Source organism: Gambusia affinis, linkage group LG02 (assembly GCF_019740435.1).
Source record: "Gambusia affinis linkage group LG02, SWU_Gaff_1.0, whole genome shotgun sequence".
Classification (NCBI taxonomy): Eukaryota; Metazoa; Chordata; class Actinopteri; order Cyprinodontiformes; family Poeciliidae; genus Gambusia; species Gambusia affinis.
In genome coordinates, this window is record NC_057869.1 from 12,447,775 (window position 1) to 12,691,567 (window position 243,793).

The 243,793-nt window shown below is 37.8% G+C and overlaps 12 protein-coding genes and 3 long non-coding RNA genes across 18 annotated transcripts; 5 read left to right on the forward strand and 10 right to left on the reverse strand.

The window, feature by feature from the left end:
• The first annotated feature begins 1,019 nt into the window (after positions 1-1,019).
• On the forward strand, positions 1,020-4,119 carry LOC122842518. Its single transcript, XR_006372574.1, has 3 exons — positions 1,020-1,208; positions 1,557-1,610; positions 3,980-4,119. It is a non-coding gene; the product is annotated as an uncharacterized LOC122842518 (long non-coding RNA).
• Positions 4,120-12,229: 8,110 nt separating this feature from the next.
• tspan15 (tetraspanin 15) lies at positions 12,230-46,525 on the reverse strand. The gene is given in 8 exon segments (XM_044136487.1): positions 12,230-12,275; positions 12,277-12,398; positions 12,773-12,823; positions 13,371-13,484; positions 25,018-25,113; positions 27,051-27,125; positions 34,733-34,918; positions 46,306-46,525. Coding segments are annotated over 8 exon segments (756 nt in total). The 5' UTR covers positions 46,387-46,525; the 3' UTR covers positions 12,230-12,244.
• A 4,083-nt stretch (positions 46,526-50,608) lies between these two features.
• tacr2 (tachykinin receptor 2) lies at positions 50,609-73,835 on the forward strand. Of its 3 annotated transcripts, XM_044136498.1 has the most exons (8): positions 50,609-50,773; positions 51,233-51,386; positions 52,224-52,519; positions 71,656-71,850; positions 72,528-72,678; positions 72,766-72,885; positions 72,965-73,041; positions 73,120-73,835. In XM_044136498.1, the coding sequence occupies exons 2-8, from the start codon at positions 51,252-51,254 to the stop codon at positions 73,409-73,411; spliced, it is 1,266 nt and encodes a 421-aa protein (XP_043992433.1). In that variant the 5' UTR covers positions 50,609-50,773; positions 51,233-51,251; the 3' UTR covers positions 73,412-73,835. The 3 variants fall into 3 exon arrangements, with proteins under 3 accessions (XP_043992433.1, XP_043992441.1, XP_043992451.1); XM_044136506.1 differs by lacking the exon at positions 50,609-50,773 and having other exon boundaries at positions 51,250-51,762; XM_044136516.1 differs by lacking the exon at positions 50,609-50,773 and having other exon boundaries at positions 51,298-51,386; positions 51,703-52,519.
• On the reverse strand, positions 58,650-69,944 carry LOC122842545. Its single transcript, XR_006372576.1, has 3 exons — positions 69,787-69,944; positions 69,597-69,711; positions 58,650-58,760 (listed from the first exon to the last, which is right to left on the reverse strand). It is a non-coding gene; the product is annotated as an uncharacterized LOC122842545 (long non-coding RNA).
• A 3,574-nt stretch (positions 73,836-77,409) lies between the features above and the next one.
• Positions 77,410-99,852, reverse strand: LOC122842563 (hexokinase-1-like). Its single transcript, XM_044136556.1, has 21 exons — positions 99,499-99,852; positions 93,997-94,159; positions 91,980-92,128; positions 91,787-91,906; positions 91,598-91,693; positions 91,418-91,517; positions 91,151-91,334; positions 89,872-90,027; positions 89,696-89,783; positions 87,994-88,139; positions 87,716-87,908; positions 87,527-87,638; positions 86,428-86,573; positions 83,007-83,126; positions 82,840-82,935; positions 82,656-82,755; positions 81,786-81,969; positions 81,540-81,695; positions 80,291-80,378; positions 79,906-80,051; positions 77,410-78,944 (listed from the first exon to the last, which is right to left on the reverse strand). Exons 1-21 carry the CDS (start codon positions 99,559-99,561, stop codon positions 78,794-78,796), a joined length of 2,757 nt encoding a protein of 918 aa, XP_043992491.1. The 5' UTR covers positions 99,562-99,852; the 3' UTR covers positions 77,410-78,793.
• Positions 99,853-103,440: 3,588 nt separating this feature from the next.
• On the reverse strand, positions 103,441-116,975 carry LOC122842551 (hexokinase HKDC1-like). 2 transcript variants are annotated; one of them, XM_044136536.1, is made up of 21 exons: positions 116,812-116,975; positions 115,524-115,686; positions 115,266-115,423; positions 115,046-115,168; positions 114,868-114,963; positions 114,619-114,718; positions 112,782-112,965; positions 112,522-112,677; positions 112,209-112,442; positions 110,930-111,071; positions 109,853-110,006; positions 109,579-109,718; positions 109,327-109,446; positions 109,135-109,230; positions 107,978-108,077; positions 107,640-107,752; positions 106,338-106,474; positions 106,070-106,225; positions 105,875-105,962; positions 104,329-104,474; positions 103,441-104,241 (listed from the first exon to the last, which is right to left on the reverse strand). In XM_044136536.1, exons 1-21 carry the CDS (start codon positions 116,872-116,874, stop codon positions 104,106-104,108), a joined length of 2,805 nt encoding a protein of 934 aa, XP_043992471.1. In that variant the 5' UTR covers positions 116,875-116,975; the 3' UTR covers positions 103,441-104,105. The 2 variants fall into 2 exon arrangements, with proteins under 2 accessions (XP_043992471.1, XP_043992477.1); XM_044136542.1 differs by lacking the exons at positions 103,441-104,241; positions 104,329-104,474 and having other exon boundaries at positions 105,873-105,962; positions 106,041-106,225.
• Positions 110,185-116,874, forward strand: LOC122842570. The gene is made up of 3 exons (XR_006372583.1): positions 110,185-110,386; positions 112,259-112,399; positions 116,641-116,874. It is a non-coding gene; the product is annotated as an uncharacterized LOC122842570 (long non-coding RNA).
• A 308-nt stretch (positions 116,976-117,283) lies between the features above and the next one.
• Positions 117,284-127,030, reverse strand: supv3l1 (SUV3-like helicase). The gene is made up of 16 exons (XM_044136574.1): positions 126,561-127,030; positions 126,367-126,444; positions 125,690-125,797; positions 125,500-125,614; positions 124,465-124,633; positions 123,671-123,782; positions 123,278-123,355; positions 123,056-123,147; positions 122,081-122,261; positions 121,273-121,366; positions 120,906-121,025; positions 120,702-120,801; positions 120,538-120,618; positions 119,302-119,478; positions 118,843-118,991; positions 117,284-118,755 (listed from the first exon to the last, which is right to left on the reverse strand). The coding sequence occupies exons 1-16, from the start codon at positions 126,841-126,843 to the stop codon at positions 118,371-118,373; spliced, it is 2,322 nt and encodes a 773-aa protein (XP_043992509.1). The 5' UTR covers positions 126,844-127,030; the 3' UTR covers positions 117,284-118,370.
• A 1,780-nt stretch (positions 127,031-128,810) lies between these two features.
• Positions 128,811-137,761, reverse strand: vps26a (VPS26, retromer complex component A). Its single transcript, XM_044136586.1, has 9 exons — positions 137,656-137,761; positions 136,642-136,791; positions 135,450-135,525; positions 134,453-134,609; positions 133,424-133,588; positions 133,226-133,332; positions 133,019-133,120; positions 132,798-132,907; positions 128,811-131,111 (listed from the first exon to the last, which is right to left on the reverse strand). Exons 1-9 carry the CDS (start codon positions 137,656-137,658, stop codon positions 130,995-130,997), a joined length of 987 nt encoding a protein of 328 aa, XP_043992521.1. The 5' UTR covers positions 137,659-137,761; the 3' UTR covers positions 128,811-130,994.
• A 16,041-nt stretch (positions 137,762-153,802) lies between these two features.
• LOC122842594 (kinesin family binding protein) lies at positions 153,803-161,834 on the reverse strand. Its single transcript, XM_044136621.1, has 13 exons — positions 161,295-161,834; positions 160,024-160,122; positions 158,669-158,748; positions 157,852-157,910; positions 157,599-157,723; positions 157,406-157,499; positions 156,711-156,823; positions 156,470-156,619; positions 155,757-155,831; positions 154,788-154,950; positions 154,532-154,706; positions 154,272-154,457; positions 153,803-154,194 (listed from the first exon to the last, which is right to left on the reverse strand). Exons 1-13 carry the CDS (start codon positions 161,817-161,819, stop codon positions 154,056-154,058), a joined length of 1,983 nt encoding a protein of 660 aa, XP_043992556.1. The 5' UTR covers positions 161,820-161,834; the 3' UTR covers positions 153,803-154,055.
• Positions 161,835-162,364: 530 nt separating this feature from the next.
• Positions 162,365-165,653, reverse strand: mpc1 (mitochondrial pyruvate carrier 1). The gene is made up of 5 exons (XM_044136653.1): positions 165,467-165,653; positions 164,629-164,632; positions 164,414-164,510; positions 163,971-164,103; positions 162,365-163,190 (listed from the first exon to the last, which is right to left on the reverse strand). Exons 1-5 carry the CDS (start codon positions 165,535-165,537, stop codon positions 163,169-163,171), a joined length of 327 nt encoding a protein of 108 aa, XP_043992588.1. The 5' UTR covers positions 165,538-165,653; the 3' UTR covers positions 162,365-163,168.
• A 512-nt stretch (positions 165,654-166,165) lies between these two features.
• On the forward strand, positions 166,166-167,275 carry rrp15 (ribosomal RNA processing 15 homolog). The gene has a single exon (XM_044136645.1). It carries the CDS (start codon positions 166,236-166,238, stop codon positions 166,956-166,958), a length of 723 nt encoding a protein of 240 aa, XP_043992580.1. The 5' UTR covers positions 166,166-166,235; the 3' UTR covers positions 166,959-167,275.
• A 1,289-nt stretch (positions 167,276-168,564) lies between these two features.
• Positions 168,565-189,293, reverse strand: LOC122842601 (globoside alpha-1,3-N-acetylgalactosaminyltransferase 1-like). Its single transcript, XM_044136633.1, has 11 exons — positions 188,547-189,293; positions 185,004-185,051; positions 184,681-184,821; positions 180,145-180,177; positions 179,906-180,040; positions 179,677-179,785; positions 175,578-175,691; positions 173,817-173,933; positions 173,531-173,664; positions 170,950-171,027; positions 168,565-170,865 (listed from the first exon to the last, which is right to left on the reverse strand). The coding sequence occupies exons 1-11, from the start codon at positions 188,795-188,797 to the stop codon at positions 170,718-170,720; spliced, it is 1,308 nt and encodes a 435-aa protein (XP_043992568.1). The 5' UTR covers positions 188,798-189,293; the 3' UTR covers positions 168,565-170,717.
• A 4,427-nt stretch (positions 189,294-193,720) lies between these two features.
• Positions 193,721-202,556, forward strand: ddx21 (DEAD (Asp-Glu-Ala-Asp) box helicase 21). Its single transcript, XM_044136666.1, has 16 exons — positions 193,721-194,182; positions 195,344-195,577; positions 195,760-195,891; positions 196,069-196,144; positions 196,500-196,678; positions 196,760-196,877; positions 197,250-197,435; positions 197,953-198,098; positions 198,200-198,349; positions 198,469-198,630; positions 199,743-199,862; positions 199,951-200,024; positions 200,177-200,336; positions 201,191-201,325; positions 201,459-201,503; positions 201,667-202,556. The coding sequence occupies exons 1-16, from the start codon at positions 194,099-194,101 to the stop codon at positions 201,901-201,903; spliced, it is 2,238 nt and encodes a 745-aa protein (XP_043992601.1). The 5' UTR covers positions 193,721-194,098; the 3' UTR covers positions 201,904-202,556.
• A 2,272-nt stretch (positions 202,557-204,828) lies between these two features.
• Positions 204,829-226,818, reverse strand: chs1 (chitin synthase 1). Its single transcript, XM_044136681.1, has 35 exons — positions 226,609-226,818; positions 226,398-226,474; positions 220,926-221,061; positions 220,139-220,324; positions 219,685-219,886; positions 219,112-219,272; positions 218,953-219,028; positions 218,200-218,318; positions 217,499-217,676; positions 216,879-216,975; positions 216,624-216,720; positions 216,275-216,396; positions 215,604-215,699; positions 215,337-215,501; positions 215,106-215,253; positions 214,818-214,883; positions 214,565-214,737; positions 214,222-214,280; positions 213,772-213,972; positions 213,533-213,701; positions 212,941-213,056; positions 210,426-210,605; positions 210,231-210,335; positions 209,943-210,057; positions 209,369-209,450; positions 209,060-209,292; positions 208,810-208,925; positions 208,611-208,692; positions 208,163-208,316; positions 207,889-207,993; positions 206,729-206,839; positions 206,487-206,621; positions 206,322-206,401; positions 205,993-206,059; positions 204,829-205,048 (listed from the first exon to the last, which is right to left on the reverse strand). Exons 2-35 carry the CDS (start codon positions 226,445-226,447, stop codon positions 204,971-204,973), a joined length of 4,260 nt encoding a protein of 1,419 aa, XP_043992616.1. The 5' UTR covers positions 226,448-226,474; positions 226,609-226,818; the 3' UTR covers positions 204,829-204,970.
• Positions 226,819-243,793: the final 16,975 nt, after the last annotated feature.

The following is a 243,793-nucleotide window of genomic DNA, read 5'->3' on the forward strand; positions in this document are numbered from 1 at the left end:
ATAAATGAAGGGCAACTACCCACACAGTACCGGGCAGTGACTAATATGTCAATACCTGTCTGTGTGAGCTTTAGGAAACAGGAACAGTGGAGGTTTTTGTGTGTGTGGAGAAAACTCATTTAACAGATTCGCACCTAATCAGAGTTCTCCATCATTTTGAGTTTCTATCCAGAAAAAATATACATAGTTTGTAACTGCACTGGTCTTCATACTCAGTAATTTTATTATGAATTATCACTACTCTTACTTGAGTAAAATTTCTGTATTTTCTACCCACTGAGTGAAGAACTAACATGTTTTAACCAAACATTCACCAGACACACCTGCAGTTTTTGTTAAAATTTCATCCTTATTGAAAGGATTGTTTGGAAAATTTTTTTTTTTATTTTTTGTCACTTAATTATTGTAATTTTTGTCCTGAAAATTCAAAAATGTCCACTTAACTTTATAATTTTGTCCGTCTGATTATGAAATTGTTAAATATTAAGTAGACCTACTTGATAATTTGATCAGTTACTCAGTGCTTGAGTAGACATTTTACCAAATACGTTTTTAGTAATTTCTTGGATGGCTGCTTCTTACTTCTATTTGAGTAAAAATATGTTTAAGTATTGCTAATTTTACTTCAGCACTATTGAAACAGGGTGAAAACAATATGAAAAACACAACAGATCTTTAAGCATAAAGTTTGGTAAACAAACACCGAGTTATTTTTTTGTTCTCTCACAGTATTATTGTATACAAAGTCTAACTTTATTTTTATTAAAATTGTCGTGTTCGCGCGCTTTTCTCTGTTAGCTTATTGTACTTTCAGTCCCGCAGACCTGCGAGAAGACGCAGGAGGAACCGTATCTGATGGGGAAACGCGGATCAACGTAACACCTGTACATGTTTCAAATAAATCATTTAAACTCAACAAACCCATGTAAAATCTAAGTAACATGTCGCAAATACTTTACTTGCCTTAATATTAAAATATAGCTAAAGAAGTAAATATATTTACACCACGGGAAAACAGCGACTTGCTAACGTCTGGGTTACCATGACAACATGAAACAAACGGCAGGCTAGCGCCCGTTACGTCGTCAAAAGCAACTTCTTCTCCTGGCAACTGAACCTTTATCAATGTAAAGAAATGTTACACCATCAGCCAGCATGTTTATTTTTTTTTTAGTTCCAGAGAGCTATCTGATTCATTCAGACATGAGGTAATGGCTCAGAGCCTGATAATTTACACTATCCCATTATGAAGCTTGACAGTTAGCTACGTGTTGTTTCACAGCTTCTTTCAATCGCTCTTTTTAGCTGCAGCTTCAATTTATCTGTTAATTGTAATGCTCGTCACTCCCAGCCCTTTAGCTCTGATCTGGATTGTATTTATGGGAACTGTCATGCAGAGAATGTTTTGGATTTAGCAATTTAAGACTCGTGCTCGGACCATTTACTTCACGCGGCAGCGAGTTTATGAAAACAAATTGAGTGGGCGGGTGGAGATGAACTCCATGTGTATCTGTGAACGAGTTTGGTGACGTAAGTGTCCTGCTTTATGTCTGCAGAGTGTGACAGTGAATATGTGTAAATAACCCAGAAGCTGCGGCCCTGTGTCCCTGGTATGACCAGCACACACCCTCTCACTGTCACTTTGTGTTTAAACTGTGGACGTTTCTCAGCTTTCTTTGGTTTGACTCAGCTTTCAGAGTCAAATAGGTTCTGTCTTCATCTGAGATTTTGTGTTTTTTCTATGTGAACTGACTTGTCAGGTGTTTAATATATTTCTCAGACTTACTCGTATGTAATCAGGAATGTATTATTTATCTATTTTGTAACAATCTAATTAAATAAAGAGATAATAAGCAAGACAAGGCAAACACACAAACTCTACTTTCACACCCTTCTTCCACAAGAGAACAGGGAACGTTTTTTGCATAAGAAATTAACCTGTAAGCTGATTAAAGGTTTAACTTTATTTAAAGTTCATTTTATCCCTCACAGTTCAAAGAAATGGCTTGCGGCCTATTTTAGAGTTATAATAAACGATGTTGATTTAAAGGGGGAGAGTTTGGCAGAAGAAAAAAAAAAGGTCATTTTGGGAACTTCTGCACATCCAGCAAATTTAACTGGAACAAAAATATAACAGAGTGCAGAAAAAGATGGTGTCTGGGCAGGCCATACTGTGGCTTCTGAGATGTGCAGAAAGGTGTTCGCTTTAGACTTAGAATCAATCAATTCTTGAAGAAAGTGATGCTGAGCTCAATGGAGGTGTAGAAAAGATATTTTTAAAATGGGAATTTTTACAGATTTCTTTTGTGTTGGATTTTGTCAAACCCAAAATCATGAAACCAACGTCAATGTCAGCAAAATACAGAAATGTTTTCAAATTATTATTACTAAAGGAATGAAAGATTTCCAAACCTATGGATGCATGTCATTGTTTTCCACGTTAAAACATGAATTGAATGTGATAACCCATATTTATTCAATAAGTTTTAAAAGTCAGACCCAAGTTTGACAATAACCTGGCCAGTAAACTCATAAAACACCTAAATAAAACCAGTTTAACATCAGGAATTAAACTGAGCAAATTACAGAAGCAAGAGATTATGCTTGAATAAAATTCAACAGATTTTATGAAAATAATTAAAATCTATCAGCTCGAAAAATGACAAAGCCAAGGCTCTTCTCCGATTTGCCAAATAAAACAAACTAATGAACTGTGGTCACACTGCAGCCTGAAGTGACCCAATTCCCTATTTTTTTCTTAATGCGATGATCTTTTTAGGACAGTCTGAACACATGTTAGACTTTTTGACCCAGACAACTTGGATATCCGATACATATCTGATCTTTTCAAATCTGAATCTGAACGTCCAGGTCACATTCTGCGACCTGAACGTCATTGATACTCAACAAGCGTCACTATTTCCCGTCCCGATACACGCAACTGGAAAGAAAAACAACAAATATTGCGGACGATAATGAGGATTAAGTTGTGAAAGTGCTGGCAATGTGCGAACAACAACTTCAAATCCGTTAAACATGCTACACCATTAGCATCCATGTTTACTTCAGCCAACACTGAGCACGCTCTCTAAGTGTGACGTTATTGCGCCCTCTACTGCGCAGGAGGGATACTTTCAGCACGTTTGCAGTTCATACTGGAGAACACGTACAGATTGCATTTATTTGGAAGTGTGTATGGCCACTCCAGAAAAAAATATAAAAATCTGATTTGAAAAAAAGTTGCAATTGGGTCACGTTAGGCTGCAATATGAACGTAGCCTTACCAGCTGGCTAGTTAGCTAACCAGCTGACTTTCCTTCCTTCTTTTTGTCTGTTTGCATTGAGGACCATTTCTAGTACAAAATATCAAAATAATAATACAAATAATAATAGAAACAATAATCTTGATTGTTTCACACTTTTGGGAAAATATTCTATTAACCGTGAAAATGTTTTTATAAAAGTGTGGATCAGATCATCACATCATTGGCCGGATTTTTCGATACCTGGAGAATTTGTCATAATTAATAGGAATATTAATTCTGCTACTTAATTCTGAAGTATGGAATGACCTCAAAAACATTCTCCATTCTCAAAACCCTAAAGTGTGTTTATTGACTCAAGTTGCAAAGACAAAACCTAACTATTTGTCTTTTGCTGAAGGGCATTCTATTGTAAATGGCTGAAATATAAAATTCATTGAAAAGTATTTCAGAGAAGTTAGTATTTTAGGCAATAGACGGTGTGGCCCACACAGAGCCACATAAAAATTGTTGATTCACAAGAAGCTGGAGAAGAGATCTACAGTCTAAATCCAGACGAGAACCGTACACAAACTATCAAACTAAACGATCTGCGAAAAGTCTGATTTAAAGCGCACCATGTCTGTTTTCGTAAAAACTTAATATATAGTTGTATAAGGCTGGCTGAGCGCCTCAGAAGCACAAACATTTCAGCTCCCTTCTTCTGTGTTTTATAGTGAAGAAAAGGAAGTGAAAGTGGAAGAAAAGACTGAATGCCAGACTGAGATGACCGACAGTGACGCAGATCAGCTCAGGGAAAGAAACAGAGCCAATCAATGTCAGCACAGAGCTACGATTTTTGAAGAAACACTTATTAAAAAATAAAGACCTAATTTTTCCTTAAAACTTAAACATTTATAGTTTTTACAAACTGGAAATCTGCTTCTTAAATTGGATAATCTATGATGGCTTGTTGAAGGATCAATGATTATCTTCAGCAACATGTTAGTTTTGGTCACATGATTGTCTTAACATGTCAAGGGTCAAAGCATTTTCCACAAAAACAAGCAATGATAATGGATATAATTATCTTTGATTTCACCTTTTTACAGGATAAGTCTGTATAATTACACCAAGTTGTTCCTTCACAGAGCCTATTTGTTGGAATGGAGTAAAAAACAGCAACATCTCAAACACTTGCAAACACCATTAAATGGTCAAGCCAAAAATGATTAAGCCAAAAAACTCCGAAATTGAGATTAATTTTAGAAATTTTCTAGAAAAAAAACCTCGAATTCCAAAAGATTTAAAGTTAATTTTAAAATCTTTTCTTGAGTCTTTTCCTAGTATATATTTTTTTACTTTTAAAGTTAAGGAATTTCCATGTTTTTTCTAGAAAATTTCTGAGATTTTTTTGGGGAAATTTACTTTTCTTGTTTTTGCTATCTACTATGGCTCCAATCGTGACCTAGCAGACTTTTACAGAAAAGCCTAGTTTGCTGCCCCAAATAAACTTTTAATTTATTCTACTCTGCAGAATATAGCAAGTGTTTTGAAAGAAAGCGACCCAAATCCTGTTTTTAAAACTGAAAATAAATTAGTTCAACCAAGCCGTGAATTTGAAAACTTTTGGATGATGAAGAAAACCCAGTTTGGGTTACTTTATTTGGTTTTTTAGACTTATTAAAAGTCTTATTGGCCCATGAATTATATTATCGGATGATTTTGGTTCACATGACAAAAGGTTTGGACACCCTGTGCTACAACTTTGTTTCTTTACTTATTATCGTCTTTTTCTTTCGCCACTCTTTGTTGTTGCATGAGCCAGGTTTGTGCTGTCATGGTTTTAACGGCTGAACTGGGACTCCACCAGTAACAAATACCAGAGTGTATCCAGTGCGTTACAAATGGATAACAAGGTAACAGAACCAGGCATCTCGGGATGAGCTGCAAGTGAGAAACCCGTTTTACGTCAAACCAGCTTGTCATCATTTAAACCAAACAGTATTTAAAGTGATGACGATCTGATGTCACATTCTGCACTCTGGCACACAAACTGTGCTGCTGTAGTTCAACAGAGAAAAGTGACCTCTCCTTTCACAAAGCTCACAGGAGCTCGCCTCTTTCTCGCTGGCCATGGAGGAAAGATAATCATCTTCTCGTTGGCGGGGCCGCAGTAAAATATTTATGGATTTCATTCAGCAGGAAGTCCAGAGAGCAGCAGGCGTGAGAGGAAGGAATAAACACCAAACCGCTCTGGACACTCCCCACTTATCACTCATGCTGCTCTTGCGTGGAAAGCAGATGAAGAAGTCTTGTTTATCCAGAGCCACTTGTGAGAGGAAGAGCAGACGACGCTTTGTGCTTGTAATGTGAACTCTAATGTGGAAACTTGAACGTTACGCCTAAAGTTTTTATCTTTCTCCTATTCAGGAAACAAAACAACATACAAGTGGTGGGTCTAACATGTGTACATTTATTAGATCATTTAATTCTTAGTAATCTGTTCTTTAGTTCATACATAAGTTCATGTATAAGGTTTGCTTACTTTGACATGAAAAATGTAGAAACTAAGTACAAAGGCTGCCCCAGAAAATGCACAGTATAACAGCAACCATCATTTATTTAACAAAATGCAACCTTTGAAAATCCCTTTTGAGAAAATGGATTTTTAATCCCATCACATTCAAAACTGAAGGCAAAAAATAACACCAAGCATTGGGTTTTATTTACACCGTAAATGGTCAAACTAGTTAAAGTTGGCACAGTGACTGAGCATTACAGATGAATGACCTTTGACCCAGATTGAAGTTGTCACAGTACAGAAAGCCTAGAGTGTCCCATTCTTGTACATTTTAAATTTACAGAGAATTGTATTGTTTTATTTAATATACACGCATAAATGGTTGCACTGGGTTCTATTTAAGGGTAAAACGGGAAAAACATCTTAAAACTGTTTGCATTATAAAGTCTAATCAGACCATATGTAACAGTCTAACAATAAAACACACTGAAAATTGAAGTTTTAGCTCAAAATTCAAACAATTTTCAGACGTAATGAATATTCTTTAAGGCACTTTGTACAGAATTTTTACTGATATGAGACATGAGCAGAAACTACAAAACTGACGGGTCTTAAAAGAGAAACACTGCAGCTTTAAGTCGTTTACATTTACAGCATTTTCTTCGTTAACATGTTCATATTGATACTTTCATCGTTTTTTATGAAATCCAAGCTGTTCGTCACTATTACTGTTGTGAAGGGAGTTCACTGGAAAGCAGAAATGGTTACGTCTTCATAAAATACACATTCTCAAACAGAAATGAATGCAGTGTTACTTTATGTGGAAAATAAATGTAGCTTTATTTTTTTTAGTAGAAAAAAGGCAATACACATTTAAAACAAACACATTTTTCAGCTTTAAAGTTCATAGGTGTATAAAAATAACCCCTCATGTCTTGTTTGTTGCACCATGAGAAAAAAAAGATTTGACCCAGATTTACTTAACACTAGGACTGTGTTAATTAAACCACCTAATACAGATATACATGTGAATATTAATGCAGTGCAAAATCAGACAAAAAGCTTAAAAATAAATTTTTAATCAAATTAAAACCCGTTTGGATTCCCTTCGTCTATAAATTACCACCAAACCAAAGCCCTTTTAAAAAGCACACCTTAAAAACATAAATCTTAATCAAGCATCGCAAAAAGAACTTCAATTCAAACTCGATCGATTTCAAGGTGAAGATTATCACTTTCGCTTATTTCAGAAAACTCAAGAGCAGACTTTCAAATGTTACAAGCACAAATAAATTGCAGGTGTGCAATAATTTATTGGCACCTCAGGGAAAAAACTATAGAATAACCCGTCACACAACCATTTTGGAAAAAAATCAAACTTTTAATTTGAACCCATTTATTGCAGGGTGTATCTATTAAGATAAATCACTTCTGACACAATCCTTATAAAATAAATGTACTTTTCTAATTCACGCTTTAATTGTTGACTTGAGATCATCTGAGCTCCCAATCAGAAAACCAACACTTCTTGTTTCCCTGGGGAATAAATACAGTGCAACACAGACGTTGATTTCATCAAGCCACTTCTCCTCATGCATAAATAACAAGCAAGTGGGTCAAAGAAGTGAAAAGACACTAAATAAAGCAACCAACTCCCTCTGAAACTCGTCTTTAGAAAAATGCAGCAAGTAGCACCATTTTGGGGTCATCCAGTTTTTAAAACAATTTTCAGAGTCAAACTAATTTGGAGATTAAATGATACCAAAAGACTCCTTTTCTGTCCGCTATGAAAAAAACAAACATGTTGAGTTTGTTGAGTTTGCTAAACTGAAATCATTTGCTTTTAGTCAGATGGCAGTAAGATTATGGTTCTTTGGCACCTTTGAAATAAAAACCTGTTGGACCTGAAAACACGTCGTCACAGGATCTTTAAGCAGAAAAATTATGCAAAATCAACTTTTGTTTAGCTCCATCTCAGTTCCCTCAGACTTAAATCTTCAGAGCGGAGAACATGAGAAAACCCAGGACTCTGGAGAGACTTTATAAAGACTAAAACAAAGACTAAGCTTTGTTTTATAGCCAAGAAAGGAGCTCAAAATATTAACATCAGGAGCATCAACAACTGTAAACCTGCTATTTTTCTCAAAATAATTATATCCTAATTTAATTTATCTATGATTGAACACATGTATTTAAATTAAAGGTTGTATTTTTCTAATTGACAGGAGTGATATTACTCTACTGCAACAAAGAATTAATTTATTTTAAGGCTTAATGAACATTTTTGGCAAAAATTGTAAACATATGCTGGAAGGAAACCTCATCTAAACTGCCAAGAAATATAATTTGTTATGCTAATGTTGCTTTGATGGAAACATTTTGTTGGCCTGCATCTTCAACTCAGCCAACTTTATAATTATTTTTTTGCACTGCATAACATAGAGATTGTAAATACTTAAAGCACAAGAAGTTGAAGAATCTCATTTTGCATTAGGAGCCAAAATCTGTCTGCTACTGTTGTCAGATGAAAACCTGTTGTTGACCCAGAGATTACCATTTGATTTAGCAGTAACCATGCCTCTACCAGTAAAACATGCATTTATGTTTATAATGATTAAAATGGCTAAACTTGATGAACTCCAAACCAACATCAATACTGCATTTTACAAATGTCACAAACTAACCTTGAGCTAAATTGAAATTTAGGATATTAAAGTTCAGTGACAATGTCTTAAATTTCAACAGGCTTTACACAAACTGAGCGGCAAACAATTACTAAAGGATTTAACCCTGAATGAGGAGAAAACACACAAACATTTGAAGCCGTCATCAACAAAACTCCTGACAGATGTATATAAAATCTTTGGTTTCCGTTTATATGAGACAAAATGGAGGTACAAACAACAGTTCAAGAAAGGGGAAGAAAAAAGAAAGAGGTGAATTGTATCTATTTGGTTTACTGAACACGCAGTCAGTCAGCAGGAGTCACTGTTTGCGTTTACTTATCTGGCATACACTTATACCATTTGGAAATCCGGCCCCGCTTGACATCTGAACTGCAAGTCAGCTGCTCCTTCACATCGTTAGGCTGCTGCTCCCACTCACGCTGGATTTCTGAGACCTGATTCCTGTACAGCCAGGTAATGAGCACCCCAAAAAACTAAACGTAGACAGAGAGAGGAAGTTGGAAGTGAGCGTAATTAATGCATTCAGGTCTGGAATTAATTTGCCACTTTCTGTTTTTTAGTCTTGTGAAGAAATCAGAAGTCCTTTGTTTTCGATTAGTAGTCAGAAAGTTCAAGCGTTTTGTACGCTTTTAATCCCGCTCCGGTGGTAAGGGGAAACATGTGGTGTGAATTCATACAAAGTCAATAATTTGATCAACACGTTAAAGGAGGCAGGAAGTACGGGTCGGTTTCTAAGCTAACTATTTCAAACTTCTGTTAAGTCCCGCCACGTTACGTTCAAAGACAAATTATCTCGACACAAACAAGTAGAAGCCGTGAATAAACTGACAAAAACAACTTGGGAAAACAAATTCAGCCGCTCTATTCAACACTCCTGTTCAACACTCCTGTTCTTCACTTCTGACATCTGTCTGGAATGATTAAGTGAGGTCGTTGCAAAGGGTCAAGAGGTACTTCCACAGAGTGAGAGAAGCATATTGTGAAAGGTTTCAGCATGCTGCTGAACATCAGCAAACAAAGAGCGAATAAATAATAGACTAGATGCGTTTCATTTATTTATAATACACTTTGCATCTGTGCTCATACTGTTTTTATTTCATTGCATAATAATTGTGCTGTGGTGCTCTGTCCCGTTGCCTGCAGTCTACACTATTATATAGCGTAGCTCGCTGTCATATTGTAAGTGTTTCATATCAATTAATATCAATAATTATTGCTAATTTTTTTTGCTTTAAATTTCTGAAATACTCCCAAACTTTCCTGATTTATCTACAATTTCCTTTGGAGCTGTTGTACTCATTTTCTCATTTTGCTCCAAGCTGGGGTTTTTTTTTCTAACTTTTAAGCAGTTATGAGAAACGGTGTCAAAATCTTAAACTGCTGCTGTGCCAGTTACTCAAAAGGTTGTTGCTAGGTAACCATAGAACGAGTGAGTTGCTAGGTAACCAAAGAGTGAGTTAGCTGATTACACCAACCTTTCTTAGCCGGGCATGAGCGGTTGAGCGGCTAAAGCTTTTCCTCTGCCAACAACCCCCAGAATGCTTTGCATTTGTGGATCAGAGTTTAGCGAAATTATTGAACATTCTATCAGACATTATCTATTGATTACATGTCTATTCTGATATATATATTGTTACTGAGCTATTTTGAATATTTAATATGTCTTCAAGCTTTCTGAAATTTGAGAGGGTGTATTCACATTGTTATTCATCGTCATTATTTGAAAATAGCCTCAAGATGACAATATTATTGTTTAGCATAATAATTTCTGGGGCAATTTATCATCTAGTAAAATCTGTTATTTTGACAGGCCAGCACAGAAACTCTATTTTGCTCCCGGAAAGAACAAACCAGCAACAGCGAATCATAATCAGGGCTAAAAATGAACTGCTTTATGATTTAGTTGCTTTTGTAGGAACGTGTCAAATGCTCAATAAGTCATGTTGCATCTGCTGCAAATTTCCTCTGAACAATACACTTGATTGAATTGGGTCTTGTCACTTGGAATGAAAATGAAGAGAGGAAAATGAAAGTCTTCTGAATGACGGAACAGATTAATCTGTTTTGCGCCACCTGAACATAAATAACGGTAATGAGAAGAACCCATTATGTGATATCAATGACTGCCAGGTGCAGAAACAGCTTGGTGACAACCAACAAGCTTCTTACAGTCGCAGCTGATCAACATTCATGTATTCATAGCTGTCAAAGGGGCTCATATCTAAATGCATTGTGTAACTTTCAAGAAGACGTACAAGGGCAGAAATGTCAGGAACAAAAAAGGTCCCAAGCATTTTACATCCAAACCGTAGAAGACAGACATTTAATGCAGCGTGGGTGAGTAAACGTCTGTCGCTCCAGAATGGTGTTCTGACAACATAATAATGTATGTATGGATGGAAATGCACAGAAAATGTAAATGAAATGAAGCAGCGTTTTGTTGCAAATGCCCTTCTGTTTCTCTCACCGCTGATGAAGTGAAGCCGCCGCATGTTCAGGGGAAACGAGGGAATGTATTTTCTGACATTTAATCATCAGATTTGCATCTCAGGCTGGAAAATGAGGACAAATGTTTGATCCTAGATGTGTTTCTGAGTCACAGATGTGTTGAATTTTACTTTCTTAAAATGCCTCCTCCTGTGAAGAGGCTGGGACAGCATGAGGCGTGGGAGAGGGTTTCACGCTACACATTTTTACACCACCTGGGTCAGCAAGAGAGGAAGTCAGAGAGCTCAAACTATCGGTGGGTGTAAAGGTATACAAAATGATACAAAACTAAATTCTATAAACTTTATGTGGATCTTTTATGTTAAAGTATTGTTTTACAAATTAAAATATGAAAAATGTAGAATGCATGTGGTCTTGCACGCCATCATTTTCACCTTTATGGAAGGCTGGAAAGAGCGAAATTATTGAATAATGAGAACAAAGCTGAACATTTCCTGTCTAAATACAACATGCTGTCTGTAAAGAAAAATACAGTGAAACATGGTGGTGGCAGCATTATGGTGTGGGGAGAGTTTTTATTTTAGTCGTTTCATTTTGTTTCAATGCATCATCATCATTGAATCTTATGCTGAATACATCCTAAAATAACTGGTTTAATGTTTTTTATTGCAATTACTACAATATTTTCTTTACTCATTCATCTTAAAATTTTTAATTTATACAGTGATATAAATGTAAAGGTATTCATATGTTGATGTTGATAATTGTCTTGCAGTTTATGAAAATTTGAAATTCACATACTCAAAAAATGAATGGGATTGTTTCACACCAACCCAGTCTCACTCCCAACTCGTCATATATTGACGCGTGGGACGTCCTTCCGCGTCACATATTGACGCGCGGGGTTTTACCTTATGCCTTACCGTAATTTTTTCCCTAAACCTAACCAATTTGCGGGGTTTTGAAGTTTCGGCAGTGTTTGCGAGGACCCTTCGCATGAATAATCCATGTAAAACATGCGACCTTCCGAAATCGTCAAATTCGTCAACATTTTACGGTGAAGGAACCTGCCCAAGTCGTTACATATTGACGCGAAGGGGCTACCCTTCGCGTCAATATGTGACGCATGGTCAGACGGCATCCCAACTCGTCAATATATGACGAGTCGGGTGTGAGAATGTGTTGTTCAGACAGACTGATGTTATCCTACCCCACTTTTTCCTTCCACTCAACTTTCCAGTATGATTCTTGCAAAGAGCCCCCTGAACAAACAACTTCTTAAAAAAATGATTTTATATCTTTATATATAAATCAGCTTTATGTGAGCTATGAAAATATTAAAATCAGCTGTGGGTGAAACGTGCGCTGTGCAAAATTTACCTGAGGCAGGAGGATAACCAACAACAGAATAGCCATCTTTGTATAGTTGTCCTCCACCCAGTGAATGAACGCATATGTGCAGCCTCTCACATAGATATCCTTCGATGCATCTGGCCGCTACAACAAAGAAAAAAAAAATTCTATAAGCTCCTGTATTCATAAAGACAATAAATGTCAAAACAAACACCTTCGTTTCCTGTCTTACAGAACATAGAACTTCCTGGATTTTGCCTTAATTTATTACTTATAGCCGTTATACCAAATTATACTAAGCCTTGGGGGGATTTATGAGTTGCTGAAAGCACAGCAGAGGTTACGGGGTTATAACCAGCTACCATGGAGACAGGACTTTTAAACTATTTGCCTTTAATTGGCACTTTAATGAGTCTGCTCGGTATGTCCAACAAGAGAACAGAAAACAAGATAATGAGCTGGAGGAACTTTAGTTTAAAGAATTTTACATTTATGTTGATATTTCTATGATCTCTTACCGTTTCACTCAAGACGTCGTGCCCACACATAGTGTTGACCACTGCATTAGGCTGGTGAGATGAGAAGAAGACAAATAAATAAATTTATATATATATATATATATATATATATATATATATATATATATATATATATATATATATATATATATATATATATATATATATATATATATATATATATATATATATATTCCCCTTCATGAAATCTAAAATGATAGGACGAGCCATGAAAACTTTCTGCAGAAGTTTCTTTTCACATTTATAAAACATTAAGAGTTCAATTGCTGATGACTTGAATACTTTTCCTGCCTCTCTCAAATTCAGCTGACAGATTTGGAAGATAAATTACTCACAGGTTTTTCATAAAGTGTGCATTAAGTGTTGCAATTATTTAACTCAGGTGTGTTGAGGCAGATAAAGGTTGGAGGACACCGGCCCTTAAAGACTGTATTTGAAGTTTTTAAGTACCATCCTAAAAGCTTCAATGAGCCACTTGTAGCTCCAAATGAATATATAAAAACTGTAACATGGAAATGCTGATGTAGCAGTATTTGCTTGCGTACCGTCGGTTGTGGTTATAATGTTTCATGCTCACCTGGGTTACACAGCAGGTATATGGGACTCCACAGGCCAGCGGTCCACGTCCAGGACATTGGTGGTATATGTTGACTTGCCAGTCTTGAAAATCTTTACCGCCGCAACACTGAAACTGGCAGAGACAAGAAAAATGGCAGAAGTTAGAGGAGGAAAGGTGAGAGGAACAGCCAGAGGGAGAGAGCAGGGTTTCCAAAATAAAAAGGAAAGAAAAAAGATGTTCAAAACAGTTTGGAAAACAGCATTAATTTCTGCTGAGCTGACAAAATGCCTGCAACATTTCAGGATGAAATGAGCAACAATTAACAAAGATTTACATATATATGAGTTAATGTGCTTCTGTTTGAATAGCTGGGCGATACGTTATTTATTATAGATAATTGTAGCTCAATTTAGCAAGTCAATCACACACTGTTCTCACATCCAGCGAGAAATTTAATTAGAACAATTCTACATAGAGCAAATAGCAGTTCACTGCATAAACCTCCCATCACGTATTATATCCTGAATGAATATGAAAACAAAATAAATGAAGCTTTTAGTTTGTCTTCTCACCAAAGATACAAAATCCACATTCTCTGATCTTTGCTCCACATTCAGCTAACATACGACAGGAACAAAACGAACGGATTCCTCCAGAACCAGTATGTTCTGGAGGAATCCAGCTGCAATTTGGTTCACAGAAATAAACAACACCTCAGGATTCCCATTATTACTGCTTCTTTTAAGGTGTTGCTTGTAAAAACCCCTGGGAAAAACAAAACATTACTTCACAAGGAAAATAAAGGAGTTCCAATAAGAAACGTAAGGGAAGTAATTGCCTGGACCAAAGAGTTAGCCATTTGTTTGCTGAACTGTTATCAGGTTTGATAGAAAGTCTTGTTTTTTAGCTTGAAAGTCAATATATGTCAATAAGTCTCATGGAGAAACGAGGCGCTAAAGGAAATGCAAATTATTCAGATTTGTTTAGCTTTTCCAAGGTTTGGGATTTAACTACAAACTTGAAAGTATTTTACCGAGATTCTCTTTGATATATGAAAACAGAGTAGCACATGAATATTAAAGAATGAAAAAGAATATTTATTTTTCTCTAAATAAAATGCTAAAATATAAGAGTGGAATGCATATGCATTTCACCCCCCTTTTACTTGATACCCCTAAAATAAAATCCAGTCCTAACCAGATCAAATCCTTCATTTGATGCTGTATTATGGTCACTCTGAGAAAAAAAAGAAATAAAATTACAACTATAAAGTCATAAAATTATGAGAACAAAGTCAAAGTATTGCAAGAATTAAGTTGTATGAGAATAAAGTCCAAATAATATGAGAATAAAATTGTAGAATCTGACTTTATTTTCATATTATTTTGGCTTTATTCTTATAATACTATGACTTTATTCTCTGAATATTATTATTTTTCTTAGTATGGCTTTAACACTCTGTTGTACCTTCACAAGTCATCTGAAGAGTAAATCTAAAATAAAAAATTTGCATAGCAAGTTTTGAAAAATTACACAGGCACAAGTGACAATCTACAGACAGACATGTATATGTTTATCACTTTTAGCTGCATTTATTTCTATAAAAGGAAGTGCATAAATAAAGCCTTCTTGAACACTTTTCATTATTCACCTTCAAAGCCTCACATTAACCAAGTATGCTTAAAAAGAAAAATATCGGGACAAATAAACGATTAAAGCCAATCTGAGATGCAACCAATAAAGCATTTTTCCCTTTTCACAGAACCTTTCACAGTTCTTTTCTAAGAAGAAACGAACTTCTTAGAAAGAAGCTCCTTTCTTCTTAGAAAATAACTTTCTTCCTTTCTAGAAAGCTCCTTTCTAAGAAGCTTTATGAATTAAGTTAATTCAGCTTATTTTAACATTCAGATAAGCTGAGATAAGATGAATGTTAAGGATTCAGTTTATCTCTGAATCCTTAACATTCAGAGATAAGCTGACATTATGTGGATGCTAAACCTGTTGAAAAGGAACAATCTTCTCAGTACTTCTACAATGTAAAATGCTGGCACTCCACTCACTACCGCCGTCTCTCTTTATGAATTCCTTTCCAAACGTCAGTCTCAGAGTGTAAACATGGACGGAAATGCCTGAGTGCCACAGTATTAGCTCAGCTTGCCATTCAATTACAGAACCAAATATTTCACTGAAGAACAGAACTGAAGACATTTAATGAGACGAGATGTAAAGATTTATGATGAATACATATGAGGAGACACTCTGCCAGTCATTGTGACTGATATACAGATATGAAGCCTGCATACTCTGATGTTTCTTCCAATACTCACAAAGTTATTTATTTCTGATTGGCTTGAGACTAAAAAAACAACAAGAAAAGGGGAGCATAAAACAATCACAAATCAGTTTTTAACGGCAATAAGTAGGGTTGGGCAGTAATAAAATATATTGCGATAGACACACAATATCTGATCAATACACATCTGACAAAATGTTCAATAAATTACCTGAACTTTGATCTAGAACCACACGGCACTCTGGGGGATATAGACAGAGGAAAGACTTTAGCCGCTCAACCTCTAACAACCAGCTAAGAATGTTTGGTAGAATCAACTAACTCACTCACCCTCTGGTTACCAAGCAACTCACTCACTCACTCTTTGGTTGCTGAGTGACTGTGAAAGATTAGAGGTTGAAGACTGGACTAAAATTATATTCCCTGCTTTGCTGGAGGATGATATCCCCAGTGAAGAGTTTTTTGTTTTTTTTTCCCCACTAGGGGGTCTTTTTGTGGGCTCTAGTGTCCCTTATATGACAGTAGGCTGACAGGGAAAGGGGAAAGGAGAGGGGAAGACATGCGGCAAATGTCGGCCGGGTCCGGGAATGAACCCACGACGGCCACGTTGAGGACTGAAGGCCTCCAAATGTGGGTTGTGCTATCCCCTACGCCACCACAACATGCCCAGTGAAAAGATATTTTTGACAATCTTTTACATGTTTATTCTAATATTTCTAAAGACATCAAATAATTCAATTACACACAACGAGTTTAACTTCCAGTTAATTGCTCACCAATTAACTGCTGTAGTTGTTTAACAGGAACTTTAAAGGAACTTTAAAAGAGCAGCGGCAACAAATATTGGATGTTTCATTCTGTGAGTGGGGCCAACTCCTCAGTGGGGCTGGTAGACTGGACAGAACCATCAGGAAAGCTGGCTCTGTACTGGGACTAAGGCTGGAGTCCCTGGAAACTGTGGTGGAGAGGAGGACACTGAGGAAGGTTCTGTCTATCATGGACAATAAACAGCACCCTCTCCACCACATAGTGGACAGACAGCGGAGCACCTTCTCACATGGACTGCTCCAGCTCCGCTGTCGCAGGGACAGATACAGGAAATCCTTCCTGCCACATGCCATCTCACTGTACAATAAAAGCTAAATCATTGTTCTGCACTAATCAGTCCAATTTTGCACAACTGCACTGTGGCACACTTGCTGTACATATATTTACATATACATATCTGCATTTTTTGAATCTCTGCAAGGACTGCTCTTAAGTTGCATTTTATAGCACTTTATAATTTAACAATTTATAGCATTTTATATTTTATTTTATTTTATCTACAACTAGTTGTTACTGTGTCTTGTCTTTATGCTGCAACTGTGAAGTAATGTCCCTGCTGGGATGAATAAAGTACTTCTATTCTAAACAAAGATGCTACTAAAACTAAAATAACAGAGAAAACTACAAAAAAACAGTCTTTCCAGTTGTTACTGTTCATATTGATGCTCTGGAGTTAACGCTGTAGCACAGCCAGCTGCCGCAGGGCTTCAGGAAGTTGAAAAAGCAGCAGTTTAAAACTCATAAGATGAGCCACTGCTTCATAAAATACGGTTAAACATTAGCCAGAAAACTATTGTGTGACCACTGGTTTTTAATATTTTTGTTGTGGTTGATGTTGCTTTAGTAGTGGTGAATTACAGCCACCAAACCAAAAATGCTCATTTGGCATTGATGGGCAGATCTAAGGTAAAACATGCACAGACTGAGGATGCAGAAACACTGTCCCGGCTATCCTGTTCTAGTTGAACCAAAACACCCAAATCACGCAGTTTAAAAGAGTCATTCTGAATTCAAGGAAAGTTTTCTGACATTTAGAAAATAGAAATAATTTGGGTAATTTAAACTGCACTAAAACAGAAGAGGTTTGGTTTGATTTAACTCCAGACAGTGAGGAAAAATGTGGATGTGCATATTTTACACTTAGTGTTTGTAAATATTTGGTTTCTCTGCATGTATGCAGGTACATCCTAAAAATACAGAATAATAATGTAAATATCTTTTTCATTAATTTCAGAAAGTGAAACTTCTATATCATGTAGATTCATTGCACATAGCAAAATATTTATTATTTCTTGTTATGTTAATGATTATGCTCCATAGATAATAAAAAACACAAATTGTTGCCATTTAAAGTTCATTTTTCTGGATTGAAGCTGTGCAGACACTAACTGCAAATTAAGCACAAACATCTCGCTGTGATCTCTGAGGAGTATAGATCTATAATTCAATGAAAAAACACAGCTCTTGTCAAAACAAAGGATCTTCAGCAGAGGATCTATAGCAACAAACCGCGACTAAACCATCACATCGAATGACTCATGCATGGCTGCAGGCGGTAATAAACCCACTTCCTGCCGGAAAGATGGGCAAAATAAAGTCTTATGATATTAGACACAAACGTTCAATAAGACTTATGAGGCAACCGATTTGTTGCTGTGCGGTTGTGAAATCTTCTTGAAATACTTTTTAACCCCACGATTCATCTCCGTATAGATGACTCATAAATTTGCAGACGCTGATTATTACATCAAAAATGGACCAAAGAAGAGAGAAAGTATTGGATGACCGTGTTTTGAGATCCTCCAAAGATTTCCACAAAAACATAAAAGAAAACAACACACAAAAAAAGAGCAATAAAAAAATAAAAAACAGGCTCCAGTTTGTTCAGGGTTAAAAGGATTCGACTCCAAAGCCTTAAAAATACCTTTATGAGATCAGATAAGGGCGGATTTAGCCTGTTACAAATGATGGGAGAATCTAATAGGGTTTAAGTTCAACAACCTTATGTGGCGAAACATATTGAGTTCTTCTGTAAAACCTAAATACATTAAATGACCAGCATTTCTCATCAACAGAGGTTTTTCTTTCCAAGTGGGTTGTAAGAAGTCAAGAGGATTTATTAGGCTCTCTGTGTGAAGGATTAGTTTGGGACCAAATAAAGGAATAAGGTAAAGTTTGACCATCATAGAGCTCAAAAGTTCGCTCTGTTATCTACAGACTTAGAGACTGAGATTCATTGAAATAAAAACAAGCAAAAAAATTTTTAATCCAGAAATAGAGAAATGTCTGTATTTTTAGGGTTAAAATTTGTTTAAAACCAACCAAACGTTTTAAGAAAATCTGATAAAATGAAAAGAAATAGTAATAATCACAAATTTCAAACTAATCAGACTTATTTCTTTAAATCTATAACATCTATTCTTTGACTAATTAATAATAAAAAAAAGACAACACCAATTACAGTCTACTACAGATTGCAGCAGGTTTTTATGAGAAGTATTAGAGGTGAAAATACCATTTAAAATGATAAGAACCAACATTAATAAAAAGTTATTAAATTCTCTTTCTATAAACAGAGTTTTTGTGGTTTAAGCGTAAGTCAGGAGTGTCCAAAGTGTGGCTCGGGGGCCATTTGTGGTACTTGAAATTATTTTGTTCAGCCTGGACCACATGTCAAGAATACTAAAAAAATAAAAGAATGCCTACAAAATAAAAAATAATTGGGAAATTGTCTGTTTTTGTTTTAATAATATACAGATTTTATTTAAAAATGTGTTCAGTGTTGAGTAGGTTAAAACAAACAAACAAAAATATTTTATTTTCAATTTTAATTTAATTAATTTTTTTATGGCCAGACAGCTTGAGTTTCCCAGTTTTGGCCCGCAGTGCAACAATTTTGGACATCCCTCCTTTTACGTTCCAGCACCTATAGTGTTCAACTGAATAATTAAAGGAAAAAAGGAGGAGAAATAAAAGTGAAGGAAGCACCTAGACCTGTCTGCTTTCAGCACCAAACCCATCTCAGAACTAAGACAGAGTCTTAAGGAGGTCCAGAATCAGGCGGTTTCCTTCCTGTCACTGAACCATAACTGGTCATTATGCAAATTAGATTCAGCTGGACACAATGGGAAAGGACCTAAAAGGAAGTCATTAATTAAGAGCCCAGAGTTTATGGAGGAAAAAACAAGACTTCGTGATTGTTCTAGTTAGTTTGTTTTTTCTGACTAACCAGTCATTAGAGAAGCTGAGTAATACAAGAGCTAATGTCACAATAAAAACCCAATTAAAAATAAATTATTCCTATTTATTATAAAACACACTCTTTGGATTGGAAACTAAAAATTTTAGCATTGATACTTATAATAATAACAAGTAGCCATAATGTTGATTTAGTTGTTTTCACTGTAGAAACAGGAAGGAATAATCCCCATCAATAAAACAAATTATGGATCATTCTTAAGCTTCATGATGTTATAACTTAGTTAAATGAAGATTATGAACTTCAATAAAATTCTCCTTTCAGTCCCATATGTGAGGAAGTATGGAGATCTTGGAACGTCACTTGCAGGAGTAAGTCTATTTCACCCAGAAACTGGACATGTAGAAACAGTCCTAGTAAGTAAAGGTCAAATCTCAGGTGTTCATGTGAACTGCAATAGTTATTTGCCAATTCAAACGTTTCTTTGCACACACAGAAAGTGCATGTGTTATGTTGTGGAGAATAGCCTCATGCTGTCAAAACAACTCCCAATCAAAGGTGACATGAAGATGTTACACTTTGTTTTCCGCCTCATCTCCAGACCATTCCCACTGATTGGGATGTTAGCAAATTTGAAGGTCAACAAATCTGAATTGCTGTCGAGAAGTATTTTGTAGTGACAGGTGTTTGAAGTCTCTGCTCTTTCTTCAAAGACAATTGAACTTGAGTCCCTTCTGCCCACTTTGGATACTTTTCTCTGCGATCCTTTACAGAGAAAACAACATACTCTTAACCACAGTCAGACAAGCCAATCTGAGAAGCTCAGCTTAAAATTGCCGTAAGAGAAAAAAAACGTGTAACGTATGTTTACAGCGGCCATTGTGCTGTGAAGGAAAGCAATTGCCTCCGAGTACAGCGGTGCACCTTTGTGAAGTGAGCAATTGTGTACTTTAAAGCCCTATGCGAAAGCACCCAAGATGAGTCAAACTCAAGGTCAATGGGCCAAATCTGGTCCGCCACAGCTGTTTGAGTAAATATTATGTTTATTATGTTGAGCACTTTTTTGAGCCAATACATAATTGGGAGTTTATTGAAGATTTTTCTCAAAAATTGTCAAAAACTTTACTTGTACTAAACAGCTGTCTCAGCCTTAATTGATGTCAGATTATAGGCATTATAGGCTATACATGCTGTATAGCTCATGGACTGTGTCATAGTCCATGAGCTATACAGAAAGTAATAAAGTGCAAATATTTCCACATTAGTACCACAAACACTTTCATTTTATTGCAAAAAAAAAAATAAATCACAAAATGAATCACAAAGTCCTGGAGGGACTGAAAAGATATCCAATATTATTATTTAATTTTAAGAATTCATTGATATTTTAACAGTTTGTGAACAAGTTTTATCAATATATTCCGGGACAACCGGCCCTTTAAGAGCATTTATGATCTGGATTTGGCCCAAAACAGAAGATGAATTTGACATGCCCGACCTAAGACCATAAAATAAGTCAGACCTCGATTGATCATCCTTAGATAAATGCACACAGCTGCTTGTGTATTGAAAAAACAAAACCACAAGAAGAGTAAACCACTGAGATTCTGCTGCCCTGTCAAAACATTGAACCAAAGAGCCGCCCTTAGTTCTTGCAATTTGAGTACGCTATAATATGTTGGAAGTCAACAGTAAGAAAACAACATATGCTATGGCATTGTTCAGGTTAGAAAATCATATATATGTCCAGGTCTGACGGTCAAATCCATACGAGAAACAAGCATCAGAACTGTTTATCGATGGGCTATTTCTCTGGAAAAGTGGTGCAGAGTACAACTGAACCGACGGATGGGATTTTAGTTTATGTAATTTGATCATTTTAGACAGAGCCGTACTTTCCTGAGAGAGAGTTGCCCGTCCGCTTAATTAAATCAAAAGTCTGGACAGAAAAATTAGTTACGACTACGTTACTTAACTGATTCCTTTTAATACATGCAGACAAGGCTGGTTGTTGCATTTTAATGAGACACATTGCTTACTGATATAAAATGCCCTGCACATGGCTAATTGTTGTACCTGAAGGTCACCTCTGTCCTAACCTTAAAATTGACTTAAAAAATAAATATGCATGGACCCTCTGCATTCAACAAGACACAAAACAGAGTGAAGGTTTTCTCCAAATGTCTAAATGGGTTGTTGTGACATTTGCTGAGGCTGCAGAGTAAAAAGTGCAACTAAAAAATTTTTTCTAAGCCTAAACTGCAAAGGGATGCAGTCAATTCTATGTCTAGTGTTTGTTTAATTATATTCTAAAATAGTGAACCACTGTGTTTTTATTTTTATTGGTTAAAAACAGGAAGAGCTGGAGGAAACCAAAGGTCACATCTTCATCAGAAAACAGGATTTCAATGAGGAGCAAGATTCACCACAAGAAAAACTCACAAGACATTGCAATACATAGATAGATAGCCTATGCAATTTAGGACCACATTTTACAGTAGGACACAACCCAAAAACAGTTTTATCAGTGGAAAAATTAGCAAAAATTTGCAGTTTAACCATTTAAAAAAATATATATAGCAAGGCTTTTAAAAACAGTTTACTTCCATAACTACAGAAAAGTGCTTGAAGTTGTTTTGGAAAAATGTTTGTAAGTAAAAATGTTTTCAAGAACAACCTGAAAGTGCTAGCTTAAATTTAAATATAAAAACCAGGGAAAGCTGAATTGATAGAATAACAATTTGCACCAATCTGATGGTTAAGATACTGATTAAAAACAATAAATATCTTATTTAATTTATTACATATTTATTAAGTTAATTTATAATTTATTTAATAACTTATCAGCAAGGAGTTTTTTTGATTGACTGATAAGAGTCAATCATGAAAAATTTGGTTGGTTCTGACCTTTGGTCAACTGAGTGGTGTATTAAATAAAATAGAAACACAAAAAACATGAATTGTTCTCCAGTGTAGTCATTTTAAAGGTGACCTACTAGACTTTCTTGAACAGGTTAGGAAATGTCTATGGGCTAAATAAAACATGTTAATTACACTTTTTGCACAAAATTATTCTTAGATAATGAGATTTTAGCCTGCTCAGTTCTGCCTATTTCTTTTGTCACTTAAAATCCAAATAAACTGTTAGAAGTGAGCCCAACTCAACTTTGGCATTCACACATGAAAATGGCTAAAAACAGATGCGCAATTATACAACTGTGCATCTTAGAAAAGCAGAAGTAGAGCCTTCTGCACATCCAACAAGCACGCAGCGTGTGGTTTCTGTATGGTAAGTCAATAACGAAACACTTGTCTTTTCCAGCAGCCATTGTACAGCACACACAGCGGTAAAACCAGCTGAGCAAACAAGCTGGAGGCTACGGGCTGGGCTCAGCCGGGGTTGCTAGGTGACGGGCTCATTTGTGACTTTACATTCCAGAGGTTTTTAAAACAGCCCAGTTTTCACACACCAAAGAAATTACTTATTGCCAAAAACCAGGAGGGTGTTTTTTTAAAGCACTTGTTTTTTTATTCAGAAGCAGTAGAAATCCACATGAAAGTTAGCTTTGCATGATACGACCCCTTTAAACTATGTACAGCATCATTCCATTTGCAGACAAACCTCTCTGTCCACCGAGTCTTTAATCACATAGTCAAGGGTTTACAGCAATGCAGTCGATACCAACAGGTTTCCTTGGAGTTGTCGTTTTATCTGGAGCAGCTATCTGCAGTTTTTCTCCCCTAAACGCAGGGACACTGCTAATCAAACTTAAAAATAAACCTTGTTATTAATGGTGACAAAGAAGCAGAGGTATTCGCTGAGCACAGTCCTCCTTCCGACGGCATTAAAGGTCAGCGTGATGACTCAGCTGTAAGTAGCTGTGAGCATGGAGGAAAAGTCAAACGTCACCCCCTTTGTCGTATCAAACACCATTCAGAGAAATGCCGTGCTGGTTCATGAATATTTAGTTCCCTTAAATCAAAGGCATTTGTTTGGTTTTTAATTGCACAGGTTTTTAGGCTAATGTATCTCAATAAAAATCTGGCTTCGAGGTGTTTGAACGCCAATTTAATCAAGGCCCAGGTGCTGGTCACGACTTAATTCCCTTAGTTATCCAAGTGATGGAGCATTTGTCTTGTCCGTACCAATCAGTGGGGCTTGTTGCTGACCACTGTGTAGCTTCAATGTGCCGTCTCCAGGCGCTGCAGCTTTGTGTGCTTTATAAAAGCTAATAAAAAAAAAAGAAAAGAAAAAAAGAGAGCTACAGCTTAAGGCTGTGAAAGCAGGTGCACAGCAGCAGCACTACACAGTTTGGACCACTTTTCTTCTTTTTTTTTAAACAGAACATGCTGCGGACATTTAAGTACATCGGTGATCCTGCTTTTAGTAATAAATCTGCACTTATCCGGTCATGAGAAATAGGTTTGTACTGTGTGCTGCAGGAGAGTTTAACATGTTAGACAAAAGAGATCACTTGCTTTATTTACTCTGATTTCTAATATACAGGCAATCGACCTGAAAGACAAAAACTCTCATTCTTTTTACTTATTCTTATTTATATTACTAATCAAGAACAAACTTTAGATCTAGAGAAACTCCTATTAGTTTAAATTGTGTAATACTATTATCTTTTTGTTGTTGTTACCCTTACCTTTTTGTTTTTCTTTTGTTTTTGTTGTTTTGTTTGCATTTCCTTCTAATTCATATAAAGCACTTTGAACTGCCTTGTTGCTGAAAATGTGCTACACAAATAAAATTACCTTACCTTACCTTCATGTTTACGACAGTGTTATGTCAGTCTTATGCACACCCTTTAATGCTAACCAATGACACTGGAGATCACTTACAGGTCGCATATATTTGGAAGTGTGAAGGGCAAAAAAATATGATTTGACAGAAAACCGGGTCACTTTAGGCTGCAGTGTTAACGTAGGACGAATATTATAAATGTGAAGTTTGTCAAAATGTGTTTGTTTATTCTTTGAATCTATATTGTTTAGTCAAGTTGTTTCTCCAGACAGTTATTGGTGCTTTAAGTTCAGTTAAGCTGCTCTTGGCAGTTGGTGGTTACCACAGCAACCAGTAACTGACGGCTCCTCCGCCTTTTTTCTGCTGCTGTTTGTAACTGTGGGGCAGAAGCTGCTGGACTGATGTTAACCACCATCTTGAGACATAATGAACCTGAAAGTGTCTGTTGTGAAGTCGACCTACTGGACCAGAGAGGAACATGGGATGTTACAGATGTCGTGTCATGTTTATGACTGCGTTAAGGTCAGTCTTATCCACACTCCTTCAAATAAAATACATTGTGGTTTCTCAATTGTTAGCAAAGCCATCAACCTACCCTCTTCTGGACGAAGTCCAAGATGTTTTTGAAGTCTAGGTCATCGTAGTAGTTTTTTATGCCGTTACTGATGTTTTTGTTCACCAAGTCAAGAGTCTATAAGAAAGAAGAAAGAAAAAGCGGTTAGGATTTGTTAATAAGGTGGACGGCTTCCGGATTTTGACACAGCTGATCTGCAGTCGGAGTAACCAAATGGCGATTAGTGAAGGTGACTGATCTCCCCCGGCTGGAATATTAAAGCACATCACTTTGACCGCTCACATCTGTCAGTCACAATCTGGTGCAGACGATGTACTTGGAGAACATGCAAACCCCATGAAGACAGAAGAACCCAGGCAAACGTTTTATTCCCAAAAAAAAAAAAAAAAAAAAACTGACATAAAATTAAATGATGAACTCTGTCAATGCTGGCTGCTGGCTGAACCATGTGGCGTGGCCGAATGGCGAATTGCAATCCCTCTCCGTATGCATACGGTCGTCTCTAAATCACATATGAATCATCTGATTTGCAACAAACTTTTTATGATGGACTTTTGTCAACCTGTAAAGAGCCCAATAGTATTCAATTTAAATTCGACTCCACTATAGCACAATAGCATTTGTTATTCATCAACAGTCATTGTTTAGCAACAATTTCAGTAACTCGCCAGTAGGGGTCAGTATTATTCTACCAAAGACAAAGAGACCGATGGAGAAACGGCGTTTTCAGAGAAATAACTTGCATCAACCAGAGAAAACTGTCTGAGCTGCGAGGGCCGTTCAAGGCTGCTTGCAGCTTTAATTATATCTCTATTCAGATCTAATCTAAAAACAACAACCTGATTTCCTAACAACACATTTATACGATACATTCCTTATGCAGAGTGAAATATTTTATGGGTTTTTTTTTGTGATTATTGTTTTACAGGTAAAAATCATCATCAATCACTTTATTTTGATAAATTGCCCACATTAAACACAGAAAACAACAAAAGAAAAAAAATAAAACAACAATAAACAAACCCATAATTTATCATAATAAGGATAGGCTGAAGCCAAGCTTATTCTTGCAAGGTACAGGTACATGTACCTTCTTACATCAGTATCGCTTGCTTTAATTTGCAACCTTGTTGACTCTGGTGTCTCAACTTCCTGTTTATAATACTCCACAGTTTAAAATACTCCACAGATTTTCTTTGGGGTTTAAGCCAGGAGAGTTCGATGGCCGATGAAGCACAGAGAAAGCATGCTTTTATTGAACCTGGTATTGGCTCTGGTGACTGTATGGGCAGATGCCAAGGCCAGCTGAAAAAAACAAAAACAAAACACTCCATAAAGCTTCACAGAAGAGGGAAGCATGAATTGCTTTGGCATTTATTGACAGGCAGCTGCGCTGACTGTTGACTTGATGAAACACAACATCGGACATGGTTGAGATAAGTCTTCAAACTGGATCTTGAGCTACTGTGGCGTTCCTTTTTCTGGCACTTTGGTGACCGTCTGATGGAGAAGTGTCCAGTCAGAAGGCTCAGAAAAAGTTGATTGTTACAACTAATCATAGATCCTTTTAAAGGTTCCACTTCCAACATGTTGAAATGTTTTGTGTGGAAGAAAACCAACATGGTTCATATTTCCCTCAACAGACCCTAAACATCTCAGACAATTTAGGCGTTTTCTTGCTCTCATTTTCAGAAAACTTTTTATTCATGCAGCTGTTTTGTGGACAGGCGCTTCTGTTGTTCTGGTTGCAAACAAACAAAATCACTTTGCATTATTTACTTCTAGCTTGATGTATTGCTGTGACGCAATGAGAAAATAAACTGCAGACAGATTATAAAATACAATAAGAGAAACAAAACGACAGGAGGAAATTGGAATGGAGACAACACAGAGCTGCGTCCAGGAGCAAGGAAAAACTGATAACATGCAAATGATAATGACTTTGGTTTGTTTAACATTTGCATGCTGTCTGATTCTCTGCTTCATAACTCTCACAGGTCCATCCAGCTGTAGAAACATTTCAAATTAAAAACCTAAAACCTCAGGTAGCTCACCTGATTGCGAAACGCCAGTCCCAATATTCCTCCCAGCAACTCCAGGATCAGGCAAATTAGCAGGGTGAACATGAACTGGGACAAAACAAAGAAAGGAGATAAATTAGTCAACAAGGAATAAACAAATTCAAAAGTTCAGAAACAAAAACTGCCTCATCTGCTACAGTTCTTATTGTCTTTTGGGGGATTGAATTCATTTCCACTTTCTCAACAGAATCTTTTAAAAGTTTAAACCTTCAAAATTGTTCTGCATGTTAAGATTTTATTTTAAACAGTGCTATAGAGTCATAGTAGAAAGGCAATTATTCCATCTTTGTCATATTCCAATAGAAATCTGATTGCTACAAGAATAAAATAATTTTGATTAAAATAAAAAGAAAGTTACTCTAATGGGGGTTTTGTACGCAACAGCTTGTGGACCCAATTTTGGCATAAGTAACTAAAAGATGATTATTTTCTGAAAAACCTAAATTGAAGTTTCTTTCCTTGTACTTCTTTCCACAAAATCACCTCAGAGAGGAGGCAAAACTTTCAGATCAGGAAACACGTTTATTTGATTCGTAGCGCCTTCTCTTGATTTGTATCAAAGTAGAAATGATAAATTTACCTTTCATGCATTTTATTTTTGTTTCATAAATTACACAATCAGCATCAAATCTTTCTTCTCATTTTCATTCTGTCTGGAAGAGTCCAGGATATACTTTAGATGTTTTATGAAATAAATGAAGTAAATCCCATTTCATCAAATGAGACAAACTTTCTCCATATTAATAATTTTGCATTGTAGAATAAGAGTGATATCTCTGATAGGTATGTGGATAAACAGATGTAAACTTTTATATATACATGTTGCAATAAACATGTTTTTATTGCAACATGTTTACAATAATAATACAAAAAGCCATCAGAATATGGATGTACTTTAATTTTTACACCCTATTTGTGGAAAAATACCATGATAAATTGTATTTAAAGGACTTCCAAGTAGGTTTTATTGACATTTTTTGCCATATTTGATAGAGACAGTGTTTTTTTCTAAAGTGATCAACAATCTGCCAGATGGAGCATAAATGAAGGTAATTCAACAGCGTCACTTCTGATTAGCAAAAATTACTTCAGAAGCAGAAATTGCAAAGAGTTTCCAAATCAATCTGCGTGAAGTTATAAATGCCAAAAAGTCTCAAGAGGTTATTGGAAATGTTTACAAATTCAAAATTACCATTAAAACACTGGTTTGGTAGAGAAAAACATTGTTTTGTAAAATGAATAAACAAGATGTAGTGTTTTAATGTGAAATATTTAAGGACTGCCAACCTGTCCAGGATATCGCTGCTTTAAAGCATCAAAATGTATTTGAGTATCTTTCACTTTGCCTGTGAATTAACTATCGTAATTCCTTATGAAAATTATCAATGAAAATAGTAATTTAGGTTAAAAAAATTACAAAGTTTTAACAGAGAAATAAATATATATGATAAATACAAAAGATTAAGTGTCAGTTATTTATCCTACCTGTTTTATTATTATTTTTAAAGGAATAAGAAAACAGCAGGATGCTACACTATGCGTATGGAATAAGCACAACTTCTCTTAAATATACCAGAGTTCATTAACAAAATTAATTTACATTCACTGATTTAACCATTTATTCAACCAACTCGCTGAGCTAGCAATACACAACTACTAAAACTAATGAGAAAAAGGTCAATTTATCATCCTAAGCTACCATTCCTGCCCAGGTACCGCATCTACTGTGATCATATTTCGACAGATGAGCGAGATCAGCTCTGTGTCAAGAGTTGTTAGCTACTGGCTCGCAACTTGGTTTCCTTGAAGGCTAGCCTAGGGCATGCAGGAATGGTAAACAGCCTGCAGACGTTGCATCCTCAGCTTCGGTCCAGGAACGGCTGAAAGGTTTGATCAGGGTTTGTACAAAGTTAGAAGCTGGCGGTGAAAGCAGATGCCTCTTGAATCTCTTACTCATCTCTATAAAATTAATAGGCTGATCTCCAACCTCCCATTTTCAAAGTGATGTAAAGCACTTTGAGATACCATAGAAATAAAATTTGATTGATTGATTAACAAATCGGAGGATTTGATTGGCTAGAATAGCTCAGTTTGGAAAGTTAGAGCATCTTTTTAGCTCTAGTTTGAGCAGCATCAGTGGTGTTCAGCTGGACTTGGTAAATCTGTATTTCTCAGAACGATCTGCCACCATGTTTCTCCCTCGTTGGGGGCGCCAGCCCGCATCAGAAGTGGGTGAACTGGCATAGCTTTGGGTCGAAAACTCCTCCAAACCCAGAAGCAGCCTTCATCTGCCAGCGAAGATTTGCACTTTCCTCTCCAAATGTCATCTTCACAAGTGGTGAAAGTGTTTTTCCTTTGTTCTCTTAAAGGTCCAATGACATCATAGAGTTTCCTGTTTCTTGGGCCAAAGTTAATGCAGCACTGTTAAATCAGTATTTAACCATAACTGCTTGTATTCATTCCTTCATGACTAAATATCTAAAACGGTTATAGAAAATGGAAGGATGAACTACTAGGTTTAAATGAAAATCTTTCTGTTCTCCAAAAGCAAAAACACATTTATGAACCACTTCTTTTCTGTCTGGATGGTCACATATCTATGTTCGTTTGGATCGTGGACGATCTAGAATCCTAAACATTGAAAGAAAATATGCTATTCTTGATTTACACCAAAATACAAACCGACATTTTATTCTGACTTGGTGTGACAGAAATTTACAAAATGATACTAGCCTTTCAAAATATTCTTAAAGAACAAAACAAAAAATAAAGCTGAGAAGTGTGGAGTATTCAGCTAAATAAAAACAAATTTTATAGATGCATGTCAAAAGTAATAGTTTTGACAGCATTTGTTTCACCAAATAATCCATCCATCCATTTTCTAACACCCTTGTCCCTTGTGGGGTCGGGAGGTGATGGTGTCTATCTCCAGCAACGTTCTGGGCGAGAGGCGGCGTCACCCTGGACAGGTCGCCAGTCTGTCACAGCACCAAATAATCACCAAATATAAAATTTTACAGTTTTAAGTCAGAGTTTACATAAACTACTTTCATATTTTGAAAGTTTAGAGGTTTTCATTTGGTAAAACTCAGATTTATCATAAACTTTTTTCAAGAATCTTTGTTTACTCAATTAAAAATAGACATCTATGTTAGCTACATATAAGGAAATCCTGTACTGTTGCATCCTCAGGTTATTTGGGTTCCTTCAGTGATGCAATACAAACATTTCCTCTGCTTTCCTTATGCTTATTGCTGCTTCTCTCGCTTACGTCCTTTCTTTCCTTTCACCAAACCAATCTAGACAACTGGTGGCCGTTTTTGTTTCGTGGAGTTAGAAGACGCTGGCCAAATGCATGCTTGAATGAAAATGTGATGGGTTTTTTCTGTTTGTAAAGATCCCTGAGGCAGCTTTGGTTGTGAACTGTCATTATCCAAATAAAAGTGTACTGAAATGTGAAAAATACCAGCAAATTTTCACGGAAATGTCAGTTTCATATATGTGAATTGAATCTCAGGAGAAAGTGGGTCATGCAGCAGGACAATAACCTTAAGCACACAAGGCATTGTTGGAAAGAACAGCTAAGGAAAAAAGAAAATAAAGTTAATGATTTGAAAAGGCCAAATCATAGTCTTGACCTTAATCCAATGAAAATGTTAAAGAGGAACCAGAAAGAAGCAACATCCTGGAGCTCAAGTCGCTCTATGTGGAGTAATAGTCAAAAGTTCATACAAGTCAACATCCAAAAATTCATCCACAGATAATGGAAGGATTTTGAGGCTGTTCAGGTTAGACAAGGTACAGGAAGCAAAAGAAAAATGTTCTTACACTTAAACTCTTTCAAACAATACAAATTATGAAAATAAATTTGTAAAATGAGCATGGACACATTTGTTGGTACCCGTAAAGCAGTGTTTTTCAAACTTTTTCAGACTGGTGACCACTTAACCCATTTAACAAATCCTCATGGATCACCAACTTTAAATTGCCCTGCAATAACACATACAATACGTACAACTTTAAATTAAAATATTACTCTCTTAACTCACGTATTGTTGACTTTGGCGCTGTTTTGTAAATGTGACTGGCCATAATAAATCATGAATACATCTATTTGGGGTGCTTTTGGTTATTTACAGATTCTGAAAGTGTGGATTTCAAGCTTTCCAATGATGTCAAACACATGGAAATAAAAAGAGAAGTTGTGAAGTGTCGTGTTCATTCATAACATGTTAGGACTATTTGTAGTATTTGTAGAAGCACAATTAAAAACAATAGACTTGTGTAGCTTTGGCAGAAACAAAAAATTCTTCTGCACTATTAAATACAAAAAATTATCCACCCATTTTTATCAATTATATTTAAATAAATTATTTTAATAATTTTTAATTAAATAAAAATAACAATAGCTGACGTGTGATCAGAGCATCTTAAGCAAGCAAAGTCGTAAAAAATTACCTAAGACTGGAGTCCTACCTTTCACTGCACAGACTCGTTCAAAAGAAACGAATCTCCAGTGAACGACACATCAAAACTCTCATCAAGTATGACTTGACTTCCTCCAGTCATACAAGTAATCCTGGCATCGTTTTCTTTCCACTGGTATTTTCAGTTTTTCTTTTGAGTGACCTGGTTTTAAGCCACTAATCCATTATTATTCATTATTATTCTTAAACACAATCCTTTGCTAAGCTAGCTGTAGCGTCGCATTTTGAGCTGACGTCACGGTAAATAACGGTCGCTTACATGCAGTACCTTTCCGACCACTAGGGGACGCCCATGGACCACAGCGTGAGAAAGGCTGACTTAAAACTAAGCTTTTTAATAAGCAACTCAGTTATTAAAATGAATAAATATGACCCAGGCTAGTTATGCAAATAATATAAAAGTGAGAGCTGTCTAAAGAGTTTAAAAAGAAGATTATAGATGCCCACGTTAGTGGTAAAGGCTACAAGGCCATCTCCGAGCATCTTCACCTTGTGATAGCAAAGAAAATATATAAAAAAAGTTAATTACAGACTTCAACCAAGTCTATAATTAACTTTTTTTACCACAACAGGAAATGCAGCTCTGTGTCAATCAAATAGTGTGAATGGAAGAAAAAAAAAGAAAAGAAGAGATAAGTAAACACTTTAGAAAGCTTCATCCTGAGCTCTAATGTAAAGGGTGCACCACTTTTGATCACAACAGCTGCAGCTTTTTGAACCGTAACATGAAAAAAACAACCAGGATGGCTCCTGACAGAGAAAAATACTTTTAAAAATCCCAAACTGAGATTTGAGAAAATGCAAGTTGACAAGCCACCAAATTTCTAGGAGAATATTCTTTGAGCTGATAGACAAAGTTTTGTTTTATTGTTGTTTTATTGCAACAAACGATAATGTTGTTTTGAGGCCATTTTCAAGTAATGTAATGGCAATGGCATAAGAATGCAAGAACACATTCTTAAAGATCAATAAACTTTAAATTTTAACATTTAACACTGGAACTGGAAGACATTTTAAATACCCCAAATAAATAAGACAGAAACAACAAATGAAATAAATTTTGAAGTCTCAGTAAACAAAACTGCCCTTTAAAAAAAGTCTAGTTGAGACAAAGCACACCAGAATGAAGAATCGTGCCATCCAGTAAATCATAGAAATTATTGAGCTCGCTTTAATTTATCATGGGATTAATAGATTTATTGTGACAGGCCGAGTCGTGGCACAAACTGGCTTCTGATCAAACACTAAATTGGATTTGGCGAAGGATCACAAACTACAGGGTCAACTACGAGTTTTAAACTCTAGAAAAGAACAAACAGCATCCCCACTGCTAATCATTTAAGAACATAGATCACAATCTTTTGGAGAGGAAGAAAACTATTTAGATGTTTATACTAGTCGGTGGCCATGATGGCCATGCTGCTGTTTTCCTTCAGCCTCCTTTTAAATGTCTCTTTTTCTGCGCAGGAATATTGTACAACATTTCTCCTTACTAAATAGAACCTCCAAGATATTTTTATATTTTGCCAAAATCCTGAAGAAAATCTAAACTGTGAGCAAAGCAGCAAAGAGCCACTTGCTGTTTGGCAGTTCGGGATTGTATGGACGTCCCCAACAGAGGGCAAAGCCTCCCAAACTGCTGCTGGCAAACAATTATAGCATAGTTCTGTAATTTTCTACACTGGAAATACACCATCTTCTGTCGATGCCCCCCATGGAGAAAGAGTTTCAAATCGGAGTGAAAATTGACCACATTTATTCGAGACGGAGCATTGAGGCTGCAGCTCAGGTTTTATTTTCGGCAGCTGCAGAGCAACCTGGCAGGTTTTGAAGGCTACACAATACTCCTTAATGGATGACTACCTAAAGAAAAGAGATTCTTCAGAGAAGCATTTGATGAAGGGATGCTAAAAGCATGTTTAGACGATAAAGGATATATTCAACACAAATAACCCTGATGGGACGGTAGTACTTGGAAAACTGGTTAAATGCTGTTTATATCATCTTCAGGAGGCGTAGAGCCGCCTTGTTGGTAAACCTGCAGCTTCAGTTCATTTTCAAATGTAAAATTGTTAAATACTGCAGGAAAAAAATGTTAGATATTTGGTTTTTAATAAGAAAAATAAGGCAGTTTAACAACAGGGGAATAATTTAATTTTAGATGCATCACACTGTGGACAGTTCTGAATCTATTTGCAATTGTTAGAAGTAAATTTTAATCATGTTAATGACTGACCTAATTTAGAGGAACAGTACAGCTCTCAGACAGTTTATGGCATTCATATTAACACAGATAAGATCAAATGCCGCTGTGACACAAAGCCTGCACACAGCATGACAAGCAGAAACGATGCAGCTTCAATGGAGGCAAAGGAAAAATGTCCTACAAGAAACTGAATTAAATGGTTTAGAAACAGGACAAACACAATGTAATAATCTCAATCACCATTCACTTAAAAAAAAAAAAGAAAAGAAAGAGGCTATGTGTGTTTTTCAAAATAAGTAGAAAGTTAATCTAAAGGTGAATTTCAAATGTAATTATGTTTTATTTTTTTACCCAGAATCTTTTTACTTAAACTATTTGGGTAGAGAGGAGGAAAACAAATTCTGTTTTTCGTTTTCTAATAAAAACATTGATTTTAGTAAAACCCTTTATTCCTGTGCCCTTATTGGTCAAAATGTATAAATTTGTCTTATTTAAAAGGACTCGACATCTCTTATTGAGAGCTGATCAGCTTAGCGTTAACAAAATTGTTAGCAAGTAAGTAATATCTGACATTTGTCCCATTTTCTCTCGTCATTTATCGACACGCCTGCATTTAACGCTTATGGGTTATTAAGATGCGTCTCATTCACTAATGTCAATTTAGCAGCATAACTTATTTCATCACGCTGGGATAAACACTTGTAGTATGCTGACAACATGCTAGCTAATGCTGAAACACCAAGATAAATGCAGATAACCATGGTAACCAGAGAGCACTTAAGGGATGGGCCAGCTCTTTCTGCAGTCGAGTTGCGCGCACATCCGGTGTGTTTGTAAACAAATAATCACTTCACAGAGAGGGATTTTATGGGACGAAAAGTAACATCGTGATCACAGGACTTCTTAGTTTGTTTTTTTATTTATTTTGATTTAGAAAATCCACCAACAGCTCAAATACTCACCACATTCAGAAGTTTCAGGTTATCCCTCAGTGAGCCCAAAACTCCAATGAAGGAAACGATGAACATCACAATTCCCAACAGGATGAGGATTATAGACGGGGCCAAAAACAAACCATCCAGGGTCTTAAAACGCAGTCGCTCCACCTCTGCATAGATGCCAATGGCCAGGATAAATGTCCCTATAAGCTGGAAACACAAGAGGTTTTCAGTCAGGGTGGATTATTTAAATTTATGAACAGATAGAATTTTAGTTGGATCGTGGATTAAAGAAATAATACAATCATTCCACCATTTATTATAATAAACTTTAAAATCAAACCTTGTGAAAAGCCACAGTATTGACAGGTCGCTTTTTGACTTTATACCAACAGTATTGTGTTTGTCTGGATTATAATTTGAATAGAACTGCACTGAATGCAACTGGATTTGCATGAGACTGATGGGAGTGAATAATAATGTAACTGCATTTAATTGGATTCCTTCTTCTGTTTTAATGTGGCAAATAAAAAACCGAGTTGCATTTTGTCTGCAAGGCAATTATTTCTATTATTCACACTAATGAGGAAATGGATCAATGTTTCTTAGATTTAAAAGAAAAAGTTATAATTACTCCTTATAGACTTCAATAGCAAATGTTTGCAAACATTCAGATGAATATATAAACTTTTAACAAACTGTGAAAGACAATCCCTTCACTAAACTAACATCTAGTTTAATTGCTGCAATACCTCAATAAAACCAGCTAGAGTTTGAAGGAAGGAAGGATTTATTTATATTGCGCTAATCATACATAAGATAATCCAAAGTGATTTACAGGACATCAAAGGAAAAACAAATACCTTTAAAACTGGGCTTAGAGAGCTTAATGCGTCACACAGTAAAAAATATTACATAAAAGAAATGTGTTAAACTATAGATATAAATATCTGTAACAATAATCACAGACAAATTTAAATCCAACTTTAGATTGAAGCATTATTTTAAATTTATATCCTATTAAAGGATTGTAGCTCCAGAGGTGGATACTAATGTTTCTAATGCTGTTAGAAAAAACAAACAGGCAAAACGTTTCATAGTCTGATTCTTTGAAAACCTGCTGTAAAAAAAAAAAAAAAAAAAAGTTTTCGTTTGTGATTTAAAGCAGCCAACATTTTCTGCACATCTCAGGTTTCTGAGAGCTTTCTCCAAAGTTGAGGAGTATAGAAACTAGGGTTGATCAATAACAATATATGTCGCGATAGACATGTGATCAATAATAGATAATATGTCTGATAGGTGACTTCACTGGACTCTGATCCAGAACTGAACTGGGAGATGTACGAAGACTCAACCTGTCACTGCCAGCTAAATAAGGTTGCATCAACTCCCTCCCTCTTTGGTTACCTAGCAACAACCTGTTGAGTAACACGTGGTTACCTAGCATCAGCCTGTTGAGTAACTGGCGCAGCAGCAGTTTATGTTTTCACCACTGAGCCTCATTACTGCTTGAAAATAAAAATCTGGATGAAACAAGATTGGTTACGTCACCAGTTTGGAATCATTTCATCCATTTTAAAACAAACAAAAACTGATCAATAGTTATCAATAGACTCATATGAAACACTTGTATATAGTTTTTCAGTTATAGGAACCATACGCTGCCTCACCTTGTTTAGAAAGGAGAATGTGTTCAGACAATAGAATGGAAGCAAAGTCTATAAATGAAAATATTTTTCCAATTTTTTTTTTAATCAAAACATAAAAATGTTAAATTCCAAACTGTGGAATTAGAAACCCAGAGTAACAAATGAAGCAACAGAGAATCATATCCAGGCATTTGAACAATTTAAGTTTCTCAGACAGTAAAACCATGAAGTGACTCCAAAGAGAAAACTGTCCTCAGCTGTTCTGTGGGGCTGCAGGTTTTGCCAGAGGGGATTGTGAGGTACATCCTAGACAGGTAATCAGTCAATCCCAGGACCAACACAGGAACATCCTGGACAAACGACCATGCACACACTTCATCATTTTCAAGATCAATTTTAAAGCAAACAGCCACAACATGCAGGAAGACTCCAGCTGAGACTACAGACCTATTACCTCACACCGAGACAAAAGCCCGACAGCAACATCCCACCTGTACTGACTTTAGCTTAACTGATGTTTCTGTATCCAAAACGTCAACCACAGCTCCATCAATCTCAACAAAAAGTGATTTTTATTTAAAAAGCTTTAATTTTTGATCCTCTGGGAGTCATTTCTGACAACTATGATAAATCTGCCCTCACAACCGCATGTGTTTCACCTGAGTTTAGAGAGAAAAATCAGTTAAAGGTTTTGTTAAACGTTCTTTCATCAATAGCCAACATAAAAAAATGTTTCAACTCATTCGTAAGAATCAGAGCACACACGCACAAGAAGAGTGGAGCCAGAGGACTTCTTGTCTTTAAAAGCATTGGCTTCATCAAGTCATCACTCAGATGCGGAAACTGCTTTGAACACAGTAAGTTTCTCCTTTGTGTGATTCCCCCCGCAACTCTTTAAAAAGAAAAAAAAAACGGTGGCAAATGGATTAACCAGACAGAAAACCAGACAGAAAACAGCTAAAATCACTCAGCACAGAGAGTAAAAGACTACTACACGAATGGGAAAAACTGACTTTGGATGATGACAACATCCTGCGTCGAAAGACAGCCAAACGGACACAACTTATTTTGCCTGAAAAGTATAAAGCAACCGTTATGAAGGAACTACATGATGGCATGGGACATCAAGGCGTTGATCGAACCACTTCATTGGTGAGAGAACGATTCTTCTGGCCATACATGCAACATGACATTCAGCACTATGTGGCACAGAGATGCACATGTATAAAACAGAAGAAACCAAGCCGAGAGATTAGGGCACCTCTTACAAATATTGTTACAACCCAGCCTTTTGAGTTGGTTTCTCTCGATTTCTTGCATGTTGACAAGTCGGCTGGTGGATATGAGTACATATTGGTCATAATTGATCATTTCTCAAGATTCGCCCAGGCTTATGCCACAACATCTAAGTCAGCAAAAACTGTGGCTGATAAACTTTTCAATGATTATGCATTAAAATTTGGATTCCCCCTACGTATTCATCACGATCAAGGTGGTGAATTCGAAAACCAGCTCATGTCACAACTAAAAAGAACCTCTGGAGTTTTGGGCTCGCGGACAACACCGTACCATCCTGAGGGCAACGGCCAAGTCGAACGTTTCAACCGTACACTCATACAAATGCTGAGGACCCTTACAGAGAAAGAGAAGTCCAACTGGAAAGAGTCACTGAACAGATTGGTTTTTGCATACAATTGCACAAAATGTGAAGTCACTGGCTTTTCCCCCTTCTTTCTTCTGTTTGGAAGGACTCCAAGACTGCCAATTGATGTATTCTTCCGCTTGACACCAGAAACAGGTACACCTGATCACAGAGAGTACATGCGAAAATGGCGAGAAGGAATGCAACAGGCTTATGATATAACACAGAACAATGCACGAAAATCAGCTGAAAGAGGCAAAAGAAACCATGATTGCAAAGTCAAGAGCTCAGAGCTGGAACCTGGAGACCGTGTCCTGGTTAGGAATTTGACCCCAAGAGGTGGGACTGGTAAACTCCGCAGCCATTGGGAGGACATCATCCACAAGGTTGTGCGGCGAGTAAATAAGGATGCTCCTGTATATGAGGTGGTACCTGAACAAGGAAAGGGGAGAGATAGTAGGATACTACACCGCAACCTCTTACTTCCCTGTGATCACCTACCTCTGGAAGTTCCCCTAAAAGTTGCCAGATCACGAAGAAAAGGTTCAAAACAGACAAGTGACAGTGAACATAATAGTGAACTAAAGGACGTGAGTGATGAGGATTCAGAAGATGAATGGTTTTACTACCCATCCCCTGAGCCACACAAACAAACAGGTCCCACTGCTGAGGAGCACACTGATGTGTCGGCAGACCCTGAGCCCACAGCAGCAAGGGGAGAAACAAGGCCAGAAGAGGACCAAGAGACGGCGTTAAACCTGGAGGAAGATCAAGCGATGCCTGATCTGTTAGTGGAAGATGGAGCGTCTGAACAACTGGAAAATTGTGGAGACAACCCTCTACCACCATCCATGTCACCTCCTTCATGTGAGGACCACAGTGGAGATGAGCAAGTACAAGATAGGCCTAGGAGAGAACGGCGACCACCACAGCGACTTACCTATGATGAATTGGGTTATCCATCTTGTTACAGTTTGGGACTTCCACCAAGGTCTACATATTGGCTTGACCCAGTGCACTACTGTGGACCCTTTCAAGCAAGGTATAGACCTTGGCCGGAGCCAGTTCAGATGTCCACCTACGATCCTGTGTTTGTGTATTGCTGATCCACCTTTTTTTTTGGACTTGATATTAGCACTTAAAGACTTTGATTAGATCAAGTGCCTGTGTATGGACCAAGTAATCTCTTTATGGTTTTATGGATAAGGTTTGTCATCTTACTCCTTTCCTTGTTGAATGTCGAGGACGACATTTCTGTTGAAGGGGAGTGTGTAGTGGTTATAAAACTATTTTAGACAACTAAAAGCGAAAACAAGATCTAGTGATCTGCGATCGATTGTTTTGGTCTTTCAAGTTCGGTGCTACAGACAGATATGCTAAAGGGTAGCCTAAGTTTAATGAAGTCTAAAAACAATGTATTTTCTTTAATGTTACTTTTCCGGCTATGTTTGTTTATAATTCTTGAAAAGTTCAACCTTTTAGATTTTCAGTTATGACAGTTTGTTAATCGTTCGGGTTTCGGTTGGTTTTGTCTGATCGAATGTAGGGGAACGTTAATGTAACGGTTCTGCTCCTCCATTACAACACTGGAGACGAAAGTAGTAACATTGTGTCCGTGTTTTCATTATTCCCCTACAGAGTTTTTACTCCTAAGGGGCGTAACAATAGCCTGTCTAATTAGCCTGCTAATCTTAGTTATACTCTTTTTAAGAGCAAAAATTCTGCTCACATTAAACATACTATTTAGTGAAAAGGTGTCCAAAGTGCGGCCCAGGGGCCATTTGTGGTCCTTTGACTGATTTCTGTGGCTCCCAACTGTATGGGAACCAACTGTGTTACAACTTACTCATGACATGCTATCTATCTATCTATCTATCTATCTATCCTTCCATCACTGTTCACAGAAAATGTATATAAACTTATAATAGATATCATGTCGTGACTAAGTAATAACTTGGTTGGTTCTGTGGATCCATTTTCTTATACTATATATATATATATATATATATATATATATATATATATATATATATATATATATATATATATATATATATATATAAATACATATACATATATATTCATATATATATACATGTATATATAAATACATATATACATACATATATATATATAAATACATATATACATACATATATATATATAAATACATATATACATACATATATATATAAATACATATATATATACACACATATATATATACATATATATATACATATTTACATATATATAGTAGCCACACAGGCACACGCAGTAGAAGGACAAGTACAACACTTTCATTCTATTGGCTGAGAGGTTGCCAGGTAACGGTACTTTTTTTGTTTTGAGAGAGCAGAAAAATGATTCACAAGCGAGCAGAAAGGTTTGGAAGCGTAGATTTGTTCTGAGCAGAGACACAATTTGAGAGCGAAGAGAAAGGTTTGAGAAAGCACAGTGAAAATTTGAAAGAGCAGATGTTTTAAGTACAAGTATTACAAGTTTTGATAAGAAAAACATGAAGTCCTGCTTTCAAAATAAAATGCAAGTACAAACATTAGACATTTTGAGAACCAAAAACATGAAGTCCTGCTTACAAAATGAAAATGTAAGTACAGGTTTTAGAAGTTTTGAGAACCAAAGACCTGGAATCCTGTTTTCACACTGAAAATATGTGCTCTTGGAATATGGCATAAAATTTCCCCCATTACAGTATGGTGATAATCACAAGAAAATGAAGGAATGTCCTGTCCCATTACTGCAAAAATACCCAGATATTACACAACACCACAATAAACACTTTAAAGAAAGGTTTGGCAGCCAGCTGACTATCAGTGCACAACTACAGGTAGGAGGAAAATCATTAGTTTTCCCTCATCAATCTGGAACTTTATCTTAATGAAAAGACTTTCTAAAAGAACATTTTAGCGGTTTTAAACAAGTAACTTTTTAAAATCTTGGTATTCCTACCAATGCTTAAAGCTGCAATATGCAATGTTTATTAAGAAATATATTTTTATATCAATATATTAAAACTGTTGTGACATGAAAGTATGGTATGAGGCATATCTGTAAAACACAACAAAAAATATCTCCTCTGCCTTCTTCCAGTGCTTCATACCATACTGTCAAAACAGTTTCAACAAATATGTAAAAATAAATTACATAGTGAAAAACTAGGTTTCTTCTTAGCAAAGTAAAGAATCTGGCAAATTTGTTTAGATTGTAATTTTTATTTTTATTTTCTAGCATTTATTTTCCCTGTTGAATTCTGTTTTTTAATATTTTTAAAAGAAATTCTGGAGAGAAAAAAAGGAAAACAAATGTAAAAGAAGAAAAAAAACAAGTTTTTCCACTCATGTAGATGTCACAGATTCAAAAGCTGTTATTCTTCACTTGTCCCAACTCGCCATGTGTTATAGGGTCAGACTGATTTAATTCATCTTACAAGGGAGAAGAGAAAACCCTTAAGAACATTTAAAAACCTGCTGTAAACATTAACAAAATAAAATCTGTCTGGAAGGAATTCAAATTCTGAATCAATACAAACACATTTTGGCAAAAAACATTGAAGAGGAAAGCTGCACACCATTCTTCATAATCTTATCAAACTACAAACAAAAAGAGGTGGAAGCATATTCTGCCTCAGCTTTTACCGTGGAGGAGCAAATTACAGTAACACAGGCAGGCCTCTGTTTATCTGTGTGCACTTAAAGCTGCAGATGAGTGATATGAAGGAAGCAGGCCGAGGTTACGCTGCCAGACTGCTAAAATATCTCCACAGTACGTTTGTGAAAGCATCGAGCTTGAAACTGAGAAACAGTTCAGAAAACAGAGGGGGAAATGTATTTAAACAAGAAGTACTGTCCAACTGAGGATTACCAGAGTCCATCACTGATGGGAGCTGGATACGTGTGGGACGGACCCAAAATGAACCGATTCATCAAGTCGGTCTGTTTGATTAAGTAATTTTTAATTCAGCTGACATTGAACACATCAGCTCCATCCTTAAAAGTAATTCAAAAGCTTTCAAATCCAAATTAGTTTCCTGTATATGTACAGTGTTATCCTAAAATCTACAGCAGAACGTGTAAAACAGGAGAGGAAAGGATTATATTACAAAATATTTAAGTTTACATCATCGTCATGATACTCAATGACACACTTCTATCAGCACAAACCTTTGCATAAGCAGCAAACGTAACTTCTTGCAGGAATATTGTAATAAACTATTAATATGTATAGTTTTTCACTTAAAATCAAAAATATTGTAAATTAGATTCAGACACAATGCATAAATTACCAATGCACATTCCAACTTCCCCATCTGTGCTACCGATTCCTGGTTCCCTTTATGTTTGTTTGGCTATAGTCACAAATAAAAATAAATACAGAAGTAGTTCTGAATAAAAGTGTTTCTGTTGCATGGCAGTTTAATTTAACTGGTATTTAAATATACTGACTCAACGTTCCAGCATCTGCCTCCTGCAGACTTTAAACATCTTCTTTTTTTTTTGCCAGAGTTAATTAAAATGTCTAAAACAAAGAGAGATAAGCAGGTTGATATGTGGCTGAGACTTTTGATTTTTTTTCCTTCCAGTGTTTTCTTTTAAGTTTCAGTTATTGATACAAGAAAATCTCAGCCAGTGCTGTTTTAATTGATGGCCTAAAAGTAATGAAATGAATAAATTATCTCTGCACACTCCAACTTTCTTATCTGTGCTATTGCTGCCCAGCTCTGCAATTGTATAGTCAGACACGTATAATTTAAAAAAACTAGAAGGTGTTTTCAGTAAAAGTATTTCTACATTGATTGACAGTTTAATATAATGGAAAACTGAACTTGTAAAAACCAACTGGTGTTAAATCGTGTTTTTCATTATGTTAGTCTGTCAGATGGTGACTGGCTGTGTCAGGATCTCCTTCCTGCAGACTTTTGACTTTTTTTTTTTTTTTCGTTAAAAGCTAATTAAGATGTCTAAAATAAAATAAAGACTCATAAGCAGAGTGATGTGCATTTTAAAAAGTAATCCTGGCCATACCTATTTTTTGTTCCCTGTATTGATGCAATAAAAACTTAGCTGGTGCTTTTATAGTCAATAATCAATATCTATTAAGCTCAATGTGATTTTAAAATTTAGAGCACTGACTCGTGTTATTATTGTCTGCACAGAGTTAATTTTATTTAAATTATGTCCTAAATATGCCTTTGTGATTCATAATAGTCTGTGTGCAATTATAATGTTAAGCATTTTATTCTAAAACCTGCTGAACGTCACCATGATATTGAACCATAAACTGATTTCAGGAATTTGAACAAAGCGTAGCTGGATGAGGTGCAGCTTCTGTGAAACCATCGTCAGACCTTTTACATGTAAAACTTGTTTTCTGACTAGAACTGGCAGGTTGTTACAGTCAAATCAGCAGGACTTTCTGCCTTTTCTTCTTAAACTGAAATAGCTGCTTTACTGGTCGTTTTTAATCTAACAGACTGAATCTGATGTATTAGATACATTCTGCAGTCTCAGCTCAATATTGAAATATTATTTAGAGATTAAATTCATTTTGGAGGAAAAAATTGACACAGTTCAAACACCAAAAATACCTCAATGTGTGTTAAGAGAAGATAACGTCCATAGTTGTCCTAGGTCTGCTCTTGGGAGTTCAGCCAATCAGCAACAAGGAAAACAAATGGCGTTCCTGCATTGGCTGCTTGCAAACACATCTCAAGTAGCTTTGCGGCGAGATATTTAGATTTTCTAAAGAATATTTTCTTTGAAATACTTTTAATATGGTTTTTTAAATAGAACTGCAAAGGAGGTTTGCATATTAAAACGTTGCTAGTAAAGAGACTGAGATTGTTAATCCATAAAGTTCTTCAATTCTTGAGAGAATTTACTGTTTAATCCGACAACTTTTTAGAAATAAGTCTTTTTGTTTTATCCAAATATTGATAATTATTGCAACCATTTGACACAGAAAATATTTTGATAATGCCCACATCGCCTAGGTTGGCCACATCTGCATTGTTGAGTCTGTTTACAAAAAATATTTTGCCTTGTATAATATTTAAATTTTCTGAAAAACTGAATTTTCAAAGCCAAGATCCACCCACTCGTCATTTATATCTGCAGTCCTGCACATACAGCCATGAATGCACACGGCCGTACCTCAGGGTAACTAGCAGTGTTTCCCAACGCTGGTTCTTAAGGTACATTACTGTGCAGGTTCTAGATGTTTCCTGATTCAGATGACCGCAGTCCAGTAATTACCAGCTGGTTAAGTGTTTTCCTGAACTGTGAAGAATCTATACAAAATGTTCCAATAGTTGAACTGCAGCAGCATGAACGACGTGGACATTTTAAAGAGTGAGGGTGAAGAAAGACCCAAAAAAGCCCATCAACAAAGTTTAACATTGGAAACATGCATCAGCCATGAACAGAAACATAGAGCAGATTTTGCTTTAACAGTCCCACTAAACTCTTTAGTTTGAACGGATTTTATACAATCTTTACAAAATATTTGGTGAAATCCTTTCCTACTGATTTACTCAAAATATTTAGTGAAATCCTGTGGTTTTCTCATAAACTTAAAGGTTAGTTTTAGCTCCTATTTAAAAAGCTCCATTGTCTTTTTGTTACTTAAATCATTGACCAGAGCATGCAGGACATTACTCATGTTTCAGACAATTGTTGTGTCACTGTAAGGAACCGTTACTTGGCTTGTTTACATCCTTGGCACTTCCTGTTCAACAACACAGACAATGAGAATGAAAACAGGTCAGACGTATCTGTATCAATTAAAAAATTTAAATCTCTGAAAGTTCAAGCAACTCTGATTTCCCTCCAAACTGCTTTCTCTGTGCTATTTGCTTTTGGTTACTACTTCAGTATTTGCAATAATCAACAAAGCTTGCAGAAAGCCAGTACAGAGAACAACATTCATTAAAAGAAGGAAAAGCTGAGCTAGCATCTAATCAATAAATCACTGAGTGGATTTTGAGTGTCTACGTTTTCTTGAGAAAACAATAAGACCGAAACTGCTTGTATTTTTTCAGGTTAACTACATTCTTCTCAGGCCCTGAATAGAAAATTACTTTATTACAAAAAAGTCGCAACCTGTGGAAGCAAAACAAACGCAGCTGAATTACTTTCCTCTCCTCCCACCGTCAGCGCAGCATTCAGTCCCTATAATAAACCGACTGCTGCTTCCTCTGGGCCATCTCTGTCCTCTGCTTGTCCATGCCAAAACGATTTGGAAACAGATAAGTGGTTTTTAACTGGAGTGTCAGTCTGCCTATACACTGTTATTCCTTCTATTATGCAGCCCAGCTGCAGCGCTACCTCTGTTAGGGAAAAGACAGATTATCATAGGATGAATGCAACCCGTCAGCATGTTGCTCCAGCTGAACTGAGACGTGGGAGGTCCTACATGGTGTAAATAAATTTTTTTTTAAAAATCTAAAGAATATGTCTCTTTAAAGTTAAATGATCCTTCTAATATCCTAAGCTCAAGGTTTCCCCAAGATAACTTGCTAAGCCTGGTGGATGGGTGCTAGGGCAGTCATTCATCCAGCAGCCCGTCGTGTTTTTGAGTTAAAAATCTTTTGACATTTGTAACTTACAGGAACTTGAACTTAACACAGATTGTGTGGATCCCACAGACTCCTGACCACAATGACATGCGCCTTGAGTCTTGTACTGCTTGTGTTCATAGCTCTGACACAGCATTTTCACAAAATAGTCTTCAAATCTTATTCAACACAATTATAGCTTAACATAAGCAGCCCGAAGCATGTAGATTAGCTAATTTGAAGCAGCTAATTTACCCCAAATTAGAGGAAATCTTTACAGAAACTGAGCTTTATTGCTTTGAAGCAAATTATTTGTTTACAAAATGAGCGATTTGATCATGCGCTAATCCGAGTGACACACATACAAACATAGTTTCAAGATCCCCTGATTGTTTTTTGTTTTTATCTGATTGCTTCTGTATTTCTCAAGAAAAGCCGCTTTTTGGGGTAAAGGTGAGCAGAGGAGGGTGTGGCCAAGAGATAAGAAGCGCAAACTCTGATATGAGCGACATCGTTACTCCACAGGTTTTAAACAAACAAACAAAAAATAATAATCTGAGCTGCAGTCATAAATCACTGTATATCGGAAACTAGAACTAAACGAAACAAAATGAAAACAACTTATATTCTCAAACACCGGCAGACATAAACAAGCTCAGTGTCACCGAGTCTCTCCTCCAGCCAGCCTGTCGGACTCTCTCAACAAAAATACGACATTAACAGCAACACTCACCCAAAACACGCAGGCGTAGGAGAACAAGATGAACTTCATGACCGAGTAGCCAAATCTTTGAGGGTTGCAGCTTCCAGGCATTGTTTCTGACAGAGGAGCGCGGAGTGTACGACTCAACGGCTGCCGCGTCCCTCTCTGCTGACAACAACTCACTTCCGGGTTGACATCGCTGCCACACCTGCACGCGCTGCTGCTTCTGAGTGGTTGGACAAACGCCCTGAAGTACAGGTGCAATTCAGTCTGCTACATAAGAGAGCGGATTTATCTCATTAAATCCACTCTTGACGGTAATGTTGATGCTGACTAAAAACAAAGTTCAGACTCTCAAATAAAATCACTGGAAAAACACGAAAGTAGATACAGGAGCTGTTTACTAGTTCAACTGGCAGATTATTTCACTTTTAATATTGGAAAAATGTCTTGTTATATGGGAAATAATCTGACAATGGAACTAATACATTTTCCTCAATATTAAGGAATAATTGACTTAAAACAAACTCATATCGTCATGAAGAGTTACTAGTTGCACCAAAAACTACCTGGATTTTATATTATGAATGCCTACTTTATATTTAAATATTAAAGGAGATTTGTTCTGCAGTTCATTTTCTGTGTTGGTTTCTGAATGGATATGGAATTGTTGTGAACAACTTACTGTTATTTAATGATATTATTGTTATTTATTATTTGTTTCATCCATCCATCCATTTTCTATACACCCTTTGTCCCTAATAGGGTCGGGAGGGGTGCTGGTTCCTCTCCAGCTAATGTTCCGGGCGAGAGGTGGGGTTCACCCTGGACAGGTCGCCAGTCTGTCGCAGGACAACACAGAGACATACAAGACAAACAACCATTCACACACACACTCACACCTAGGGAGAATCTAGAGAGACCAATTAACCTGACAGTCATGTTTTTGGACTGTGGGAGGAAGCCGGAGAACCCGGGGAGAACCCACCATGCACAGGAAGAACATGCAAACTCCATGCAGAAAGACCCCGGGCCGGGAATCGAACCCAGGACCTTCTTGCTGCAAGGCAACAGCTCTGCCAACTGCGCCACTGTGCAGCCCTATTATTTATTTAACTTTAGTTATTTAATTACGTTTTCCTGTTTAATGTTGTTGGTTGATCTACTTTTCTCCTCATCTGCACCATAAAAAAGATTTTTACAGTTTGTTTTTATGAATAGTGACAAAAACAGTTTGAATCCCTCCAAGTTGTATCTCAGTTGCTTCCTGTTTCCCAGTGGGATCTCCGACTTCCGGCGTTGAAGATTTTTCCGACTGGGAAGTTGGAATTTCACATTTCTGAGTAGAACTGGAACGCATCATGAGTTCTGTTCTCTCTGCATCAAAGATTTTCCTCCACCAGATTCACCGGTGCCTCTGGCGTAGAAAATACATTTTTTAAACATCAATAAAGACATCAACAACACATTTTTGCAATTTGCCATCTTTTTTTCTTTTTCTTTTGTCTCTTTTCTGATGATTTGAAGCAGGCTGTAACTGAAAAGACACAATCAAAGCAAATAAACTGTTTTTTTCCCCCAGTAATAATATTCAACAGTAAGTGCATTGTTGAGGCTTTTTTTTTTTAACACCGTGTCATTTTTGCATGAATCCTGCCATCCATTTTCTTTCTATCATTCCCTCTTCTCTGCATTTTCTTTGAAAAAATTTGTTAATTTGTCACATGTAATCAAATTAACGAGGAGGACATGCAAACTCCATGCAGAAAGAAATAATTATAAAATAATTATTTGGTTTAAATTGCAGCATTAAATTCAGTTAAAACTCACAATTCAAGATTAATGAATTTAAAAAATAATGTTTAGACAACTTTAATTTCTGAGTTAAAACCAAAGTAATTTTTGTGTTGATTTAAATTACATTTTTAAGGCAGCAGGTGGATGTTCATTTTCGATTTAAACCATCTTCATATGTTTTACAGTGTTGTTGCTGTTAGAGGAAAACAAGCAGAGTGTTTTGATATTAAAGAAATTAAACTGTAAAATACAGTCTCTAAATTCACTGCACCTCAAACCTTGAAGTAGCTGGGCTGCAGCAGCAGAGGAGTTTTTCTGCTAAAAACAGAAAATAAATGCTACAATATTCACAGGCTCACCAAGATTGGACAGTAACAGATTGAGGAAAATCACCACCACCCTGGCAAAGACTGTTAGAAAAACACACAGAATGAGTTTTGTTGCAAACTGCTAAAGCTTTCATTTCTTCTTCCCTCCATGTTGGCCTTGGCCCTGCTACCCATGTGAAAGCGCCCACATGCTGCCCATACTGTACACACACACACAGACACACACACGTGCACGCACGCACACGCCCACACACACAGAGAGACAGAAAGACAAAAAGTGCAGTCAGCTAAATTTTTCTTCTTTCCTTCTTGTCAGTGTCAACACATGCACCTACTTTCACTTCTGGGGAAAAGAGCAGACCCGAGGAATTACAAAAAAGTGGCAGTTTGGTGACAATCATGGGAATAAAAAACAGAAAAAAAGAGAGAAAAGAGTAAAAGTGGTTAGAAACAGGCACCATCAGACTGTTTGCTCAGCAGGACATGAAACGCATGCACAAGATGACATCACTCCAGCTGCAGCATTACAATCCACAGCCAGTTCCCATTACACCATTATTATGTGAGCGCTCAGTATTCATAGCTTAGATTACAGGCGTCTTCAAACCCAGCTGTCACTTGGATCCCAGTTTCACTCCTGAGAGGTTTCCTCACCTGCACAGTTGTGACACTTTGATGGCAACAATGACTGGTGATAAAAACGCCACAGTGACAAAACACTTTAGTTTTTAAGTTCCTGTGGTGGCGCCGTAATGGTAAGGTAGCAAATGTAACAAACAGACTAGGATTATATAAGCAAAAGCTAAAGAGATAAATATATCAAGATAATATCAATTAATTAAATAGAGCAAAGAAAGCTGAAGCTACAGGTGGATGAATGACACTTTGAGATATAAACCATGTGAAGGTGCAATCAGAGGAGAGTGCAGCAAAGCATCAAAGTCTGGTCTGACAGAATAAAGCCGAAAATGTCCTCCACATTTCTGAAGAAAACATTTTTTTTCTCTTTTGCCACAGGGAAGCTCAGAGCTTTACAGCCGCATCCTAAAAACAGGGTGATAACAGAGATGTTGAGTTTAACAGCACTATTTTTAACTCCATGTCTGCTTCAGGAATCTAACTCTGGTGCAGAGAGACTCCTTATTCCATACAGGCAAACCAAAATGTCCGGAGAACAGACCGATTACGCTTATGCAAAACTGGAAAGAAGCAAAATAAATTTACTGAATGTCTTTCTGCACCACCGCATCCATCATGCATAGTTAAAAACACTCATCTGTCCTGGGTTATCTCTGCACCATAAGCAAGCTCTTTAATTTATAAATCTTCTAGTTAACTGTACTAGCTTTGTAAAGTTTGCTTCCACAGTTTTTCTGGCAGTAAAACAGCAGCTCAAAACCAAGAGAGTAAGTCATAAAAATTAGGTTCTGTGGTTTGTTGATGTGTTTTGCTGCTCAGCATCTGTTCCTGTTAAAAACTATAGAATATCTTGTGGAAGACAGCATCTGAAACCAAAAGTTTACAAACCAATAAACGACACTTACACCAACATGTCTCTTGTTAGAATTACCAAAATTATTTCAAAGATTTATTTACTATTGCCTTCACAATCAGAGTGACTACTATCTCTTAAAAACAACAGGAGAAAAGCTAAATTGTCATGACAGAAAGGAACTTTAAATTATCACTGGAAACATATATATAGAGACACAAACTTACCGATTATCTTAACAGGAGCAAACAAGGGGAAACATGAAAAGAGTGAACAAGAGAAGGAGGTTAAATAGTGAGGGGACGAGTGGAAACGACAAAAAAGAGCTAAACATAGATCAGTGGATGCAGCTGGGGAAGGGAGCAAGTAAAGAAAAACGAGGAAACGATAAATAAGTGTTCACTTCTTCCTTCTCCTTTTCAGACAGAACAGTGGTAAACAAATAATTTTTGTTCTAGGTTAGGTATGTTTTTGTTTTTCTCTGAAAAATGTCCCCAAACCTTTTCTCCTTTGTGCCAATGTAAACATCTGAAATGCTATTTCATTCCCACATTCACACTTTGGGAACCGGCTGATCACACTTCCTCCCCGTGGTTTTTGCGCTGTCCGCGTGGATTAAGGCTCAGCGCACGCGGCTCTGCGTCGCAATGTCCGCGCGCCTTATCTGTGGAGGAGCGCGTCAAAGCTTGTAACACATTCCAGCAGAGGCAAAGCGAGAGATGCAGCGCCAACGTGTTTGTGTGAGAGCGCGAAGAAATGCATGAATGGAGTCTTGGTCAGAGTGGCCATTACGCACCTGGCGTTTCGTTTCTGACCATTATCAGCTATGGAGCGGAACATCTGGGGTTAGTTCTCACGACATAATCGGGGCTACAGAGAGGTAAGACAGATAACACTAGGAATGTTTTATTGTGTGTGTTTGAGTCGTTGCTGCAGACATCCACTTTCTGCACAAATTGGAAGAGTCTGTTTTATTGTATTTTATGTGTTTTAGTTCAAAGAGGAACAGTTTCTATTAATAAATAAGTAACAGGGGAAACCATTTAAAATATAATTGGACTATTAACTTCACAAATAAATGTATTATCCGAATTTATTATTTTTAATTTAAATAAAGACAGGGATGTGATGGATGAACAAACCCATTCCTCTATATTATTTTAGAGTTTGAAAGCTTTTTAACATGCAGAAAGATAAATTGCAACGTGAATTTGTACGGATTCCTGAAGGCGTTCATTTCCTAATGAGAGCTCCTTCATGAGGACGGGCTGTCCGCCACCCATTGTTCCTCATTACGCACAGCGGATTCTCTAGTTATCCATAAAGTTTCTGCCACCAGGTGAAAAAAGGGAGTGAGAATGGATGCCGAGAGTCTGATTAAACACTTCCAGCGAGACCCGGAGGTCACTTTAATGCCGCTGTCAGTCACCTCTGACTGGCTGGACGACGGAAACGAGACCACCGGGAACCAGTTCCAGCAGCCCGACTGGCAGGTGAGAGAGGACGCAATGAATGAGTGAGTGATTAATCAAGAGGTTAAATCACTTCAATATTTCCGTTCAAAAAGTAAAGAAAGAGTGATATGTTGATGACTCAAATTAGTTCCTCAGAAAATGTGAATGATAGCTGAGACTAATAAAAAAATTTTTTTAATAGAAATTGTCTGGAATAGACAGCTAATGATGTAGCAAATGTCCTGCTTCTGTTTCGATGTTATGTTGTCCTTTCTCTCATGTTTCCACTAATGGGCTTGTAACCAGTTGATCAGCTGGCTTGTGACGTCAGTGTCGTGTTGTGCGGTTTTTGTAGCTGGTCCAAATGCAGACGGGAACCTGGAATTGACGTGCAAAGCATTTTTAATGGAGAGAGGTAAACTTAAAGACACCTGGATGGTTGCAAATGGTGACGCAAGAAACTGCAACGGAAGGATTTATTTGTATTGTATTTTAGCTTTTCTTATTAAATCACCATATTCTGTCGCCACCTCTGTCTCTGCATTTGGGTCCAACATCAACCATTTAACACATCATAACAAGATAATATTAAAATTTTGGGAATAACTGAATTTATTTGGCTTTTCCAAAGTTCTGAATAAATTCACAATTAAAAGTAGCAGAAACAATCACTTCGTATCACTTTGTGTGTGTTAAATACACAAGTTGACCATTTTAAGCGGATTTACTGAAATAAATACACTTCCTGGTGATATTCTAATTTATCAGGATTTGTCTGAAAGAGACAGATTGCAACTGATAATGGTTCAACTCTTCGTTTCCCAGTGTTCTCCTCCCCTCTCCTGATTGTCTTCCTCCTCCTCCTCTTCCTCTCAGGTGGCTCTGTGGGCCATCGCCTACTCCCTCATCATCCTGGTGTCCATCACCGGGAACGTCACTGTGATCTGGATCATCCTCGCTCACAGACGCATGAGGACCGTAACCAACTACTTCATCGTCAACCTGGCTTTTTCGGATGCCTCCATGGCAACGTTTAACACCCTCTTCAACTTCGTCTATGCGCTTCACAACGACTGGTACTTCGGCCTGGGTTACTGCAGATTTCAGAACTTCTTCCCCATCACGGCCATGTTTTCATCGATATACTCAATGGCTGCCATCTCAGTGGACAGGTGAGATCATGTAAACAATCAGCTTGTCATAGCAAAGTTGATGTGCCATAATAAAAGCTCTTGGTCTCTTTTTGGTAATGTGGGAGCTGCTTTGTTTAGTAGAAACACAAAATTCAGTGTTTCTAGTGCAAACATGTCAAAACAAAATTCAGTGTCTCAAAAAAAAAAATCACAAAGTCTTAAGTATTTTTTGTCTAGGGTAAATACCTTGGTACACTTGAAATACAACAAAACTAACTTACAAGTAACATTTCAGCAAGAAATAAGATCTTATTTTAAGTTATTAATTCCTTAGTGTTGATGAAAAAGCACTAGATACATTGGCAGATTAATTTACTTATAATAAGGGAATAATGTCTTGTTATAAGTGAAATAATCTGCCAGTGGAACAAATAAGGAATTATTTACTTAAAATAAGCTCCTATATCTTCTTGTCAGTTAGTTTTGTCTTATTTCAAGTGTACTAAGATATTTTCACTAAAAAAAATACTTGGTAAGATTTTGTGTTTTTACAGTGATATCAACCGACTAAAAACTATTTCCATGTACTTTACAGTGTGCTTGGTTCCAGATGTGTTAGGATCCTCAATTAAAGGGGAATAAACCAAGGCCAAAAATAGAAGGATTTCATATCGCGGGGGCCTAGTTTATAAGTAATTAAATCTATAAATGTTGACATAATCTGTCAAGGAACTAGTACTTTTTCATCAAAATTAAGGAACTGTTTACTTAAAACATACATCTTGCTGAAAAGTTACCTGTGAGTTAGTTTTGTCTTACTAGAAACTGGTCAAAAATACATGGTAAGATTTTGCTTTTTTTTTTTTTTTTTTGGTAATAATGGCAAACAATTTTACTCAGAAGTGCAGAATTGAATTGGAAAAAAAAAAAAACAACCGACATAAAACTAGCTATGTTCTTTTGCTCCTTTTCTCATTTGCTTTGCTCATATTGCAGAATTTCACTTCAAATCAAAGCTTTGTTTTTTAAATGTTGGCATTTAAAGCAACTAGAACATATTAGATTTATGAAGAAGCCTTTCATTTTCTAGAGGTCTCAGTTTGCATATTTTCTTCCTAGATCACATAGCACCTCTTTGTGAAAATCATTTAGTTACACTCTATGAGCAGAATCACTTGAAATCATGTTAAGCAGCAGCCACACAAACTAAGCTGCAGCATGGAGGAGATGTGGGTCAACACACAGCTGCAACACAGATGTTATTAATGCTTACTGAAGCATGGATGGTCAGTCTGCTGATGGTGAGTCTGTGCTCTCTGTATCTACTATGCGGTCCAAGTTTCAATTTTAAATTCACTGCAGAGTAAAGGATGATATTTCTATTTAATTCGGTTTGTTTTCCCAGAACTAATTCACACCACATTTTGTCTGAAGGCGCTTCACTAAAGAGCGACCGGGAGAAGAGCTGGATCAATAACAATATATATGGTGATAGACATGCGGTTAATATAGATTAATAATACATCTGCTACAATATTTAATTTTCAATATATGAGATATTTATTAAACTCTGATCCAGAACCGCACAGCATTCTGGGAGATTTAGCCGCTCAAACTCTCACATCCAGCTAAGCTAGGTTGGTGGGATCAACTAACTCTCTCACTCTTCTGTTACCTAGCAACTCACTCACTCTTTGGTTACCTAGCAACAACTTGTTGGGTAACTGGCACAAATAAAAAGCAGTTCAAGGTTTTGCCACAGGTGGCTCATAACTGCTTAAAACACAAAAGTGTAGAGTGAAAACTGTGGATAAAAGAGGAAAGGTCACGTCTTCAGTGTGGCAGTATTTCAGATATTTAAAACAAAAAGCTTATCAATTATTATTGATATTAACAAATATGAAATACGTACATTGTGGTAAGTTTTTCAGCCATATTGTCCAGCCCTATCTGGGAGTTTGAAAAAAAGAAAAAAAAGAATATAAATACAACGAACATAGAGGCCTTGAATCAGAAGTAATTTCTGTTACACTTATGCAGCCAAAAGTGACCTTACATTCTTCTGCCACTGTTTAAATCACAGAGTTAAAGTCAGCATGACTTGTGTTATTTTGGTGAAACCAACCCTGGGTCAAATATGGACGAATCCAGCTCTAGTTTGATTTAACCCAACAAGCATTGTTCTATACGTTTGACTCAATACTGAGTTAGGTTTTCTCTCCAAAAAATGGCTTAAAGTTAAAATGAATGTTCTAGTGCTGCAGGCCTCTGTCTCCAGCAGGCAATTAAATAGGTAGGGTGCACTATGGATGGGCCATCCCAGGGAAAATGATGGTGCACTTTTACCCTGGGGCAATTTATAGTTTACAACTGAATGCAGAAAACAAAATTAATGGTCAACGTACAATCCTCAACCACTGTCTTGGTTCTTTTTAACGTCAGAACTGCCTTTGTTGTTTGTGGCAGACATTTAACAAGGTGCCTCTTACAATCCTCAGAGGTTCTGGTCCATATTGACTTAATGGTATCACAGAGTTGCTACAGATTTGTCAGCTGGACATCCATGACACCGATATCCATTTCCACCACATCCCAAAGGTGTTAGATTGTGTTTACAGGTTGTGGATTTCTTAATTCGGGGAACTTTTTGTTATGATCAGGAAACCCGTTTAAGTGAACTGGTGGAAGCAATCATCAGATGATGGGTACGCTTTGGCCGTAAGGAGATAGAGACGGTTAGCAACAATACTGTGGTGTTGCTCTAAGGGATAATAACAGTGACCATGAAAAATATACCACACAATATCACACCACTTGCTACAGATTGAATTACTGACATACGACAGGATGGATCCATGATTGGTTTTCTGATTTTCTGGCCCGTTCTGATCTGAAATTGAGACCCATCAGACCAAGCAGCGTTTTTCTAATCTGTTTTTTTTCCAGTTTTGATGAACCTGTGTGTCAAGTTTTTTTTTTTTACTCTCTTAGCCACATTCACTTCTGGCCAGATTTGAAAAGGCTTGCTTCCTCCAGAAACACACAGAACCAACTCAACTCAACTCAGCGGCATTTTCTTATTCATCTGTTTTCTTTTAGGATGGGTCTCACCAGCAGGGCATCATTAGTAGGTTGATAACCTACAAAGAGACAAGAGAAACACTAATAAGCTCATTTTACCTTTTAATCTCTTAAGTATTATTTTAATACTTAAGATATACTATATTATATTATTATATTAAGTCATTCTTTTAATAATTTACTTTTGACTTAACAGTGAATGAAACCGGTAAACAAACTGCATATTAATAATATGTGTTCAAACACATGACAAACATTGAATCAAGCAATCAGAAAAAATATTTAGTTTTCTGAATTAAACATGAATCATATACATTTTGAATAATGTCCATTATTGCAAGTTTATTCTTCCTGGTAAATTAGAGTTATTTCTTTCCACTGTCACCATATACTTACTGAAGGAGGAGGGATTGGTGCAAAGTTAGTGACTCAGTGCAATCAGCTGGGCTTCCATTGATAACCATTATAAACAAAGTTTGACTGCAAGTGTATTGCAAGTAGTACCAAGTTGGCTCTGAATAAAACATAATTTCAACATACTGATATGACTGAGATAATCTAATGATACAAATAATGATTTTCAGCTGTTCTGGAGTAATTTCAGGTGAAATGTCTACATTATTTATTTATTTATTTTAGCTAAATAAACTTGCATAATACAATTTAACTGAATTAACTTAACAACCTGGGTCACAATGTTTGATTAAAACTGTCCAACTCCCATCCCTTCAGAAAAAGCAGCATATAGGTTAGAGAAATAACATTTTTATAATGTAAAGGTTTGGACTCCTCTTATTGTAGACACTCTATATTTAGGAGAAGTAGAATATTTTGTCAAGGAGAGAAAAACAGAGTGCTTTTTTAATGGTTCAGAGCATATGTGAGATGGAAAAAAATACTAGATAATTTACTGTAGATCAGTGGAAAGTGTTTCTCACAGAAAAACAAGGAGAAGACTCAGAGTGTTTATAATAGGAACTGTCACATTTCATGGTCATTTTAAGCTGAAACGTTGTAAAGCAAGTGCTAAACCCTGGGTGTTTATTGGTTAGTACTCTGTTGCTTTGGAAAAGACCAAAAGGCCACGAATGAAAAGATATTTTTATAACAATGTTTCAAGACAATGAAGAGAGGTTTTCTCATAATCTCTGTGAAGTATGAACAAAGTTTCAAGATTTTGGATGAACATATCTGGATATTCTGCGACAGGCTGGCGACCTGTCCAGGGTGTACCCCGCCTCTCGCCCGGGACGCAGCTGGAGATAGACACCAGCAACCCTCCCGACCCCATTAGGGAAGAAGGGTATACAGAAAATGGATGGATGGATGGATATCTGGATATTCAACCTGAGGAAAAAACAACAATTTTCTTTTTATATCTAGAAAGCATTGCAAAGTCAAAAGAGCTAAAAAAGTTTCTTCTAAAGAGTTAAGAGCAACTTATTGAAGCTGAAAATGTTACACCAAGAAGCAAATAGTAAACCAAACTACTGTCATTCACTGTTATAGGTCATTCACTCAGGGAAAATGAGTGAAGATGCTCCAGCACAGCACGAAAATGGCTGATTTTCACTCCTTAATCTTCTAGTCATCGTGATCAGAATACACAATTAGATTTTTGGTTATCAAAAGATAAAACAGAAATGACCACTTTTGATCTCGACCAAATCTCATCACAATAATTTCATGCTCTGCCGGTCTCAGTCTCCGTAGATTTAAGCATGAAGCCAGTCCTTCATTGGGATACGTTTAATTTATCTAAAACAATAGTGCAAAGTATTTTAAGATGTGCTTGGAGTGAAATGTCTTTATTAAGACACTTTACGCACACTTTAAAATGTATTATATGTAGTTTTGAATTATTCTTTAATCACAGTGGCAGTCCACTTTCTCCAGGGAGAAAACCCCATTATTCTCAAAATTTTTATATAAAAGGACTCCTCAAATTGAGTTATTATTAAGCTGGGTTAAAGAGTGACATCCAAGCAGAATGTAAAAGAATTATGAAAAGCAAGCAAAACGCAGAAAAACACACAATCATAGCTGCTGAATGCCTTGAAGAAGGATATTAAAAACATGTCGCCTTTATGCAAATCAAATTATGCAATATCTCACTTCATCAGTCATGAAACACTCACCATGAATGGTTCAGATGTGTGATTCACAGGCTTAGCCTAATGATTAGACCATGACGAGGACACCACTCAGTAATCCTGTTTTGCTGAAAATGTCTAGTATTGTTCTTCATTTTCACAATATACATTATTCTGACCTCTTTACACTTATATGCTAAGTAGAATTTGCATCATCAGTGATTTATTTACAATTATATGTTAAGAATAATTGACATTATTATTATTATTATTATTATTATTATTATTATTATTCGCTGAATTTAACATGATTTAGCATGATTTAATTTGGAGAGAGGAAGTCTTTTATTTTGAAGAATGCTTAACAGGATCTAATTTTTGTCTTTCGTCACTATCTTGCCTTCGGTTGCTAGGATACGAACTGTTCTTGCCGTTATCGGCTGTCGCTGTTGTTTGTTCAGTAAAAACTGGACAGAAAATATTTAGCAAAGTACATGTGAACCTCCGTCATGATTGAAGAAACTTTCGCTCCGTAATATACACTGTAAAACAAAACGCCTCTAATTTCTCTAACAGCGGCAGCTGCGCTTATTAGCCACATTATTTTACCGTAGAAGTATGTGTGACCAGCAGAGGGGGTTGATCTTTTTACACAAGACGCACCAGAGCACGGAGTAGTCTACAATGATTTATTAACAAATTCCATTAAAACATTTTTCCTTTAAAACATGGCCTCAGGCCCACTACTCAGCCCCTAGAAGGAAAAGGCATCAAAATAAGGACAATTTAAGTTATTCCCAACAAAATGAATGAACAAACAAAACATGCAATGCAAAAGAAAACAAATTAGTAAAACAAACAAAGGAAAGCAAACAAATTAGTAATTTAAATAATAAACAAACAAACGGCAAAGAAAAGAACACAACCACTGCAACCGATGGGACAAATTGTCATTGTCCGACTTCTAATGTCTTTTCACGGGGGCCTTGCCCGCTCGCCAGCCAATAGCGTCAGCAGGCTCCGTCGAGAGCGGCCCAAACAAAACCGGCAAGACAAGACAAGACAAGACAGCAGGAGCGTCCAAGCGCTGCAACTCTGAAAGAATCCTAAATTAGAAAACTCGTTAACCCCGGATTCAGGTAAAATAAATTAAATTCTAAACCGGTAGCTTACCCAGATGTGGTGACACAGCCGACCAGGAGGAGCGGATCAGCAGGCGAGGGCTGGATGGAAGCCGCCACGCACCAACCTCCAACTGCAGCCGCCAACGCCAACTGCGCAACGCTGCAGAAACGCACGGCAGGTATTGCACCAGAACCCGACAACAATCCCAGCCCAGATGGCAAAAATGGCACTTACTATTTTGGATGAGTGGATCGAGCACACCAGCCACTTGGGCAGCCAACATACAGCAAGGAAACAAGGCACATGCACCTCGCAGCGGACTGCTCAGCTTTAAAGCTATCTGCCCCGCCCACCAATCAGTCGCTACACCTGGTGTGTGTAGTTGGGAGGGTGGAACACCATCCCACCACATTCTACCCCCCGGTGTTGCATCGTCGCCCCGACGATGAATCTACAAACCTCAGCACCAAGGACGAAAAACTGCTAACTGGGAGTTGGAGACTGGCTGACTAGATCCTGCAGTATGACCCACAGGTCGAGGAAGATGATGGACATTCAGTATGCTGACCAGCCCTGAACGAACAGTGCGACGAAAGGGTAGAGGAGCTGTCCCAGAAGTTTGAGCAGGGTGACCATGTCCTGAAGCAACCTGTGGAGCTGCAGAGGTGGATGGTACTGAAGTATCGGGAACCAATAAGCACAAATCATCCTCCATAGAGTCATCCAGCCCCCCTGAAGGAAAGGTAGGTTTTAACTGCAGGGGTACTGGCGTAGGCTCTGGCCCAACCCGAGCTTTCAGCATGTCACGATGCACCTTTCGAGTTCTCTGCAAATCACCTACAGGAGCCACAGTATAAACCGGCCCTCCAGCTGTTGGGGCCCTCACGACCTGATGGATAACCGGGCTAAAGAGGTCCTGGATTTTATGGCGACCTCTAGCACTATGATCGCGCAGGTAAACCAACTGTCCCTCCTGCAATGGAACCTCCCGGATGCCCTGATCATGATGCTCTTTTCTACGCCCTGCAGCTGCCAACAAGTGATCCTGAGCATGACGGAACGCCATAGTTAACCTGGTCTGATGCTCAGCCAGCCAGTCCACCACTTCACCTGGTGCAGGGTCCCGAATGCGACCCAACAAGAAATCCACAGGCAGGTGAGGTTCACGGCCAAACATAAGGAAAAAAGGAGACTCGCCAGTGCTCTGATGAGGGGTAGTGTTATAACAGAAGAGTACTTGTGGAAGACAGGAAGCCCAATCCCGCTTCCTAGATGTTGGTAAAGTGCGCAGCAGGTTATGAAGTGTTCTATTAAAGCGCCACACTGCCCGTTTCCAGCTGGGTGGTAAGGGGTAGTGCGCGACTTTTTAACCCCATACAGGTTACAGAGCTGCTGAATTAATGCACTCTCAAAACTCCTACCCTGATCTGAATGAATGCGACTTGGAATCCCAAATCTAAAGAACCATTCAGTGAGCAAAATCTGGGCAACAGTGGCTGCCTTCTGATCCCGAGTTGGAACAGCAATGGTGTACTTACTAAATACATCAGTAATTACAAGAACATTTTCCAGGCCATTTTGTGAAGGCTCCAACATGGTAAAATCCATGGCAACAATCTCGCTTTGGCGAGAAGCCAACAAATGACTCATGAAAGTGCCAGAGCTAGATGGTACATTTTTAGCAACCTGGCACCGTTGACACTCTTGTACCCACTTTTTGATGTCATTAGACATCCCAGGCCAGTAACAGCGCTGCCGTACCAACTCTGTGGTGCGCTCCACACCCTGGTGTCCATGCTCTTGATGTAACTGAGTCAGAACATCCGGTTTAAGAACTGACGGCAAAACCAGCTGTAAGACCTCCTCACCACCATCTGACCGATGGACCTGACGGTACACCACACCATCTCTCCACGAGACGACCCCACTGTCTCAAAAGAACCAAGGATAATTTGGGAAAGCGCTGCCTCTCCTCAGGAGTAGGATAAACCTGCCTCCTCCAAAAACCCAAAATGTCCTTCAGGAGAGGATCAGCTTCCTGCAAAGCACAAAGATCAGACACAGAATGAGACGGCAAAACAGTCACCATAGATTGGGTTACTGACAATGGAGCAGGAATTGGGGCACACTGAAGAGCCTCTGGGACAGAGGTACATGACAAGAGTTCTGCCAGGCTGGCACCTGATGTTGGCTGGCGGGAGAGCGCATCAGCATTATTATTGCTGCGTCCAGAACGATACTTAATATCGAAATCAAAAGCAGCAAGTTGAGCAACCCAACGGTGCTCCATGGCACCAAGCTTGGCCGACTGAAGATAACTCAACGGGTTGTTATCTGTGTAAACTATACACCGGTGGCCAAAGTGATAATCCCTGAACTACTCAGTCATGGCCCATTTTAATGCCAGAAACTCCAACTTCATAGAGCTATAATTAGCCATGTTACGCTCTGAAGGTTTAAGACCTCGACTGGCATATGCAATGGGCCTCACTCCATCCTCTGTTTCCTGTGACAGTACTGCCCCAAGTCCACTGTGACTGGCATCAGTCTCTAGAATGAAGGGACGTGAAAAATCAGCATATGCCAACACTGGTGCAGATGTTAATTTAACTTTTAAGGCCTCAAAGCTCTCCTCACACTCCGATGTCCAAGCAGATTGAAAAGCCTGGCCAGACCCCTTCCTGGGCTTTGTGCCCACTTGTTGTGCCACCAGCCTATGAAGAGGACCCGCTAGCCTAGCAAAACCCTCCACAAAACGCCTGTAATAACTTGGTAAAGCCCAAAAGAGCGAAGCTCTGAAACATGTGTGGACGTGGCCATTTAGCCACTGCTTCAGTCTTGGCTGGGTCTGTAGCTACACCTTTATCTGAGATAAGGTGCCCCAAGTATTTAACCTGTCGCTTGAAAAATGAACACTTTTCAAGCTTTACCTTCAGACCTTCCTCTGGAGCCGAGCAAGAACCGCTTTCCAGACGCTCAATGTGCTGGGAGACTGAACCTGAAAACACAATGATGTCATCCAAATACAAAAGAAGAGACTGGCACTGCTGGTCCCCAAACATCCTCTGCATAAGACGCTGAAAGGTACTAGGTGCATTACAAAGCCCGAAGGGCATACGGTTCCACTCAAAGAGTCCAAATGGCGTACAAAAAGCAGTTTTTGACTTGTCCTGTTCTGACACAGGCACCTGATTGTACCCACTGGCTAGATCTAGGGTGGAAAACCACTGGGCCCCAGAAAGATGGTCCAGGCTTTCCTCAATGCGAGGCAATGGGAAAGCATCTTTTCTCGTCTTACTGTTAAGCTGACGGTAATCCACACACATACGCAGGCTGCCATCTTTCTTCCTAACAAGAACGATGGGAGAGGCATAAGGACTGCTGCTTTCCCTTATTACCTGGTTCTGTAGGAGCTGGTTGATGTGTGACTTGGCAGCCTCGTACTCTGAGGGAGGGATACGTCGGTACCTCTGCCTGACCGGGACCTCATCCAACAGGGGAATGTCATGGGACACCAGATTAGTGCACCCCAAGTCACCTTCATGAGCTGAAAAGACAGAGCTGTACTTCTGTAGAAGCGACTGGACCTGCCTTTGTTCAGTTTCTGTCAGTGCAGACAAATCAACAGAATCAAGCAAACTCTGTTCTGGACCAAGGGCAACCTGGGAAGAAACTGTAGCACAGGGCCTTATTTCTGTCACATCACGGGGCAGGCTAACCACTTCAGTTCGACTCAACAAACCAAGGTGAGTTCGGGGATAGAGTACAACATCAGTTGTTCCAAAATTCAGGACAGGAACATAAGCAGTACCGTGCACAGCCTGAATGAGACATGGAGAGGCTAATAAGCCAGCTGGTAAGCCAGACTCTGGAGGCTCAAACAATAAAACCTGACCAGCAAGTTGTTCAGGGCAGGTTGCAGCTACAAATTTCATAACCCCACCAGTTATCCTCACTGGTCGAGGGCCCCGGACCCTAACAGCACCAGTCAACTGTGCTGGGGACTTAGCTGCTGCTTGATGACACTGCTGCAGGGCCTCCACAACTGGACCAGGAGACTGTGTTACTGAAGGTAAATCAAAGAAAGAGCCTCCATGTGCCCCAAAAAGTTCTTGGTAGACACGATTAATTATGTTCATTCCCAAAATGCCAGGAACAGAAGAACCAACATTAGTGGGGTCCTTCACAACCAGAATTCCACAATGAGGAAGCACTTTGTCACACAGAGTGACATCCAACTCTAAATAGCCAATGTATGGGATGGAAAGACCATTGGCTGCCCGAAGCTGCAGCCAGTGACATGACTGAAGGCCATCATGCCCCAATGATGCAAAATGTTCCTGAAAACAGCTCTCGGTGATTGTCGACACCATGGAACCTGTATCTACTAAACAAGTAACAGAGACACCACTCATGACGACATCAATGACTGGGCAGGATGCCAACAATTTTGACGCGGCTGCTGTTTGCGAGCCTGCTATTCCCCCACCTGAGTTGTGGCTCAACAGCTCAGTGGGTGCTAGTTTTCCGCCTGGTTAACATTAGCTGGTCTTGCCACAAAGTTACTCCGCTCACCATCACACTCTCTGGCAAAGTGACCCGGCTGTTGGCACCTGTGGCAGACCACAGAACCTGGACGAGGATGTCGCACTTGTGGTAAAGGAGTCTGCAGAGAAGCAATACACTGGGTGAGTTGATTAATCTGTTCTTGTTGCTGTTTTAGAAGTTCCCTTAATTCACTAAACTCAGAGCAGGCAGCAGTAGGTGGAGTTAGCTGAGAGCTGCCATCCACCCCGAACTGCAGCCCATATGTAGAAGGGAGAGAATGACTACGCTCCCTAGCGCCACCTGGAAACCCTTGCCTCTCCCACCGAATTGCCTCCCCACGCACATCCAACAAGGTGGCAGTGGGATGACCCCGAACATACTGCTTAAGTTCCCGGCGGAGAGCACTATCCAACACATGTTCTACAAACTGGTCACGCAGCAGAATATCAGCATTCAACAACCCATCAGGAGCATTCTGCTTAACTGGTTCCATAAGGGCCATCAATGCTAGGGAAAACTGCAACAGTGTTTCCTCCTCCTGCTGTTTCCTAGAAAAGAATGCATGCTGAAGAGTTACATAGGACTCGGTGCAACCATACAACTCCCTCAAAATAGCCAAGATCTTAGCTGGATCATTCCTCTCTGCACTGGTGCGGTACTTTATTTCCTCCCTTGCCTCCCCCTCTAGATGATCAAAAAGGAAGAAAGCCTGGTCTGCCGTTGACAAATGGCGGGCCCGAATACACGATTGGGCCTCCTCGATCCACTCACCAATCCCAATGCCAGTCCTACCACCGAACATGGGACATCGCCGGTCCCCGGGCACAACCACCAACCGCTCAGCAACTACAGCGCCAGCAGGCATGACACCACCAGCCACAGCTGGGGAAGGAGCGGCGCCCAGCGAACCTCCAACAGTCACATTCTGCTGACCAACTCCATCCACCGGGCGGCCTGCCACCTCCTCCATACCTGCAGGGGAAGACTACCAAAAGGAAACGCGAGAAAAAAAAACAAAACAATGAAAATAAATCCTGAACCCACAGTTAAGTCTTACTTGGATAGCTACTGCTGTCTTGTAACACCATGAATAAAAACACAGCTAAGACCCTAAACACACACAAAAAAACAAAGACAAAACAAAGACAAGTGTGATGATTGAATTATGCTCATGTCCACTAGGTGGCAATCATGAGTTCATGTGAATGCATAAATGTAAAGAACAGGACAACAGAAGGAGGCTAGTCTTGGGTGACACACCTGTAAGGAACCTGTGTGAGCAGACGCATGATGAGACTTTAATAAAAGTGTCTGAGCAATACAAGAGGCCTGGTCATTATCAAACACGAATATAACATGGTGTCAGGAGTGAACTGAAAGGCCGACCATGGAGCTGAAACCGCCGGAGAGCTTGAAGCTGACGGGAAACGTGGATGAGCATTGGCGTGCCTTCAAACAACGCTTTCAACTATATGTCGCCGCAATGGGTTTGGAGACAAAGCCGGACTCAAGAAAGGTAGCGATGTTGCTGACCATTGCGGGAGCGCAGGCTTTGGATGTCTACAACACTTTTGTGTTTGATGAACCAGAAGACAAAGAAAAGTTGGATGTTGTGCTAAGTAAATTTGATGCTCACTGTTCACCTAAGAAGAATGAATGCTATGAGAATCGTGTTTCGTTCCCGAATGCAGACTCAGCATGAACCCTTCGATAACTTTCTGACAGATCTGAAAGTAAAAGCTCAGTCATGCAATTTTGGCTTGCTGAAGGACTCGATGATCAGAGATCAGATCGCCTTTTGGTGTGCGTGATGGGAAGCTCAGAGAGAGACTGCTGAGAGAAGTCGAATTGACCCTGGAAACGGCTGTAAAGATGTGTCGGGCGAAGCAGCTTAACTGTCTCTGCAGCAAGTGAGGACATTTTCTGAACTTTCAACGGGAACTACTTCACAGTTCAGTGACGGAGCAGCGGCAGTCGGAGTTGTGTCCAGCCAGAGAAACCGCAATGCACAGAGGAGGAAACTGCCGGAGGAAGCCATTATCAACTGTAAGCGCTGTGGGTCACGGCATAAAGTGAGACAATGTCCTGCTTATGGTAAGCAGTGTTATAATTGCCGTGGAAAGAATCATTTTGCAGAGCAATGCTTTATGAAGACGAAAGAAGAGAAGAGGAATCGTGTAAACTTAGTGGAGGAAACTGACTTAAGTGACACATTCTTTATTGGTGTTGTGAACTTTGAAAATGAGTCAGAAAAAGTGCAATGTGTGGACAGAGATGATAAATGGATAGTTCCTTTGTTAATAAATGGAGCCACAGTTCAGTTCAGATTGGACACAGGTGCTAAGGCGAATCTCATTAGCATGTCTGATATTAAAGAAATGCAAGTAAAACCTCATATAAAAGACGTAAAGTCCGGTCTAAGAGATTATAATGGACAATTAATTGAGTGCATTGGCACTTGTCAGCTGAATGTGACAGTTAAAGGAACAAAACATCTTGTGTTCTTCTCAGTTGTAAAAGAAGATCGTGAGTCACTTTTAGGTGATAAATCATGTGAAGAACTTGGACTAGTGAAAAGAGTATATCAGATAAACACTGAATTGGATGAATCTAATAACCCTGTGGATGTAATGCTTCAGGATTATGAGGACATTTTTCAAGGATTAGGTGCTGTACCTTGCACATACAAGATTCAGCTGAGAGAGGGTGCTCAACCTGTTGTGCATGCTACACGTCGCATTCCAGCACCACTGCGAGAGGGGTTGAAAAATGAGTTGGATAGAATGACCAGCTTGGGAGTCATTCAGAAAGTGGAAGAGCCCACAGATTGGGTTAATTCTATAGTGATTACAAAAAAAAAGAATGGAGAATTAAGAATATGCATGGATCCAAAAGATCTAAATGAGAACATCAGGAGAGAACATTATCAAATACCCACTCGAGAAGAAATAATCAGTGAGATGGCTGGAGCAAGATATTTTACCAAGTTGGATGCAGCACAAGGGTTCTGGCAAGTGAAACTGGATGAAAACAGTACCAAGTATTGCACCTTTAACACACCTTTTGGAAGATACTGTTTTTTAAGACTTCCTTTTGGGATAAAATCGGCACCAGAAATATTCCACAGAGCGATGGAGCGGATCATAGAAGGCTTGGATGGAGTGAGAGTTTATATTGATGACATCATTATTTGGGGATCAACAGTTCAAGAACACAATGACAGATTGAGACGCGTCATGGAGCGCATACAGAAAAATGGGCTGAAGCTTAATAAAAATAAATGTGAGTTTGGCGTCAAAGAAATTAAGTTTCTTGGAGACAAACTATCTGCCCAAGGTGTTCAACCAGATGAAGATAAAATAAAAGCTATCCTGAAGATGCCACCGCCTGTCGACAAAACGGGTGTTCTACGCATCATGGGGGTGATTAATTTTATAGGAAAATTCATTCCCAATCTGAGTGCAAAGTTGACAAACATTCGCAAACTCCTGAACAACGATAGTCAATTTCAGTGGACAGACGTTCATGAACAAGAGTGGAAGGAATTAAAAAAATATCTGACTACTGAACCAGTGCTCACCTTTTACGATCCAACTAAAAGAATAAAACTGTCTACAGATGCTTCAAAAGATGGGCTTGGAGCAGTTCTTCTTCAAGCTGAAAATGAACAATGGAAGCCAGTGGCTTATGCGTCCAGAGCCATGACCAAAGCTGAATGCAGATATGCTCAGATAGAAAAAGAATGCTTAGGGCTGGCTTATGGACTAGAACGGTTTCATAACTATGTGTATGGTCTGCCATCTTTTGTAGTTGAAACAGATCACCGACCCTTGGTTGCCATCATAAAGAAACATCTGAATGAGATGTCACCAAGGATTCAGAGACTTATGATGAAGATGCAGAGGTATGACTTTACATTGATCTACACTCCAGGGAAACATCTGATTCTTGCTGATGCTCTGTCTAGAGCTCCTACAGACATTAGTGTGAGTTCAACTGAAGAGGAGATTCAATGTCATGTGAATTTGGTGTCCACTGTGTTGCCTGTGTCAGATGGAAAGCTACAGCAAATAGTTGAGGCAACAGCTAAAGACACAGAGCTGCAGTTAGTCATACAGAATATGGATGAAGGATGGTCAATAGGCTCATGTTCACAGTTTTTCAATGTTAAATCTGACTTAAGTATTGTGAATGGACTGTTATTGAAAAACAACAGAATTGTGATTCCACAAGTGTTACGACAGGACATTCTACAGCGGATTCATGAGGGTCACCTAGGCATTGAAAAATGTAAAAGAAGAGCTAGGGAATCAGTTTTTTGGCCTGGACTAAATAAGGACATTGAGGTGCTAATAAACAAATGTGAGACGTGTCAGACATTTAGGAACAAACAGAGCAAAGAACCTATGATTATAACTGACATTCCTACATCACCATGGATGAAAGTGGGAATGGATTTGTTTCATTTTAAGGGTAAAGACTATTTAGTGATCATTGATTACTTTTCAAATTATCCTGAGATGGCTCTGTTAGCTCATATGTCATCAAATTGTGTCATAACACATGCTAAATCAGTCTTTGCAAGGCATGGCATTCCACATATTGTGGTAAGTGACAATGGACCATGTTTTAGTAGCAGAGAATGGCAAAAGTTTGCAGAACAGTATGATTTTGAGCATGTCACATCAAGTCCACATTATGCACAGTCAAATGGAAAAGCGGAGAAAGGGGTTCATATTCTTAAGCAACTTTTAAAGAAAGCTGCAGATAGCAACTCTGATCCGTATTTAGCTTTATTAAGCTACAGATCTTCACCATTGCAATGTGGATTTTCACCTGCTGAACTTTTGATGAATCGGAAGATTCGTACAATTTGCCAAGTTATGACAGTAATGAACAAGGTGCAAAGAAATCGTCAAAGTTGGAGTACAGGTTACGAAAGCAGAAAGCAAAACAAAAGTCATATTATGACAGATCAGCTAAGATTCTACCCCCGTTGGCATATAAGGACCCAGTTAGGATTCAGGATGATGCGGGATGGAATACTAAGGCAACTATTCTGCAGGAAGTAGCTCCACGTTCATTTGAAGTGAAAACTGAAGATGGACAAGTTTTGAGACGAAATCGTCGCAGTTTGTTGAAAATTCCATTAGAGTCTGTTGATGAGTCGAGTGAAGTGTCAGAGGATTCTCAGATTATTCCTTCAACTGCACCACATTGTGACATGGACAGTATTAGTAACGATCCACCTGTGTTAAGAAGATCTACCAGAGTGGTAAAAAAACCGGATAGACTGAATTTATAAAAAAAAAAAAAAAAAAAAAAAAAAGAGGGGGAGGAAAAGGTTGAAATGTATAAGTTGAAATGTCTGTAATTTGTAATTCATGTTTTATCTGTCTCATGCAATGTATGTTTGATAGAATTCTGTTGTAATATTCTAACTTTAAAGAAAGGAGGATGTGATGATTGAATTATGCTCATGTCCACTAGGTGGCAATCATGAGTTCATGTGAATGCATAAATGTAAAGAACAGGACAACAGAAGGAGGCTAGTCTTGGGTGACACACCTGTAAGGAACCTGTGTGAGCAGACGCATGATGAGACTTTAATAAAAGTGTCTGAGCAATACAAGAGGCCTGGTCATTATCAAACACGAATATAACAACAAGTCCGTGTTCAATGGTGCATCCTGCTCACAGCGCCAAATGTGACCAGCAGAGGGGGTTGATCTTTTTACACAAGACGCACCAGAGCACGGAGTAGTCTACAATGATTTATTAACAAATTCCATTAAAACATTTTTCCTTTAAAACATGGCCTCAGGCCCACTACTCAGCCCCTAGAAGGAAAAGGCATCAAAATAAGGACAATTTAAGTTATTCCCAACAAAATGAATGAACAAACAAAACATGCAATGCAAAAGAAAACAAATTAGTAAAACAAACAAAGGAAAGCAAACAAATTAGTAATTTAAATAATAAACAAACAAACGGCAAAGAAAAGAACACAACCACTGCAACCGATGGGACAAATTGTCATTGTCCGACTTCTAATGTCTTTTCACGGGGGGCCAGAGGAGTCGTGCCCCGCTCGTTCGGCCAGCCCAAGCGTCAGCAGGCTCCGTCGAGAGCGGCCCAAACAAAACCGGCAAGACAAGACAAGACAGCAGGAGCGTCCAAGCGCTGCAACTCCGAAAGAATCCTAAATTAGAAAACTCGTTAACCCCGGATTCAGGTAAAATAAATTAAATTCTAAACCGGTAGCTTACCCAGATGTGGTGACACAGCCGACCAGGGAGGGAGCGGATCAGCAGGCGAGGGCTGGATGGAAGCCGCTCGCCGCACCAACCTCCAACTGCAGCCGCCAACGCCAACTGCGCAACGCTGCAGAAACGCACGGCAGGTATTGCACCAGAACCCGACAACAATCCCAGCCCAGATGGCAAAAATGGCACTTACTATTTTGGATGAGTGGATCGAACACACCAGCCACTTGGGCAGCCAACATACAGCAAGGAAACAAGGCACATGCACCTCGCAGCGGACTGCTCAGCTTTAAAGCTATCTGCCCCGCCCACCAATCAGTCGCTACACCTGGTGTGTGTAGTTGGGAGGGTGGAACGCCATCCCACCACATATGCATTTTACCGTCTTTTACGTAATAAATATGGATTTTACTGCGCTTGTACGGTGAAATTCTGGCGTTTAAACGGATTTCACCGCATGTATACGCCAGAATAGAGATGTTCTTCTGGCTCTGGACCTTGGACTGTCGGCACATACAGTATACCACCCGCCTAAAAGTTGTCAGGGACTAGCAATCTATACTGCCGTTGAAAATAATTGTGTGTGACCATTTTGTCTGTAGATTGGATTATGTTGTGTTATTGCTCCAATGTCAGCTGGTTAGGACATACCCAGAGGCAGACAATCAGGTTTCATTTGTTGGCTTTCTGCAGTGTGGTAACCGTCTGCAAAACAAACCTGCTTTTCATTTCCTGTCACTAATACAGATGTTAACGCCATCCAGTGTAGCACATTCTTTTTTAAATTTCATTTTGTGGTGTTATAGCCCATTTCTCATTCTGTATAAACTTAGCACAAAAAGCTTGAAAGTTGTTCCTTACTAATGTATTTATGCCCTTTATCCATCTTTATACATTTTCACACATCACAAACACAAAGTTCAATGTATTTTGTTGTGATTATCTGTGTTGGACCAAAACGCAATAGTAAGTAAGATAGAAATTTGTGGAGAACAGGACTAATAATTGTCCTGTCAACAGATTTTTCCACCTAGGGTCACCATGCCACTACATGGCCTTTTAATCTAAACGCCATAATTTGGGAGTTTTGCATCTACTTTCCATTTTCAGAGGATTAAACGTCACAACTTTAACTCTAACCAGTCTGGTTTGTTCATCTGTGTTGTTCTTCCTCATGTCAATTTTAAGAATTCTAGTTTTTTTTCCTCCATTGCCTTGTTTTTTTTTTTAAAGCTTTTTGAAGCAGTTTTTAAGTGGTTGTGTTTATGTATGTATCGCTGTTGTTTTCTCTACCTTTTTACATGCCTCTTGGGGATAAATAATGTTTTATTGTAGCGAACTGAATCATATCAAATCCCAAGTAAAATGTGGTATAAAATTGCAAAATAACTACATTTAAAGATGGGTTTGTATACTTTTGCAAGGCACTGTCCCTTATTTAAAGCTGTAGTATGTAACTTTTATTAAAAAAAACATATGTGTTTTTACATATTTGCTGAATGTATCACTTTATCATGGCTGTATGGTATGAGACAGATTGCAGAAAAAAAAAATCGAGCTCCTCTGCATTCTCCTGGTGCTAGCTAGAAGCAACCAATCAGAGCCAAGAGGCGGGTCTTAGGGCTGTTAATAATCCCTGTTTGTGCGCTGCTCATCCCTCCTACTACAATACAACTTTTCCCTGCCAATAGAACCTGTTGTGAATATTCAGGTTAGTTATACAAGGATGATTGTCAGCGCTAAGACCCGCCTTCTGGCTCTGATTGGTTGTTTTTTGTCAAATTTTCTGAGGGCAAAAGCAGTACAGGGAGGTGGAGGAGATTGATTTTTTCACAGATTATCTGCCTCATACTGTCACAACATGATAAATATGGAAAAGAAGAAACATTTTTAAAATAAAAGTTACATAATGCAGCTTTCAGAGCAACATTTTTCTTAAAGATGTAGTTCTCAATTAACTTGAGGGAATGTTTGTAATTAAATGTCTGTCCAGGCAGAATATAGTCTTTAGGGAATCCTGTTTCTTACTTTAAAATAATTATTTCCTCTGGCTCTTTTCAAGGTACATGGCGATCATCCACCCGCTGAAGCCTCGCCTCTCCTCCACCTCAACAAAGGTGGTAATTGCCCTGATTTGGATTGTCGCCTTCTCGCTGGCTTTCCCTCAGTGCTACTACAGCGTAACGACATTTTACAACCCCAGGACGGTGTGCATGGTCGACTGGCCGGATGATTACGGAGGAACCCACCAGCTAAGGTGAAAGACGGAGACAAAGTGAAATACACACACAGGGAGAATGAGTCAGATTTCTATGTGTGTTTTGTGTATTTATACACAGGATTTACAGGGTGTCGGAGGATTTGGTTTCTTTTTTTGTCATATTTCAATTGCCTCTCTACTTTCTCTATATGCAGAGGTGGGTAGAATACCCAAAAATTGTGCTCAAGTAAGAGTAGCACTATTCAACATGGGTTTACTCAAGTAAAAGTAAAAAGTAGCCATCCACAAAATAAGACTAAAAAGTATTTGGTAAAAAGTCTTCTCAAGTACTGGGTAATTGAACAAATTATCAATAACGTAATATTTAAAAATTACATCATCAAACGGAGCAAAATCTGAAGTTAAGTGAAATTTTTAGTATTTTAAGGACCAAAATGACAATAATTCACATAACTAACAAAAAAAAAACAAAATCGGGTAATTTTTTTCCCCAAAATCAGTTTCTTTCAATAAAAAAAACATAAAACTTTAACAAAAACTCCAGGTGTGTGTCTGGTGAATTTTTGGTTAAAACATGTTTGTTCTTCATTCACTCAAGTAAGAGTAAAACGTACAGTGTTGTAAAAATATTCCTATATTTTGGTTATACTCAGTTACATTTTACAGGTAAATGTAACTGAGTAAATGTAACGCAGCTCCGTCTGTGTGTTCAGTTACCAGTTTGCGGTGATATTGCTGATCTACTTGCTCCCCCTGCTGGTCATGTTGGTGACCTACAGTTTGGTGGGTCGCTCGCTGTGGGGCGGACACATCCCCGGAGAGGCGACCGAGCATTACCACAGCCAGATTACAGCCAAGAGAAAGGTCACCACGCTTCTCCGGCTCATTTTATCTGATTTTAAGCTGATATCTCATTCATTTGTTCTGCATCTGTAACTTTCCGTGCTGCAGGTGGTGAAGATGATGGTGGTTGTGGTGGTGACTTTTGCCCTCTGCTGGCTGCCTTACCACGTCTATTTTATTCTGGGGTCGTTTAACAGAGATATTTATAAGCAACATTACATTCAGCAGGTTAGACGCAGATTTTCTGTTTAATGTGAGTTAATTATTTCATAATTAAACAACTCATCTCTTGCTGTCTCTTTGTCAGGTGTATCTGGCTATTTTCTGGTTGGCGATGAGTTCCACTATGTATAATCCAATTATTTACTGCTGCTTGAACCAAAGGTAGAATTTAAAAATATTTTAGCCATTTTACACTAACAATACAAGCTTTTGAATAACATTTCCGTCTCCTTTCTTCAGGTTTCGGGCCGGTTTCCGTCACGCTTTCGCTTGGTGTCCCCTCATCAAAGTGTCAGAGGAAGACAAGATGGAGCTGCAGTACACGCACACCTTCAGGGTCACAGTGACACGCAGCCGCCGCAGTGACACCTCATCCATGCACGCCTCCATCAAAGCAAGCAACGCAAACTCAGAGAAAGACGCTTGCTTACAGCGGAAAAAGTTCCCATGCAGCAGTCAAAACTCCCATGTGATTACGAAGCAGGACGACTGCAGACCCCCACCGTCTAAGATGGTGACTCACGACCTCTGACCTCTGAGCCGCATCATGTTGAAAACACAGCAGAAAGAGCAGGAGCTGAGGAAGACGTTGGAGAAAGATCTGCTCAGACTTGGAAATCTACTGAGGGCTGTTTGTAAAGTTACAGAATAAAAACTACAAATATGTTTTGTTTATTCAGCCTGACACAGAGAAAACAAATATAGTGTTAATCATTTCAACGTCGTATTTTCACCATGTTGTTCATACATTTATAAATGTCAGAGGTCCAAACAAAATATTTAACCTGCAACCTGGATATTTAGATCACAAGCTAAATATTTAGTAACCTAGATATTTAATTAGCAAGCTATAGATTTAGTTTGAAAAATATAAAATATACATGTTTAGCTTGGAAATTAAAGGTTTAGTTTTGAAAATAAATATTTAGTATGGAACTAAATATTTAATTAGCAAACTAAATAATTAGCATCCTAAGTAAATATTTTATTCACAAGCTAAATATTTTGTTTAAAAACAAAATATTTAGTTTTCAAACTAAAAATTTTGTTTAAATATTTTAAAAATAAATATTTAATTTAAATATTTGGTTTAAATATTAGTTTAAAATATTTATTTTAGAAATGTATTTAGTTTTTGAAGTAAATACTTAACTAAATATTTATTTTTAAAATTAAAGATTTAGTTTGGATCTCTGGCATTTATATAAATATTACCAAAATGGTGGAAATGTGACTGAAAAAATGAACACCCAAATTTTGTCTATGGAAGGCTGAATAAACCAAAAATATTGCTGTTAATTTTTTTTTTACCGTGTAACTTTACAAACAGCACTCCATAGAAATCAACAACATGATGAAGGTATTCTTGTTTTTCCTCATGGTGTCGTGAATCTCATGCTCATGTTTTACAGGGATTTGGAAAAGTATTCACACCCTTTGTTTGTTTCTCGCATTTTGTCTCTTTACAGCCACACATTTTGCAGCATTTAATTGGGATTTTTTTTTTTTTTTTTTTTTTGCGATGAATCGACATTAAATGTTGCATAATGGTGATTCCTAGCGGAGTGTGACTCAGACCTGGTGTTTGGGGTCCCACAGGGCTCTGCTCTAGGACACCTCGTTCAGATGATGACTTTATTAGTACAAGTGAACCATAGAAAACTTCAGAAATAAAGCCAATTTCTAAAGTTAGCTTTATATTTAAAAGGATTTCTAGATTCTATAGTTTATATTGTTAAGTTGCTATCAATATGTCAATCTATAGCCGCGTGTTGAAGAGAACCGCCATGTGTGGTATGTTTATCTCAGATTATTAATTAAATATGTGTTTTTCCATCTTGGTTTGATCTGTGCTACATCGTTAACTCTAGCCTATCTGCTGAGTTCCTCCCTCTTCTTGTTTGTCTCTCTAACAAACCTTCATAGAAGACCTAGATCTACTCTAGGAGTAAATTAAATAGACTGATTATATTAGTGTCTATAGAGATCATTTCTATTCACTAATGAGGTTGCACTGGATTTTATTTAGGGGTTTAACAGTAAAGGAAAGTTGATCCATATATATACCCCACACTTTTCAGATTTTTGTTTGTTTAACATTCTGAAAACTTTTTCGTCACAATTGTGCACGACTTTGTGTTGTGTTGTGTTTCATTGTGTAAGATCCCAATGAAATACAGTGAGTTTTGTGGCTGTAATGTGACAGAATGTGAACATGTTGACCGGATGTGGATAATTCTGTGAGACGCTGGATGTGAAACGGGGAGAGGCATGGTGCAAACTGAAACCGACAACCTTCCTGTGAAATGCTGACCTTTGAACTACAGCGTTTATTTAGTGTTTACATTTGTAAAATACTGTAAATAAGAGACAAAAAGACTAATTGTGGCTTTGTAAAGTTTGTTGATGTGTGAAAATAAGTATCTTTTTGCTTCTGGACAACTTCACCTTTATTCGCTCTCTCCAGCAGTAAACTTTTGCATTTTGAAGTTGCTTTTAAAAATTGTAGTTTGTGATTTCACAGAGAGAGTTGAGTGTTGTTGGTACCAAACTTTTAGGTTTGGAAGCCTAATAATCACTGATGTTGAACATGTTTTTAGTAAAAATAAATCTAACGTTTGCTGCAGGTTTGGCCTCATTAAAGACAATGAAGAAAGTCACATGCAGTGCTGAGAAAAAGTATTTATCAAATACATTTTAATAAACAAATACCCATTGCCTTTCTTAAGATGTTATTTTTAGATGAGTTATCCATTTTAATAGACCGGTCATCTTGGGAAGTTCACCACTATCGCACGTTTTCTCCTTTTATTAACTTAGGCTACATTCACACTGCAGCCTGAAGTGACCCAATTTAGATTTTTTGTCAAATCGGATTTCTTTGCCGTGGCCGTTCACACTTCCAAATGAATGCGACCTGTGTTCTCCAGTGTGAACTGTAAACGGTCTGAAAGTGTCCCGCATGCGCAGTAGAGGGCGCAATAACGTCAGCGTTCTGCCAACCGCCATAAAAAGAAGTGCTGGTGTTTATTAAGTAAACATGGATGCTAACGGTGGAGCATAGCTTACATATGAAGTTGTTGTCCGACTGGAGGCAACACTTTAACAACTTAATCCTCATTATCGTCCGCCAGGGTTGTTGTTTTTCTTCCCGCGTGCACATATCAGGACGCAGAATAGTGACGTTTGTCGAGTATTAATGACGTCAAGGTCGCTGAATGCGACGTTAGGTCACATTTGAATTGGATGCCCAAGTGGCCTGGGTCGCATTCGAAAAGAATCCGACCTGTGTTGTTCAGACAGTCATGAAAAGATCAGATACAGGTTGCATTAAGACAAAAAAATAAAAAATAAATCGGAATTGGGTCACTTCAGGTTGCAGTGAATTTAACTCTTGCCATATTTATGTAATTAATTCTTTCTTCTTAAAATTATTAAATTTCTCAAGATCAAGACATTTTCTGTTGCTCCTTTAGATATTTCTAAGTACTTGGCCGGCAGGTTCTTTTGAAGATAGTTATTGGAAATTGGACTCAGATTTGGTTAAACAAAATTAATTCATGATTTACCAATGTGGCAGTTATATTTATATTTCATATATGATCAGGTTTGTTTGAATCAGTTTTTGTCCATAACAAAGTGCAAAAAATATTATAAAACTGCATTTTATATTTACTCTGACTCACTCTGTGTGATATTAAAAATTAGTTTGAAGATTGGAAAGTGAAATTTCAAAAGTAAGAAGAGAGAAATAGTTTTTTCCATCTCTATTTTCTGCCATCAGCTGCTGCAGCTCAGGGAAACTTTAAATCCCCTTGAAAAAAATCACAACAATCAATAAGGATGTTGTTTCTAAAAAAGTAAAATTCATCAAAATATGTGGAGGAAAAAATCAGTACAAGCCTATCTAATTAGCATACATTAGTGATATTTCTTCAATAAGCACACATTACATATATTTATGGTGCAGTCTTATTTGCAAAAAAATATGTATATATCATTTTTATGGCCAGGTTTTAAGAAAAAGTTACTTGTGGAGGCTATTGATGTTTAAAATAGTAATGTAAATATCAATATTTGACCTGTGATTATGTTTTGATGATGTTTCAGAATGTTGAATAAAATTTGTTGAGCCTTACATCTATATGTTTTTTATTTCATTATTGTGGCCTAGATGCAGAAAATCGACATGAGAGTGGTAGGAATGGACTTCCTGTTTCAGTGCAAGTGTGAATCATACAGTCGAGACATTTAAAATTAAAATATAATAAATCAGCATCTGAGGGAAACAGTCTGGGGAAGAAAGTGAAAATATCTTCTGAGAAAAAGTTAAGGATTTGTTTATTTTTTTAAAGGTGAGTTTTATGAAGAGCAAAAACCTCTTAAAGGAGCATTAAGCAGATTATGTAAATGATGTGGAAACCAGTGAAGTTGTTGCAGGTCAGATGAGCTTCATTTTTAAAAAAATTATTTGCTAATTTCTGAAAGTAAGATGGACTCAATCAGAAATAAAATGGAGCGTAAAACATGCACACCACACTTTTTAGATTTTTATTTGGAAAAATTGAAAACCGTGTGCCATTTTGCGTCCTCTTTACAATCATGCACTCCTTTGTGTCAAAAACATTGAATTTCAAAATCTAATTAAATGAAATGAAACCGATCGAGCAAATACCAACTGAAAACCGCTGCTTCAGATGAATTGAGGTTCAATTTATTGAGAGTCAGACTGACAATGTGCAACATGTCCAGTCTGGGTTTTGCAGACCAAAGTAAGAAAAACACCTGGATGCCTCACCGGAGTTGGCAGACGGACAACAGGACAGGAACACAGACAGAGAACTGGTTTTAAAACAGCAAAACTCAACCAACAGGACAGAAAACAGAAAAAGTTCCACTTACAGAGTCAAAATTTTTTAACAACTGATCAAATACCTGGACAGTTTCTACAGTGGAATATGCACACTTTAAAATATCCAAGCATTTCTTTTTGCTTTTAGTCAGAGATTTCAAAGAATCTTAAGGTTGCAGAACAACCTTAAAACTTTCCTGAGACTTTTATAAGAAAAAAAAAAACTACTTTATAAAGTAGGGGTAGATTCATATATCATAAATGTATGTTGCACAGTTTGGTTATTTTTTCCCCACTGTGTTGGCACTTCGCTCTTGCGGCTTTTCTAGCAGCTGCGATTAGCACCAGCAGCATGAATTGTTTACACCAGGCTGCAGATAAGCTGCAGCCAGAGAGCAGAGCAGAGACATAACATGAAGGTTTTTGTGCACAGGAAAAATTCAGGGAGGGGAAATTAGCCAGTGGCGAGTTGTGTGCGCATCATATTTGCAGCAGTAATATTTTTAAACATAGTAATAAAATAAATAACAACAATGCTGAACACACTGCATCTTATCTGGGTGAGACATTAAAACCTGAAGCACAAATATTCCCTTCCTTCTCCATCAGATCTCTTTAAATAATCCTGTAAAAATAGTAAAGGCTCCAAACAGACCCACTCTGGTTTGAACTGCTTAAAGTCCTGGATGTGTAACAAAATAAAGCTGATAGGAAAACCGCCTGCATGCAGTAACAAGAGGAATCCACCAGGTGGAGACAGAGGCGCAACCAAGCGTGGGTAATATATATATTTTATTAGATTTATTTATGTTTCGACAGATGTTTTATGCTTATAATTAATTATAATTAACCTTTGAAATCACAAAATTACACCCTAAAGAGGCAGGATGCCGATAGATATAGTCTAATTAAAATGGATCACCTCTGCTGCCAAACAGCAGAGAAAGAGGACGACGTTCCCCTTTCTGTCTCAGGAAGACACATGGATGAAGTAGCAGCTGGAGTGTGAGGCGCTGAGGTTGGCTGCAGTGGACTGAAAGCCATACGCTGCCTGATATGTTGTTATTTTTTACTCTTGACCTCTTTCCTCAAGCGGCAGGCCACCGCTGTGATGAGAGCGGCTCCGGTGCCGCTGCCGTCTTCAGACAGCAGGAAGGTGACGCTGCACTTCGGAGCCAGATCTCTGACCGTCTGCTTCATGATCAGGGAGAAACTAGGCAGAAACACCAGACGTGTGACAATCAGTTTTACTAATGGATCATTCTGTTGGTTATTCTGTCACATTGTGTCAATTTGTCACTTAATCCTTTTTATACAATATTAGAAATACATAAAAATGCAAATTGAAGTAAGAAAATTTACATTTGATTGCATACGATGCAATAACATAGCGTCCCTTCAGTGGATGTTTGATCGTTTGTAATAACAAATATTTCTAACATTAGTAAGTTAGAAGGGTGCAACTTGAATTACCATCAATAAAACTGATCTGATTTTTTACTGTTTGGATTAACTGATTAATGACTGGATAGCAAAAGGTTCTAAAAAGAGCTTTGTTTTTCAGAATTTGAACCAAATGAGTCGTTCTGGGTTCTGCTAGACGACAGATTGTCCCAGATGTTTTTGCGATAAACGGTAATATTGTTGTTTTGAGACCATTTTCAAGTAATATAACAGAAATAATGGCACAATAATGCAAGAACACTTAAATTCTAATGAACATTTAAAGACTGGAGCTGGAACATATTTTAAATATACAAAATAAAAAAACAACAGCAGCAACAAATAAAATGAATTATGAAGCGTCTGTAAACAAAATGATTTTTGTTAGCTGAGCTCAAAACACCAGACAGAAGAATTTTATCATTCAAGTTTTAGTAAAAAGAGAAAAATAATAAATCAAGCAAGTGAAAATGAGTTTCTTTTCATTTATCGTGTGATAAATTTATTGTTTTATTGTGACAGGCCTAGTTCTGGGTTGAACATTACATTTCTTAACTACAACATACTGTATACATTTTTGAACCGTTTTGGCTTAATTGCTGCTCTGAGTTTGTCGCTCTTTTGTTTTGGTCCGTATACCTCAGTTAACAATTAATCAAAGCTAAATTAGCTGACGGTTATTTAATTAATCAGAGCTAATCTGATTAAAGGCTTCGTTATGTCACACTTACTGTGGGTGTAACTTGTAGAGTGTGCCGTCCACTCCCACAGTGATCTTCAGGTGGTCCAGTCCCCGGTTCTCCCGTATCTTATCCACGACAGCTGCCACCCCGGCGCCGCACAGCTGAGCGCCGCGCCGCGACACCGCTCCACACACCTACCGGCACAGAGCCTCATCATCACTGCAGCATCCAACACATTGGACCAGCTGCCGCAATTTGCAGCAACAGAATGAGGATATCATTGATTAAACCTAGAAACAACACACGGGTCCGTCTGCAGCTCCGTCAAACACTTTTTCATTCAACGGCATGACAACGAGATTCTCCTGTTCTCGGTTTGAGTTCATGACTGAGTCACTTAGTTTTTTTTAATTAAGCTTCCTGTTCACCTTACCTCCTTGACAATGATGCTGTCGTCACAGGTGCTGTCCAGTCCTAAATGCTGCAGGATGGTTCTCACCTGCAGCAAAGCCAACCTGTCACTGAAGACGCAAAACGTTATGATTAATTTAAATTAACCAAACCTAAAGTGGGTGAAAAGCATGTCATGATGTAACTGTTTTATATCACTATCCAGGGTTTCCTCCAGTGCATTATAAGCCTGGCGGGCTACCAGGCTTTACTTGTCCCCCCACCAGGCTAGGCACTGCTAATTAATTTTAGTTTTTTAAATGTTTGCATTTTTGAAGACATTATAGGTGGTATTCAAGCATTAATCTAAGTAAAGTGGTATTTTCAAATTTCCTGTCAACTTTAAACATTTTAGAACTCAAAAACACGGCAGGCCGCAGAACGAATGGCTGCCCTGGCGCCCCAACCACTGGGCTTATCAGGTTTTCTGGGGAAGCCCTGTTATTGATTAGTTTGACTTTTGTTTAAAACATCTAAAACACTTCCTTAACTCTTGATGACACATTTCCCGTTTTATCCAGAGTTTCCTCTGAAGTTGTTGTTATTTTCCGCTTTCACATCACGCAAATTTTATTTTTATTTTTAAGCCGTTTTGAGGCACAGTGGCAAAACCTGAAACTGCTGCAGTGCAAGTTACTTAGCAGGTTGTTGCTAGGCAACCAAAGAGAGCATTAGCTGTTGCTAGGCAACCAAAGCGAAAGTGGCACCTGTTTTGACTTTAGGAAAGTTGGAGAAATTATTGAAAATTGTTTCAGAAGTAATATCTATTGATATTGATCAGGTGTCTATTTATTAATTTATTGTTTGCCAAACCCTTAAATCAGGGGTGTCAAAGTCAAATGGACGGAGGGCCAAATTAAAAATTTAGCTACAAGCCGAGGGCCGGACTGATCGAATGTTCATTGAGATTTTTTTAAATGACGCATTTCGTCTAGTGCAGCGGACCGGCCCAAGCCTTCGTAAAATTACTGCGGACCGGGGGGGGGTGGGTGCGCGCGTTGTGAGGATCGAACGGGGGGGGGGTGCGCGCGCGTTGTGAGGATCGAACGAAGGGCGCGCGGGCCGGTTCTAATAATAAATCAAGATCATCCCAGGGGCCGTAGAAAATCTTCTCCTTGACTCTGACATATGTGCCTTAAATGTTTCCTGCAGGACAAACTTCCTTTATATTTGTTTCTCGGAGCCGCAGCTCCTGCAGGTAGAAACCTACAGACAGGCTGCTTGTGTCTTACCTCTCGATCTGTGAGAGGAACTTTGTTTCGAAGATGCCTCTGGTCTTCAGGGTTTCAGAGATCTGCCCTCTGAACAGGAAGCCTCTCTTGGTCATGTCTATGAGGATGTTCCTCACGATCTCACCAAGGTACATGCCGCTGATCATCTTCTCATATCTGGAACGTGAAACACAAGCGTGTAAAAACGCCCCAGAACTGAAAACATCAGCGAGTGTTTCTGTGCAGGACGGAAATGTTTCTGATCACCTTTGCTTTCCAACGTTAAGAGAGAGGTCATCCACAGCCAGGTCGTAGTCCGTCCTGAAGTCGTCAAGGCAACCGTTGTCTCCAAAAGCTCCCCACTCCATGTTGATACACATGCGTCCCTGATCACCATCGACCATCTCAATGTTCCTCATCTCCTCCATGTAGCAGGCGTTACTGCCGGTTCCTGCAGCCAGACGCACAATTAAAGCCGACCCAGCGCGGGGAGGTGAATATTGGTCATTTCGGCTGCGTTCACACTGCAGCCTGAAGAGACCCAGTTTTGATTTTTTATTTATTTTTGCATTAATGCAACCAGTATTGGATCTTTTCACGACAGTCTGAACTACACAGGTTGGATTTTCTTTGAATGCGACCCAGGCCACTTGGATATCCGATATTATCCGATTCAAATGTCACCTAACGTCGCGTTCATCCGACCTGAGACTTGACAAACGTCACTATTCTGCATCCTGATACCCTTAGGCAGAAAAACAACAACCATGACGGACAATAATGAGGATTAAGTGGTTAATGTGCTGCTCCGGTCGGACAACTTCAAAATCATAAGCTATGCTCCACCGTTAGCATCCATGTTTACTTCTGCTAACAACGAGCACTTCTTCTTTATGGAGGTTGGCAGAACACTGGGAACGCCCTCTATGTGTGACGTTATTGCGCCCTCTACTGGGCACGTGGGACACTCTCAGGCTGTTTGCAGTTCATACTGGAGATCACATACAAGCCTCGTATATTCAAAAGCGTGAATGACCACGACAAAGAAAATCCAATTTGACAAAACAAATTGGAATTGGATCACTTCAGGCTGCAGTGTGAACGCCGCCTTAGACTCGACATATAACAGGAACTAACCAGCAATGAGTCCAATCTCACAGGTGGGCTCTTCGTAGGCACAGGTCATCATGGTTCCCACTGTGTCGTTAACGATGGCCACCACATCCAGCTCGAACTCCTGAGGAAGCAGTCCGACCCATCATGCTAAGCTACACTTTAAACTACCGCTGTAAACCGAAAGATGCTCATCTTTAAATCTGACCTCGGTTCTCTTAATGGCGTCCCTCAGCAGTCCAACAATGTCTTCAGACTCGCAGCCCGTCGCCTTGAAGCCTTTGGTCCAAGTCAACAAGATGCCCTGCATGCAGAAGCGGAGTGTCATGAACTGCCCAGCGACTCTGGAGCAAACGAAGGAGAAGATTTACTCACAGCATCCAGACCCGTCTGCTGGCAGGGGAAGGAGAAGGTGAAGCCCAGAGGAAGACATGCGGTCTTCATCCCCATGTAGTCCAGGAAGTCACTGATGCAGTGCACTATGTGGTCAAACAGCTGCAGCAGAAGAAATGATTTTAAATATATAGAACTTGATGAAAAAGCTTCATGCTTTCAAAGTTATTTCAGGTTTCCTACTGAGTAAATCACACCTTTTTATAAATAAAACTAAAAATGTGAGGTGGATATACAATGCAGTGAAAAGATTTTCAGATCAGAAAAACATTCGAATATCAGACAAGATTACTTCAGAAAATACAATAAGCACATTTTCAAACAACTTTTATTTTCATTTAGGCAAAACAGAGAAGAACACATTAAAATCAACCTGGATTTAAAAGTAAATTTCCACTAAACCCAATAACTGCTTGTTTCACTCTTGGTTACCACAACTGGCATTAACCATTTGCAATAATTCAGACATTGATCTCAGGAATGTAAAAAAATGTATTGACTTACAATTAAATGCCTATTAATGGTTTATTAGACGATAAACTAGTTCCAATTATGTACATTTAGACCTTTTCTTAGTGTTTGTCATTTGGACACCGTCCAGCAGAGGGCGCCACTGGCTGCCCTTAAGCGGAGCCAGTTGATACAGAAATAAAATGACGGCTATCTCAGAACAGGAAAGAGAAACAGTCCAAAATGCACGTTATGCGATTCTTGATTCACTAAAGTCCCAAAGCTCTGGCTCCTAGTAGCCCTTTCTGGAAAGAGTTGATAGATGTCAAGGACTTCATTTCTCAGCTGAATTTCTTTAGATCTGGTTTGTTGATGCTTTTTGCATCTTTTACGTTACGCAGACAGACAGATTCTATATAAGTGATTTATTGATTCTACAAGTTGATAATCAACTTGTAGCCCTATAGTTATCCCATAAAACCAGTTGGTTTAGATTTATTTTTCCCTTAATTAAATCATCAATGGAAAATTACATTGTGTATTAACTCTGGTTATATATATATGGCTGATATTAAAGTTATTTTGATGATCTGAAACATTTAAGTGTGACAAATAAAGCAAAAAGATCAGAAATCTGTAAATGGAGCAAATATTTTTTTCAGAACACTGTAAATAATATATTATGCAGTGTTGTAAAGTAACGAAGTACACGTACTTCGTTACTTTACTTAAGTACAATCTTCGTGTATCTGTACTTTACTTAAGTATATTCAATAATGGATACTTTCGACTTTTACTCCACTACATTTTACAGTAAGTATCTGTACTTTCTACTTACTACATTTCTACAAAACCGTCCCGTTACTCGTTACATCCAAGTCGCATTGCGCTTTTTTCCCCCGTTAAAATATGAAGTTCAGGGACTTAAGGCGCTGTAAATCCAAGCAATAACTTGACCTACTAATTACTGTCGTCACCCATCCTCCTCCTTTCAGTCGCACGCTGAGCTCCCAGACATGCGCAGTGGTTTCCACTAAGCGGGAGATGATTGTGTCTAATCGTCAGTAATAGAATTTCGCTACATAAATCATAAGATTTGGCGACATGTAAAATCAGCAGCGCTTCACTTTCACAGACGGTGGAAACTTCGTCCAACTTTTAGCGTCACTTGGAAAGGAAGCTTAAAGAAAGGTAAGCTATGTGGACCGGATGTTAACAAAGCTAGCTGTACAGAGACACATATGGTGCATCTGTGATGAAAAAACGTTGTCAGTGATGCGCTTAATTATTGTGTGGAAGTGTTGTTTTAGGTGTCGCATATATGGGACAACGCTGTGACCAAAAATTGCTATATAGTGATAGTGATGAACGATCCGATTCTTCTGGACGGATTTTTACCAAGTCCTGTAGGACTGAAGCCTCACTGAGAGCCGTTCTTTGTTCTTGTGACGCTCTGCATACACTGCAGTAGCTATTATTATTTTATTTAATTGGCCAATAAACAAAACAAGAACGTGTAACGCAGAGCTGCTCATTGCTCTTTGATTGTGTTGGTAACCTGTCATGGTGGCAGACAGGGTGAGAACCGTCATTGTCCTTCTGCCTGGTTACTTCTTGCTTCTTGCACCTTGGACAGTATTCATAGTTGAGTGTTGTTTACCATTGGGGCATTGCCTTAATTTCTATGTTTAATGGAGCAGACAGTTGTGGTTTCTGACATGGGTGATATGGGCAAACATCCAGGGTGGTATCTTTTAGGGATGGTAGGAGACCTCCTCGGATTGTGCCACAGAGATGGAAGCAAAGCAGAATGAAGAAGAGTTTGAATTGATAATGATACTGGTTAAATTTATTTCAGCTCTCAGTATTTAATATCTAGGTGTTTTTATGGGAATGTGGATTTTTCAAATCAATTTGAGAAGCAGTTTTGAAAGGTGCACTTCATTTTATTGTCATGTAGCGCAGGGTGCTGGTCTTTGTCTTAACTACAACACTAAGTGGCTCCTTGGTTGCATGTTCTCCCTCATCCACCTTCTTTCCATCCCCTTTCTGTTGGATTTCTTCCAAAATAAATGCCATTAGTGGCAAAAAAGTGAAGTTCATGCTATGTTAGAACAGGAGACAAGATGTTTCCATCCCTGAAATTATGATGCATAGAATCACAAATCTAAATCTAAACTGTCACAGAGTAAACACACTAAAAACATGCTTTATCTGTGACATTGTTCATTAAAGTGGCACATATTTCATGTATTAAAATTAAATATGATAGGTACGCTTAATGATATTGTATTAGTGATTAGGTAATACATTCAGGAAGTACTTTTACTTTTGATACTTAAGTATTTTTAAAAGCCAGTACTTTTTTACTTTTACTCAAGTAAAAATGTTAATGTGGTACTTTTACTTTTACTAGAGTACATTTTTGTCCATGTATTTGTACTTTTACTTAAGTACATTTTTTTAGTACTTTCTACAACACTTATGGGTCACTGTTGAATAACTCAATCACTAATTTAATCTCACGGTGACTCAGATTAGACACAATAAGTTCATCAACAAAAACTAACAGGAAAAAAAAAACCCCAGGGAAAAGGTCTTTAAAGGTCTAAACACATGGTGGAAACATGTTTGACGCTTTGTAGTTTCCACTGTATCCACACTGAGATTCACAGCCTTCATCCTAAGAGTGAGGGTGAGGAAGATCTAGAGGAAGCAGATTAGCTTCAGCCAGTGCAAATCTGTTAAATTCAAATCTAAGCTTTAAAGATTGTTAAATTGATCCTAATCTGAACCAATCACTTCATCTGGGTTGACAGTTTTCCATCCAGCCTTCGTCTCGTAACCAGCAGGCCTCCTGTTCCCAGTCCCTTAATCCCCCCAGTATGATCTGGTAAACAGGAACTGAGGCTAAAGCTTTTTACCAATCCTCAGATCTCCTCAGGGATCTCACCTCTTCTCCTGTGCCCTGCATCACTTCAAGAGGAATCGCGTAAATCTTGTTGTGCATCTCCACCGATTTCTTCCCGGAGCGAATCTTGACCAGCAGAACTCGAAAGTTGGTTCCCCCCAAATCCAGAGCCAGGAAATCCCCATTCTCTGCACGCCCGTGGAAATGTAAGAATGAATAAACAAGTAGCAAAAGCAGCCACGCTTGTGATAAGCGGCACAAAGATATTTCAGCATTAAAAAGCAGAAATTAAAACTTGATCACAGAGTTGGTACCCTGTAAAGTTTTGGATTTTTAAATTTTAACGTTTAAAGAAGTTTAACAGAAAGTATGAGAGGTATGAGCTCATGCTAAATTGAATTCGATTTTTTATTTGAGTAGTTCTGAGTAGCAGGGCTGAAACGATTAATCAGATTAATTGTGATTAAGTGATTATGAAAATAATCGTCAACTAATTTAGCAATCAATTAACTGCTAACTGAAGCATACAGACACATTTGTTGACAGAACAACACACTCAGAGCAGTAAGAGCAAAACTGTAAAGAATATAAATATAAAACCTTTGTTTGTAAATATGTTCAACCAAAAACTTCTTCACTTGGTTAAAATTACTGTATAAAAAGTCTCCTATTAAGCTCCATTTTCTATCCAGTTGTTAATTGGTTAATCCAGGAAATAGTCAGATTAGCTCCAAATTGATGTTAAGCTGAGCAGAGCTCAGCTTTTTACGTTGTATTTTATAGCTGCAGATTAATTCTTTTTTTACTTTTTTGGTTAAAATTTACTCATGATTTCCTATGCACAGGCTGTAATACACTGTAATACGTTTCTCAGTTTATTGGGTTTAATTATTTTTTTTCTTGATTTGTTTTACCTTATTGCACAGCATGTGGGTCCAACTACTCTTGTTTTAAATGTGATTTATAATAAACTGAAATTTACATTCAAAAGTGTTTATGTACTCATTTAAAAAGGGAATTAAATTATTTGCAATGTATGAAAGAGATTTAAATGAAAAATCAGCAGAACATGCCAATTTTTGCATCCATCAGAATAAACGACAGATTAATTGACCATGTCGAAGCTGTGAGTGAACGTTACCTGTGCCGTCAGGTGTGCTCCGGACATACGTGGGCAGCATTTTGACGACGGCGACGTCCTGCGTGCTTTTCGAAAGGCCTTTCTGCATCTCTGTCCTCATTCTGTTTTTCACCTAAAACAACACAGACATCAGCAAACCAAACGGGGAAAGAGTCGCAGACGACAGCGGCGGCGGGACTCTCTCCTCACCTCCAGCAGCTGCTCCGTCGTCAAGCGGAACTTGGACAGAATCTTGGCGATTTCCTGGGTCTGTTCGGCGAGTCTGTAGGCCACGGCCGTCACCATGGCAGCTCCTTTCCCGCTGCCGCTCTCCGACAGGAGGAACCGGACGTCGCAGTCGGGGACCAATCGTCGGACGGTCTTATGGAGGCGACGAGCGTAGCTTCAAGCGGACAGAGAGCATCAGCCGCTGTCTGAATAATCTGTGTCATATAAACGGAAGGGGGGGTGTGTATCAACACACTCACTGCGGGTGCATCTTGTACAGAGAGCCGTCGATGCCCACGGTGGTTTTGAGTCGCACCACTCCCTTGTTCTCCTTCAGCCGCAGCAGGATGCCGGCCAGGGCAGCAGCTACCAGGTTGGTGGAGCGATGAGAGACGATGGAACAAACCTGCAGGATCGAAACCAAAGAAAGCAGAACGCTCATGTAGCAGCTGAGTGCATGTGTAAAAAAATCCTTAAAATTAACATTGACTACATACAATTGGTGCAAAACCAGAGAAGGATTCTTAAAGAACCAGGTGTCAAACTCATTTTTATTTTTGGGCCACTTCAGCATCGTAAATATCCTTAAAGGGCTGGTTAAACTTATTGATACCAGTTAACAAGCTCGTAAAGAATTACAGCTTTTCTCTAAAAATTTTATATTTAACATATTTTACATTGTAAGTTGACACTATGCAAAAAACTGATTTGATTTTTATGGCGTTCTAAAGCAGCGGTGCCCAAAGTGCGGCGTGGGGGGCCGTTTGTGGCCCCTCCAAAAGCAGTTCGACAATGACAGAAATTTGGCCCGTCCAAAGTGACTTTTAATTTTTAAATCGGGATGTAATTATTACCAACATCATTTTCTCACAAAGGAAAATGTTGGGTACAGCAAAAAGTGTAATAACCAAGATTTTATAGTAAATAGATAAACGTTTATCCAGAGATTTTTACAGACTTTGCTACAACAAATTCAACTTTTATTTCATTTACTGAATTTGGCCAATTAAATAACAAGCATTTTTAAAGAAAGTGACCCTAAATTCTGGTCTTATAACTGAGAATAAATTTGTTATACTGAACCCAAAAGAACTTGAGGTAACACTTTATTTAAAGGGGTGTGCATAAGACGGACATGACACCGTTATAATCATAATACAACATTTGTCTTTATGAATGTCATTTGGTAAATAATGACACTTTTAAAGCAAAGTTGCATTAAAAATCTATTAAAGAGTAAATGTTACATTATCCTGTCAATAATGAGCCTTTTAATGCAAGGTTCTATTAAAATTAGCATTAGAAATCCATTAAAAGTGTCATTACTTACTTACCTAACCCTACTTGATAAAGACTCCTTCATGTTTATGACAGATCTTGTATCGTGTTTATGATGTCAGTCTTGTGCACACACCTTCAAATAAAGTGTTACCAAATTTGAAAACAAGATGCCTTTCTTTGAATATAGTAAACCTGGAATAACATTTTTATGTTTAGGATCTATAATGAGTAAACTCTCTTTTCTAAAAAAAAACAACAAACAAACCAAAAAAAAATTTGATGACTTTACTGGCTTTACTGGTTCTCGTTTTTTTGGGCTGCGAGTTCTTTTGAGACACAATTTTGGTAAACGTGACAAAAGGTTTCGACACCCCTGCTTGGGAGTGTTGAGGGCCACATAAATAGTTGCCATGGGCCGGATTTGGCCCACGCGCCTCCAGTTTGACATGTGTTGTAGAGGGTCCAGAGTCCTGGATTTACAGAGGATGGTTCAGGTCGAGTCTGGAAAACCATTTTTCTGTCGGCATTACATTTCATCTCATTATCCTGTAGTTTTAATGCTTCATGTGTTTTCTGGCAGAACTTATCAGATACTTTGTTTAATTTCTTTTAATAAACTGTATATGCTGATTCACCTACAACGTGATATTATGCAAGATGTGTTTTTGCAAGAATACCCACATGCTGTACAGCGATGCAGTCCTCTGTAGACGGCTCCAAATTAAGTCGACTTAAAATCTCTTTTGCTTTGATTAAACCTTCCTTACTCCTAAACAAAAGCAAAGGTTAGAAGGAGATTTAATATGTTAGTTTATTATAACGACGGGTATTTTTGTAGAGTTACTTTGTGGACTTACTTCTCTATTGCTGAGACGAGTTTGGTCGGAAGTGTGCCTTTAGTCAGAAGCTCTGCAGTGATTCTGCCCTCAAACAGCAGCCCCTCTCTGGCCATCTTCACTAGGATGAGACGCACCAGCTCCCCCATGTACATCCCACTGACCATCTTCTCAAAACTGCAGGACACAGAAACAAGCAGCTGTTTTTTAACATCTAATAGTGTTATAATAATTCAACCTTCTCATCTTTTCTTCAGTGACAACCACAAAATGTCAAAGCTTTTCTTTTTTGTTTTTCCTGAACAACTTCTTCTTCCAGAATTGCAGGGGAAGTATTTGTGTATTTCCAGCCACAAAGCGCCATTTTGTAGCGCAATCAAGTTGTTAAAAAAAGTCCTGTATATTTAAAACATGACTAAAAATATTTGACTTTGTAATTTGACGCCTTAATATTGGCCTCTGTCTGAGCCCTCCAATGTCTCCAATATCGGTTCATGCAAAATAAACTTCTCAAGACTCCATCAATGATATTCTCTTCTTAAAAATCTTCCATAAAGCCCAGATTGTTCCCCTGATCTCTACTTAGATTGTCTCTCCTTACCTGGAACGTCAGATTAGACGGTCAGCCATGTCTTGGTAGGTGTACGATACTGTTTCCACTTTCAGATGATAAAATCTCTGAGATGTTTTTAAGCTTGAAATATTGTCTTCTAAACTGTAAACGGCTTTACACTTTCTCCCTGAGCTGTCTGCTGTGTCCCTCTGTCTAATTGATGCTGTTTATTCTCTAACAAAAGAGCAGCTTAATTCATACTGAGATTGAATTAACTCTATGTAGTCCTGAGAGCATTTCCTCCGACTGGAAACCTTCGAAACCATTGATTCTTTTCAAACTCCACTTTTGGTAAATGGTAAATGGACTGAACTTACATAGCACTTTTCCAGTCATTTTGACCACTCAAAGCGCTTCACACTAGAGTCACATTCACCCATTCGCACTCACAAACACACACCAATACGCAGGTCGGTAGGCAATTTGGGGTTAAGTGGCAGGAGGAAGCTGGAATCGAACCTACAACCTTCCGATTGCAAGACGACTACTCTACCATCGAGCCACAGTCAAAAATCCAAATTTTGGGTGGATTTTTGAATGAAATCTCAATAACTTACAAGGAAGCTGTGGTTCTAATGCGACCGACTGTGAAAAATATCAAAACAAAGGAAAGCAGCAGACCTTCTCATTGAGCTGTTTTGACAGTAACTGCTGTGTGAAGACAGCCGCCCTGTAGCATTAACTCACAGCTGTTTGCCCGGGTTGAGAGAACCTCGGTCTATCTCGAGGTCAAACTGTGTCCTGAGGTCCTCCAGACTGCCGTCGTCCCCGAACGCGCCCCACTCGGTGTTCACGCACATGCGGCCCTCGTCTCCCTCCACCAGGTCGATGTGACGCAGCTCCTCCATGTAGCAGGCGTTGGTGCCGGTTCCTGCAGGCCCAAAAACAGAACCAGCGCTTTAACTCGCTTCGCTAATCGGACCCGTCCCCCCTCCTGTTCCAACAAAGCCGCACCGATGATGATGCCGACTTCGCAGCGCTGGTCATCGAAGCCGCAGGTCATCATCGTTCCCACGGTGTCGTTCACCACTGCCATGATGTCAGCCTCGTAGTCCTGGAATGAACAAACCGTCATACGGATGAGTTTTTCCCGGTTGTCTGGGCCGACCCACTAGGAATGATAACGAGACTCACTCCTCGTTTTTCAATGGCTTTGTTGAGCAGCTGGACGACGTCCGCCCCTTCTACACCGCTGGCTTTGAAGCTCTTTGTCCATTTTATCAAATATCCCTGGGAAAGAAACATTTCAGATTGGATGTCAAAACATAAAATCTTCAACATCTGGTCTCTGCTGCAGCTTCAACTCCTTTAAAAGATGTTTACTTCGTTCAGTTTGGTCTGTCGGCAGGGGAAGGAGAAGGTAAAGCCAACTGGGAGTTTCTTGTCTTTGATGTCGTGTTTCTCCATGAAGTTTCCGAGACACTCCGCCACATGGTCGAACAGCTGGAGGAGAGGAGCGGAGGGACAAGGTGAAGGGAAGCTGCGTTCGTGCTCCTGGACTTTGAAATTAACTCACTCTTGTCCCGCTGCCGTGCAGGATTTCGTCCGGCGTGTCGTAGACCTCACTCTCCATCTGAACGGTCTGCTTATTCCCGTGGCTCACTTTGACACGGAGGATCCGGAACGCACTGCCTCCCAGATCCAAAGCGATGAAATCCCCTTTCTCTGTAGATTCAGAGACGATGGAAAGAGGAGGAGAAGAGATTACATTGCAGGAAAGAAAGTACGGTTTTGCAAAAAAGTCTTTTCAGGTTGAAACTATAAGTATATACATTTTCTTCAAACTTAAAATGATAAAGCAATACAAATTAAGAAAATGATGCTTAGATTTCAAACTTCTATGTGAATTAAACAGTAACCTTTGACTGGCCCATTCAAACTTTGATCTAAACCGGTTTATTCTGGTTCTAGTTGTGAGTTTAGTCCTCCTGGAAAGTCTTAAATCTTTTGGAGTCTTGAACAGGTTTTCTTGCAGAGCCGCCCTGTATTCATCATCATGCGAGCTGCAAACTTGTTACGTTGAATATGGGTCACGATGTGACAAACAGCCTGACTCTAAAACGTAAAGAAAGACATGCCTTATTAAAATGTCTATTCTGCAATCAGAGTGATGCAATGTATGTCAAAAAATAATGTAAAATAATAGAACAGGATCAGTCTGTGCTCTGTTGTTGGATCATTCTCCATTCGAGGCAGAGTTACTGTATGCAGATGGAAAACTTACAGCTTCAGACTATTCAGTCCAGGCGCAGCATCCTGGATGTTCTGAGCTCAATGGTTAACATCACCATGGTGACATTAATCATCTAGTCAACAAGGAGGATTTTCTCCTTTGCTATTTTTAAATCTGTTCATAAGCAAGGCTGGGAAATATAACATATAACACCTCTGGAAAAAAAAATTAAGAGACCCCTGCACTGAAAACTACTGAAAACCTCCTTGTTATTCCACCAAATACTGATTTCTGAACTATTCCTGAGTTAAAACATTTGTATTGTTGTTTTCTTCTATGCATTATTTGAGGTCTGAAAGCACTGCATGTTCGTTATTTTCACCATTTCTCATTTTCTGCTAATAAATACGAAATTTTTGCTTGGCATTTCAGAGACATGTTGTCAGTAGTTCACAGAATAAAAGAACAATGTTCATTTTATTCAGACCTATAAAGAGTAAAATCAAAGAAACTGATCATTTTACGTGGTTTAGGAGCTTGATATTTATGTTGGAGTGCGTAAAATACACTAAAATCTGTGAAGAGATGCTTTTACGTTCATTTATTAATGAGTTCCGTCCAGAACAAGTGTTGTGTTTTGTTTGAGATGTTCATATTTATTCGTGATGGTCTGTTTTTAACAGTTTTTATTAAAGGTGAAGCTTTTTTTTTAAACAACATTTCAACAAGGCATGTGGCGTTTAATCTTTCTGTTTCTGAATGACGCTACAATGTAATGTTTAATAGTTTCAGGTTAGATAAACCACATAGATTTATTACATAGATAAGTCGACTTAAAATTATTCTGGTAATAATTATTTTCTACTTCCTGTTTCTGTCCACTACTGTGTTTTACACAGTGCAGCTCTCATTGCAATGACTCAGTACAAACGTCACTGGCATGACAAGAGGCGCCGATCCAAGGTATTGATCATGAAACAGCTTGAAAATCCATCATGCCTGTGAGCAGGAATCACTTTGAATCAACGTTAATTTAACAATCCAGATGAGAGAGCAGCGCAAGAACCAACAAATGCTTCCAGTCAGGGTTTATCTCTCAGGAATACGAGTCTCTGTGGGTGATTACCAGGCTTTTATTAACTTGATTCAGGTAGCAACATCTAAAACACGAAAAGCAGCATTGAAATCTACTTGGCTATTTTAGACGCCAAAACATTTCGTTTTTAAGCAGGGCATTTAATTCCGAAAAGTAAACAAATGCAAGAAAGATTAGTATGTGTAAAAATAGCAGCAGCATAATCCTGGCACAGACCCCAGGTACTTGGACGGATCATGATTAATCTCAGAGGAACTAACTCACCTGTTCCATCCGGGATGGAGCGAACAAACGTTGGCAGCATCTTCAGTGAGGCCGTGGCGTTGGTGTCACTGCCCAGACCTTTGATCAGCTCCGTTCTGAAGCGCTTGGTGATGTCCAGCAGCGTCTCATCAGAGAAGCGCATGGAATACAGGTACTTATCAATCTGAAAACACACATCAGGAAAACGACGTTACATTATTGGTCGTAATTATGGATGCAACGATTTATTGGCCAGCCGATTTATCGGTGCCAATTTTCCTAATTTTGGGAAATCGGTGTTGGGCCGATTTTTACATGTGAAGCCGATCTTAGGCTTTTATCTACCTCGGCAAAGATATTTAAATCAACCGCTCTCTTGTTCTGCTCTGCTGTGAGACAGGTTTGACTAGCAGACCGGCCCACCAGGTCAGGTCTATATATTTGCAGTTAACAATAGTCATCTCACTGTTGGGAACTCATCAACTTTCTTACTACATTTAGCAACATTTTAGACAAAAAAAAATTGGTATCGGCCAAAATCGGAATCGGCAGGTCAGGATTTTTAATCTGTGATCGGTGATCGGCCAGAAAACTGCAGTCGGTGCACCTCTAGTCGTCATGTGATTATAATTAAGGCTACAACGAACGACTGATTTAGTAATGGAGTATTCTGCAGATTATTAATCGGACAAAAGAAATGGTCACATTCCGCTGATTTTTCAATTAATCACTTAAGCTTATTTTATACAATATTAGAAAAAATTGAATAAAATATGAATGAAAAAAAATGAATAAAAAATTGTTCAGATTATTCAGATTTAAGTAAAAAAAAAAACATTATCTCGTCCAAAAAAATGCATCTGCAGCTAAAAAGTACTCTGCCTTTTCTGATGGACTCACATCAACACAGCGTAGGGATGATTTGTTGACTATTTTGTGGATAACCAATTAATAATTGGATAGAAAAAGGTGCTAATACAATTTTTTTGTTTGTTTTTTATGCAGAATAGGAACCAAGTGATTCTAAAACTGTCACTTGAGGAGTTCTGTGGAGATCATCCCTACAGATTAAGAAGGTTTTCTTGTATTGCTTCAGCCCCATTTGTCTCAGATTTTAATCAATGCACCAAATTTTGTAACATTATATCATTGAGAGGAGAGTCCAGGATGTGTCAAACAATGATGCTAGCATGACCAGGAAGGGGATTCTTTATAGGTTGGACAAAAGTCAACAATCAGTAACAGAGAAAGCAATTCAAAAGCTAAACTGATTAGTAATAGTCCAAACTCATCTGATAAAGAGCCATAAAGTAACTATCATGGTTTCCGGTAGCTACAACGCTGCCCTGCTGGCTCCGCCCACTCCCCTGGTCATCACCGATCCTCGTCAGAGTCATCTGGACTTTTAGGGAACAGGATGTTGAGCAACTCTGGTGAAATTCAGTTTTACTGCACACACTGCAATAAACGACAAACTTTATGTGATATGTGTGGTGAAGGAGAATCAGGATGAATAAGAATGAATCAGCAGTCATCTCAGTTTCAGTCGATGTGTGTGTGTGTGTGTGTACACTGTGGTACCCATTCGGTTTTATGTGGGGACAAACACAGTCGAATGGAAATGTCGAAAGTTCCTGTTTCATAATTTACATACTTGCTATTTCTTGTAACACCACAATCCTCAAGGCAGCCTCAGAGGGCGTGAATAGCTTAACATGAATTTTAATTTTATAGATCAGAAAGCAAACAGCTGGTCATTAAAGGGCCAGGTCAGCTTTTCTGACTCACAGATAAAACAACCGGACAGAGAACAGAATAAAAACACACGGCCAGCTCTGAGTTTATGCCAGCCGCTAGACCTGCCCTCACGTCATCACGGAGTCTCTTCCTGTTGGAGCTTCAATAATCAATAATTAAATCATTATTGCTGGCTACAACTGCTCTGAAACACAATGTGTGGTTAATCGGCGCTCAAACTGGAGGATTTTAATGTTCTTCCCATAAAAAAGCAGCGGTTTTAAACTCTGCTTTCAGCCAACCAACATCACAGGACTTTCTCTCAGCTAATCCTCTTGTTTAGAGGCTGTGCTCCTCCGTCAGGAATAACAATGTGCTCCACGGTTCCCCGTGGAGCAGGGAAATGAGAAAGGCATCCTGAGGTCTATTTGAACAACAAACTGTTCTCAGCTGATCTTTTATTACAGAAATGAGACGTTATCAGCAATAGAACTCCAAATGGTCCCAGGGGGATGTGAAAAAGCGCAAAAGTATCTACTTTTTTTTTTTTTGTTCTCATATTTCCATGTTTCAGATTATCAAAAAAATCAGATTAAACACAAAATACAACTTTCAAAGGATGCACTGTTTGTTTTAGCCTTGCTAAAAACGTCAATTGGCTCTAATAACTGACAAGGTTTACAGTTCTATAAAAGTTTTTCAAGAATGAACCTGTTTAAGGTCATGCAGCATCTGACTCTAATTTAATTCTGGGCTTTGACTGGACCACTCCAAAACCTTAACTTTTGAAGCCAGTCAGGGTTGGACTTGGTGGTGGGCTTCTGAAAACGTTCCTACTGCACAACCAAAGCAGGTCTAATACTTTTCTTCAGGTTTTTCAAGTAGAGAGGAGAATTTATGGTTCCATTAATTACAGCAGGCCAAAAGGTCATGAAGAAGAACGACTCACCATCACCACGTTTTACTGTAGATGCGGAGATGTTCTTCTAAAATGCACTTACTACATGGGATGCACACCTTCAAAAACATTTATACCTAAAGTTTGTGGATCATCAAGATACTTTTTGACAAACTTTCCAGACCTTTAATGTCAATTGCTCTGTTTCTCGTCTGTTTTTGAATTTTTCTTGGTAGCGACATGATGGGTGGCTTTTTGAAATCTTTCAGATGCAGGTACATTTGCACATAATTAAAATGGTAAAACTGCTGTTTCTATTAACTGAAGTTGCTGGAATTATGTGTTTATAAACAATATAAAATGGGTTTGCTAATCGGAAATAATTAAGCTCAAAAAAAGAAAGTAAATTGCTTTGCAGAGGCAGGAGCGATACGTTTCCACCACTCTGTTCCTGACTCAGGATGAACCGCAGCATTTCTGACTCAGCATTTTTTGCTAATGCATAAGCATGTTTTAAAGCACCGCATCATCTGATGCGACAGAGCTCTAACAAATAGAGACTCAGAATAAATCTTTTGCTTGGAGGTTAAACTGCCTAGTTTTTCCTCTTTTAACATTCCCTGAGGTAAGACTGAATCTCCAGACATAGTTTTGGGAAAGGTCACGTGTTTCCCCTCAACTCACCTCTAACACAACTCAGAGTCTGCTTTACAACTCCTCCCCCGAGTCCTTCCGCCCATCCTCCTTTCTGTTTGCATTCTTTTCCTTAACAAAGCCCCGTCCGCCTCCTTCACGCACGGAGGTTCAGGAAAACTCAATGCAGCTACGAAGTGTGTGTGTGGGTGTGCGTGTGTGTGTGTGTGTGTGTGTGTGTGCATGCAAACACACAACAGCCTCAGCCTCACTATGTGGAAAAATACTGACTTCCACACTGCCCCCTTCTGTACGGTCTCTCATCCCAATTTAAGCGCGCACACACACACGCACACACACACACACACACACTCATGCAGACATGGTGAACTGCCGTTTCAGATGGGAACTAACTGCGCATCAGGGAGTCAGACAAGGTCAGCGCAGCAGATTCAGCTGACTGAGTGGACATCAGCACGAAGAGCCTCAATATTCTGAATACTTTTATAAAAATAAAACCATTCAAACTTCCACTTTAACTCAATTTTACAAGAAAGTTTGAGCAAAACATTTCCCAGTTTTAGTTTTTGAGCTGGAAAAGTTTTTATGTATTTGATAATTGAAGCCCTGATAAACTCCACGTTGGCAACACACCTGCCGATCGCTGCGCGCAGGCATAAGCCCTCTGCTGTCACCTGTGGTCACATGGCTCAAAGCTGGCCTATTTTAGGGAGCCAGCGAAAGGAAGAGAGCAGGAGTAAAGAAGGGAGGGAGATGTGTTGTGTTACATCAGGCACCGGCTGCAGATGAGGGCTGTTTCGCCTCTACAGGCCGGGATCTGAGAGAGGCAGCCTCGAGGGTCGCCTTGTGTGATTTGGGGGAAGAGATAGAGGTAAAAACAGACGTAGCATGTGAGAGAGACTATTGGTGACGTCATTCAGAAACCTTAAAGAGAAAATACGTGAGAAGAAAGCGAAAGAGAAAGAGAAAGAGAAAGCAAAGTTCTGATGTAAAATCTGGCTAAAATAAGAATAAATATTAGTTTTACGGCTGGTCTTACGGGAACTGATAGTGAGTATTAGATCTACAATAGCCTACACACACACACACACACACGCACACACACACACACACACACACACACACACGCATACACACATACACCATGCTGTAAAATCAGCTAAAACTGGTCCAGTTAGTTTTTACACAGGACGTCATGCACAAAGGACAGACTTAAAGGCATCGCTAATTATCCTTCATCATTCACAACATTCATGCATTATAGATGTACTGACTTTGAAGGAATGTTATTCGTTGCCTCTCTCTATTATTTTTTTTTCCTTTTAACAAGAAAGCAACACAGATAAAATTTTGAAATAGTGCTGCACCAGCCAAAAACTGAAACATTTCCCTAAATCAGCTCTGAGCAAAGACTAAAATGATTATCTGTTCATTACAAATATCAAAACTAAAAGTTCCTACTTTTTTCAGGCACTGAATGCATCAGCACACTTTATATCTTTGGGTTATGTTAAAACTGATTTGGAGGTTTATTTCAATGTGAATGATCTGGTCACTTACTGTCGGATTCAAGCAAACAGAAAGTAAAATATCTTTACACATCTTACTACCCAAAAAATATTGACTGATATTGTTATATCCTGCTGTGTTACAGTCCTTAGGAGAAAAAAACTGGCTAAAATCAGCATGAGCAGGTTGAATCCAAAAGACAACGGCATATCGGCAGCAGCCGGTAAAAGTTTGATCAGTTCACACACGACCTAGAGAACAGATATAGATCTGACCACCGCTGAGCGGATGACTGTGAAAGTACAACTTTAACAGGAGAACAACAGAAACTCGTTGACCCTGAAACAGTGACCTGCCTCCTCATCCTTGCGGTCTACTCTCCAGATCACTCACTTCCTCTTCCCCTCCGCCACACCTCCCGGGCTTACATCACGGCATCAGTCATATGTGCCATCCCTCTTTACACATCTTACTACCCAAACAGTGCGGTTAGTCACGTCTCATCGGGCCACGTTGAGGAGGCAAATATCTCCAACGGTCAGGAGGCTGTTTTTTTTATTTGCACCAACTTTTTACCAAAATAAAAGTCGGTATTCCCTGCTTGACTCCCACATTTCAAAGCAGTGCTGACATGTAGAGGCAAGATGGACACATGTGGGTATTCTCCTCTCAGCATCCATTGGACAAACACTCAGATTGGATTAATAATTGAGAAACAGACTCACCTTTTTAGCTTTGTCATCCTTCAGCTCTGTGAAGAAGTAGGCTAGTAACTGAGCTGCGATCATCCTGCTGCTTTTTCCTTCTCAAACACTCATACAGACTAACCCAGAGACTTCTGTCTCTACTTCCTACCCAAACCCACAAAAGTAAATTTAAGCAAAAACAATTTTAAGAAACCTAACTAAACTTCGGTTTTGAGCCCTATTTCCCAGCGCGGAAGATTTAAAGATATATCCCGACTCCAATCCGTTGATCCTAAAGCAGCCGGACACTTTTTGAGCTCTTCTGTGTGAGAGAGATGAAGCCAGGAAACACGAGTGAGGCAGAAAGTTGAGGCTGAAGCAGGAAGGGCCACGCAGAGCGCAGAGACGGCCCACTTTCTCTAAGCTCATTGGGTTTGTGCCGCGGATGACTCCGGTGGGGAGGTCGGGAGGAAGGGCGGTGCTGCGGCCTCAGCTCTGCGCTCTGATTGGCTGCTCAGGCGGACTCAAGTGATGGAGGAGGAAGAAGGAGGAGCAGAGGAAGGTCAGGGGGAAACTTTGGCATCGAGGAAGCCCCGGGCTACATTCTAGTTAGCATGTTGTAGTATGACAATGAATCACCACATACTGCCGCGTATTACCAGAAGTAGCGTGCAGTTACTTAGTTATTCATCAGCCGCCTCAACAGGATGTGAGGAAGTGAGGGAGAAACTTTAGCTCCCTGCTCATTTACTCTTAAGTTACAATCAAGGAAGAGAAATAAGTTTCCTTGATAGCTTCACTGCTGTTTGGGAACAAAGATGCTGATTTAGATTAGTTTATGCTTCTCTCGTGCATCTATTTTAGGAGATACAAAGTTCAGGTGAGGCTTTGTGGCATTCAGAAGGTCACTTCAGCAAAAAAGAGAACTAATTATTAAATCTTTCCCTCAAATAATGCAAGGCAATGGGGAAATCAATTTAGGACTGTATTAGTAGGGTTTTAACTACCCATATGCTTATGTACCCACTTAATTTCAATTCAGTCTTATAAAACAATAATGTCAAGTTGATTTTAATTTGTAAAGGGTTTCCTTTCCAAGTATCCGACTTTGCAGCAATTCCTCCTCTTGAATAAGCATGTTGGGTCAGAGGTCAGTTCATGGCATGGAAAGAAAAACATTATTTTAACAGGAGGGAGGAAACCAGCAGAACCAGACTCTGAGCAGTATTACTTTTAATTATTATCACCTTTATTATCATTATTATGCCTGCAAACAATACAAAACCTTTTCACTTGTAAAATAAACAGCATTGTGTGATTGCAGTTTATTTCTATTATTTCCTGCTGGCTTGACTTTTGGTCTGTGCCAATCTGCTGATGGTCTGATTTATAATTTATGATTTGGTTTGCGTGCGTATGACTGCCATTTTGCTTTTCTGTTTACACAACAGCTGTTGGCAAAACATTATTGACTTGTATTTTTCATTGCTCTTCTCTCCAGGATAAATGCAGAATGACCAAAAGAGGAGCACTTACCTGTGCCTACAGGTGTTTTAATGCACCTGCTTTCTAAAAGGGAACACTGTGGGTCACAATGACTCAGCACTTTATATGGCCACTTTCGGGCTACATATTCCTCTGATACAGACGCTACATCACCCTCCAAACAAGGACTCTCTGTTCTCCGGACGCACTCTCTGACAGAGGAAAACCAGTGCTTTCCTCATACTGAGGGTTTGCAGTGACTTCCGTTTAATGCTGATATTCCCAACACAGCAGTTTGGTTCAGGGTTTGCTTGAAGTTTTTATCATAAAATCACTGCAAAGGAGTGACTATGGATCAAAAATGCCAAAAAGTGTTTGTTTTAAGAAAAATTCCAGTTCCTTGAAATAAAATTCTTCCACATTTTCTTGCATTTCCAGTCTAACATCTACCTACTACATGTCAGTGACTTTCCTTTTCTGCAGCACCAATTAAAACTCTCCCTGCCAACCTGTCTGGGCTTGTGATCCTAATGCAGGAAGTGAAAAGCAGTGAGGGTTATGCAGCTTATGCAGTCTTTGTGTTATGAAAAAAAATCGTCTGATTTATGCACTAATGATCTTTTTATGGTTCTTATCATTGATCCAAACACCTTCAACTTGAAAGAAATGTCGCAAAACAAGTATAAAGCAGCCTTTTTGGGAAAATCCTCAAAGATTTTACATTTTGGTTTCTTTATATTTACTTAGAAGGTTGAAAAACTATTTGAGAAGAAAGGGAACAGAACAGAACAGAACCATCTTTTGGAGTGTTGTTGGGGTTGAGACAAATGTTTGATTACCAATATCCTTATAGTATATAAATAGGATTAATATAAACTAGAATTTCACTTCAACAGCTTGATCTTAGATTGAATAAAAAAGTAATGTAACGTCTGAATCATGGCTGTCCTGATTATGTTTTCAGCTTCCCTGTGTTCGCTTTTTCTCTTTCAAATTTTATTTATAACATACTTTTTTATTTTATAACAGAAATCATGAATAAAATTATTGTGAGCTGCAAACCTAAGCAAAACAGAAAATTGAGTAAAACGTTGAAAACCTTGTTTTAGGAAAACCAAACTCTTTACAAGCATCTTTTCAGCACCGCCTAAAGAAATGGAAACTTTTCTGTGATTTTTTTTTTTTTTTAAGCTGCTACTTTAAAGTCAGAAATAATAAACAAGCCAAAAACTAGAAAATGATGCTTCTAACCTAAAAGTGAAAGACAACAAATACAGTAACATTCCACACACTTTTGCTTTACAAAAAGAGTGTTTTTGTAGAACACACTTTTACAAAACCTCTGTTCATTTTCCATACCTTCTTTGAGAAGTTTTCCATGATCCAGCTGTCATCACAGGAACGTCTCACTCTTTCACTGCCCACTCCAAACAGGGATCTAACACGAGACTTCAAGCTCATTTTATGACAGAACAAAAGTGTTCTGATATAGAAATTAAATCACTACATCCATTTTATGACCCAGTGGAACCCGCAGCTCAGTTCTGCCTCTCTGCTGCAAACCATGTCTGTTTGTATGTGCACGTGTGACCGACAGTGAATTTGTGTCAAAGCTTTTATTGTTGGTTTGAATAGGAGGCAAAGACACACGCACGCATTGTTCTGCACACAAAGGGACTCGGACACCTTGCTCCCTGAGGAATGTCCAATCAGATTGAAAGACAGAGATCTTAAAGCTGGAGGTGAAATATTTATGAGATGAGGGGAAAATGTTCAGAGTGTGGGGGTTCTGCAGGAGCTCTGCTTGCAGCAGAACTGCAGCGTCATTGCGTGTGTGATTCAGCAGGGAGATAGTAGGTCAGGACAGTGAGGGATTACCAGGTGTGATGTCGCCCTCATCTGGCTACACTCTAACATTTTAATCCCTAGCAGATTAACCACTGTTGGTTTTCATTCTGACATTTCTTGCTTTGTCTTTCCTCGCTATCTGTATTTTGGTGCAAAGGATTTTTCTTTAATTTTTACTCAAAAACACACTCTTATCTTCAAAAAACTGTTAATCGGTCTCTGGTTTGAGTGGATTAGAATACAAATCATATCTTTATACTTGGATTATAACACAGCATGTAAACGCAATACTAAGACCATCTTGTTCAGTTAATACTTTGATAAAATGGATGAAATTGTGCACATTTTTAGATTATTACAAGCACAAACCAATGGTCACACGGTCTGAGAATCAGCCAAAAAGAGCTGAACGGAGCGTTTGTTGTTGTTATTGTTGAGAAATCTGATCGGCAGGATTCCTTTCCTCCTCCAGGTCTTCATCAGTGCTGACTAAACACCCACACGTTCACAAATGCACTGTGACATAACCATGACTTCATCGGATATTCAGTTACACAAGTTTTATTATTTTTCAGGATTTACTCTTACTATTTTTACATTTATGTTATCATAAGATCAGCCAAATGTAAACTTAAGTTGCAATATTTAATTTTATGGAGACTTTTTGAGGCCAAAAGCACCAATAGTTGCCATAATTAGTCTTTTTTAAACATATAAAGTGAAATATTGACAATTAAGTATCTTAGTGTTGGCTCTCCAATAACAGTTTGCTCATTTTAGCTTCCGAACAGCTTACTTATTAATTGTAATTCACTACCTGTTCCTAACATTAATGCAAAATTGAGTCTCAAACCAAGAACTGAGGTTTTGAAATAATTAACTTTTAATATCCAGACTCTAGGCAATTTGTAAAATAATACACCACCTTTAAGGAAGAAATAAAAGAAATGTAAGAAATAAAAGACTTATGCTATAGACTGGTGTTAATAGAACGGCTGTCAGGAAATCTGTTCATATGTTCTTGTTCTCACAGGAAATAGAACAGAATAAATATTCTTTATTGATCTCCCAGGGAAAATTACTTATTTGTTGACAAGCTACTTCATCTAAGGTGTTAAATAGTAATAAAATAAATGTAACCATAAGGGTCTATATAACCTGTGGCAGGGCATGCTGACTATTTACTGTATATAAGGTCTCGCAATATAATAGAAGTTACCAGACAGTCTTCTCTTAACATTGAAAGTTATTTGCACTTTTTCTCTCTTCTGTGTCGTTTCTGGGGAAGTGTTATTATTTGCTGTCCTGTTCGGTCACATCTCCTGCTTCTGTCGCACCACGGCTGCAATGAGGGCGGCACCTTTCCCGCTGCCCTCCTCTGACGGCAGGAAGGTCACGTCGCAGTGGGGAGCCATGACCCCCACAGTCTCTTTTAGGATGTGCGAGAAACTACAAGCAGCAGCAGCAGAGAGAATAAAGCATTTAGTGATTAATGGGTGATTCACAGCAGCAGCAGCAGCAGCAGAGTTAACTCACTGTGGATGCAGTTTATACAGAGCGCCGTCGACGCCCACAGTGGTGCTCAGACGCTCCAGCCCTCGGTCTTCTCTGATTTTATCCACCACTGCCGCCATTCCTGCTCCACACATCTGAGCCGCACGACGTGACACCGCCCCACACACCTGCACAGCAATCGAAATGCTCATCTTTAGCTAGCTGGGACACATAATGCCCCGACTACTCAAAACACATCACTCAACATCAACAGCATCAAGCTGCACGATTATTTTTGAAGAAGCTAAAAAAAAATGGAGAAGTAAAATCTTCTTACAATAGAAAAAGTTGGCAACATTGCCAATTATTTGTTTTTAAATAATCGAATTCTTTGCAATCACCTCATCTATCCTGTCATTTTTACTGAAAATCTGATTTTAATTGATTTGTTAAACTTTCCTAAACAGCTAGCGTTTTCAAACAAAGAGCAACTTAAAGCCTCATTTTGTTGTTCAGAACTGACTACATTTTGTTCTATTTTTAAGTTTTGGATCTATGATAATTTACACTTTCCATCCCAACAACACATCTGACTACTTCGTTTAATTAAAGCAGAGTATGATTTGTTTATTGTTGAGTAGGTAAAATTATGTTTCGTGGACCTCTGGTTCTTTTGACTTCATGATTTTGGCCCATGTGTCAAAAAGTGTGGACCCCCCTGTCTTAAGGTATTAATAATTTGGCCTTTTGCAGGTTCTAAAATTAATAAAATGTAACTTAAAGTGTACAAAAACAACCTATTTTGATTTGATTGATAAAATAATATTTAGGGAATAATTCTGAAGGCTCTCTTTAAGTCTCTCTAGAGTCAAGAGGGCTGAATAAAAAGCTATAAAGGGCCGGATTTTGACCTGCAACCTTTACAGCCATAAATGTCACATGTCTTTTTGAAAAAAGAAAAGACAAATATCTACTGTAGGAAATTTGTTTGTTCTCATTGTTTATGAACCACCATGTTATTTCTGTTTCCAAGATTTAAAATAAAGAAAAACATAAAAGTGGATGGATATTCTTTTTTTTGTAGTCTGGTTGGAAAATGTAGAAAAAAGCAGATCTAAAACATTTTATTGGCACTTTTCATGCCGTTATTTTTGGAAATCCAGTGAAAAACTGTTTAAATCGTGCATTTGTTGTTATATCTATATTTTAAAACATTAACGGTTGTTTTCTAATTTTAGTCAAAGTTATGACGAGCCATTGTTAAAGGTTGCAGAACCCTGATCTATCTTATATCAGATTAATGTTTTAGTAATCTTCACTTATTAAGAATAATCTTACTCTTCCAGGAGTTAATAAACATGAAACCTATAAAACTTTACTGAGACATTTGAGTGAAGAAGGGAAACTAGGTGTTAAAAAGTGGAAAAACTTGAATCTATTAGATTTTTGTTTTTTTTTTATCTGTTTTATCTGTCACAGTCAAATACAGGCTTTAAATGTTTTACACAAGATTTAAAGTATGATTGATCAAACTACTTACAGAAACCTGCTGCAGTTCCCTTTAGAAAACTAGAAAACTGTTTCGTACCTCCTTGACGATGATGCTGTCATCGCAGGTGCCGTGCAGCCCCAGCTGCTGCAGAATAGACCTGACCTGCAGCAGAGCCAAGCGATCGCTGTGCAGAGGAAACACAAAGCAGCAAACATTTAAAACTGGAGGGAAAAAAACAAAAAAATAACAGCTGGGAATCCACCTGGAATATTCCTAAACCGCTTCTGCTACCTCTCTATTTGTGAGAGATATTTTGTTTCGAATATCCCGGGGGTTTTTAAGGTTTCGGTGACGTGTCCTTTGAACAGGAGGCCTCTTCGGGTCAGATCCAGTAAAACCTGTCTGACGATTTCACCCAGATACATCCCACTGGTCAGCTTTTCAAACCTGAACAAGAAGCAGAAGAAAATAACTTGACTAACGAACACAGTCGCATGGAGAAACAGTCTCTGCATGCCTCTGCTTGAGGAATAGTAATAAATGAGGAATGTTGGCTGACCTTTGTTTTCCAGGGTTCACTGAGTGTATGTCCACCTCGGCATCATAAGGTGTGATGATGTCTTCCAGACAGTGGTCATCGCCCAGACCGCCCCATTCTGTGTTTACACACATCTTCAGGTCCGACTTCACAGCAGCCTGGAAGCAAACAAAAACTAAACCATTAATTAGGGCAGCATCTAATTATTATTTTAGTAATCGATTATTTGGACGATTAATCAGCTAATCGGATCAAAAATTGGCACATCCTGCTGACATTTTATTTGACCACTTAAGCCCTTTTTATGCAATATTAAAACTACCTTAAAAGTAAAAAAAAAAACAAAAAAACAATTAAATTCCTGTTTACTATTTTTTGGATTTACTGATTAACAGCTGAATAGAAAAAAGTGATCAATAAGAGATTTTTGAACTGGCTGAAGCTAAAATTGAGGAGTTTTGGGTAGAATATTTACATAGTCAAAACAAAATTTTTAATCTTAAGCACAAAATATTATATATATATATATATATATATATATATATATATATATATATATATATATATATATATATATATATATATGTATATATATATACATATATATGTATATATGTATATACATATATACATATATATATATATATATATATATATATATACATACATATATATATATATATATATATATATATATATGTATATATATATACACACACAGAATAATTTTAGGTTAAATCTATATGATGTTCATTCGCAAATGGCCTTTTTGAGATTGTTTACTCCAGTTAACAATTAATCAATAATTAAATTAGTTGACTATTATTTTAAAAGTCAATTCATCACGATAAATACAATTAATTGTTTCAACCCTACTATGTATGGAAGAGGATTAGGGCCACTGAACAAAAATATTTCAGACTGTAATCTCTGAATTCAGACTTTAATCTCCAAATTCAGACTTTAATCTCAGATTTCAGACTTTAATCTCAGATTTCAGACTTTAATCTCCGAATTCAGACTTTAATCTCTGAATTCAGACTTTAATCTCCGAATTCAGACTTTAATCTCAGATTTCAGACTTTAATCTCTGAATTCAGACTTTAATCTCCGAATTCAGACTTTAATCTCCGAATTCAGACTTTAATCTCAGATTTCAGACTTTAATCTCTGATTTCAGACTTTAATCTCAAAGTTATGTCTTTAATCTCATATTAAAGACATAGAAGTCTGAATTCTTTCTTTTCAGTGCCCCTAATCGTATTCCATAAGCATGAATATAATCTCTTCATCCCTCTAATTTCCTACAATCTGCCTCTTTACCTCGCCCTCCTCTCCTTCTGACGTCTGTTTATTTGTCTTCAGGATGCCGTTGCTCTGCTCCAGCTTCTCGATGTTCTTCAGTTCTTCCATGTAGCAAAGGTTTGAACCTGTTCCTGAAACACAGAGCACCAGCTGGTTTTAGTTTAGACATTTGCACCAAACGTTTTAACTGTTTCCCAGTAGGAATACATCATATCAGCCATTTACGATGCTCCTCCTTCAATTGGTGAGGTTGAATCCAGAGCTGATGCCTCTCTACAAACCTTCATGCTGTCATAACCACAGTCCCAGTGACGAACAGGATGTTGTTTAATCCGTAGAGACTCTCTGTCACGTACCTGCAATCATTCCAACTTCGCATTTGGGATCCTCATAGGCGCAGCTCATCATGGTCCCAACTGTGTCATTGACTAAAGCAACAATGTCCAAGTCAAACTCCTGAAGGCATGAAAAACACCAAAACACACATCACTGAATTAGTTATGCTTTACAAAAATACTCACACCTCTGGGGTTTATTTTTTTTTAAGATTTTGACACAATAGAGCCAGAAACTTCAAAACATTATTTTGATTTTATGACAGACCGACACAAAGTAGATCTCGATTGTTAAATGGTTTATTTGAAGGGCTGTGCACAAGTCTGATATAACACTGTCATGAACATGAAGGCGTCTTCATGAATGTGTAAATAATGACGCTTTTAATGCAAAGTTGAATTAAAAGTACATTAAAAGAATGACGCTTCATGACAACATTCACAAACACTCATGAAGACTCCAGTTGTTGTGTCACGTTTGTATGAGTCTTAATGCTGCAATTTAAACTAAATAATTATTTCAAAATATGCAAGAAAAAAACTGCCCTCACTTAGTTAAAGAGCCACATTTCTCTCACAATATCAAGTAAAATAACTGGTTATTTTACGTTAGAATAATTTAAATTCTTGTTTCAAATTGCATGAAGAAATATTTCTAATCTGATAACGAATTTTATTAAACGGCACAAAAAATTCAGCTCCGAAACATTTTGTGTGAACAAAACATTATCCTCAAGCTTTGCAAACTTAATAAAACTACAGCAGTCAGATCAATGTAACGCACTTCCACCTCAGGATACAGAAACGTGACGCAGAGCATTCTGGGAAATAGTTCCCAGTCCTGTCTTTTTCTTCTTTCAGTTTTTTTAAATGTTAACCTAAAAACTCTAGTTTATTCAACTCTTAATATAAAAGTTAACACAACTTACTACTATAAGTTTATCTTTAAAATTTAGGATCAAAATCTAAAAATCACTAAATTTATTAGACTTAAAGAGCAGAAGATAGTTGACACAACCAAATGTGGCTGAAATGTTTTACAGTGTAGACTTTTAACTGAGTAAAATATGTTGACGTAGAAGAGCTACTCTAACTTGAGTAATATTTTTGGCAACCCTAACCATGGATTCCAGTCCAATCCTCGCTGCATAATAAGAGTTTGTGTTATTTGGACTCACGTTGCGTCTTTTGATGGCCTCTCTGAGCATGCTCACAACATCTTCTCCTTCACAGTCCGTAGCCTTAAAGCCTTTGGTCCAGCTCACCAATGTGCCCTACAAAGTTACTCAATCATTTAAATAACAAAATAAAGCTGGATGTTGTTTTTTAAGGAAATCTAACAGAGCTCAAAGTGATACAGGTTCACCTACTGTATCAATGCCTGACTGCTGACAGGGGAAAGAGAAGGTGAATCCTGCAGGAAGGCGAACTTTCTTCAGCCCCATGTAGTCCAGGAAGTCACAAACACACTGAGCCAAGTGGTCAAACAACTGAGGGAAAGAGATTTGACAAATGACTGGATTTTATCTTCTACTGAAACTTATTTAGACAAGCTGATATATGATAAGTCTATTTCTCTGCAGAGTTATTTTCTTTACATGATAGCAAAAGACTTGCCTTACCTCCTCTCCAGTTCCCTGCATTATCTCCAAGGGAATGGTGTAAATTTTATGGTAAAGTCGGGATTTTTGTCTTTTAAATCGCACAAGCATAGCTCTGAAGTTCGTTCCTCCCAGATCCAAGGCAAGGTATTTCCCACGCTCTGAAAAAACAAAAACATTTGAGGAGGACTGAAATGTCTTATACTAGAAATAAATTACGATAAGAGGGTGGGCAGAACTGTGTGTCGCTTGGAGAATGTGGGATGTCGGGGTGAAGTCCAGTTTATTGTCACACCTGTGCCGTTTGGTGTGTGGTATACGAAAGAGGGAAGCATTTTAATGGTGCAGCCGTTGCTCTTCAGCCCGGCCTCCAGGCCTTCCCTCATCTTGGACTTCACCAGCTGGAGCTTCTCTTGGTTCAGAGTGAACAGAGACAGAGCTTCATCCACCTGCAGGGACAGCGAAACACCGTGTCAGGTCTCCCTTTGCACGTGACGTCACGCTCCCCAGAACTCCGCCCACTCCGCCATGACGGTCGTCAAAACAACCAATGCGCTCCTTTGAAGCTAGTCTGAAAACATACATTTGTAACCTAAAACTGCTTCTATTTCGTTGATTTCACTTTAAAATGGTAATAGGATGATGCGCGGTCGGCTGCACAAACAGACAAGGATGCAAACCCAACCTGTCATTTTATTCTAACTTTTAATGAGAAAAAATATGGCGGAGACGGATAACAACCGTTAATAGTAATGCCCGTCTGTCGTCGGTGTAATCGTAGATTTGCAATAAACACTTTTTACAAGGCAAGAAGATTACCTTGTAAAACGTAAGTATGATTAGAAAGATATTAAATATTGCAATTCGGAGAAGGTAAGTGTATAACCATTAGTAACCATGGAGACAGTGGCACCATCATGTAGCCTAGCATGTATGGAAAAAAACTGGATAGCGTCTCGTGTTTTGTACGTTTGTAAGGCTTCTCCGGTGTAAGGGGTTTATGAAATGGTGATATAAATCATGTGGTGTGAATTCAGGCAAAATCGGTAATTTGATCAACATGTTAAAAGAGGGAGGAAGTACTTATCGGTTTCTAAGTTAACGAAAACTTTTATAAATACCGCTGTCTATAACTATGAGCCTCAACCAGGTGTGTTACGTTCACAGACAAATTAGCTCGACTCGAACAAGTAGAAACCATGAATAAACTGGCAAAAACAACTCCAGTCGCTCTGTTCTACTCCATTCCTACACTTCCGACGTCCGTCATGGCGCCTCGAGTGATTATGTGACACAGTTCCAAAGGGTCAATACCAAGGAGGATTGTTTTTGGTTCACCTGTGAAGAAAACAGGTGAACACCTAAATCTGACCTTTCGCCTCTGTGATGTCAGACGCTGGGCGACCGCTGCCACGAGGGCAGCACCTTTGCTGCTGCCGCTCTCCGAGAGGACGAACCTGATCTGGCAATCAGGAAGCAACCGCCGCACCACCTTATGGAGGCGCTTAGGATACCTGAAGAAGTGTGAAAGTGTGTGAGTGAAGCAGCAACCTGTCCACGAAACATGGTGACGACAACATGATGCTGCACGGATGTTTTTTTTTTTTGTTTTTTTTTAACAAATAAAAAAACTTTGGACCAGGAATGGAGCCCTGATATGCTAATTTACCCTCCACCAATTAAAATGCAAACAATTCTCAGGACTTTTTTTTCGCAAAAAGCAGATACTTGCTCCACTGCACATGCATAGAATCATTTAATTTATTTTCAAGTTCTTCTGTGTCTTTTCCCTTTCTAATGCCACCCTGGGCATCTGCCCAAATCAAAAACTGCTATTGCTTGGGACGGGAGGAGGTTTGACTTCTTGCAATTCAAGAACCTCAAGAATACAACAAGAACTACAATCGCTACAAATGTGTAGGTTATAGTTTAGATCAAACAATAATCATATGTTCAAAGGGCTTAGTCAAAGTCCAGACCAAAATCTAAATGAGAATCTGTTGCAAGACTTAAGAACTGATGCTCTTTATGCAACCGGAGGAATGAACAACAATTTCAGCTTCGAGTCAATTTCGGCTGAAGAGTGGAGATGATGAGGCACGCTGTTAAAAATGCAGCAAAATGTGATTCTATATTTGCTAAAAAAAAAAAAAAGTGTTACTGTGTGAGATCCAAATTAAATACAATATTGCAGCAAAATGTGAACATATTGAAGCTGTATAAGTACTTCTGCATGGCATTGTATGTTATATAGACTAAACCTTTTCAATATTTACCTCGTAAGTAATAATAATTTTACCTGTCATGGTGAAGGACCCCAAAAAGATTCAAAAGATTAATGTTTTTAGAAACTAAAAATGTGACATTTCAGACAACTGATAAAAATCTATGTAAAATCAAATGGGTCACAAAACAGGCAATAAAGGAACATAAGAAAGCCCTTAAAATAATATCAAAAAGGGGTTAAATGCAGCAAAACACGACAAAAGACCAATAAACAAATAACTTAATTTTCCGTATGAGTTGTGATAAATAATGGCTTGTTTCAGAATTTAATCGGGTCCTAAACTGCATTCAGAATAAGTTTTTTCTGTGCTTTTGTCCTGTATTATTCACTCCATATAGTGTGATTTTTGTCCAGGACAACTTACTGTGGGTGTGTTTTGTACACAGTGCCATCAACGCCGACTGTGATTCTCAGTCCTCTCAGGTTCCGGTTCTGCCTGATCCGGGTTAATATGGCCGCCAGCCCCGCCGCCACCAGATTCGAGGACCTGAAGGACACGATGGTGCTGACGTACTGAACAGCGACGCAGTCGTCAGGTGAAGGGGTCAAATGCAGGTGAGTCAGGATTTCCTTGGTGTTTTTCAGACCGTTTACGTACCTAGAGAAGAAAAAAGCACATTATTAAGATTTCGGGCAGTTTCCAGATATTGTGAAGCAGAAATATGAAGTGGGCTTACTCCTCCATTGCTGCCACATCTGCAGTGGTTATCTTCCCTTTGGTCCTCAGAGCGTCTGACACATGCCCATCAAACAGCAGTCCCAGTTTAGCCATCTTCAGCACAACCAGCCTCACCAGTTCACCCAGGTACATCCCACTGACCATCTTCTCAAATCTACAAAGAAAAAGCATTTGGGAAAAGGTATAAAAAGAGTTTCGGATGAGTCTGCGACGAAGAGTCACGTCGTATAAGAAGAAACAGAGAAGCGTTTGTCTAACGTTTGTTTTCCGGGGTTGAGGGAGGCTGCATCGACGTCCCTGTCAAAGTCAGTAATGAAATCATCCAACGCCCCGTCGTCTCCGAACGCGCCCCACTCGGTGTTCACACACATCCGGCCCTCATCTCCCTGAACCAGGTCGATGTGACGCAGCTCCTCCATGTAGCAGGCGTTGGTGCCGGTTCCTATGCACACAAACACACAGTTACACCAAACGTATTTACACAAAGCCACGCGTGTCTCTGCATCACTGGAGCTTTTTCACATTGCAACCTCATGTCTCACTGCAAGTTGATGTAGTTTTATGTGATGAAATAAAACAAAAAGTGTTCAATTTGGTAAGGGTGCTGAAATATTACATGATCTAAAAATCTGAATCATGTGCCCTCTTTAACTCTGCTGCCCCTAATTTAAATCTAGGTCAATGTGCTCCCAATAGTAAATAAAGTCCATCTGTGTGTAATTTATTCTCATTATAAATGCAGCTGTTCTGTGACTCATAGTGGAGGCAGCATCATGCTGTGGGGAAGCTGCACTGCAAAAAAAGTCTCTAATTTACAGTAAAATAGAGGGTGCCGTTGGTGCCAGAAGTTTACCGAATGTATACGGATTTTACCACATAAATATGATCAATAAATATGATTTTATTTTATATATACCATATTTATATTTAGCATACAAATATGGTAAATATTTATAGGGTAAAATCTGTATTTATATATATATTTAACATACTTGTATGGTAGATATTTTCACCTAGAATTATGGTAAAATTTGTAAAGAATAAAACTGTATTTATATCGATTTTACCAAATATAAATATGGTAAAATATTTATATTTATGTATATAAATATTTAACTATGGTAAACATTTATACGGTAAAATCTGTATTGATACGTATTTTATTGTATATATATATATATACATATATATATATATATATATATATATATATATATATATATATATATGGTAATAAATGTATTTATACAGTAATCTTCTGGCAACCATGGCTGCCGGTATTTTACCGTAAATTAGAGACGTTTTATTTACAGTGTAGTGAGAGTTGATGGGAAGATGAAAACAGCTACAAACATTGGAGTCCTAGAGGAAAACATCTTCACATCAGGAATGAGATTCACCTTCCAGCAAGACAATGACCCCAAATATACACCTGGATTTACTGTGGACATGTTTAGGTCAAAGCATGTACCTCCAATTTGACTGAGTTTGAGTTATGTTGCAAACAACTGGCAAAAACATCCCTCCTGAACGAATGTATATATAATACTTCACAATTATGAACATCATTGTGTTGGTCAATCTCATAAAATCTCAGTAAAATACATTTAAGTTTGTAGCTCTAACAGGACCAAATGTGAACGTAAAAAGGTAAAGACACTTTAGCAAGAAAATTTAAAAACTATTTTTTTTAACTAACAGCATAATATCAATAATGGCCACTAGAGGGAGTCAGTGGATTCCTAAAGATGCCTTGTAGTGTCTTTATTTTGTAACCCGCTAACAACAACCTATAAATTATTTTTACATAATTATTATTTCCCTTTTTATTGCTAATATTAATACATTTATTTATAAATGAAATAAAACAGATAAAAAACAGATTGATACACTTTCCTTTTATATTTTGGACCTGAGGTTAAAATCTTGATGTGTCTTTGGAAATAACAAATATATTTTTCAACCTTTTATGTCTATTACAATCAGTCCACAACAAAACGTGATGATATAACTTGTATTGAAATCATAAGAAGACTGGGTATGTTTTAACACATTTGAAAGGTATCGGCTGAAACGATGTGAATGTTCGTCTTACCGATAATGAGTCCTACTTCACAGCACTGGTCATCAAACCCACAGGTCATCATGGTCGCCACAGTGTCATTAACCACTGCCAAGACATCTACGTCCATATCCTGTGGAGAGGAAAAACATTAAGTCACAAGCTGCATGATGGAGGATAACATCAGGAAAAGCATGAAATAAAGCTCGTAGCTTTCTCCGAGGGTTTTTCTGAACAGTGGCATTAATGATAAAAATGTTGCGGTGGATTCTTGTGCCGTACCCCGGTTCTGTCAACGGCCTGCCTGAGGGACTGGACCACATCTTTCCCCTGAAGGCCGCGAACTTTGTAGTTTTTACACCAGCTTACCAACAATCCCTGCAGAGCAGAAACGGTAAACGAGAGGGACGAACACCGGGGTCGTCACAAAGCAGATTCCTGTGGACGGAGGACATCCTACCTGATCCAAACTAGGGTGCTCACATGGGAAGGAGAAAGTAAAGGCTAGCGGATGCTTTTTCTCTGGACTCATGTTCTTTTCATGCAGGAAGTCCTTCAGAGACTCTGAGACATGGTCAAATAACTACAGATGAGAAACCAGACAAAGGAGAGAGAAAGAAGAAAAGGCCTCAGCTCATGTTCTGTTTGCAACTCGACCACCATTAGTATTTTTATTTTACCTCAACAGCTCTCCCTTCATGCAGCTCCTCTGGTATTGGATAAGTTTTCTCCTCCATCTCCACTCCTCCCTTCTTAATCCCCTCATCCTCTCTGACTTTAACTCTGAGAACCTTAAACTTGGAGCCTCCGAGATCCAGAGCCACAAACTGTCCTTTCTCTGCAGGCGTGAACAGAAACCGAGACAAAGTAAAGTCCACCACCTCACTTCTGCAACCCACGGTTTAGTTAATTAGTTTATCTATGTGGAGACGTTTAACCTGATCCATCGGGAGTGGAGCGGACATGAGTCGGCAGCATTTTCACAGCTGCAGCGGCCAGACTTTCTGCTGAAAGTCCTTTCTTCATCTCAGCCAGAAAACGGTTAGAGATGTCGACGAGCTGCTCATCCTGCAGACGCATCGCGTGCAGGAACCTGTCCACCTGTAGGGAGGAAAGAACGACAGGAGAAATCCAGCTGAGTTAAAGGGACGTTAGCTCCACTGGGTTTCTGTACACAAAACTGGAAGAGTTATTTTGTGAGCCTTTCGAGCCTAGCCTGACTGGGGTTTTTTATATTTTATAAATTTTTAATATTTTTGTAGCATTTCCTAACAAATATAACACATATAATATCGACCAAAGTATTTAACCATTAAAAACAGAAATTGTTTTCCAAGTCTTCAGCAGAGACAACTAGCTTTAATTGGAGAAAATATAATAACTAAAATAAAAAATGTGTTTTTAAAGGTAAGCATGCAGCCAAACTACTGAACTACTGGTTGCTATGGCGATTCATTTATCCACATATATACACTGAGCATGACTACTTCGATGGATATCAAGAACTTGGAGTGGAATAAAAATACAGGAAAAAGCTTTGAGATAAAACAGGATAAAGACGTGTACGTAGATTAAAATAAAGATTTTATTAGATGCTTAGTATTTATGAAAACGTACTTTAGCGCACATTTATTTGGAGACGTCACTTGTTGAAATCTGACTTTTCCCATGACCGTATCTCAACCGTGTCTCGCTATCCAGAGTTATTACTAATGTGCTATCTCTGCTTGATTTAAACACGTGCATCTTGTCTGGGAGTGTCGGTACTTTGTCCCTGTAAGACCAGCAGTTAAATGATTGTGTTGAGCAGCAGTGTGGGTGTGTGTGTGTGTGTGTGTGTGTGTGTGTGTGAGTGTGTGAGAGAGAAACACAGAGAAAGATGTTAATGATTAAGGACCAATGGTGACACAGTAACTAATGATTACAGCACGATATTACCTTGTTACAGTGCCACCTTATATGTCTAGTTTATTAATTTGAGTAAGGTGGCATGTAAAGCAGCTTTAATGCAAATATTTGTAATTTTAGGGATATATTTTTGTCATTTCTTTTCAGAGTCAAATTCTGAAAACCAAGACAGGACTGCAACAGAAAGGAGAACTTTAAATAATTTGAATGAAAGCGCTAAATAAATGTAGTTATTACACAGCTCCTCTACACCATTAAGTTGTAAATAAACGAACAAAATGCATTAACTCTTCGGAGTCTCACTGACGAAACTCCTACCTTCTTGGTAGGATCCTCCTTAAGTTTGGAGAAGAAGAATGAGACAAGGTGGACGGCTAACATCTTTATGGTCCAAACAGGAAGCACAGAAACTGACGGTTCGTCTGCGAGTCTGTGCACCTGTCAGAGCGCAGAGAGAAACTGAAATGACTAAAATACAGAAATCTGTTCAATGTTATCTCTACACATTCTGAGTCCTGATCAACCTCTGCACTAACTCAATGATTAACAAGCCAATCCCCCCCCATCGTCGTCATCATCATCATCATCACACGTGGTCCATCCCTCCTGTAGTTTCACTGTCATAATGGAGTAAAGTTTATTGGTGCATTGTTTTCACCCGTTAGATGCAACTTTATTCAAATTTAAGGAGCGATTTCCCTCAGAATATCATTTAAAATATTTTTAAAAATGAGTGAAATAACATGGATTGATGATAGATTCATATTGTGATATCCTAGAAAAATGCAAATATTTTAAAAATATTTTTATTGGCAAATATCTGCTTATGTGTACAGACATGAAAAATAAAGAATTTCACCTTTACAATGAAACAAAGTCTCTCATTATTTTAGCTCAAACCAATCTGCAGTGATGAATAAACCGAACAGGAGGAAATCCACATTTCAAAGGCAACAACTTTTATGCCACTGATTTCTTGCTTTCCAACAAAATCCTTCCTTAGCTACACAGGAAAGTTTGTTTTCTGGGATTTCAGGTTAGTCAGGTTGCAAAATTAACTCAGCAGCTGGGAGTTAACAGGATTCATTTGAGTTCACCCATTGGTAGCGAATATTAAGCGAATAAATAGTGTGGAAATATTCAACAGCCCATAAATATCCCCGACTCTTGACCCGCTACAAAAACCTGCTGTTGCGTCCGTCCAGGTTCAGTCCTGATTCGGAGTTCCCACATATCGCTAATGTATAAATTCCAGCGTTTTCCAGACTCAACTTCCCAGAGTTCCCAGTTCTACTTGCGCTTCAAAAACAAAATAACCAAGTAATTTTGTCTAGTTTCTAGAGCTAATCTCTGAGCACACTTACAATAAGACAAACTAACTTAAAAGTACGTTTTCAGCAAGATATTGAGGCTTTATAAAAGTAAGTAGGCTACTTATCTGTTAGCAGATAACATACAACAAGGAAAACTTTATTGTCAAATAATCTGCCAATGAAACTAAAACATTTTCATCAATAATAAGGGATTATTTACTTAAAATAAGCCTCCATTTCTTGCTGAAAAGTCACTTAGTTTTGTCTTTTTTCAAGTGTACTGAGATATTTGCACTAGGAACTAGACCAACACATTTTTGCAATGTAAGTCCAAATGACACAAAGACACAAAATGAAAGGAAGACACGGAAGGAAAGACGGAAATGAATGAAAAGTAGGACACAAGGATAGATAGAAGAAAAGTAAGGAAAGAAAGAACAAATGAATCTGGGAATAAAGTCTGGTTTTGTAGGTATTTTTCTAAACTTGGAACTGCCATATTTTCATCTCCATTAGCAGTAATTCATGATTAGCAACCGCTCACTTTTAACAGTTCTGAGTCTTTTATTTCTTGTTCTTTCTTTTCCCTTTGATGCTCTTGTTATTAAGCTCTTCACCGAGTAAACTTTGACCCCCGCCCTCCAGCCTCAGGCTCTTCGACCACTCCCTCTGCAGCTGTTTGAGCAGATCAGGAGTCAACAGTCCGTCTTTCACCAGGCGGCTCGCCAGAGATTTCTCCGTCATCCCTGCCGGGCTTCTCTGACCTCTGCTTCTGCTTCTGCTGCTGGCAGCAGCTGCAGCGTTTTGCTCCGGCGGGTCGCTGAGGTTCGGGTCACTGGCCCGGATCAGACGGGTGATGTTTCGGACGCCCTGCTGGATGGTGTTGTCCAGTTCCTGCTGGATTCCTCGGATGGCGGCCGTGTCTGGAAACATATCCATGAAACGGTAGCTACGGAAAACCAGAGAAAGGATTAGATCTGTGAGCGTTCAGAAGCTAAATCCAGGCAGAGAAACCCGTGAGAAGAAGGCGCATCACCTTAACCAGAGGTACAGATCCAGAACGTCATGCACAGCTTCTAGGTGGACCAGGTCCTTGATGTTTCTGGGTGCAGCCAGAGGCCAGCCGATGTGGCGGCAGACCCAGTCAAACGTCAGAGGCTCGTCTCGACTGAACTGACGCGCAAACTGCAACGTTAACAAGGTTTTTTAATGAGAAAGGCAAAGCAGTGGAGGTCATCAAAGATGCAGTTTGTTCTTTTCAACAGGAAGTTATTAAATTATTCTGCGCTGATTGGTAATGACACAGCAGCAACAGGGCTCCAAATCCCAAAGGTTGAATCAAGACTTTCATTTTGGAGATTTGTCAGGATGATAGGACCATAAAGTTTTAGCACTACGACTATAAAAGCACTGACTTTACAACATGCAGTTTAATATTCCTCAATAACCGTCATGAATCTGATCCATTCCTCTCGTGTGAAGGTTTTCCTCTTACCTTTAAGAAGGAGGTGCAGACAAAAGGCTGCTTTTTATTAATGGGCGCAGTACAGAAGACGTAGCGCGACCTCAGGTTGAGTGGAATATGTTGAATCATGTCAGCCAGAAACTTGAAGTCGTCGATGTTGCAGACGAAATACAGACCGTCCACCTGAGAGAGGCTGACGAATATGTCCTGAAAAGCAAGGACACAAAACAAAACTGTGTTAAAGCATCGAGGAACTATTTCCTTAGCAATGATCAGACCTTATAACAGCTTTTTTAAACCAGGTTGAATAATTTTACATGATCAATCTTGAACAAATGTTTTGCTAAATCCCAATTATTTTGCTTTTAATGACTAAAGATTTGTTATTTGAAAACTTTATTTGATAAAATTGTCTAGTTTTGTTTTTAACCAGAGCAGGTCTAAGCAATTTGGAAACAAAAAATAAAACTTCAAACTTCTTATTTACATTTGAAAGCAGCTGCTGTTGGCAATATACTGACACCTAGTGGGATGAAGTAGAAATTGCAACCACTTGAACTCCAGCTAACACTTGGCAAATTATATTTATTTTAGCTTCTGAACTTTATATTTTATTGCTTAAATTAAAGGTGATTTTATATTCTGAGCAGCACTTTGAGGGACCAAAGGCTACAGGAACGACTCTGACTTTATCTAAAAATGTTGGTTGTTGTGGCACCTGTGTTATTTTACCTGAGCTGTTTTTTGTTTTTGTTTTAGATTTTGAAGGTTAAAACTTCCAGCTACTGTAAAACCTGCATCTGGTTCTGACAGATCCAGTTGATCCTTCCAGTAAGAGGTCTCACTTAAATGTTTTATTGGTTTTTAATAAAGACAAACGGATCACTGACTGTTTTTATTAAGTCTAAGAACTTTAACACTTGGAAACAATGCAGCCAAAAAAACCAAAAAAAAAACAAAACATCCTCTTTTTTGGGAAAAAGTGACATTTATCTGATTTTTATTGAACTAAAAAAAGAAAATTAAAGACCAGATTATTGTCTGCAGAACAAAGATGGATGGAGTTTATAGTTTGATGCATTTTAAAGAAAAAAGAAAATAAATGTGAATTATTTTAGTATTAGACCAGGTAAAATTGTAGGTATTTAGAGAAAACTAAGAGAAACTGCAGCTAATAAGATATTATAATACTTCTGTGATTAGTTTAACTTCTCAAATATCAAAATGTAGAAGTGAGAGCAGGACTGGGTTCATTGCTTTACTCACTATAAGGTTGGAGAGTGTAGCATCAGGGAGCTGATAGGCAAACATTTCTATCTGCTCTGCAGTGGGATGGAGACCTGCAGTCTGAGAAAAACAAGGTTTTAAAACATGGAGTCACGGTGTGATGCACTCTGACCCTACTGTTGGTGATTGTGTGAAATAACCACCTCTATGGGATCAACAGAATGACTGAGGATTTCCTTCAGGACAGGCAGGTCGTCTCGGTGCATGGTCGTGACCTCTCCCTCTTTAAATACGGAGGAAAATCTGCAACAGAGAGAAAACAGACAGTAAGTTCATCCCGACGAAGAGGAGAGCCATTTTCCAGATGTCCAAAAAGATGGAAAAAGTCAAACGGAAGCGAAACGGACCTCCCTGCTCGACCTGCAATCTGCAGCGCCTGCGATGTGCTGATGGTCTCCATCTGCTTCTCTCCTTTCTCATTAATGTTGGGCTTCACCAGGGAGTTAAAGATGATACGTTTTATACTCCTGGACAGCATCGAAGGAGGGTAAACAGACAAAACACAAAAAAGTAAGGTGATTTGTTTTCCTTACTTTGACTCCAGTTGTTGATTTTGTCTAAAAATTTGTTTAAATACAAATCAACTGTATTTAAATAGATCACAAACACCTCAGATGGTGTAATTGAAATTCCTTTTGGTTTCCTGCAAGCAATTTTCTGTTTGCATTAAAAAAAAAAACACTAATGGTTCAAAACTGATTATATGTCACTTACAGGTTGAGGCCCATGCCGATAGCATCTGTAGCAACCAGGATCTTACAGGGGTCGTCAGGGTCATTGAACTTCTTGGCCTGCGACAGTTTAGTGCCTGCAGTTCACAGGAAAGTTCATAAACATGTAGCACGTAATAATTATAATAACATCAAACAAACAAATCAGAAAACAGAAAAATAAAATGCAATTGTAGGAGTAACAATACCACTGATTTCTACACAAATACACGGCATCTTTAAAGATCATTTTGTACATTTCAAACATTTTTAAGCTGTTCTGAAACTTTACATCTCTGAACTGATCAACTATATAAAGTCTGATACACAAAATTACTATTTTATTACTTCATCACATTAAATAAAGTGTTCACAGGGTCTTTAAAGGATTAATTAACTCAATACAATCTGAAATAAACCTTATTATCACATTCAATTCTTCAATAAAGATGCCAGCATTCAACATAAATTGATGCATGTTTATGTATTTTTGATCCATCTTATATGAAGTATTTTATAACTTGAAATCACACAAAGCTTCCTGTAATATTTAAAACAACAGTGGTTTATTTGTCATATTTTTGTTTTCAACATGCTAGAAAGAAAAAAGGAGAAAAATGACCAACAATCAGCATGCCAAAAATGAAGAGGTTATTTGGTAATTTATTTTATATCCACAGACAAATACCTTCGTCCGACAGATGACTTTTTAAACATTTAAAACACTAACATGAACAAATGAAATGTATGTTTTCTTTTAGATAGATAGATAGATATTGACCAGCTCATATGTACCTCAGTAACACACTCACCTGGAGGTAAACTACCATAAATTACAGCACATTCTTGCCCTCTGGCCTCGATCTGCCGGTTTAAAGAGTAGATGTCGTTTTTACTGAAGCACACGATACAGTCTCCTGGTCTCAGGTTGTCTAACGTCTCCACAGCGTGATCCAGGACTGAGAACGGAGTCAGGCGTTTGTAGGTGTGGACCTGCGGAGAGACGGGACGGCGTGAAAGAAGGGTCAGGCGGTGAAACCGACACCGACGGGTCAAAACCAGCGCCAGGAAGTATAAGGCTGGACGATTCGGCTGGAAAACGTATCACAATATAGGTGTTTCATACCAGTTTATTGGCAATGATGATAATTAATGATTCACTTTTCATGTTTTAAATATCTGAAATAGTGCCAAAGTAGTGCTGCGACCTTTCTTCTTTTCACTCCACACTGTTGTTGTTTTTTTATTTGAAGAGGTTATGAGGCGAAGTGGCTGAACTTAAACTGCTTCTGAAACAGTTACTCAAGCTGTTGCTAGGTAACCAAAGTTGAGGGGGGGGGGGGGGGATTTGAAACTTCTTTTTACCCAGCAGGTTGTTGCTAGGTAACCAGAGTGAGTGAGTTAATTCCGTCAACCTTTTTTTTTCTTATAGTTTTTGATTTATTTAAAACAAATAACATAGATAGAGGATCTTAAACACAATGACAAATATCACAATACTATGATAAAAATAAAGAAAAAGCATAGGCATTAACAATGCTGGTGTGAAGGTATTGCAATTTTCAAAGTAAAACAAATAAACCAAAAATGAAATAAATATATAAATAAATTGGCGAAATAAAACAATGTGTTCCTTTTTGTGCATATCATTTCCACAGCCTACATCCCCCAGAATGCTATTCTACATATTGAATATTCTATCAAATGCACTATCTATTGATATCGATTACTATATCACAATATATTGTTACTGATTTATTGTCAGGAAGTTTCCCTTTCAGTCTCACCTCCACCTCCTCTCCGGTGGTAAACATCAACTCCCGGATGAAGTCCACAGCTGCTGCTTCTCCACACACGTGGATCTCCTCGGCACACAAACCTACACAAACAAAAATTCAAAATACTTTACTGATCCCAAAGGGAACTTAAATAACAGAGGGTGATCAGAGACAAATCACAGCTTGAGAGAGAGAGTAGAAATGTTTAGCTTCTGTTTAAATGCTGCAAACCGAGAAGAGCTCTGGTCCACGCCCAGCCTCTGGAGGAATCTCTGATCATCTGAATTTCATCGATCACAGCCACCTCATCTACAGAGCAGAAAATAAGACATTATTTAAAGGTTAATCCATAGTTAGAAACAATGTTTACAGATATAATTACATCAGCCCAAGGGAAACCAGATGCTATAAACTAAATATTAATAATTTAATAAAAGAAAAATATGAATTACTTTCATTTTACAATTTTTTCTTACTTGTTTAAGGTTAAAAGACAGAAATCAGACAAACTTTTTTAACCCCCAGTCATAGAAGAAAATAAAAGGAGAACAAAAATCCTAACAGTTAAGTAATAATCAATAATCAAACAATAAATCATCACATTCTCCTTCAACACCTACTTACAGGGTGTGTTGACGCTGCACATCTCGATGGTGCATGCCACGTGTCCAGCTGCTCGGCCCTCTGGGTCTACGAAGGTCCGCTCCTCCCCGGTAACCAGGTCACACGGTACACCCTGCAGCACAGACACACAACCCAACATGAACAGCCGTTAATGTCAAATGTCACCGTCAGAATATGTAAACGCATACAAAGGAAGCTGAAATATTCCTTGGAGACACTTTAGTTGTTGTGCAAGCTTTAAAGGCAACCTGTGAAACTTCCTTGAACAAGTTAAGATCGAATAAAACAAGTTAGCAGACAAAACCTAGAAACTCCAGTTGGGCTCGGCCGGGGTTACTAGGTAACGAGACAGTGCCTGCTGATTATTTATGTCTTTATGTTGGGAAAGATTTTTAAATGGTTCATTCTCCAGACACCAAAAGACATTAACTTATTGCCAGAAAATAACAGAGTGTTTTTATAAGTGTTTGGACTCTTTCTAGAGGCATAGAGACTCAAATGGGAACATAAAAACATGCAAAAGATTACTGTTTGATCTAGACAGCTAAAATGTTTTGAATCGTTCTACTACTAAACGTTGTTGTAACATCCATTAAATGAACATGCAATGCATGCAAACATCTCCTAATTGGAGATGTTTGCATGTGTTAGGGTTAACATTTAGATTTTAGCTCCAATCCAAATGTTGCCACTAAGATTGTATATGTGAAATGGAGCCAACGCTACAAATGTGACTGACTGAGGCTGATCAACAGTTTTTCAACTGTGATGGAAAAAAAAAAAAATGGACGCACAGCGCTGTTGCTCTTCTCAAAGATTTCGTGGGCGAGAAGTTTCAGGGGACCACAGTAGACCCCAGACTTAGCCGCCAGGTAGCGCTGGATGGCATGGTAGGTTTTCCCGCTGTTAGTGGGTCCAGAGTGAAAGATCACCTTCCTCTGGATGGCTCTGGCCTCAGGGTACCTGGTATAAACACAAAACTTTCAGCTCTTTAACTAGTGTAACTTTTACAGGGATTTGATGTGATGAACCAAGCAGTAGTGCATCATTTTGATGTGGAAAAAAAATAATACATGGTTTCCAAAATGTGCTGCGCTTGTTGCATGTATTTCTATTCAGCCACCTTTTTTTCAGAACAGTCTTTTGCTGCAATTATAGCTGCAAGCCCGTGGAATAAGTTTCCACGGATTTTGCACATCTACAGATGACATTCAGATATGCTGTTCTTTAGAAAATACCTCAAACTAAGTTGGTTTGGATGGAGAGGATCAGTGGACTTCAAATTTTCAGGCCTCGACAAAAATCCTCTCTTGGATTTAGGTCTAGATCAGGGATGTGCAACCTTTGAAGTCCAAAGAGTAATTTTTGATCCTAAGTCCAGCAAAATAAAACCTGATTAAGGGTGCAGTTGTTACATAACCATTTAAAAATCAACATGTTTCAATAAATATATATTGTAAGAAATATGTGGTCATTTAAAAAAAGCAGCCGATTATTTCTGTTTTTCTGTTTTAAGATAATGGGGAAAAAATAGCAACAAATACATTTCCTTCTGTTGGATGTTGATATTTGTGGAAATGTGTGTAAAAAACCAAACAGCCGACTAGAAAAAATATTTCTGCTACTTTATATGCCATTCTTTGGAAAAAAAATTCAATGCGATTATTCCATAAAAAACTAAAAAGCAGCTAAAACTTCCATCATAGTCATTTAGAGACATTGTGTAAAGCAAAAAGAGCCACTTGTCGCTCTATGATTTGTTCATGCCGATGTTTAGCCGATTATTATTAAACCACTGATTTGTGTGGAATGATAACTGAAATGTTTACCAGTTTGCTGGGACTCTGAGGTCGGATATCTTTCTCAGGTCATCCATGCAGTCCAGCATGGGGAAGATTTGTTTGGCATGACGCATAAAGTATGGGTAGATGTCATCGACATGACCTGGCGAGAAGAAGACGAGATGCAATAAATGTAAACGCTATTCTAATGAATCAGTAGAAACCTGAGGTGGTGCACCTGCGTTGCAGCAGATGTCACTGAGGATGATGTGCAGATCAGCAGGGAGGGACGTCATCTCCAGAATGTACTTCCTGAAGCTGATGAAGGCTTGGTGGAACAGACGAGCTGTTTGTTCGCAGAAAAATTACTTGATCACAAAAAGTGAATGAAGTTGCGTGAATATCAACATGAAGTGAAGTGCAAAGATATTCACACATCCAGAAAATGTTCATACTTATTGCTACCTGTTACTGCTTGTGCAGCTGAAACACTGAATTTCTTACATGGGGATTAAGGAATAAATCTAACTTTGGCACAATATAAACACATAATTCATTGTGGAATTTTATGTGAAAGATATATCTAAAGTACGGCGAAACTGTGACCGTAAATAAACTCCAGTTCAACCATTTGTCTTTAGAAGCTACCTAATTGGCAAATAGAGTCCACTTGTGTGTTAATTAACATAAATATATATGCAGCTACTTTGTGAGGACATCATAGCTTTGTTGAGAACATTAGTAAACAAACATCATGAAGACCAAGGAACACAGCAGGCGGGTCAGTGAGAAAGTTGTGGAAAAGCTTAAAGCGGGATTAGGTTATGAAATATTCCAGGTTAAATGGTTGAACATTTTTTCAAAGACCTGCATATAAATCCTTAGAGGATCACATCAGTCAGTTTGTATTCTCACCATCCAGGCCGTGGTCTGCTGCCAACTTTTGCATCTCTTTTCTTTTGTAAAACTTGTTCAAGACTTTCAGCAGCTCATCTGAAAATCCCAGGAATAAAAGCACATATTAACACCAGTTAAATCAAATTATCTCCGTTGTTAATCAACATTCGCTCAGAGTATCCCTCCAAAACAAAGAAGAAACTGTGGATCACTTTTGTCCAGCGGTTGCGTCAGTTCTGCTCCCACTGTCCCATCAGTCGGGTCGTCTGTCTTCAGCGAAACAGGGACAAACAGCGAGGTGTCCGGAGCCTTGGGGGGGACGCTTTTAGAGGAAACATTTCTGCAGCAAACCGCGGAACCAGGCAGCGAGTGCTGGAGCAACAACCTAGAAACAGAAATCACTCTGCAGCCGCCTGCGGTGGTGTGAGCAGTCCGGGTGTTGAAGAGGCGTTGAAGCCGAGAAAACACAAAGTACACGGTGCGGTTCGCTGACATTACTGCGGGTGGATATGTAACGGAGCCCCGGCAGATTCTCTGGACCTTTCTCGAAGTTGTTATTACCGCTCCATACTGTTAAATTGCGCGAAATATTTAGCTCACACAACAAGCCCTAGCAGAGGACGGTCAACACATTTCTGGTATTACCAGCGTGGTACAGGACCGCTCTGCCGACAGATATGCCTGTATAAAACTTTCAACAAAATTTAATTATTTTATGTTTTAGAAAACGACATTTTAGAACGTAGTATTTCAACGTAATATTATAATATTACGTAATTATATTTTATTTAAAAATACGCCAGTTGGTGGGCATTTTACAAATACACAAATGAGGCATATATAAAGACACCCTTAAAGCTGATCTCGAAGATCGCTTATCAAACTAAGAAGCTGGTCTCGATAGATATTTATGAGTTACATTTAATTTCCCTTTGGGATAAATTTTTTAATTGAATTGGAAATGTGTTTTAGTTAAAGTGCGGTTATTTACGCATTTAAATATATACGTAGCTTAAGTCTTAAGATAAAAATTATATAATATATTTAATTACATGAATATCGAAAGTATTTATTGAATTGTGGTACTTTTGGCTCTAAAAGTAATTTGTTTCAGTTTCTTGAATCTGAAAAATGGCGATTGATGACGAACTTCTCTAATTCTACATGAGGTATGTACTTAAATTGTTTACTTTTAGACTTAAAGAAAAAATACATTCAAAAAGTTGGAAAATTGTAATTTAAGTCAGTTTCAAATTATGACTGGCTACTTGACACACATACACACACACATATATATATATATATATATATATATATATATATATATATATATATATATATATATATACATATATATATACATACATATATATACATATATACATATATATATATACATATATATATACACATATATATATATATATATATATGTATATCAGTGACGTGCGGTGAGGTTCATAGCTGGTGAGGCACTGACGTCATCAGAATCAGATTTGCAAATAGATGCATAGATTGACAGCAGTTTACAGGTTATGTTTCACTTCTGCATCCTTACACATACAAACTGTAGCTCACAAAACACACATATTATCTCCTGCTTCGATTGAAAGTCCACTTGAGAAAACTTTTTAGTGTTGTAATGTAGTCATCCATGTCGAAAGTCGGGATAAGCGAGAGGAAAAAAATCACTATCTCTATTATAATCTATCGCTGCACTTGACTTGCTTCCCGAATCGTTTAGCCTAGCTCGCTGTCACTTACTCGGCAGTTGAGGAGTGAACAAGACGAACGTCTGGGATCTCGAGCGCCCCCTGCCATGAGGCAAGAGAACTGCCTGCCTCACCTCGAACCTGTTCTCTGCCGTTTATAATCGCTCATTACACGAAACACGTTACACAAACACAGTTGGTGACAAAAAGCACTGTACATTATATACATAAGCTAAATTATTGGAAATAAGTTCACATATTAAATTTGTTTAAACCATTTTATTGACGCCGTACAGCAACATGCTCTCTCCGCTTAGCAGCCAGCGCAGAGCCAGGGGTTGCGCAATCCAAGGTGAGGCAGAGCTCGCTGCTGCCTCACCGGCATCGCTTCCAAGCATTTGAATGGGAAAATAAGAAAATTCAGCGATTTTGAACAAATAAAAATCGAAATTGGTGAAGCTACATGAAAAATAAATATTTTTTAGTACAAACCACCGGATGAATATAACAATTTAAATTACTTTATGATTATATATTTTCTTTCTTTCCATGATGGCTGGTGAGGCACTGCCTCACCTGCCTCCCCTGACCGCACGTCACTGATGTATATATATATACATATATATATACATATATATATATATATAAAGCATCGGGACATAGATGGAAATAAGTTTTTGTATTAAAATTAGTTGAATCATTTCCAAATTTTTCGACTGCCAAAAAAGACGAAAACAAAGTTTTCCAAACTAAGTTCAGTATAAATCTGCTTTATTCATGATTTTAGCTATATATATTTGAGTTTGGTGTATAGAATATATACACACGCATTATCCCACACACTGTCACACAATGACATGAGTAGACAAACATGCAGAAAACAAAGAGGCAGAGACTGTTGGCTTTGAAGTGTTTTTGTCCATAAAGAAAACCCAACAAATTCTGATCAAAAGGAAAAAAAACAAAGCAATTTTTTAAAAATAAATTACACTGTTTCCACACAAGATAAGAGACAGATTACATGATCAAAACTAGAATATAAGGACAGTGAAAACCTGAACTTTAGATTTGTCTGTTCCAACCAATTGAAAAAGAATGCAACACCAAACATAAGAAGCAAAAATAAATAAACATATAAAGCCGACTTAAAATGTGTAGCGAAAAAGAAAAAAAGACTCAGAAAATCTGAGGTGAAGTTGTTCCTTAAGTAATGATAATGTTCAGGAAACATGCCCCTTCAACACAAAGTACAGCACTGAAGAGCAAAGTGCAAACTGTCCACAGATCAGAACTGGAGGCAGAAATCACATGGGTCTGGTAACAGTGTCATTAAAGCAAGACCTAAACCACAGGTCTGAGCATCACAGTGGAACATTGCTGCATTTACAGTATGTGAAAAGCACATCCCTTCCTGTGGTTACAACAGAAGCCATAAACCGTTTATTACGATATCATTCTGGATATATCGAACCAGTGGGCTCAAAAAGCTTTAACCCCTGAAGACTAACAAGATCAGTAAATATACAGGCTGATCCTTCTGGCTAGCAGCTATGCAGCAACAACAGAGTCGTGTTTTCCAGGTAAAAGTGGAGAGATGCTTCAACTTCTATCTGTGAGCTGTTGAAATGAGAAGGAAAATGTTTCACACTGAGGGACTGGTCAGCTGAATGCAAAGGACAAATATCACATTGTGATCACTGAATGCCTTCATTCTACGTAATAGGAATTTACAGAATTTCAGCAATGAAATTAAAACCTTATCATCCACCAAACACACCCTGAAATGCTTTTTCATTTTAAACAACAAGAGCAAACCAATCCCACCACAGCAAATATACAGTATTTCAGTCATAAACAGAACTGAGAAGGATCGAAGACAACGTTGTGCGAAGACTTTTGACATGTCATGACCTTTAAATTAACTTACACAAGTTCCTGTTACAGCCTGACACACACTTTTTAGAGACATATGAATCGATCTTAGCAAGAGTAAAATGCTTTCTCTTCGATATCTGTAGTGCTTTTTGACAGTCAAACAAAAAAACCTGCAGATTATTTGACCTAAATAAATCACCTTAAGATAATTCATTTTAAAAAGATATGAAGCCCTGAACGGCAACCGCAGTCACATTAAGGTGGAGTTATGCTTTTCCTTAAGTGAGAACTATAGTGTGGGTTTTATGTCGTTGTGGACACTTATTGCACTTGACTCCCCAATTAAAGCAGAACTTCTGTAAACCGCTGTAACATCTTTGTAGAAATAAACCAGCTCCACTATGACATCCTTGACTCTCCAGCTCAGAGAGCAGCAGCTCACAGTCGGGTAGTGTACATAAATACAGAGCGTAATTGTTGCCTCGTCCGGTCTTTGAAGCCTTTCATTCTCAGAGCAGCTCATGCAGACTCTACGAAGCGTTACTTTTAGGTAAAGTGTGCAGAAACGTGTGAGAGAAAGTCCAGAAGCTCTTGATTCGGAAGAAGTGCTGCAGTGGTCTGTAGCCATTTTCTCTTCCTCTTTCTTTTTGCATTCAGCAGACTGAGACTGTATGGCTTCATGTATGTGTGCTTGCTTTGTGTATTTATAGTCCAGAGGAGCCAGAATTAACTCGGCCGTCTGTTCTAATTGGGCTGCTCTTCACGTTAGCTTTAACATTCGACAGCAGACTTGTGTCGTTGCATTTGTGTGCATCGGATTGTGTGTTTCAGCTCTAGTAGAGAGTGCGATGGTGGCAGCTCACATCCCAAGCTGTGAAGTGGTGAGCAGGGTTTGTGGGGGGGAAAAGGGAAGTCTGAGGATTACTAATGTGTATTTGTGTTGACAGACATTTCTCAGTCCATGGAGAGAGCAGGTTCAGCCCTCACACCTCTGGCTGTTCTGCAGGAAGGAGCTGTGATGCGTTTGCGTGAGTTTTCAGTTTTTCTCGGGTGTGACCTTCACATCTCCGGCTGCTCTGCGGAAACCGGCTGGCTTCTGGGCTCGGGCGACTCGTAGCGCTGGTGGAAGTTTCTTTTCCTCATCTTCTCTGGAGCTTTTCTCCACAAAACAATCTCCTACACACAAAAGTAGAGGGCAGAGTTACTGGTGCACAGTTTCACCACACAGAATCAGGTTAAAAAAAATGTATTTAAAACGTGAAAAAAGCAAAAATACTGCAGCTGAAAAGTCAAAAGAAACGCTTTTAATTGTATTCAAGGTGCTGCTGCACCTGTAGTGCCACTCTAAGAAATAACAGATCTCAAGTTTAGCTAGGCTAACAGCTAAGATCAATTGATTCTGAAGAATTTGTATGATTGTTGTAAAAGTTTTATGATTTTTATTTGCATATCAAGAAAAATCTGCAGTAATGATCAGAGACAACACTGTTTAAAAAAAAACTGTTTCAATTTGAAATTTAATAATTTTTGTAAACAGAATCGAACTGATGATAATTTTTTAGATTAAACCCTAAAAGTTTAAAGTTAAAAAAACTAAACTTAAAACTGAGAAGCAGAAGACAAAGACAAGCTGCACAAAAATCTGAGAATCTGTGACTCCATCTGCCACCAAGTAATTTAACTTCCTTTCCATCTGCTTTGTGTGTAGAAAACTATCTGTAGAAAGATTTAAAGTATGTAATTATAACGTTTTGACGTTATAGTAATATTACTGTAATGTTGATAAACCCTAACCTGTAAAGCAAAGATTGATTATGTGGAGAGATGAGACACTAATACAAAGTATCCAGGTGACGCATTAAGTCAGAGAAAAGGGAGAGCTGGTGTTAGAATGCTGGTCAGAACTGGAGTAAACATTACAATGTCTACCAATAAGACACAAGAATTTTAGTGCTACAAGTGACTTTTTTTGGTCACATAAAAAAAGTCAGCCTGGTCTCTCAAAAGAGAATTTTTAAATCCGTCCAGAAGTTTCTGGTTAGTTACGCCTCCCAGCTGTTGCTCTCCTGACTTCCTCTTCATCATTGGATTAAATCACCACATGAATCCTCACTTTATAAACTCAAATTGAAGCAGGAGAATTTTCTAGCACGACTTTTATCTTGAACAGACATTATGTGACGCATTCATGCTGGAGTTCAGGGATCCCAACGTCACTCTTTGGCAACTTTGTTCTCAGCTGCCTTCAGCAAATTTTTTTAAACAGATTTCTCCACTTTGGACATGGAAACTAGTACAACTATAACCAACAAGCCTGAACACAATTCAAAAGAAGTAAAAATGCAAAATATATATATATATAAATGTCCTTTAACAGTTGAAGAAGAAATCTCCTCAAACTTCATCTCCAACAATGTTAATGTTGCAGTTTGTTGACATGAACTCATGAACTCTTGTGTATCCAATTATAATTTGCTTGTTTTACACAGAAATCAGTGTTTTCTGAGTAATTATATGATGTACCAAATCATCACATGATAAGAAATAAAAGTCAAATGATTCTCACAAACTTAAAATACGTTAAGACAAGGATTAACAAAACACCCTGTGCAATATGGCGCAGTTTGAAAAGTAAAACATTAGGACATTTCTCCAAAACTGATGTAAAACTGAGGAGTGTCATTTGTTTTATTTGAAATCTGAACAATTAACCTTTTAAATAAAGTATGAAAACAGCATTTTTTTTTTTTTTGCAGCATTGGTTAGGCTAAAAAACTCAAAATTTATGTCCAAATATTAAAAGTCAGCCTTTGGTCTTTGCTTATTTCTGAGTATGAAAAATTGTGTATCCATGTGAATTACCTGTTGTTTGAAGTATCTCCTGTCCTCCTCATCCACCAGCACCAGGTTGAGAAAGTAGCGAACAGAGAACTTCTTATTAACGTCCCTCATGGTGGCCGTTAAGTCATATCCTGGTAAAAGCAGAGCCAGCGATAAGCCAACACCATAAGTACGGTGATTTATAGTTGCAACACAGCTTTCAATGCAGAACATCACATGCTTTGGAAGAAGCAAGGACTTACCTGCCAGGAAAAGTCTGATTGGGATCGATTCTCCTTTAACTGGAGCGCCGTCCATGATCTCGTACTTTGCAACCGTTTCCGTCTCGGTTGTAGTGCTCGGACCTGAAAGAGACAAAAAACAAGCTAACTAATTAAGTCTTGGTATTAATTGCTGTGCTTCGATTGAATTTATTTTGTTTTTTACGTGCTGCTGTTCTGGATTCATACCTATGCCTGTTACCTCCTTCTTGATGAGCTGCAGCTCCATGTGCTGGATTTTAATCCTGACCAGGAGGAAGTAAATCTTCCCAACTATCACGTCCTTCAGGTGGTATCTAGCCGACAAAGCAAAGCAAAATCCTCAAACTCAATGGAAAAATAAGGATGTTTTATTAGAAAGCTGAAACATTAAGTCATCTTTCTTACTTGGATTTGTTGTATTCAAACTCGATGTGAAGACAGTCCTCGATGCCGACCTCCATCTTGATGGAGTTGTTTACGTCTGGATAAGTGGCCAGCTGGTGAACAATTAACTCGTATTCCTTTATTAAGTCAGACAGACGGCGGACTATTGTCACCCGGAGGAAATATCTGTGAGAAAAACACAACAAAACGTTAAACCTCAACATCCTAAATCTTTACTAAACAAGATTAAAGTAAATTCATGAATGTAGAAGCAGGTATGACATCCCTAACTGTAATATGTACATAGAGTTTATAGTTTCGATTGATTTTATCCTCTGTCCACTGCAATATTTTTTTGTATTTGTAGTAATAACAATCAAAGTGAGGATAAAAAAAAATATTTAGAGATTCCTCACACTGCTTTTTTGGGTAATTCCGACAAGCTGAGCCCCAAGAACATTTTTTTGCAAGTAAAATTTACACATTATGAAACAGGTTACTTCAGCAAAACAGTTTCATTCAACAGCACAATAACTGCATTCAATCATATTTTCAATAATAAAAATGATCCCAAACACTTATCCAGGTTTGGAGGTTGCAGAAATCAGTAAGATTCTTATTTTTAAGATAAATCACAATCCTCATCACAACCATTTCTCCTTAGTGATGAAAAAAACAAAAAACAACTAAAAGAAAGTTGCATTTATAATAATGCAAATCATCTCTGCCTCCCATAAGGAACTATTTTCACAACACTATAATTCAGTCCTAGTAACTATTTCAAATCTGTTGAGCCAGAATGAAAAACACACAGAGCTATCCTTTTATATCCCAGTATAAATCACACCAATATTTACTGGTCCTTTGAGCAGCCACCTCCCCCTGCTGCCTTTCAGCAGGGCAACGCAGCACGTTAACCTTGAACAATGTTCCTACAAACTGTCTGCACCCAGCAGGTTGAGCTGGGTAGTTTTACATTCGCATACCTGCAAAAATAAAAAATGCACAACAGTAAAAATATGAGCTACAGCCCAGGTGTTGCTGGTGCACCTTAGCCTGACGTTTGCTCCGGTGTAGGACTCATAAGGCTTCTCCACCTGCATGAACTCAAAGTCGTAGCTTCTGTTCTGGGTTAGCTCTCCAGGCAAGGCCAGCTCTTTCACCAAGTCCACAAACTCATGGGTGTTGCTCTTATCAGAGAACAGCTCTGAGACAACGGAGAAAGGACAATTAGTGATTGATTATTGCTTACATTTGATGTGTTTATAGTTTAACTTCATTAGTTTTAATTCTCTGCTGTAGGGAAGAATAAAGCTGGTCAGAGAGAATCACCTCTAAGAGTGAACAATTGTGTCAAACATGGCTTTTTTTTAATGAAGTTTTCCAAATGTTTTGTATACATTTACAACTTAAATTAAGTAATCTTATACATTCGTTGGTTGAAATTAGCAAGATTTATCCTATTATCTTGACTGCGGTTAGCTTCTCCACACCTTAATTGTTTGTTCACTGAAAATATTTTACAACCTTACTGTGCTGAGAGCCTCCTGTTGCAAACTTATCTGTTGCACTGCTGTAAATGTGGATCACATGTGTAATGCTTTAGCTGTCTGATAAACACACAAAACAGACGGGAAATGTCTGCAACCTGAGCCAATACAACTAGGAGCAAACCATAATGAAACAATTCCTCCTGCCAACATGGAGAAAATATGGCTTAATTCAAAACAAGGCTGACAAAGGATGCATCGCGTACAACTATGATATACAGGACAATGAAAAAAAATAACTTAAATTAGCATTACATCAATATTTAGTGTTCAGATTCAGTGTAATCTACTCTGAGTGTTAGTGCACAGAGTGAGGAGGATTTAACAGGACGGCACATGACGACCACATGCCTTCATAAACCTTTTGTCCACATGACGACATGTGAACCAACGCAGCAGCACAGGTCAAGAATGAAGTCTAAACCTTACATCTCATCCAGATCACAGTAAACCAGCAGCAGCATGATGTGAATTATAAATCAGTCCCAGCTGCTCACCTATCTGTCCGACAAACTCGATGCGGATCCCCTGATGCTCCAGCCTCTTCCCTCCCTGCTTCACATTTAGATTCACCTGCAGAGGGAAAATTAATTGTGTCAACGTTTATTAATAGCTACACGCTGCCAGTGTTGGCTGCCGTTTTCCTATTCCAGAAGTGTTGGACACACCAAAGGGAAAATTTTTTTATTGTGCACTGATTGTTTAGCATTAAGTTCACAATTTAAAATCACAACAATTCAACAAATTATCTGAAATGATCCATTTGTGTTTTTCTTCTAAAACAACATAAAGAATCACTGATAAAGATTAAATATTAGAGATGACAGAACACAAGCACTGACCATAAAAATGAAATAAATTATATATAAGGAAAAAAAAAAAATCAAGCAACTAAAATATTTTCTTACTCTGGTTATAAACATGAAGTTAAAACTGGCCTAAAAAATAAACTAAGGCATTTGTATCAGAATTTAAAGCTTTAAATGCCTTACACCGATTATGTGTCTGTAAGGACAGTTTACTGCTGATTAAAATCAACCAAACCCTTTATTTTTAAAATCTTCAAATAAACGTCGTAGTTTATGAACAATTCTATAACGCTAGTCCATTTAAGGTTGGTTGTAAAATTACATTAAAGAAAAAAAAAACTTTTTCCAGCCAAAAGGTCCAAATAAAGTAAATCCTAAATAAAACAGTTGAATTTCAGGCTTGGATGTGACACTTGTGGTAAATATGTGGTATGTAAATTAACTGAATTTAAAAGATCGAACCCAAATACCTTTGACCCTGTATAAACATCAGGAGGCATTATGTAGCCACCTTTAACCTTTGACCATGTAGCCACATTTTCATGTTGTTTTTACAGTGAGATTTGATTATATTCTGTCTCTTTTCAATCACAGTTTTTTGCTTTTAGGGCGTTTCACTGCATTTTTCACCTTCATCATTGTACCTCTACAGTTTTATTTATTAATTTAATTTGATTTCATGACTTAAAAGAGACCATAACTACAAAATATTTAGCATTTTTAATTCCTGAAAAAACATAACTCCAGTCGCAACAACAGGTTTTTTTTTTTGTTGTTTTTTTTTTTTACAAAATATTGCAATATTATTTTTTACAAGTATGAAGTGATAATACATAAATACAAAATGGGGATGAATTTTGCTCACAAGAACCATGATTACCTTTCCAGACACCGACTCTCCATCATAGAATAGGTAGTGTTTCTCCACTTTTCCATCTTCTGTCTTTAACTCTGCGGTTTTTCTGTTCTCTGCATCATTCAGCACCACATCTATCTCACATACTGGACCAAACAATCCTCCCAGGAAACTCTGGAAACAAAGAAAACGCAATACATAAGAGATGCGCTGCAGATATTGTTCCAACACCAAAACTGTGAAGAAACAGTATTTGTAATTACAGTTTTCGGCTTCTTAAATGCACAGTGTGCCTTTTTCAGCATTTGTAGGGCTTACACCTATAGCAGGAGGATTTGTTTACACACTATATTACTGTGGGATGTGGGAATAATAAGTTTCTGTGCTTTAAAGTCAAATTCCCCAAACTGCTAACCCAGACTGAAGGACAATAGCAGCCTTTGATGTTGCCACAACATCCCCAATCCTCACCAGCTGCATTGACACATGCTGCAGCATGCAGGAGCTGAAGATGTTGAAGAATGAGCTCAGTCATCAGGATGACAGTCAGGAGGAATCAATGAGGTGAACAGGAAAACTTTACAGTGCAGCCACTGAGAACTCACAACACAAGCAAATTTCTTCATGATCGACAGAGATGATTGATTTATTGTAAGGAATTTAAAGGGCTGCTGCAGTTGTTCAGAGTGCATGTGACATTTCAACTTCACATTCCAGAGCTAACCAGGGCACATTACCAAAACTCACTTGCTGCACCTACATTCAAATTAAGCACGCATTAATAAAGCTACTAAACATTAATGGTTGAACGGACCGTTTTAAAAAGCTGTTGAGTAGTTAGAAAGCTAAAACATGTCAGAAAAACGGCTTAATACTGATGCTAATTAGCCCAATCCTGAAAGATTATCCCTGACAGACTTTTATTTCTGCTGTCCAGTTCACTTCACAGGCCCATGCGGTGTTAATGTGTTTTTAATCTTTATTTAAAAGTAACATAACTTCAATGTATTGTCAGCTATGTCTTGGTTTTATACTCACCATCTCGCCGTCTTGCCAGTTGAAGCTAACAGCTAGCCTCCCTCCGTTTAGCCTGACGGTCTGCAAGGGAAGGAAGGGAGGGGGGCGGTTGGCGTAGTAACAGGTTTCCCGTCACGTGACCTGCGTTGTGTGGATGTGGGCGGAGCCAGTGGAAGCCGAAAACACCAAACATCTCAGATAACGTTGGTATACTAATTTCATTTAAATAAAGTTAAAAAAAAAAAAAAAAAAAAAAAAAAAAAATCTCAGATAACGTTGTACAAGAGTAGCACTACTTCGACATATTTTTACTCAGGTAAAAGTAAAAAGTTCCAAGAAATTACTCAAGTTAGAGTAAAAAGGTATTTGTTAATGTTAATAATATAAATATTGTAATATTTAAAAATTACATGATCAGATGGGCCAAAATCTGAAGTTAAGTGGAAATTTTGGTATTTTAAGGACTAGAATTACAATAATTTGTATAAATAACACAAAATAACTAAATCCGGCAAAATAATTTTTACCCAAATCAGTTTCTTTCAATAAATAACTTTTGAAACAAACTGAAGGTGTGTGTCTGGTGATTTTTTTTGGTAAAAACATGTTTGTTTTTTATTTAGTGAAGTTACTCACATTGGGTAGAAAATCCAAAAATTTTACTCAAGTAAGACCAACAATACTTTATAATAGAACAATTCAAGTAAAAGCTAAAAATACTCATAAAAGTAAATTGTTTTTTTTAAATTACTCAGAGTAAGTGTAACTAGTTACTATCCAGTTCTTCATTCAAGTAATGAGAAACCTTTTGAAGTGATGGAAATTAAATTAACTAAATTAACTGGTGCAGGAACTCCACAAGAAAAAAGTTTAATTTCTATTATGTGGAATTTAATGGAAGAGCTGAAACTGAGAAACTTGCCAAATTCTATATTAATAGGAACCCGGTGTGGATTACAGGAAACACCACCTCATCTATAAATAACTAATGGTATATCAAAACTTTTTATAGTTTAATCCCAAATCCTAAAATGATCTTTCACAGTGTTAACCACAAATACCTTGCACATCAATAAAATCTACAAATTATCCATCTGAACAATAAGGTTTCAAGAATCAGAAAGTTCCCACAAACCTTTCCAATCCACTATTCATTATGTTTTGATTCAGCTGTGTAAAACCTAACTGAAGAGATGCACTGAAGAAATTATAGAAACCACCTTGTTATAAAAAAAGACGTTACGCAGTTTTAAGCAGATTTTATTGAATTGCTTATTGATTGAAATATGTCAAATGCACATTAAGCAATGTGAAATAAATGGAAACAATATACAGATCATTGCTGAGATGTAGGCATATTTATTGTATAAATTTCAAGCTCGTTTACATCGTAAACCCTTTTAATTTTCTCTTAGGGCTTTGTGTCCACAGGATTTGCTCACTCTGAATATTTTGAAATGCCGTCCTGATTGGGGTGAAAAAATGAAATAAATAAGTTTTCACTGTGGACTGTTATTCCAAAGACGGCCTGAAAATGTGCAATGGAGTGAAGAAAGTATCATGTTATTGCACTAGCGTTATCATGATTTAAATGCTGGTATTATTTACATTACAAAGCATTGGTAAATTCTTTCGTTTTTCACAGAAATGCAAAAATACTAACGAAGCACAGCTTAGACTTTATCAAATTCACACTGACTTGTAGACTATATTGGCTTCTTTAAAAAACAAAACAAAAAAAAAACCCAGCAGCCATTTTTTTTTAGCAAAGAAAATAAATTCTCATGATAATAAAAATAATCTTATACTGAAATAATCCATTTGGACTCTGCGAGTTCCGCCTCCCTCCAGCAGGTGGTGATCTTCTGTTACTTTTTCTATCTAGCTGAGGAGTTACAATGGCTGACTTTCCTTTTCCGTCTATATTTCCAGCAGGCTGTCGTCTTCCAGGTCCTGCTCTGTCGGCTTTGCCTCTTCAACAAGAAAACTGCCAGGGAACAACCTCTTCATGCCCCTCAGGTTTTCAACTACAAATACAAGAAGATAAACACATCAGAGGCTGGCAGAGAAACCAAAAAAATTTACTCAAAAAGAAAAGTAGCACTTCAACATAGTTTTACTCAAGTAAAAAAAAATATCCAATCAAGAAATTACTCAAGTAAGAATAAAAATGTATTGGTAGAAAGTACTGAGTAACTGATCAAATTATTATTTAATATTTAAAAATTACATAATCAGACAGATCAAAATCATGATGACAAAAAAAACGACAATAATTTTGGATTGTAACAGAAAATAACAAAATCAGGCAAATTATATATTTTTTCCAGATCAGTTTCTTTCAATAAAAATCTTGTGAAACTCTAAAAACTACAGGTGTGTGTCTGGTGAATTTTTGCATAAAACATCTTTGCTTCACATTCAATGGGTAGATTGTCCAAAACTTTACTCTAGTGAGAGTAAAGATACTTCATAATAAAGTTACTCAAGTAAAAGTAAACAGTAAAAATATTCAGAAAAGTAAATTAAACAGTCCCTGTTTTAAATAATCATTAGAATTATTGGTCTTGTTATTATTACGTGTTATTACATTATTATTGTGCCATCAGATTACTTAAAAATGGTATCAAATTAATATTATTATTATTTGTCGCAATAACTTCTGGAACAAAAAATGTGTCATTGTGACGGGAAGTAATCGAAACCTTTACAGAAATAAAATACATTTGGGTTGAACAGAGTCTGTCTAGGATTCACCGGAGCCCGTCTCACTTTCAGCCGCTCTGGATGCATCAGCGAAAGACGAGTAGTCTGCTGCAGAACCTTCAAAACCAGAGCCTTCTTCCACTGGGATGAACCAAGGGGATTCCCCATCTTCGCTCCTCATCGGTGCCTCCTCGTCCTCCTGCACTTGGTCCTTTGGATCCTGCTCAGGTGGGCTCTCATCCTCCACTGGTTCTGCGTCTCTGCAAAACAGAATGTGGATAAAAATGTTAGGTTTGTTCTCAGGCCTGAAAGAGACAAAACTAAACGACTTTACGTTTCTTTCAGGCAGGTCAAACCATCCTGGCTCCCCTGCTCTCATCAGCAGCACTATTTCCTGTCCTTCCCATTTCGCAGAAGCACCACCCAACTTATTGTGGCCTTCATTGCGCCGCTGTAGGTGAAAGGGGAGCGGACAGGTCGGGAACGTTTAGTGGCTTTTCAGAGCTTCAGTAGCAACAGAGGTGGCTTCTTGGCTACAATAAGTGAAAATACTTGTTTTTTTCAAGTTATTTTAGGATAAAATGTGAATACAGTGCTGTAAAAATTAAGTTTTGTCCTTTATGTTGGAAAAATGGGTTTTATTAGTGCAGGTTTTTCTGATATCACCCCCTTTTTATGCTTTGTTTTCAATCAATTTACTTTTTTAAAATTTGTTTATATTTTTTATATAAGCAAGTTGCTGGACAATTTAGTAAAATGGTTCTTGTAACTATTTTTACTGTCATTATACAATTTTTTCTCTCTTTCCTTGAAGTGTTTTGAACAAACTAACTGCTTGTCTGGCGGTTTTTACTTGCACCACAGTGGCTTAATAAAGCAAATCATAAAATATTTTACGTTCAATTAAAAACCAGTTCCTACAAAAAGTAATCCCAAACAAAAGTGGGGCTCCTCTTAATTTTAGTGACATTCAACTGATGTTGAAAATGAAGAATATTTTCAACATGTTACAAAAATACAAGCGTGTACTATGAGTAGTTTGGGCTTCCTGGATGTACTCATTTTAGATAAAGCCATTATCAACACTTTCCATATCAGCTCTGGCTAAAAATTACTTCTACGTTCTCGCAAGAAACCTCTGAAGATAAACTTAACTGCGGGGCTGTTCTTTATTGGGTTGTTCACTGCCGGGTCTCTACAGCTTTAGCAAAAATATATTTGTGCTTTGTGTTTTACTCTGGATATTCTTGTCTGATAAAAAAAGTAGTTAAATCTGAAATATTTTATTATAAAAACAAATCAAAAGCAGAGGAAATGTTTGCGATGCCGCTTTAGTTTCTTGAAAGACAAAGCCTCATATTCTCATTAGCTTCAACCCTGTGGATTTCAATCCCTAATTTAACAATTTAGCAACATCGTGACTTTCAGCAGCAGCTTATTTTTAATAAATAGTTGAGATATTTGATCAGAAATAAACACGTCCCACAAGACAAAGGTAAGGCAGCACAGATGTTTCTTTGCAATTCAGCTGTTGCTGCTCAAGCTTAAAAAATTCGACAATGTTGGGACGTACGCAGCAATGAAACAATAGACCAGAAGCTGCAGCCCATGTAGCGTCGCAGCCCACTTCCTCCAAACATTTCCTCTGACTTCCTGTTCAAAGTTAGCTGAGAGGCGATGGAGGCTCTGACAGGCTCCAGATATCATGGCGGTCAGAGGATATTCTGACACCCAAGAAGAGCAAGCTTCAGTTTTCTAGGAAACGTCAGTTAAAGAGAAGTTTATGTTTTTTTGCTCACTTCCTGACTTGTAATCTGATTTTACATTTCAGAGGAGCTTCTGTTGGTATTTAACCAGAGTTACAACCCTGACCCAGAAATCATCCAAAACTAAATAATAATACTCCAAGAGTCTAAATGACTTACAGGGAAAGTGCTTGTCTTATTTTTAGAGCTTTGTTTTGTATTTTTTTAACTCCTACATGTCACTTGGTCTCTCATGACTGTAAATAAGCATCATTGAAAAATGTCACAATTTTTCATAGCATGCATATCTAAGAAATAAATCCAGAAGCCTTCTTCTTTAAATTGCAAAACTACTATAAGATAAAAATTGGTGGTTAAGAGGAACTCATAAAGAGGAAACTGTGGGTTCAGATCAAGATTGATGCATCTTTTAACACAAACGTTAGAAAATTGCACGGCATTTCTGAAGCTCAGGCAAACAAACCAATGACACTTTTAAACATCCAAAAGGTGTTTATTTTACAGCTTGGAATGAAATAAAAATTATTCCTTCACATGTCAGATCTCCTAGACTCAAAGGATGTTATGAACTCCTCTGTGTAAAATGCAAATGAGCTCCATCAAAACAAAACGAACACAAAATAAAATGTTAAACGTTTTGAAGTTTGACTTGTCAGTGAAAGGTTTTTATAAACGTTGCTGCTAAGTAAGTCACAAAATGCTACATCTCTTAGCAGTTGAGCATTTTGAAACACCAAAGCAATACTTTAGGGCAGTAGAGCATCCTGAGAGTCTACAGAAATCATTAAGTCTGGCCGTAGATTCTCAATTGGACTTTGACTGGGCCAATCTAGCACATGGATATTCCTTGGTGGTTCTGACTGTATAACAATGGTTGTCTTTTGCACTGTCGTGTACTTAACTCCATCTATGTTCATGATAAATCTCTCCAGCCTCCTTGTTCCTGCTAAAGAAAGTGATCTACTCTGGATGATGCCGCTGCCGCCATGTTTCTCAGGTAAGGTAATGTCTTATTTTTCCACACGGTGAATGCTGGTCTCGTTTTATCAGAGCATCTCTTTTGACATGTTATGCAGCATGACTGCATAACATGTTGCACACAAAAAGCTCCTAATGGATTTCCTTTTGTCTTGTCTTTTAATGGGTTTTTTTTTTTGACAGAATTACCCGTCTCATAAGTGGATCTTTGTGATTTGCAACATACCAAGATGCAAAGAGAAATTAAAGGATTATGGATACGTTTTCATTTTAGTTCTTACCCACTTTCACGATCTGAAAGAACGTGACAATTTTTTAGATAAAGATGTTTCTCTTTTTATGTCATGACTCATCCTACTATTATCAAATGATCGTCCCACCCAGCAACAGATAATAATATTACAACTTAACGATGTGTGCACGTAGTCTAGACTGAAAAAAACATCAGATATGAAACATTAAAGTAAGTCATTAAATGAGAGCATTTGCACCCACAATGCCTTGCAGCAGAGAGATTGCTTCAGCTTCTGAACTGATGCAAAAGTTCAGTTTGCCTTTATTACAACTGCACACTTAAATTAGAAATCAGAATGACCACAAATAGATCTGCAGCCTTTATTTTGCTATTTTGCTTTGTAGCAGTGAAAGAAGGCATATCTTTAATGTTATGAGGATTTGTTTTGATGGCGAGTAAAGATTAGAAAAATACAGCATGAGATTTTCCCGACACATAATAATCTAGGAATTATTTATACTTTTAGTATAAAAGGAAATAAACAAAGCTTCAGCTCAACCCCTTTCATGAATAAACTACAAACTTTTCAAATTGTTGTTGTTTTACTGCAGCTCTCCCCTCTCTGGTTTTCTGCCTGTCTCTTTATTCAGCCATCCACGTTGTCCTCTATTTTTGCCTTTCTTGGCCATGAACCTCACACTTAAATCCACTGTCGAGCAGAGATCACGCGAATACACACACACACACACACACACACACACACACACACACATGCATGCAGACACACAGATCAGACTGAGAGAGGAGTGTGTTAACTAAGGTAAAAGATTCAATGCAACATCAGCATTTCTGCTCATTGTTTTGATGACTCCCCCCCCCCCACTTGGTTAATTTGCTTCTTTGAAGATATTGACTCTCTTTTCTTCCTCTGAGAAACACGTCGTTAACTTGAAGCTGTCCCTCCACGGTGGGAGCCTTCAGAGAGGCAGAGTACTCACAGACGGTCTGTGTCAGACGCCGGCAGCTTGGACGGGAGCTCTGGACTCCACGGCATCCGAGCGCTCTGCTGGGTCACACAGTTGGCCTGGCCGTCCGCAGGATTACATCTCAGAAACTTGTAAGAGGCCGTCCTCGGTGCTCCTATGAAACATCAAGCAGATTCACAGATGTTCAGATGTTTCCTTGAAAACATCTAAACACGCAACCTCAAAACATCTAAACACGCAACCTCACGTTAGGCGGTTGGACCGTTTCATTTCTGGAGCATTTCAGGAGATTGCAACATTATTCTGCAACATGGTGAAAAAAAACGAACTTTATTGAATCTCTTGATTTGGATTTTAGAAGAGGAAGTATCACCATCTCAGCTTTTTCTCAACACGTTGCTGCAAGACGCTCATGTTGCTTCTCTTTTTGTTACATTTGTTCCGTTATAAGTTGCACAGCCTTTAAAAGTTTTGTCGCTACGGTAACGGCCAAAATGTGCATCTCCACACTGAAATCATGCACAAACCATTGATTCATGTCTGTTAGCGATTTATGCAAGCTTTGTGGCTCTTGAGAAATCTTGGGCATGGATGAAGCAAACCTAGTGAAAAAGTAGGATTTCACATGAAAGTGTGTGCAAATGTTTTGCAACACACTGATGCTGCTGCCAAAGGTGTGTGAAGCCCGAGGCAACGTTTAATTTGGTGCCTGGAATCGACCACAGAACCTCTTTAACCTCAGTTTATGCTGTTCATGCTTGATCGTTTCTTCCCACATTGAACTTTTTATGTCCGTTTTTATATTCTTGTTTTTATGCTTGCGTCTTTGTGAAGCACTTTGTGATTTTAATGTGTTTTATAGGCGCTATATTAATAGATTTTACTTACTTTACTTGCAATCATAGAGAGGATATGTTGCTGCATGACTTTAATAGAAGATTCTGGGTTAGTTTAGTTTGATCAGAGGTCATAATCTGAATTTTCTTTCTTTTTCTCCCCGCAAAGAGAGCTTGTTTAAAAAGAAATCAAAACTGAAAACAACAAGAACAGTTGTCATTGACTGTATCATTGAATATAATGTATTCGTTAACTATTTATCTCAATTAAAGGACTAAAATACGATCAAAAATGGTTACAAAATGGGTTGTTTACAGGTACAAAATGGAGGTCAGAAGGAACGAAACTTGAGGGCAGTTTGCGTGCAAAAGGGTGAAATAAACAACATTCCATTAAATACAAACATTTAAAGTCTCCACAATGTATTTTCTCTCCAAAATACATACAGCAGAAACTAATCCACAAATAATACACTAGCTTTGAAATATGACTCTGTTTAACAGCTTTCAAACTATGGTAGTTTAGACAGAAGCAGGAGAAAAGTTTGTTTATATTTTGGGCCGTCCATTTGTTTAATAAGTCAGGTACAACTCATGTTTGGACATTTTAAGTCGCAGATTCTTGTGAAAACTACTTTAAATTGATTATGTGTCAAATATTAGAAAATGAGAAATATATAAATCTATTTTTTTTTATCGATATTACAAGTAAAAACCATTTTCAGCAAATAAAAAAAAAATGTTTTGTGTATTTGCGGTACAAAAACTAAACAGTGACAGTAGGATAAATATTAAGTCTGACTTTACATAAACTCCGGCCTTCCTGTGACGTGAAAAACTCTCCAGCACAAGAAATAACATGTACTGGGGTTTTCCTCACTGAGTTTCCACTGTCCAGACGGGGAGTCCTAACGATGTTCCTCTTTCACATCTCAACAAGCCTCAACCAAACCTGCGTCGGAAATTAAAACGTGTTTTCTCTTTCCGTTTGAACACGATGGAGATCAGCGGCGGAATTGACACATTTTAGCCCAAGTGGTGAAATAAAGCCACTGTAAAGCAACAGAAGTGGGAGTGTTGGATTTCAGGGGGATTTTTACGCGTTTTTGGGAGGGGATCGTGAACCGAGTCACAGTAATTTACAGTAATCCAATTATGTTTGCGCAAATAATGCGTCACGACAGAATTAAAGCAGTTCGACATTTTTGTCACCAATAGACCCCAATATTTCTGTGTGGAGTTAATATTTGGTTTATGATGTTTTTTTTAATGAAAAAATTAATATAATATCAAATTAAAAGTCCGTACACTTAGAGTTTACAGCCCAAATTACCCCAAAAGAAACAACTCTGTCTTCTTTGTGCGCATTTAAGAACCGCGAAGTCGCTAAAAAACCCATTAATGGACTTACCTTTTCCGTCATGCAAGGCGAGGCAGCCGACGACGAGAAGGAGAATCAGTTTCATCCTGAAAGTTCAAAGTTCTTCCCTCCCAAACCAAAAAAACCCTCCAACACGGTGGAAATGCGCTCCTTTCTGAGACGAAGCCTCTGCTTAGTGAGGAGCAGAAGAGTGAACTGTGAAGTACTTCAGGCTGACAAATTCCCCGTAAAAACAGCTCAACCCACCGTGTGCGTCATGGTTTCCTGAAGTCTTCTTCTTGTTCAGAGCTCAGCCAGTGGAAACTTCTACCTTTAGATATCATGAGCTGAGGAAGTCCATAGAGATAAGACGCCAAGATTCAATCTGTGTGTTTTTCTTCTGCATGACAACAGGAAGGGGAGAGGAAGCGACAACTGGACTTAATTAGTTCCCTGACTCCTTTCTTTTTTTTAACATAAATGAGATAAGTTGTGGATTAAGAAGTTCTGACAGTTCAAAATGTTACTTTCTTTATTTACGATCAGAGTTGTAAAATTTTCTTTCCCCTTTTTGCTTTTAGTTTTTGCAGCGTCATAAGAATTTGACAGGAAATAGAGATGAGGCAGATATTTAATGAAATTAGTAAAAGGTTTTCCATCAGCTTTCGTCACTGCTGGGCAGAAAACCAGCTCTGCTCCTTCTTTCCTGTCAGACGAAACCACTTACAAAGAAATGTGAATCAAAAATATTTCTATTTGGAAAATTGTATTTTCACATGCACCGTAATGCTGATGACGTGTCAGCGTCTGGTTGCTCGTTCACACATTTGTAGATATATTTCAAAGAGAATAATCTGTGAGACAGTTCTTTGTCTCACAGATTAATGAGCTTTTGTGTGAAATGTGCAAACGAAACAAAAGCAATATATCGTGGGAAGATGCTACCTGAAGCTGGAAAGTTTCTGTGTCCAGTTTTGTACCTTTACGGACTGAAAGGCCCATCAGGGAGGAAGAAGCAATCTAAAATTCACCCAACTGAGACTTTTGAGTTTTTGATTAAACTAAAAATTAAGCAAGAAGTGTTTGGCCTCAATGACCATCATTACATGTGGAGGAAAAAAAAACTACAAATCTTGCAAGACCAAAAGTACCGTCGTTGCAGCTTTGAAGTAAAAGAGTGGCAGCATCATGCTGAGGAGAGGCTGGTGTGGTTTACGAAACGGATGATGTCATGAGAAAAGAACATGATGTTCTCGATGTGATCGCAAGACATTAGGCAGGAGGTTAAAGCTTGGGGACGACTGAGTCATCTACAGTCGATGATATAAACAGATCATCAGATTAGTAAAGACAACAAAGTGAATATTTTTCAATGGACGTCACTTTAACCTATTGATAAATTGAGGGAGGGATTGAAAGTAAGTAAGAAGGTGATCAACTCAATCTGTTCTGTCAGGAGGAAGGGACCAAAATTACTGAAAGGTTTGTGGAAGAAAACCCAAATCATGACGTTAGAGAAACTTCTGAACATTTTTATTGCTCATTATTAGCTAAATTATATACATTAGTGAACCTTACCGATCAAAAGCAGGAAACATTCAGTGTAGTTTGGCAGCAGACATATATAAAGTCTAAGTAAATATGTGGTTTTGTGCATGTGACCCCCGTAACCATCAGCCTGTGTTTGGTTCGCAGTGTGTTGATGTTGCTGCTGGATTTAATGAGGCACAAATATGCTTCCATATTTGTGCCTCTAATGTGTCTCCATATATCCAGCAGATGTTTGGCACTGGCCAAACATAAGCAAGAACATTAACTTCTTTTTCAAATATATGGACTTAAAGTTTATGTTGTAAATCGCCAACCTTTTTATGTGACCCTACGCAAAAATACAAAACCTAACCAAGTGTTTTTGGTCTAGTTTCTAGTGCAAATATCTTAGTACATTTAAAATAAGAAAAAGGAACTTAGAAGCAACTGAGATAATCTTAATATCGATGAAAGTTTACTATTTCCATTGGCAGATTTTTTCACCCATAAAACATGTTTTCCTGCGTTATAAATACATTAAATTGCCAGTGGAACTAGGACTTTTTCATCAATATTAAGGTATTATTTACTTCAAACAAACACCTCTATCTTTCTTTTGCCCTATTTCAAGTGTGCTAAGATATTTTCTCTAGAAACTAGACCAGAAATACTTGGCAAGTTTTGTGTTTTTGCAGTGTACATTTTTAATGACATTAACAATGGTCATAATACAAAACCTTCAAATGCAGCAATAAAAAAAACAACAACTTTTAAAGCCACACTTAATTGAGAAAAGTAAGTAAATCATGACACTTTTAAGATGTATTATTTTGTATGTTGAAAAGGTGTAAATATTGTGCTATTCAATATAACAGGTAAGCAACACTCCAAATTAAACAGCTGATGATATTAATATTAAATGACCCTGACTCTCGCTGGTTTAATTTGTTAATTTTGCTTACTTATAGCTTTTTTTAAATGTATTTTGGTGTGCAGGTTTATTTAGCCTGTCTTAGTAAATACTTTGTAGAATTACCGCTCGCCAAAGTTGTGATTATTTTAGGTTGTTCTCTGCCAGCGGTGCACACTGAGACACTGAAATGAAAGTCTCTGTTTGTTTAGTGCTGTTGTTCTGCTTTGAGATCAACCTCTGCCCCAATATCAAGTTTACCACAGCCTCCCACCTGAGCTGTAGACCTCTGCAGCTCCCCCATAGTTTCCATGAGCCTCTTGGCTTCTTTTTTTGATAAATTACCTTCTTTGTCCTATGAGAAATTTAATTATGTAGGCATATTTTTATGTTAATTTCTTGAATTCCTGTTGAAAATACCAAAAGTGTTTTTTTCCCTCTCACTCTCTTTGTTTTACTGTTTTTCTTACTCCTGCTCAGCAGGTTTTTCCCTGTGTCCGTTTGTTAAACCTGCTTCTAAAAGCAAAGAGAGAAAGCGATCTTTCAGCTTACACATCGTTACGAGGCTGAAGGAAGTGGTAGCATCAGTTGCTATCATTTTCCTCCAGGAAATGACACACTAGCCTGCCCAGCGTCACGTCTTTGCACAACCGCACTCACACACAAACACAAACACAGTGGAAAGACTCTTATAGGCGTAAATGTTCAACTCAAAAGGTAAATATTGCATGCATCCTTTTGACACTGCTCTTTTTCCAGGTCGATCAATACCTGATCCAATTTAAAACCTGATTTCCAACAGTTTGATGATATTTTTCTAGCTCTTCCTTGGGTTAGTTTGGTGGCTGCTACGTTTCCCTGTAGCAGTCAGTATCGCAAAGGCTAGCAATCTTCTCACCGTGTGGTTTTTTTCCCTCCATCCCATCACAGTATGTGGGTCCAAGTCTATTGTCTGAGGAACCAGAGTTTATAGCACACTGGGTTATTTTCACTCTCTCAGACAGAGCAGCACAGGATCCACCCATTAGCATGCATAATATCACAGTTTTATCCAGCATATTTACCAGCAGTAACTCTAAGTGATCCTTCTCTACACGACTTCATCAGTCTTCATCGCACGTCATTGTACAGGAATTTCGGCCCTCTCTTCTTCTCAACAGTTCTAGTCCACTTCAGTTTATCTGTTGGACAGATGGTCCCACATTTGTCTCTTAATGTCTCTTAAATACTTTGGTTTACTAGTCAAACAAAGACGTTTGTGGCAGATCTAATCGTTGTCTCTGCCCAAGTCCTAAACCAGCAAAATAAACTCGTGTCCTCGGCTGTGCTCAATTTTCGGTTTGGGGTGTTTGTGATGAAATGGCGCGTTTGGTTCTCCTAAAACATCTGAACTTTGGTTTCTTCTGCATAAAGACAAACTGTTCCTACAGGCAATCAGATGAGACTTTGCAGACTTGAGAAGTGCTGGCTCCTAAGGTTTTCATTCCTGGCAGTGTTTGCACACAAACCAAACTAGTTGAGCATGGCTTGTAAAATGGTAAATTAAGGCCTGGGGGGTTTAAGATGTGGTTTTTGCGGCGGATTGCATGATGTTGCCTTGTTGTTAACTTGCGTGGCAGCTGTTTTAATGGCTTTCCACTTGTGAGTATTTTGTATATAATTTTAAATGTATATTTTCAATGCAAACAGCTATAAAAAAGATATGATAGTTGCTTCATGCTTTACTTATATATTATATCAATATATTAGACCCCACCAGGATAATAAGCATGTAAGGTAATGAATGGATGGCTTAATAAAAATGTTATGATTGAATTGAAATTATGGAGCTCAGATTGATAAAATAATCCCCCTGAGATTACCAACACAACTTGTTTCCTCTAATGTCTTTGCTGTTGTGCTAAAGCTTAAAAAACTTAAGAATATTCCTTAGAAGTATCAAGACTATATAATTATAGGGATTTTATTTACAGTTTCAGAAATGTGCAGTTCAGGTTCTCTTGAAGTTGGGAAATGTGCATTTAGTAATAGTTGCAGTTTTTTTGAATATATATGTAAGATTTCTTAATATTGCTGACATGTCCAGATGTTAACGTTTTAAAACTCTACAGTATTTTCCATTTTGTAGAATTAGAAAAAGTTGTTTTGAAACAAACTATTTGTATCATGAGCAGCACTCCCACAAACACTCAATCACAGCAAGAGTGTAGGCTTTGTGAGTTGGGGATGCTCTTAACTTTAAGAAACAAATTACTTCTGGTCTCTGAAACAATTCACCAGGGAGTCATTACTTTAGTTTGTCATCTTCCACCACAGCAGCTACTGGGCGGATTTGTGGCCTCACCAAGATGGATGGTTTAACTTGGGAATGTAAACATCAGTCGACTACACCATAGAATCACCAGATTGCCATGGTGTTAAAGCCACACCGTCTTCCACTAGTAGTGCGTCACCACAAACCTCCAATGCCTGCACAGAGGAAGTAGCAGTAAATGGTTGACTGTGCATGGGCTCATTGCTTGCTGGAAATTGGTCAGGATGTAAGCCCACACTCCTGACCTCTTTCGCAAAGGCTCCTCTTCAGCACGGAACAGAAAGTTATGATTAAGTAATCTTTGAATTTGACGGCGATGCAGTTTTTGCTACGCAGTCTGATGCACGTTGCACTTTGCACTGTAGGTTGCGATTGTTCTAATTTAGAGGAAAAAGACAAAGGTGACAGGCAACACTGCCTTACTGGAAATGGCCCCATCATATAAAGGTCAACATGAATTTATAGACCATAAATAAGTAGCTACATTATGTTTAAGATAAATAATTGAGGTTTAAATTGTTTTTTTTTTTGTTTTGTTTTTTTGTTTTTTTACCCTCTGAGTATTAAACAGATTATTGAAGAATAAATCTAAAACTCATCTGCACTGACAATTTTAAAACTGACATTTATTTTTTATTTAAAATCAGTAAACTTCACTTCAGATTGGGGCTGGGGAATAAATTGCTTACAACAGCGATTTATTTTTAGCTATTGTTAGCTAACAATACCAACAGCTATCGGTACTAATCTATTGACCAATATTCATTGGCGTTCAGTAAATTCCACTAAACAACGATCCACGACCGCACAGCGTTCTGGGAGATGTAGGCAGAGGAAAAGGTTTAGCCGCTGTGTCTTAACCTCTCCCAGCCAGCTAAGCTAGGTGAGCGACATCGGCTAACTCACTCACTTTTTGGTTACCTAGCAACAACTTGTCGAGTAGCTTGAACAGCAGCAGTTTCAAGTTTCGCCACCATCCCTTACAACTGCTTCAAAGTAAACAGCAGCGAGGCGCGATCAGAGAAAATGAGTAGAACAGCTCAAAAGGAAAACTGTGAACCGAAACACAAAAGGTCACGTCACCAGTTTGGCAGTATTTATTATGTCTAAAACAAAACAAAACAAAAAAATCCTAATCAATAAAATCCGATACGCTTTTCATCCAAATCGTTCAGCCCTACTTTACATGATGTTTAGGTACATCTAAAATTATTTAATCCCTATTAGCTATTTTTATTTTAAAAATTCTAAATCATTTGGGTCTTTGAGATACAATATTTGCAGTCTTGTAGTTATTATTAAATCCCCTGAACACAATTTTTCACAAGAGCAAATTTGATGCAAATGAGCTTTGATATAAACCTCTCCTGATGGAACCAGTAAGGATACAACACCTTAAATACCACGGCAGAAGACACTATTTCATTGCTCATTAATATGAAAGAGGATTATATTATCTTGCACAAATAAGGTGCAACTAAGTTTTAGGTTTTACACATTATATTGAACAGCCAAGGGATTCATCCTTGAACTCTAATACACAATTACTGATCCAAAAAGCATAAGAAGTCGGATCCAATTTGCTCACAAGCATGCAAATAAGTCAAAGGAGTTTTTGGATTTTGTTCTATGAAGAATCAAACTGCAAACCTCCTGAAAAGAACACAGTGGTGGCTGAGTGATGCTTTGGGGCTACATCGTTTCCTCTTACAGAGGAAACCATCATCATATGGAGTGTAAGATAAAGTTTATAAAAGTGTCAGCGTGTCTGTAAGGAAAGTGGAAGTTTGGGTGTCAGCGGTGATTCAACCAAACGGGACAAATGCATCTCAAAGTTCTCCGAGGCTTTGTTTCTAAACGAACTCTGGAAGACGAGGGAGTGGCCATTGCACACAGCTGCAAAAATGAAGAATATTATTGAAATGAAGGGAGTAACTCGTGAACTCTGAAGAATGCTAGAAAAGCTTTGAGTCACATTTACAGAAGCAAAGTTTCTCAGTCTTCAAGATGCTTTTAATTTTGAAATACTACTTGTATTGGGATCTTTAAAACGCTCTTCATTTGAGGTTTATTGAAAACATGCAATAAATTTATATTACAGTTTTTTCTGTTCATCTGTTTTGTTGTAAAATGATGTTAAATCAAGATTAAATTAATCTACTCTGGGGAAGTTTAATCTAATGTCATACAATGGAAAAATAAGAAAAACTTTTTGAAATTATTTGCTTTTCAACTAGATAATACAGACATTATAGAGAACAAACTCTACTCTATACTACAGAATGTACTGCATAATTCAAACTAAATAAATGTATGTTAAAAATACAGAACAAAATCTTGAGAAGTAAGTTTAAGGACATATTAACATTTTACTAATAAACCCCAAAAATGTTGAGTTTAACATAGAAGGAATGTTAATTTGAAGAGGCTAACAAGAGTCTGTTTTCTGTTTCTTCAGTGTTGAAAAATAAAATAATTCTCTAGAAATATACACAACCTTTGCTTCCATCTCGTCAGCCATGTTCTGGATATCTGACCGACCGGGAATCAAAGACGAATTAATCACAACATTTATTGCACAATATTGAGAGCACTTTGCAGCAGTTACAGGTCTTGATGCATTCGAAAGCAGCATGCTAAACACAGGAAAACAAACAGAATTTAGCACATGAAGAACAAGAATCCACATTTCGGCTTCTTTGACTGCAGAGAGTTCGTCGACAGTGTTGGGATACATTTTGATTGGGTCATTTAAGGTAATAAGATCACTGAAGCTTTAGTTAAGAGCAAAACTCGGCCCTTAGTTGTTTGCAGCCATCCTGGATTTCAGGCGGTTGATCTTCAGAGGGAGGAGGCCGACCATCTCCGTACTCAGCTCCAGCTCCGTCTCCACGGCAGCGGGCGCTTCAGGGTGCGCCTCGCAGTACTGCACCACGTACCTACACAGCAGTTTTAGCATTTAAAACATACTGCGCCCAACACGGCAGAGCAGCTTTAAAAATGTGTGTGGTCCTACTTGTAGTTTTCCAGAGCTCTGTTGAGGTTTTCCAGCTGGACTGGAGGTGAGGAGCTGATCAGTTTGCTGTGAAGTCGGGCCACTCTGAAACGGGCCACCAGCGCCGGTCTGAGCACCTCCTCCTCCAGATGTTCAGGAGGTTTCCCTTCTGGTGAGCACAGAGAGTCCAGGAACATCTGGAAGTACCTGCAGAGGAAAGGAGGTTAAGTCGTTGAAGAATACGTTGAAATCCCAGAGAAACTCCGTGAGTGGAAACTCACTTGGCAGAGGCAGAGCAGAGATGGTTGAATTTCTTAATAGTGTGGCCGTCTAGGGAATGGTTATCAGCTTGTCTGTTGGCCAGAGTCAGCTTCAAGTCCATCATTTCATTGTAGGTCTCAGCCAACTCAAACATCAGCTGTCTGCGGATCAGCAGGTAGTATCTGGAGTTCAAGTCTGCAGAAGAACAGACCGATGGGACGTCAACCAACAGCCCGAACACTTTAGAGTCAGAATAAAAGGTCAGAGGACCGGTACCGTTGCAGATCGGCTCCAACATGTCAACTCTTCGCTTGTGCATCTTGCAGCGCCGCTCCAAATCCTCCTCGAAGAAGGCCAGGGCCCGGAACAGGGAGCTGTGGTCCTGCAGGATCTCTATGTGGTCCGTCACATAGCCGTCCATCTGGAAGTACTCCTTAGCCTTTTAATCACAGTGAGGACGGACACAGAAAATCTATTAGACAAACATTTCACATGGTTCTGCATCAGCTTGCATGCATGGCTTCACTGCGGTAACGTCATGCAAAATACGTGGCTTTAATAAAAACTGAAACTCTTTTCTTTAGGTTGACCACAATGTACAACTGAGACACATTCGACAGTTTATCAAGAGACGTTTCAGGCAACGGTTGCCCAATTTGGTGAGGTGCAATCATCACTGGAAAATAGGATGCAGATTTTGGGAGGATATTATCATGTACTATGAAGTCAGACTCTCCATGCCAACAATATAAAAATCTCTAGAAATAATGACGAGCCCACTGCACTGAACTGCATTGAAAATCACTAAATATTGATTCCTGAACTCTTCCTGAGTTAAAACTTCAGTATTGTTGTTTCTAAAGCAACATGAACTTGTTTTCTTTGCACTATTTGAGGTCTGAAGGCTCTGCATCTTCTTTTTTCTCATTTTCTGGAAATAAATTCTAGATTTTTGGTTGGAATTTCAGAGACACGTTGTCAATAGTTCATAGAATAAAAGAACAATGTTCATTTTACTCAAACACAAACCTATAAAGAGTAAAAGAGTTAATTCTAGCTGATATCATCCGTTAAAATCCCTTGTTTACCTGTGTATGGATTTAGAATATTGATTAGATGGCAATCTAATCAATTTACTAACATGTTAGAACAGGTTAGGATGTTTTAACATAGATATTTGTAAAGTTTGTCTCTCACAGACATGAGTACAGCGTGGGCACCAACGTTTCTGTTTATGCATCATACCTGTGTTACGTAGTTCTGTCCCACCAAAAACACAGTTCTGGCCTCCGTGAAGTCCAAAGGGAACAAACACATCACCTGTAAACAAGAACATAATAAAGTGACTTTGATGTCACCTACTACAAAGAAAGCAGTTGCTAAGTGCACAATGGTGCCCAATAAAGAGAAGGTAATCATATTTTAATTCACACATAATTATCCCTCCTAGCTGAGAACACTCATGTTATTGATTATGCAGCTTACAAAAGCATTAAAACTTTTAACTCTTGTACATTTTAAAAGGGACCGATTATGCAAAATGCACTTTTTGCCTGTTTTTGTATTTCCATTTGGGTCTTAACTTCTTCTGCTAACAGTTCAAGTCCTAACAAATAAAAACATCCAGCTGTTTTCTGGTAATGAGTTCATCTTTTGTGTTGTCTGGAAAACGAGCCGTTTCAAAAACCTCCTGATTATTAAGTCACAATCAGGGTGTTTGCCTGTTACCTGGCAACCCAAGAGGATCTCCAGCATGTTTGGTTTTACCGCTGCATGTGCTGTACAATGGCTGCTGGAAAAGACAAGTGTTTTGTTCTTGACTTAACACCCAGAAACCACTTGCTGCTTTCCTCTTGGTTGTGCAGGAGGCTCCACTTCTTCTGCTTTTTGGTTAAAGATGCCTACAATTCACTTGTTTGCAGTTCAAACACGACTGAAAGCATCCGACACATTCAGACCTTTTCCTCCACACTCGCGATGGAATCAAAGGTATCTTCAGATCCGAACAGCAGAGCGCTCTTCCTCCCCTTTTCTTCCTCCTCCTCCTCCTGTCTTCTTGCTCTTTTCAGCTCGTCTTGGCGATCAGTATCCAGCTCACCGATGTTATCCTGAACGTACAATCAAAAGAGCTTCTTTTGATACTTTGGAGATTCACACAGTTTGCGTCTGCAGATGTGAAGTCGTACGACTGCGCCGTACCTCCAGCAGCTTCTTGGCATCCTGCAGGAGATTGAGGCAGTATTTGATCCAACATCTGGCGATCTCTGCTCTCTTCTGCTGGAGATGCTCCCTGCGCTCGCTCTCTGTCTCACCTGTGAAGATGTCCCGCGGCAGAGGAAAGTTTAGAAAAAAACTGGTTCAGTTCTTTTAAGCAGCTCAATTTACTTAGAGGAAATATTAAAAAAATAAGTTTTTTTTAATTTGCTTGAAGCAATAAACAGAAAACTCGCTACATATTTTCTTACTTAAATGTGAGTTATAACACAAAGCCTATTATTCACATATCAGTGAAGTGCATACCTGTCACAAGAACAAATTTTGCAGCACCATAAATTATTCCAGAGTTGTTTTGAGATCATTTACAAGGAATGTAATGAAAGAAGCATAATAATGCAAGAACACATTCTTTAAAAAAATCAATAAACTTGAAATTTTAATGAACATTTAAAAATTGACCTGTAAGATATTTTAAATATCCAAAATAAATAAACAAAACAACAAATAAAATGAACTATGACGTCTGTAAACCAAAGCTCTCTGAAGACTTTTGTCGTCAAGTTTTTGGTAGAAAGAGGGAGACAATAAATCATGCAAATGGAAACTATTGAGCTTGTTTTAATTTATTAATTGCGATTGATAAATCTATTACTTATTGTGACAGTGGAGATATTTACTTTCTTGTGCGGCGGCTTCAGAGGGAACCTCTCCAGCCAAACCTGAGATAACAGTAGCTGCAGCAAGGCAGTGTCGGCCCTCCATGTATCGGCCCTGAAAGAACAAAAACATTCAGCTTTACCCTTTAAAATGAAGTTAAAACAGGTTCATGCAGATCGCTTACGTTTCTGATCAAAGTAATCAATGCCTCACCTTTGTGATATAATACTGGGACAGTGTGGCAGCATTCAGAGCCCACTCCATTGGACTGAACTGGTTTAACTGGAGTTGTCTCTGCAGGGTGCTGTGGCAGTAGGTGGCAGCGCGCTCGTTTTCACCTGACACACAAAACAAGACAATATTATTACCACCAAACACGACATGACCGCAATACATTTATCAATATATTTGATTAATACTCATAAAATCAGACACTAATCAATATTTGTATAATCCTCAAACTTACCAAGGTTCTTATAAACTTGAGCAAGGTAGTACATGGTGTGGGTGTAAGCCAACTCAAACCTGATAACAGGGGAGGTGAGATAAGAGACACGGACAAGATAAAACTTATGAAAAAAATAAAAACATTTAATCTAGATCAATTTTCAAAAATATGCATCCTCAGCGTTCAATTTCTTTCTTCTGTTTATTTTATGGCTGCAATAAATAATTATTTCAGTAACCGATTATTCAGTCCATCAATCTGCAGGTTTTTTCATTAAACTACTACAATGTTTGACAATTTATGCGAATAATTAAATTCCTCTAAAATAAGAAAGACACAGCATTGCTTTTGTGAACGCTTGATCATTTGTAGAAAAGGAAACACTTACAGGTAAAAACACACTTAACATCAACATGTTAAAAGACCATCAGACCTTTCTGCTAAACTAATCTAATGCTGGCACTTAAGTAGTTTTGGGTGGAAAATATTTACAAACATTTGTGCTTTTTTTTTAAATCTTCAATGCAAAATGTTTATAGTTCTTGAACATTTTTGGCTTAATTACAGCTCTGAGTGTGTTCTTCTTTTATCAAATTGCCTTTTTTTGAGTTCGAATACTCAAATCAATGATTAATCAATGACTAAATTAGTTAGCAATTACTTCAATAACCCGATAAATAGTTTCAGCCCTAGTTTGTTTATCACTTAAACTCCCAACCAAACATACAGATGTTTGTGGTTATAATGTGGAAACACTTCAGAAACAACTAAAGTTGTAAAAATTCATTTTTAGAGCACTGTAAGGCAGGCGATGCACACGGATAAAAGAAACAACCTCTTAGTTCTTTCCTGATGTGTCAGCAGGTTCTCCTCCGTAGTGAAGTACTCCGTCATGTCGGTCGGAGGCCTCCCATCCTGGATGAGATGAAGAAAACACAAAAACCAAACAGGCCGAAAGGTCAAACGTCGGAAGTCTGGAAAGTCTGTCAGACCAAACATGATGTGTTGAAGCTGCTGAGCAAAAACAGCAGAGGGAGACAGAGTTACAGAGGAGAGCGTGCAGAGAGCGCTGGGAGGAAGACTAAACAAAGGGGGAGAGAATGCAGAAGAAGAGACTTGAGGAGATAAGCATGAAGAAGGAAGCTGAGTAGACAGATCTGAAACAAAGTGATAAAGTCAAGATAGCGTCTGCCTGCAAATCTAAGAAAGGCATGCATTTATATTCCATTACTGTGTCTCAGTGGATATAAAACTAATTCTTTAGCCTGACACAGCAGGTCTAAAGTGAGGTACATCTGAAAAGATCGTTAGCAGCACATGGACATTGGATTTTTTTTTAACTTGTCATCTGTGGAAAAACTGCTGTGACTCAGTATTGTGGACATGTCACTGCTGGAATGATGCTTAACATGGCGGTGGAACAACTGCAAGGTTTCATCCAGAGAACCTGCTAAGCCTGATGGTTGGGTGCTAGGGCAGTCATTCATCCAGCAGCCCACCGTGTTTTTGAGTTAAAAAATGTTTAAAATTGACAAAAAATTTTAAAATACCACTTGATAATTACGTGTTATTGGAAAATTGGAAGATTAATATCTGAACACCAACTACAAAGTCTTAAAAAAATTCAATTAATAAAAAAAAACTTAAAGCAATGCTTAGCCTGGTGGGGGCACAAGTAAAGCCTGGTGGCCCGCCAGGCTTATAATACACTGGGGGGAAAACCTGAATTGCCTCATAAATATGACAAACTGAACATTGTTTCCATCATGAGATGATATAAAGGAGTACAGACAACAGAAAAACATCAGAGGAAACAAAATGGAAAAAGTTTCAATATTTAAGATGGCGGCCTGTAACAAGCAGTAATGATGTGGGCAAAGATTTTATTATAATTATTAGTGATGTTTTTGTAGATTAAAACTGAGAAAGCAGTTAAATTAATAAACCTGAATAAAAATGTTGAGGTTTTCAGACATGAATTAGAATTATCTAGATAATAAATGTTTCAATATATCAAAAAATGACCATTCCTGGTAAGTGATTGGTGTGGCTAAATATTTTTGGTGAAACGGATCACTTACAGGCTTTTTTGTTCAATGTTTGTGTGTACACCGTACATTAAATTAAATAACCAAGACCTGAAACGTATTTAAATGTCCTATTTTTCCACCGTGAAGGCAGCAGCCTCACCTCCTTCATGTAGCGTTGGTAGATGGACTCTGCTGATTCCAGGAAGCCCTGCGCTGTCTCGGTCTCATCACGGCCAGCCCACAGGATTCCCAGCTGGTTCTGAAAGCACACAGGACCAACTCATGATCACCATCAGCTGATGAACTCCACACTGGGGTGATTGTAAAGACTGAAACCACAACATGCGACCCAATGGACCTTACCAAGCTCCGCCCACAACCGACCCACGTGACCGCAAGTCTCACAAGCAAAGCCTCGTAGCGCATTGTTTCTATGTAAACATGACTCCATTAGTGCATTATTTCTACCGGATTTTCACAATATATAGGCTACTAAAATGGACAGAGGAAATACCAAGTTCATGTCATCATCTGGGAGGAGGTTACTGGTTTCTCAGTCACAAGCTGGTTGCAAACCTGAGGCCAGCAGGTGTCAGTCGGTCAGTTATGGTAGATCTGAAATTTGGTTTGATGACCTCAATATGAGAAGCTACAGACTGATAAGAGGAACCAAAGAGCTCCGTTACGGTAAAGAAGCCATTTGTTTGTTAAAATTTTATGAAATCTATTTGTTCCTTTTGATGTTTGTTATGAATGACGTATAATCATAAACAAACAGGGTAATTAGTCCAACGTTTAGAAACTACAGCGGCTGTAATGAGCCACAGCAAATGTAAACAAAGGTAAAATAACCCGAACAGGTGATCAACTCAAAACCATTCGTACCTTTTTAGTCTGTCTCTCTTTGTAGTTTAAGCACACTTGTTACCGTATCAACCGCCTGCGCCCCGCAAGACGAGCAAAGATTACGTTAAAAACATAACATTCACTCCGTTACGATATCAAGTTTCCAGGCTTGATATTTATTTCTGGATTATTAATCAGCGCTTCCCTGAACACAGCGATGGTTGATTGACCAGCTGTACTTTGTGCTAGAGTGGCTAACACGAGTAACAGTTTAGTCCAAAGCGTTTTCTGCTAAAATAAAATCTTTAGTGTGTGTCAGATACAGTACACGTTGCATATTGATCTGTTTAGCTAACGTTAGACTGTGTAGCAGACAGGCTTCAAGGTGTAGAAGTTGTATCAGAACTGCTATTATGCGGTACTTAGCTAACGAAAAGCTCGTGTTTGTGAGACTGCCACCCACGTGACCACGTAGAATGAGCATCAGCCAATGAAAAGCGGCCCCTCTGGTAAGGTCCATACTGCTATATTACGAGCCGTACGGAGCCACGTTTATGTAAAAATAAAAGGGAACATAGTTTTTACCCTGACATGGATGAACAGTGACACATTCTCCGAGGACACCCTACATTTCTCCAGCATTTTCATGCAGTTCATCAGATGCTCCTGCCCGGCTGACAGCTCCTCCGTGTCCACATGGTTGACGCCCAGGTAGTACTCCACAGCCCCGAGCTTAGCTGCCCGCATCCCGGCTGGGGAGTCGCCGCTGAAACCCTTGCTGAACGCATCCTCTGTCTGGCCGTCCACCGGTTGGTCTGGGGGCCGTTGCTCGCAGTTCTCCCCGCCCGCGTCCTCCTCTCTGTCCCCGGCCTCGAAGCTCTTCAGCGAGCAGTAAACTTCTCTCAGGAGCTCCCTGGCTTTGTATTTGGAGCGAAACGGGTCGTTTTCTGGGTCATTTCGGGACTCTGTTTCGGTGAGACGTTGGGCGTTGGTGAATTTGTCGCAGATGGATCTCCACTCTACGCTGTTAATGGAAGCCATGTTTGTTTTCTTCTCCGTCATGCGGCTACAGGATGGCAGTAGAATGCCAACGAAGCATTTTACTGCCATCTAGTGGAATAATGTAGTCATGACTACCAAATAAGTCATTTTTTAAAGTTCAGCTTTCGACGAAATTCAGAAATATTTCTGCTCATTTATATTCTAATGAAACTTAAAGACAAATTAACAATTTTTTAGACACCTAGATTTAAGCTTCACTTGTATTCATAGATTTACCTGCAGAGAAATGATTTTCAAGCTAATTCAAATTGCATAATAAAAACAAAAACAAAAATAAGTTTCCCAAAAATTAGAATATACAAAAAAATATATTTTTTTCACTTAAATTTACATTTAAGTGGTAAATAATGCCAATGTTTTGACTGACACACTTTTGGGAGAAGTTTGCCAGTGTTCTAATTGTCCAGCAGAAAATCATCAACATCCTCCACTAAGAGGTTAATAAGCCACAAAGGTCAAGAAGTGTCACCACACACACATCTGGGTTCAACACAAAATCTACAACTGACCACTTCTAAAACAGAGACATCAGAGTATTAAAAGCTGCATCTGTCTTCACAGTGTGCGGTAAAAGAAGGCAACATCTGAAAACATTGTTTTTCCAGTCCAGTTTATTCAAAACATCTCTAAAGAATCCAAACAATTACTCTGAAAAATCAGGAGACTCTTACAAGAACCTTAAATTAATGTGAATTAGACGTGACTACATGTGTGGTCATCACTTAACAGACTTTTATTTTGAACAATTTTACAGGATAATCAGAACAGCCTTAGCTTTTAAACAAAGCCTTACGTGTTTCATATTTACATCTGTTCATTTCAATATTTTCTAATTTGCACTTTTTGCCGTAGGAGGTAAAATGATACCAAACTTGAACCATAATGACAGATTCATTTTTTTTCTCATTTTGCCTCAGTAAGTTCTAAGCATCTAAAAAAGGTGACAATATGGAGGACAATATCTACGTTTCTCCAGAATCACTGTCTGTGCATTTTTGCTCAATCTGACCTCCCACCAGTTTAAATATCCATGTTTTAAAAGGATGCAGTGTAACAATATTTTTTTTCTCCAACAAAAATTGACTGTGAGGGTCTATTTTATAAGTTGCTGCAGCCATAGATCTGTGTTCAAGGCATCTGTCGCCATTAGTTCATTTAGGTTTCATTCCATGTAAGATCTAAAAATAACTGATCGAAACTACTGGAGCAAAGCTTATTATTATTTTTTAATTTCCTTGTGGATTAAAGTGAAAGCTAAATTGTGGTCAATTATGGTACCATCCAGTCAAAAAGACAAAACTGGCAACAGCTTCGCTGATCTGCTGAAGGAGTTCTGGTGTCCAGATGTAGTTTGTTGAAGCAGCATTTCGCATTATTGCACCGATTTCACTTCACCACTAGGATGACTTCTTCTCCATGCTGAGATTAGAAAGAAAACACAGAATTAAGTTACATCAGAATGGAGCTTTTCTCTTTACTGCCATCATAATATTTACAGAATACATTCCTGTCAGTTTTATGTTGTTGTTATTGCTTTTTGTCACATATTCCACATAAAACTGGGCAATTGTAAACTTAATTTCAAGATGTGGAACTGCTAGACAGTCCTGGAAAAAAATTAGCAGACCACTACAAAAATGATCAGTTTCTCTGATTTTACTCCTTATAGGTTTATGTTTGAATAAAATGAACATTGTTATTTTATTCAATGAACTACTGACAACGTGTCTCTGAAATTCCAAGCAAAAATTTTGTTTTTATTGGCAGAAAAATTAGAAATAGTCATAATAAGGAAAAAGTTGCAGTGGTTTCTGACCTCATATAATGCAAAGAAAACAAGTTCATGTTCATTTAGAAACAACAAAACTAATGTTTTAACTCAGGGAGAGTTCAGAAATCAATATTTGGTGGAATAAGCAGGAAGTTTTCAGTGATCTCTTAATTATTTGGTAGGCTACAATATTTCTTGTCATAATCAAAATAATCAAGTGGCTGGTTTGGTCAAAAGACTTGATGTCTAAAGAACATTCTGAAATAAAAAAGACACACGATTTTTAATTATTGCCATAAAGAACAAGCAGAAAACATAAAAATCACTAAAAACAAGCATTACAACACTGGATTTAAATTAAACTGCTTCCTCATCTTGCATTTCAAATTAGTGACAATAAATAAAATGCTGGCGGAACATCATCTCACTTGTATTTGATGAGGCGACTTCCCTGGACCAGTTGTGCCGACTCGTTGGTCAGATGGCAGGCGAAGAGGAGCCAGTTACGAGGCTGAACCTTGTAGGCGAATCTCATGAAGAGCAGAGAGTAACAGCACAGAGCTGAGAGCAGAAAAACACGCAAATGTGGATTTATTAAAGTACCTTCGTCTTATAAACTTCTCATTTCACAAATTCTCACATGTAAATAACTGTCAACACTGGAGCATCTTAATAAATCAACAGCAAAAGTCAGGCCATAGTAACACCAGATTAAGTAAATCTGGATTCAAATGAAGAACAAAACATTTTCAAAAGCTACACCTCAACTTGACACAAAAAATAGATTTTTTTCTAAGTAAACCAATGACACCCCCAACAGGATCAGATGCAAGGAAACAACAGTGTCTGTCCATATGTCTGTATGTCTTACCAAAGGTCATCCTGCCGCTGATAATTTCAGGGCTCTTTTTCATGTCTGCGATGGCAGCGATGGGAAGACCCCAGTTTGCTATGGGTCCCCAGAAATGCTAGAAAAGTGACGTTTAAATTATATTAAACATGAGAGTAAAACTGTAAGCACTGGCATATTCTGCAGTCTACACAAATATATAAAACAATAACTAGACAGAGAAACTCTGGACTTACCGTGCTGTCATATGTTCACGTTTTCATTTTTAAGTCCGACATGGAAAAGAAAAAAAAGAAAGTTAAAACTTCAGCATTTCAGTGTCGAAGCTGGGAGGTGTAAACCTATTTTCTTATTTAAAGGTTTATTGTAATGCCCATTTAAGGCATCTTGAAAAAGTGACACAAAAATGAACATTTTGTGTTTAAAAAGCAAACAAATGCAGCTTCTTGCATCACAATACTCTCACCTGACCTTTACTCTACATGTCAGGAATGAAGCAGGTTTGTGCAGGGTAAAACTCTGGTAAAACGAAGTGTACACTTGAGTTTCCTTACAATGAGTTATTTCATATAGTAACAAAGGTAGTTCTTATGTAAACTCCGGTCAAAGAGAGGTTGGTGTGAACTTCAAGCACGACCCACATAAGTACTGTTTTTATGACGCAAAGCAGTATTTTCCAATGACTGACTCACACATACTCTCAGGTATTTTGGAAGATATTTCTGAAGCAACTCAGTAAAGATCAATATACTATTTATTTATCGGTATCTAGTTTTGCACAAATGGATATCCTACTACTAAAATAGTGATAAATATTTGAATTATAAACTATCATAAACAGTAAGGAGCTGCAGATAGCAAGCGCCCTTGAGAGTTTAGCTTATGACAACATAGAAAACAGCGGGAAACATTAACAGATGAGAGGTAAAAATATTATTTACTGTTGTTAATGAGTAGATTTAGTTAATTTAAGTACATTTCAACCATCCAGTACTTCTCAAAGGGTTGCAACAGTCAGTCAGATTGGTTAGCATTCATGCTAGCAGTAAATACTGAAGTGTGTTAAATACGAACCTCATCAAATAATCCCTAAACTCCTTACTCTTCAGGTAGTCGACGGCTTTGCGTGCAACTGTCCCCGCCATGGTTTACAGTTAAAAGTATTGTTTGTTTTCACGGATTACTGGACTCTCCCTGACAGGACTGAAGGGCGACTGGAAACTGGAGAGCTGTGCAACCAGAGGACGACCGATAATATCCGGGGGTGTTGCGCCGAATTAGGTCCTTCCGCAAAAAAGAGACAAATCATGTAGACCCATTTTTCCATAATTACAAAATTACAAAAAAAGTCTTTAATGTTTTTTATTTTTTATTTTTGAAGAATTTGTTTCCCATATTATTATTGTTATGCTTAAATTTGACAGGAGTGTTTGTCAGCTTAAATTGTTAAAAATAAAGTTTTCTTTGTTTTTAGCAAATTTCTAATGAGTTTATTTAATTGAATCAAATCTATTAATTTCTTTTTTGTTGCTGTGTTTGTAGTTTTTGCTTGTTTTATCAAAACGGGTCCATCTTGTAAATGAGATATTGGATGAGACAACCTGTACAAATAAAGGTAATATAAAAATTAAAATTAATAATTTTTAGATGAAAGATTTAATCAATTAAGCTTAAAAGTGGAAAAAAACAACCTTGAAACTTGAATGCACTATACGGTTAAAACGCAGCTGAGTATAAGTGGGAAGTACATATAAACGGGAGAACCAAGAAAGATAAAACATCAGAAAGCGCATGCGCAAAAGAGGAAAACCTAAATCCCCTTCCGGTTCACGGCTCTGACTGCATGATGGCTGTGCGTGGTGATAACGTGTCTCAGAATATCCAAGAAGATGCAGTTTGTCAGCTTAAGGACGACAACCAACAGAGCGATTCAGAGGGAGAAAGTATTAACGAAGACTCTGACGGAGGAGAAAACACAGACAGCCATGATGGCGACGAAGCGGAGAGTGAAAAGGACGAAGATAACGACTCGGACGCCGTTGGCGGTTGGGCAGACGCTATGGCAAAAATCCTGGGGAAGAAAACTACAGCGAACAAGAGCAGCATCCTGGCTAATAAGAAAGCGGTGACTGAGAGAAAGGAGCTGCTGGAGAAAAAGAAAGAAGTAGACAAGAAGCGACAGTGGGAAATGATGTTTCGAGAAAAACCTGACATCGTGCGGGACCGTGAGCTTGAGAAAGCCCTGCAGAGGACCGCCACCAGGGGGGTGGTGCAGCTATTCAACGCCGTGAGGAAACACCAGAAAAACACGGGTGAAGCGCTGAAGGAGGTCGGTGGATCTGAGAGAAAGAAGGCTAAGATTATATCTTCTATCTCAAAGAAAGACTTCATCGATGTGCTGAGGCGGACTGAAGAAGGAAACAAGGTTTCTGTGAAGATGGAGAATCCTCCTGTGTCTGAGCAGAAGCCAGCGTGGAGTGTCCTGAGAGAGGACTTCATGATGGAAGCCAGCATGAAAGACTGGGACAAAAACAGTGACACGGAGGAGGCTGGTCCCCATAAATGAGGAAGGAAGAGATTTGAACTGAATCTTCCCATCTAGGTCTGAATACTGAAGCTCCTGATGCCCTGAGAGACCAGCTAACGAAGGGAGATGCTCCCTTAGTCTGGATGATAATTTGCTAAATTTGGTTTGTTCTGTGTTTATAACCTAAAAGAATATAAACAGTCTGAAATCAGCATTTTCAAAATGCTCCGCTGCAAAATACGTGTGCATCATATTTTTGTTTTGATGGATGCAGCTGAAAACATGTCGGATAAAATCAAAGAATTGCAAATTTTGTATTTTCAGAGTCTATTTTCTGTTTTCCTTTTTTTTTTTTTACACAATAAAATACATAAAGTTGATTTTAAAAAGTGTATGGACCAGACTTTTCATTCATGTTTAGTTTGATTTAGGTCAGGGCTTTGGGAAGCCAACCAACATCCCAGGAGTTTAATAGTCTGGTTAAACCACGACTTCGAATGCTGAAGTGAACTTCAGCATTCGAAGTGGAGGTAGTCAACCTCCATTTATTTATTCATTTTATGGGATACATGTTTGGCACTGACTGCAAGAAATAAAATTTTAAAATATTATGTAAAGGCATCGGCTTTACTCCTCCAAACATTCTTCTGTATTTTTTCCAAAAAGCTCCATCTCATGTAAAAACTTTACCATCATTTTCAATGTTGGGGCCTGCAAATTGCAGTCAAGACTAAAGGTATTAATGTTTCAGAAGATCTCATTTGTTAGCAATTTTTAAGATTTTTGATAAGTTGTGCAATAAAAATATATTTTTTTATTGTTGCTGGTGTTTTTTTTTAAATGTACAATATTAAGTGGGTTTTCCTGAAACTAGTGTGAGATTGGAGAGTAAAAGGTAATGATCTCAAACATGACAGATAATCTACAAGAGAATAAAAGTGAAAAGGAGTGAAAAGGACGCCTGTTTTTATCTTGTTCAGGGACACCTGGCCATGATTATCTGAGAGTGATATAGGCTACGGCGCAGTTTGAGGTCACTGCTCCATAATGTGCCGGCCTGTAATCTGATGATTGCCGGATGTAGTGGAAGTGGCGGTCGTCGCTCGCTGGCAAATCTCCGCAAGAGCAGACTGAAGAGAAAAGTGCATTAAAAGCAGCATGGCATTTACTGAGAGCTTTAGAATATTTAAATTGATTTGTATTCTTGGTTTTGTAATAGATTTGTGTTCATCTATCCTTCGCCTGCAACTGGAAACAACGTTGTGGTTAGAAAACTCACTCAAGTTTCCGACAAATACGTTTAAAGAGTTATTTCAACAAGTTGAGAAATTAACTTTTTACATAAGACTAAATGGTTTGGATTGCTGCATCTGAAAACTCTTTCAACTCATCTTTGTCTAACTGTAACATTTGTTTGGTAATCTGAAACAAATAGTTTTCACAAAACAACAAATCCCCAGAAAAGCTTTTGTTGACTAAACAAAACAATTGACCTTCCCAAAGCCTCTTTAAACAATAAGCAGAAAATTTAGGGATTATTTTATTATCATTTATCTTTCAAGTTACAAGATAATTGAAAGAATTTTGGAAAAATAATTCAGCCCAAAATATTCATTTGTAGGATTCATTCTTTAGACACAAGAAATCCTTCATAGATTTAAATTTTATTTTCCTTATTAATAAAAATACTGATAAAACAAAGCAACCATAACAAAGACATCAAAAGTGCAGCTTCCAGAAAAAAACAAACAAATCTCCACACACATAAAGAACAATCAGCACTCGCATCCCGTGAATCTAAAACCCACAAGTAAACACAAAACCTTAAACACAATGTTCCACTTCAAATTCATTTTAGCTCCTACAAAATCTAAAATTTTAAAATTAAAATAGCATCTCTAAAAAGGGCTCTGCGCTTCACTGTAACACACCGAACATCTCTAATATGTTTTCTACTCTTAGTTTGATATGTGATTATGTGTTTTTTAAACTGATTTTTGCCTTTATAAAAATATTCCTGAGATCCATATAGGAAAGAAAAGCAGTTTTACCACAATAAAAAAAAAGTCTCAAATAGAAAACATGATCTTTAAAAATCTTTTTATCAGAAATTAAAAAGAGCTTGTAAAAGAGGCAGTATTATGTATATTCCAGGCACATTGTGTCATTTTACAGCGCAATAAAGTAACTATGTTACCTGGAGTTGTTATAAAAATGACTAAAAAGACACATGACTACAGACAAATTCTTCAAATTTGAATGCCTTAAAATTGGGCATCTGTCTCTTTAAGAAACCCCTGCTCCTTCTGACACTCCTTCAGTATGTCAGCAAAACAAAACAATATTAATGCTTTTACCAACAGTGCACGTATAAGTAGCTAGGGTAATGAGCTCAGCAGATGTGCAGTTCCATCAGGTGTTTGCTAATTGCTGGTGGCTAGTCTGCAGGAGCTGAGTGGAGGAGTTGTTGCATCTAAAATGGCCGCCAGGGGAAACTAAAAGATTTCAAATGTGTGAAAAAAAAAATCAAAGCAGCACTCCAGCTATGGTTTTGGTGAGGGAATAACATTATAATATGTTGGTTTTATATATACTGCCTCTTTAAAATGATTTATCAACAGGCACTAATGTGGTAAAATAATGAGGTTGTCTTCCAGAGCTTTTTGAAAGGGGCAGTAGTGTGCACAATGTAATTTTAAGTACTTTAACATCCTGCATTTTCTACACTTTTTGGCTGCTGTGGTAGAGATGATTACAAGTCGTCATTTATTTATGTTTTATTTCTGTGGGAGAATCTGTAAAACCAATGGGCAAAATAAAATAAACATCTGATTGTTGATTCAAGGAGGTTTCTTCAAAGGAATAATTTCCTTTTCAAAATGGTTTAAAATGTAATTAATTCAAAAGAAAATCCATTTGCCAATAGGAATATCTTGTTATATAACATCAATATTCTGTAAACAATGTTGATCAATTGTCTGGAGTCCTAAAACAGATGTGATCACCTGAAAAATTTATAATAAATGACAATTCCTTTTAAAGATACTATAGCATTTTTTTAAAATCCATTAAATCCACACAAACGCAAAACACATGTATAGTACAGGATGTATTTTCACTGAAAGAAGTTTTTTGAATTACATTTTTAAAAGGGGAGCCAAAAAAAGTGTTTGTGCACTTTAAGTTGTTTTAAAAAAAAAAAAAAATTCAACATTATCTTGGCCTGATTACCACAGCCTGTGGGGTTTTTCCCTGACTGGGAGCGAGAACGCGGTCATTTTTGAAAAGGTCATTTTTATATGTGTGGTTATGTTTATTCAGTTAAAAATATTAACTACAAAAAACATAACTCACCTCCAAATCATAGAGCAACAAATAGCGCAGCTGCTCCCGCCATCTTTTATCAAACGCTTTTTCTTTTTGTTACGTTTTTTGTCACTTAAATTGAGTCCACAAACTGTCACTACTGGTTCTACATCGTCATCCGTGTTTGTTTATTCTAAATTCACGTATGGTATGTTGGGGGCTTTACTGGATTTTCTTCTGGAATCGGGATGTGGTGTGTTGCTCCTGCCGTGTGGCTGGACTCACGAACCGATCGAACCTGTTGGACTTTTATCGGCTCTGTGGTCACAGAAGATTGGAAAATCGGCCGTCAATTCTTAAATCACGTCGTGTGAACCAGACCTAAAACTCGCAACAGCCCGGGGGTTGGGAGCCACTGATCTAAACCCAAACACCAAAACTACAAAGAGGCAAAGTGAGCAGAACCTGAGTCCATCTCCTGAAGTTTGAGCATCAGTGTCCACCATTTGGACGAACCTCTGCATAGTTCTTAATCAACTGGGAGACCCTTACGACTTTAATGTCAGGCGATACTTTATCATAGTCAGACCACAGGTATTCTGGAGACAGCACCTTGGTCGGTTTGTTGGTCAACAGGTACCTGCAATGAAGAAGGACATACAAATACACACTGTAAGTATTTTTCTGTTTAGATATTTTAGTTTAATGTTGTGTCGTATTGTACCTGTTGAGATGACTCTCCTCCTGCCAAACAGCTTCGATCTTGTTTTTGGCATCCTCCTCTGACATTTCGTAACAGTACCTGGTAAAAGAGCAGAAATCAAAACACAAATCCTGCTGCCAAACGTTTAACACTTCCAGCAAACAATAAAACATGACATTTAAGTTTACATCGAAACATTAAAAAAGATTGTTAAAACAGAAATGTAAAATGTCAAAGGTTGCTATGTTCAAAATGTACTTTTAATCTGAATAATAAGACTCGCTCTAGTTATTAATAAAACTGTTAGTTATGTGTCTCTGGCATAAATAATAATTGTTTTCACATAATGAACAACTTTTGAGCTTACTTTTTGTCAAGCCTATAATATAAACATGTTTCCAGAATAAATGTGAGAGAATATCAAGTTTATGAATGAAGATTACAAGAAATGCTTTTGTGTCATTTTTCAGAAGTACTTATACACTGTAAAACATTTAAGCCGCATTTAGTTGTGTCAACTACCTTCTACTGTTGAGGTCAAATAAATGTAGCGAGTTTCAGATTTTGAACCTAAACGTGTGAATTTGTGAAAGATAAATTTGAAGTAGTAAGTTGTGTTAACTTTTTATTAAGAGCTGAATAAACTAGAGATTTTAGGTTGACACTTAAAAAACCAGAAAAAGAGAGGAGTAGGAACTATTTCCCAGAATGCTTTGCGGCATGTTTTGGTAACCTGAGATGGAAATGCGTTACGTTGATCTGACTTGTGATTTATTAAGGCAAATGTTGATTTTAAAGCTTGAGGTTCCTGTTCACACTAAATGTTTTCATCAGAATTCATTGTGATGTTTAATAAAATTCATTATCAAATCAGAAATTTTGTTCAGGCAATTTGAAACAAGAATTTAAATCATTTATACACTAACTTGATAAGGTGAGTGAATAGAGAAATGTGTGCTCTAACTAGGTGAGGGCAGATTTTTTTTCTTGCACATTGTAAAATAATTATTTGGTTTAAATTACAGTATTACGTTAAAACTCACAATTCAAGATTAATAAACTTAAAAAAAACAAAAAAAAAACAATGTTTAGACCACTTGTCTCTTGTTGTTAAATCAACTTAATGAACTTTAATTTCTGAGTCAAAACCAAAACAACTTTCTTCTTGACTTAAATTAAATGATCAAACAGTAGTTAAAGCACCTTCAAATGTTTTACAGTGTATTATGAAGCAGTTAGATTTAGGTAAGTTATTTTTATTTTATTTGTGAAATTTCTTAGTTTATCCAGCGATGTGTAGGCATTTTTATGAAGGTACGGTTTACATGAGCTTGTTGTTATGAGCCATAAGTACTCCATGAACTGGTTAATATTTCAGTCAGCCTTTCACAATAAAGCATAACCATTTTGTGCATGGGCTGTCAGAGCTGCAGTGAGTTTACATATCCTTGCTCAAGTCCTGATCAGTCAAGATGAAGTTTACTTGATCCAAGTCAAGCCTCAAGCCTTAAAAACTGAATGGACCTTACCAAGCTCCGCCCACAACCGACCCACGTGACCGCAAGTCTCACAAGCAAAGCCTCGTAGCGCTTTGTTTCTATGTAAACATGACTCCATTAGTGCATCATTTCTACCGGATTTTCACAATATATCAGCTACAGTACTACAATAGACAGAGGAAATAACAAGTTCATGTCATCATCTGGGAGGAGGTTACTGGTTTTTCAGTCACAAGCTGGTTGCAAACCTGAGGCCAGCAGGTGTCAGTCAGTCAGTTACGGTAGATCTGAAATTTGGTTTGATGACCTCAATATGAGAAGCTACAGACTGATAAGAGGAACCAAAGAGCTCTGTTAAGGTAAAGACGCCATTTGTTTGTTAAAAGTTTATGAAATATATTTTTTCTATTTGATGTTTGTTATGAATGACGATGCGACCGTCACAAACGAACGACGTAATTAGTCCAGCCTTTAGAAACTACAGCGGCTGTAATGCGCCACAGCAAAGGTAAACAAAAGTAAAATAACCCGAACAGGTGATCAACTCAAAACCACTCGTACCTTTTTACTCTCTCTCTTTTTGTGGTTTAAGCACACCTGTTACCGTGGCAACCGCCTGCGCCCCCGCAAGACGAGCAAAGATTACGTTAAAAACAAAACATTCAGTCCGTTACGATATCAAGTTTCCAGGCTTGATATTTATTTCTGGATTATTAAACAGCGCTTCCCTGAACACAGCGATGGTTGATTTACTAGCTGTACTTGGTGCTAGAGAGGCTAACACGAGTAACAGTTTAGTCCAAAGCCTTTTCTGCTAAAATAAAATCTTTAGTGTGTGTCAGATACAGTACACGTTGCATATTGATCTGTTTAGCTAACATAAGACTGTGTAGCAGACAGGCTTCAAGGTGTAGAAGTTGTATCAGAACTGCTATCATGCTGTACTTAGCTAACGAGAAGCGTGTGTTTGTGAGACGGCCACCCACGTGACCACGTAGAATGTGCATCAGCCAATGAAAAGCGGCCCCTCTGGTAAGGTCCATCAACACCTCTGTCTGGATAGAGATGATTTTAAAGGCGAAGGCTTTTTGTAGTTTAATTACTTGACTAGCTTGTACATGTCCTCCAGGTATCCACCCCACACCGCTGCAGTGTAGTAGTAGTCTCCTTCCCCAGCAGGAATAAAGGCTTTGGACTGAGGTCGACGCTCATAAGGAAAACTGTCCCTTGGCGTCGCCTGTGTGGATAAAACAGGTCAGCATGAGAGGCTTTGAATATTATATGTGATGAACTGAAAATGACAGGTAGAAGCAGCATGTATGGCACAAAGAGACTGAATGTCTCTCATCTTAATTTACATCCCTTAGAGCAAACATTATGTGAGGCTACCTTGTAGTATCCCCGGTGAAGTACAGCTGAAAGACGACTGAGGGCCTCGGCTCCAAACCGGGAACGGAACTCGCTGTCTATGTCCATCATGAACAGATAATCCGCCTCTTTAAGGATCTGAAAGTAGACGTAACGTAACGGAAGCATTAACAAAACATTACAATGCTAGATCACATTGTAATGGATGATGTTTGTGAAGCTGCCGTTTATTTCTAGAATGTGAAGTAGCAATTTGAATAGTCAAATTGCCTGAAGCATTAAGCTCAAACATCGCCACGGTCAATTTGAAATAACTGCCGGAGGTTTGGGAGGCACCTGAATTATTTAGTTTGGAGGAGTTAATTTGTTTAGGTGGGGAAATTTCACACCGTCTATAGATTTAGTACTTTCACTCTGTCCTCTCAGAAAGGAGCCAAACCACCAGGACAGTGTTATGTAGTTAGAACAGGTGTTTGGTTGGCACTCTGCCCAGCAGGAGCAGCAGATGAGGCAGTGAAACAAAGGCACCGCAGAGAGGAAAGTAAATTATGCTACTGAGCAAATAATTAAAAACCGTACATTCAAATTATATGTATAAAGATTTTCACTCCCTTTCATCCAACTATTTTTCTGTGTTTAGTTTTTTGTTTTCCGCATTGTGTGAAGTACATTAGAGGCTGGATGGATTTTAAATGCTGCTTAAATGAAAGCGCTTTAAGCAAAGCCAACATGAGTGAAGCTTTTGCTGTTGGTGACTCTTAGGATGTTTTCCCCTTTGAGTGCAAAAAAAAAAAAAAAAAAAGGAGGAAATTCTTTTGAATTCCCTCCTTTTGACATCACAAAACACCAAAAGGCATTTAGTGAAGTCAAACATGAAAGCAAATGTTTGCTTACATCTATTTAGCATTGTGGCGTGTAGTCAGGGAGATATATATATAATTCTATATATAGTTCTAACTATTTTGATCTATAGAGTCATATTCAAAAGATTATAATATTATTCAAACATTCCTGTATTTCAGCAACTCTGTCACCGACTGAAACACTTCATAGATTATTTACAGGGATCTTTAAAAAGCCTGACGATTCTGTTTTGACCGATATTCTTTTACTTTTGTCTGAAAAGTTGATAATTACAGAGAGAAAGTTGTTAAGTTGTTGACTGCAGACGTGTCAGCTCTCTCTCACCGCAGAGCAAAAGTAAACAGTGGCTGATTCTCAGACATTTGAGAACGTTGATAAAAGTGGTGAATAAGATCGGTTTCATGCGATTGCAGATCTTCCAAAATTACGTAAATCACGGCTGGTTTATCTTTTCTCACTCCTAATTATTTACACAGAAACTGATGTTTGAAAGCTTTTATTTCTGCTAATTATGATGCTTTTCCACTTATATGAACAACAACAACAAAACTACTGAAATGTGGGCTTAATGAAAAGTTTCTTTACCTGCTTATCTGGTAAATGAGCCTCATCAGAATGCATATTTTAAGTTATTGAAAGTGAACGTATATGCAAGGAGGACTGATTGCAGGATAGGAATCTGACTGTGTATTGAAAAAAACCCCCAGAATAGTTATCATTAAGTAATTGACAGATGGAAAACTAATATTTATGAGGTGTCCTTGGATATTGGAATACTGTGCATTTGCCAGCCTTTGCCTAATATTTACTCCACTTTTTACTATAAATCTGTCCATCCATTTAGTTTCCACGGCTTCATAAAAAAAAACAAACAACTAGCTGTCTTTCTTGGACAATTCTTTGTGTCTGACTTTTTACCTTCTTTTCAATGGTGATGGTCGCCCATTTCATCCTTCCCAGCACCACATCCTGCCAGCGGTTTGCACTTGGGACGGCCTCGACTGTCACCTTCCTGCCTTCACCCAGAGAAAGCTGAAAAATCAAACAAAAAACTCAATTCATTACAAACAACACCACCAAAAACATTCAAACTGGGCGTCAAACAATGGAACAAACTCAGTATGGAACTAAAACAATGCCCAAACATCAATCAGTTTAAAAGTTAATACAAAAAAACCATTAGCTGTATGCCATGTTGTTATTTGCAAATGTTATTGCTAATATTAGTATTATCTGTATATTTTCATGTCTCATGAGAGTTAGTTTGTAATCATTTTTACTGTGTAATATGATTTATTGTTGGCTCTTTAGAATATAATAAATTTTATGGCTTTAATTACCAATTTTCGATAATTATTGTGTCAGTAGGTAATATATTTAATTAAATTGAGATAAGGGGTAGGATTAAGTAAGTGTTCACTTCAAACAGAAAAGTGTAGTAAACAAATTATTTTGTTTTTGGGAATGTATGCACATGTTTTTCTGTTTTTTAAAATCGGTTTGAAAAGAAATATATATATAAATATAAAGAAAGAAAGAAATATATATATAAATACAAAAGCAGCATTGGTTGAATGATAAACACCTACAAAGCTGATTAAATATCTGATATCAAACATAAGTTTTGATATATATGCTGTTTTGTTAGAGCAGTGTTGTCGTGGCACATGGGCTTCTCCATATTGAAAGGCTGAAATGCTGCAACAGCACTTAAAAAAATGGAAACAAAACAAGCATAAAACATACAAAACAAAAAAACAAACGATGATACTTTTGCTCCACTTTAACTACTTAGACTTGGCAGATAGTTTTTAATATGATTTTTTTTTTTTTATTGAACTCTCAATTCTTGTAGCTCAGTTTGACAAAAAAAGATCTGCGCCTGCTTCCCACGTTCTTCATTTTGTGCCTCCTTCAACCACAAATTTAGAATTTAAATCAACAAACTACGTGTTGTATCAATAAATAGCCTGGTTTATTAGTTGACCTTTTGTTCTGTTTGTATTCAGTATGTTTCATAAATGTAAGTTTTGAGTGAGGGGGTTTCCCCTTGTGGCTTTACTTCCTGTTCAAAAATCAGGAGGTTGCAAGGCCAACCCCCAACTTACTTTCAGTTCTCTTACTATTTCTAGGCACTCACCTGTGTCATCATTATTTATTAATCTGAGTTAACTGTCTATAAATTGTTTATTTTGTAAGCTTCTGGATCTGTCTACACAATGCCTACTTCTTTTGTTGATTTATTTGCTTTCTACACTTATGAAGCATGAATTAATCTGATGATTTCATTATGACTGCTGATTCCCCCCGCCCCATAAAACAGTCTCTCAGAAAATGTCGGCACATGGCAGAAAACCTCTAGAGTAAGCCATAAAATCTCATTACAAAATAATCAACCTGTTCTAAAAGTAATTTCACCAACTTGAAGTGGTGAATAAACCACAAGTCTTAATTTCACAGTTCAGAGTTTCACAGGGCGTGAGCTGCAGCTCGAGTCAGAGCAAAGAGCTGAACAGATGTGCCCACAACATGCGCTGCAACTGTAACATCTGATATTTTGTTTAAATGAAATGCACCTGCAGCGTAGTTTTGCCTGAGAAAACAGTCTGCTAAGTAGCTAGTGGCATTAGCTACTTACTTATTGACTCTATGTTGCATTGCGTTTCTGTGTTTGATTTGATGTAAAGCACTTTGAAATGCCTTGCTGCTGAAATGTGCTATACAAATAAAATTTGATTGATTGATTAGTTTTAATAATTAAAAAAAAAACTATTGCTACTACTGATTTTAAAAATAAAACTAGGACTGACTAGGAGAGAGCTGCAGCACAAATCAACTCTTGCCAAAGGCTAAAGAGGTTAGCCTTTGATATCAGTCAAGCCCTCAACTCCTAGGCTTGTGCTACTAAAATGTTAGCAGAGTTACTTCAAAACGTACTCACAACTACATCACTCTGCATGCAGGGTTGAGGCGAGTCTTTTTTAGATCTGGCTTTCGGCGGAAAGCTGTTCTGTAGAGTTTCACAGGGTGTGTTTCACACATCTGGGTGTCTCCGTTCTTCAACGGACACACTTTATCAACCTCCACAACTCAAAGAACAAATCTAACATTCTGGTGGCATCCGCTGACATATTTAAGCCACTGCCATACAGTTCCATAAAAAAAAAAAAAAAAATCATGGAAGCGGTTCAGGCATTTTATATTGTACTGATTTATCTTACTCTAAGGTGCTTTTTCTACTTAGTATGGCTACCAAACTTAAATAGCTTGCACCGAGACACTTCTAACTTGCTTTATGAATAAAATTAAGAAGGTTTCCATTAGTGTAAACCAGGGGTGGGCACTCCTGGTCCTGGAGGGCCGGTGTCCTGCAACTCTTATATGTCTCCCTGGTCCAACACACCTGAATCCAACAGCTGAATCACCTCCCAAGTGCAGTCAGGTTCCCCAGAGTCCTGCTAATGACCTCGTTATTTGACTCAGGTGTGTTGAAGTAGAGATACATCTAAACGTTGCAGGACACTGGCCCTCGGGGACCAGGATTGCCCACTCCCTGCTGTAAACCATGCCGCCAGATATGTTTTTGTTTCAGTTCTCAGAAAGGAGTAAAAGAAAGAAGTCACAGGTGTGTCGTAACCTGTCCTGTTCCTTTTTGTGAATCCGTTGTATCAAATACCTTCATGAAAATTATCTTCCAATTTTTTAATCAAACGAATCTCAACACATTCTCTTTTATTTAATACATCTGAGATGTTATAGCCAGTCACAGTTCCTGGATGTACAGTAAATGACTCATAATTAATGGGGATTTCCTCATTTTTTTATGGTCTAGAATTTTTCCATGCCAACATAATAAATGGCAAGTTCACTTACATCTTTTTTTCTTTCCTGTTTTTAGATGATAACAATAGTCCTCAAATCCCTACAACAAAGCCCAGCTATGTTATTTTTATGAGTTTTTTTTTTGCTTTTAAAGAAATAGTTGTAAAAATTGAACATGCAAATTGGTAAAATACAGATTGGAACACTCTAACTTACATGAAAAAAGATTGAGAAATTCCAGATTTATGCATTTTATAAGTGTAAGGCAAAAATATAAATAAACTAGAATAATATTTATTTTTAGAAAAACAATATTGAAAGCAAAACAATCATTGCCTTTGTCAGAGTCCAAGGAGGACATCTTTCTATTAGAAGGAAAGTTTCAGATTTCAGAAACGGAAATTTCTTTCCTGGAATTTTCTTAGCATGCAGGTGATTTCTTAGCTTGCAGTTCTTCCTGCTGCCAAACTATCAATTTTCTTGGAACAGGTTTTGCTTGTGAAAATGAGCTCAAGGTATTATTTCAGCATTTAGTGAGAAGTGACAGCATTTTCGTTCTTGGTAATTTAGACATATATCACCAGCAGTTTCATCAGCAAACTACACAGGATGTTGCAAAGGTTTTTATGACTCTTGAACTTTCTAATCCAAAACATGAACCAATACAATCTAGCATAAAACTATAATATTTTATAATATTTACTTTATTTTTCATAGCTGCTGTCTCTTCCTTTTCTGAATCTGTGTCCATCCCCATGGCCTCTTTTATTTTAAGCAATACCATTTTTACAAACAGTAATCAGATGAGAGTCAAGTCTGAACAAAGAGTGTTGACATGAAAACATATTTACCACTTCTCAATTTTAAGATGCTTACTTTGTTGCACTTTTATGTTTCAGATAATCAAAGAATCTCTAAAATTAGACAACGAGAGCATAAATAATTGTAAAAAAAAAAAAGCTGTTTCGGTTCTATCAAAAATTCAACTAACATTGACTCAAAGTAGAATTCAACTTTTAAAAGTGGAGCAGCAATAAATTGATTATATTGTCTGTAGTCAGTAAAAGTTGTTTGCTTAATTGACCTCTTTTAAAAAAAGAAATTTGGCTGATCAAATCTGTTTTCAAAGAGGTATTAAAGTGCTTTTCACAATCACAGTGTTGCAGGGCTAAGGACAAAAATACAAGCAACTCACCTTGGGGACTTCATCCTTTCTGTCTGTGTGAACGTAGTAAGTGACATTGAAGCCAACAAAGAAATGCTTTTCTCCTGACTCAATAAATTTCTGTAGAAAACGAGTGTATCTGGTTGGTGGAAGCAAACAACAAAGGCCTTCAATTAGTGAGAAAAACAAACAAGCAATACAGAAAAGAAATAGCAACCTAGTAAAGTGTCTTTTTCCACAACATATTCTGTTTACATACTTGCCAACAGCAAAAACCACCACAGCTATTCTTGGGTCCATTTTCTTATAGATTGAATCAATAACCACGGGGTCAAAGGTCCTTTCCCAGACGAGAGGAGCATTCCAGTTTGTCACAGCATTTACATCTGTCCGTCTTGGGAACAAAGGGAAATGCATTTATAAACAAAAATGACCACAGGGTAGTTTCACATTGGAGCATATATACACAGTAGAATCAAATAGGTTGTGATGGCTTACCCAGTCAGCGCCTGTGGCTGTTCGTATTTTAGTCTGGAGAAGAAAAAGAGAAATCAGCTTCAGCATTTTATTTTGAAGGACAGAAGTTGTACATGCAGGACATTTTATAAATCATAAAAGATGAACTTAGAGAGTAAATCTTTATTATTTAATCAATTATAAGTAATTTAATGTCAGATAAATGTCAGCTATCTGAAAATGGGACATTTCCTAAAACTGTGCTCAATGAGACACGTGGTGTTTTTAGACTTCAATGGGTTTTCTTTATTCATTACAGTGGAGAAATAAAATGTTGCATTTATTTGTTATCATGTTTGACCAGTAATAATTTTGACAACCTAGTGTCACTACAAACTACTTTAAAGTGACCGGGCAGAAACACTGTTGTTCCTATAATTTTAAAATTAAACATGGCTACAACTCTGTGCTAAAACACTACAGGGGTTACTAAAAGATTGCTAAACTCAAACCTGTCAATTTTAAAAAGAAAGTACTTTGCTCAAATATAACTAGATGAGACAAATGTGGTAAGTGAACTCCACTGACTAAAACTCTTGATAACATGCCAGTAAAACCAGTGAACACAGGAAAACAGATTCAGCAAACATTAATTTAAGGGTTTAAGTCAGTGTTTCCCAATTCCAGTCCTCGGGGCCCCCCTGCCTGCATGTTTTAGGTGTTTCCCTTCTGCCACACACCTGGATGAATCTTTGGGTGATTAACATTCTCCTGCAGTACTTGGTGGCTGCAAAAGATGTCATGCAATCATTTGAATCAGCTGTTCTGGTATAGAGACACATCTAAAACATGCAGGCAGGGGGGCCCCCAAGGACTGGAATTGGGAAACACTGGTTTAAGTCACTAAAACGTGGTGTATAGGCTGTTTATAATTGTCCTGCTGGTTCAAAGGTCTCACATCCTTCCTTTGTAAAGCTTATTTTGACATCTTACATGTTGACTTGGGACAACTCAACCAGAACACCTCAGACTGGGAGCATTTCCTCTTCCTCCAGGATCCCAGGGTTTGCTGGGATCCTGGATCATTAACTTGATAAGATTCCTTGCAACAGAACAAAGGCTGCTCTCACTCCAGGAAGCTCTCTAGCCTTATGCTGTTATTTTAGGAACACTTCTTTCTATTTGAACAACTGGGGCGGACGAAATATAATGTTTGAAGCTGAAAAATTAAAAGAATAACGCAGCTAGAGATAGCAAAATACTGTTCTCAGAAAGAACCTCAGTTGCATTCAATATCTGGTGTGATCTTACCACAATAAAGACTCTTTTCATAAGACCTAGCATTATGTTGCAGATCTGCTAACTGTTGAACAAAGTCAATTAAGCTAAAAAAAAAAAACAACCCAAAAGTGCTGCTGGTGCAGATTTCCACAGGGTGAATATCACTTATTCACCCTGTGTGTTTTTATTCTTCATTTCTGCATCTTAAACTGTGAACCGATTTCTAAAAACTACAATTATGACCCACATTATAAAGTGGGTCATTTAGTTTAGTTTCTTTTTTTCCATCTGGGTCTGAGAACAAAGAAAACATATCCGCCTTATCTTGGCGGATATGTTTTCTAAGAGGAAGGAGGCATTTATATCAAAGGCATTGTTCCTGTCCATGCAGCTCTGCAGCCTCTACTTTTAGAAACCAATTTTGGATCCTACTGTTCTGGCGAATTATAGACCTATCGCCAAGCTGCCTTTTATTTTAAAAATTCTTGACAAGGTAGTCTATAATTAGCTTATCTTAATGTACATAATATATTAGAGGTTTTTCAGTCCGGTTTTAAACCATCTCATAGCACAGAGTCAGCTCCTTTAAAAGTTTTTAATGATATACTTTTAGCAACTGATTCTGGTGACTGTGTTGTTTTGGTGCTGTTGGATTTATCAGCTGCCTTTGATACAGTTGATCAAGGCATTTTAATTTCCCGTTTAGAACAGTGGGTGGGCTTCGGTCACATAGCTCTGGATTGATTTAAGTCTTATGTGGCCAAGTGTACTTTTTGTGTCTGTCTTGATGCCCATAGGTGCCCCTCTGCTTCTCTGTCGTGTGTTGTCCCACAGGGCTCAGTTCTAGGCCCATTTCTTTTCTTGTTGTACCTCCTTCCTCTTGGCTCTGTTTTTAGAAAATATGGGATTGCTTTTCATTGTGATGCAGATGACACATAGATATATTTACCACTAAAGAACGCAGACTCCACTTCTCTTCGGTCTCTTTTTTTGTCTGGAAGATTTGAAGGCCTGGGTGGCCCTAAATTTCTTGAAACATAATGAAGATAAGACAGAGGTAGGGATTTTTGGCAGATCCACTGTAGATTCCCTGACCAATCTTGGCTCTTTGGCCCAGTATGTCAAGCCGGTTATTATAAATTTAGGGGTTAAGAGCATGGGCGTAGATTTGGGTATGGAGTCACGACCAATATTCAAGGGATATAAAATAGTCCCGACCAATTTTTGCCTTATTAATTAAAAAAAAAAATTGTATTTTTTAACAAAAACAAGATAAATAAACAAAAATCTACATTGATTAGTTTAATATTTCAATATACTACGCAGTGGTAGCATTCATTTTAAAATTCGCTGTTATGAACTATGACGACCCATGCCGCTATTGGCTCAAAGAACGTGGATCTACGTTCTTGGCCACACACGGAACGGAAGCTTGGTCCATGGTGCTGAAAGTGAACGCGTCTTCTTCTGAGTTTGACATTTATTATGAGTCTCCGAGACCATGTCGCCACCAAAAAAGAAAAGGACGACAGACATTAGAAGTTATTTCGCTACCTCGGCTGTAAGTACAGTAAGTGGACCCATAAGTTAGATATCTATCACGCAACGCATTTATTGTAAAGTCCGGTGTTTAGTAAGGTCAGCACTGAATGTGACGTAGAATAGGTCTGTTAATTATGTAATATTTTTTCACATAGGATGCTCAGACAACAGAACAAGGGGCAGAGCAGAACGATGGAGAGGTGGCTGGAGCTTCAGGGCTCCAGGTCAGGTGTTAGTTCTCAGATATGTAATATACTGTGAAATTATCTCAGTAAATATGGCATTTGAAGTGTTAGTCTTAAATTAAGTTAAGCTAGTGTGAATACAAACCAGGTTACTACTGGTCAAAAATGGTCGGTGCAGGGGATGGGGTGGGGGGGCTAGGGGTAGGTCAGTAGGTTGTAAGGTCCCACCAAAATTTAGACCAAACCTACGCCCTTGGTTAAGAGGGATGCTGGTCTTAAACCACACAGAGCCGTTGTAAAATCCAGCTTTTTCCACTTAAGGCAGCTAGCCAAACTAAAACCTATTCTTTCCAGACAGCACTTCGAAACAGTGATCCATGCATTTGTGACCACACAGCTGGATTACTGTAATGCACTTTATATACGAGTCAGTGATTTATATATTTCCCAGCTTCAGAGGGTATAAAATGCTGCTGCACGACTTTTAACAGGTACACAAAAATATGACCATATTTCCCCTATTTTAGCTTCCTTATATTGGTCACCAGTACAGTTTAGGATTCATTTTAAAATCCTTTTATTTGTTTTTAAAGCTCTTAATGGCCTTGCCCCTCTCTGTCTGTTACATTCTTACACATCCTCCTGTTCCCCTATAATTGCATTGTATCTTTTGATTGTGTACAGCACTTTGGTCCTGTTGGTATATAACGTGCTTCATAAATAAAGTTGGTATGGTATGGTATGGTATGTCCACACAATAAAACCGAATACCTACAAAAATTCAAATTAAGCTCTCAGGCTTGGTAATATGCACTAAATGAGATTTATTCTTACATTTTGGTATGTTGTGTCTTCTAGATTATATTTTATATCACATTGAGATCATTGTTAGTTGTTTTGTTTTAGTAACTCTGAATAATAACAAAGTCACCATTCATCTTTTGAACCTCACACGATTTGTTTTGTCCATGCTTGCTTTGTTTTTAATTATACACATATCATCAAAAAATGTTACTGAAATCCTTATAAAGACAGATTTAATAACAGCAATATTTGTAAATATCTGACAGTGAAATCAAAATCCCTAAAATAAACTGAGGTCCATTCCAGGAGTTCATATTGAGAGAAAAGTATGATACTCCCCCCCCCCCTGCTCAAATTAAGAATTTAATTTATAAATCTTCAAACTTCTCTGTCACTCAAAAAATAAATAAAAAAGGAAAAACAGGGAATAATATTACATTTGGTCTAGATGCAAACGTGGACAAATGATTATTTAATGTTAGAAAGAGAAAGAGAAAACATCTACCAATGACTCTAGAAAATAACTATTTAGACAGAAGATTCATTTTAGCTTACAATTAACAAAAGTTTTTCTTTTTCTTTTTTTTACATTTTTACATGTTACAACTTATCTAAAATGCTCCTTTACTATGCAAGAATGAGAAGATATATATATAATAGATTGATGGGTGTTTTATATGGTTTTTAAAGCTCTAGCACATTTTTTTTAGCCATAATAAACCATAATAGTGTTGAACAACAATGTACAACAAAAATGGCTTCTTACCCTGATTCCATTACCCATGATTCATCAATCTTCCTGCAGCTTTTCCTGCTCTGCCCATCCTTGTCCTTGTTATTTATCTCATTAAGCTTATCTTCCAATTCAAGTAAATCCTTCTCGGGGAAAACAATTGGCTTGCAAAGGCTTTAAAGGAAAACAAAAGCACATTTTCAAATCACGTGACAAAATGAAATGGATGAAAGAAATACAAAATGGTCCTGAGATTTGTTGAACAGTCAGGCATTGACAGACTCAGTGGAAATCTCTAACAGTGTTTAATTATATTTTTAAAAAGTGTGATGCTAGCTAATGTTTTTAGTACTTACTTGGTAAAGGTTAAGTGCTGGATGAAGTACCGGTAGCTGCAAAATAATCTGTGAAGACATAATGAAACCAATATATTATTTTTTATAGTCAACACGTTGTTTCTTCAGACATTTATTGGTGTTTTAAGTTAGGGAGACCAGATTTGGGTTTCTGAAAAGGAGGACACTTCTTTTTTTGTTGACGGACGAATCCCGGACGATTTTTTGTTGGCGGGGCCAACAAAAAATGTTCCGCTTATCCCGACCCCGGATAAGCGGAAGAAGATGGATGGATGGATGGATGGATGGATGGATGGATGGATGGATGGACTATGCATCTCCAGTAAATAATGTCTACCTGGAGAAGGTAATCTTGAGTTATTTTGGTTTCATTTGCATCATCTCACATATTTTAAGATCTAAACTAGGGTCACTAAAATAAATGGAAATCGTGTTCAGGTAATGACATAATTAAATTACATGAAAGACTGAGCACTTTTTATTATCAGTAGTCTTAGGATGGCAATGCAAAGGTACAAAACAGAGGATATGAACCGGTGAAAGATTGATACATAGTCAGAAGACAATGAAATCGACACAAAAGCCTGGGCGGCTCAACCTCCCCAATTAGATATGGAAGAATTATGTTTCTATTTTTAATTCAATTGCTGTAAATGTTCGTAATGTGCTGACCACCATTGATATGAACAGAATACTATCCATGACAGTCTTATTTAAAATATTTGGAAACAATCTATCTATAACAGCAACACTGACAACAGTGATCTGACAGTTACACCCACAGAACATGACAATGCAAGAGGAACAACTTGCCTCACTTTTAAAAGAAAAAGGTCAAAGGTGCAAACTTGTCTTTTACCGCTCTGTGGAATAAAATAATTATTCACAGTATGCTTACTTTTATTAGAAGTTTATTTAATGTTAATATTACAATGTTTAATCAGTTTATTATATTTTGCTCAGACTTACAGAGTCATTGTTTCTCTTCTAGCCTTCACAACTTTGCTCCAGTGTGATAAGTAAATGATTGTCATACCTCCAGAGTGACAGACCAGACTCAACGGCTGAGTGATTATTATTAGGCACAGAATATTCTGCCTGAAACTGGTTTTTAACTAAAGGTTGCATTTTTCTCACTATGTGTATTAATCTGATAAGCTTTTTTAGAATATCAGCGATGACAGCCTGTCTGTGTGCGAAGGGCATTAAACACTATATATAGAGAAGTGATTCCTTTGTCTGGTCAGATCTCAGATCTCTCTGGGTTCTCCATCTGGCCAGATGTAATAAAGCTGTGTTTTGTTCTCTCTTTTTAACAAGGTTTGGACTTTGTTAACTTCTCGCACTCGACAGCTCCCATATTTTGGTGCCAAAAGTTCACATGAATACTGTAGAAAAAATCCCAAATTTTCAGACTGAGACTGCAAGCCGCACACATACAAATTGTGAAGTAGTCTGTTTGTTGTAATAAAACTCTTTTTCAACTGGTTTTTAAATGATTTTAACACTTAAGCTTATATTGCATTCCAAAATCTCATTTTTTCCCTGTGAACCACACAGGATGATCTGTATAATAATCTTTCTTAGTTAAAGTTGTGAAGTACTGAATATTTGCCAAAGAAAGCAGTAGAAACGTAAAAATGAGTTTGACAATTTAAAAGATTTAACAATGTTTTGCTAGTTTATGACACAATGCCACATTATCAAAAGCCATCTCTATTAACAAAATATGAACACAGTTGAATTTCCTTGAATTAATAGTACAAACCTCTCCATTAAATCTTACAAAACTTTAAATGATCCCTCATTTTAATGATTCAGAGGCTTTGCTAATTGCCTGCACTTACCTTTCACAGAAATGTTTACCTGGAAAGAAGAAACAACTTAACATCTCTAAACCTTTCCCCAGATAAGTGGAGAACAAGACTCCTAACAGAGTGGTTTTAGATTAGGATAATGGAAAAAAAAAAAAAAAAAAAAAAAAAACTCACTACCACAAGTAGCATTACATAAAAGTAGATATTCAAATGGAATTCAACTGATGGACAGTTAGTTGATCTAGCCACTTCCCATTTCCGAGTAGGTACCACAAAATACTTTGCTAGTAAAACTACGGTAGGAATTACGTTCGGTCAGCTTTTTCTGCAATAGAAAAAGCTGACCGAATACATTTACACAAATACATTTTCTCCTTTAAATTCAGAGGTGAAAGTGTTGCTTCTGTTTTCTTTCTAATATGTTGTAAAAAGAAAATGGAGAGGAAAAAAAATCCCCAAACAAAGGGCCTGCAAATTAAATAAAATTTAATTTCAACACTTCACTGGGATCACAGTTTCACTTCAGCTATAAATAAGTAGCTCATGGGCATATGTTACTTATGTGAGAGTTTTACAAAATTCAAAAAAATAAAAATTAAAAATAAAATAAAAAATTAAGAAATGGGAGAAAAAGCATACAGCAGAACACACCCACTTCTAGGTAACAGCTTCAGATAATTGCTTTGACACTAGAGTACAACACACAAAACAATGGAGTCTGCTTTAGTCCACAGGGAAGCAGTTCAAATATTTAGATTTTGAAGACGTACACTTACAGGGAGGAAACCTAACTCAGCCCTTTTCCCTTATACCAACACATGCGCTTGGATTTTCTACATTTATAATTTTTTGCTGTTTTTTTAGCTCCAGAAATTCCGGTGTAGAGCTTCCGTTCTTGGCGGTGCTTATAATAGCCTATTTACAATTTTACAACATGATAACACTTCACATTAAACTTCACTCAAAAGAATAATTAAAACCCTTTAAGCAACGTAATTTGAAGCGGAGCAATTCTCTTTTAACCCCGGACATAACGGGATGAATTATATTTTCTCATGTGTTAATCCCGTAATAAAAAGAGCAAAGGGTTGGATAAATGCCTAAAAATTAAAATAAATACAAACCTACTTTAAATAATAAATGATTCGCTGTAACTAGATCCGAAAGCATCCAGTTACAGAGATGCTTTCGGATCTAGTTAAAAAAAAAATAAAAAATTAAAAAATAAAACCCTTTAAGCAGCGTAATTTGAAGCGGAGCAGATCTCTTTTATCCTCGGACATAACGGGATGAATTATATTTTCTCATGTGTCATTTCCCCTAATAAAAAGAGTAAAGGTTGGATATTTGCCTAAAAATTAAAAATAAATACAAACTAAGTTTAACTAATAAATGATTCGCTGTAATTAGATCCGAAAGTTCTTCAGAGACAATTTCGCAGTTCTTTTTTTGGGGGGAGGGGGATATTTATGAGGCGAGGGCATGGCGCGACACACCGTCGTTCACACAAATAAATATTCTTATACTTTAACACCCAGATTTAACGGATATGTGCAGCAAATTTTCTCCTTCTTTGCATGATATGCTGAACTACAAAAATAAGACACTTTTATATCAAATAGGCCTACGCAATTTTCTTATTCGTGAAAGCCTTTATGTCTTCCCCTTTTTGTACTTTTCTTGCATCACTACATCAAAAATAATCAAGAAAATGTCAAACACTTACAGGAGGCCAAGAAAAACTGCCACGAACAAGAGATGGGACTTGGTGATGTTCCGCTGCATTTTCAATCCGTTAGAATCACCGGAAGTTAGTAAGAAAGCGTCGAGCAGAAACTGAAGAGAGATGCGCAGGTTCTGGGGCGCTTTACTGGAACTTGCTATCCGGCAGGGAGTGGGAGGTAAACATTTTAACACATAGCAGTTTCCACAGGGAGGGACAAAACCACAAGGCGAGGGGTAGGATGTTCTCATCATTATCGTCAGGAAGCTGCACTGAACTGACAGGGGAAAGAAACATTTTCATTTCTCTTTTCCATGTTTGACAAAATCACCGAATGTTTTTAAAGCCAGAAGACTGTAGCTCAAACAGCTGAGTGAAACTGACACCCCTCCCACCTCAAAACAAAATCCAGCAAATAGTCTGAGTGGTCAGTGCTCCGTCTGTGCCGTTAAAATGTTTTTTTTGGGCAGCTTTGGTTTCTGAATATTAAAAAAAAAATTCTAGGTCATGCAGAGTTCACCATCCTCCATATTGCTCCAAAACGAACCAAAGTGGGTTACTCCGTTTGTGCCGTTAGAACTACCGCAACGAAGTTGTTTTCATGGTGGGAGTGAGCGGCGCCTAGCTCAAGGATGATCCGATTTATGAACGGTAATTTCGGCCAGCCGTTCTCTACCACTCCCTCCTCAAGCGCTCGGAGGTTCACTTAGGGACTGTCAACAAATTTTCGAACCAAACTCTCCAATGAAACAAATGTAAATAGATATCTTGCCTTGTGACCAACTGACACAAAATTCATGCTGTTACAGGAGACTCACTCGTCTGGCTCAATATTTTTTAATAATTGTAATATTAAAACTGTTCTTCCAGGCTGGAGAGATGAGGTACACTCATTTTTATTGCATTTGAAACTTTTTGATATTATTTTAGAATTTTTTTTGTCAAAATTTTGTATTTTTCTTCTATAGCTTCTGGGTCATGTGACCCATTTAATCTTTATTGGTCGGGATCAAAGCCTGTTTTATCTGAGCTAATGTTTTTCAAAAATATATTTTTAAATGCATTTAATGGTAAATAAGCATCACGTGATAAATTGCAAAATAAAAATAAAAAAGTCAAACATGTTTTTATGTAGCGCCAAAATATAACATGGCGTCATAAAATGTTATTTTACATATTTCCAAGACTCTTCTTTTAATGCTTCAGGAAATGCTGCACCAGAAACAAAACATAAGAGCTCTGTAACCAAGAGGATGACGAGAAAAAAAGATAAGCTATGAATGGATTTGCTTTCATGAAAATGAGTGATATTTCACAGTGAGAGTTAAATGTAATTGATGATGATGAATTCATGCCACTTTGTATGTGTTTTACTACAGTTTCCTCATTGCGCAGTTGGTAACTGTTTTGTTGAAATAGTTTGAGGTGAAGTGTCACATTTAAGGACTTGCAAATATTTACATAATGTTGGCATTTTCACATTTTTTCATTCTCCAACCGCACAGTTGAATGTATTTTTTGCCATTTCATGTGATAAGCTAACATAAAGTAGTGCACATTTTTGAAGCGAAAGACAAATGATGCAGAGTTTGTAATGTTTTTATAATAAAAACTAAAAGAAATCTGCTATTTGAACACTATTTCATACTCTGAAACAAGACTAAATTCAATTATTGTATCAGGAGTTCAGGACTTTTGCAGTTAGCGGTAGAATAAAGGTGTTTTTGTTTGTTTGGTATAACACCAACTTGTTCTCTATAGGGATCATAAAAAAATATTTGGATGCACCATTTTTAATTTTACTTGCTGACCATATTCTGATTTAAAGAGAAGATGTAAAGATCATAATAACATCTTCTCTTTAAAGAGAATAATTACATCTTCTCTTTAAAGAGAAGATGTAAAGATCATAAGTAAAGCAGTCCATGCTTAGTAGGGCTTTCATTTTAGATATAAAGTCAACTTTAACGAAAATGAGTAAATGGAACGAAGTTGAAATATTCATCACAAACGTCTGCTGCACTTAAAACAACTCAGTTATTACTTTGAAGATTCCTTTTTGAGTTTAACTTCTTGATAGTTCTGTAAATTTCAGTAATTTTGCTTATTTCTGTTTTTAAGATGTACTGCTGGGTTTTACAGTCCAGATCGGTTGAGCATAGAATCTTAATGTTGCTTCTCTGTATTTGGATCTAGTTCTGGGGGAGTAAACAGACTGATGGTGTAGGTAATGACAAGAGAGGCAGAGATCTGAGAAGAAGAGAAAGTTACCAGAGTGCTATCTATTGAAAGCAGAAGAAGAAAAAACGAGAAACGCCCTTTCACTTAACTCCGTGAAGACAAGAGAAACTCAGAAAAAGTGCAGGGAGACATTTGTCACCGTCAAATCATTTGACAGCTGATCATTCATATCTGCATCATGAAGCAATTTCCACTTTTCTTATTTTAATTAACTTCTACAACATTATTTAACATTTAAGATGGCAATTGCAACTCGGCTGTGACTAAACAGCAGAACGCAACACTAGAAAACAAGAACTCACAATGAAAATCACAATGACCAGCACTTTTTCAACCCACAAACTTACACAAGAACAAGGCAGAAGTTGCCGACCGGATCGTGGGTTCACCAGAGGCCTTCTGCTTAGGTTGTCCTATCATTTCTGCTTAAAAGACAAAAATACATCTGAGTTATTTAAATTGCACTTGAACGCTTCCTGTTTCGCCGTTTCCTGTTACCAGATGACACCGTTAAATGGTGCAGGAGCGCTGCTGTCTTCCAGTTTGAGGATGAGTATATGGGGTACCATTTGTAAAGTTACACTGTAACAAGCAGCAATTTTAAGAAGCTATATATTTTGCTAGATATTTAAAAATGAAATATTTTGCTTAAAACTATATATTTCATTCACAAACTAAACATTTAGTTCACATGCCATATTTAGTTACAAAACTACATATTTTATTCAGAAACTAAATATTTAGCTTATAAACTAAATATTTAACTTGTAAACTTATATGTTAGCTAAATATAGTTAACAGGGCCGTGCAGAGCCCTTTGGAGGGCCAGGGACTCAAATTTAAAAAAGGGCACATAAAACAAAAACACCCAACAACATAGGAACAACCCATATTAATCAAGAATCTAATTGGATCCTAATATCATTGCCATCATGTGGGGAAATGCAAAGCAAATGTAGTATATATTCCCTAACAGGTATAAAGTTGCTGTTTCTGCTGCTAACAGTCCTGCAGGACTGAGCTGATCTGAGACTGTAGCTGTTAAAGAAATACATTTAGGGTTTAATTCGGAAGTTTAATTTGTAAAAGCTTAAAGGATCATTTTGATAGTTTGATTGTTGTGTTACCATGGCTACAATATGGTGTAATCTTTGTGTTTGAATTGGGTTTGTTCACAAATACATCACATCAAATTACCAATAATCAGTGATTGAGTAGCGGGGGCGAGGGGGGATCAGTCTAAGGCCCCATATTACCTTGGGCCGGCCCTGCATGAACAGCAACTGCGATGTGCATCTCTGGAATCTTCCTGGAATCTACCTGGAATCACCTGGAATCACCTGGTGGCCCCTGTCAGTCCGCAGATGCTTTGGGGACATTTTGATTCATTTCATTGTGGCATGTTTGGCTTTTTGCTGTGGTTCTAATTATTGCTACAGTATTTTCTCTGATGTTTATTTTGTGGACTCTAAATGCTCTGAGCTGAATCTTATCACTTGAGGTTCTGTAACTTCTATTTACAGACGCGAACCTCCAGCCCAGATCCCGTCAGCAGCGGCTTTAACCCGCCTGGTAGCGACTTTAAGGAGAAGCAGAGCGAACAGTCAGCGGGTGGTACCGGGTGGTACTGGGTGGTACAGGGGCTTTGAGGTGTGTCGCGACTCACAGTGACAGTTGCAGTATCGTGTCTTATATCAGGATGTCTGAAATAAAGACAGACATTCCTTATGTCTGTCGGTGGCTCAGACTGCCTGTAGCGCATTCAGCAGAATGATGAAGTTAAAGTCAGAAGCTTTCTCTGCAGCTGAAGCATTTCTGTGTTTAGGGGCGAGGCGTTTTTTATTTTTATTTTTTTAACCACTATTGCAAGGACGATTATGAAAATATAAATAGAAACAGTTTTTCTAAGGTCAACATCAGACCTACGTTTTTATTCACAAACCAGTGTAAAAAAATATATATTCTTGCCCATAATTTGATAGTTAGAGGACACAGATCCGCTCCCTCCTCCTCACCATGGACCTGGTGTCTGAACAACATGGACCCATAGAAAGAGTCATTATTGAGGGCAGCCAACAACTAAATTATCATATTTAGCTAAACATTATTGCTGAGGGGCACAAGCCGGCCTTCTGACATACAGATAAAAAAAATAAAAAATCCTAAAGGGCACTAGGGCATTAAGGATAAAAGGGGCAGGGGCTCGAGCCTGCCCCCTCTGCACGTGCCTGGATGAGTTAATTTACTTAGTTGCAAGTTGTGCTGTTTAAAGGCCATATTTGCTTATGTTTTATATTTTGAAGTTTTGGCACGGTTAGAGCTTTTACAAACAAAATGGGTCACTTTGATGATGAATGCTGCCGTCAAAGAAAATATCGAGTATGAGTTAACAACTACATTACAGCAACCAACAATAACTGTAATTTAGGGTTTCACCACCCTCTAGTGGACGAAAATAAAATACAGCTAAAGTTGTTTAAAAAAAAAAAAAAAAGTCTGCTGAGTGCAGTTTGTTTTAATAGGTGTCAAAAAAATTCCCGATCACATTTTAGACTTATTCTCTAAATGTGCACACAATACTCTTGTTAGTTTTTACTTTACAGTTTAAATTTTATTACAACAAATGATACAACGTAGAGGATAATGAACTCATGTCAAATGTGACTTACTATAAATGCACAATATTCAGTCTTTAACTATTTCATAGTACACATTGCATATTGATCTGTTTAGCTAAGGTAAGGCTGTAGCAGACAGACTTAAAGGTGTAAAAGTTGTATCAGTACTGCCATTATGCTGTACTTAGCTAACGGGAAACTTGTGTTTGTGGGACGGCCACGCACGTGGTAGCCGCGCTATACGTAGAATGGGCATCAGCCAATGAAATGCGGCCCATAACCTTATATCTACACAAGTATGCACCTCCCCCAAGATGGCGGAATGTTTGTGACGCATTGGTACTTGGGAGTGAACGATCTGATGATGCGTTCTCATTAGCTTCGAGGTTGGTACTTCCATTGTTCACACCGAAACACACTGTCTCCCATTTGCAAGTTAGCGAACCAGTTGGATTCGCTAATTTTCTAACTCAGAGAGGTAGCTGACTGGCAGTAGCATACTTCTCAGAATTTGTATGTAAACGCTTTTGTTACATGTTTAGTAAACATGGCAGTCGTCATTAACGAACGTTCCATGAACGCTCCACTCCGTCAGCTGCGATCACGTTTCTTCGCTCCGCCTTTTCCGGTCCTTTCCATCCGCGTGCCCCTAGGTTAGCCTGTGTCCACGTCGAGGGTCTCCAACAGGGAAGAGATATGCCGTCAAAAATCATCTTTGAAACTGAAGAAGAAACCACCGAGAAAGATATGGACACTGTCGCGGAAGCTGAAACCTTCAAGGTGAGTTTGACGATATACGTCGAGTTAAAAGGCTGAAGTTTCTGCCACGGCTCCACCATGTTTGACAACATGTGGCTGTGCTTGCTAGTAGCTAACCTTAAACAACAATAATAAACCTGTAACAAAGGGGAACTCGAAACAAACAAGTTACTGTTGAAATATTTACATCGAATTAGCATTTACAGATGAAAAATAATGCGGTATTGGCATATATCCATTGTGTAACCAGGAGATTGTCTTACGTACATTATCATATGTTAGCTTTTGTTGTTAAGTGGACACTTAAAGTATCCACTATATGAATCCACGATCATTGTACATATCAACAATGTGGACGAATATGACAGTAATTCGCATTTTACCTGTTGACACAAACTCGTGATGTTTAATTTATCTAGATTTGCCGATGAGACATGATTTACAAACACACCTTCACGTGTTTTTTTTTTTTTTCATTTGATACTCACTTTTTCTTACACCTCTCATTTCTTAATGTAATTATCCCAGAAGTTGACAACTTTGATATTTTAACAGAGAATGGACAACAGTCAAGTTGAGGTTTGGGAAAAAATGAATGCATTTGTAGTGACTTGTACACTATAAATGCAAGTCAGCAATTTTTAGCTTTACCTTATATCAACATGCATACTGGTATAAAAGGTGACAATTCACACCTGGCATTAAAAACTAATAATGAACCTATTGACGTGTTAGAAAAACTGTTGAATGTACCAAAAAAAGCACAAGGCCTATTGGCTACAACAGATCGATCAACATTGAGATCAGTGCAGTTTTGATTGTCAGATACTGGAGTATAATTAAATTTTATAAATTTTCCTTGCTCATTTTGAACATTCACTTGTTACACTGTGAGTAGTGTCCCTCTGTTTACATTCTGCTCTGTGAAAAGCTGTAACATTGACCAATGGATGGTGAAATCTGCGCATTGAAAAAAATGCTTTCTGCTTCTTGTTATTTATTAGGTGCATGCATTATTGCATCAAGTATTTCTTAAAAAAAAAAACATGGAGTAACATTGTTTACAAATGACATACCTCATGCAAAAATGTATTTGTTACTGTTAAAATTAGTTTAATAATGTTGCCAATGATTACTTGGACTCAGTATTCGGTGAGTGTAAATCTTTTTCATTCCTTGAAGGTGAAGAACAAGTCAAAGGAAGGTAAGAAGCTGAAGAAGAAACAGCAGCAGTCTGAGGAGCAGGGGGAGGATCCAGACTGTGATCCTCCAGCACCGAAGAAGAAAAAGAAAAAGGACAAGCTGGCAGCGGACCAAGAGAACGGCCCCATCAATGAGGCCGCTGACCTGAATGGTAATAGCGAGGATGTAGAGTCACCAAAAAAAACAAAGAAGAAGAAAAAGGAAGCATCAGAGGTTAGTACTATGATGTTGTGTATTTGTATATCTACCAGTTGAATGCATTTTGGTATATTACCTCATAGAAAACATAGTATAAATATTCTTTTGGGTATAAAATATTACATAAATAATACAAGTATTTTTTCAGTGTCTTCCTTCCACGTGTAACACTTTTAATGCTTTCTTTGGACAAATAGAAGAACCAGAAGCAAAAGAAAGCAACCACTGAGGCAGCAACCAATGGACATTCCATCACAAACACACCAGTTCAAACTCCCAGTCAGACCCCAGCCCAGTCAAGTGATGAGTTGGCCAGTGACAGTGAAAATGTAAGATTTGAAAAATCCTTAAATGTAAGAAGTTAAACATTTATGTAAAGGGTTGTTGAGATATAGTTTTGCAGCAAATTATTACGGTTACACCATGCTTGTTGTCTGTGCTAGTTTGACGATGCTTAAAGTTAGCTGCAAAGAAAACATTGGGACTGAATTTCTTTACGTTTTTAGGAGCAGACACCTGAGCAGAAAGAAGGAGCTTTCTCTAACTTCAGAATTTCCAAAGTCACCATTGATAAACTGAAAGGTAAGCAATCTCTGTTTTTATAATCTATTGTTTTACAAAACTGGTAAAAAAAAAAAAAAAGAATTCCTTTTACATAGCTGGCATGAAACTGCATTTATCTGGTGATTGTATGATTTGTGTAGAGAACTCATCGGCTTAATGATGGCTTATAAATATTAAAAACTTAATATGTGATCTTCATGACATTCATGCACAACTGTAGACTGTGTAAACAGAAATGTATCTACTTTCAGCTGGATGTTACTCATAAGTTGGAAGCCTGAGCTTCAAACTTATGAGTATCATTGTTATCATTGTTTGTTTTTTTGCCTCTTCTGTATCTCCTTATTCTCTCTCTTCTCTGTCGTCTTCTCAGCTCGGGGAGTCACCTACTTGTTTGACATTCAAGTGAAGTCATTTAATGCTGTATATGATGGAGAGGATGTAATCGCTCAGGCCCGTACTGGAACAGGAAAGACCTTCTCCTTCGCCATACCGTTGGTAGAAAAGCTCCAGAACGATTCAGTGGAGATGACGAGAGGCCGGCCTCCCAAGGTACTCACCAGAAACTTACACATTTCTTCTTCAGTTTCTCTCAATATTTGTCTAAAACTTAATTTTTTAATTTGTTAATAGGTGCTAGTCTTGGCTCCTACCAGAGAATTGGCTATCCAGGTCTGCAAGGACTTCAAAGACATTGCCAAAAGACTGTCCATCGCCTGTTTCTATGGAGGCAGCTCATATAACCCACAGAGTATGTCCATTTCTCAGTATTAACTGTTTACTGAAGATTGTTTTAAAAAATTGAACAAAAATAGAGAAAAAGCAGCAACCTCTTGTTCAATATATAATTTTAAAGATGATTCAAATTGAAATAGTCCGAGTATCGCAGAAATGTGACCTTCTGCCTCTTAATTTCTGTATTTGCCTATAAACACCCACATTTTCTGAAACATTAAAAGCTGTATTTCTTTTCTCTTTCTGCTGAAGTACCTCCATTACTTAGCACAGTATTATAGATGCTTTCATCTGAGTATTTTCAACAATAACCATTCAGTTTGCCTAATTTTGTTTCCAGCTTTATATTTTTGTCTGAGTTAATACTTACTCCTTTATTTTTGTCCAGTTGATGCTATTCGTAACGGAATTGATATTTTGGTGGGAACGCCCGGTCGCATTAAAGATCACCTTGAGAACAACAAACTGAACCTCACCAAACTGAAACACGTCGTTCTGGACGAAGTGGACCAGATGTTGGACATGGGGTTTGCAGAACAAGTCGAAGAGATTTTGGGTACTTCGTATAAGAAAGGTAAATCAATATCAAAAGTTGTGTGGGAGGAATTTAAGTATAGATTCAGTAAATGGATTTATCAGGGTAGTAGAGGTTCCCAATTTTCTTTGCAATCCTACATGCTTATTCTGACTTAGATCTATTGCATTTTTACATCCTAAGTACTTAAGTACTACAATATGTATATAAAAAAGTGTTTAAGATGAATAGTTTGAGTCCAACATACAATGAAGCAGTTACAAGACCGTTATACATTGATGAAAATAAAATTAAAGTCTGTGCTGTTTGTTGATGTTTATGTAGTATGAAAAATATTGAGAATGATTCGTTTAATGGATCAGAAAAGCTCAGATGTTTTTGGGGAGCTGATTACAGCTACCGGTCTCTGGCCACACACCAATAAGTAAACATTTGGGTGTCATGCTTATGAATATGATGTGTTGGATTTGTTTCACATCCATGTGAGAGTGGATCTAAAAGTTCGCAGCGTTTTTAAAACGATTGAAGCCCACTTACGTGTGTGTGCCCCCTGCAGACAGCGACACCAACCCACAGACTCTTCTGTTTTCTGCAACCTGCCCTCCTTGGGTGTATGAAGTGGGCAAGAAATACATGAGGCCAGGCTGCAAGCATATCGACTTGATCGGCAAGAAAACACAAAAAGCGGCAACAACTGTTGAGGTAGGTGTGAGGAAAACAAAAGTGTTGCATTCTGAGTACAAAAATAAACCAATTGCTGGATTTTGTTCACTTGTTGCATCATCCTGTCGTTCCCTCTGTAGCACCTGGCCATCGCGTGCCACTGGTCCCAGCGTGCTGCAGTGATTGGAGACGTAGTCCAGGTGTACAGTGGCAGCCATGGAAGAACAATCGTCTTCTGCGAAACTAAGAAGGAAGCCAATGAATTGGCCATGAATGCTTCTATCAAACAGGTAACCATAGCAATCTGCATCTCATAATAATCTTACACAAAAGCAGTTTTTCAATATAAAGTTACATTTTCTGAGCTATTAAGTTGTTAAGTTTTTCCTGTCCTATTTGATGCTTTTAGAGTTCCCAGTCCCTCCATGGGGATATTCCACAGAAACAGAGAGAGACGACTCTGAAAGGTTTCAGGAATGGTGCCTTTGAGGTTCTTGTTGCCACAAACGTTGCCGCCCGTGGATTAGACATCCCAGAGGTCGACTTGGTGGTCCAGTGTTCTCCGCCAAAGGTTGGCTCACACAGAAACTCACTCTGCTCGACAAAAATCGGCTCTGATGTGAACCAATCCATTATCAGATTGGATAATGGATTGGATAAAGCAGGACTGATAAAATTTATTATCATAACTAGGGCTGGACGAAATGGCTGAAAAACGTATCGCAATCAATCAAGTGTTTTGTATCAGTAGATAAACAATATTGATAATTATTTAAATTCAAAAATACTTTATTAATCCCAAAGTGTTAATAAAAGATTACTTTTTATGTTAAATAACTGAAATACTTCAAAACTGATGCCATGACTTTTCTTGTTTTAGCCACAGTTTCAACTCCACGCATTTATTTTTTATTTTTAAGCAGCAGTTTAGTGAAACTGGGTAAAAAAAACTCTTCATGGGATTAAACTTCTTTTTTACCCAGAAGGTTGTTGCTAGGTAACCAAAGAGCAAGTGAATTAGTTAATGCCACCAACCTGGCTTATCTGGCTGGGAAAGCTAAGCCTTTCCACTGCCTACATATCCCAGAATGCTGTGTGGTTTTGAATTGGAGTTCAGTGAGTACTCTATATATTGAATATTGATTATTCTATCAGATGTAATATCTATTGATATTGATTGTATGTATTGCGATGCATATATTGCCGTTGATTCATTGTCCAACCCTGATCATAACAAAGTATAATTTTAGAAACTTATTGTAACAATTTTATACTTTTCATAGGCCTGTCATTTACTATTTTATTCATAAGAATGTAAATTTCAATTTTTCATTTTTTTTTTAATTTAAATGTATATTTTTTTACTTTGCTTTAACTTTTCTAGAAGTTGTTGCTCCAGGAGTCACTAACTCCAGGCCTGAGAGCCACTGACCTAAACTCTTTAGATACTCTGCTCCAACAGACCTGAATGCAATTGATTCATTACCTCTTCAGCTTTTTGTTATGTTTGACAGATTCCTAGTAATGAGCCAGGTGAGTCAGGTGTGTTGTAACAGAGATGCATCCTGAAGTTACTTGGAAGGATAGCCTTAGTGATAAATTTTGAAAACAAAATTCTTTAGTTTTTAAATGAGAATAATTTAATATAAATTGGCATGATTCAGCTATTTTCTATGTTGTCAGGATGTCGAGTCCTACATCCATCGTTCAGGGCGAACAGGACGAGCGGGCAGGACTGGCGTCTGCATCTGCTTCTACCAGAGGAAGGAAGAGGACCAGTTACGCTACGTAGAGAACAAAGCCGTAGGCGTCTTTCACTTACTTTATTAGATTCTGGCTACTTTACTTGTCTGAGTTGATACTAAATGCTTTTTGTTTGGTTTTATTTTAGGGAATCACTTTCAGGCGAGTCGGTGTTCCAACTGCCAATGACATCATCAAATCGTCCAGCAAAGACGCCACCAGGTACATGGGAAACTCTGCTGCTGTCATTCATAAAACTATTGTAATATTATTAAAACTATTGAATGTTCATGAAGTCATTCAACTTGTCAGATACAAGATTTTGTCAAGATTATAAGAAATTTCATAAAATCCTTTTCCATTCCTGTTTGCAGGTTTTTGGACTCCGTTCCAGCCACAGCTGTTGAATATTTCAGGGAATCAGCAGAGAAGCTGATCAAAGAGAAGGGGGCGGTGGATGCACTCGCTGCTGCTCTGGCTCACATTTCTGGAGCCACGAGTCTAGAGCAGAGATCTCTGCTTAACTCTGACGCTGTGAGTTTCGTTTGCCCTCAGAAACCCTTTTTCACACTTTGAAACATCAAACCTTTCAAAGTGGCTGCAGTTGGATAAACTGGGTCAGATCCAAAATATGACCTTAAGCTTTTTGCGTAACCCAGGGAGTTTTCTCATTGTTTCATTGGTGCTGCTCTACTTGTTAGGGTTGAGTGATAAGGCTTAAACATAAAAGATTTTTGTTTTCAGACCAGATCCAATTCTGATTTTAATCTTTTTTTCTTCCTTTCTAAAATATAAATCACAAGAATTTTATTAAATTGAGAAAATAGTCAGAATTAGCAGAATAAAAATGTAATTTCACCAGATTGTCTTAAAATTAATAGGCAAAATGCTTCTACTGTTACTGAGATATGACCTTTGACATACTTAGTCGTTTTCTCAATTGTTTCAAAGTCCTGCTACTGATTATTTCATATTTATATGTTAAAAGATGAAGTATTTACTTCACAAGATGCTCTGTGTTTCTCCCTTAATTTTTTATGTACTACTTTATTCTCATATTACAACTTTATTCTTGTAATAAAAACCAAAACAGCTTGGCCCTAATGTTTTGTTGAATTCAAAGTCCAAATAATTAGAAGCTGTAACACACGCTTGTTAAGCAAGAGGGCGTGCTGACACAACTCTATGGAAATATAATGGGAGCTCGTTGGTGAGAAAGAAAATCCTGATTTTTCATAAATTAAATATTCCAAAACTCAAAATTTGATTGATAAAATCGATTCATCGCCCAGCCCTACTTCTTTCCTGATGCACAAAACTGGAGTCATTTTCTTCCATTTTCAGAAGCACGTCGTAGTTATTGTGTGATATTTTCTGTGTTTTTGCAGGGTTACGCCACAATGCAGTTGCTGTGCTCCCAGGAGATGCATAATCTAGGTTATGCCTGGAGAACCATTAAAGAGCAGCTGGGAGAGGACTTTGAAAAGCACATTCACAGAATGACCTTCCTCAAAGGCAAAACGGTAAATCCATTCAGACATCTCACTTTTGGAGTTGGTCGGTAACAGAAATGTAAAACATAGACATGATCTTTTATCACTGGACAAAACCGCTCACTGTTTTTTTTTTTTTTTTTTTTCTGTCCGTCTGTAATAGGGAGTTTGTTTTGATGTCCCAGCTGATAAAGTCAAAGAGATTCAGGTAAGAACACCAGCACCCTCTAGTGGTCAACGCCAAAATGCTTTTAGAAATAAATTTAGAAATTGATTTTTCTTTTAACTTAAGGTGAAACAAATGTTTTGACACTTTTAGGCAAATTTCTGTAGTTGATATAAAATGCTAATCACTAGTTTCACTTCATCAGGATAATTGGAAAGACGGTCGCCGCTGGCAGCTGACTGTAGCCACAGAGCTCCCAGAGCTGGAGGAGAAGCCGTTCACCAACCGCGGAGACAGAGGCGGGTTTAGAGGCGGGAGAGGGCGCGGCTTTGGTGGAAATGGAGGACGTAATGGCGGCTTCCGGAGCGGTGGTGGTGGCGGCGGAGGCTACAACAATCGGGGAGGACACAAACGGACCTTTAACCAAGCGTTTGATTACTGAACCATCAACTGATTGATGTTTTCAGCTTTGCTGTTGGTGGACTTTATTAACTATCATTAAGAGACAACACAGAATGTATTTCTGATATAAAATATTAGATTCATATACCACATTAACATGAATTACTCCCCTTTGTTCAAAAGTGATACAAAAGTTGGATTTATCATCTAAAATAATGGATCCTTAGAAATAAAATACAGATGGTGTTTTATGGCTTTATATAAAACAAATATTGCTATTTGGAAGAGTTGAGCAAAACCACAGCTCAAACACCATTAGCAACGGATGTGTTGGTTTTCCAATATTTAAATTTATGACCAAAGTATTTAAAAATCGTTTCCTGTCCTGTAAAGGTAGGAATGTGTCACTCTTACTGGTAGTGTCGCCGTCTTATCCTGGATCTTCGAGGAACGGCAGGAGCAGTAATCATTCTTTGACCTTCGTCTATGTAGAGATAATTCGGCCATCAGTAGGTAAACATGTTGCATAACGTTTTTAGAACATATTTACTGTCAGATTGCTGCATTACAATCAGCTGAAACCTCTCCTCGAACACGTATGTTGAATGATTGCTTTGCAATTGCTTCTATTTAATAACTGTACTGCTTCCATTCTTTTGAATGAAACGACTTATTAAAAAAAGGTCAACTTGGGTGATGTTTGTTCTTTCTAAAGGTGTGGAAAATCTTTCACTCCTAATGAATATAAGACATACGGTCAAAGTGCATGAATGAATCAGTTTTACTACGATGTTGCAGTTTTGTACAGTGGTATGTTGTATTGGGGTAATGCTGGTCAGAATGATAACCCAGATATACTCCAAATTGATACAGGAATGTTATTCATACCAGCATTACACATAATCTAAACCTTTCTGTTTAGTTTTGATCTCCAGTTATAATTCTATGACCCAACTTTTCATGGGATTATAATCTTATTCTTGGACTACAATCATTAGGATTCGGAAAGAATTCACAGCATGTCACTGTTTCCCATGTTGCACCTTAATTTCAAATTATTAAATTAATCTCTTTCCCCTAGTTTTCACAAAGAAGAATCCTGTTATGACGATGTGAAGGTTTTCTTTTTTGCAATTTTATTAAAAATAGAAATCACATTTACACAAGTATTCACAGCCTTTGCTATGAAGCTGAAAATTGTTTACACTGACTCTTGAGATGTTTCTACAACATAATTTTCCTCCTGTGGAAAATTGAGTTGGTTGGTGTATCAAATCAAAATCAAATTGTGTTTGTACAGCACATTTCAGCGACAAGGCATTTCAGAGTGCTTTACATGACACAAAGACAACACACAGTCAAAAATGGAAACATTTGCTGCCGTTGCTCTTCAAATTGGTAATGATTTATTGATTATGTTTCTAAAGCACCTCTAAACTAGTGGGTCTTTAGATTTAAAGGAAATCATTGTTTTGGCTGTTTTGCAGCTTTCTGGGAGTTTTATTTCAGATTTGTGGCGCATAGAAGCTGATTGCTGCTTCTCCATGTCGATGAGGTCCCAGAGCTGGCATCAGGGCAGAGGTCAGAAATCAGACACCAAGCAGGAAATTGAATGAGTTGTCAATAGACCACAGAGACAGAGGATTGTCTTTAGGCAGAAGGATAAAAAAATAAAGATCCCAAAGAGATCTCTAGCCTCCAGGAATAGATTTATTTGCCCGTTTTCTGACCCTAAAACTGTAAAAGGATGCAGATCTGACTTTATAGACTTCAGCCAGACGACACAATGGTGGATGTGAACAGGACAAACTAGAAGACGAGGACCAGCTCTTGTGGAAGGTGTTACTTCTTGATTTGATGCACGAAGATCGGATTTTCATGGGGCGTCTTTGTGTGGCCGTCTGAGAAATTCTGAGGAACTGGAAGTTATTGGAGGGTGAGTTTTGACTGACCCAGTGGACCAGGCAGTCTACCTCCCGTCTGTATCCAGACTCGCCATCGTCCTGGATCAGGCCGATTACAGTGGCGTCATCGGCAAACTTGAGAAGTTCCACAAGTTGCAAGTTTTGGATTTAGTCTTTTAAAATTTTGGTTCTGAGGAGATCTTAGAACGTTTGAAGCTTTTTTTGTGTTGCAAAAATGACATTTTAATTGCAGAAATTTTCTTTTTTTTATATCATAACAGACATTTGATTTTACAAATTCATTTTGCTTGTACATTTTCATGATTAATAGAAATGTTTTTTTCTCAGTGCTTTGCGATGATTAACAGATAATTAAAACATTTTAATGCAGTGCAGAGAAAGTAACACTGACCAATACTTGCTTATTATGGTAAATAGTTCAGTATTTCTAACTATATGTGCAGACGACGAATGTGCTAAACAGTCAGTGATTCCAGGAAAATATCTAGATACTTAAAATTATTTTAAACGTTTAAAGACGGTAATTTTGAAATGGAAGGAAAAATGGACTGCAATGTGTTTTTCATTATCCTACATCTGCCAATCATCCACCAAAAAGATGCTCAAAATGGCAAAAAAAACAACTAGACAGCACTGATATTCTGTAAACCAGGCCTATGTATCTTTGTTTTCACTTCCACTAAATTATTCCAGAGTCATACGCACACACTCTGCGACACCTTCTACAATTAGGCCCTGAAGGATGCTTTTATCCATACAAACAAAATAAATACAAATCTTAAGAGCAAACACATTTAGGTAAAACAGTCATTAAAAGCCCTCTCTCCAGTGATTTTGTTAAAACGTACTCTCTCGTTCTCATTTTGCATCGCCAAACAAAGCTTATTGAATTTGTAAAAACTGATTTCCCCTGTGCCATTTGTTCCTCCCCACATTGATTACAATCAGTTCTTTGGTAGGGGAAACAGCTGTTGCAGAACAGATGAAAGGTTTATTATTATTTCCTGCGTTGACCAATTTAGAATATGGCTTTGTTACTATATACATATATATAAAAAAAGAAACCCAGGCAATATAACTTCCCTAAAGTATGATCAAAGATGGCTGTAATACATTGTGAATGATGGATGGTATAAAGGAAGAATGAAAGAAATGCATGAGGAGAGGTATTCGTTTCTTGTGCTACAGCTGGAAGTCCTCACTGTGAAGAGAAACAGAGTAATGGTTCTCGATGGTCTGGTCCTCCTCCTCCTCCTCCTCCTGTGTTGCAAAACAAAATTCACATGAGAAATTTTATATTTCTTAACATACCAGATTTTCTTTAACAACCACAGTCATACAAGAGTGAAAGTTAAAAGGTTTCCCGATAATCATAGTTGCATTTTAGCACATATACCGTATTTTCCGGACTATAGTGCGCACCGCGCTCACAAAGTTTTTTTTTTTTTAACTGGAAACATACAAGTCGCACTGGGCTATAAGCCGCTGGTATCTCCGCCGCTCTCGGTCTTCCATAAGGAAATACATCTGCTCCTGAATACATCTGCTATTAAGGATGCAGCCCTGCGTCTCCAATGTCGAACCACAGATTCGTTCACGCCGAGCTTACGTGCAGCGGCGATCTGTATCATATGAACTTCTTCATGTTGTTTCCTTGATGAGAAGGTTTTAGTTTGAAAATATTTCTTCATCGTGCCTGCTGTTAGCATGTGCTTGTTCTAAATGAAAAGTAGCGCGTTCTTCTTTGATTTCCAATTTTGACTTCCAATGATTCACTTCCTGCTAAAGAGCCCCCTGGTGGTTGAAGGAAAATCCACGGAAAAGCCGCACCGGGCTAGTATTGTTCAAAACGTGGTAAAAAAAGTATCGGCTTATAGTGCGAAAAATACGGTAAAAAAATTTTTTAACTAAAATGAGAGCACAAAGTATTGTGCTGCAGACAAAAGTTTAACTTTAACTTTTGCTCCTTATTAAACCTTTTAAATATTCTTTCAATAGATATTGTTTCATGTTGAGTTCAAAGTTGTTGATCTACAATATTCTGAAATTTGGGTTTTAATGATCAGTAAGCCTTAAAGATAAAAATCAGACTAATAGAAATACATTGCTCATAATAAATATTAGATATGTATCTATATTATGTATGAGTTTCACTCTTTAAATGATTTCACTAAAGTAACTTTTTGATGGGAGTTGTTTCCTACCGGCTCTCTCTCTTTGTAGTCCTTCTCTGTGCCACGATAGGAAACCACATGGATCACAGTGTAGACCCTGCAAACCCAGAGACACAAAAGTAAAATAACGGTCGGCCATATGGAAAATATTATCACAATAAGGGCAGATGTGATTATCTTAGTAATTTTATCTGTAGAATTAATTTTGCTAAATAAAAAACTTGTAGAATTCGAACAGGAATAGTGTTCTTTAAAAAGCAATGGTTTAGATAACAAAAATAAAAATACCAGAAGCAAATGTTGAAGACAAATGAGTTTTACTGTATATTTAAGCACATTGTATGCATATGTTTGTGTACCTGTGATACAACATGGCCAGAAACTGGACGAGAAGAAGAATCGCAAAGGAAAACAGGAACATCAAACTGAGAGGCTCCACCTGTCAGAGGAAAACGAAACCAGTGTTTATTTTAACATCCCTTCGCTTTATCATTGTGTTGAACTCTGTTTTCTGATGTTCCCACCTTTAGGTATTCTGTTATATTTTTCTCCTCTGAAAACTTGGGAATCTTGATGCTGATGATGTCGTTTCCAATGAGCTGCAGGAAGAAAGTTGCTACCACCCAGAGGACGTTGATGATGAAATACAGGAAGACCGCCTGTACACAGGTTTTTGAGAATTTATTCTCATTATGTCTTTACAACAGACATAATGTTTTGGAAAAATGGATCATAAACTTTTCATCACAGGACATAAATATTTTACCTTGTTTCGCAGCGACTTCAGTTCTTTGCTCACTCTGTTCTTGTGCTCCTCTGTATCACTTATCGGTGTCAGATATCGTTCGATCAGCTTATCCCAGAAGTCCTTCTCACCCTAAACGCACAGATAAAGGTACACAGTGTTTTAGTTAAAAAAAAACAAACAAATAGAAATCGGAAATAAATCAATGTTGTTTTCAACTGTAGAGTTTAGATTTGCATCAGTCCATCCAGACACCTGCTGATGATGTGAACCATAATCTCACTTTCTCACCTGCAATCAACCCAACTCAAACATAAATGCAGAATTCACTAGCATCTTTTGTCTTCTATATCCAATAATGAATCTGCTAATCACATCAGCAGTGAAGGTAACCTACTGAAGTTTAAACCAAACATCAAAATAGGGAAAACATAATAGCTAAGTGACTTTGAATGCAGCATGGTTGAGAGGCTTGTGTGAGTGTTTCAAAATCGACTCCTCGAATAAGATGTGCACATACAACCATTTCTATTATTTACAGAAATTAGTCTGAAAGGAAAAAATGTCCAAAGAGTAAATGCAGTTTCTGAAAGCACCACATGTTGACGCCTGAATCATAAGTGTGTTGCGAGCTCAGACTAAAACCTGCACAGGCTCACCAGAACTGGACAGTAACAAGCAACAAAAATATTGTCAGGGTCAGTCTTGATTTGAGCTGACATTCAAATATTGGGGTCAGAATTTGACACCAAACATGAAAACATGGACTCACTCTGAAGGACTCAGATTGATGTTGGTGTGAAAAATATTTTCTTGGCATACTTTGTGCCAAGCAGAGTACCAACTGAATATTGTCCATCTGTTTATGACTTATGATGGCTCCTTCTAACAGGATAATGCATTGCATTGCTATTTACAATCCAGTGGAGCGTATTTCAGATATGGTGGAATGAGTGATTTGTGTCATTTACAAGCAACAAATCTGTAATGTTATCAAGTCAACATGGACCCAAATCTCTGGGGAATATTTCTGACATCTTATAGAGTCTGCTATAAAAAAACTGAAGCAGATCTGCAGGTCAAAGTGGATCCAACCTGTTACTAGAAATGTGTATTTAATGAAGTAGCTGGTGTGTGTACATTTGAAATGCTATTTATTCTGGACCTATTGGTTTTCTTACCTCATCCAGTCTTTGAACTTGTGGGGCACTGAGGGTTTTCTCAATGGCTCGTTTCACTCTCTTTTCCAACTTCATCATTTTATTATTCTTCAGGATGTGTCGAGCCTGAGGCATAAGCAAAGAAAACCATTCAGTGATTTTACAATATCCTTTTCAGTCTTATTCAAACAGCAGAAAATATGAATCATGCTAATTATTGCAAACTGTCGTTCTTGAGGCTGTTATTTTAGAAACAAATGATCCCGTTTTTATGTTTTGAAAACACGACACCCACCTGATTGGTCAGTTCATGCTGCAACTCGTCAATTTCAGCTTGTGCCAAAATGTCCTCAGGTCCAGCCTTGCTGAGTCTGATATTAAGCGTGTCTGTCAACATCAGGATCAGGTCTTCAACCACATCATCTTCATTTTTGTTGCGGAGTGTGTATCTGGGAATAAAAACAATTGATATTTACACAATTGCTACTCAGTGACGTCAATATGCTAGTGTGATTATTATTTTTTTTTGGACATACAAACATGAAGAAACACACAAACGCGTAACTATTTTTAAACAAAACAGAGGCAATAAATTAACATTGGCTACTTCAAAATGAGGTAGTTTTAAAACCAGCAGTTTGTAGTTTCCTTTTGTCCAATCATCAAGGTTTAAGACTTGTTTCTTTTCCAACATAATCTCACAAGACAAAAATATAAAAACAAGAAAGCTCAGCACAATTTACCGTATTTGCGCTTGCAGATTTCTCTTCATGTTGAAATAAGTTAACTTCTTCAAAAACTCTTCCTTTACAGGCACCACCCAGTCTGCGCAGAAAAATACACATATAATGACCTAGAGTTTAATACTCTGTGTGACATGAATATTGGACACAACTGTGTCTGACTGAATGTTTGGTTTATACGTTTATAAGAACTGCTCACCGCTGACAGGGATGTCTTCCATTTCCTCTAACTCTGCATTCATAAAGTAATCGTCGTTTTCATCAGACGAGTCAGAGGAATCAGAACTTATGCTCTTTTTCTCATCATCACTGTCACTGTTTACAAAAATAGCAGTGTTTAGTTGTATGAAAATGATGATTCAACTGTGATTTTTTTCTCTCTCTAAATACATACTGACAACATGAGGCAAAGCAGTGATAAAAATGACAAGAAGAAGAAAAATAATAACCTATCAGAGGATGAATCATCCTTGTCTTTCAATGGTGCCTTTTTGCTTTTGTGAGATAGAGGATTTTTAGCTTCTGCAGCTTTTTCTGTGGCGACTTCAGGTTTGTCTTTAGACTCTGGATTTGAGGCAGCCTGCGGTTGCGTTTCCTTTTTGGTGATTTGAAGGAGAGGCGCTTTCTGTGTGGCGAAACTTGTGATCTGCTGAAGCATGGCGTTTTCTGCTTCCTGGGTTATCTGCAAGACAGAAGAACAATTTAAGTCGGCAGATGCACTCGCCCAAACGTTTGTGTCTGTTTTCTCTTAGCCGTACCTGTATCTTCATGTCCCAGCAGCAGAGCCTACAGTCTTTGTTGCACAGAACGCTCTGAGTTTTCTTCTGTTCTCCTTCTTCCCTAATGACAGAAATGACATAAAGGTAAAAATAAAGACATCAGTGACAACTAAACCTGATTCTGTGTGATTCAGACTTTATTTATTGACGGAATCTGACTTGATGTTGTGTTTTTATTCTATGTTGCATTGTGTTTTGTGTTTGATTTGATGTAAAGCACTTTCAAATGCCTTGCTGCTGAAATGTGCTATACAAATAAAATTTGATTGATTGATTGATTCAGGTGGATTCTGTGCTTGTCGTCTTAAAATGTTAGAAGTGTTTTTTTGTTTGAGTAGTTACCATTTTACAGTAATTCACTTTACTGTTACTCTATATCAGATTTTGTGCCTTTTAAATAATATTTGGTATGCTGGTTAAACACTACACAAAGTGTAGTGTTTAACTAGTCAAAACTCCTTTTCAGATTAAGCTGATTTATAATATAGCATAAATATAAATTTATATTTAAAGAAAACACTACAATATGTATAAAATCTTATTTTCACATTACTTGGATTCTCTTGTGCCCCAAGACACATTGTTCATGTTCACCAGTGAGTAGATGGTCAGCAGGAGGTATCCACTGGGGATACAGATGAAATACATCAGACCATAGATAATCAGCCCTGGAAGAGAGCAGAAAAACATGTTAGCATAAAATTAGCCGAACATAGCAAAGCCCCAGTTCATTCAAAAACACTTTCAAAATGAGGAATTAACTGATTGAAACAAAAATACTCCTGAAAATAAGGAGTACTTCGAATGGAGAATAATGTTTATGATTCTAATAAAAACCTACCAAACTCTTCTGGGTGCAATATGGCTGTCACCATGTACATAATAGCCATTGAGACCAAAAACACACCAGTGGGAGTCAAAAATGTGCCCTGCACCACCATGTCACCTGAAAGAAGAACATTCCACGTTTGTACGCATTTGCTACTGATTACATTAAGAACTGCACAAATGTAGCTAAGCATGAGAGTGTACCTACCAATGATGGAGAAGAATGATGCGGTCATAAGAAACGCATACAGAACGCTCATGATGGCAGCGATGGTTATTTGGGTATTTGCTTTAGTTGCAAAGCAGATGATGATGTAGAAGACGGGTGGGACGCATGCGACGATGATAGCAATAGCGCCATTCATTCTGAAGATGAACTGAAAAGCTCCTGTAGGGAAAAACAACATGGAGAGTGCGGGACTTAAGAATGCCTGACAGAAATATTTAGCATTTTATTTATTAATAATGACCATAAAGGTCTGATTGGCCCAATTGTTGTCAATATTATTTGTGAATCTAAATGTTTGTGTTTCGTTTACAAACTATGTGAAATCTGCTTAAATATTGTTCAAGGTCTATTTGATTTGATAGTCATAAAAATATTCTTTTGATGGTTCCTACTTCTTGTAGAAAAACACACTTTCTAAATCACCTCAAGAAAATGACTAACTTGATTTTATTAAGTTAGCAATAGGTGGTGTTGAGGAAAATAATTATTTTTAGTGCTTAATACAGCCAATCTTACCCCAGGTGTAAAGGTTATAATGAACAGTCTGATTTTGAACAAATTTCTTAATTTTGGGGTAAGGGATCTGAAACTAACACTACTCTATCGGTAAGTATTCAGAAGCAGGAAATTAATGCAGATAAAAAGGGGATCTCTCTGTGAGAACAAGAGGTCAGGAGGCCGTAAAATCAGCATCTCCGGGAGAGGGAAGCCGGTTTGGTTCACAGAACATCAAAGGTCTTCCAGAATCACATCTGGCATGGTTTAAAATAAATACAACATAGAATGTTGAGATCATTAACATTTAATTTCTAAGACATTTTTCTAAGTATTAATAGCAAGTTTTTAACCAAAGTGTATTATCTAAGTTTAGAATGGTGAATGCTGAATGTATTTGAAAATTGTACTGTCTATGATAATATCTGAATCAAATGGAAATTGTTTCAATGAAAATGTGTTGTTTAATATTAGAAAATTGTTCAGGATTTATGTGATAAGGCAAAGATTCAAATCTTTGGAGATGCTGAGTGCAGACGAGCAAGACTAGGTTTGTGAAGGTAATCTTTCCTTAAATCAAATTACTGAGTTTAACTTTGTGAAGGAGACACTTTAAAATTCACAGGTATATGTGAAGTCGTATGTTAAGGGTCTATTTGATCAGGTGGCTCTAGCAGCTGCTTGCTCTTTTGTCTTACAGGAGACAAAAGGGGCTTTTTGATCTTGGCGTGAAGTTAAGGGAAGGCTTAAGTTTTCCTGGGTGCCTGAGGTGGCTTCTGATTGGTCAATCAGAAGTACGCCTTAATTGAATATATTAACAAGGAAAGAAACACCTCCACTATAAAAGTTCGTGCACAGTGATAATAATTTAGATAGCTGTCTTATTCTGCCGTTTTGGCATCAGCCTTCTCCAAAGACATGTCTTTGTCTTTTCTCTCTCTGTCTTTGCCTTTTTTATTCTCTGTCTGTCTCAGGTAATGAGTCTGTATCTTGGCTGCTTTGCAGTTTTTGTTGTTACTTCATTGTGGTTTTCTATTGGATTAAACGCTGTAACTCTGTGACGTCATCACGCATCGTCGTTCCTGACTGCCACACGCTGCTCGCCGGAAGGACCCGGGAAATAGGAAGAAAGAGAGAGAGCCAAGCTTTTTCCAAATTAAGCTAACTTAGTAAATTCTTCCTTTAACAGTGGCTACTCACTTCTCTTTAGCGTTTTAATTTTTCTTTCCAATTGATTTGTTTTGATACACTTTAAAGAGACAATTTTCTACTTTAATAAAATAGATTATATACATGCAGCGCTGGAAAAAATAAGAGTCCACTTAAAATTATGATTTTACTCTGTATAGGTATATGTTTGAGTAAAATGAACATTGTTCTTTTATTCTATGAACTACTGACAACATGTCTCTGAAATCACAAGCAAAAATTTTGTTTTTATTTGCAGAAAATGATAAATGATCAAAATAAGGAAAATGTTGCAGAGCTTTCAGACCTCAAATAGTGCAAAGAAAACAAGTTCATGTTCATTTAGAAACAACAACACTAATGTTTTAACTCAGGAAGAGTTCAGAAACCAATATTCAGTTGAATAACCTGCAGGTTTTCAATGGGCTTCCATGCAGTGGGCTCTTAGTTTTTACATCTATATAGTGAAACATGTAAAATCAACTTCCAGTTTCTAAGTCTCTGTGATCAGCTTTCAGTGACTGGTACACAAAACGAGGTTCTAAGTCAGCACAACTAAACTTGTTTAGTTTCATCGTTGTGTAAAAACTAGAATGGTTTAAGGCAACAGGTTTTCTCTAATGAAGTCAAACAATTCGGGTTAAGAGAAAACAGACATATTGCAGTTTGCCTGGGTTCTTATATCTTGTCAGACTTCTGCGGTAAAGTTGAAAACTTGTACTATAACTCTAATTTGCTGTGCACAAACATGCAGTATGAAGGGTTTTTGGTTAACTTGTGGCCTTACATGTGATGGTTCGGTTCTGCTCACCTGCTACCATAAGTGTCACAGAGGCGGGTCCCAGAATAGAGGATCCAACAGTAAACATCTGGTAGAAGATATACAGGCTTGAGATGGATTGATTTCTCTTCACCGTCTCTTTTCCACTGTATTTAAATGATGATAAACACAGTAATTAGTACATTTTGATTTAAAGATGTGATGTCATCACATCTTTAAATGTTCATTGAATAATTAAATGCAGAATAAGATCACAAGACACCTAAACAGATATAAAAAGGTTAAAACAAGTATCAGACTTGTGTATTAACAGTGCATTGGAAAAGGATGGCATTTTGTTTTTTCAATTTGTCACATGACAACCACATGTGAAAATGTACTAAACTGGCTTTTTATGTGGTTGGCCAACACAAAATGAGGGATAATTGTGAAAAATGACTGATTGTTTTCACACAAGGTCCAGTAAAACATTTTAAAGTTTTGGGGGTAGCAACACCAGAACATGTGGAAACGTTACAGGGATATGAATAGCCTTCCAAGCCACTGTGCATACTTACATTTAAAATATGAATGAAAAAGCATGTGCTATGATTGGGTTTTTATCAATAATCATGATGCTGACCTGTGCAAGAGATCCAGTGTGTTAGCCAGAGTGGAAGGACCCCATCGTCTCCTCTGGTTGTAAAACTCTTTGAATTCCTGTGGTGAGTTGGTGTATGCATCTGATGCAGCGTTGTACTCCACACGCCATCCTTGTTGCAGCAGCAAAGTGCACAACCAACGATCCTCCCCTGATGATACGCACAATTATTCCTGCTCCAAGGCTGCCACATTATGAAACCAAGTCAAACGAGAGCCTACCTTGGTCATATTGCACGTACTCGGCTCCTCTTGTTGCGGTCGTTGTGTACTTCTTCAAGACATTGTCGTCCATCAGCGCAGACCCCCTAAACAGACTGAAACATCCTGGACTGCACAACACAGAGCCGAACACATGCTCTGCGGTCTTCTGCAGCCAATGCCCCACTGCGTATTCAAACTTCTGGTACCAAACCATGGGACCTGTGACATGCAGGTGAAATAAGAAGACTTAGAGTTAGTTTGGGTGAGAATTTAACGTTATACACAGAAAAGAAAGGCTGTCCTTTAAAAAGGCAAAATGTACAGTAAATTGCATTCATAGTTAAATATATATCAGCTGGTTGGTGGCTTTCCATGCATCTTTCTGAGAGATAAAGTTAAAATCTGTCCAAATGTTTTGAAGTAAAAACAAACAAAGTAGTGAAAAGTTATCAAGAACATGTGACGTACCCATGCCAGTCGGATGGATTCTGCCACACGCTGCACCGACGTTGTAATACATTCTCAGCCTGGTAAGAAATTATTAGTGTTTTTTTATTTCAAAGTTAAGGAAGTAAATCCTTTATGGTACTTATGAAATAAGTAATTCATCAAGCTTTGGTAATTTGAGAAAGTTTGAATTGAGTTTTTTGATGATGATCCTGAATGACGAAACTGTTTGTAACACAAAAGCTACTTTTTTCACACATCCTAGTCATGAGGCACTTAGCACACACTATCTGAAGAAAGAAAAAAACTACCTTGATTATGTCAAGATAAGAGAACTGTAAAGATTTGAAAACGCATCGCTGACCTGTCCACAAGTAGAACCACGGCTTTAGGGTGGAAGTCTGTGTCTCCGTCCAGAGCCAGGATGTACGTGTTGTCATCTGAAATGAACCTTCTCTTGTTGTCATTGTCGTACTGAGGCATAACGAAAATCTCACCGTCCATAGAGACCAGGCTTTCTCTGCTGGTTTCCATCCGCTGGAATCAGGAAGAAGGACAATTAACATTTTCACCTGAATGTAGAGATGAAATACAAATGATTGCAGGAAATCACTTACTGGCATTTTCTGGGGGTTCTTGGTGATGTAACCTTTCCAGCCAAGCAGATAGTACATGTACATTATCTGGGAAAAAAAGGGGGAAAATGTTTAATCAGATGTAACATTTTAATCAGTCTGACTCAATGAAAAAACATCAAGAAAATAGTCACTTTATTCATTCATTTTTATTAATTTGGATGTTGCAATGTGAACCTGCGAAACTATTGTGATATTTTGAGACTTTTGAGTTTCATCAAAAATAGAACGATGTTGTTTACTAAAAACTACAAAAATACTTCTCCTTACCTGCGACCACCGTTTTTTGTTGCGAATGCGGCTTTTGTCCTTCAGGTGAACGTAGAGCATGTTACCCTCGGGCAGGACAAACATTAACCTCCCACCGTAGGGAGTTTCAATGATCGACACGTCATCCGGCTCTTTGTTGGTGAACACTCTGAACGGGGAAATGGACAGATCAGTGGTCAGAAATGTCAAGCTGTGCATGTACGCGCTCATCTCTACATGGGAATCTTGTACCTGTAAACCTCTGTTACAACATGAATCAGGTCTTCCACATATTCATTGACCAGCCTTTTCCCAGTTCCCTTTTGAGTCATGAACGCATCGTCTACAAAGATGTGGCTTTCAAAGTCAAAACTGTCCTTGTGCTCCTCCTTTGGATCTCCTCGATAACGATCCAGCCTGAAACGAAGCAAGAAAATTAAATCTCCAGCTTCACCTCCGTCACACGTTAAGCTCTTAAATGTCAGCAGGGAGAAATTATCGACGTTGATAATGTGCTACCTGAACATGGAAGTGAGAATCTTCAGCATTTCATCGTAGGTCTCGTGCCACATGGTGGCGCAGAGATAGATCACAACGTTCTGCAGTTCATCCTGGCTGTGGAGACGAGGATTTAAAAGATTAGAGGAAGGTTTTAGCACATTTTTATACATAACTGCACAGTATTGTTTATGTTATAACTATACTCAGTATCTCTCTCTGTTTTTCTGGTGAGGCTTCATTTTCATCTTCAGTTTCCCTCAACTGATTGATTGAGTAACCAATTGGTTTATTCTTGGATCACTTCTCTCCCCTCTGTACGTGATTCCATTTGGCTTGATTCTCAAGAAATATAAGATTTCATTCCCCTGCTACATGGATAATTCAAAGAGGTACCTCTTCCTCAAAAAGAATACTGCAGCACTTCTGAATCACTGGTCATCTACCTGATTTTCAAAACATATATGAATCTTAAATTTATCAGCCTAATTAAAAATAAAACCATCTGCTTGTGTCTTCAACAGTGGTAATGTTGGGCCACTATAAACGTTCAAGAAAAGTACTTTTCTGTTATTTTTCAAAACACTTCTATCAAAAATGTATAAATTCGGTTTTCAAAAACAGATTTTTTCCAATTTGGGGTGAATGCTACAGTCAACCCATCTGCAGGAAGACTTAGAGAATCCTCTTACTTCTCATTTGTTTGGGCTTTTGGTAGCTTCATCTTGGTGTTGAGCAGCAGAGACAAGTCGATGAAGGCGGATTCATAGAGTCGGCGAACAAAGAGCTGAGACGTTCTTTCTATACGCTGGACCTGTTGAGTGTAGGATTATTCAAACATTAAGGTCTGCAACTTTTCCTGTGGTTAAAGAAAATAAAAAGGCTCTAACATGTTGTGTTTTAACTTTAACCTAGACTAATGTCTTGTCGGAAACATAATATCTTGATTTGTCTGGGCACATTTTTTCAGAATCGTGGTTTCAACCTTGCAATTTTAAACATTCGGTAAAGAGAGGAGTATATAAAAGAGCGTAAAAATACCTTGATCTTCCACACATAATATGTAGCTGTGACAAATCCACCCCACATGCAGACTCCCTCCAGCACCAACATGGCAAAGGACCATTGTACATAGTTGCTGTCAAACAAACAATGCATCACTGTGAACAATGTTTGCACTTCTACAAAGACTTCTGTACTTCACATACAACCAAAACTGTCACAGAGCACAAAATTTATGCAGGTTTGTGCAGAAATAAAAGCGAATATTTGGCACGAGTGCCTGGGGTGTCATACTTGTTGAGTGACGTCTTGCAGATGCTCCGGAACATCTCCAACAAAGGAACATTAGTCGTGTTTATGTCCTTGATCAAATGCAAATTTTCACAGAAGCCTGCAAGATTGAAACCATCAATCAGGCAGTTTCATGCATAGCATCCATTTTTTATAACCTTTTGATAATATATATGCAAATATATATATATATATATATATATATATATATATATATATATATATATATATATATATATATATATATATATATATATATATATATATTACACCTGATTAACAAAATAATAATGACAATAACAGCAAATAACAATAGATAAGGTAAAAAAAAAACATTGGGAAGCTGTATATTTGTACTTGTTTTCCCCAAGTAATCTTGCAAGAATCATGTAACCATTTGCGCTGGACCTCTGGGTGTGTTTTTTATTTTATTACATCTGATATACGTCATAGAGAAAAGGCTCATATAGATATAGTGATGTGCACAAGGAAGAAGTTTGTATCTGAGTAAATTATGTCCCAGCAGTTTTTTTTATTGAAGCTGGACGTGTAACATGGCAGGTAATTTATGTCAGGTGAGGAAATAAGGAAGGAAAAGTATTTATCAGAAAAGGTAACCTTACCAATGATCCCCTTCACGCCTGCTGAATTAAAACGTTCTGCCTGTGTCAGGAAGAGTACCAGGCCCAGGCCCAGCACTACCGGGCCAGTACAGCACAGAGGCAGAGCAAAACTCATCCGGACAGCGTTGATCTTACAGGCAACTACGCCAAACCAGTGGCAGGCGGCTGAGCAGAAGGCCTGAAGTTAAAAACAAAAAACATTTTAAAGCTTACTGCATTTAGACATTGAAGGGATTAGTTTTATTTTATAGTTTACCAGTGTAAAGTCGAAGGTTTCAACATTTTACTGGGAATTTTTACATCCCATACAGGCACTCACAAAACAAACTACACTCGGCACAATGCAAAACATCTTGCCTTAATTACCATTGTCATTTTTTTAAGAAACAAAAAAATTGAAGAGCAACGTGAAAACCTCAAAACACTAATGGTAAATTTTAGATTAAGTTTTAATACCAGATTCTTTATATGTCCAATCAGAGTGGGAATTGTCTTTTTCTCATAACTATAGTTTTGCCAGGTTAGGTGTTCAGGGTGAGTCTCAGTTTCATAAATGAGAACAAGGAAACTTTCTGAGGATGTAGAGACAAACTACATGTTTTTCTGAGGCAGAATGATAGAGTGAAACACTAATGATATATTCCACATATATTGTACATTACGACATGTTACGCTGCCATAAATGTCTTTCTTTGACTTACCTGTAAGAAAAAGAGCACGAGACCTATTTGCAGAATATCTCCTTCATCACCTGTCAGGTTAAAATTCTCCCACTGGATAGATTTGTTGATGAGTCTATGGTAGATCAGGTACACAGCTCCTGCAAAAAAACAAAAAACATACCACATGTTTACAAAATATAACAATGATAATATGATATTAGCAAGTAGAAAAGAGGCATCAAACCTCAAAAGCCTCATTTGCGTTGCTTATGGGGATGAAAAAAATATGTTTATTGTTATCCTGACTATTTCTAAAATAGTAACCAATTTGTTTTTTACCATGACAACAAAAGCTAACTGGTGATGTTCATAAAATCCTACAACTAACAGTATTTTAGGATTTTTATTGTTTTCTCCATTATTGGCTCTATGTGGGCTTCAATAGATATTTCAGGCATGACTATTGATTGCCGTATAGCAATAAAACTGAACTTATTAAAGCCACTGGTGTAATTCATTAACAAATTTCTAATTTATTAAAGGCGGAGTTTGTGGTGTTTCTGTAGCAGCGACTTTTTATTTACTCTTGTCATTATCATTTCCGTCGCAGTCTAAGTTCATATTCCCTCATTCCTACCACATACCGCACAAAAATGTGTTTGTGTTTTCATGTTGACTCCTTTCCATCCAAGCATATCAAACCACTGGGAAGCTGAGCGATAAGACATTTTCCCACCAGGTGGGATTCCTCTAAATCGTTTTGACTGCTCTACACCGACGGTAGATAATTACCTATCACCAGTATCCTCAAAATACTGCTGATGACAAAGACAAAGTCCCTGAAGCCTTCCAACTCTGCCAGTACTTTCTGTGAAGTAAGACATAAAGGAGTTTCACTGATCGTTACTCGATGACATGTCGGCTCTCTAAATATAAGTGTTTGTGGAATACCTGCATGCGGTTTTTAGCCTGCATTGTGTTTTCCCACCAGCAGAGGGAGACGAGGAGCGAAGAGAAAATCCCTAAACCCACGTAGCAAAAGGAATCCTTTTTCTGTCCGTCCACATGCGATGCTGTACGGATGTAGTAGTCCATTCCCAAGAGGCAGTAACCTGTAATCAGGCAGTTATTCAGTTTCCCAAACAGTTAGCGTTTCTTGTATGTTTCTGTCTATTCAATCTAACCCAAGCAACAGCTGTTTTATTTCATACTTCAAGCAATAATTCTATTTGTCTAAAGCATTTTGGAGCAATTAAATCCATGATTTGATCCTGAAAATCGAGTTAGGAGAGAAGTGCATGGGTTCTCCTTCCAAACATTCACGCTTTCTAGCATAACCTGATTGAAGATTCTTGAACATACGATTATAGAGTGGCAATTTGCAAATCGTTGCACATTACTTTTCTACTTCTATTATGGAGTTTGTCCAAGATGCTCTAACACAGCAGCGTAGCAGGAAAATCTGTAGTTTGTTTCCTGTTTCCATAATAAACAATGATGCCACAGTGAAGTCAGGAGTGTTACCAGCACTGGTGAGGAGGAGGGAGCAGATTGGGAAGAGGATTTTCCACTTCTCCCTTTGTAATCTGTAAACTATCTGCAGGACTGCAGATACAATGCAGACTCCTCCACTGATGAAGAGATTCGTCAGGATGTCAAACTGAGGCATAACCACCAGCACCAGGACTGAAGTGCCAAGAGACACCAAACTCTCAATGACACAAATCTGAAAAAGACAGAAGAACATCATGGGACAAAAACACGTCAGAGCCTGAAATGACACCTCAGGTGGTGAAATGAGCCATATTTCATACAATAATACATAAGTTGTATCTTAATTGACTTACTAACTTGTTACACCTGATACTTGTCAGTAAATAAGTAAAAGCTATTTGTCTTGTTAATAACCATCTAAAATGAACATTGCATAGTTTTTGGGACCATGTGATGGATTAATTTGAAGTTTCAAAACACATACCAACGCCATGGTCTTCAGGTTGGGGGGCACAAATGTCTTGAAGGCAGAACGCCACAGGGACTTCAAAAAAACTAAGAAGTTGGGGAAGACCAGGCAAAACACCAACATCAGCATGTAGAACTGCTTCTCCTTGTCATTACGAAATGATTTTGGACTGGAGAGTGTTGACAAGACCAAGAGGGAGCCCTGGAAGTGGATGACAGACAGTTACTAAGAGACAGACTAACAAAGAAAAGAGCAAAGCGGATATAAATCTGCTAAAACCGAACTCTGTTAAAGATTAGTCAGCTGTAATAAGGATGTTATGTACGAGGAAAAAAGATACACAAAAAGATCTAACATATATTAAACAACTAAAATAAAACAAAAGGTTTGTTTGCTGCCATTAAACACCTTGAATGAAGAATGTTGTCACGATGTTATCCTAGATAATAAAGATTTTGTTTACTATTTTGTCTTATTCTTAATTAAATGAACAAATCAAGCAATTGATAAATTACCAAACTGTCCATTCAAAATACTATTTTTATGTCGGTGTCATCATTTTTATTTAAGTAAGTATCAAGCAAACTTACATTTGAGCAACACGTTTTTCTTTTTCTATTCTTTCTTTTTTTGCTTTCTCATCAGCTCTCCAAAAACATTCACAATGCATCAAGACTGCAGAACCAATTAAATTTATGAAACTAAATTGAACTTTTTTGTCCTGGGAGCTTTAGGAAAGATGCTTGGGTTCCTTGACATTACTTAAAAGAAGAGACAAAAAGTATTTGAAAAATCATTTTACCTTGGCAACTACAGCGCTGACCAAAACCGCCACCCCAACAAAAGCAGCCGCGAGGTACTGCGCCACCAGGAGGCATCTTTTCTTTTGCTCCTTCTCTGCTCCCACAGGGTTCAGCTGAAATGGATCCCATGTGTCCCTGAGATGCAAGCACAGATGTGTGGATCAGTGACATTTCAACGGCCAAAACAAAGAGTATCACCACATATTTTCCCATAACTAAACAGAACTGTGCACATTTCTAGAGAAGTTAGTCGCCATTTGCCACTGAACTCATTGGGACCTTCAACGCAGCAGGATTTTTCTGTATCCGTCCTCAAATTTGTCCCTTTTGGAAATCTACAGACATTTCCTTTGATTTCATGTTTGGTGTTTGACCTCTAACCTGCACTGTCAGCTGTGGGACCTTGTAGACAGATGCATATATAAATCAAGTCCAGTGAACTAGATTGACCATGAATTGACTCCATTTAAGATGTAGAAACATCTCAAGAATGATCAGTGGAAATAACTCTCAGTTTTCATGGCAAAGGCTGTGAATACATAGAGTACGTATATGTGATTTCCTTTCTTTATACATTTTAAGAAACATTTTGAAAAAACATTTTCTCCACATAGTCCTAATGGGGTATTTGTGTGTATAATTTAGAGGAAAAATATTAATTCATTGGACTTTTGAATAAATTCTTTGTATGTTAATTTGTGTTTGCATGTTTTTTTTTTTTTTTTTTTTTATATTTGTTTTTGTGTCATGAATTAAGTTAGCAGAAAGGATTTGGCATTTAAGCTAAATATTGCTGAGTCAACCCCAATCCGTAATGTAGGAACAATATTTTTCCACTAATCCAGCCGGATATCTCTGACGTTGGCTGATGACAGGCACCCAGATTGTTTATGTCCAACTTCGTCATACTCTGCTGCCAGTTTGTTGCCTACATATCGAGAAATCATCAAGGCGTGGGCTCTCATTGGGCAGATAGGACATTTTTCTTTTTTTATCTTTGCCTCTGGCATAGCAACCATCCAAACAGTTCAGAAAGGAAATGAGGACAGCGACACATGAAGAGCTGGTTTATATTGTAAAAAGCTAAAAATCAGCTTCCTTAAGACTCTTTACAATCTTTATCTAACTAGACTTGTTACATAAGCATATTAACTGATTTGAGGGTTATTTGTTGAGCAAAGGTATTTCTTAAGACAATCTCTTAGGTTTAAAAATGTGGCATAAAAAGGACATTTCTACAGATAATGATTGAAAATGACCCCTTTTAACACAATTCAAAGTACGTCTCTTAAAGAGCTGTCATCATAAGGAAGCAGTCTCTGTCTAAAGCTGTATATTTAGTTACCTGATCTCCAGGCACTAAAATGACAAACACGACTGTTGACCTTTCTGAAAAAATCCCTTTTGCTCTTTCCTTTTTCCTGTTGTGTGCATGTAGCTGTCTGTAGTCACGCAGAACAAAGTTCACATTTAGAGGATCATTCTAGAAATCTAAATGTAATAAATGCCATAAGCTAACAAGGCTGTTCTTCTTTTTCTTTTTATAAGCCAGGCTTACAAAACCCTCTTGTGTAACATCTGCTCACTGGCTAATTCGCAACAACTCAAACAAAAAACGAGCAGCTGTCACACTCTCCGTCATTTTTACATAACTTCACCAACCAAAACTTGCTGCTGACAAAAGACAAAGTGGAGCATATTTAGATCTGTGGCTCCTGATGGACGTGGCGTTAACAGTGAGGAACAAGAACATGACCTAACCCAATACAAGTAAAGATTAATGCCCCTTTTCCTGGTTTTTCCAGCAGCAGGTCATCGAAGGCTGAATTAACTGAGGTTATGTAGTGCTTTTCTAATCATACTGACCACTCAAAGCACCGTTAGACCAGGAGTCTCACTCACCCATCCACACTTACTAACCTCCCCATTTGAGCAGTCATACGAAGTTTCAGTTTGGCCAAGGATATGAGGCGATGGTGAGCCGTTTGATTGCAACCTGACCACTTTTCCCACTAATTTGACTGCATTATTGTTACACAAGAGTGCAATAGTGAAGGAAGAATTAGGGGACAAACTGTCCTCTTGAACTGCAATGGTTACAGTAAAGGGGAAGTAATTTCTGTGAAGCTGAATCCAAGCAAAAACATTTCTTGCGTTAGCTGCAATTTCTAAATGAGAAAGATTGTAATGAGATACCCACTGGTGTCTTAATGTAGTTAAAATAAGTTAGAGTTGATCAAATGGACAAACCAAGGATGAGTTTGTCTTTGCTTAAACTCAATTCAGATTACATTTTCCACAAAACCTTTTCTGGGCTAAAAAACAAAAAGAATCTGGCAACTGGAATAGCAATCAATCAACTTTAATTGATTTGGTTCAGGATTTAGTCGATGTTGTTTTGCAGACAATTATATGCATAACATAATAAGAGAAGCAAAATATTTTTGTAGGGAAATTTGAGAAGTAAGGATGGATGAACAATTTTATCAAGACATTTTGCTTCATTTGTTGTGAAAACCAAAAAGAGCAACTGTGATTTCTCTGATTGATTTCGATAGAGAAAGATGTTCCCACACAAAAAGTACCAATTCCTATGAATTGTTTGTCAGTTTTTGGGCTTTAAATGTTATTAATTTGTATCATCACAATCGCAATGTTTCTTATCAAGATTCTTCTTCTCCAACAACAACAAACATTTATATTTTCCTTTCTGCACATTGGTGAACATATAACTGATTAAGAAAAACTTGAACATTTTCTGTCTTATAAGAATAAAAAAAACTTAAAAGGATGATGGTTAATTTAGAATAAATATAAAAAATAAAGGTCTTTGTGGTCTATCAAGTTTTTAGTTGTTTTTTGATTTATTGACTTTGCTTAATGTTACTTTTATTTGATAATATAGAATTAACACTTCCACATTTAAAGTTTTAATTATATAATCTCTGACATACTTTTCTCTTGGGAGGCATATTTCAATGTTTGAAATATTTAAAGTTTTTAATTTTCATAATTACAATTCTAAAAAGATTAGTAGATAAATGTAACCAAAGTAATTTTTTTTCCCCAAACAACAGATTTTGTACATTTTATTTAAACAATATTGTTCACAATATTTCTGTTTTCTTGATATTCTGTTGTTAATTTTGTTGTAATTTGCTATCTTCGAAGAAGAAAACTAAATGTTGACTGAATATTTAGTTAGATTGAATACTGAATATTAAGTTAACACCTTTAAGGACAAGTTGAGGTCCATCATGTCAGCAATATGAATAAAACAACAATGTTGTGCATTTTTAGAGGATAAATAATGAGGTAATACTAAAAAAAAATCTCAGTTTGAACAGGGATTTAAACCTACAACCTTCTGGCTATTATGCATTCACCTCTTGTGTTCACAAGATCGACATTATTCAAACTTTATAAGCAAATACAATAAATACATTTTAAAGGGACGTACTTTAAAGGGACCTGCTGGATTTAAAACATATTCTGGCGTTGCACTTAAAAATTAGATTATAATTCATGACCCTCAGATGACAGCAACATTAATCATCTATATGCTTTGGTCTTTTTCCAAAGCTCAGAAAGTTTAAAATCAGATTTATATAAAAAAAAAAATCTGGTAACCTAATTCCATATTTGCCTCACAGATACCAATATGGAGAATGTGATTAAAGCCGTGGTATGTATTTAACATTTTTAATGGCCCGTCTAACAGCAGGCAGCATCAGCAGGGATGATATCCGGCGCAGCAATAAAGAGAAACGCAGCCGAGCTCAAGGGAAATTAAGTGTTCCTTCAAACTGTAAATTATATTTAATTGAAACCAGGCAAGACAAGCGAGCAGTTTTTAATTTTATCCAATACTAATGTCTATCCCACTAACAATTAACCTCCTAACAATGACGAAGAGGTTAATAAAGCTCGATTGTGAGCCCGAGGACAAGGAAATTGAATAGTTTCTGTGATTCCACTTGTCACTTGAATATTTTTCTTTCTCTCTCTTAAAACAGTTTGCAAGATTTAAAACTTGACGTCTGGATGAAATGCCCTCCAGTTCTGTTTGGGGAAGAACTTGGGTTGTTCTGAAATAAGAAAAATGGGCTTGTTCTTCCTGTTTTTCACTTTCAGCGGGTGATAAACTAGAAATACTCTCTTGAACAGACAGAAACACATAAGTAATTAATCTATTTAAATAGTACAATAACTTATTTTGGATTAAGGACTCAATAGTGAAAGAAATACTATAAAACCACATATTCAGAGTTTTAATCACAATTAAAAAGACAGATAATCATTTTTTGCTCAACGTCAACTAAGACAAAACTTTTCCTGGTTTAGGTCAACTAGCGTTACCAAAATTATTTCTATTTACTAAATGACACAATGGTGAGGATTTTACAGACACAAATGTTGCTATAACTTTAAACAGTTTGTGACAGCACAGATTATAATTTCTGTCTTTGCATGATTTTAAAAGATTCATTTGAATTTTCATCACTTGAGTAAAAGGGATGCACACTTGTGGGAACATTATAGCGTCACCTCAAACACATTGCTTCCTTGTGTGACATCATGAGAAAATAAAGTTAAATAAACCAAAACATGCTGGTTCTTCCACCAAGTATTGATTTCTGAACTCTTCCTGAGTCAAAACATTAGTATTGATGTTTCTAAATGAACACGAACTTGTTTGCGTTGCATTATTTGAGATCTGAAAGCACAGCTTCTTTTTCTATATTTTGACCATTTCTCATTTTCTATAAATAAAAATAAAATTTCTGCTTGGAATCTCAGAGAAACTGATAATTTTAAGTCGTCTCCCAAAGATGCCACCATTTGTTGCCCTGTGGCTGCTATCATAACAGGATTGTAAAATATTCAAAAGAATTTGCCTAAGTCATATATACAGCTAAAAATGAAAGTACAATGAACTAAGTGAATCTATGCAATCTTTGGACTTTAAAGAAAGTTACAGAAATATATAAAATTAATCAATCTTTTATTATTCTGACATATATGAAATTTAAATAAAAGTTAAATTAGACAGGAAAAACTAGTTTAAATCAAATATTGAGTTTTTTTCTTTTAAACAATCATGTAAACATGAGTTTTCATGCCATGTATATTACAAGTTAAGATATTAGACATTCCTGTATTTTAAAAATATATCACATGGTGTCCAAAGTATTTACATTTACTTTCCTGAACAACATGAAAAAGCCAAAAAGTAGAAAATATGTCTCCACTAATCAGAGAGAAACGTGTTACATGTCTGTAGTTAGGACTGTATTTAACCATGCATGCTAATTATAATCAAAGAGTGCTAATTGGGCCTCCATTAACCTGAATGGGATTCACCACTCTCCATTGACGGATTGTCACATATTGTCCTGAGCCTCTTTTCTTGAAAGGAGATTTCTTTCTTGAATGAACAGCAAATAGAGGAAGACAAACAGCCTGTTTACCTGTGTCTTCCTTCTCTTTTCCTCCCTCTGTATCTCAGCTCCTCTGACATGGTCTAATCCGCTGCCTCAGCGACGACCTGAAATCAGTAATGGTTCCTGTTTCATTACCAGCATTACAATATGGCCTTCAGTAAGGAAGATGTAAGAACATTAACTCTGTTCTACTGTATTATTAGAGACACAAAATGAGAAATAAGCAGATGAAATTTACCTCGTCTCTTCGATTGTTCTCCACACAATTGACAGTAAACTGAAAGTACAGTAGAGACTCTTCTCAACGAGCGTCTGCCTTTCACTGCTGCCTTTCCTCCAAAAGCAAATGTCAGCAAACCTTTAAAAAGCAAGACATCACTGCTCCGAATCGTATCCCACCGAGTCAGTCTCTGCTGGTCTGTGAAGCAGCTTCTTCTTTGTTCAGCTGTTTTTCCTCTGTGTTATCTCTAATGCTTATAAAAGAAACACCCATAAAGACAGTCATCTCCAGCCCTCTCAGGTGTGTTCACCTTAATCAGAGTTTATGAAAGATAAGCGTCCCAGGAAGTGCGTGTGTGGGGAAAGGTATTAGCAATTCACCATGAGCAAGACCCAATAAGTAGCCAATCACACCCATGATTTTGTGCGTGTCTGTGCGCGTGAAGCAGATATGTCAAAGTTTTTCAGTAATAAATAACTTCAGGCTATCTAAGCAGTTTTTATGAGGGCTGTAACATGGTCCAAGGGTTCACTTACACAGAATCACAGAGAAAGACAAACTTTAGTCCCAAATGTTGCTTTCGGTTTTATGAAACAGGCTGATATTTAATTTGTGAGGTTGGTCTTTCATGGCTATGCTACATTAAAAGCTTAATTAATTAAGATGTACAAGTAACACCTAATGTTATAACGGTGTTACCAGTGGTGTGAAGAAGCGTTTGATCTCTTTCTGAACATCAAACAAATTTAAATGTTAGTTAAGGATTACCCAAGTGTACACAAAGTAGATTTTTTTAAATGAAGGTGTTCATTTATAAGGCAAACAAACCTACATGAAAAGTTGATTGCCCCACACGTCATTAAAACAGAACCTAACGCTGATTTAATCACACCTGAGTTCACTGTCTAGCCACACCCACTCAACACCTGTTCTCAATCAAGACATCACTGAAAAACAACGTCCACATTGGTGGTGAGGCGTCCCAGAAACGGCTGGGAACGACTCAACCACAGAAGCCTCAAAAACAGCATCCAAAAAAACTGCAGGCCTCACTTGCCTCAGTTAAGGTCAAAGTTCACGCCTTCCCCATTAGAAAGAAAAATGGCCTGCATGGCAGAATTCAAATACGAAAGGAGAACATTAAGACTCATCCCAATTTTTCCAGCAGCATCTTGATGATCCACAAAGCGTTGGGAAGAGATTCTGTGGACTGATGGGAAAACATTTGAACTCTTTGGAAGGAGTGTGTCCCATTACGTCTGATGTAAAAGTACCACTGCATTTCAGAAAAACAACCCCAAACCTTCAAGTGTGGAATAATATACAAAGATTTGGTAAAATTCCTCCACAGCGCTGTAAAAGTTTGACTTCAAGTTATCGCCAACACTTGATTGCAGTTTTTGCAGTGCAGGGTGACCTGGCCAGTGATTAGGTTCAGTTGCACACTAACTTTTCACACAGAGCCATGTTGGTTTGGATCTTTTTTTTCACCTTTAATAATGAACATCTTTATGTAATACTTAAACTGGTTTGATGTTTTGAAACACAGAAATGTGACAAACATAAAAAAAATAGGAAATAAAAAATGGTGGGACACTTTTTGACACCACTGTGTCAGTATTTGCAGCTGTTTTTCTTATACATGTTTTTGATTTGATGGAGCCAAAATCTTTTAAAGTGACCAAGATAATGAAGCACATAAAAACACTAGAACAGCAAGCAGTTATAATGGGTTCCTCAGCCGACCCAGCAGGGCCTCCTACCCCCAGCATCGGCCCCATGACTGGTTTTCATTTTGTAAAGGAGCCCGATAAAGTTGGTTTAAAGTAGGTTGAGTTTAGTAAGACCTGAGTCGAGACCTGAAGTCAGGTGAATGATACGTAAAGAGAGCATTATTCACAAAAACTGCTGCAAGCTACGAGCAGCTCTGGATGAGCTGCAGAAAGTGTGTTGTAAGGACAGCTATTAGATGCTTACTTGAGCAATTTGGATATTTATTTTAAGATTTACAGAACAGAGAAGATTTATTTAAAATATGGTAGAAAAATAAAATCAGAGAGAAATGTTTAAGATAAGCAATGTAGGGGATGTGCAAACATGTGGAATAATGTGTTTTAGTGAGATGAGAGCCACATTATCTGGCCAACATGCAACTGAGTACCACCCTCACCATGACACCATGTTTTGGTGCATCTTGCTGTAGCGGTGTTTTCCCTGTCACTGTTCATCCCTGTCCCTGAACAATGCAGGACAATCTGAGAAGGACACTTGAAAAAGCACTGGAGGCTGGTCTGGAGGTTTGCCTTCCTGCATCCCAATGACACTTTATAGACACTGCTACAGCAGAGAGGTTTGGAATAAAACTTTCATCAGCTAAAGTCAGGAGCTAAAACCTAAATGAGAACCTGAGGCAAGACAAGAAAAGGCAGGAAAATTGAAGCCCACAGGTGACATGACTGAAAATTGTCGCACTGGAGGGGTAGAAAGCACATGCAAGCTACATTCTTTCAGAATTTTATTTGTTGGGAAATCCTTGCCACTTTCCTCCCACTTCCAAACTATGTGCTACTTTGTGTCATTCAACTCAGTCCAGGTGAAAAACATTGAACATTCAGGCTGTTTGTGGCAAAATGTGAAACTAACAAAGTTTATAAATTGCTCCCCAAAAATGTATGAAAAATGTCAAAAAAAAAAAAAAAAAAAAGATCAGAGACTGAAAATAGTATTTCTGCTCTAACAAAGTGATTTGCAAAGGGATCTGTGCAGAAAACCTGGCACACTGCAGGTGACCAAAGATCAGAGATATTGAAGGTACAGGAACCTAACAAAGAAATATTAGACACATAAAAGAAGCATTTGGCTATTTGGCAGCAAAATATTTGGGAATTAAAGTCATTTAAAACCACCAGGCCAACAGCACTCTGTTTACCACTGGGTGTCACTATAAGGCTTCAAGTTCAGCTCGTTTCTATGCTTGAATTATTATTTTTTATTTTGGTTGTGTGACTGCGCACAGAGATGGATTGAGCATAGGATTTTTTTTCTGTAATTACTGTTTGTCAATTTAATCTTCAAGAGTTTGTTTCACCATGAGTCTGCATGTTAATGTGTTTCCATTATGTGGCATCAAAAGAAAGTCACTGACAGCTTGTAGACTCTCATGAAGACGCTCGGCCAAATGCCAACATATAACAATCTGGCCATACGGTCATCATAGCATTAGCTTCTCCCTCCTCCTTCAGGTGGATGAGTTTGACGCTCATCCCTGTGTTAAAACAACACAAGAAACTGCATTTTGCTGGATTACATCTCAGATTTTTGCTGCAGATAGTGAAACAATCACTGTAAGCACATACAAAATGAGATGGAAAGAGATGTGTGTGTGTGTGTGTGTGTGTGTATATATAGCTGTCATTTTGGCTCAACAGTTCTGCTGCATGATCTCTGATCTGAGTTGTGGCTCACATCACATTGGTGATGTTATTCAGGGCTTTGTTGCTGCTCTGCACAGCTGATGCCTCTCAGATCTCCAGAAAAAGGTCAGTAGTGGGGCATCCGACCTTGACTTTGATTTGGTCTCACAAATAACTCTGAGTGCCAAAGCATGATCAACAGCCATATGCTCTCAGTTGAGGTATCTCCCTGTTGTAGAGTCACATGGTCAGGCTTTGTTGACGCTCAGTCTTTAACATAGTGGTTAGTAAAGTGGAGCAATAATCAGGAATCTCGTCCAATCAGCCAGAAATGGCTACAGAAGGAAGCTGCAGCAATTTCAAAGACTCACGGTACATTTTCAGTTCTGGGAATGAATCCCAGGATTCATTTCTGTAATTCATTTCCAGAAATGATATCAAGTCAAAATCCAGTATATTTTTCATGGAGTCTTGACCAAACAAAGCACTGGGATCCTTCCTTTCTACAAGCTGATTTTCTATGATTAAGCAGAAAGAATTGAAAGAAAACTGAAATTCCTCAAAGCATCACTTCATCCTCTACAAGCTTTCAGCAGCAAAAGGGTTTTAAATTCAACTCTAAAATTAACGTTTTTTTGGAACAAAATTCTAAAGTTATTTTTATTTTTTATTCTCGTAACGTTCCTACCCTTTTCCAGTGAAACGCTGAGAAAATTATGGCATACATCTTCATGTTTAGGTTGCAAAGAAGTAGTGAAAGTTCAGAAAAAATCCCTTCATCAAAGCCCTGTTGGACTGGATTTTTGCAAAACGTGGCGGCTTGCGGTCTGATGCAGAACGCGGCTGCTTTTGGAAATGAAAGGACTTTGATGTCAGGTAACTTTGCTTGAGTTAAGTCGCGTTTTTGTACTGAAGAAGCATCAAAAGCTCAAATGTAGGAGAGAATTTGGGGGAGAATGCAATGCAATTCACGATATTTAAATAACTGAAGAGCAATAAAAAGGTGTGAAATATTCATTACAGAAATCCATTTTCTAATGTATTTGCTGTACAGTGTGTTACAGACTGGTTGGTAAATTTGCATAAAGTAAACTTAGGTAGTGAGAAATGAATATGTGCAGGTGGCATATTGTGCTGAAACAAAACAATTAATGACAACTCTGAAATCTGTTGTTATAGCTGGTTAATCAGGAGTTATAGTCCTCTATTACTGCAACATATTTACATTCAACTCTTCCTGGTCAGAGGTGTGAATGATGCACAACTGAGCCTGTGTTCAAAAATCACAAAGGATGTCAACATTCAGTTCTATGAAGCAAAATATCGTAAATTAATGCAAGAGGGAGTTTTAGTACTTTTTGTATGCTGCATCACAGCTAGAAGATTGCTGGTTCAAATCTTGGCTGCAGCCTCTCTGTGTGGAGTTTGCATTTCCTAGTTCAGAGACATAAATATTACGTGTAGGTGACTCCAACCTGACCATTAATGCGTGTGTGTGTGTGAGTGTGTGTGAGAGTGTGTGTGCTGGCCAATTGATGGCCTCCATCTGCCCCTAACAGCTTATGGTAGTTGCAGAATACAGAGAGAAAAGATTTATGTGTTGAGCTACACTGGACTGAATAAATTGTCCCACCAGTTTCTAGTTTTCTGATACAGTTGATATTTTTGAAGTGTGAGTAAACTGAGCATGCAGAAAATAGAACTCCATTAAGGTGTTCAGAGCTGAAGATCAGCTGGCATGAAGCAGCAGGTTTTATTTTACCCTCTTCACCAAAATACATGTGGCTGAATCTAAAGTCTTTGCACTGGACAGATTTGTTTTTATATCTCTAAAAGGAATTCAGCAGAAATAAAACTCATTTTTTATTGGATTGTCCATCAGATTTTAGTTGCAACTTTAGTTATCGGTTATTCCCACATCACAACAGACATTCCTGTGCATTTCACTATTGCTTTACTGCCAAACAGAGATTCTGATGCACTAAAACACAACTTGGACATTTTCAGTAAAAAGCTTTTAAAATGATGAAAATCATTAACAACTTCCTATTTTCCTCAGATGTAGTTTTCAAGTTGCAATTTGGAAAAAAAAGAGGAGAAAAATCACCAAAATTCAAAATTAAAGAGAGAAAGTTGGTCATCTCTCAATCCTAACAATTCAATATGGCGGCCATGGATTCTGAACGCTGCAGTTTCCCACTGGAATTAGACAAGAGATTCTTGTTTCTTCAAAGTGAAAGGCAAACATTTGATTTTCGAGATGAAGGAATTCAATCAGACGTGGCACAACGGGAGTAAGCATCCCAAACAGGAAGAGTTTACAGACCGATCCGGAATTAGGATGCACAACAATCACTGCTCATAAGATCGCAAAGAGGCAGAGAAAACATTAAAAGCAAGCCTTGCTTTGACTGGATTAATAGAGAGAAATCCCCAGGCCTCAAGCAGAGGGACAATTTGTAAAGGAATGCATCATTGCTGCTGCAGACCACTTTTTACGGACAAAGAGAAATTATTTGAAAGCATCAGTTTGTTCATTTATTCACTGACATAGCAAACAACTCGTCTAAACCAAAGCGCTTCCAACCATCATATTAGGGGAGTCTGACCAATGCATTAATTTAACAGCAGATGAAGTGTTTTCAAATGAAAAATATTTTCTACTGGAGTCCTGGAAGTGGCATCAATCTGACATGATTGGTGTTGTACTCTGTGAACAAGTCAGGTCTCTGATTTACATCATTTAGGGTTCTGAGCCGACGGGAGCGAGCGAACGGCCAACGCAGTTTTGTGAAAAATGCAGACATTAATTTTTATCATGTTATAATTGTTGTGTCGTTTAGATTTACAACTTGTAATTTCTGAAAATTTAAACGCAAGTTTGCTTTAATTATGATTGCTGCAGTCTTTTTTAAGTGGAAAGTCACATTTCAATGTTTTTTTTTTTTTGTGTCAACTGGAAAGACTCTTCAATTCAAGGAAACCATACCAACTCTGACCAGAAAAAAACAAAAGAACAAAACAAAATCTGTTGCACTAAATCCCACTACTGACAGGGTCTGGTGAAGCATCTGGTAATGAAAGTATTGGTGATTCAGTCCCTCACTCCTGGGCTGTAAGTCAGAGTGTCCTTGAGCCGGACACTGTGCCCTGCCTGCTTCACATGAGCAGGTCAATGATCGTTTTGTTAGGGAGAGATGGACTCTCAGGCTTGTGACCTACATCTGCACTGCCTTAGATTTAATGCGCGGCCTATCACTATTGACAAAAGACTCGCCGAGGATATTACTCAGGACTAGCTTGCAGATTAATAATCCTAGGTCCAGAGATGATCACTTAAAGTCACCTTCGGTAAAAAAACAACAAAAAAAAAACAAAGACCTAAACAAAAACACCCTTATCTTTCATAGCACAACCCTTGTCTTTGTGTGCATTCATGCAGGCTTCATCTGTTCATCGGTTTACCGTCCATATTTATTGCCCTCATCACCTGTAAAAATGTGTAAAAAGCTTTCAAATAAATTCATATTGAATTCAGTTGCATAATCCCTCACTGAAGACTTTACTGCGTTGGGAATTTCTATAATCTTCTCTCCCTCACTGGGCTTCAAGGCAAGATGAGATGTGTTCATAACAATATCAGTTGTTTTAAACTTTGAGTTTATTGTTCTTCTCGCTTTAGACAGGGAAAGTAGGAATTGTTTTGAGTCCATTTCTCAAGTTGTGAAGGTAAGAAAACTTATATGATGTGTTCAATTCTGTTTATGAAGACGAGTGAATACTACATGTTTCAAATTACTGTTTTGTATTAAGTCCTGCAGAGGCATTGTAGTGACCTATTTATTCAAATTAGATGTGCTGAACCAGAGAAATATCCAGTCAACCAGGATGCCAACCTGGATGACAGGAAGTGGACGCTTCTGCATTTAAAATTGCCTTCAGTTACATTTATTTTAAAGGAAATGTTAGTTTTTTTAAAAAACAATTCAACATTTTAACATATGAGGTTAAATTAAAGACAGACCATTTAAAAATATATATATTTAATGACGTTATGCCACCGTAAGAAAAGATTAATCGATGGCGTCTTGCACACGTAGCTCCGCCTGGGTGGTGCTGTAGCTTCGTTGTCCAACCTTTGGAACTGGATGGTTGTAAATCAGCCTGCTGACCTCTTGTGTCAAGCTTGAAGCATGGAACAATGTTCTGGCTACTGAAATCTGAACAAAAGATAAGTTGTCCACATCTACTTATTTAGGAAAATGGAATTAAAGAAAGAGTTTTTGTTTTGTCGCTGAGAAAGCGAAACATAATTCCAGTAGGAACAAAATTCAACAAAGTAATTACTGGATGTAAGGAAGATTTCTGAAAAGCAAAATATCCCTGCAGGCAGTCTGGTGGAAAACTGTAAAACTTGTTTCTGGCAATGTGTGTGAAACAGCAAGTCAGTGATCAGGATTACTAGTGGCAGGTGTAGTTTAGCAGAGGGATATGTTTTCTTTTAACCAATCAAAAGGATAGTGGAGCTAAACAAATATTAGCATTAGATAAATCAGAAACTTTTTTTTCCTCCGGGCAAAACAGTAAAATACCTCATACCAGTAGTAAATTATCCCAGATCTAAATAGATAGAAAGACCCAAAATAACACGCCTTCCTTTTATTGCTTGGAAAAGGTAATATGCTCAGCCGTTAGCTTCCTCTTTGCAGATCAGCTAAATACGTGGGGGATTTAAGTGAAAAGAATCTAATTATTGCAAAAATCCAAAAATAGCTTTCAGGCATTTTTCTGTGTCCTTGATTTGTTAACTTCTTGTTCCCTCGCAGTTTCCTTTCAGTGTTCAACTCTGCTGCAAATGATTAAACCTTCATGGCGATAGGGTCATAAAAACAATAACAGATGTTAAAAAAGAATAAATTGGCATCACTGTTAAGTGAAGTGTGCATAAAGAAGGCTGCTTTGTCATTCTCGTGTCACGTCAATATATCAAATGTATTTTTAGAAAATCTGCTTTTCTAAAATGACCTTGTCGTCATTTGCATCAGTTTGCTTAGTGACAGGACAAAATAGTTTCTCAAATATCCTTTCATGGTTTTAGTTAAAATGATAGCCAGTTCTTGCAGGTGAATCTGTTCTGAATTTTTATGTGGAGTATATAAAAAGAAGTGGTGGAGCTCTTCCAGGGATGTTACAAATGGAAACAATTTGCAGTTGAGTTTCTGTCCTGCCTCTCAGAGCGAGCAGGAGCTGCTGAAACTCTGCAGTCCAATTACAGCTTTTTGTTTTCACTCTGCGCCTTTTTCATGTCACAGGTTTGTGTTAAAGCTCCTGCGCTGCAGTGCACAGGGAGCAGCCATTGTTGTGACAAACACGTGTTCCTCCCGCAGAAATGTGGTATGAAAATAATATGTTGTGTCTTATCAGAAGATTGTTGGAGGAGGTGACGGCAGCGTCTCAGGCTGCTCTCTGACGAAAAATGGCAGCGTGTGGTTCATCATCAATTTCCATCTTTTTGTTACCACAACTTTAGTGGAAAAGGGAAGAAAATGTAAGTCTTCTAACTTAGAGTTTCTAAAGCAGAGGAAACAGACTTTCCTAAAACACCCTAAAAATGTCAATCTCTCCCTGGTAGAGACCTTGTGGCAGATTTTAAGAAAATAATCTTTTTGTACCTTGGTGGTTTCAGTGCCAAACCAAAGCTGGTCCTTAACTTTCATCCAGGCCTCTACTATTTCACTATATCACTTAATATATATATATATTTCTTAATAAATATTTGCTCCTTCCTCTGTTTCATTTTCAAGTTTTGCATTCAGGATTGTAATTCAAGATATCTACGTGGATTACGGTGTTTGATTTCTCTCTGACAAAAGGATATTTGGGGTTTCTACTGACAACGCGTCTCTGAAATTCCAAGGAAATATTTAGTATTTATTGGCAAAAAATTAGAAATGGTCTAAATAAGAAAAAAAAAAGATGCAGTGCTTTCAGACCTCAAATAATGAAAAGAAAACAAGTTCATATTAATTTAGAAACAACAATACTGATGTTTTAACTCAGGAAGAGTTCAGAAATCAATTTATGGTGGAAAAACCAGGATGTTTTCATTGGGGCTCAGTGCTGTGGACTCTTAATTTTTTCCAGATTTGTATGAACACAACTGCAAATAGAAGCTCCACCTTGTTTTTAAATGGCTTTCTCCACCTGATTACTGGCAGAGATGCTTTAGGGTTGGTTGTCTTTTCAGACAGAAGTCAGAGAAAAGCGGTTGATCCTCACCCAGTGAAGTGGTTTGTTTTGGTGAAATGCAACTTGTGGCATCAGCAATTGTGGTTTAATCGTGCACTCAAAGTAAAATGTAATTGTTCCTGTGGCCAGTGGATTATTTTGAGTTACCAACTGACATGCAATCAAAACAAATGTGCCATCAACATTTGAAGCATCTAATTGCTTAGCTAACTTCACCAACATTAATGAAAGAGGTTTTCTTCCCATTCAGATTGTGCTCAGAGATTTTAGAAGAGCTGCAGGCAGTAATTAAGATGATGGAACGAAAAACTTCACCTCCAGTTTATCCTGGAACTGGTTTTGGTGAAAAATTATGTGTCACCAATCTGAAGGCACATAATTACAGGCTCTTTCTGGACTCCTTGTTTTATAGCAGTGCTAGTTGATGATAAATGGATGAGTGCTACATGACAGTTTCTCCTTTCTGGAAGCACATCTCACTCACCAGCGAAGTCTAAAGTGGGAAATGTATTCCTTATTTGTTTAACAAGGAGAAATAAAATGTGAGAAATGTGAGCAACAAATGTTGAGGCTATAAAAAGGGTCTGGAGGCTGCTCGTTCTGAAGTGAATTATATGTCATGTAGAATTGCCAAAGACTTCAGACTGGCTGTTTTGGGGGATTGCAATGTTTGCAGTGACTAATAAAACTATATTTATGAGGCAGGCGAGCTGTGTTGAGGAGGATGCTGGTTTTGCATTAAGATTTTCATTGACATTCATGGTGGGTTTGTTTAGTAAATGAAATAATTTAAGGTCTCCCCCTCTCTTAGGTTTTAGTTAATTTACAACAAACTGGTTTATTTTTAAACCGTGGCATTTCAGACCATAAACCGCTGCATTATTCATGTGATAAAGGGTTGCATGTTACCTATCAAGTGGAACAAGGGTGGGCGTAAAATGGAGGAGCTTTACATGAAAAACAGAGTTCAACATAAGAGCAGCCAGTTGAATAATTGATCATTAAAAGCAGCGTAATCCAACAGGATTGTTGTCTGTAACACACAGGTTGAAACAATATAGTATATAGGAAAGGCATCAGCACATGAAGTCATATTCCAATAATCTGAAGACATCCATCCATTTTCTATTCACCCTTTGTCCCTAATGGGGTCGGGAAGGTTGCTGGTGTCGATCCCCAGTTAACGCTCCGGGCGAGAGGCGGGGTCCACCCTGGACAGGTCGCCAGTCTGTCTCAAGGCAACACAGAAAACAGTCAGGACATGCAGGAGAACATGCAAACTCCATGCAGAAAGACCCCGGGCCAGGAATTGAACCCAGGACCTTCTTGCTGCAAGGCAACAGCTCTACCAACTGCGCCACTGTGCAGCCCAATCTGAAGACAATAAGATAAATGACTCAATCTTTAGCTATTTACATGTAGGATTGTTATCAAGGGATTAAAGCTAATTATCTGAATCATGTAAAGCAGGGATGTCCAAAGTCAAGTTTCAATTTTAGTTCTCTGTCTGGTGATTGTTACGACCTCCTCAGCTTGATAATGTTCTGCAGAGGGTAGAGTGAGGCTTAATCCTTAGAGTTTGACTAATATTTAGAACATTGCACCACAAAATGCAAAACTTAATGATATCTAAGTTATCAAATGCAACCACACAATGACACACACTCTCTAAACTGAATTAATAAGCTTACCTTGCACAGTAGTTGTATGATAATAATAATAATAAAAAAAAAAAACAGCAAGAGAGTAATAAAGATTTGGCAGACATGGAGTCAAAGCAGGTTCTTCCAAACCCAAGACCAAGGAAAAAACATAAAAACACACAATATGTGGTGGAATGAAATATATCGACAACATGAGAAAAAAATATGTAGCTGATATCACTGTCAATGTCACCATGCACACTTTTTTTAAAATAAAAAATCCGGTTTTTCTACCTTTCTTTAGTTATGTAACACTCTGTCTGGTGACCCATGTGAAGAAAAATTTATTTCATGTAGATGTTTCAAAGTCCCGTTTCCACTGAAGGCAGTGGCTTTAATGACTGTTTAAACCAGGCTCCCATACAAAGCTGAATATTAATACCTTTAACTGGTTTATGACCAGGTTCATTTTGTCATAGCTAACCAGCAGACTTTGGAGGAGAGAAAATGAAAAGTCTTTAAAATCAAACCAATTATTGTTAGGGAGGGGAGAACAGAAAGGTGTTTCTGTCTAACAGGATTTCTCATGTGGAAAGTAAAGGTGGAAGATTAATACGGAAATGGGTTGAACAGGAAGCTCTCTGCATAAAAGAGACATTGTTCTGTAAAACATACAAATATGGATTTCCCCCCCAACATAGTGGCATGATTAATCAGAGTCTGATGTCTGATGCTGCTGATGTGTAACTTATCTTGAAGTAAAATGTCGCATTCGAAGCATTTTGACGGTAGCAGCATCTGGATCTGTATATTTGGATTTGACACATCATGAAAGAACAGCCACCTCATTTCATTTTATACTAAACATGAGGATCAATTTCTGTACATCATCAAATTATAAACCTTGAATTTGTCATTTGTAAAATCTTTATTAATAAAAATGTGACTATTCCTGATTAATTTATTACCAAACTCCTAATTGATTAGATTTTTTTCTACATTGAGTTAAATGTTGAACTTAATGTAAAAGTGGGAAAAAATGTTTGCAGATGTGACTGTTACCATAAGATTTTAGTATTTATTGATACAATCAGTCATGAATTATTTGAACATGCTATATGTAATAAATATATTTGTGTGCCTTAAATTATTTCTTTTTTTTGTCTGAGACAAAAATATTGACTGAGTTTCTTCACACAGGCCAGATATGGATATGATCTAAGCATTTTATTGTCCAAAAAGTCCTGAGAATGACAAATAATGGTGTTTGTTCTGTCACTCCTCTCCGCTGATCAAGTCATGTACAAACACTAAGTGCAGCCCAGCCGGTTTCCATCCACTCTCACCGTCATTTGCAATTCTATTAAGTCCCAAAGTGACACATTCCACTTTCTGCTCATCTTGGGACAGAATTGCATTAAAATAACGTTTGTGTCCTGCAGTGACAGATGCTGGAAGTGGCAGTGAGTCCAGAGGATGTGTTTGTGTGCGCGCATATATGTGCAAAAGCTGCAAAGAAGAACAAAACCAAAGCTCCTGTCATCTTCCTGGTTCTTTTATTCCTGTTTGCTTACTCACCTGTTTTCTGTTCATGTCTTTGTTTTTAGAGTGAAGCTTTTCTTTTGTTCCTATCAAACTCCAAAATTAGGTTTTATTTGGGGTTTGAAGCTTTGGAGCGAGTGAGATCACAGTGTTTGTGATGTATTCAAATTGGATATTTGTGTTGCACATCACAGCTCGTCCTCTGCTTGGTTTCCAGTCGATGTTATTTTATCCAGAATGGTAGGGAAGATGGACGCAAGGAAGAATAGGTAAAAGAACACAGTTTGAGCAGGAATGATGGACACAAGGGGGCAGAGATAAAGAAAGGACTAACGGGTGCCACATGTAAGGACTAAATGTCACAATAAGGAAAAATGCAACTTTTAGTGATGGGGGAGGACAAAAGTTTGGAAATACAAATGTTTTCATGCTATTTGGTTTATAATCATTCAGATCTGGAGAATCAATCCATTCTATCCTGGAAGAAAACTATCTCAGGGGTTATAAAACAAACCGGGTTCACTTGGTTTGAAAGTCACACAAAACTTCTGAGATTATGCGTAGTAAAAATGTAGAATGTGACTTCAGGAAATGTGTGTGTTTCAGCAGATCATCATTCTTCCTTACGCTGGTCCCTTTCACAGTCTCCTCCTCTGTCACACCAACTCTCTGCATATCATTTTGGATAAATTCTTCTTTTCTGTGCCTTTCCTCTCCTCCCTCCTGGCAGTGCCACATGCATTTTACCCTCTACTCCTTCTCTGCAGATGTCCAAACCAAACCACCTCTGTCTTTCTTCTCTAACTTTGTTTCCAAACTGATCACCCTGAGCTGTCCCTCTGATGAAGTAATATCTGATCCTGTCCATGTTGGTCCCTCCCACTGTAAATCGAACCCAACTGAGACCGCCGCCTCCAGGAACATCTCCTGTCTCTTCGCCACGACCGAAATCCCTAAGCCATAAATCATAGCCGGTCTTGCTAACATCTTGAAAACCTTCCTGCTCATGCTTGCAGCTAATTTCCTGTCATAATTCACCCCAGACATTTTTCCACCTACCCACTCCATCCTGACTAAGCTCTCTTCCTTTCCTCCCTTATGCACTGCCCATTACTACGTTTGATTGACCTGAGGTATTTGAACTCATCCATCTTTATTATTTACTTGTTGCAGCTTCCTGTAGCACTTATAAAAACAAAAATGAAGTTGGAGTTGTGGTGAACCTTATTTTATTGAGTTTCCTCTGCCTTACGTTTTTATCAGGAACTAGAAATATTTAGCTTTGATTATGCAGTGAACAGTTTCAACAAGATTTAATTGCAAATTGTCTCTAATATACACACAACCTGCAATATATATATATATATATATATATATATTTTTTTTTTTTTGTATATATATATATATATATATATATATATATATATATATATATATACTCTGACAATAAACTCACTTTTTGTAAGCAAGGTTATGACATTCTTCTGTAAAAATATTCAATCACTGTTTATTTTCAGAATTACTAAACTCATTTGAGCTTGTTGGTTTCCTGGAAAATGTAACTAAATAAATAATAGCATAGATGCTTTTGCAGAAAAGTTACTCTGTGTTTTTCCTTTAGCTACTTGCATGCTCAAATACGCACACATCTGCACACACACACACACACACACACGCACACACACACACACACACACACACACACATAAGGTTAAGAAAATGACATCATAAGAGAACTCCCTCTTTTGGGTGTAGCTTAGATAGAGACATAGAAAAGGAACCAGAAACTCTCTAGGTCCAATTTCTGTGGTCTGTGGCGATGGACCAGAGCTGAGACTGTAAACGATTTCTCTGTTGTTCCTAAACAACGTTGACACTTATTTGGCCGCAAGAAATTGGACTGATGATCTTAACTTTGTCTTCTGGTTATTCGAGAAGATCCCTCTGACCAAACATAGTTGAGGCCACAATGCTGAGCTTTGGCTGGCATTATTTTCATGTTCTGAATTAGAAAAATAAAGGTAAATCCTAAAAAACCCTGTTTTCAGTGTTGATGCTGTTCCTCATTCCATTGTACCTCCCACCAGTTTTAAAGTCTAATCTGCCAAAATGACTAGAGTCGGTCCTGCATTGTCCTATTGGAAGCCTCAACTATCCGACCCAAATTGTTATGCCGTGTTAATTGTTATTTAGAGGAAAGAAAATTTACCAGAGTGATCTGGAGCAACTCTGATCAAAAACCAGAACATACTGCAATATCCTGTCACTGCCAATAGTGATCCCAGTTTAAGATCAACATATGGCTAACATAGAAAGAAGACCCTCAGGTTTGAGTTGACTGAAATTTGCAGCTGCACACTTCAAAAGTATTGAGAAGTAAAAAGAGAAAGTAAGGTCAAATTTACACTATTAGAAAAACAATGTGGTGTAGTTATTAAAAATACCTTATTCAGATTCAAAGATATGTCCAATTAAGTAGGATTAACATTTTTAATACAAATGTGCATCTGTTCATAAAAAAAACAGACTATTAAAGAATGGAAAAACTGCGAGTATCAGCAGGGTTGTTTAACACTAATTGAGTTTGTTGAGTGGTGAAGACTGAGACTGATGATAAACTTTGAGACGATGGCCCCGGCTCCCTTCAGGATCCTTCAAATTTCTCATCATCATTGATACGTTACAAGATGGAGCTCCAGTCCGAGGCAGACTGAGAGTCTTCCTGAGTTTCTTTAATTTTCTAATAATTTGCCAACAGTTGTTGTTTTCTCTCCCAGCTGTTTGTCCCTGGTCTTGTTATCCATTCTGGTCTTTTACAGGTGTGTAGTTTTGTCTCTGGGGTTCTTAGATCCAGATCAGAGTCTGATTAAGTGTGTGAACAAGTGTGTTTTTTTTACAAGTAGCTCATTCAAACAAGTACAACTAATGCCTTGACTATGTAATGAGTGAAGGATTGGATGCTTTCTTACAGATGAACTAACAAATCTAAAAGAAAGAAATTGTAGGTAATTATATGATTATTTAATACAGTAAAATGCAAACTAAGTATATAAAAATCACAGCGTGTTTCTTTAAGACTTCTTTTCTCTCATTTGAAGTGTTTCTGCAATGAAAATTAATTTTTTTTTGTAAATTGCGAAACCTCAGCAGTCTGATTGCAAAGACAGATTACTCAAAGATCTACCATTCATCAGTCACACAATCCAACATTGCGTCATATTAAACCCACAAACCTCTGTGCATTTTATTGTTCTTTAATATGCTGCACCAACACAAAGTACTCCATAACTGGTGAAAAAAACAACAACAAACATGCACGTTTTTACTTTTAATGATCTACAAACCAAATTCTGAAAAAGTCTGGTGAACATTTCTGTTTAGACAGATATTTTCCTTTTACTTGTCCTTAGCAAAAAGCTGAAGTTGAGTCAGACTCAGTACAGAGCAACAGAGGGCATCAGTTTTCAAGTCTTGCCATGGACACTTTTAAATGTATGTCTTTTTGATGCTAGTGTCATTTCACAAATGGCTGAGGCCTCGACAGAAAGGCTGTGTTCATACTGAGATTAAATGAGGGACTTTATTTAGTAAGAGGGGAGATTCTAAGGCTGTGAGACAGAAGGGGGTGGGATATAAACACACATTTCACTTCTTAAGAAATGTCAAAAGATGTAATAATTGAACTTTCCTTGCATGTTATCTAATCACTTATACAGTGCAGTGTAATCCAAAGGAAAAAACAAGCCAAACATGGACCGATCAGGGGAGAGGCTATCTGGTTTGCTTCAGACAGTGAAGAAATCCATCAGGGATGCTGAGAAAGAAACAAGAAAGCTCCATCGCTTTTGTTTCAATAAAATGACAGTGAGACAATTACCGAACCACAGTGCCGCTTAGAATCCCATACTGTGCTTTAGACAAAATACCCTCAACCGTATTTAAAATTCTTTGCAGGGTTTGCTTGATTTTCCAAAACCAAACTTCCTCAGCAGAGAATTAACAAAGAAAGGACTCAAGAAATGGATGGCTGGATGACAGCACAATGATGTGCACATGGTAAATCCAGACAGGTGGGTGGACAGAGATGAATGGAGGGAGACAGACTGACACATAAGAAGAAGAGACAGATAATGAGGCAAAGGGAGAGAGATGAGAGACTGGAGCTGAGCAAGCAAACACAGAAAATCAACTGGGGAAAATTAAAAAGGGAACTTGGAGTTGAAAGGATAAAGGGAGAGCGAAGGAGGAATTAAGGCCAGGTGATAAGGAATGAACAAGAGAACTAATTGAAAGCAAGTGAGGGAGAAAAGTATGGACTGGAGTGAGTGGGAAAATGTTTGAGAGACAATGAGAAAG

Coding starts and splice junctions, on each gene's coding strand:
- tacr2 (XM_044136498.1), top strand. CDS start 51,252: ATGGATGCCGAGAGTCTGATTAAACACTTCCAGCGAGACCCGGAGGTC. Junction 52,520..71,655: donor GCTGCCATCTCAGTGGACAG/GTGAGATCATGT, acceptor GCTCTTTTCAAG/GTACATGGCGATCATCCACC. Junction 72,886..72,964: donor AGCAACATTACATTCAGCAG/GTTAGACGCAGA, acceptor TCTCTTTGTCAG/GTGTATCTGGCTATTTTCTG.
- LOC122842563 (XM_044136556.1), bottom strand. CDS start 99,561: ATGATCGCAGCTCAGTTACTAGCCTACTTCTTCACAGAGCTGAAGGAT. Junction 91,518..91,597: donor AAGCCATTGAAAAACGAGGA/GTGAGTCTCGTT, acceptor TGTTCATTCCAG/GACTACGAGGCTGACATCAT. Junction 80,052..80,290: donor ACAGCATCATTGTCAAGGAG/GTAAGGTGAACA, acceptor CTGTGCCGGTAG/GTGTGTGGAGCGGTGTCGCG.
- LOC122842551 (XM_044136536.1), bottom strand. CDS start 116,874: ATGTTAGCCGTCCACCTTGTCTCATTCTTCTTCTCCAAACTTAAGGAG. Junction 115,424..115,523: donor CTCCACTCCCGATGGATCAG/GTTAAACGTCTC, acceptor TCACGCCTGCAG/AGAAAGGACAGTTTGTGGCT. Junction 108,078..109,134: donor AGGCCATCAAAAGACGCAAC/GTGAGTCCAAAT, acceptor TCATGCCTTCAG/GAGTTTGACTTGGACATTGT.
- supv3l1 (XM_044136574.1), bottom strand. CDS start 126,843: ATGTCAGCGAACCGCACCGTGTACTTTGTGTTTTCTCGGCTTCAACGC. Junction 123,356..123,670: donor GTGCAGCGTCAACACACCCT/GTAAGTAGGTGT, acceptor TCTGCTCTGTAG/ATGAGGTGGCTGTGATCGAT. Junction 119,479..120,537: donor CTACACTCTCCAACCTTATA/GTGAGTAAAGCA, acceptor CTTGCTTTTCAG/GACATATTCGTCAGCCTCTC.
- vps26a (XM_044136586.1), bottom strand. Junction 135,526..136,641: donor GAGAGTCGGTGTCTGGAAAG/GTAATCATGGTT, acceptor TTCCCTCTGCAG/GTGAATCTAAATGTGAAGCA. Junction 134,610..135,449: donor CGAGTTTGTCGGACAGATAG/GTGAGCAGCTGG, acceptor CCGTTGTCTCAG/AGCTGTTCTCTGATAAGAGC.
- LOC122842594 (XM_044136621.1), bottom strand. CDS start 161,819: ATGGCAGTAAAATGCTTCGTTGGCATTCTACTGCCATCCTGTAGCCGC. Junction 160,123..161,294: donor CACTGTTCATCCATGTCAGG/GTAAAAACTATG, acceptor GTGTGCTTTCAG/AACCAGCTGGGAATCCTGTG. Junction 154,195..154,271: donor AGAGCTCTGGAAAACTACAA/GTAGGACCACAC, acceptor ACTGCTGTGTAG/GTACGTGGTGCAGTACTGCG.
- mpc1 (XM_044136653.1), bottom strand. CDS start 165,537: ATGGCGGGGACAGTTGCACGCAAAGCCGTCGACTACCTGAAGAGTAAG. Junction 164,104..164,413: donor CAGCGGCAGGATGACCTTTG/GTAAGACATACA, acceptor TTCTGCTCTCAG/CTCTGTGCTGTTACTCTCTG. Junction 163,191..163,970: donor AGTCGCCTCATCAAATACAA/GTGAGATGATGT, acceptor TTCTAATCTCAG/CATGGAGAAGAAGTCATCCT.
- rrp15 (XM_044136645.1), top strand. CDS start 166,236: ATGATGGCTGTGCGTGGTGATAACGTGTCTCAGAATATCCAAGAAGAT.
- LOC122842601 (XM_044136633.1), bottom strand. CDS start 188,797: ATGATGAGAACATCCTACCCCTCGCCTTGTGGTTTTGTCCCTCCCTGT. Junction 185,052..188,546: donor GCAGTTTTTCTTGGCCTCCT/GTAAGTGTTTGA, acceptor ATGTCTTCACAG/ATTATTTTGCAGCTACCGGT. Junction 179,786..179,905: donor GTGGTTTTTGCTGTTGGCAA/GTATGTAAACAG, acceptor TCCACCAACCAG/ATACACTCGTTTTCTACAGA.
- ddx21 (XM_044136666.1), top strand. CDS start 194,099: ATGCCGTCAAAAATCATCTTTGAAACTGAAGAAGAAACCACCGAGAAA. Junction 195,578..195,759: donor AGAAAAAGGAAGCATCAGAG/GTTAGTACTATG, acceptor TTGGACAAATAG/AAGAACCAGAAGCAAAAGAA. Junction 200,025..200,176: donor TCCAGCAAAGACGCCACCAG/GTACATGGGAAA, acceptor TCCTGTTTGCAG/GTTTTTGGACTCCGTTCCAG.
- chs1 (XM_044136681.1), bottom strand. CDS start 226,447: ATGTCAGAGGAGCTGAGATACAGAGGGAGGAAAAGAGAAGGAAGACAC. Junction 216,976..217,498: donor AGGCGTGAAGGGGATCATTG/GTAAGGTTACCT, acceptor TCAATCTTGCAG/GCTTCTGTGAAAATTTGCAT. Junction 215,254..215,336: donor GTTGTAACAGAGGTTTACAG/GTACAAGATTCC, acceptor TTCCCCGTTCAG/AGTGTTCACCAACAAAGAGC.